The sequence below is a fragment of the Podarcis melisellensis genome (assembly GCF_964234715.1).
Source record: "Podarcis melisellensis genome assembly, chromosome: 6".
Taxonomy (NCBI): Eukaryota; Metazoa; Chordata; class Lepidosauria; order Squamata; family Lacertidae; genus Podarcis; species Podarcis melisellensis.
In genome coordinates, this window is record NC_138538.1 from 64,420,751 (window position 1) to 64,642,364 (window position 221,614).

A 221,614-nucleotide genomic window follows, 5' to 3' on the forward strand; every position below is an offset into this window, starting at 1 on the left:
GCCACGTGACCCGGAAGTGTCTCCGGAAAGCGCTGGCCCCCGGTCTCTTAAGTGAGATGGGCGCACAATCCTAGAGTCAGACACGACTGGCCCGTACGGGCAGGGGTACCTTTACCTTTTAAACATACTGGTATATGTGGCCAGAGAGCTGAAACTTGGGTATGTGTCCCTGTTCAGTATGCAATTGGTGAAAACCTGGGTGTTACTATCTGGAATGGCAGAAAATAGGCATCACTGCCTTTGTGTCTAGACTGGTCCCACCATTACCTCTGCATCAGGCTTTTGGTATTATTTTATAAACGAGAGTGAACGGTGGGACAAAAGGCACCAAGGTGTCCTTAACATGCCACGCCCAACTCTCATCATCTGTTCTACTTAAGATTGTAATTTCATTTCCAGAATGTTATCTCTAAACGGTTGAGACTTCTTAGTCCTTGCCAATATTATAATTATCTTGCCCCCAGCAGGATATTCTCTGGTAAATGGCAAAACACTTCTTTTAGCTCTCAAGAACACAAGGTATAGTAATTAAAGCTTATTATACAGATTGGGTGTGTGTGTGTGTGTGTGTGCGCGCGCGTGCATGTGTAAAAATCTGGGTCAAATTCCAACTGGGCAACATATGATCTTAGCCAGAGGAGGAGTGTAAAAAGTTCCTAGCAATGCAGAGAAGCACTGCAGAATCTAGATCAGAAACATATGTGCTTCGAAAAGATCCCAACAACAGTAGAAAAAAAAACCACTGGATGCACATTACAAATATTCCCACTGCCAAAAGGTGGGGGAGGAAGAACGGAATAAACAGGCAAGGGGATTTTTAAATATACTTTAAAAAAAATATGAGAGAATAAATGTGTTCAATCCTTTTGCATTATATGAAGTGCTGCATCTATTTTCTCACACGTTTCATTGTGGCCTGATCCTATAACTTCTTCCTTGTATATCCCAGTGAGATCCACAGGAGTTATTCCCAAATAACCAGGAACAGGATTGCAGCCATTTAGCATGATCCTAAACATCTTGGTGAATTACTGAAAAATCCATGAGATGTTGGGTGCATGTACACTAACCTGTTTGTCACAATAAAATGCAGCTCTTCTCAATCCGGGATAGTTCATCCTCAGCTTGCTTCTTTGAGTCTAAATTGAAAGTGTTGTTCTTAAAATTATTAGGATCTTGCAAATAGTGATCCTACTGAAATTAGACTCTTTTTCGACCAGTTCAAGCTGCTGGGAAAGAAAGCAGTAACAGCTGGACAGAAATATCAGCTAGAGAGGATGAAAATGGGACTCTTTTATCTAGATGCTTTTATAGTATGCTTTGAAGCACTCTGTAAATAAAACATGATATTTATGCTTTTTTTGTTTTGTGTTTTGTCTGTACTGTTGTAGTACTTGTAACACTGTAGTCATCCCTATAGTAGACTTTTGCTCTTTTTTGTTATTTAATTCATTCATTCATTAACTTTTAGAATGTTTTACTGGGCGAAGTATACTTTTCAGTACAACATATCATGATTTACAATCCATCATAATACTTCAGCTTAATATAGTGGACTTTTAAGGCAGGCCATTCCCATTCCCATAGTACAGGTGTGGGATTAAACATGAATAGTCCACCCAGTGAGACTTAAGTAACATTTGAAGTGGCAACTTCACCACCACCTGGTGGGGTTTTGACTTGCTGTGACTTAGAACCTCTGCAGGGATGGGGAACCAATTAGGATGAACTACCCCAGGAAGTTGATGGATCCAGATGGTTTCCTGGTGCCTCTCGGGGACTTTGCTGTCACCTTGGCAGGTGATTCTGATGAAGCTCTGGTCAATTTCCAGAATGGAGAAATGATTAGGACAGTTCACACAAATCCCAAGCATCCCCTCCCATGGAACAAAGCCAACAGGAGTTCTCTGGTTTTCCAGGGAACTGTGACCAATAAAATGACTGGACTGAAGACTAGAGTGAAGCTGGTGGAAAACTCTGAGCAAACCCAACCACTCATGGGCTAGAGCTCAATTAAAGAATTATTTGGTGGTTTTTTTGTTGCAAACCACCCTGTGATCTTCGAATAAAGGGTGGTATATAAATTTAATTAGATTAATAATAATAATAATAATATCCGCATCTTTGGGGATGGTCAATGGCATACTGTGTTCCACCTCATAAGAAGACAATTTGGACCACTTGATAGCCCTTTGTGAAGAATTTGCACAACTCTTTGCAGACAAAAAAATCACTTGGGTTATTTCTGACTTGGATGCCTTTGTTGATATAGGTCCATTGAATGTAACTTCATTCCCTGCTTGTTGAGTCGCAATGGAAACCTTTCAGCTTGTAGAACCCTAGGATGTAGACAGGATCCTTGGAGAGGTGAGGCCTACATACCATACATGTTCTTCACTATTGTCTGTCCAAACCATTTTTTAGAATTTATTGATTGGTTTAAAAGTTTTCCAAGCTGCGTTTCAACATAGCCCTCCCAAGGAACCTCACAATTTTTAAAAATAAAATCACATAAGATCACCTCCCCCTACCACAATAAAATCCAACAACCCTCTGATTAATGGGCAGCTGCAGATAAAATTCAAATGACAGCACTCCAACCAAATGTGGATTTATTGAATTTGTTATGAAGCCTTGAAGGTTCTTTCTAGAGCCACTCACACATATTTCCCTGGGAAAGGAATTTATCAGGTGTGGGGCCACCACAGATAAGGCTCTGTGTCTGGTACCCACAAAATTAAGAGGCTGTAATAGGCCATGGGACCATTGTGTCCAGTATTCTGAGATTCTAAATAGGAGGTTTATTGACGATGTCGGCACAAGATAATGCAAGATTTGCCACGTTATGATGCAAGCCTATACTAAAAATAATAGTAATTCCCTTTAAACTCAATAGGATTAGGTTCCCAGTTAAGTATGTTTACATTACAGTTTATGGCACAATATCATGTAAATTTACTTAGAAATAAGTCGCATTGTTTTCAGTTGAACTTACACTAGAAAATACACTTAGGCTTGCCAACTTGATCTAGAAACAAATAAGTTTCTGTCTAGTTGAGACTAACACTATCATAATATATATTCCATTTTTATGCACTGCCAGATTAGGATATGTGGATTGTCAGGTTGAGCTATGTGTTAAATTATGCAAGTGATAGTAGTTACTCCATCACACCCTTCAAAGAATCTCATAGAAGCATTACATTTAGTTGATTGTACAAGGCATCATTGTATAACATTCCTGCAGCATATCCATTTATAACTACAACCACGTACAGTAGCTACTTCTTAAGATAATGGAATTACATATAAAAATGTGTGTTAGGATTCTCATGCATAATTGTTTTTTTAAATGCAACATCAACATACATGGTGTTACAGAGTAACATAATCACATCATTTTCCCAAATTCAAATTCTGTCTTCCCTGCTTTGTGGCATCCAGGGTTGTCTTTGTTTGATGTAGTCCCCGAGGAATGTGGATTGGTTCACCTATTTCCCTACTGAACCATATCTTTAACGACATCACAGAACCTCTGACACAAGCTAGTTTGGCAGCTTGTGCCACTCTCTTATGATCAGGGCTGGGGAATCTGTGACCGTCCAGATGTTGTTGGATTCTATCTCCCATTATCTATTGCCATTGGCCATGCTGCCAATGGGAACAATTTCTGTGTGGCCACAGGTTCCCCACTTCTGGTTTATAGAGCTTTAGCTGTTTCATGGCAGGCAGGAAATCCAAAAGGAGCAATGGCTGGTAGTGTTCATAGAGATACGGTAAAGACATGGGGACAGTACAATTCTTCATGCCTTTCTTAAAATTTGGACATAAAGCCAGTTGAAATCAATAGGGCTTGATTCCAAGTCAATAGGTTTAGGATCAAGCCTTAATGTGAAACATGACGTTGTTTCTGTTAATATGTGAGACAGAGCTCAGTCCATAGCAAATCTAATTTGCTTCTTGGTTGCCTTGGTTTTGGAGGTAGGTTGTTGTGCTTTTTTGTTTTGCCCTGGAGTTGCCTCTGTCTCGCAGGGTGGCCAGAAGGAAGTATTTAGTTTTTCTTGTTTATGTCATATAGTGTTGCTGTTTTTTATATATGTATAAAAACCTCCGTTCCATAATTACTTGCTGTGCTGTTGTTCCTTCATGGGTATAATGCAAGTCATGAGACCTGAAATGACTGTATACATACAAAATATGCCCCTTTAGAGAAGCCAAAGAACATAAGAACCATCCCTTCCTTTGGTGGAGTTGTGAATAGGTTTTTCACCTGCTCTCTTAACTCCTCTTCCAGTTATTAAATAACTGGATAGCAGCCACCACATGGATCAGATGGAATTATTATGACTGAAGGCGAAGTGTGTGTGTGTGTGTGTGTGTGTGTGTGTGTGTGTGTAAACCTAGGCCTTGGCTTCTTTGGCAAGGACTTTAACACAAGTATTAGGGATAAACAGCTCACCCATCTTTGATGGTGGTATCAGGGCAACATAAAATCATAATATTACATTCTACACACAACATCTCCAGGGGAAATTGTAGGGTTGATTTAACCACCCAACCACCCAACCAAAAAAGGAAGAATGGAAGAAATGGGGGGGGGGAGAGAAATAACACAGTTCCTTTCAAGACCATGTTCAATAGAAGGTATTTTCTCTTCCACGCAGTCAATAGCGTGGAAACCTGAAATTACAATCACTATTGTTTGTGTTGGGTTAAACTCTGCTGAAATCAAGCTTCATTTATAGAAAGCGAATAAGCAAGCTAAAGTTGCAATTTGCTGAAACTGTGGTGGGAAGAGGGGAGAATTAGATTTCGCAAACTTCACACCAAATGAAGTTGGTTCAATACAAGCTGGAGACCACTGATTTGTCAAGTTCCCCCAGGGCCAACTTCTGGTTTTGCTGTTCTTTGCATGCACAAGCTCCCCACCTCCAATCACTAGCATCTCCAGGTAAAGCTGTCCCTTGCCTAAAATCCTAGACAGCTGCTGCCAGTAGAAAACCCTGAGCTAGACTGAGCAATGGTCTGGCACCTTCCTCTATTCCTAGCCAGTGAATTTTAGAGCAACAGTGGAGGGTGCTGTGGCCATGCAGATGTCTTTGGACTCCAATCTCCATCAGCCCCTGCCAGCCAGGTCAGTGGGCAGGATCCATGGGAGCTCCAGAATTCAACCACATATGGAAGCCCAGTTTGCACAGATCCTAAAAAGTCCATCTTTGGATTCTGCGCAAGGGGAAAAAGAACTTTTTAAAGGAGATCCCAGGGCCTGGCTGCCTTTCTCTTGCCTGCCCCCTATCCAGACGCAGGAAAGCCTCACAGTTCCATCCCCCACCAGGAAGCTGAAGATGAGCAGTTTGGGGAAGCAGCGGCGAGGATTCGAATAGCAGCGCAGCCCAATTCCAAGCGGCTCCGGGAGAGCAGATAAACGAGAGTCCTTCCTCCTCGGCCTCCGTTGCTGGTTTTTTTCTGGCTCCGGCTGCAGCCGGAGGGCGGAGAGGGGGAGAGAGCGCAGGGTGTCCTGCGGGAAGAGCCCCGTTGCCATGGAGGTTTTTGTGGGTGTGAGTGAAAAGATACAGGGTACCTCTCACGGCCTTTATCCGGGAGGAGAGATGGAGGCGTTCCAATCCTTTCTTCCCTGGAGGGCTGCCGGGGAGGCGAAGCAAGGAAGGCGGAAGGAAGGATGGATGGATGGACAGCCGGAACCGCACTCGGAGCCCTCTTGTCCAAGCAGGACGAAGCGAAGCGCGCACCAGACTGTGCAGGAGACCCGGCCAGGGCAAACCCCAAGAGATCGGGGAATCCTGTGAGCAGGAGGGGAAAGAGAGGAGGAGGAGAGCGAGAACTGTTTTTTTTTTTCCAGAGCCCCCAGAGGATTTACTACAACTGACTGGTTCCCCAGCAACACACAGCTCTTTCAAGAAGCTGGTTTTCCGCCGCGTTTCCGCGCGTGCATTATCCTTAAATGTGGAGCTTCGCTTGTAAATCTGTGTGAGTGCGTGATCGTGAGGGAGCAACCTCGGTGGAAACCCAAACCCAAGGTTGCAGCCAACTAAGTGCTGTTCTCAGAGCAGATCCATTTGACATCAGTGGACAGCATCGTGCCCATTGATTTCAGTGTGGAACGCCTGAGTGGGATTGGATTGGGTTCAACTCTCAAGTTGCCATCCTATGCCTCCTTATCTGGGAGCAGGCGCCACTGAACACTGGGCGAACAACCCTTAGAATCGCCACGCTTTGCACAACCAGAGGAAGAGTTCAGTGTAACAAGGGCGCCTTGCCTGTTGCAATTTTAATACTGGCTGCCCTTGGTTAAAGGCATTTCTTCATTTCTAGCCTTGCCTTTTAGGTGTGCTGGACCTTTCATTCTGTAATTGTTTGACTCCCACAGGATCAAGATTTAGGCTAGAATTCAATATACACGCTTACCTGGCAGGAAATGCCACTGAACTCAATAGGATTTAACAGATTGCGCTGTTCCACTGTAAACTCTTCGGGGCAGTGTTCTTTCTATTCAGTAGCTCATTTCACTTTCGAAAGGACCATGCGCACTGCTAATCTCCTTGGGTGAGCGCAGATATAGAACATGGATAGAACAATACTTTCTGACATTTAAATCCTAGTTCTGGAAGGGACCATTTCCCTCTCTGGCTGCTGTATGAGTCTGTCAGGATGCTTTAGGCATGATATAATTTTAAACGGGGAGGGGGCACATTGTCTCCACCTCTGTCTTTCCAACTCGGCATGGTGCGGTGCGCACCTTTGCGCAGGGCTCCATGCGGCAGGATGGCAGAAAGAGCGTCTCCCCATTCCCCTCTGTATAGCCGTCTGCCCATTGTAATAGCAAGAATGGAAGACAAAACAGATACGAATCGTTTCCTTCAGTAGAATTAGCTTTGGAGTAAGCAGACGCAGGATCGCACCGCACCAAGGCCTGACAGGAGGCGCTTTTAACTGGCGTGGAAAGGAAGACATAGGGGAAGGGAGGTCTGGCTGGGTTTCTTTTTAAAAAAAGCATATCCTTCTTTATGCTACTGTTCAAAGTTTATTTTAAGTTGTTGTTGTTTTTAAGGTGCCTGCAACATTGCCAGTAAGAAGCTGCACCAGGGCCCTTGATATTTGGATAATGTTAGTTCTTTCACTGAGCAGGCGTGATGGCAGAATTTAATACACAGAGAAAGGGGGAAGAAAACAGAAAAATGGGGAGAAAAAGAGAGAGGTTAGGTTTTAAGAAAAGGCGCGTGCATTATCCCTCCACCCGGTCCGAAAGACCAATCTTAATACTTTGGAGAATTTTCTTTATGTCTGTCTGTCTTTCTAAACCACCACCACCCCCCATACGCGGTTACTTGCGAATAAGCCCCACTAAACTCCGTGGAGCTTCTATTTCCTCCTAAACGTGGGTCGTTGGAGGGAGCCGAGCGCCCTGCTGGCTCCTTGGGTGGGAGATGATGAAGTAATTGCTTGGATCGCCCGGTGAGCCAGCACAAAAAAAAGGAAAGGAAAGGAAAAAGTGGGAGGGGGGGAAAGGAGCCTACAGAAACACAAACGCTTGTCTAAAGAAAGCGACTTTGCATTTTGAGAAGGTCCCAAAGCGTCATTCACAAGATCCGTGCTCCTTCGCCCCAAGGGGACTGGACCTCCCTCGGTCAGGCCAGCGAAAACCCAAACAAAAACCTGTCCTGTTTATTTATCTGATAAACGGCAGGGAATCGAATTGAAGCCACAGGCAAAATCCGCCTGAGTCCTCTGTTGTGGCCTGGCTAGGGGTCCTGCTTCACGCCCGTTCCAGCCCTCACTTTCTCTCTGGCTACCGTTACTTCACAGCTATATGTTTACCTGGAAATTAAACCGATTACTCTTCTCCATCCCGCTCCCTCTGAATCAAATTTTGACGTGTCTTCTCTTTACCAACTTCTTTTTCCTCCAGTAGAACAAAATTCAGCAAACTAGCATGCGTACTGCATTTCATTATCCAACTTCACTGCAAATAAATACTGGTTACGACACATAGTAACATAAGACAATAATATATTGTTAGTATGTCAAAAGGCACATTATACCGATAGGGTAATAAGGCATGCATGCAACAAATCCTTCCACCTTTCTTCTTTTTAAACTGAAAATTAAATAGGAATTTCCCTGTACACATGTTCCCAAGTAAGACACATCAGTTGTGAAATGTTGTTTTCTGTAGAATGGAACATGAATTTTGCTTTATGCTTAAGGAAATTGGCAGCCATCTTTACTTTGTAAAATGACGCCTCAGGAAGAAGCCTGTCAGATCAGACCAAAGACCCATCTAGTCCAGTGTTCTCCTATCACAGGGGCCAGCCAGATGTCTATGGGACACTCACAAGCAGAGCCTGAGTGCAATAGCCCCCTTCCTTCCTGCTGTTTCCGGCAACCAGAATTCATAAGCATACTGCCTCTAACAATGGAGATAAAACATAGCCATCATAGATAGTATCTGCCAAGAACTATATCCTCTATGAATCTGTCTATAACAGGGTTTCCCAAACTTAGGTCTCCAGCTCTCATCATTCTTGACCACTGGTCCTGATAACTAGGGATGATGGGATTTGTAGTCCAACAGCAGCTGGAGAACCAAGTTTGGGAAACCCTGGTCTAGAAGAACATATGAACAAGGTTGACCCCATGGAGCTGTCATCCATATACCCTATCACACACATAGGAGAGTAGAGAGTGTTCTGATTACAGTGGTACCTCGGGTTACATACACTTCAGGTTACAGACTCTGCTAACCCAGAAATAGTACCTCGGGTTAAGAACTTTGCTTCAGGATGAGAACCGAAATCATGCTTCGGTGGCGTGGCAGCAGCGGGAGACCCCATTAGCTAAAGTGGTGCTTCAGGTTAAGAACAGTTTCAGGTTAAGAACGGACCTCCAGAACGAATTAAGTTCTTAACCCGAGGTACCACTGTACTTGAATATTTTTTGGGAGGAAGGCTCACTCTGCATGCTTAGATGCTTTTTAGTTCTTGCTAAATTTAATATTGAATATCCCTTAATGGGTGTGTTTAGAACTGGAGCCGTAATAGAGCAAGTAGTATTAAAAATGCTGGAAGCAAGCTTAAAAAGAGAAAGTGGAGTGGAGGCCCTAAGATGGTTAGATGGTACCTAGTATGCCTCCAGCTCTGGCATCCAAGCCTGCTTTCCTTTGGACCACATCAGTGAGGCTGAGATGGGGGTCTTGTTGTCTGGGCATCCCAGGGCCTTCATGCTCAATGCCCAGGCTTGTACCTTGGGGAGGTCACTTTGGTGCTGCTAACACAGTGGTTTGACTTCACTCTGCCCCCCCCCCCGAAGCACACTCCATTGTGTCTTGAGACACAGACAAATGCCAACATACAACATACATCTTAACACACTTCCTGATTAGAAAATCCTACTGAAGACAGCAAGGCTTGCTTCTGAGTAATTGTGCCCAGACTTGTGCTGTTAGTCTCTTCATCAGAATCTAGCATAACCAAGGCATGGAACCAATTTAGAAAGCTGTTAACTGTCCAGACTAATGTGAACTTGAGAAAGTGGTACTGACTGTTATTTCAAACAAATAATAATAATAATAATAATAATAATTTATTATTTATACCCCGCCCATCTGGCTGGGCCCCCCCAGCCACTCTGGGCGTCTTCCATAAAAACCAAAAATACAGTAAAATATCACACGTTAAAAACTTCCCTGAACAGGGCTGCCTTGAGATGTCTTCTGAATGTCAGGTAGTTGTTTATCGATGAGCAGGATGTTTTAAAGAGGAACTAACTAGCATTGTTGGAGATAGCAGATCATGCAATTTGATGCAAGCTAATGAACATTTTAACAAGATGGTGGAACAAAGTTCCAAAAGGAAGTAAACAAACAATATCAGTATTATCTAGGCCTGGGTAGGCAAGTTGCAAAATGAAAGAGCCCAAAATGCACACAGATGCACAAAATTTCACAACCTTTGAAATTATTCAGCTTCCCATGTATGGTGAAAAGGGGGGTGTGGAAGTATCCCTGCACAGCTTTGCAGTGCTGGGGGAATCCCGGCTCTCCGTTGCATTTCATACAGTAGAGTATACAGTACTTCCTCTGGGTAAGTCAATATGAATCCTTTCTGTATCAGGTAGCAGCCATTGTCTTCCTTTTAGCTGGGTGGCAAATGAAGGGGGAGGAATGAAATCTCCACTGGGAGATTCCATTTTCCTTTTTTCTTCTTTGAAATGTGGCAGACACTAGAAAGCACACAGAGGGACAACATACTGGCATCCCAACTTGATAAACTTTTCCTGTGTCTCAAATCCTCTTATTCACTTTACCTGATTGTGGCTCAGTTGCTCACACAGCCTGATGTAGGCATGGATAGTGGCTCCCATCAATGAAGTTCAGCATGGATATTTGAAACTTGTCCTCTGAGAATAGTTCCCTCCCCTAGTGAGGACAGAACAACAGCAACATTTTGTATGCTATATTTTGTATGCAACAATTTGTTGCATTTTTGTACTTTTTAGTAGTTAGTACTGATGAATTTATTGTGCATTTTTGTCATATTAGTGCTATTTTAGTTTTGTTGTGTGCTGCTTAGCTATGTTTTTAATATATTAAGGGTATAGAAATTGTCTTAACTAATTAAATAAATGATTTTGTGGCGGGGGAAATCATCACCCAGGCCACATGGAACTCTGTAGCCATACCAGTGATGCCACTGTTATCGGGTTAGGCAACAAATGCTGTTCAAATTTTAAGTACCATTAGTGGAATAACTCCAGTGGTCAAGAAACTCCAAGCTACTCTCTTTCTTTGCTGCTGCTGAGGCTATTGAGTTACCCACTGTCAAGTGCGGCTGGAACTGCTAGCAGCTTCCCTGCATGGTGAATCACTGAGCTGCAGGTGGCAGCTTGTCAGTAACATACATATCTTCAGGACTGAACTGACTCTGTCAACCCATGGGAGAGGAATAATTGGTGCTCTTCTGTGCTGGAATAAAGGGTTCTGTACTTGCATGAAAATGTGGACTACCTGATCTCATGCATGGTCTTTGCTGTATTATTATTTTGTAGAAAGACAGGATAAAAATTATTCACACTGTGGCACAATGTGCAACATCACCTCTCTCATATGCAAGTATCCTTTGACCATGCTGTGTCCCTAGCCTCAATACTCTACACCAGCGCAAGCAAACTTCCAAATTCCCATTCCTGATTATTAGCAGGGCCATCCACATCATTAGGTGGGGTGAGGATACTGGGTGGGGGGGGGACTGCAAACAAAACCTTGGAGGGCATAAGTGCATTGTCAAACATTCTGCCCTACACCCCCTAAGCTTGCCTGCTGCCTCAAATGCAATGGAGGCATTCAGTGCTGAAGTAAGATTCAACTGCCAGTTGCTTCTATGTGTGGAATTTTGGAAAGTGGTGCCACCTTGGTTTTAGGCACCAAAACATATTGGACTGGGCCTGAGTGTCATGCCTCTGTGGCTGAAGCAGCTTCAAGATTTGGTGTAGCTGTAATAGGCCTCGGCCAGTCTGGATTTTACTACATTTTACTACACTGGTTGCTGCAAGACAGAGTGTACATACCAAATTCAGAGGGCATGACAATAGTTAGAATAGGAACACCACCTCTGTGGAGTGTAGGGCAGTCCAAAGTTAACCAACTCACTTCAGTTCCCCATCCACATTAACTATATTGATATCAGCAACAGCAGCAATATTCTCATCCTGCATTTCTTCCAAGGAGCTTAAGGTGGTTACATTGTTCTCCTCTCCTGCATTTTACCCTCACAACAACCCTATGAGGTAAATTAGACTGAGAGACAGTGAGTGGCCCAAGATCACCCAGTCAACTTTATGACTGAGTGGGAATTTGACCCCTAGTCTCCCAGGTCCCAGGCCAGCACTCTAACCCTGGAATAGGCCCTCCAGATGTTTTAGACTACAACTCCCATCAGCACCAGCAAGCACAACCAAACGGTTAGGGCCGATTTCAGTCCCACCACATTTCTTACCTGAGCCAACCACTACATCACAGTGACATTCTAACTACACAATGCTTCAAGCCAATTTGTAATGAATCAAAACAGTCTGAGATTAAGGTTATTAGTGTGGTGGCAGGGAAATAAAACACACCTAGACTACTGCTAGTAAGACTCTGGTTGTGTACCATACATTTAAAGCACATTTAAGTTCCTGGGAACTGTAGTTTACAATTCCCAGCATCCTTAACAAGTGACATCTGCTGCCTCATAGGTAGCCTGTTTTTTTGTCAGTTCTTAATGCCTGTTAATTATTACAACTCTTGCTTCCCAAAACTCATTTTATCCAACTCCAGTAGAGTGGCCACGTTAAAAATAATTTAAATAAAGATGACAGGAATCTTCCGCTTGAATAGCTGTCCAGAAGAGGGAATTCTTTCAAGAGACTCAACTCCCCACTACTAATAAGATGCAAGAGACCTGTTTTCCTTTTCATCTATCCTAAATTTCAGATTCAGGACTGTATCCATCCCTCAATTGGCTAAAGCCCCAGAGGTCTCTTCATTCTCTGGTGTGGTGTTTTTCCACTGCTTGCTTCATTGAATCATTGTAAGCTAATCCCCACCCCACACATAGACATATACCTTTGCCAGGAGAAGTATCATTTGGGCCCATCCATCAAATATGGTTTAGTTCAGACAATGGCTACATTCCTGTCTTTACATATGTTAACTTATTACACAACTTGGTTGGCGGTAGAAATTAATCTGGTATAGGGATGACAAATTTAATCTGCCCTGAAGAACTGGGGGTGAGTTCCTGGCATATTTGGGTTGAAGGAAATGGGAAATCTAGACACCCCATAGTGTGCTCACAAAAGGGAGCCAAACAAGTTGTCATTGCCAGTATGCATATGTATACACACACACACACACACACACACAGCAAACACATCGTCATCACTGACCACCACTGCCCCCCATACCACTGATTAACAAATATTTTTATATAAGCAGTGTGTCTTTCATGTTGTTAACATTTTGCTTTTTATACAATTATTTTTGCTGGTGAAAAATAACTTTAAAACGTCATGACGTACTGTGAAAACTTTGAAAGTCACTCTGCAATTTGGGAAGAATAAATACGGTTGCCCCAGTAAACAATCTAGTGAAAGTTCATCAGCCGCAATTCTATTAACTCAATGGGATATATGATGGAGCCTTATGTACATGTACCTACCAGCTGAAATGAGTAGGACCGATTCTGAGTAAATACACGTAGGGCTGTGATTTAAGCACACTAATTTAATCTGGATTGGGTGCTTTATGCAAATATACTTTTCTCCTTCACCTGTTTACTTTCCATCATTTTTCTTGAGCTTGCAATTACACCAATTAGTACCAATTAGAAGGGTGGCATGACTCTGTAAGGCAGGGAGGCTGTGGTTGCTCAGTGGTAAGTGAAAAGTTGCCTGCGTATCCTTAAAGAATCCATCTTATTATTTTAACTATTACGGGATAGAACCTATGACACTACAGACTGGTTTCAAATCTGAGCACCACCTGCTCCCTCCAGCAAATCTAGACTCAGAGCACTTCCACACAGTAGTTTATTATGGACTCTGTAGTTAAACCACAGAGCCTAGGACTTGCTGATCAGAAGGTTGGCGGTTTGAATCCCCGCAATGGGGTGAGCTCCCATTGCTCGGTCCCTGCTCCTGCCAACCTAGCAGTTCGAAAGCCCATCAAAGTGCAAGTAGATAAATAGGTACAGCTCCGGCAGGAAGGTAAACAGCATTTCTGTGCGCTGCTCTGGTTTGCCAGAAGTGGCTTAGTCATGCTGGCCACATGACCCAGAAGCTGTACTCCGGCTCCCTCAGCCAATAAAGCAAGATGAGCGTCGCAACTAGGGGGGTGGGTAGTTAACCTTATCAGTCCCCCCCCCCAAAGGTAAATCTAGAATAAATGGGGAGGAATATATAAGGTGGTATTTTAATGAGGGCAACATGTGGCTTCTGCACAAAACCTGCATGCATGATATGCCCTGAGTCCACAATAAACTGCCATGTGGAAGCATAATCCTGGTTTGCCACAAGTTCAGCTAAATGGCGATGCATGTTTATACCTTGCTCTAAATCTAGGCCCCAATCCTACCTGTCATTTGCTTTTACGTGACATTTACGACATTACTTTTATAAGACTCTTGTGCACATCTCAGCACCAACACAGCATCATTTGCACACAATTTGTTCTCCTAGCAGAGATTATTATGATGCTCCAGCAAAGAGAAAGTGGTACCAACAGCTAAGATGGGAGAATCCCACATCTTTTGCTTTCATCCTATGGTACAGATTTGAGGACATTCACAGTTGCAATCGTATGTATGTTTACTTAGTCCTAAGCTACAATCATAAACACATTTAATAGGGAGTAAATTCTACTTCAGAATAAATATGCATTGCTTTGCACGGTTACTACTTTTGCAACAGAATTGTGGGTTTCATGTTGGACACAACAGGGAAATACTGCAGTCTAATTACACAGGCAATGGGGTTTAGGGAGTTTATTTCAGAAATCCCTAATTTGTTCAATTAGGCATTTTGAAAGAGACCGTTTTATTTTGTCTTTGTTATCACTTATTTGCATCACAGGCAGCCCAATTGTCGGCACGTAACAGCTAAGCTGCAACCTTATACACAATTACCTGGGAGTAAGTTTCTTCACTGAATTGACTTTTGAGTTGATACATACAGGATTGTGCCATTAGTATGTATAGATTGGAATTCAATGGAAATCCCAGTGATTTCAGTGGAATTCCCTGCTCAATATAATCTTGCAAATGATGGGATTGTATATTTTACATTGGGCTGTAAGACCAAAGTGAATTCCATTGCAATTAACAGAGTGCCAAATAAAGCTTATATTTAGGAAAGGAGTGGTTTTTATTTATCAGTAACGTGGCCATGCTGAGTTAAGCACTATAGTGCTGAGTTAAGCATTATAGTGCAACTGTTGTGAACCAGTCTTCCTAGAAACTAATCTGAACACTGTAAAGGTTAAACAAAAACCTATCCTTTGCTTCAGTCTCTGGAGACTTTCCTTCAGTCTCTAGAGAAGCACAAAGAGAGAGAATGTAAACAAATATTTTAAAACCTCCAGACACTGGATATTGCACGAGGATCCGGTGGAAAGCGAAAGTACTGTTACTTTCTGCCTATCAATATCCAACCCATCATTTGACTATTTAGAATAAAGTCCCCCAATTAAACGGCTCCTGCACACGATTCGAAGGAATACCATTAGCTCCTGCTCATTTTAATGCCAGATTTATCATTTTTTTGGGGAGGGGAACCAATTCCATGGAATTTACTTCTGAAAAGACATGCACTACTACTACAGTCCTATGTAATCCGCCTCGAAAGCACGCCCTGCTGGACTCAGGAGGCCTTTCCTCCCACAACAACAACAAATATCCAACTGCAAGCAAGATTCACTGAGGCACGAAGTTTCACCGACAAAGAGAATTTACGCCTGTAGGTAACGGGGTGCAGAGAACCCAGCCTATGAGCTGGGCTAGGAAACACACAACGAAAAGCCCAACCTGCGTTTACAAGAGCTTCAAAACACGAACATTAGTAGCAGTTGCCGCGCTGTGATTTCAGTGGCACCTCTAACGCTGCTTAGGATCGGGCTGCGCAGGGCAGCTAAAGACTTGGTCTTAGTCCTTAGTTAAACGATGTTAGGGAGTCGTAATGGTTGACAATTTCAGCGGTGTTTGCAACTGACTCGACCGAAGACGTTATACACAAAAAAGGTATACTTTTGGCCTTTATTGTAAAAGGGAGGAAAAAGCTGCAGTCAGACCAAAATATAATGGGGTGGAATATTGCATCCCGCCCCAACACCCGTTCCGATGAGTATTGTCTGCTGCATTTTGGGAGATTTGAGCTAGCCACAAAAAAAAACATGCAAAAACGTTCCACCCAAATTATTCAGTATTCTTTCCTCTTTCTTCAGCATTCAGAATTATTGCTGAAAGCCATTAGAAAGACCCACGTTATATGAAAATGCGCACACAACCCACGCACTTTCGCACTTCCCAACAATAAATTCTCCTCCCCCCCCTTCCTTTATCTTCTTCCCTCCTCTTTTGTTGTTGTTTACACTTGATATAGAATTTCAAAAATGGTGGCGGGAGGTATAAAAAGATGGCATCTTACATTGTCCAATTCAGAATTAGGACAACGGAGATATATTTCAGTCGACTTTTAAAATAAACTGACCCCAACTCAAAAGCACAAACCATAAGAGTCTGCAAGTTCCCTACATAATTTCTTAGGACTATCAACAATGTGTTCGCACGCGCGCACAGCAACAATGTGCAGTTAGCATTCCTCGAGTGAGCAGCGTTTTTCTTGTCAACCAACTGTAACTGATAAGCTTTCATCAGATTTCTCTCTCCCACTCCAGTTTTTACAGCATCTGTGACTGGGGACAGCGGCAAACGCCTGGAATTGAGCTACGGTTTGAAGCTCGCTCGCTCGGGCGTAGAATTGCTCTGAATTATTTTTATTTTCAAGTAAATGTTTACCAGTGGCCATCAGATTCACTATTAGCCACATGATTTCTAGATGCATTGGGTTCTGAATATCGCTTTGGGGAGAAAGTAGAAGATTTCGCTACATTTTGGCATTATTTTCCCTTCCTCGAAATGTATTTAACAAAAGTATGGAATAATTTTGGGCACTAGCCAGTTGTAAGGACCACGCTCCATCTCTCTCCTTTGGACTTGATATACTTTGACCACTGTAATCGGAATCTATTTACGCAAGCTTATTTTTATTTATTATTATTATTTTTTATTAACGAACACTTTCAAGACTTTTTGTGTGTTTGTTTTAATGTTGGTTTTATTTCTGTAGGGAGGCGGGCCCTGGTACGCCATTGCTTTTCCAAATTCTCCCCACGTTGCCGAACGATTTTAGGAGGGCGTTGGAGAATAAGAAATACCCACAAGAATACATCTTGCGCCATGTGAAAAACGAAGCACAGTGAAAAGAAGAAGAAAACAAAACTTTTGTTTGGAAATCTCGGGGCAGGCTTTCCAACGCCGCTTTCCAGATCCCATCGGGTTTTCAACACGTTCGGCAATGTGGTTTTCGACCTTAGAAGGTCGTCCTGTCATCTTCCTGCAGGCTTTCCCTCCGCATTTAGGTAGGAACCAGGATAGAAATGCATTTTAAACCTCTCCATTTTTCTTTCTTTCTTGCCTTGCCACTTCTTTGGGAACAAACTCCACTGCACATAATGAGATCTACATCAGAGTAAACCGGTAAAGGCTGAGAAAAACGCAAAAGCACACAACAGCAGTGCCATCCGGGCATGCTTTAAATGTTCTAGGTTGTTACTTTGAACGCTGATTTCCAAATTCTTGCACAAAATCCACAGCAATCATCCTAATGAATGGGAAGAATTCAGGAAAGGTTTGCCGCAGTCAGAAATGTCTTGCAGATTCCAATATCTTCTCATACTACTTGAATCTTGTCCCTGATTTCCCTAGGACTTAAGGTTGCAACTTTTGGCTGAAAGATCTTCCGCTTACTTTAGATTTTGCAACTTTCCCCACAGTCCTGCTAGGGACCCAACCCCCTACTTGCAACCAGATTTTGTCGTCGTCGTTGTTGTTGTATAAATCGTGGACCGATTGGATGCTAAAAGCAGGTTTCGCAACCTTTTGCAGACGTTCCTTATCATTTGCAGATAAGAAATGGCAATCCGAGGACAGAGAGGAAGAGAAACTCCGAGGAAGAAATGAACCGAGTTGTTTTAATCTCTCTCGGCAGCACCCCTCAAATCTCCTTAAACCTTTACTGCTTGCTAATAGGTCTTCAACGACTCAAGAAATTAAGGCGACCTTGTTGGGAATTGTTGGCCGTCTCTGAAATGATTGAAGCAAGTCTTGGGGAGAGTCAGATAAAGCAGAATTGTTTGCAGTGACGTTCCACGGACGGACTTACGTCCACGTAGGTGTTTTGGGGATCGATGCTTTGCATACATACTTACAAGCAATCACCACAGAATCGGAGTCAGTGGGCAGAGCGGATTGCAGGGTAGTCATAGCAGGTGGCGAGCATAAGGATTGCTACAGATAAAAGACACACATTTCTGTATCTGGTGACAGCACCAAAGCTTTTCCCAACACAAGGAAACCAGACGACAGCGCTAGGCACCTACAGGGTTAACGGTGCCCCCAGAAATGCCCGCGGTGGGTGGGAGGGGAGAGAAAGCAGCCCGAGGCGGAGTCCTAAAATTAAAGCACGATTCTTCTCTAAGCAGCTTAAATGCAGGCTTCCTGGTGTCCAAATTATTTTCCCTTGATTCTATCTCATTTCCGATCTCGCCGTCCCGCACCAGTCATTAGTCCTTTCTCGACAGATTAAAGAAGTCTGAGACCTCCCAGGGAAACGGGGAGGCTCCTGCCCGGGCTGTAATTGCTTGCACCTTTCAGGTGAAGGCCCCAAACACGTGTTTCTACTCTGCTGGGCGATGGGCAAAAGAAGATCCAGGAGATAGAATCGTAGAGTTGGAAGGTAACCCGAGGATCATCTAATCCAACCCCCTGAGTGAGTTAGTTAGAGTGCCTTAACAAACAAACAAACAAACAAACAAATCAATCCCCATTCTTTTGCTGAGTTTCAAGGCCAATGTTTTGGCAATACACTGCGCGTATGGTACACTAGGATGCCAAAGTAACAGGAAGGTTATTGGGTTATTGCAAATCAGCCTCCAAACCAAGTATGGAGTTATCTCAATCCGATCCCAAGACACACTCAAAAAGTTTGTGGCTTACAGTGGAGGAGGGCAACGGCAACATCACCAACATTGCTCAGTTGTGTGTGTGAGGATTTTGCATCCCCTTGTTTAAGGGTAACCGTCTCATATAGACACATTTCTCATTCAGACACAAAGGAGAAGACCTATTAGCCTGCTTTTCGTGGTGTTAAATGCCACCCCCCCTTGGCCCTCCTCCGGAAGTGCCGATACGACTTCCGCGATGGGTGGAGAGGGCTGCATGGCCAATACTGCTGGGCAGGAGCCATGGAGCGGGTGAATCAGAGCTTTGGCGGTCCTCCCATCGCTTCGCGTTCGAGCCGTGGCATGAGGCTAATAATAGCCTCAAAAACAAGAGCAGACCCACAAAGAGGGTGATTTAATGGAAGAAATATGGAAACGATGGAAGATGATGAACCGGCAGCGAGTCTTGGGAGTGAAAAGAGATACAGCAGATAAATAAAAGTCCGACTGAATGCAAACTGCGCATTTTGTAATAAAGAGCAATTTGTCTTCCAGCATATTTTCTTTCATTTTCCTAAATGGAAAGCAAGGACGTCGCATAAAGGATGGTGATGATCCACTGAGACACTGAATCACCTGCAATAACCTCTTGCCTGTCCAGGTTACTGGGGCATTTTTAACTCCCCCACCCTCGTCCTGCAATATGTCGGGAAAGATCGTGGAATCTGGGTTTTTGGGGGCTTGACCAAGCGAGGCTGGCAAATGACAGCCCACATTTGGGGCAGATGTTTTCTATAGGATGCCGAGCTAATTACAACAGCAAGCTGAGCCATTTTTAAATTTTGGATGAAGATTCTGTTTCTCAAACCTGATTGAAGGTGAACGTGGCCGGGTGGGGGCTATATATATATATATGATGGAAAGAAACCCTGGGGAAAGGGAGGTGAGAAGAGCGGGTAGCTAGTTTGGCCGGCAGCCCTGGAAACTTAACTTCGTTCCGGAGCCCACGTCTGCCTCTCTCTTCCCGCAGCAGGCTCAGTCAGTTGCCCCTAGGCCAGCGCGCCGGTTTGCCCCGTCCTGAGATCATCCCTCCAAAAGCGTCTAGGCTACTGCCGCCTGGAATGTTGAGAGCCACGGTTCGCTGCGCTCCGCGGATTTTCCCGCCGGCGCGCGACTTGCTCGGATCAGCCGCTCTAGCGAGCGCCAGGGGCTGTAGCCTCGGGATTCCAGAAAAGCACACTCACCTTCCTAGGGAGACTTGTCTCCAAATTTAACGTCTCATTAACTTCTGAGAGGCATCCAAGCCCGGGGGAAGGGGGGTGGCCCTCGTCCAAAGTTGGGTCTCTCTGCATTTGCTCTCTATTTGGCGGCTATGGGGTTGCGATCCTAGGCACGCTTGCTGTGGAATAAAAGCTCCAATGGACTCCGTGGCAGTTAACTCGCGAGCAGCACTGTCTGCACCTATGCGGCCTTCCCGGGTATCTATTTTATGAGCCCGGTTAGAAGAAAGACACGCGGCACGCGGCAAAAAGAGAAGAAAATAAATCTACAAACAACCACCAGCTCCATCCATGAGGTCATAGCGAGGAGAGATTTTCAGTTGGGGAAAAGGAGGAGAGAGGCGATTTAGGATTGCACAGAATCTGCGGTTGTTTGTGGTCTGGAAAGGAAGGATGCTCTGGCTAAAGTTGCGGCCACGGGAGGGAGGGAGCCCTTCTAGACTTGACTGGTGAACAAACGTGCACAGGATCAAGGTGTAGCTCGCCGATCCTACAAAAGCCTTTGCTTGGGACAAGCAGCCCAACCTGCTGTCAAGTTAAGATGTTCAGGATCTAAACCAGAGGCTGTAACTACAGAATCGGCCCCACTGTATCCGCTGAGACTTACTTTTGAAATAAGGATGAGATGTGATAGAATTCTCTGCACGCGTAACTAGAAGTAAATTTGACTAAAAGTTATAAGGACTTCTCCCTACTCAAGATGAAGCTGGTAAAAGACCTGTCATATTTATTATGCTCTCCAAGCCTTTGTGGACTTAAATCCACTTTATCAGATCATGCATGTTTGGGTGCTCATTTCATTTCCCTCTGACCTCTCGAATAGGAGTGGCTAATCTGAAGTAAAACTTGCTGAAAGAATACCCAGACGTTCAGACACTACGTTGGAAAAATCAGAATCCCGGTCTCCGGAATATAAACGTGGTAACTCACCTCAGCGACGGAGAAATCTGGTTTTAGCTTTCGATCCCCGAATCGCTGGCCGTTCCCCTTGCGGCTAGGGAGAAAAGAGAAGAGAGGTGTTGTTGTTTTTTAAAAAGATGAATGACACATTGGGGGGGGGGGGGACTTGCCTTCGACGCTTTCCGAGAAACAGTCAACGCGAAGCCACCGGATTGTCGCCCCCTGCTTTGACAGAAACGGGCTCGCTTGGCGTAAGGTGCAGCGGTCCTTTGGGACGTCGCGGCCCTTGTTGGGATCTGCTTCGCCCTGTCAAGAAAACGTCGCGCCTCTAGCTAAGAGAGATAAACCGAATTCAGCAAGCAGGGAGTGTCGGGGGCAGTCTCCCACTCCACCCCGCCAGGGCAAGACTTTATAAGTTAGTTAGCTTTCCCCGCGATCTGATTCTTTTCTCTCTTCCCCAATCGGAGTTTGGGGTTCCTCAGATGTTCTCCTGCTTTCCCTTAATGGCAGAGACGGTGCTAAAGAACCGCCTGAGGCCAACGCAGTTCCTCTCTCTCTACTCCAGGTTTATGCAATCTCTGCTGCTGCGATTAAGGATGGTGGAAGCCACGCGATTGCCTGTTGCGCCCTCCACCTTGGCTTGGGTCCCCCGGACATAGAAAGCGCAAGGTTTGGCAAGGAGGAGGGGAGAAAGCGGGGTGGGTAGGTGGGTGGGTGACAGAGAGAGAGAGAGAGGTGAAGTGACTAATCCAAAGTTAGCATACTCCTGTGCTTCTCTCCCCCCCCCCCCCGACACACACACATTTCTCCTTTTATATATATATATTAAAAAACCCGTTCCCTGGAGCGCGCTTGCTTGTAGCGATAAAGATCTGAACATGTACAGAAGGCGGGTTTTACACGAGGAGGTGAGGCTCCAGCAGCCAGCCAAGAGGCTTTTGCGGGAAGAGGTTCCACCCACTTGAAAACAAAACTTTCCCCCCCTCCAGGGTCTGACATCAGTGGAGTCGGGTAGGGAGCTCGGGAAGAGGGAAGCGGAGAAGACGAGGGGGAGCAAGGACTGGAGGCCGACGAGGAGGGCCGGGCGTTGGCTATCTTTTCCTTGATACTTTTCAAAACTCGCCCAAGTCGCTTTTTCCCCCTTTTTCTTTTTCTCCTGCGCGGAAAGGGAGGGAGTGGGGGCTCCGTCCTTTCTGGAGTTGGTATGTGAGGAGCGCTCGCAGCCCAGTGCCATGTATTGGAAGAGCAACCAGATGTTTGTGTGTAAACTGGACGACAAAGACGTGCCTGCGCTTCGCCTCGCGACGGAAAAGGTGAGCCCGCTGCCTCTTCTTCCTCCTGCGAAGACGAGAGACCCTTTTCCTTAAGCCGATTGCCTCCCTCGCAGTCTGTGTAAAAGTGGAGTGGATCCGAATTTGCCCGCAGAGATACCAGCTGCTATGCCCTTTGCTCCGGAGTAGTTTCATTTCATTGCAGCGGGGGGCGAATATTTCGCGTTAAGCGGTTTGCTCATCGCAGCTTAAGACCCGTCCAGGAATTCCGCCCGCCTAAATGTAATTTTAATTACATTTCGTAATTTTATAAAGTATCCCCACCCCCACCCCTCCTCTTCCTTTGAAATGCGCTTTTTCGTGTGGTGGAAGCGATTTCCCCTTCCACTCCTGAAGGCGAATTGGCACGGTTCCACCTAACGTCTGTAAGCGCTTGACACCCTTTACTTGGTGCGTCTGTGTGTGGAAAGCTACGGGGTTTTTTTGTTTTGTTTTTTAACTGTAGATCTAAAATATAAACAAATACCTGAATTTCCAGCTGAAAAGGGGAAAAAAAGAAATAAAGAAAAGCGCGCGCGAGCACACGAAAACAAGTTTAGTAGGAAACGTCCGCAGGGGAAAGAGAGAAATCGAATATTTGGTGCACGGAGGACTGACACCGCTTCCACTTCTTACGAAGGACGCCGCTTCGACTTCATACAACGGAGTAGTCCCTTAAGGCATCGCTGGCTTTTGAGGATTTTTTTTTACCGTGCCCCGATTTCGCTTCGAACTGTCCCTAAAGCAAGCGAGTGACAGACGTCAGGCTTGCATGACCTACTTTTTTCTTTTTCTTTTGGTGCCAAAGCCAAACCGTTTAGAATTAAAGAATCTGCATTGAGTTTATCAGAACTGATGGGAGCTCGCGGCCGGTCCACCCACCAACGCATCCATACATCCCTCCGTGTCGGCAGCATAATTTAGAGGGGGTGGGCAAGTCTTTTCGTTGCTGCTGCTCAGCAGTTGGTAGCCAGGAGTCCTTTGCAAACCAAAAACCTGCCAGCAGACCCGTATCTGCCTCCTGTTCACCCCTCTTTTAAAAGGCAGTTAATTCCAGCGGTTTTGCTCCCCCGTACATCTGTGGCGATCGGCGCGGTCAGAATCCTCCAAACTAGCTCGGCTGCCTTCGATGGGGCTACTCCGGGGTAAGTGATCGCAAGCAGCCTTAAACCAGACTGTGAGCCAAACCCTCAAGGGCCGCCGCATTTCCTAGTCTCTGTTCAAGGAATTCTGAAAATGAATGCAATATACTTATTCACTGGAATCATAAAACCGTAGGGCTGGAAGGGACCCCTGGCCCGGGGGTCATCTAGGCTAACCCCCTCGCAATGCAGGAATCTCAGCTAAAGCACCCATGACAGATGGAAATAGAAGCCTTGCTTGAGCCAAAACGAAAAGACATTTAAACCAGAGCAAATTGTTCACAAGAGCTCGAGTAGAGCCTGTTGGGTTGGGGTTGGCTTTTTAAGGGTTCTGGGGGATAGTGCCCCCCCTTTTTGCTGTAACCTTCCTGCCTCTTTCCATTGTGCTTTATACTGCTTACCTGCGCATGGGAAATGTCAAATGGTGCGCTGCATCTATAGACGCCGGTGGGGAGCAAGTCCCATAGAAACATGCAGGGTTGGCTTCTGTGTAGGCCCGGGACGGTGGGTGGCGCGCGGCCTCTTCCGTCGCAAAGATTTCGGCAAAGCAAGGAGCCGGTGGACTAGCTGCAACTCGGATAAAATTATTACGCGGGGTCAGGAATGTATCCCCGAAACTAGCTCTGCCTCCTTCCACGAGGCTACTCTGGGCAGACCCATTTATACCCCGGATCGGGGCGCTCTAGATCGGGTCGGGCTCCGTTTTGCCCCGGCCCCGGCTATGGCGCCCGATGGTCAGGGATGATGTAGGAGGGCGCAGTGCCCGCTACCTCCGCTCCAGATGATCTCTCTCACATTTCATCTTGGCGATTCAGGTGGATCGGACATGCATCGCCCACATTCACTGACATCTTAACCGCTGGGATTGCGGGGTAATTAATCCGCATCGAGGTGGCATCCCTTGCCAGGATGCAAAGCTCCATTGGAAACAGTAATCGGGTTCAGGATTGCACTGCGACTTTGGATGGAGTCGGCTGCTTAGCTAAAGGGGGCTTTGGGCGCGGGCTTGACGGGCCGAGGGTCGCCCTCCGCCGGCTTTGTTCCGCGCGCCTAATGGAGGCGAGCGCAGCGCCCTGGCGCAGTTGGCGCGAGCGCTTTTGTCCCTGGCCTCGCTCGGCCTCGGCCGCGCCAAACGGCTTCCTCAAGCGCGCGCCCTCCCTCCAAATTGGCCAAGGGGGCCATTGTGTTTAATGACCCCCCGAATTAAATTCAGCTGGCTGGTTTCTATTCTCCTCCTTTCTCTTCTGGTGACGTTCCCTTCTTCCTCTTCCCCCCTTTTTTTGTGCCCTCAGCTTAACGAAATAAATAAATCCTCGAGTCTAAGCAGCAGCCCCTCGGCCTGTTGACTTCGGCTCGAGTGCTTAAGTGGCAATTTACACCTCGGAGGCCCCAAGCTGGAAGTGGCAAGGCGGGCTCTAATTGCGGAGGGTATTTGGAGGCCGCGCAAGCTGAGGCATTTTCATTTAAATCGTGCCCGGCACGAGCGCCGGGCGGGCGAGGTCTTGGGCTGCTGCTGGAGGAGCGGCAATTAGTGCTCAAGGGCCCCATTGAAGCGCTTATGCCTCGGGGCCGACTTCGCCCCCTAATTGCCGCCGTTTAGTTTTGGCTGGAGGGGAGGGAAGGATGGTCGGCAGCCCCTCTTTCCTTCTCCTATGACGAGCCTCAGTTTTCGGCGGCCTTCGGCGAGCTTAGCCGTCTGGTCTTTCTTCGCAGTTCCCGAGGCTCATGGCTGAGGAGTGTGGGCGAGTAGCAGTAGCAGCGGCGGCGGCGACCGCGACTGGGAGAAGACGGAAAAGCGCGGGAGAGACGGGGCTGGTAAGTCAGCGAGACGCGGGTGGGATGGAGCGACGAGAAACGGGCTTTCCTCCGAGTGTGAAGGGAGCTGAAGGAGAGACGGCGTCTCTGAGGCGACAGGGGACTCTTTGTGTGTGGGCAGCGCGAGAAAGGCGGGAACGGGGCATTAGCGGGCGGCCAGGCGGGCGCGTGGCTTCGCAGTCTCTCCCACCTGCCCCGACCCAGTCACTGGGTGGCCTTCAGGTCGGGTTGGCTTCTCTTCTGAGGGAGATTTGTGAGGGGCACAAGCACGAAGAAGGGCGCCAGGGAGAGAATATTCAACCGTAGTAGGAACCGAGGGGGAGCTCCTCTCACTATTATCGGTTATTTTATCAATAGTATTGGCGGGGAACCCCGGCTGAGGCGGCTGGTTTGAGGGAGCGCTCGCCATGGCAGCTGGATCTAATGATTGGGCGGCGGGGAGAGGACGATAGTTAACCTCGGAGAGGCTCCTGAGGGAAGCAGGCCCGTGAGGAGGGGTTGCAGGCCCGTGTGTATTAATCGGCTCGTGTCCGTGTGGCAGGTGAGCCCCGAGGTTGCCGGAGACGAGGATTCGTGCTCGCCGTCCACCCCTCTCTCGCCTTCTTCGTCTTCTCCGCGCTCGCTGAATTCGGGCCCGGGCGGATGCGCGCCCAGCAAGTGCATCTGCAGCAGCTGCGGCCAGGAGATAATCGACAAGTACCTTCTCAAGGTGAGTTGGAGGGCCTTGCAAGCTTGGGCCTTGGAGCGGGAAATGAATGGGCTTGGAGCTCACAGTGGGGCTTCAAGGAAGGCCATCTGTCCGCCAGGATCCCAGCTTTTTGCTCTCCTGAAAGGATCACCTCCTGATAGACACTCTGGACCAGGAGAGATTGTGCTTTCCAGCAGGTGATCAATGAAAAGTTACTTAAAAGGGTCAATAGTACCTTTTGAACGAGTTTGGTTTTTTAAGCTCTTTTGCAGGAAATCACCTCCAAAAAGTACTGCTAGAAAATGCTATGGGCCTTTGTAGAGGTTTCCCACCCTGCTCCTAGAAACAGTAACTTATTTCACTTTACTTGGATATTTGAGAAATCTGAAAGCTAAAATCACTACAGATTTAGGGAGATTTGCTCACTCAATTTGCAACACTATTTCTTTGCAGTCAAAATTGGTTTCCTTGACTACTGGGCTAGTCTTAACCTTTGGTGTTATATTTAGGATCATTTGTTTAGTGCACATATTTGCTACAAAACAGGGCCACTGTTTTGACAAATTCAAACTCAGAATTATGTTGCAGGTTTTAAAAGCTGCCTTACTCAAGTGAAGTTTCCTATTCGGATTATAAATGTCATATGTGCACTAGATCATGGGTTAGTAGGCACTAATCAAAACTGAAGTCTGGTTTTGTTGTAAAAAGCCAGATAATTTGGATTTCACAATCATCAGACTGTCTTGAGTTTGTCAGTAGATTCCTATAAGAGGCTCCAAATCTGGGCCATGCAGAAACTAGGAAACAGCTTAGTTTTTTCCTGCTCACTCCTGAAGTGTCTTAAATACCACTTTACAAACACAAAACAATAAATATCTACCTAGGAGCTTACTTCATTGGCTGCAATAGGACTTACTCTCGGGTTAATGTGTGTAGAATCGCAGCATTCAACAGCATGCATACTTTTAAAATCTGAAGTGGAAAGTTGAATATAAACAAATCTGGAAGCATAATGCAGAGTCACTTGTTGTAGAATGCATATATTTTATTCTGATTGGTTCATGAAATGGTGCCTTAGTAAAAGGTCTTCTCCTGGCTGAATATAAAATTTTAATTATGCATCTGCCCTGGCCAGATAACCTAAGGGGGTTATGTGTTCAAAATAGATTGCACTTGTATTATTAGAAATAAATGTGTTCCAGTGCTTTAAGCTTGCTGGAGACATAAAAGTAAATTACCAGTTTTCAAAATTTGGATGAAGAAACAAAATTTCTGAAATCCCCAGTGATCCTAACCACCAGCTCAGAAAACGAATCTCAATTGGATATGTATTTTCTTGTGGTGCTTTTTTTTTTTTTTTTTTGAGTTGCCAGATATTAAAAGCCAACCTGAAATTACATTTGATATTCTTAATATTTGATTATAATTGGAATATTATATGGAGGTGCAACTGTTGGCTTCTGTATTTGAAAGGGGATTATTCTGCATCTTTTTCTTCCTTCCTTTTTTGTTTGCCAGAAGTTCTGTGATTGCCTGGCAACTAATGTAGGGTGAATTTAGGAAGCAGGCATGAAACAAGATTTTAAAAATAATTTTTGGGTTTATCTTGCCAACATGGTACATTTGGGGAATTATTGTGTGTGAGCATTACAGTATATCTGCACACAGAATATGGGAGTGGATATTTGTCATCTGAAGTTTGGTATAACAAAGGCATAGGCAAACTCTGCCTTCCAGATGTTTTGGGACTACAACTCCCATCATCCCTGACCACTATTCCTGTTAGCTATAATAATAATTTATTTATACCCCACCTATGTGGCTGGGCTTCCCCAGCCACTCTGGGCAGCTTCCAACAAAATATTAAAATACAGTAATGCATCAAACATTAAAAGCTTCCCTAAACAGGGCTGCCTTCAGATGTCTTCTAAAAGTCTGGTAGTTGTTGTTCTCTTTGACATCTGGTGGGAGGGTGTTCCACAGGGCAGGTGCCACTACCAAGAAGGCCCTCTGCCTGGTTCCCTGTAACTTGGCTTCTCGCAGTGAGGGAATCACCAGAAGGCCCTCAGCGCTGGAGCTCAGTGTCCAGGCAGAACGATGGGGGTGGAGACGCTCCTTCAGATATACTGGACGGAAGTGACAATGACTACTGCTACTACTCTACTACTACATTTGGACCCCACCTTTTCTCCAAGGAGCTCAAGCTCATGTATATATTCTCTCCCCCCCCCTTCCTTCTTTCTCTCACGACAATCCTGTGAGGTAGGTTAGGCTGAGAGTTTGTGATTGGCACAGGGCCACCTAGTGAGCTTCATGACCAAGTGGGGATTTAAATCCTAGTCTTCCAGATCCTAGTCAAACACTTGAATGAAGAGTGAACCCTTAGCATAAAACAGCTTGAGGTCCCCAAAAATGTTTCCAACTGCTGATTAAAAAGTAACATGATGCAGACTTCAAGGATAAAGTGGTAATACTACATAGGACTATTAATTGTTTATGCTGCAGATCAAACTTGTGATGATTAGGCTGCATCTGGAGTTCTGTGTCCACATCAAGAGGTCCAAGCTGGAGGGTGCTCGGAGGAGAGCAATCCAGATATCAAAGTGGGTCTAGATACCGAATCCTATGAGGAATGGTTGAAAGAGCTGGTTGTGTTTAGCCGCCCTAGAAGAGAGACTGTTAATGGGAGACGTGAGGCTGTTGTGCAAGACGGAGTGAAATTGCAATTGTTCAGCATTAGAAGAAACCTCTCGAGCTGTTCAGCGCTGTAGCATGGTTCCTTGGGAGCTGATGGACTCTTCTTCATTGGAGGCATTGGGAAGTTGGAGCAGATGATATTGGGGACCCTTGAAGCTCTGTGCTTCTTTGACTTCAGTTGTTATGAACATGTTCCGTAGCCCTGCTGCTCCTAGCACTGGTGGTGAAGTCAGAGAGAGAGAATAATGCTTGTGAATTAGGTAGTTAATCTTTTTCACTGATGTGACTTTGTTTCCAACTCGGGAAAAACAATGTGGCAAATACTCTTTCCCTCTTCCCATTATTGAAGAAACAAACACAGGAGTGTTGCATTGTAGCTTACTGGTAAATTCTTCTAGCGTGGGGAATATGTTTATACAGTTACAGCAAATACCACCGACAATCGGCCATGGTAAACTCTGCAAGCAGGGTTCAATCACAGTTGGTAGGATTGTTTATGCTGTTTCAAGGCTTAGGCAATGTTGTTTATGTATCTTTTGTGTACATCGTGCTCATTTCAGAAGGTCATGGTAAGTCAGTTACGTGACTGTTATGTGATCAAAGGTAGTTCAAAACTGTATTCAAAACTCCAAACTTTCAGTTACAACACTGCACCTTAAACAACAGAGAACTTTAAAAATTCATTTTTTTTAATCAATACAGTGATGAATTACCATCAAGGACTATTAGTTTTCCTTCAGCGTCTGACTTCACTGATTTGATCATCCCTTTAACTTTATCAAACGTTAAATTCTTGTTTCATAGGGTTTCTTTAGTAAGGCTGTTGGCATTTTTGAAATGGCTTAGTGGACAACTAATATATCTATTTAGTGTTCTGTATCTTGGGTTATTACCAAATCGCCAAGTGACAATTGATTGAGCTACAAATTTACTGAAAACTTTATTCTTGCTATTAAAACTTAGTACAGTGGTTCACCAAGTGGATGGTATCTCCCCGGGGAGGATGGGACTAAGCGGCGTGGGGGTAAGGGTGGGTGCTGGCGTTATGCCACTCCAAAGCCTTTGATTGCTTCTTTACAAAGGCCTGGCTAGAGCACTAGAGCAAAAAACACCACCTTGGTATTTCATGTTTTATTGCTCTTATCACTTTCAAAGCCATTTCCTTTGGTCACAATTGTTTTTATTTGCAATTCTGAATTGTTGCAAGGTACCCACCCAATCATTGGTAATAGGTAACTGATTCCCTTACTGTATAGTGAAAGTTTGTGTTTGTTTGGTAAGTAGCTACATATAAATATTTTAGGCTATAGATTTCATTCACCCTTTTGTTTTTATTAATAATGCAATAAAAAAGTTCATGCAATATTGTTTGCTATATATTCTTTAAATTACAAGCTTAGAGTTTATGAATTCATTTTTTATATTTTCAGAATAAATATAAAATTACTACTGTTTTGAGTTTTACTGTGTTATCATCTTTGGTGGGTTGTGCAAACCACTGTTTTGAATAATGCTTTTTATAAGATAGGCTCTAGAGGGCACTGGGGATGAGTTGAAGAAAGCAATGGGGCAAAGTTTGGGAGCCACTGATCTAGCAGAGGATTAAAGCATGTCTGTTCACACAATTCACTCTGATTGTGTCTATTACCTTGTCAGCACAAGTAATAAATGCAGCTAGGATATAGTTTGCTATGTGATAAACTACAACAATTGCACATCGGCTGTTTGGTTTGAGAGCATGGATCATTCATCAACTTCATCATTTAATGTAGCCAAGCAAGCTAACCTCCACTACGGTTGTGAATGATCCATGGTAAGTTTCATAATAAGCAAGCAGCTGAATAAGTGTTTCACTTTCTCATGCTTTAAATGGTAAGCTCTGCAGGGCAACTTCACCCCTTAAGTGCAGTTCAAGGTGATATGGTGTCAGCTAATACTGCCTTTCTGGATTAAACAGCTCCATAGTCATCCGTGCTTTGTTGCCCTCTTCCCATAATGTTCTGTTAAAGCTTACACAAACACTTATTCTAAAGGCTAGAATAACTTGAATAACTTGAATATAAACTTATGTCCAAAGTCTTGACTAGCTTTTGACTTGGGGCATGTTTGTGCTAGCTCATTTTCATGTAATATGTCGTTGAAAATTGTTCAAGTAAAGGCTACACCTTTATATTTTTATTCTGTCACCCTTGTTATAGCCTGACCAGCAGGGGTGGTGTTGGAGGAGGCCTATGGGAGCTTCACCCTCCAGAATACTTGCCCCTTCTCTACCTTTTAGAAGCTTGTTTTATTACTTTGCAGTATATCTGTTTGCTATGTAAGCAAAGGTAAATTACCAGTGAGACTGAAGCCACTTGCAGTCTTAATTCGCCCAGAGGCAAATTAAACCCTGAGAGCAGGAGCTAGTGTTTGTGTGTTTCCTTCTGAAAGCTGCCTTAAAATCACATCTTTACATCTAAATCAGAATTTGTATGTTTGGCCTCTGCCTCAAGTCTTTTATGCCCATGCTGACTTATGAATACTTATTGCTCATTTGCATGAAAATAAATAACCCATTGCTAACTTATTTATTCAGGTGAATTGTGTGAGCAGGACTGGAAAATCAACAGAGCCACCCCCTCAAATAAAATTGGGGAATACCAGGAACAAAACAGTTCTCCCTTAAGATGCTTTTGTGTTGTTCTGTTCAGTCACTGTAGATGCACGGTCCCTCTGGGGAGAGAAGCTGTTTCTGGATTCCCACAAGTGGCTTTTCTTCCTTGCATTAAACAGAGCTCTGGCATGACTCATTTGTGTCAGTAGGGCTTGTAGTGGAGAACTTCTCAATGAATTGTGCCCCTCTTGGGTGTAAAATTATTATTATTATTACTAGTAGTAGTATTATAAATTCCATTTGTGATTGCTTTTTAGATCTGTGGATTCTCACACTTGAGAGTCCTAAGTATTACTGTGAACTTTATTTCTTCAAGCCCTGTTTATATAGTTTGCTTAAATCACTGCTACCAAAGGTAAAATTTCTTTCTCCTTTCATAGGTAAATGACTTGTGCTGGCATGTGCGGTGTCTCTCTTGCAGTGTATGTAGGACTTCTTTGGGAAGACACACCAGCTGCTATATCAAAGACAAAGACGTTTTCTGCAAACTAGACTATTTCAGGTATACTATGCTTTATTTACGTATGTGTTTATTGCATGTATGCATCAACTTTCTGTCAAAGCATTCTAGGTGGTTTATAATATGAAACTATGAAATGTAAAACTGTCCCTATTGGAGGGGGTCAGTCAACTGGAGCAGACTTGATGTTGTTTGCCTCCCTCCATCGCTCTTCTTTCGTCTTATAGGGCAGGTGGTATCTTGTAATTACAAAATACTAAGATTATGACAGTAGACCCATGAATTTTTGTGTTTTATGTGCATGGACACATCCTAGTACAAAGAGGGCTTATTTGCACAGCAGTGCTCATAACTGAAACACACTATTGGCTGAGCTGGCAAGAACTGTTGGAAGTTGAGCCCAACGATACCCAAAAAGGACACATGTTCCCCATCCCTGCTTTAGTGTCATTTGGTAGCCATTATTAGGCTACTTTCTGGGTAGCTGCTCTTGAACCATTCCCTCTCCATCTTGTCGTCCTCTTAATTTTTTTTTATTGAAAAATGTTTATTTTTAGTTATTTAAAAAATCTGAAAAAATATGGCCCTTCACAAAACAAGCAAAACCTGCAGCATTCATGCCAGTAATTGGGAAACCAAATAAATCTTTTTAGGAACAGTTCCCCTTCTTAATTTAAGGATTGCATAACTCAAAGTAGGTATACAACAAGCGGACCACAGGCTGGACCATACTCAAAGCTGAGTATTTTCCAGTCCATCTAACAGCAGACTCTTATGCATATCCTATGTATTTTAAATGGAACTCACTTTTAAATGGAACTCAATTAAAGGATTGTAGCCTATTTCTCCCATTGAGCTAACAAAGTGCTTAATGTCACTTGCATATATCCTGACTGAAAGAATTGCTGCAGAAGATCTGTTAGAGATATATATAGATATATATCTATATATCTATATAGATATATATGCACGCACCAACAAACATTGTCATGGGGTGGTCTGGGATAGAGCATGGCTGGAAGAGTGTAGTTATCTGGAATTACTTGCAATCTGATGAAATCAATCTCAATATTATAACTTCAAAAAATGTTTTCGATTAAGCCCTACTGCCATCTTCCTGTTTCCATCTACTCTCACAAACTGCAATTGTTTCCTCCAGAAGGAAAGTATTTCTGTTGCATGCCAACACTTTGGGGAGTAAACTACTCCCGTTTCTTCTTTGCAGACCAAGATAAAACATGGAAATACTTTGCTGCTAGAGTAAGCTACTGCCATTGAAGGTGTAAGGAGAAACTCACCCTTTGTTATCTAAAGTGCTTGGGGTTTCTGACTGTAATAAAAGTACCTGGCCTTTCATCCTGAATAACACCTAATATGTCTGTTAAAGTTAGGAGAAAGAACTTGGAAACAGTTTTTAAAACTGACTATCAGATCCATGAAGTTTACAGATGTGAAACTGTGAGGTGCTCTTCAGAAATACACCAAGTGCTCACTTGCACTGATTTTTTGACATTGTTTTGTACACTGGTGAGAGTAATAGAATTAATTCTCAACATCTTCCCATTCTCAGCTCATTTGTCCTTCTGTTTCAGTGCCAACGATGGAGGGGAATAGTGTCTAAACAGCAGAAAAATATTGTAGTAAAATGGCTCTAGTCAGACTCTTGCCATTGTTATGCTTTAGTAACAATTCATTTGGATTACTGCAATGCACTCTACTTGGGGATTCATTTGATGCAGAATTCTGCTGTCTGCTTTCACAACATTCGCCTAACTGTTACCGTATTTTTCGCCCTATAGGGCGCACCTAGTTTTTTGTGGGGGGATAAAAAAAATTATTTCCCCCCAGGCTTGGGGCTGGGACGGGGGAAGCCTGAGCTTCCCCCGACCCCAGCCCCCAGAACAGGCTGCTATCCGCAAGCCTAGGGAGCCCAGAGGGAACTCCCACGGGCTCCCAAGGCTTGCAGATAGCTTCCTGAAGCCTGAAGAGCGAGAGGGGTCGGTGCGCACTGACCCCTCTTGCTCTCCTAGGCTTCAGCGAAAGCCTGCATTTGCCCCATAGGATACACACACATTTCCCCTTCATTTTTGGAGGGGAAAAAGTGCGTCCTGTAGGGCGAAAAATACGGTAATTTCCAAATTACATTTGAGGGCCTTCTCAGTGGTGGTGCCCACCCTGTGGAACGCCTTCCCATCAGATGTCAAGGAAATAAACAACTATCTGACTTTTATCTGAAAGCAGCCCTGTTTAGGGAAGCTTTTAATGTTTGATATTTTATTCTGTTTTTAATCTCTTGGGAGCTGCCCAGAGTGGCTGGGGAAACGCAGCAGGATGGGCAGGGTATAAATTATTATTATTATTATTATTATTATTATTATTATTATTATTATTTATTTATTTATTTATTTATTTATTTATTTAGCTTTCACACAACTGGAACTATAGTGGAGTATAGTTTCCTCATTTCCATGGGTTTTTTTATAAACAGATCGTCCCCCTGCCCCCAAAAGCCAATAACGCAGAAATGAGCACAAAGCTTGCACTATTTTCCACCATAGTTCCATAAGTGGCTTATGTGTGAAAATGCACATATAATATGGAACTTAATAGTCATTAAAATGGAATGAACCCCCATGTGTATGCAGCCTGTATTGCAAACGTCCCCCCCCCCCCCGCTTTTTACCTCTTTAATGCCCTAAATGGCCTAGGCCAGAGGTCGGTTTACCTTGCCTGGGCTGGATCAGTCCTGCAGAGAACCCTCCATGGGCTGGGTTCTCGCCTGCGATTTCCGGCATCTGCGTGTGCGCAGACATGATTTCCGGTGCTGCAGAAGTGAGTCCCCACACCGCGCTGCGCTGGTTTAGCGCAGTGCTCCAGGACTCGCCAAGCGGGCAGCTCAGTTCTGGGGTGGCTCATGGGCCAGTTAAACAGCCAGTGTGGGCTGCACATTGCCGACCTCTGGCCTAGGCTCGTTGTACCTGAAAGAGCAGCTGTTCTCTGCATATTTCCCTCCATTGCCTGAGCTAAAGAGGGGAAACACTACTATGGCTTCCCTCTGTTTTTTTCATAGTTGAGTTTGATGGAGCAAAGTAGGTCTTGATGGTTCCACTGACTCTTAGAACTTAGCCCAGAGGTATCTATCCACCTCACAAGAATATCACATTCTTTTGGTTACTCGTCTAAGCCGACTGCTGAAAAAACTTTCCATGGTGTTGACTAGCTATATGGACTGTTCCTGCTGAGTTATGATGCACTTATTTTGTAGTTTCATTGCTGCTTTTGTGCTGGGCTTTTTATTGCACCAAGTTTTGTATATTAAACATTAGTTGCCCTCCTATTTTTCTTAATGGTAATAAATTATCATCTCCTGGAGACAGAGTGGTAATATATGTATGGAGTAAGGAGGAATATCCTATACCTTTTTAAAAGAAAGCTATAGAATAAAAAGGTGTAGGGTACTGCCTGACTCAACACCTTTCTGTCTTGGATAGCAAGTATTAAACACAATTTTTTAAAAAGATACCCCTGCTGCATCAAGATATAATCTTGCGTAACACCATGTGTATGACATAACAGGGCTCCTGGGCTAACTTGCCTCAAAGCGGTATGACTTGTCGTTATGAGATCTCTTATGATTCCCACAAGAATACATAAGGGAACGTCATCTCAAAAGTTCAAACATTAATTGCAAAGTCAGGCAATCCTCCTTTTTTTCTGAAGCAGTTGAGTGGAACTTAAGCAAATCCCAGCTTTCAATGAGACTAGTAGCATTTATGATGAACTTCATAATACCCGCAATGTAGCTTCATAATCTAACTTGAGTGGCAGTTGTATGATGAATGGCTGCTATTTTCTCTTCCCTTCTTTTGTTACAGACGGTATGGAACTCGTTGTTCTCGCTGCGGCAGGCATATCCATTCCACTGACTGGGTCCGAAGAGCTAAGGGAAATGTGTATCACCTGGCATGCTTTGCCTGCTTCTCCTGCAAAAGGCAGCTTTCCACAGGGGAGGAGTTTGCTTTGGTAGAAGAGAAAGTCCTCTGTAGGGTACATTATGACTGCATGTTGGATAATCTGAAACGAGAAGTTGAAAATGGTAACTCTCCTTCTTGATGTTAGGTCCCTAGGCTGTATTCCTTTTTTTGTTTGTTTGTTTGTTTCATGTGGAGGGAAAAACACACACACACACCCCAGTAGGTTCTGGAAACCAGATTAACTTGATCATTTTCTCTGTAACTAATGTATAAATGTAGCATGCATGCAATTGCATGAGGAGTTGGTCACCTGTAGTTTTCACCCTTGTTCTAAGGAGCATTTTACCTCTCCTCTGCTTTCCTCCAGTGTTTTTAATCTGTGGCATTGGCAAAGTAAAATTCTCCATGCCACTCAGGCCACTTCAGATTGCCATAATTGCTTGTAGGTGGATGCTAGTGGTGCTATGTTTGCACTTCATTAAAAAAGGGGGAGCACCACTGTTGCTCCTGAAGTTTGCAGATTTTTCAAAGCATGGTATCCCAAGTCCATTACAGTGGTACCTCGGGTTACATACGCTTCAGGTTAAATATGCTTCAGGTTACAGACTCCACTAACCCAGAAATATTACCTCGGGTTAAGAACTTTGCTTCAGGATGAGAACAGAAATTGTGCAGTGGCAGCGTGGCAGCAGGAGGAGGCCCCATTAGCTAAAGTGGTGATTTAGGTTAAGAACAGTTTCAGGTTAAGAATGGACCTCCGGAACGAATTAAGTACGTAACCAGAGGTACCACTGTACATGTTTGTCCTTCCCAAACAATGTAGTTCCATTTGATCCACAGTTGCGAAGAAGTGGTGTAGTAAACATTTCTTATTGGGCGGATAGAGTTACACTGTAATTCAAAACCACTTTGTAAACGGTTTTGGGGGTGGGAGTTGGATTGTCTATAGTTTTCCCATACTCTCCTCAGAACCATCTCTCCCACTCAATGTGCTAGTTGGAGGAAGGGGCCAGCAGCAAGATCTGTTGGTGGCAGACTGTGGAGAGCTCCATAATGGAGTGTTACTGGGTTGGGGAAGGGCTGGGTTCACCCTGGATCTGCTGGACCCTGAGCCAACTCCACTACCATCACATGATGGCTCAATTGATGCACTAGCTCTGCCATAGCAACTTTCATGCTCCCTCTTCCCATTCCACACCAGCCAGTGTGAATGGCAAGGCTTTGCTGGTGACTCTGCTTCTCCTTTTAAGCTCTACTGCTCCCCACTTGGGATTTGGATTGTAGTTTAAATGATCTGAATTTAGCCCTTGACAAGAACTATAAGGAGCTTGATTTTTTTTTTTTTAATGTCCATATCATTTAGCATTCTTTCTCTCTACTCGATTCAGAATAAAACTGGTTTTTAATCAAGGCCATGTCATATTCCTGTTTGGTGGTTCATGGATTTTCTTCCTACACCTCCCCCCCCCCAAATATAAATGAAGGCCTGCGCTTGCAGCCAGGACCCTGATCTGAAACAAGCTTAAAAAATGGAATACCAAATCTGGTACAAACTCAAGATAATTATGTAGAGTTGCAAAATAATGAAAAATTGATAATTCCATATTCAAGTATATCCTTAATACAAGAAGTCTATTCTAGCGTAATGTCTGTAACTAATGACTGGTGTTGGTACTGTCAAAACTTCAACTTTGTCGTTTTTTAATTTCAGGTAATGGTATCAGTATGGAAGGTGCGTTGCTAACAGAACAAGACATTAATCACCCAAAACCAGCAAAAAGGGCGCGGACCAGTTTCACAGCAGATCAGCTTCAGGTAGAGCCCTGGCATGGTACAATGCCTCTAATGAAAGACAGCTGTGGGTTTTTGGTGTGGGGTGGGAGGGGGGAGGATAATGACTTTATGCTCTGCATCACTTAATAATTATATTAAATATAGCTGGTTATGAAGAAATTCTCTCCACTGCAGATATTTCTCCTGGTGTCAAGGGCACAGCATGTTTCTGGAATATTCTTGCAAGTGTTAGCTGTTGTTCCATGTGAAATAGTTACTCTTCAGCGTTTCTGTTTCCCAGAAGGCAGCTGGTAATTCTGTAAAGTGGAAATGTAAATGCTGATCTGTTTTGACTACTTGATGAAATTCATTAAACCAGACATTTCCATCACTACACATAATTATAATAGGAGACTAAATAGTTTCAGTTCTGTGTAACATGAAGAGAAGTACTAAAAAATGTGCAGAATATAACTTTACAGGAAACAGATATTTTCAGTGTCTTGCATTTCACCATAGCTGCCAAACCCAAGTGGCAATCAAAACCATGGCTCTTCAGCACAGGCATCACTGTCATGTTCAGATAAGCAGAGGCTGAAGCTTAGCAATGGTGGGCTCAGTATGAACTTTGCAAAACTGATGTCTTTGTGCTCGGGGTGGGGGGGGGGGTGGGGATTGCATTGCAACAATGTCAATAGAAAAGGAACCTATCCACATTCTCCTATGCTACCCCTGAGTTCCGTTAACTACTTTTATTCTGTGGTAGATAAACTTGCAGTTCCTTATCACAACCACTCTAGCACCTGCCTATTTCCACTTTCTGCTTTATAATTCATTCTTGTTCAGTAGCTTAGTACCTTTGCTGCCATATAAGCATAAATAAATCCCATGCACATTGAATCTTAAGTTGCCCCTTTTAAGGCAAAATGCCAACTTCCACATTGCTTTACAATCTCTTAAAATTAAAAGCAGTCTAATAAAACAGGATTAGGTACATTTCTATTGATAAAAAACAATTAGAAAGCAAAATTTGAACAGAAAAAGGGGGAAATTAATCTAAAGTTTGCTGACATAAAAGTGTTCAGTTCCTATTCAAAATATTTATTTCTGGTGTACTGGTATTACTTACATATGTGGGAAATAACCTAGTTTTGGATCCTAACATCCACATTATTATGTGTACATAAAAGTGGCTGTTTAAGTTTTTAGGTGAGAAGCAATGGCCTGTCTGTTCAGAATGTTAAAATTGCCTTCCATATAGTCCTAGACATGTCCACTTAGATGTAAGCCCACTGAGTTCTGTGAGGCTTACTGACATGTAAACAGGCATAAGACTGCAGCCTTAATGTTGCAACAGGTAGTGCAATGGATACACAGGAAGCTCCATATGTACAGCAGAGCTTTTAGCCCTCAAAACAGCTTTTCCTCACCTCTACCAGCATCTATTAAATAATACCACAGGAGCTTCAGACGCAGTATTTGAAGTTTTGCTCAGGCGATACGACATAGGTTCGCTTCAGCAGATTCAGGAAAGCACTTGTGTGTGCATAAACAGGTGTTTTGATCTGAGCCATAGGACTAATTATGCACTGAGTCTAGTTCAGGGGTCAGCAAACTTTTTCAGCAGGGGGCCGGTCCACTGTTCCTCAGACCTTGCGGGGGGCTGGACTATATTGGGGGGGGGTAGAATGAATTCCTATGCCCCACAAATAACCCAGAGATGCATTTTAAATAAATGGACACATTCTACTCATGTAAAAACATGCTGATTCCAGGACCGTCCACGGGCCGGATCTGGCCCCCTGGCCTTAGTTTGCCTACCCATGGTTTAGGTCTTCTACTTTTAAAGTTGTAAACAGCACCTCTTTTTTTCCACATCTAAAAATACCAAATAATATTTAGGTAAAGGTAAAGGTAAAGGTACCCCTGCCCGTACGGGCCAGTCTTGACAGACTCTGGGGTTGTGCGCCCATCTCACTTAAGAGGCCAGGGGCCAGCGCTGTCCGGAGACACTTCCGGGTCACATGGCCAGCGTGACATCGCTGCTCTGGTGAGCCAGAGTTGCACACGGAAACGCCGTTTACCTTCCCGCTGGTAAGCGGTCCCTATTTATCTACTTGCACCCGGAGGTGCTTTCGAACTGCTAGGTTGGCAGGCGCTGGGACCGAGCAGCGGGAGCGCACCCCGCCGCAGGGATTCGAACCGCCAACCTTTCGATCAGCAAGTCCTAGGTGCTGAGGCTTTAACCCACAGCGCCACCTGTGTCCCAATTTAGGCAAACATTTAATTGCCTTAAACACATGTAATACTTTTTAATTTGGAGTTATTATTTGACAATTTTCTCAAAGGACTGCAGTGGTTAATGGAATTGACAAGAATCTCATTTCCTTGCCCTTTATAGGAGTAGGAATATTTTATGCATGAAAATTCACTCATGTAGCTCTGGGTTCAGCCCGTTTTGTTGCATCTAGTGATGTTCATCCCACTGTGCAACAGATTTCTGTTCTTATAACAGGCTTCCCTTTTTTCACTCACCCTTTACCTCTCTGCACCACCTCAAATATTTGTAGTGTCCCCCAACTCTCTGGAGCAGATTTTGGGACACAGGGAAGGAAAGGAAGGGGAAGTCCAGTTACAATATTGACCATTTGAGTTTATATAAGTCATAACTTTGGGGTACTGATATCAACAACTGAATATTCAGTTGACTTGTCTACCCAACCATCAGTAACTCCAGTAGTTTACAGCTAGGTGTAGAAGTATCTTGACTCAATTAAACTTCAATCCTTCCACACCAAAATGGCCATGAAGTTTTCATTCAAAAAATGTAAAGTAATGGCCCTTTATCTCTTTTATAATGTTCATCAGAAAAGGCTTATGACATACTATAGTTTGTCTGTGTGTTCCTGAACTATCAGTGTAGAACTAGAGATCAAATTAACAATAATATACACTAATCAAAAATCCACTTTCAACTTGAATAAGCTCCTGAAAGAAGTAGGGAAGAGTAAAAGCTAATTTTCAAAAATCATTTCACAGTAGGATTCACACAGTACACTTTTGGGCATGGTAACTTCACCAGGATGGGACACAGGTGGTGCTGTGGGTTAAAGCCTCAGCGCCTAGGACTTGCTGATCGAAAGGTCGGTGGTTCGAATCCCTGCTGCGGGGTGCGCTCCCGCTGCTCGGTCCCAGCGCCTGCCAACCTAGCAGTTCGAAAGCACCTCCGGGTGCAAGTAGATAAATAGGGACCGCTTACCAGCGGGAAGGTAAACGGCGTTTCCGTGTGCAGCTCTGGCTCGCCAGAGCAGCGATGTCACACTGGCCATGTGACCCGGAAGTGTCTCCGGACAGCGCTGGCCCCTGGCCTCTTAAGTGAGATGGGCGCACAACCCCAGAGTCTGTCAAGACTGGCCCGTACGGGCAGGGGTACCTTTACCTTTACCTTTTAACTTCACCAGGAGGTTAAGTTTAACCATGCCCTGTGGTGTATATGTGCTATGAATGTGCCTTAATGCGCCTTGCCTTTGCAAAAATTAGTATAGCCATTTCTAATTCCTTCCGTGTTCTGTTTCATACTAACATTGTTCATATTTGCAAACATTTTGTAAAGGAGGCCCTGATAGGGCAACAACTAGTTCTTGCCACATGAAGGTGCATTTTTGTAATACAAGTGTCACATAAAATGGATATGATCTGATTGAATAATGATGATGTCGTCACATGAAACCAGCTCTCAGTAACAAATAAGCTGGAATCTTGCTTTGATTTTCTTTCTTTCTTTCTTTCTTTCACGTAATGTTGTATTCTAGTGCTGGAGCTAATCTGGTCATTGGGTTAGCTTAGCCTGCCTTGATGTGGTTTAGAAGTCTTTTATGTGGACAATGCACTCCTCAAAACTGCTGTTGGAGGTTGGAGCTATATGACTGCATCTTGTTACTTATGCAGTCTGGCTAGTACATAAAAAAAAAAATTACAGTTTAAAAATAAAAAAATACTTCTTGCATTTTCCAGGTAATGCAAGCACAGTTTGCTCAGGACAACAATCCAGATGCACAAACACTCCAAAAACTGGCAGAAAGAACAGGCTTGAGCAGGCGTGTGATACAGGTAACTGTACTGCAGTTACTTCACAAGTACTGTGAGCAGAGCTTCTCAGCAGCATAAAGCTCCAAAGAACAGTTTTTCTATTGATCAGTATTCCTTAGCTAGAGTAGACCTTGTGTGATGTCTTTTACAGCAGTCCTGAAACATTGGTTTTGTTTTTTTGTTTTGTTGTTTCTTTAGGAAGAAAATGCACATCTAATGTCTTCCATCACATACTTTCACATTGCTGAAGGAACATAATTTAGGGTTGTCTTGCATGTGCCAGCAGCAATGTGAGTGATTAGTGACCCGTGGTGAACACTGACACCAGGAGCCCATGTTAGAAGCTCCCCCAACTTGTTGGTTGTACTAAAGTTCGATGTATCTTATTTTTAATTTGGGTCTACCTGGCCTCAGTAAAGAGCACACACAGGGAAAAAGTTGCACTGGCATTTATATGGAAGAGGCCCTCAATGGTTTTAAATACTTTGTTTCTTTGTTGTCGTTAAATGCCAGATAACGAATACGATGTGCATCTTTTTGTGTCTTTCCATTTTGTGCCTAGGTGTGGTTTCAAAACTGCAGAGCACGCCACAAGAAACACGTTAGCCCCAATCACTCTTCGTCTACTCCTATTACAACAGTCCAGCCTTCCAGGCTTTCTCCACCAATGTTAGAAGAAATGGGCTACTCGGCCTATGTACCCCAGGATGCGACAATGCTAAATGCTCTGCATAATTTCATGGATGGTAGGTACAGTAGCATGCGATAATTACTTCATAGACTTGAGAGAAGAAAATGTGAAATGCACCCTTTTGCTCAGGGTTGGGCACCATGCAACCCACAGGCAGCCAAAAAAAAAAGACACTCATTCTTGTGTCTGGTATTCTTGGGAAATTCTTGTACTGTTTTTCTGTGTTTGATTGGAATATTTTGTATATTTTATCGTTTATATTGTTTGCCACCTTCTGAGACTTTTTCTGAAAGGCTGGATAGAAATTTGTTAGATGACAAATACATTCTAGCTTTTCAGGTTGTTGTCCCTAGTACTCTGCTGCAGAGAGAGGTTGATAAAAAATATTTTGCTCGGAAAGCAAGCAAAAACTCTCCATATATTCTCTGTGCTCATGATAGCATATAGCCCATAAGTCGGGATGTCAAAGCTGTTGGTTTTGCTTCCGTGTGTGCAGACGTACACCATACCTTTTTTGTTTTGTTTGGCAAGTTCTGGTCCCTAGTTTGGGGAAATAAGTGATAGCCTTGCATAAGCTTAGGCCTTTTGCGTGTTACGGCTTTTTTTTTTTTTTTGACCATGCCTTTGAAACTGACAATATCTCGGGCTCTTTATTGTAGTAGAGGATCTCTGAATAATGACCCACAGATCTTTCCTCCCCAAATCACATTTTCATGCTCACCTTTTTACATTTAAAAATGTTCACAGTTCTTTTTTTAAAAAAAATGCATGTTCTTATGGACTTCTGTACGGGAATGCGGTATTCAAAACTTTATGGGGGGAAAATACTCATTATATAGCACTTAAAAATTCACCACAATTCTGTTATCCTGCATACACAAAAGGTTTATGTCAAGCTAGAAACTTTTCCTTAAATCGAAAGGAAGAAGGCCTAATTAGACAGAGTTTAAATAGCTTTCATCTTTCAAATAAGGCTTTACTGTAAAGGGCTTCATATTATAATAAAGCAAGCCTCATGACATCTTAAATGCTACGAAATCTTTAGTGAGCCATAAGCTTTAGGGAGCTGCAGATGCATCTGAAAAAGTATTGTAGTTCACAATAGCTTGTGCCGTAATGAAATTTGTGGCTCTTTAAGATACCACACAATTTTGTTGTCGTTTTGCTGCAATGGGCCCATTTTATGCATAGTTTTGAACTGTATTCAGTGGGATTAGGCATTTTTGTAATAAGATACCTTCCTCACAAACTGCAAAGCTGTATGTATAAAAGAGTTCATCTGGTAACAGGCACTGCCCAGGGTATAAAGACATGGGGGGCACTGTCATTCTAGAAATGAGCCCTAGTACCAGCTAGTGAAATGGGTGCTACTTGCTGGTATCCCAGCCATATCAGTGCAGTTGGGTTTGTACTCACAAGTAATATTTTTTTATACTTCTAGTTAGGCTGACCAGCAAATCTTTCTATTTTTGTAGCTCATTCACCTTCTGCTCTTGGACTCCAGCCTTTGCTACCCCATTCAATGACACAACTGCCGATAAGTCACAGTTAACTCATTTATTTCAGGGACATGAGACTAAAGAGGTACCCCTGAGATACCCACTGTACTTGTATTCAGTTTAAACTTTAAATGACATCCAAAGCATTTTGAAGACGATTTTGTTGCCCAGGTATGTAAGTATAGTTGGCCTGCAAGACACTTTTATGGCTTTCTCCATAAATATGTTTACAAGACTTATTAAAGAGAAACACCTTTTTTTGTATTGTCTGGAAGTAGTCCATTCTAGCTATGTGTTTGTTTAATTTATTTATCATCAAAAGAGCACTTTGCTAAAAGACAGGACTGACAGTTGTGCAAAATGTTTACAATTCTTTGTGAAATTGTAGTTCATCATTAGTTTGTATCTGTAAGTTATTGCTATTAAAGTATTACTTGTATTTGAGTTACATGCAGCCTATACTTTGAAGATTATGTCCATGAGCTGGCAAAAGTTCAGTTGCCAGAATTCTCTAAATGACCTAAATAAAACCTTCTGTTGTAGCATGACTAGCAAACATATTATTGCGTTAATGGTATAATCTTGAGTATTTTACAATGGACAGCCTGATTCTATTAGTTGAACTTGTAAGGAAAGACACAGTAAGTGCTCTAAGTGCATAAATATTTAATGAATTGGCAGCCTTCTCTGAACTGGTAGATGTGACATCCAACATGAAGTTACTTAACTATAAATGGTATTGAAATGTCAATGATACCCTTTATAACCTAGAGAACAGCTAACTGCGGCTACTTTAATATGTTTTGTTCATTTCACCCTGTTGGTTTGGATTCTTACAAAATATATTTCATGCTACACAATTTCCACAATGTCTTGTGTACTATGTTAAAAAGGCCAGGGCAGTCTTTAAACAGCCCGAGTGCAAAAGCTTGAACTTTGTTACAGTTTCATGCATATAGGTACATGTACGTACATCCATGTCTCTTCTTACTGTGAAAGATTAGAGGCTTACATACATCATATTTAAATACAATCACCCTGATCTAGTCAAGGGGGAGATATATACACTTGTTTATGTGAACAATGTGACTGAAACTAGTAGCCTCCAATCACTCTTGTCTTGGTGCTGTGTATATTTGCTGTGGCAAATTGTACATTTTTGGTTTTCCAAAACCTAAAGATGACAGGTGGAAGTGTCAGTGCCTGTGGTACACTGAGCCATGTTTGCCAATAGACAAGCTAGATACTACCTAGGGCTTCATTCGTTTAGGACCCTTGGCATCACTGAAGAGGAAAAGCCTCTCCTAAGATGTCTCCTCCTAACCATGCATGAACCATCTAAAACCACTTGTGCTTCTTGCTTCACAATTATGAGGATATCAGTACATTGGCAGCTAAGTCTTCCATAAACGAATCATGGAGGAATTCTCCTCTCTCTCCCCCCCCCCCCAGCAATTCCTCCTGCCTAAGCACCATATATCTGCTTCAGAAGGTTGAGAACCCTCCATAGCAGATTTACATTTTCAGTGTAAATTTCTATGCATTGCAGTGTTCTATTACTGAACCGTATTTGGACATGGGTCTTTTCTACCATGATTATGAGCATTTGAAATCTGCAGATTTCAAAGTTTGATTTTTGGAGCACCTTTGAAACGGTTCTTACCTTTGTTTTAGTATGTGAAAGTGGGAGAGCACAGCCATATATGTGCTCGTGTCAGTTCTTCAATGACTAGAAGAAGCTGCTGGAAATTGCAGCAAGCCAGAGTGGCTTGCTCTCTTCCCTGCCTCTTGGTGAGCATTCAGCTTCTTGTGCTGGATCAGTGGTAGTGCTAAGGGAAGAATTGCTTCAGCTTCTACAGCAGGAGCTATACTCCATACTACTACAACCTCCTGGAGCACTTTCCAAGCAACCTTCACTTGTGGTAAGTTCTCATATTTAGGACACTCTTTGTGTGCAAATGTTTCAAAGCAAAGGTAGGTCTTGGTTCGAGCAGCTTGCAACAGCTGAGCAGTTGGAGCCAACTTCAAGTCATGCAGCAGATGCTCCATTCCTCAGATCGTAACTGTATAATGGCACCCTACATAAAACAGCTGTGCTAAAATTACTTCCAAGGAGAGTAAGTTTCAGTATAAATTTTGTAAGTGTTGCAACTGTGAAGCTTGGACACACACTATTTTTGAGACTTCCTTTGTGTGTATTGGTTGTACTTGTTGAATTTTCACAAATGTTGAATGGCATCCAGTGGTTGTCTGAGCCAAGGGCACCTTGGGCAGCCAACCTTCCTCTTTCTGTTCTCTCTCTGAATCTTATGCATCACCAAAAAGCTTATTCAGGATCCTCCCAGCCCTCTGGACAATGTGGGTTGTGTCATACAAGGCTGCAATGGAAGAAGGAAGTCACCTGAAATCTGGCAGAGCAATGGCTTGCCACTTCCCTCTGATGCAACTAGTTGTTGGCCTAAAACCCATCCATGTAAGGTAGCCATCTTGGATTTGACTTCTTCCGGCTTAGTGGTTCTTTAAAAAGAAACAAAACAGGACATCATGGAGATTGTACTTCTAGGTACTTTGATTCTCCCAGTCCTCAAAAACCTATTTTTTAAAATTAAAACATATGCCACAATTTTATAAAACGTCTGTACAATTTTTAAGCAATAAAACATGAAAAAAACTTTAAAAACAGTGCAAAGGGTAAATACTGTGATACCTAAATATCTGCATGTATTCTGAAATATATAAGTTTGCTGTCTTTCAGCATGATTTCTTTTTTAATTTTGAGCCCTGTCTAACTGATACTCACGATCCCATAATTGAGTGGAATAAGCAGCCTTTGCATGTAGTTGTCAGAGTATAATCTGACTTTTGAGAGTACAGCTTCAACAGGGCTCATGTGCTGGAACAAAAATGCTGGAAAATGCCTAAATTTATTCCTTAAAAAAGAGAGGAAATGATTAGTTGTTAGAAACATGCGTAACAGGTGTTTTTCAAACTATGAGATGCTATCACACTGCTTTAGCAAGTTTTGTAAGAAAGTATGTATGTAATGGTACCCAGAAACCACCCATTCCTAGAAAATGATTTGCAGTTTTAGTCCAATAGATCTGGTTCTAATAATTACAGATGCTATAATGGCTTGTAAGTAACATTGCAAGCAAATATTGATTTAGAACCTGGTCTTAAGAGCACATTTCTCTCATTCCATCCCATGTTTTAGAATTGTTCTGTGGTTGCTGCATGCCATTATTTTACCCTGCCTTTCTCTATAGTCGTGCAATGAAGTGTGCATGGGTAACCAACTGAGACTTCAGATTTCACGTAGAGAAGTTAGATTTGGTCTGACTTTCATCATATATTTCCATTCAGAGTTCATTATTCTGGTTCCTGGCCAACCAGCATCAACTAATCCCTCTTGCTGTTACATGTATGTCACACTTGGTCATAATTTAGGCAAACTGAGTAGTCAGGGGAGAAAAAACACAACTTCCCATAGGGTAAATTAGCAATGCTCTCACGCTATGCACCTCCAGATTTGCAAAAGCCGCCAGAATGAAACAATGTGAGCGTGGGAAGTTGGGTTGAGGGAGCTTGTATACACGAACTTCTTGGCAGCTTAAATGACAGGCAGAGCCAAACTCCCTGGTAAAGATGTCTTGGGGGGCTTGAACCAGAGATTAGGAGGAGGGTGGTCCATAGGTTCATGACAACCCTTTTGGTGAAGGCTGACGTAAGGCCCTGAGAGCTGTTGCAGTAGGTTCTTTTACCCACCTCTCTTGCAATCTGCACTACTAATATAAAATTGAACACAGAGTTTGATCTAGCAAAGTTGTCACGTTAGTGCAAGGACTTGTGCCCCACATTCTGTTCTGGGTTCTCCCCTCCCTTACTCTGTAGCAGATCATTAGGGGGATAAACAAGGAAAGGAGTTGGAAGAAATCCTGTTCAGATGGAAGTCCTTGTGCTAATGGGATGTCTTAGCTGGATACAACCATTTATTGGCCTGTAGGCCTAGCCCTTCCCAAATATCCCCTGGCTTGTATTTTTTTAAAAAATAAAATAAAATAATACACCAATAGTCATTCCATGCCTTACCAAAAAGCAAACATTCTTAAAAGTTGCAAAAGTACTTTAGAGCTTGTGAGGAAAGTATAGTTTGGCGCAAACCAAAAAGCATCCTTTTGCAGGCTTGCTTTCCTCCATGTGAAGCAGAGACATGCAAGAATCCTGCAGACCTACTGTTTCCAGCTAGCTTTAGAGCACAAGGTTTACAGAATACGGTAGGTCTCAGTACCATCACACTGCCTTAGTCACTCTTTTGTTCCTGTCTTCACTTTTTGGTCATTTAACTGTATGCAAAGGGAAGGCCAGAGGCATACTTTCAGAAAAAGAGGAAGTGCCAGATCTAGTCTTGCTTTTGAGCAACCTGCCATAGGTGGCAAGATACGAGGGTAGATGAAGGGGAAAGATGGTGTAGCAGAACAGTGGAGTGTTAAGCAGCAAAATGTCTTTGGTGGTAGGAGTGTATAGTCCTAGAAAACTCTTCAGAGACTCATTCTGAGCTAAGTACATACATACTGACTTGAGTGGAACCCTGCTGTGCAAGGGGTGGGGAACACCAGACGTAAGGGCCAAATGCAGAGCTCTGTCTGGCTGTCAGGACTCTCTCCAGCCATAGCTTCTATTAGTTCTGCTTCATATTTCTCTTCAGTGTTTTAACCTGGCTGGAATATGTCCTTGAACTTTGATAATACCTCTTGTTGCCTGGATAGAGGAGCGTGTGGGAGTTTGTGTAGAAACCAGCCTACGTACTGGTAAAATGAATATTCCTTGCTCTGCTCACCTTTGGCACATGGCCCCTGGAAAGTTCCCCAGAAAGGAATGTGGCCCTCAGGAATGCTCAGAAATAAATGAGGCTCCTTTTTGTGGTTCCAGTGACTTAATCCTTGTCTCCATGCACTATAAAATGTTTAAGAATTATGCGAGTTGTTGGAATAAAATAATTGCCATCATGTCCACATGGTGAACAGGAGACCCAATACAATAAGACTAATGCCAAGTTAAAACTACATAAAATCAGAATTAAATAGCCTGTTGGAATAAAGTCTTCAGTAAAAGTCAGGAGTTCAAGACTAAGAGTCTGTCTGACATCAACTGGAAGGGAATTCCACAATATTGGCCAAGAATGCTGAACACAATTCCTAGTGGATCTGAGCCATACAGGACCACCATCGGTGATCCCTTGAAGACTTCAGTGATCAGGTGACCCCTTGAAGTATCCTGGACTCAAGTTGTTAAGGACCTTGTAAATTATATGTTGGTGGAACTGTGGGGAGTTGCTGCTTATAAGTGGTCTGGCCCATAGTTTCAAGTAAACTACTTACAGATTTTAAAATATATTTAAAGCAGTCGATAACTGTATTAAATGAGTGGTTGCCCATGCTGTTGTTTGGATTTTTCCTAAAATCCATGGCCAATGGGTCTATGGCAGCTGCTTATTTCTCCTGTTCAGTAGCTCCCAGCTCAAGTGAAATTATGTGTACTCCCAAGCATTCAGGTGAAAGCATTTTGGGAATTACAATGTTATTTTGCAATGTATGATGGTAATCTACTTTAAAGATTTTGTTTAATAAATAAAAATCTCAGTGAAACAAAAGTAATAATTGCATTGTTTGTTTGCCTTTGTACTAAAGCATGTACTGTATGTTAGCTAGTTGGCATGCTATATTTTGGAGGGCAATTTAGTGCAGAGGAGTGTTACATAACAGTGGCCAAGTGTGTGAATAACTTTTATGCCCCACAATCATAACTAGAAGACGTTTAGCACTCTACATTTGAATATTAACTTGCTTTGTTCTTTAGCCTGCCAAATATCCCACACATGTCATTCATGTTGTTGATAATCATTGCAATAATTGATTGGTAAAGGGCAGGTAAGGAATTCTGCCTTTGAAAGAAGGCTGAAGTCATGGGGTTTTTCGGGTGTGTATGTGCAATAATACTCTTGTTAGAGCTTAGTTTTGTGTTTGGATTCTGACAATCTGCTTTACCACTTGGAAGGGAGACAGGCAGATCTGTACAGCCAATTTGTTTTTCTACAACAAAATGATGCATATTTCCACTTGGTGAAAACTTGGTGGGTCATTCCACAGGCTTGAGGTTTCCCCATTCCTGTGATAGAGGTTCAGCAGCCACCCTGAAAATCATTTTGCAGCAGATGGTTAGATTAGAGACCAAAATCTAGAACCAACTGGCTTTCCTCCTCTCTCCTGCCTGCTTCGCTACCAAACCTCCCACCTAAGCTCATTAAATCCTTTCCCTTTCCAAAACAATACCCCACATAAAAACTGTTCAATCTCAAGGCAATCTGATTCCTCCCCAGCTTCTTTCCCTTGACCCTTCCCCGTGTTTCTCTAGCAGAGTTCCCCTCTGTTTAGTATATACATTACCATATGTCAGCACTAACTATTCTGTACACTGTGGTTTAAACACACACAAAACCACCCCTAAAGTCCTCCCACAGTGTCTCAACAGGAACCGCCACCACAACCCCCACCCTGCCCCATAACAATTCTGTCTTGCAACAGCTGCACTTGCAAACCACACCAACAATATTTCTCCCAATTGTCCCCGTGGGGGAAGAGATCCCTCCTGTTCCAGCCCCTCCTACAGATAAACTCTGTTACCAGATCAACTTTGAGCATGTTGCTTAAGGAGTGCATGTTAGCAAAGTTAAATATATATATTTCTGGTTTAAATTAAAGTGTTGCTCTGAAGGCACGAGCTCTTCTATCAAATCTGCACAGCCAACATTTGGAGCGTTTGTATTCAAGTCAGCAGGTCAGCCAAAAAAACCATTAGCTTACAAAATATCATTGGAAACGTAATTCAAACTGCATGTGATGTACTTTTGCTAAAGGCAAAAGAAACAAGCAACTACACACACACACACACACACACACACACACACACACACACACAAACCATCCCTCCTGTTTTCAGTAGGTTCAAGTGAGAGATGTAGAAATGCAGCATTTACTATGGAAATCTAAACAGTAAATGTACTGTGATCAAAGAACAACTTGTAATATAGGGGAGGGGGAAAGGAAGCTGCCTTAGCCTGAGTCAGACCATAGCTCAGTATTGTCTACACGGACCAGCAGAGGCTTTCAGGCAGGGAATCTTTCCCAGCCATACCTAGAGATACCAGGGATTGAACCTGGGACATGCAAAGCAGATGTTCTACCACTGAGCTATGGCCCTTTCCCAAAGCAACAGCCCTCATTTCACCTAACATATGTGATAAGCTTAAGTATCTAACTTGCTCTAAGAGATTCACCACACACTCTTAAGCAGAGAACGTATGGTGACTCTTGCTGCATAAAATCCAATATTCTGATTGCCACAATGGCCAAACTTGACTGTCTATTAATTTATATAATGCCAAAATGGTTTGTAAATACAGCATGGTCACATCTTGCATGTGGGTTTGAATCCAAGGGTTAAGTGTATATGCAAAAACAGGACAGCCAAGCCCAGAAATCATGGGCTAGGGCGAGTCGTGTGAAGGGCTTGTAGCTCAGCGGCCGAGCATCTGCTTTGCATGCAGAAGGTCCCAGATTCAATGCCCAGGTGGAGGCTGGGAGAGACTCCTGCCTGAAACTCTGGAGAGCTCCTGCCAGTCAGTGGAAACCATACTGAGCTAGATGGACCAATGGCCTGGCTCAGTATAAGGCAGCTTCCCCTCTCTCCTGCCTTGTTTCTTGGAGTGTAAGAATAGACCTGTGAAATCAGATCAAAGGCCCCATCTAGCCCAGAATGCCATAGTCTTTTATAATGTACAGAATCCCCACATTTTCTTTCTGAAATTCTGTTTTCATTCCCCAATCCCCTTTTAGGACTTATGTGAATATTAGAAGCTCAACAAAATATAGCCATGAAAGACCGTGACCTTGTCCATGCACTTCAGACACTGGAAAACTCAGCATATTGCATAATTAAGACACCTGAGAAATAAAACTTTAAGGGCTTAAGAGAGAGTCCTTTTTTATTACGATTATTTATTGGGCTCCAGTGTAGGTTTAAAAAACAAAACAACTAATACTAATAATACTAGTAATATTCAGCTTTATATTTCCAGAAACGTTTGTTATGTCAGTGACCATCCCTGCTGACAATATATTGGACTAGTCCATCTGTTTCTCTTCGTTGTATATTTGTTATTGAAAATGTACATCTATATTAAAAAAAGTTCAAGATTATGACTTCAAGGACATATGAATTCCCTATTCCAATAGTGCATACTGAACTTGTGCATTCTATGTTTGCAATTTTAAATTATGTTCTCCATAGGACTTTTCAATCTCTAAGCAGAGTCAATGTAATTTTATCGCAGCTGAATACAACTTTGTTATTAATATGCTCAGGGGTCTGTCCGTAGACTCCAGTGCTAGCATAAGCCCTGTTCCTTATTGTAAGGTTTGTCGCAATGCTTACAATGTAAGGATTGGGTTACTTATATTATGTATCTTGAGAAAAATTGTGTTTCTGACTTCAGCACATCAAAATATTTTCCGAAATCAAGTTGCCAAGAAGCATTGCACTATTTTTCATCTGTTAAAAAGCTTAGGAGCCTGGCTAAAGAATTCCCGACTGTAAACTTGTCCTTGGTCTAGTGGATATTCCAATTATCATCATATCGTACTGCTGCAGCTAACTTTTCATAGAAGTGATGTATGTATACCTGTCTATCTGGAGCAGGGATGGGGAATCATTTTGCCACAACAGCTAAATCCTTATCAGAATTGACAGGTGGGCAGGGCCTGTACACTTGGAGTATCCCAACTGTCGAGCCTCTAAGCTATCAGTTCAAAAGGCTCCAGTTAAGGATAGCCTACTGGACCCTGAGGGACGCGGGTGGCACTGTGGGTTAAAGCCTCAGCGCCTAGGGCTTGCCGATTGAAAGGTCGGTGGTTCGAATCCCCGCGGCGGGGTGCGCTCCCGCTGCTCGGTCCCAGCGCCTGCCTGCCAACCCAGCAGTTCGAAAGCACCCTCGGGTGCAAGTAGATAAATAGGGACTGCTTTCTAGCGGGAAGGTAAACGGTGTTTCCGTGTGCAGCTCTGGCTCGCCAGAGCAGCGATGTCACACTGGCCACGTGACCCGGAAGTGTCTTCGGACAGCGCTGGCCCCTGGCCTCTTGAGTGAGATGGGCGCACAACCCCAGAGTCTGGCAAGACTGGCCCGTACGGGCAGGGGTACCTTTACCTTTACCTTTTTACTGGACCCTGAATCCTACCAAAATCTGGAGAAATACACGGTCACCTTGAAGGTGGCTGAAGACACAAACAGGCTTTCCTCCAGATGAAGGAAATGCCCACTGCCAATATCGAAAATGCACTCTGGTGAATTTTAGAATCAAAGTAAACGAAATGGTATAGAGGTTAGTTATGTTGTCTTCTCATAACACTGTAGTTGTATAAGATCCCATGTGAAGTCCTTCATTGTTCTTGGAAAAAGCAGCACGGAACCTGAAAAATATTCCACTCTTTTAATGAAAAACCCAGAAATAATACGTTATAGGGTCACTTGGAAACTCTTGAGCTCCGGTTGAAATTAAAACCACTTGTAATGGCTAGGAAAATAGAGATTGCTGTGAATCAACCGCAGATGCAGGTGAGTTGATACATAGGCAATCAGCGTTGGTAGAAAACCCTCTGGGGTGGAAGGGGCTTTTGTTCATGGCAATTGCCCCCCAGAAAGCCGTCTGAATTCTCGGCACAGCTTCTGAAGTTGGGGAAAATTATTAGTATACATGTAAATGAGATCCACAAAAGCTACAGATTTCTCTTGCCAGAAGAGCCTCCACTGTCGTCTTGGTGCTTTCCATGTGTTTGCTTTCAAGAAAACTAAGAAAGTAAAGTGAATGTTCTCTGGGGAGATTCACAACCTAAATCTTCAGTTAAGAGAGATACCTGCTCAGTAGTTTGAGAACCAAGGAAAAACAAGTTTACCAACAAGTGTGGACAATGACTTTCCTGAATGCCTTGAAATCAGCCAGTTATCTGTGGCATAAGCTTCTCTAGTAAGGTAAGAATTTTTCAGACTTCTGTGGATGGGATATTGCCAGCCCCGTAGCACCTGTGCTCCCTTGCGCTCCTTACATTTAAGCTACTTCTTAAAAAGAGGCTATTAGAAGGGTTAGAGGCTTACCCAGATGTTTAGAAAATCTTGAGTTCTAATTTGTTTTAGTAAATTCTATAGTGGTTTTGAATTTTTGTATGCTTTATGGTTGTAATTTTTTAGTGGTAATTTTATTGTTTTAGCTTTTTTTGCAAACTACTTTGAGGTTTTTTTCTACAATCAAGTAGTATATAAATTTTAGGAAATTAAAATTATATTTCTTTTCATTAGATAATAGAAAAAGAAGCATCCTCTTGTCATATATACTACCCCCCCCAACATTTATTTCTTGAATTGCTAAAATAAAGGCAGGGGGGGAGCACAGAATAAGTTTGCATCCATCATCAAGTGCAAGCCTTAGTTAGGTTACATAAACTAAATGGAGAACAAAGCCCTACTGATGTGCGTTTTCTAGGAGTTCCTTAGGTCATGAAGTGAAAACACAGATAAAATGAGGCACAACCAGTTAAGGCTGAAGCTTCATGAGATTTGAGAAGGGATAAACTAATCTTGTATCTACTGTGGTGGCCACAGAGCCATTCTTTAAGGGAACTCCTCAGATTCATGAGGTAATTTTATTTCTTGTAATAATTCTTAAGAACTGTTGATGTTTAGAAGCACTAATTCAGGATCTCTGCTGATGCCTTTGGTAATGCTCCTTTATATAAATATTACAGGCTCAGCCCCTAAGAAAATCCTTTTAAAATCCTCATGAACTCCTGAGGTAACAGCAGCAGCAGCAGCAGCAGCTGTGGTCTCCCCTGGACCTCGTCAGGGCTTTGGGGACAGAAGAAACTCCCTAATGAGGAACATTCTGATCCTGCTATCCTATTGGCTTCAGAAAAAAAAAGAGCGGGAAAATCCCCAGTGACAGAAGGATTCCTATGCCTCTGTCCCAGGCAGCTTACCTGTCTGTCTGATTCTGAAGGGAATATGTCCGAAAGACAGGGAAAGCGGGTGGGGGGTGGGAATGAAAGAAAAATAAAATTGGGAAGCCCAACTTGGTCAAGGTTTAAGAGCATGACCAAGACTCTGCCTATCAGTTCACAGGCCAAGTCTGTCGTGGAGGTTGGTGGGTGATACCTCCTTCATGAGGAAGCAAGTTTCTTTGGTTTCCAGTAAGAGGTGCCATCCCAAAGGTATTCCATGACCTCTGGGAGCCTCTAGTCAGCAAGAGAGCTTTCCTGATGCTGCCTTTCCATTCCAGTGGTCGTTCCCTCCCCCCCTTTCTTTTAATCATAACAATAATCATACAAAGAACAGAAAGAGCTTCACGCAGCAAAATGAAAATAGATCACTCTCCCATCCCAGCCAAACCAACAGAAACGAGACCTTCGGATAAGATGACATGAAAATTGAACTGAGGGAGGAAATTGATTTGGTCAGACGTGTAGCAAATGATGGCAACCAGAAACATTGTGGCCCAGGGAAGAAAACAATCCTTCCCTTTCCTCTCCTTACATCCCCTGAAAGCAACACATCTGTCAGCTCTGGGGGAAACATGCATTTACAGAGCCGTTTTCTACAATAAACCAGCAATGAATGTACAAGTGGCACGTGGTGGAGTTCATGGCAAGGCAAAAAGAGAATGTGTTGCATGTGTCTCTTTTAATAGTGATTTACTAGTGAAAAATTCCCAGGTGTGACAGGCTGCATTTCCTTTTGCCCAGCTATTGAACAAAAGACAAAAGGGTTGCACTCAGGGAAAACAAGCTGAGTTGCAGCCATAAGCAACTTGTACTGCAGGGAGGGGGGAGACTGGTCTTCCAGACACAGTTGCAATTCAGCTACCATCAGCCCCTGCTAGTGTGTCCGGTGCTCAGGGGTTTTGAGAATAGCAAGGCACTCTGCTATTTTTCTTGAAAAAGAGGTGCCGGAACTCACCATGAACACCTCCCTTGTTCTCTTAGAATATGAATTGCCAGACCCAGTTTTGTTTGTGTCAGTGTGCACTGGTCTAATTTATTTCCATTTGATATGATACTACCTAATAGTGAATGAACTGTTTCTGCCTTCTCTGCCACTAACCTATCTCAAGACTGAGCAGACTATATTTCTGCTCCCTTGAACTGGGCATGCTGTTGCCTAGACTTCCCTTTGGTCTTTCTCTTTAGGCATTGTCAATCTTTTTGGATTTATTTTCACACGAGAGAAGCACTTGTGGGCAACACTCCCCCCTCAATCTCTTCTGTTGGCTACTGCAGGGTGCTTCTTTCAAGCCTAATTTCGGTGGAGGGAGGTGCAAGGAAAGAACCCACAATGTATTGACACCCTCTGCTTAGATCTTCCCAGTATTATCAACTCTTCTAACTTGCTAAAAAATTATGACATCCCTCTGCTGTCCCAGACTCATCCCCTTCAAATATGCCCAATGTATTTTTCCTGTGTGCAGAAAAATTGCTACTAGTGCATGCATATCCTCACAGATACTATTCCCATCTTCCTTGCATATCTCAGTTGTTGCCCTTTCCTCAAGGGATACAGACTTCTGCTTGGAGTAATATTCCTCACCCCCACCCCGTGGGGGAGAGCGGATAATTCAGCTTGACCTGTGCTTAAAAACAGGAGAACCAACTGCAGGAGGAACATGACACCAAGTTTAGAGACCATGATATCTATGATGCAGACACAGAATAAGAGAGAGAATGAGCCCTGGTTTTAAAATTCATCTGGAGATGGATTAAGATTTCTGTGGCATCCAGCCAACTGTAGATTTAAATGTAATTTGAAAGTTAAGAAAACTATGAGCTACATAAAACACATCAATCACAGAGTGTCCGTTTATGAGCATGCCTTAAAGAGGAGAAAGAAAGCAGGTTTGCAATAAGTTATGTCTCGCAACTGAGCAGAGACACAATAATCAATAACTGCAGTCCATTCTCAGAGGTAGCATGTGACGCAAGAAAATGCTGGAGTAGTTTAAGAAATCCAGATTTAATTAAAAACAACTCTGTGCATACGGAGTGAACATGAAAGGTCTTGGACTTTCAGCAACCCTTTTACTTTTAGATTACAAATGCATTCTTTGACTTAGTCCGAGATGATGAATTTAGCGGTGATGGATTATATATTGTTGTTCAATTATATGTTAATAATTATTACAGTGTTCTGAAGTTTTCCAGGTGTGTTGCAGGATAAAGAAATGATTTCTCTACTTTCAAAAAAAGTACACCTAGTTAAGAATTTCCAAGCATGTGATATTTCTTTAATACTATTTATTTCATCTGTTTCTGAGTAAAGATCATGGCATATGAAAGAATCTCAGCACCATCTACTTTCTTCCCACTTGAATATGAACAGGTCTTAACAACATCTAAATCTCTATTACAAATTTCAGTTAAATTTTTTTTATTTTAAAAAAAGTTTTCAAAACAGAAATATCCTGCAACTTTCCAGTGAAAACAAGGCCCATTACTTTCCTTAGGATGATCCTTGGATCACTTTCTAGTAATTTCAGTGTCTTTTTTCAAAACTATAATTAACACTGAATTATGCAGTGCTGAGGTCCGATGTTGCAATACAGAATGGGTTTGGGTTAAAGGAAAAGGTGGAAGGGGTTGCTACATTTGAGCAAGCTACTGATTGAAATTTATTTTATTTATTAAATTTGTCAGTTGCTTTATCTTGGCCAGGGTAACCCAAAGCAACTTATAACCAAACAAATAGACATTAGATCCCACTTAGTTGTTTTGAAAGCATCCCACCCACTTCTAAAAAAGGCCAAAGACTTGGTTATACTGCAAAGCTTTTGCCTGGCCCCTAAAGACATATAGATACATCCCAAGAGTCCCCTGAGGCTAGGAGTACATTTTATCAGTTCTAATGGGTTCACTGAGCACTGTAGCCCATGTGTTGGTAACCTCAAGGTACCTCAGTGTGGTCTACGTGAGGCTGCCATTACAGTTAGAAATAATTGTGCAGAAGTATCTAATTACACCTATAATCTCTCTGGCCACAGCCTAATGCAGAGCACATATTATCTAACAGATTGTGTTGCTCAATTGACAGTGAATCCAACACTCCTCAGGTTGTTTGCGTGACTAGAGGAAGATTTGAAGCTCAACTAAGTGTTAAAATAGTTTACAGTAGTTACTGTGTGAAAGTCACTCCTTATGGGCCTCTTTCCTCTATAAAAACAAATTTTGAGGGGAGGGGGGATAGGAAAAATGGCAAGGAGACTTCAAGTTTGTTAACATTGGCATAAGCCTGTTTTACTTTTAAATTATCCACAGCATAAGAAAAACCCTGCCTATCCTACCCTTTTCGTAGCTGCTGCTTACCTGGCTGACACTTTCACTGAGCTATCCACTATCACCGCAAGGTTATTCACTGCTAGTTTGGACCACATTAATGTATATGTGAAATTAGAATGTTTTGCCCTAATACTTGCTTATACTTTTGAGTACATGAATATCAAAAACTATCCTTCTGTACTTCTGTGAAGTGATGAGAATGGGGTTATGCACAACAGTAACACAATGAGAACCCTTTCAAAATTATGGTACATAGAAACAGAGAAAGCTGCCTTATACAGAGTCAGGTCATTGGTCTATGTAGTTCAGGATCGTCTATTCTGACTGGCAGCAGCTTTCTACACTTTTTGAATCAGGGTTCTCTCCCAGGTCTACCTGAAGATGTCAGGGATTGAACCCGGCAATCGACTACTTTTGCCTGCTCTACTACTAAGCTATGACTCTTCGCCACCTAAGAAGGAACAAAAACAGAAAGGTGCTTTTTCTTTATCTAAATCTTTATTAGAACCTCAAGAGCTGTAAAACAATAAGGAACAACAAATTGTGTTAAATATTAAACATTTTAGTTCTGAAAAGATATTTTCAACAATATGTCCCTAATATTTCTGCACAGCAGAAGCAAAAAGATTTTAGAGCTCAGGTGGCCGTGTGCTCATGTTAATTTGGTTCGGGCACAAAAAACAAAAAAGGGGAAAAAACAGATAGTCTCTAAAATCACATTTAAAGTAGAAATGTGATCACAGGGGAAACTGACAACAAGGTCTTTCATTTGCCACCATGCAATTTATGAATACATATTTCTGATGCTGATAGGCCCTTTTTTTTTTTTTACAAACAAACAGACTGCATGAATGATCAATATTAGTACCATTAGCCATACATTTCAAAAACTGAAGAAGCCATTATGTTCTTAAGTTTTTATACTGTGAAGTGCAAATTACCAACATTTTACAAGGGAAGCAATAATTCAGTATCAAAAGTTATAAAATTAAGAGTCGTTTTATAAAATAACATCTTAGCAAGAGTCTAAAAACAAAGCATCCATTTCACACTAGTCAACAAAGCAATAAACACTTTACACAAGTGTAGTATGCATCTTTTCATTCCCATTTCTTCTAATTTAAATAGGGGTGTAGTTCTTTAAAGAATTGACACAGGTGTGTGGTACAGCCCTGACTAGCTAACCACCTTCTATGAAGGTGCGAGTCCCTGTAAGAAAAGCTCTAAAAATTAAACCCTGGTCCCATTTCTTTTACTTTGATAAAGCCAATTTTATATCTGGTCCAGTATTTAAACTCTCCGACTGTAGACACACTTACTTGAAATCAATGGAACTTACAGACAAGCAAATGCATTTAAGACTGGGGTGTTGTGAGGCTGCAGTCCTGAAAGCTTTCTCCCCTCCTTTAGTGTTGAGGGTGTTACGGAAGTGACTAATTTGGACAAAGAATTTCAATATTTACACCCTAAGTTGTCTGCTCTCTCTCCTTGGGCCTAAGATACACAAGCACTTTTTGCACCATAGCTATGGTTGGCATGCCACTGTTATCTCCTGTTAGGAGGGCTTATATGCTACAGTTGTCATTAACTGTAGCTATTATTGTGAGGGGGGGGAGGCATTTCCATGCCCCAAAGGGACATACTACCACATCTGCTTAAGAAGCAGCTCTGTCAGGGCTTACGCCACTGACAGCATAATGTTAATTGTGAAAACTGCAGAGTGGTTATTTCACTACCACTAGAATCAGAAAAGAAATACTCTGCAAACACAAGGCCAGCAAGAAGAAGAAGAAGAAAAATTAATTCCCGATTAACTCCAGGAATAGGTAAACCTACATCAGGTACTTAGGGTTGCTCTGCATCAGAGTTTGGCTGCTTTTCAGGTAATCTCTGGAGTTGTGTTTTTAACAGCAGCTCAATATGCAGGAATTAACAGCTGAAGCATTTAATAGTATGGAGAGAGAGAAATTATCATCTGATCATTCCAACAAGCCACAGCCAGGCCGCTGTTAAAAAGGCACAGGTACAAAGGACAGTTTGCAACCCTATTCTCAAACATCTTTAAACTGGGAGAGTGGGAAGTTCTGGGGGAGGGGGTCCCACATTGTTCAAAATTTTGCATATGTTTCCTACATGGGGACCACATCACCTGTCGAAGCTGAAAGTTAGCACAGGCTGAGTATGAGGAATGGATGCATGGAACCAGTGCACCAGGGTCCCATGCACCAAACATATACATGGATAGTTCCTCTAAAAAGAGAGTTCTGTAAGCTAGGCCTTGCTTAAAGGTTTCTTGCAGCATACATTCGACACAGATAAAGCTAAGCATTGGAAACCCAAATGTCCCTAAGCAATTCTCTAAAAGATACCACTCTCTACTGTGTTTTTTTTTTGAAGATGATAGTAGGAAAATGTAGATACTGCAAATATTTCACACAGGGGCAAAGGAACAGATTTGTATCAATACATTTCAAGTAAGCTGAAAGACAGTTTTGTTTATTTTGTCAAGCAGTTAGTAGCTCTGTGTTTCAAATGGCGCTTGTAAACTTCAAAACATAAGCTAGTTAATATTATTAGCCAGTAAGGCACTTTGTCATAGAGCACACAGCTGTACAGGCTAGGAGACTGGCAAGGCTCTAAATGCAATCAAGAGACATTGACGTATTCCATGACCACCTAAATGGAAAAGGACCTTTTCACTTTTTAAGAAATCTCTTCACTCGCTCAGAGCAAAATCCGCAACAGTAAAACATATTTTCTTTTTAAAAAAACAAAACAGAAAAAGCAGCCAGACATTTTAACAATCTTTCATTTCAAATACCCAAGCCACAAGAATTAAAGGCAAAATGGGGGGGGGGGGGAGAGAATAAAAATAATTTTAAAAATCTCAGTATAAAAAAATGCTCCCATGGTTTTTGTTGTTGGATTTAAAAACAAACCACACACACACACAATGCCGTTACAAACTTTTGATGGCTTCACATCTACAATAGCTTTGGTATAAAACATGCGCAAATGATAGCTGACAATCAATACCGTATCGAAGAAACAATGCATCAAACGAAACATGATTGCGTGGTTTAGGACACTGGGCATTTCCTATTGTCTCTTGGTTTGCATGTTCTGCTTGTTCAGAATCTTCAGCAGAGATTTACTCATGTAATAAGGTCTTTCAGCAGAGCCATCATGACTTTCTAAATCTTCCACTAGGAGGAAGAATGCCAAAGAGCAAAGAATCAAACCAATGTAATACAAAAGCAATCCTGCCACCTGCTGACCTTTTTCGTGCACAACAGCAAAATCCTCAGTGTATTTTCTATACTGGATGGTTTGGCGTTTACTATACTGTAAACGGGTGCAATAACGTAATCAGCCCTTTTTCATTGCGTTGGCCAGATGCTGCACCAGTTCAGTCAATGAGACATTTGCCTTCCTTTGACATGAATGGGTGCAGGATCAAAGCCTTATTTTAAAATTTAATCATCTCACCTCGAAATGATTTGCCCAATACTCAAAAGCGAGGAAGTGCATTTTAATCCAGCTTTAGCTTTTATGTTAAAGCACGTTATGCATAAAACCGACATTATAATAAACAGCAGGATTTGGCCCAAGGATTAAGAAACACATCAATCAAGTTCAAAAGTATTTATCTTTCAAAAAATAAATTATTCCCTAGTTTGCACATTCATTTCCGAGAAAGATATTCAGGAATTTTGTATACCAAGTTTTCTCTTTGCAACAATTTAGCAGATACTTCAGATGAATGCATGAATGCCAAATTTCAGTGCTATTGCTTTGCATTTTCACAGTTTTCTTAGTTGCTTAATTGATAAAATGGCTCTAGGATGTTCCCCTCAAAAATATTTGACACTTTGGACACGTATCATAAACATTTGTGGAGGTGCAGCTTACAAAGCTTCCAGATTAAAGCTGTAACTCAGATTGCATCTTAAGATCTTGGACACAACTTTAGGCATACTGACACTGAAATATATCCTGGTATGTAAAACCTGAAAATCAGGCTAGTGTCTTGCCTAATTGATTGAGATCAATTGGAATTAGTGTATTAATTTCAAAAGCAGTAATAAGTACACTATTGGCCTGATTCAGCACAATAGATTTTTTTTGCATAAGCAGCCTTCTGCCAATGCAGATTCATGCTCATCCCCAATTTGCACAGAGATGCTGATCTCAGGGCTTCCCAAGTGTCTCAATGCAACATCTTTTGATGGCAACACACATTTGCTTCCAGGACCTCCAGTTGCTAACAATAACCAATTGCTTATTAACTTATAGCAGTATTTGGGACATTATATTTTGGTCATCCAGTAATGGATGACATTGATAGTATGCAAATGATCAATAATTCAAGAACATACCTGTTTCCCACTTCCTATTGCATCTGAGACTTAGGAACTACAGTACATATTATTAGTTGGACCAGCTTGCAGAGCGGGGCTGGCAGAAGCTGACATTTCTGTCTCCTCCTCCTCCTCCTCCATCATTCCTAAAGGAAGACCCTGGTGAATGGGGTGGGCTGCAGCATGGATGAGATCTCTGAAAATCAAGTTGAGGCACCTCCCACAGGTGGACGCTTTGCTTGTGAAATGGCTTTCAAGGAGTCCCTGTTTCTCCTTATAGCCCACACCATTCAGCAGGGTCCACTGACTCTCAAGAGACTTTTAGGAGGATGGGTGGAGTTCCTGGGTTGAGGAGTGGGCGGGAAAGCCAGTTTCTACTACCAACACCCTTTATCTGACTTCCCCCTGGATCTAACCCCATGCCTACATTCATCTGGAATGAAAATAGATCGCATGCCTTGGAAAGTGTGCACATAGTTGAGTGAACAGTAAATTACTGAATTTTTTTCTCTATAAGACGCACCAGACCACAAGACACACCTAGTTTTGGAGGAAGAAAACAAGAAAAATAATATTCTGAATCCCAGAAGTCAGAACAGCAAGAGGGATCTCTGCACAGCGAAAGCAGCGATCCCTCTTGCTGTTCTGGCTTCTGGGATAGCTGCACAGCCTGCATTCGCTCCATAAGACACACACACATTTCCCCTTACTTTTTAGGAGGGGAAAAGTGAGTCTTATAGAGCAAAAAATACAGTAATCGAATGTATTTCAGTTGTCTAGTCATCTAGGATTTAAGCATCCTAATCCAAAATATATTCACCTTGAAACAAGTCTTTGCTTGCAGGTAAAATTACAAGGGGGTTAAAGAAAGGTCTTCAGGCCATATTAAACATTGGTGGGTTCCTCTTTCATTAACAAGATTCACTGTAATAGGCCAAGGAGTGGTGGCTGACACCTGTCTGTCACTGAAATGAAATGGCTATGTGGAGTTCAAACTGTTCACCTGAGTGAATTTGGGAAAACTCCAGTTTTAAGATTGTCAGCTCAAGACATGCTCAATTACTTGCAGAAGAAACAGGCCACTGTTCCACAAATAACTAGTCATTGTGTGCATGAATTTTCATTGAATGCTCTCCATAAATATAGCCAGTCATTCCTGCCTTAATGATGGAGGGCTATTATGTTGAAGGGGGTTAGAGAGCACAAAATAATATTGTATTAAAAAAACAACAACAACACAACCTGCTACACTAATTTCAGAAGCCTCTCATGACCCTGGAACAAAACAAGCAGAAAAGCAGAAATTACATTACTGTAATTCAGCCAAATCCTGCAATTATTATATAGTTTAGGGGTGAATAAAGGAAGTTACCTTAAAGTAAGTCCTTAACCGAAGGCTATAAACATGATGAAGCCTCTCAATTTTCTGAGGTTTAGTTTCTTCACTCAGTTTCCACCAATAAGAACATATAACAACACAGATTAGACCTCCAAGAGTTCTGTGTTCCAATATCTGTTTCTCATCTTCGCACAGTTAGTACTTTCCCACTGTGTCTATGGAGCAATATGGTCACTTGCCTTCCATAGTTGATGGGAACTACAATGTTTCTGCACTTTCAATATTATCAAACTGTACTTTATTATGTGGAATACTGAGCTGATGTTCAATCACTGGTGTTTTCTCAAACGACACTCAGATGTAGTTCTTGCTTTAATCAGTGACTGGCCAGGATGCTCATTAGCATGACACATATTTCTTCCCTCATATGAAAAATAATTGGATGTTCATATAAATAGAGGGGCTCAAAGCAACTTAAGCCACACTTATCTCATTCTATTTCTCTGTCCACTTAGCAGCAGTTGAGATGGCTGCAAAGCAAAAAAACCCCCCACAAAACCTTCAATTGGGGCTTTTAGCTAGTCCTGGAGGGCTTTCTCCACAGGGGAAAAACACATTACCAAGTTGGATTTCATTCTCTGATTAAGGTAAGGCTGCAACTTATGCACATTTAACTTGTGTGCATTCAGCTTTACGTGAACAGTAAAAAGAAGTTTTAAAAAAACCTAAAAGGGGAAGAGCAGGTCGAGTTCCATGGCAAAAATACTTTGGCAATCCCACCCATCATTGAACTTAATGGGTTTTGACTATGTATAACACAACCCTCATGTAAGCTGTGGGCCTATTTCCGATAGAGCTAAATCTTTACACAACACAGGACGAAACCATGGCACACTTAAGCAGTGCCACTAATCATTTTTTAAAAAAATTACACCACAGATTTAATATTGCATCAGATGGAAAAGGCTTGGCCTAGATTTTATCCCTAAAATGTTATCTCTGGCACAAGACCCCTTTAAAACAGTTTATCCTTAATAATATGACACTCATTCTAGGCAATTCAAACAATCTTTCATTGCATTCTTGGAGATGACTCAGTATGATACTAATCTATCTCTCTCTCCCCCCTCCTTGCATGTGACATCTGTAGTGGGGGAGACTGACATAGCAATTTGCTCTTCGTCATAGGGAACCATCAATACAATTTAATCACAGTTTAAGTTGCTGCCAACCAGCATGTACAGTAAAAATACAGCCATAGCACCATAATTACAAATTTAGGACCACCTGCTGGTTACTAGTCTTGATCTGTTTATGGCTAATTAGGAATCACTGTAGTGCTTTCAAAAAATGCCTGAATATCCTTTACAAATATACACCTATAAAAAATTTATCAAAATGGCTGTCATTTCAAACAGCAAAATCTTGAGTTAGAAAAGTTATTAAACACTAAGAGCTAAATATTAAAAAAGCTTCACATTTACACTTTTCCATAGGCACTCTATAAAAACTATGATGTGGCCTTGTTTCACAGCTGTTAAATAATGGTTTTAAATGTTGCCCATTTGCTCATTTTTAGATAGTACAAAGCAAACACAAATCATTCATTAACCACAAGCATCATTTATACTTTTAAAAAAAAACCTTTAGCCTAAATAATATGGATCCTGCTTATTTTATCTTAAAACGGACACTGTTGCCATTTTGACATTTTTTTAAAAAAAGCATTATCCCATTAACTTCTTAGGACTCAGTTCCTTCTTCCCCAAAATTCGGTGTAGACTAGCTGACATGTAGTAGGGTTTTGCTGTAGATCCATCATTCCTTTCCAAGTCTTCACCTGAATGTGAAGTGATCAAAAGGAGCCAAAGCAGCAAGCAGCCATGCAGTCAAACACAAATGAAAATGAGAGAGAAAGAGACAGAGATTCAGAGGGAGGAAAAGAAACAACATTAGAAAACTTGTTACAAGAGAACTGAATTTTAGTGTTGCTGGTGCTGTCGCAGGGTGCCACGAAAATGCTAACACCCACCTTTTAATATAAACAGAAGGTAGAGCACAACCAATGTTGAGCAACATTGCGCTTAACACTTCTGCACATGCAGCATATTAAAAGTGATTATTCTGTGTTTGGTAGTAAAGCTGAAGGCCCTGTTTTCTTATGAATCTCATACTTTGGGGACTTGACCACCTTGTAATAACAGTACTTTGTACCTAAGAATATTGCATCCCGTGTGAAAAATCTGTATTATTATTTCTGGCTCTTTCTTATTCTGCTTTTTATTTTTGCCACAAGAGGTCAGACTCTGCTGATATCTTTAGAGAGTTGCTCAGCAAAATAGAGGACACACATATATATTATAAGGGCAGCTTTCGCCAAGCTTGTGCCTGCAGTCTTAGCGGAGGCTGATGGGAGTTGTAGTCCAAAACACCTGAAGAGCGCCAGGTTGGCAAAGGCTGCATTAAAGCCTCTTTCACAGGCCCCGTGGTCATCACTCCATTCCTTTACACATTATGACACCCACATCATTCATTTCGGTAGGGCTTGCACAGAAAAGCTTCCTAGTGGCCTGTTCTCAGAAAGCACATTTGGAAAAGGATTGCACTAATCCAAGGGTCCGAAATTCACTCCACAATTACATTTTTGGTGGGGGGGAGGGCGGGGGGGAGTCCAATAATAAATTGATTTAACTTGGAAGAACACCATTTTGAGTTTAAGAAGTGCAGCTTTCAGATGCATTGCTGTTAAATTGTATTGTAAGAATGTTTATAAACTGCCAAGTCATAAAATAAATATGATAGTGCTATGCAATTATAGAGATTTCACTCAACAACTGGGATGCCTATGCCTGTGATCTTCAAGAAATTTAATTCACCATAAAGTTTCACAAATTCAGCTGACAACTTCAGAATCTGATCCTTTATTTCACTATGTGGGATACATTGGGTGGAGAGTTATCCTCTCCAAGCTCGCTTGTCAAAGCCTTATTTTTAAATTTGAATAATGGCAACAAACTTGTTTTTGAGGATGAACAACATCCCATCCACCCAGCCATTCATAACAAATTAGTTGTTGGAAGTCAACAACTCAAGTTGACTTTTTTCTGTGCATTCCAACATAATAAATAAGTTTTATGAATGCACACCAAGATTGTAGATCACCATCTCCTGCTCCAACCAATTTTTGGAAGCGATTTTCAAGAGACAGCAAATCACAGTTTTAGACAAGTGCTAGAACTTTCTCAAGAATACTCGCACACACTGAAATGGCAGAAAAAGCCAACGTGCATGCAAAATGGCGGTGGCAATCAGCTTCCAGTTATAGATTGCAGCTTCAAGATAGCTCGGTCCTTTGCTCAGAAGGTGGTCAGAAAGCGGAGCAGGGGGGAGATCTCTATATTGGAGATCAATATCACAGAGGAACAGAAAATCAGGAGTGCATAGATAATAAAACGATAGCTGGATAGAAGGCAAGTTTTCGCTTATTCAAATGATATTGTGAATTCTAGGTGTTTATGGGCTGATTATAGTGGTAATGATAAGCACTTTACATGTGTTCCAAGGTACATATCTATCTATCTATCTATCTATCTATCTATCTATCATCTACAGTATCTATCTATCTATCATCTATCTATCATCTATCTATCTATCATAGCATTACAAGAGTCTTGATACTGAAAATATGTTATGTGGCTAATACCTTGCTCCGATTAATGTGTGAATAAGGGCTGATATATGTTTGTCATGTCAATGTATATTAAACCTTCAGCCCCTGTAGGGGGAATACAGTTTTACATTATTTTAAATTAATACAACATTCTTGTGCCTACAAAAATTGCAAGGCTGTTATAAGCGGGGTGGCACAGCATTCATCCAAGTGAAACACACTGGGCATGATGAAACTACAGAGCACCCAGAAGCAACATGTTAGTACTTATTATGAAACAGTCTCTGAAGACTAGCTGGTCTAGTGAATAGTCACATTTTACCGACTGAACTAATGAAGCCACATCTGATATTACTGTAATTCATAATCTCTTGTGTAGTGAAGATTGCAGTGGACCAAACAGCACAATGAGAGAAACAGCAATGGCTTCCTACTACATATTCTTTATCTTAGCATTATCAAAAAGAGGAAAGTAAACAACAAAGAGCCAATTACTTACAAAAGCAGAGGAAAAGTGTGTCAACACACATTGCATAGACACTGAAGAAACCATGTGCAACTAGGTAAGAGCCTATAATGACCGTCTGAAAAAAGGAGGAAGAAACATGTTAATTATACATTATCATATGTGTGACCAGGCAGCGACAGCCCCAGCTCCCAGGGATCATAAGGAAGGAATAAAGACTCTGACAGTGTTATATGGAATTAAAATTAGGCCACAACTTTATTAAACTTCTGAATGTGGGAAGACCTTGGCTTAGACCTTGGGCGTGTATCCCTCCCAGCCCCCCAGCCAGGGGAAACTGGGACTCATCAGGGTAAATGGGATATGGGGGTGCTCTGCAAGACGTAAGTGTAGCAGGCAGCCCAGTTCATATCGCTGCATGCAGAGTAGTTCACTGACAACCTTTCAGTGTATGGCCAGTGACACCCATATATATAACCCCTTTAAGAGGGGGCACGGGAATTGCCACCGCAGGGGGGTGAGTCGCCACTTCACGCCCAAATAGGGAAGAAAAGACTCAAGGATTCCACCCAAGGCCATAACCGCCAAAGTTGTGACGAATTGCTACGAGGAAGACAAAACCTGCCAATGCAGGAAAATTTCTTCCTGGTCCTTCAACAGCAAACAGTCAAAGACCGTAGCAGCGGTCGCTAAACAGGAAGAAAAAGTTAACCTGCAAACAAGAAACATTAAACAACGGGAGGGTGAATCTCCAGAGCTGGCTGCCTGGCTATTCTCGGCTCCAACCCCTATTTATAAATGGGGCTGGCCCCACCTCCCAGCAAGAAACTTGATTCCTGAGGCTGGGTGTGAACCTCCAAAAATGAACACTGAGAGGCAAGTCAGCCCCTGTTTGCCAGTAAGCTCCCTGGGAACTGTAGCACCACGCACAATCCCGCAAAGGGTACCCACAATGTAAAGTGTGAGTGTTCATTATATTAATTTACAGTGGTGCCTCGCAAGACGAAATTAATTCGTTCCGTGAATTTTTTCGTCTAGCGAATTTTTCGTCTTGCGAAGCACGAAATCCCATAGGAATGCATTGAAAATCAATTAATGCGTTCCTATGGTCAAAAAAAGTCCAAACAAAGCCAAATTTGGTACAACAAGAGTTTATTAATTTTTTCGTCTAGCGAATTTTTCGTCTTGCGAAGCACGAAATCCCATAGGAATGCATTGAAAATCAATTAATGCGTTCCTATGGTCAAAAAAAGTCCAAACAAAGCCAAATTTGGTACAACAAGAGTTTATTAAGTGCTCTTTAAAGTCACACATACTGTAAAGAGCATTTCAAAATTCAAACCCAGAATTTTTTTAAAAAAACAGCAGAGTGGCCCAATGGTCACAGAAAATCATAAAAATGCAGGGGGAAAAAACAAGCTTCCAGATTCTTGAAAACCCCTCCCCAACTGTTCCCCCAGCCACCCAGCACACAGAAATTCAAATCCAGAATTTTTTTAAAAAAACAGCAGAGTGGCCCAATGGTCACAGAAAATCATAAAAATGCAGAAATAACCCACAAGCTTCCAGATTCTTGCAAACCCCTCCCCAACTGTTCCCCCAGCCACCCAGCACACAGAAATTCAAATCCAGAATTTTTTTTAAAAAAAACAGCAAAGTGGCCCAATGGTCACAGAAAATAATAAAAATGCAGAAAAAAACACACAAGCTTCCAGATTCTTGCAAACCCCTCCCCAACACCAAGTCCTTGAATTCCAAACACCCCAACCCAAAATCCAACCCCCCCCAAAAAAAGTTTTAAAAGCTTAACTTACCAAATGGCTGCAAAAGAAGTTTTGGAAAAGCTTCAAAAATCACCAAAGTCTTTAAAAACCTCAAAAAAGGCTACTATGTACACTGCGTTCTATGAGTTGCTCCTCAAAGTCAAGTCGCAACTGTATTAATAGTGTTAAGAAAAAGGAAACAAACTTGCAAGACGTTTTCGTCTTGCGAAGCAAGCCCATAGGGAAATTCGTCTTGCGAAGCAGCTCAAAAAACGGAAAACCCTTTCGTCTAGCGAGTTTTCCGTCTTGCGAGGCATTCGTCTTGCGGGGCACCACTGTACATGCCCCTTAAGAAGTTAGGCTGCAGGATATGTCAGGTACCTCCTCATCCTTTAAGTCCTTGCCTTGATCAGTGAGGTCTTTGCACTGCTTGTATTCACAGGAGCCTGAGGGGCCCAATTTTATCGTACTCCCTTCCAGTTTAGGTCAGACATCTACTGAAGACTTAAATAAACGAACAAATAAAACTCCAGCAGGCATTCTGATTTCTGGTTTTATAACTTGGGGATTTTTTTGGAAAAAAACACACCATTGTATTGAGTTTCTGTATATTGCTTAGAGATGATTGCAATTGTCTGAATAAATAGAAAAAACAAGCATTCCTTACTTTAAACCATGAGAAGACAAGAGCTATGTTCAGGCAATTTTCTGAACAGACGAAGGTTTAAACCATGGGTGAAGGCAATGCCTGCAATGTCCATGGCTTGCAAGCTGCTTTTCAGATCTCGCCTGAAGGGAGTTTTAATGTGCTTTTATAAATCTCCCTGCAAGCAGGAACCCAGACTTATGAGGGTTCCCAGTTTGGGGAAGAGTTTCTTCAATTAACATGCATTAAAAAAACCAGCAAGAAATACTAGAACTTACAGGAATACTGAGGCAGGGTTTGCCTCGAGGTCCTACTGCCCTATTCCCACATGTTCAGGAGAATGCCTGACCATGGCTTTAATTGTGGATCTGCAGCGCTCTTGCAAACTCATTGGATTTCAAGCCTTTCCTGCCTAAGTAGACAATTAGATGTGATATAAAATAAACCATCCCAAGCAATGGGACTTTGTATCTCACTAATGCAAGCTCCTTTGCTGCTTGATAACCCGCCCCCATCCCAACCTTGAACCCTCTTGTTCTATGATGTTGATCCATGACCTCTCCTCTTCCCTGCCATATATCTGGTGAGTATGGACTGTGCCACTTATATCCAGAGGAGGGCAACCAAAATGGTCAAAGGCCTGGAAACGATGCCTTATGAGGAACGGCTAAGGGAGCTGGGCATGTTTAGCCTGGAGAAGAGGAGGTTAAGGGGTGATATGATAGCCATGTTCAAGTATATAAAAGGGTGTCACATAGAGGAGGGAGAAAGGTTGTTTTCTGCTGCTCCAGAGAAGCGGACACGGAGCAATGGTTCCAAACTACAAGAAAGAAGATTCCACCTAAACATTAGGAAGAACTTCCTGACAGTAAGAGCTGTTCGACAGTGGAATTTGCTGCCAAGGAGTGTGGTGGAGTCTCCTTCTTTGGAGGTCTTTAAGCCGAGGCTTGACAACCATATGTCAGGAGTGCTCTGATGGTGTTTCCTGCTTGGCAGGGGGTTGGACTCGATGGCCCTTGTGGTCTCTTCCAACTCTATGATTCTATGATTCTATGATCTTCTGGGAATCACTAATACAACTGTGTATTTGTTCTGGACTTACCTATTCTACCCTTTGCTGCTTCTTATCGGTGTGAAGATGAATAGAAAAAGCCCAACAACAGACAAAATGCAAAGGATGTCACTGTTAGAGGAAGGGGGAAGGGGAATGAGGGAGTTCAAGACCCATGGATCCTAACATTTGCCATGCCATGGTGGGTGCTAGGTGCCAGGCCTAGATCACCTGGTTTCTACGAACTTTAGTAATGTTCTTACCAAGAGTGGGACCCAATAGTAATTCAGTGATGGTGCTTCTTGTGTGAATATTGGTATCCTGTGTGTGAAGAAGAAGAAAGCTAGGACACCTATAAGAGGGGGAAAGATAAGATTTTTCAAGCAGCTAATTCTGACTTGAATTATTTCCAGTATTTGTACTGGGACAAAACTGTATTCAGATTAATTATCTGTGATTCACACAACCATAAGATTTTAATCAATAATATCATGTTATGAATCAAACTGGCTTTTATAAGTAAAGAAGAAGACAGTGCAATGAAAAGTACAATTTTAAAAAGAGAGAAAAGAAACACAAATTAGATTTTTTTTAAAAAAATAACTCAACTACTTTTAGTCTTGGAGAACCATTCAACTACGGTGTATTTCCATATATCTGATTCAACATTTTATATGACAAATTGAGATATCAATTCCCAATAACATCTGTGCTAAGTAGGAAGCGAAAGACATGTAAATTAATTAGCCCAAGGGATTTGTCCTTAAGCACAAGGAAAACATTAATCAATTTCACTATTTCATGGTTTGCATTTCCAGACAAATCTCATTTACTTTTACAGCTTTAAAATAATGTGCAATAACAGCAAACAGCACATTATAGATGAAGTTGAGTACCAGCGAATTAAGAGTTCAAAATCAACAAGAAAGTGAAAAATCAAACTTCCCCACAAAGATTTCCCCACAAAGATTTACATGAATGAAGCTCAGGTTTAAAAAAAGGCTACAACATTTGAATTAGTAGTGCCCAAATCAGGGAGGTCTCAGTACTCAGCTACACTGGTAAAGAAAAAGCTATTTATATGTGTTGTATGTGCGATATAACATTGTGCCACCAGATGGCGATGTAGAGCCTCATTTCTCTACCTGTTTTCTCTGTTTAAATTTACAACGCTGTAAACTAAAACACTTCTTTGATATGTCTAGATCCAGCCTCAGTCAACTCCTTATCAACCTATTCCTTTAACTCAACCAAGCTGAAAATATTAAACTGAAAGAGTCTGTTGACTTACCCACACCTCCAGCAACAAGAATTTTTCCCAGGAATAGTAAAAAGTCTGTCACTTTATCCAGCACTGCAACTCTATGCAACAGAGATAATGAACAGGATTGCAAAAGGTTTATCTCCAAAAGTTAAAACAGGGCTACTTTCAGCCAACATTAAAATCGTTGAGAAGCTTTGGTGTGAAAACTAATTTGAAAAGTTTAATTCTAAAGCAACCATGTAATGTAATAGTTCACTGTGCTGAATGAAGAGTCTAGTTTTAAAGATAAGAGTTCAAACATGCTAATTAATCTAAGGGCAGAAAAGATTTATATTCTGAGATACTGGGGAAAAGGTGGATGCTCTTTCGCTTTCTGATTAGCATCTTAAAAGCTGCTGAACTAATTATTTAACTAAGCAACAGAATGAAGTAACAGAATGTACTATACCAGTTCAGAAAGTAAGTGCTGGGGGAGGGGGATGAGATTTTTTAATGCCCCCCCTTATGTAAAAATCCCAACATTATTTTTTTTAAAAAAAACCTCATTGCAACTTGAGATCTAGTACAGAATCATGCAAAACTAAAACCGTTCTTAACGTTAGCTTTTCTTCATTTGTTGTTTTTGTTGTTGTTGTTTTTAATGTAGGGAAGCATTCAAAAGGGTTTATCCTCCCCCCTCCCCTTCTGCAGTGGTTTGGTGCAATACATCAGATCATTCTGTTGCTTCTGCAGCCTAGGCCTTCAACATTGGCAATGGTTTGAATATTTAATAGATTAGTAGAGTATGTTTTTGAAGTGCCATGGAGTGGCAGGTGTCACACAGACTGGATCTACACTGATGTTCTAAACCATTCAAATTAAAACATTCTATAAAGCTTAACAGGAATTTCCCACTGTGGGAGGCTCGCTGCTCTGCAGTACCCTCTGGTGTCCCATTTTAATTGAGTCCACAGGTTATGGAATGCACGGTCCCTTACCTCACCACGTTTCTCATGAGCAGGAAGAAAGCTTCCCTGGCTGATGTGCAGAAGTTTTTACCATATATCGCAATCTGCAAAATATTAACAGCTGTTAACTTATTTGCGGGAAAGCCCCATTATGAAAAGGGTTCACGCTGGGGGCCAGACCTATGAGAACGGCAAGATACAAGGAAAGAAAATGTCCAGCACCATGTTATTTCCTGTCTGTGGACAAAAATATCCACTTGCAGGTCACCCTGCTCTGTTTGCTTTTCAAGTTTTATTTCTACTAGAGCCCCAAAAATCCCCTGCTAAGAAATACTAAAATATTTTCTCTAAAGCTAAGACACAAATGGACAATTTGCATTATTGTAAAGGAGCCAAAAATACAGGGAGATGGTTGGCGGCACAGAATATGACAATGGACCTGGACATATAAGTCTGCTTAAGACAAAAATATTAAAACTGACTTTAAACACAAGTCTAAAAAAAAAAAGTGTCTTCCAATTGTTTGGAAGAAATAAATCACCAATGAAACTTTACAATGTGACCCAAAACAGCTTGGTACCCACACCTGTCATTCAGATCCTTAATCTAAACAAACTATGGCAATGCACTCTACATAGGGCTGAATTGCCTGCCTTAGTTGCACATGCAAATCAGGATTCATTGTTTCCTCCAAAGAGACTATGATTGGTAAGGCAACTACAAACCTTAGCTATAGATCATGGTTTGTTTGGGGTGAAACAAACCATGAGCACTGTTTTAGACATAATGTTAAACCCTTGATTAAAGGAAGAGCTCAGTTTAAGGAGTTGTTATTATGTGCAAACATGACCATTGTTTTCATTATTTCTTTCTACGGTTTTGTTTACTTTGTTTTAAATAAGATGATATTGCTAAATATTATAGTTTAAAATAAGGCTCACCAGGGGGCTATGTTTGCCACACTACTAACTGGTCTTCAGACATGACACAGCAGCATACTGGCAAAGAAGAGAGAGAAAATACATACCATGATGTAGGCATTTCTGTTGATAAATTTGAGGAATTTTTCCAGGCACCAGAAACAGCATTTGAGGCAGCAAAGGAGGAACTTAGCAAAGACATTCTGTGAGCCTGCAGGAGGGGGGAAAGGAAACATTTCTTAAGAAAGAAGAATACCTAAGAAGATGGAAAACATGGCCCATACTTGATTTGACTTGGTTTGCACCAGCACATCTGTGTGGGTTTGCTGGCTGATTGCTTTCTCACTGATTTGCAATAAGTATGTACAGTGTTTTGTGAGGCGTTTTGGTAAAAAAAAAGGGGGGGTGCCAGTACCGGTATCTTGATAAAAGTGTTGTGGGTATCAGCACACAATGACTGTCATGGGCAGCAAAAAGGCCAGAGGATATGGTACTTCTTATTGATGAGTACCATCCCCTAAAAAGCACTATGTGGAATCTACCATGCTGTAGTTTAGCAGGTTATCATCTGCAAGCCAGCACAAAACTGACACTTTGGATTTGCCCCACAGCACATTTAAGCTGTTGTTGACGACATATAGTTCAGAACTGATAATGGTACTAGGGTTTCCCATTCCACACCATCCCTGCTTTTTTGTAAAAGCAAACCGTGGTTTACTGTGAATGCAGTGTGTTGGTGCACACTTCTGAAAAGTTTCTGAATCTGATTCTTTGTCACTTCTCCACCTGTTGCCTTACCAAAGTACAGCTTGTTGTGATGTCCTAACTAGAGTTTGTCATTTGTTTCTGCCCAGTGAGTGGTGACCAAGGTTTGCTCTTGGGCTTACTGATTGGGGGGGGGGGTTTGGGCGGGAGGAGAGAAAAAACCCTGGACCATGATGAGCCAGACTATGGAAGCCTCACACATAGCAGCAGGAGGAGAGCCGAGAACTTTTCAATAATGTGCACAAGCACACTGAAAATTCAGATTAATGTCATATGATAACCAGGCCATTATTTCATTTCTTGCTGTGCCAAAGGAGAAGCAGCATAAACTACAGACACCCTGAACACTCCATGAATGATTATTCTAAAAAAGAAAACCTCATCAGTTACTGCACAGATGCATTCATAATGCATGCACACAGTGTTTCCCATCATTAAAAGAGAAACAGGGGCTTGTGGCCCACATTTCTGAACCATACTAGCCTATGAGCCCGAGAGATGATTACCAGCTTTTCATAGCAAATATATACCATACTCTCAATGGGAATAGAGAATGTGCAATGTCATGAAACTCACCTTTGAGTTTGTGATCCAGGTATTCCAGGATTACTCTAATGAGTTGGACTATTGCAAGAATTAAAGAGCCAAATGCTAGGGAACCAGTGTGATATCTAGTAGGAAAAATATATGGTACGAATCAGGAAGACACAGTGCTGTTATGATAAACAACACAGGTGAGACAGCTGACACAACTTCCCCCCTCTCCAAACTATGAATATATCAATGGATTGCAAAATGCAGCTTCCTATACTGCAATTAAATAATTCTCTTATATTAATAAATCATGTATACACAAAGTATCCCTTTCTTTTGCTTTTGATTTCTACCTTGCTCCTATCTCCAGGGCTAAGGGGAGGGTACATTTCAAAGTTTCTAAATATCTTATGTAAAGCAGCAAATGGGAAAGGCTTAATGACTGAGAAGAGGCTTTATGTGGTAAGCAGGGCTTATGATGGGGCTGAGTGACAGAACTGCCCTTCCTACACTGACGTTGCTGCTGCTTACCTGGATGGAGGTAGGGCATGCCCAGGTGGTTGCACTGTCAGGGGCCCCCCATACCAATCTGGCAATTCTGCTAGTGTAACCGCATGGCTCCAACCTGCCCCACAGCGAAGATGTGATGTTAGGAGGGCAGCTTAGTGGTCTGATTCCACCACATGCACTGCTTCTGATATACCAGCTGGATGTGCAAGTATAGCGGTGTATTAAATTCTGTAATTGTTTTGATTCTAAAAGCCACTTTTCACTGTAAGGTATAGGGCACCTTTCTAAAAGCAGAAACAGATACGAATGTGGACGAGTGATTCTTTAACTTACCGTATTGCTCTTCCAAATGAAGAAAAGAGTGGGCATGCTGGAATATCAGCAGGTTTTCTAAAGGCCCAGTAGTAAGAGGCAAAGGCACCAGCAAGAGTACACTGACCCAATGCAATTGCAAAGTTCACCAGCCAGAGGAACACAAACACGTTGCTGATTTGAAATATTAAGATGTATCTGTGGTACAGGCTTTCTCCACCATAGAAAGCAAAAGTACACTGGGCTCCTGGACACAGCTTGGTTACATTGGTTGTGTTGAATGTCTATGGACAAGGGAAGGGGGGAAAGGTCACAAATAAGGGGATATAAAAATGTTTCAGTACAATTCTAAATCATCAACACATTAATAAATCTGAACCGGTAGTTAGCTCATCTGGCAAATGATTTCATGAGAATAGTCCTAAAGACTGGCAGCAATGGTCCATGTTACCCAGTATCTTGCCCGTGGCAGCAGCTAGACACAGGTAATACAGAAGGTTCCTAATGGAACTAAGGGCTAATAAAGTAACTACATAGGGGCCAACATTTTTGGTCCCATTTGGGATCTTGAGAAAGTGCTGTGGGCGCCAGTCTCAAATGGCTGCCATTGGGGCATGGCATAACACAAAATAGCTGCTGTGGGAGTGGCACAAAACAAAATGGTTGCCTCAAGTAAAGGAGGAGAGAGAGAGAGAGAGAGAGAGAGAGAGAGAGAGAGAGAGAGAGAGAGAGAGAACACCACAAAATATTGTGGATGTACCTTCTCCCCCTCTGACATGAGAAAGGCACCCACACCAGCCGCCGCCACCACACTAACTCACTGAAGGGAAGCTTTTTGCACTACTATTGAGTTCAAATAGGAAAGAGACAGTTGTTGTCCAGTCCTGACAGTCAATGAAATGCGGGCATGTTCTATGGAGAGACCAAGCCCATGCAATCATGAACTGAGCAGGAGGAGCAAACAGTCTTCAATTTATTCTGAGATTGTGAGGGGATATTTAACGAGACCTTCCACAGGCAGTACAGAAGATACTGATGACTCCTGAACTAATAATAAGTGGGACATATAGGTTTCATTTTATTTCATCTCTCTTTTAATTTGTATACCACCTTTCTGTATTATTATACAGCAGTAAAATATACAACAAAGAACACAAAGTTTATAAATAACCTGATCCAATACATAAAGTCATAATAAAACATAGTTTTAAAATGGAATGACTTCCATCAAATAAAGTAATATTCAATAATCTTTTAGAATATAATAGCACACAATAAAATTAACTCTCAAAACCTCAGCAAATAATAATTGAATAGAAATTCACTCTTACCAATTAAAATAAAGAATTACTAATCCATGATCAATAAAAATAACTGCAAGTCGCAATGCAGAAAATACAATACATTCAAAACCATGCAAAAGGATCAAATTGAGAAACAAAGACACACAAGTAATAATGATGGTGGTGATGTTCATGTGTGCAGTTCTATTAGAAAGTATAAGGAGTGGAGAACCTGCATTGTTTTTCAAACTGACTTCATATGTATAGGACATTCAAGAAGAGCTAGAATTCACATAGCTTTTTACAAAAATAAAATAAAATGCTGCTTACCTCTGGGTAGCAGGTCAGATTTGCATACTTGCACAGGCTTTGATTAGCCATGACTTTGTACACAGGTTCTCCGGATGTAGCTAGAAAGCTTGATTTAATTGGGTTAAGTAGGAAACAAAATCACAGACTCTGAACAGAGAAACATAGCACAAGAGATACTTGGCATTCACAGGGAAAGCCCCAGAGAATACATTTAATTTCTGCCTTTCCATGTCTAGCATAAAATATGATACCCACTGTGCGAATGCACTTTCTACAACCCTATTTACTGTGCCTGCAAGCACTTCCAACAGGAGAGTAAAGCAGTTTGCTTAATAACAAGTACAGCAGTGGGGTAACCTTGGGGGTAAGCACAGAAAAGGAAATGGTATGATTTAATGACTTCGTATATGGACACCATAGGGAAAGCTATGGGCAGATACAGAAAAATAAAAAATAAAAATACATCTCCAGGTGATCACTTTGACGAGAGAGAAAAAGCTATAAATATTACTCTTCCGGGATGCTTTTCTCCCAAATGAAAAGTGGTATCGGCAATACAAAACTGAGATTCCATTACCCTATAAGGTTCATCCAGAATGTGGCGCTGAGAAAGTAAGAATCAATCTCGTAAGATGTTCAGGTGTCACTGTTAAAAGAACACTTCAAGAACTTAAGGTGAATGTTGTGGGGATCTCCCAGGATATTCAACCCCCTAAAAGCTTCCACACCAATTTCCTGCCAAGCTTGGACTTGAACAGTGGAACCCTACTCAACTGAGACATAAAACTGACCAAGGACTCTTCCGCCTCCCCACTCACCACCACACACAATGTAGCTTCTTTTAGAAGAGGTGGCACTCTCCTTACTTTCTGTCTTTGTGCTAAAATGCTGAACTAGGAATGCAAGAAGCATCCAGGCACCTTTCTTTCTCAAAGAAGGATACACAGCTGTCACTGCCCAGTAAGAAATGCAGATTGCGATAAGGATGAAGGTGATGATTGGGTAGAATAATGTGGACATGATGTAGCCAATTGCTCTAAAAAGAGAGAGGAAAAATATATTTGTAAGCCATAAATATCAAAGTTTATGTGCCTTTTTAACCTTTGTAATGTTTCCCGCTCTTGTTTGACTGAGTTGATATGTTCCTTAGTAAAATATTATTTATTGTTCTTTCTGGTTTCCTACTTTCTCTTTTTATTATAAAACCTCATATTACTGCCTTCCACCATTTTCTGTTGCATTCTGTTCCCGGTTCTATCTCCTCCTCCATTTTATTCCTCTTTAACACTCTGTCATTGTTTTTCAGATTATCATTTTTATGTATTTTGCACTGAGATGTATTGATTTTCCTGTACGTTGGCTTTTGCTTTCAGGTTTCATAACATTGATTCTTTTCTTCTTAATTCCCCCTGAGCTGTCCAGGCTGTGGTTGCTACTGTGCACCTTGTCCTCTCTGGAAGCCCTGCTCCCAGTGCTTAGCATATTGTTGTTGTTTTTAAGCTGTCACAGCCAACCTGGTTCCCTTTTGCTCCCATACAACGCTGTAGTAAATCCTTCCTTCCTTCCTTCCTTCCTTCCTTCCTTCCTTCCTTCCTTCCTTCCTGGAATGTTTGTAGGGGTGAAACATAGTGGGTAGAATTCAACACTGAACTCTTCTAACTGTTCCATCAGCTTGCCAGACAGAATAATCCCAAATTGAAGGGCCAGTGAGGATGGAGTAAGCTCTGTTTCACAAGTGGACGTGTCTGTGCAGGGCTTTCACTTAACAGGGCTCATTAGGTGCATCCTACCCACTGCATTTTGCTGTTGAAGCATTTTTCTGCAACCTTCACTGATGAGGGAATGGAAAGCTGATAATGCTTTTTCTGTAATACTGCCCCATATAGAACAAGGCTCAAGCACTGCATGATAGTGAAAAAGTGTGCATGGACACGGAAACTCATACCAATAACAAACTTAGTTGGTCTCTAAGGTGCTACTGGAAAGATTTTTTTACATTAAACAGTAGTTCCGCATGGGAAAATCATGACTGGTGCTAGAAACCCCTTGAATAGTTTTGAGTCACTGGAGAAAAGTATCACCTTATGCTACTTAAGGAATAATAACCACAAATCAGTGGTTTTCAGGAATTAACGACATCTCTTGGTTGACAGTGAAGACACAGACCGTTTGTTCTAACAAACTGCTTGTTAACTGTTCTAGCAATAGATTGCAAACGCTTTATTGCTTAATATAAATTGCCTTTTCATTGAAAAAATGTTAAACTGAGCTGGGGGGGAATCATTTAGCTCTCAGTCATTAGCAACGTATTTTTCAAGCCTTGACTATAGGGTACGCTCTGCTGCATTCATAATTATTACATGCAGCATTTCTTTTCATGCATTATGCATAAATATCAGAAAGTATTGCCCTCAAGTGACCTTTGAAGGCAGAGACAAAACTATAAGGCATTATTACCTCCTACCAGGAAGTTTATAAAGTTTCAAGAGTGTTTCTGTTTGACGCTTATTTGAATAAAAGCATCTTATTTTACCAAGTGGCTCTGAATTGTAATGATAAGGATAAAATTATATAGTACAGACTGGTGCTGCAACAAATAACTGCTTAACTCCATGTTTATAGCTTTAATGAAAAGGGACTATTACATATTTAAATCACAGTCTCTTTATTCCACAATTCTACTCTTTATTCCATATTTTGATGCTGCTAGCTTGAGAGAAAATCGGCTCCAAGAAAGGGCACAGGTACATATTCGTGTTCCAGCACTAGTATGATGAAGCCGTTAGCTGTATAAATGCTGTTTATGACAACAGACTCAAGAAATCTATACACTTGGTTACTCAAGCATAGGTTGCCACTGGGACGAAATCTGTTCTCACTTACAGCATCAACATCACGGGAAGAATGTTGACTGTTTGATAAAACGGTCTACCAAATTCACTATAAAAGTGGTGTACTTTTAGATCTAAAGACTTGGTGTGTGAAAAGACCAATAAAGATAACAAATAAATGTTGCCTACATGGAAATAAGTGTTTTATATGCAAGAAAATACAATGCCCATGTTAGCACAGGGATCCTTCAGCAGTTTAGTGGCTACATTCATTCATTCAATTTATATACTGCACTATACCCACAGGTCTCAGGGCGATTTACACCACTTTTAGACTGTGTTACTGAGCAATTTCTGTTCTACACCTTGACAGATGTTCTACATGGACTTCTGGATTATATTCTGCCATCCTCACTGTTGAATATTTATATGTGGGATGAGACTGTTAAATAGCCTGGCATGTGGTGGCATTAATATTCACCCAACTGAATTTTTCACTCTCAGTGCTTCTAAAAGCAACATTCTCAATAATGGGCTGGATGAAGGATATGCACCAGTTGTGGCCCACCTAATCTTACGGGTGTTGTTTGCCAGTTCTTAAATGGGGCCATAGTACTTCTGGCACAGTATATTTACAATCTGGGTGCACTCCATGAGAGAGGTTTGCTCCTGGATGCTAGATATGTCCTGTGCCTTCTGTTAGGAACATCTGAAATGCTGGTTACAAATTTTCATGATTTTTTTTAAAATTATTTTTTGAATTTATGCCTTCCACATGCCTCTAAGTTGATTGACATATAACTAAAAATAGCTTTAAGAACAGCACAAAAAGGATAATTATAAATAGACTAATAAAAAAAGTCAATGCAGTATAAACACCTAAGGTAGAGACAGTTTCATCCAGTAGCAAAAACCTGTTGAAACGAAAATGTCTTGAATTGTTTCTGGAAAGTACAAATAGAGGACATCTGTCATATCTTAAGAGGGATGCTGTTCCATGGAACCTGTCCCTACTACATGTTAGCACTGCAGACTATATGGCTTATACGTGTTGCTGTGCTTGAATTACAGGCAATTCACAATGTGGCTGCTGTTCTTTGGCTAGGGTGCCAGTAGATACAGGGAGAACATCATGCCCATGACCTTGATGTTGCATTGATTTCCAATCACTTTGCAGGCTGCTGCATATTGACCTCTCCATGTGACTACTTGATCTAGTACCAAGTGATACTTTCCCCTATTCTTCGGGAGAGAAATCATATGAACTGAGCAACTGCATGATTAGGCATTCATGAGTCACTCTCAAGAATATCTGCATGGTGAGAGGGAGGGGCTTGTCTCACTCCTTCAAAGTGCTATTTCTGCGCCAAAAAAACAATGCAAATATGAGAGGTCCAAGGATTATGTGTTTCCAGTATACATACCTGCTACCTTCTTTCAAAAGTGCAATGGCGATTCGGATTCGATTTCTCAGAAATATTAACATTAGTATAATGACAACTTCCACTATGCAAAGTAGTATCACTGAAAGCAAGAAAATTAAGTTTATCGACAGATATCAAACCAGGACATCATCGCTTTGAAGTGGCTGGTTTCAGTGCTGCACTTCACAAGTCCCCACATGTCTGAATTTCGCCCGGATTTCTAAAGTGCTTGGAAAGCATAATGCCAGCCAGAATGTGTGCCCCTGTCCTGATTACGTTTGTGTGTTGTGTTTAAGGTTCATACTTGATGAGCATTATAGTATATGAGTGTTTGTGAATGTTTTGTCTTAAAACAAAGCAATAAAATGCTGTGCTTTGCTTGAAATGCTCAGTTCCATTTGAAGAAATACATATTTACGATTAGACAGTCATTATCCAGTGGTTGGCTTTTGCTGCTATTTTAGCATAGTATTTGGGAAAGATGAATGGAACTGATGTTTTAAAAGATGTGTCTGATCGTGACCTCCATTATCCCAGTGTCACTCAAAAATAATTCCAAGATAATCAGGATTGTTATTTGAGCCTAAAAGCAGCCTGAGAACAGTGTGGAAATGGGAGTGGAGCTTGGAGATATGATTACATAACAAATAATTTTGAGGATGTTGTCACATAAAATTGTGTAGTAAATATCTGTTACTTGATGAACATTTTCAGGGACAGCTGCAACAAAACTGTGTGGCAATTGACATTTACTATAATGCAGAATATTCCTTAAACTGTAACCAAGAATTTAAGAACATTTTAAAACACTTTTAACAAATTACTAATGATTGTGTGTAAACTGTCACACAGTTATTGCAGTGACAGTGATGTATTATTTTTTATTACATTCTCCCACTTCTCCCAGCTTTCATACTGTTTTGTGCGTATGTGCCAGTACTCCCAGTAAACTGAATAAACTGTGAGATTATTATACAAATTCCTCTCAGGTTGTTTACATACTCAGGCACGTGTTCACATTAGCTGTCCCCCGCCCCCAATGTTACTCCTTGAAGAACAACCTTCAGTTTACTCGCCTTTTCCAAACCTGACACAGAAAGTATACTGCAATTTGCAATGAACAATTTCACATGGCAATGGATGGATGCGGGGCTGACACACAATGATTTGCATACCCTTCACCTTGGATAATCAAGCACTGAACGGTGCCCAATGCATTTGAGAAACAGATCCACGAGAGCAGAAAGTGCAAAGGCAGAAAATTGCATGGCGGGCCCAATAATCATGTGGAAAATATATTATGCAAATTAGCTCCTCGAGGCAACTTCCTCACTTGTTCCAGAAACAAACGCTCTCCAAGGATGTATGCTCAGGTTTTAATTGAGAGCTGTATGATTTCAGGAGTTTCATGGCTAATGGCATTGTAACATTCTTGATTTTTTATGAAAACAAAAAGCAAGCATCTATGTTTCTGTAACTTTATGGGATACATTAAAGAGAAAAGCATCCCAGGCTATTCCTGAGGACCGCTTTAAATATATATATATAAATATATATATATACACACGCGCACACAGTATATACTATATATACTCTATATATGCTCTCTCTCTCTATGTGTGTGTGTGTGTGTGTGTGTGTATATATATATATGCACACATATATACATATATACACATATATACACTACACACACACACATATATAATTGCTGATGGTTTTGGAGTTAAAACCTTCCACATGGAGGAAGTGCACAACAAAATCTCTCTACACTGGCTAAAAAATGTTCAAAATGTTGCCAGGTTTAAAAGTCAAACATGAAATCTAAATTTAGTTCTGGTTTTAATTTCTAAAAGAGTTGCCAAAGTCAAGCTTGTTCAAAGGCCACTCCCCTTATCTCCCCAATACCAGATTTGTGGAAGCAGATTGTGCCTATTTAGTGGTGAAGAGAATATAATACACACATACCAAAGGGTTAAAATAATAATAATCCTGCAGTGAAGTCTCGGCAGTAGAAACAGATTTCAGTCCCGACTCTAATCTAGTCTGTGTTAATTCTCTTTTACAGATATTTCAAACATTATTACTTCCCTAAACAGGACTTTCTCTATGTTCAGTATATTGTGTGGTGCTGTTGCTTTGGTAAAAAGCTTCATAGATTGCTTTGCTTTGCGTTGCTTTGTTGGTTATACTGCTGAAAATTAATATATTGTAAAAGAGCAACTGGTAAATTATTGGAGAACTGACCAAAAAATAGGTATTATCTTGCTCATCAATAATCTGTATAACATGTTCATCACACCTGACAGTAAATCCTCAGAATATAGATAACTGAAGGCTCTCCCCATCCCTCATTTTCATTATTTTGCTTATTTAGACTAGATTTCTCCAGTTCCCATCAGCTGCAGACAGCATGGCCAATGGTGAGGGATGATGGGCATTGCCCTGTGTTTGCTGTTAATGGGAAGCTATTATTTGCTGCACGTCTCCATGCAAACATGAAATCATCACATCTAACCACTGAATACCTGAATTTTTCTCATGTATATATATGCGCAGAAGTGCTTTCTTTGCAGGAAGCTCTTAACATTTGGCCTCCAGTCAGCAGCTTGAGCACTAGAAAGCATCTTAAGGCAAGAGCTCTATGAAACAATGCTGATGTCATGCGCTTTAGTGCCCATCACAACAACAGCAAAATCCTGTTTAATTAGATGAATGCAAAGTGGGTGTCAAAATACAGACTTCTCTTTAAATCCACTTACTAAATGCTAACCATGTTTGCCTCAGTTGCAGATACACCCTGAAGTCCGTCTGGAATCCAATGTCGTAGATAGTAAGATCAGAACCAGGTATTCCATGAAGGCGATGATATTCCCAGTAGCAATGCCAAATACCTTTTGAAACAAAGAATACGCACTGGAAGAGTGACACAGATCAATTCCCTAATCTCTGCACAAATGGTAGGTCCAACCAAATCCCACCCCCACAATGGAATCCAAACCACAGGCAGAGAACTGCTTATTTCCAGAAAGGTGCTAGAAGTAGCTCAATAATAGGCAGGAACAAGAGCCAAAACATAAATCATAAAGGAAAGCAAAACAAAATAAAACTATATAATATCACTAGCTAATTTCTTCAGGGGGCAATTTGTTTCCCACTCCCAAATATACTGAGCAGCCGGAACAAGAGCACCATCAAAAGTCATTCACTGGAGGCCTCCAGAGGATGTTTTTGGCAGGGTGAGTTTCAAACCATTTCAAACAAATAATTTCCTACACTGTCTGGAAAAAGCATAGAATTAACAAATGGATTTTCATGCGTGATGACTGTGCATTTAACTCTTTCCCTGTTTACACCCAGCCAGGTAACTTGGGGCTCTCCAGATATCATTGGACTACAACTCCCATTATCCCTGAACATTGGCCACACTGGATGGGGTTGATGGGAAATGGAGTCCAGCAACATCTGGAGCCAGCAGCATAGCATAGTTTGCCAGTGCCCTGTGTGGGCAGGTGGGCATGTGCCAAGGGTGAATGAAGCCCGCTGCACCAGCCCAGCACTTGCCACCAATGCTGCCAGAGTGATGCCAGCTCCAAACCACTTGGTGATCCTTGCAAAGCGGCTCAGAGCTGGCAGGACAGCATGAGAAGAACTCGTGGCTGTTGCATCCCTCTCATTCTGCTCTGCCAGACCTAAGCTGCTTTGTGATACTAGGATCATCCCAGCCTCGCAAAGTGGCTCAGGGCTGGCAGGACTGCATAAGCAGCACTCCCCAGAAAAATGTGCCTGGGGCCATTGCCCCAGCAGCTCCCTCCCATACTATGCCCGTCTGGAGCACCATTCCGGCACAAATCAGTAAACCACAGCCAATTGCATCTTCACAACACACATATACGGAGTGAAATAGACAGCTATCCTTATATTAAAAACCCTCATTATGCCTGAAGCGGCCAGAGGTCTCTTTGAAGACCCTGTACCGACAAATAAACCTTGTTTTGTATTTCAGGTTTTAGTAGGACACAGAGTGGAGAAAGGATGATGAACCTTCCAACTTATAAAACCACAGGAAGAAAAGAGAAAATGTTTGTTTACTCCTGCAGCCACTGACAATTCCTAACAAAAGCCAGATGGTGATGTTAGTCTTCTAGACACAGAAAAGAGCCGCAGCTGCACAGTGGGTAGAATATGGCAAGCTTTTGCATGGTTCTTCTTTTTGGCACATTAAACTGCCAGAAAATATACTGCTGTCCTGCTGAGGGAAGAAAAACACAAGCATGCCTCACAAGCAAGCACACACCTCAGCTGAACGAGGTCCAGCCCGCAGTCTGTGGACTTTGAAAAGACTTGTTTGGGCTGCTGGGTGAAGAAGAGGAATGGACTGAGGGAGGGGTTTTTTATAAGTGCAGTGCTCAACTGGGAATTGCTCAGTAGCAAGTAGACTATTGAGGACAGAGGGTGATAAGTACAGTGGTACCTCTAGTTGCAGACTTAATTCATTTCGGAGTGCCGTTCATACCCCAAAAAGCCCACAATTAGAGCGCCTCTTCCGCGCATGTGCACAGCGCAATCAAGTGCTTCTGCGTTCGTAAGCTGAAAGTCTGCAACAAGAGCGGAAAAGCAACTAGAGGTACCACTGTATAGGCAGACGATTCCCAGTTAACAGTTGTTGAATTCATTGGTAGGAGCCACTTTTCCTCTAATCCCAACCTATAAACTTTGGATATGTAGTTCTGTGTCAAAAGCAAATCATTGGCACCTACCATAACCTATAATCCCAATCACACCAAAGATGAAAATCCAGAAGAGAACACCTGCTATGAATCTCAAAAGCACAAGGAAGAGCAAGCTGACAACCATTGCAATGAACAGGCCTCTGGAAAAGAAAGACATAGCAATTTAAATAAATCAGCAGCTAGGTATCTGTCTTCTCTTCAATGCTCCCCCCACTGCATTTACTTTGCAAACAATAACGCTTTCCCTATCCAGGTTTGATGCTCAGTGTTTTAAATACATGAAAGTATAGGCGCCATCTCCCCGGGGGCTCTGGGTGCCCGATCACCCCCCAAAATTTCCATATAGAAGCCGGGCACCCACAAAATGCAGGGACGGGCGTGCAGGCACCACACCCCATGGAAAGAGTGTGGTGTTCAGGCGGGGGGTGATGGTGGAAAAGAGAGCAGAGAGTTGATGGGGAAGAGAGAGCACGGATATCAGGTGGGAGGGGTCCAGTCACTGCCGCATTGCTGCTGCTCATGCCCCACCCCATGGTATGATGCCACAGCATGTGTCATGACGTCATGATGGTAATAATAATAATAATAATAATAATAATAATAATAATAATAATAATAATAATAATAATATTTATACCACGCCCACCTGGGTATAAGTACATTAAAACATCAGACATTAAAAACTTCCCTAAACAGGGCTGCCTTCAGGTGTCTTCTAAACATCAGATAGTTGTTTATCTCCTTGACATCTGATGGGAGGGCGTTCCACAGGGCAGGAGCCACTACCAAGAAGGCCCTCCCTGTAACTTCGCTTCTTGTAGTGTGGGAACTGCCAGAAGGCCCTCAGCGCTGAACCTCAGTGTCCGGGTTGAACAATGGGGGTGGAGACGCTTCAGGTATACTGGGCATAGTGTGGGGGGCATGCTGGGCACCCACAGTGTGGGGCCCAAGTTGATGCCATTATGTGGCAGGATGGCAATAGGACTACGGCTAGAGTTTTCTGATGTGTAGATAGCATTGTCAAACTGTAGGTTAGAACCCAGGTTCTGGGCCACCAGATTTTGACAGAGAAATTGAATTCAGTCCTTTAAAGTGTGGTCAAGGGAAGCCTTGTTTATGAGTGGTATGTATAAAGGTAAAGGTACCCCTGCCCGTACCGGCCAGTCATGCCAGATTCTAGGGTTGTGCGCTCATCTCACTCTATAGGCCGGGAGCCAGCGCTGTCCGCAGACACTTCCAGGTCACGTGGCCAGCGTGACAAGCTGCATCTGGCGAGCCAGCGCAGCACACGGAACGCCATTTACCTTCCCGCTGGTAAGTGGTCCCTATTTATCTACTTGCACCCGGGGGTGCTTTCGAACTGCTAGGTTGGCAGGCGCTGGGACCGAACGACGGGAGTGCACCCCGCCGCCGGGATTCGAACCATGCGATTGGCAAGTCCTAGGTGCTGAGGTTTTACCCACAGTGCCACCCGCGTCCCGATGTGGTATGTATACACCCCTCCCAAATATGATACCATGGGGCTCCACCTGCTTCCTCAAGGACCACAAGGGACTGATATTCCTGTGCAAGTGACAGGAAAGAGCCATAACGAAACCCCAAGATGCACTGATGTGGTAAATGGAAGTGCCAGAGGTGACTCCCCCACCCCCGCTTTTTGTGCGCCTTGCAGCACTCCAATTTCACATGCAAGAAGCAAAGTCTCCTCTGAATAAAAACTTACATTAAAATCCAATACCAAGAACTGGCATAGTCTTCAAAAATTTTCATCCCGACTGATCTTGCATCAAGAACATTATTGATGCCGCTTTAGAAAGAAAGGGGGGAGGGGAACATTTTAGTTTATGTAGCAGATATTCCTTATTTAAACAAAGCAACCCACTGTAACGAGAAAATGCAGGCTGTATCAAAAAACATTTTGTATGCTGGAAAAATGAAACATAAAGTGCCCTAGCCAGCAATATGCCACAGTTATGATGCCACAGTTCTGAGTTTCTGCCCAAAACAAGCATTGGCTACAGGAGCAGTTGAATTCTAAGGACACTTCTGGAACTTAGGCTGTCAATATATATATGCTTAGGCTACAGTCCAAACCCCTGGCCAGCAACAGTAGGCAATTAAGGAGAAGCCTAGCCACTATGCCCTCTCTCACAGCCTCACCACTTGCACTGGCCAGCGTGGGAAATGCCTTGTTGCTGTGCCAGCTCCCATGTTGGTACAGAAAATATGACTGGATTGGGCCCAGACTGGTGCATCTGCCTTCCATCTGGATGGTCACATTGGGGAGCTCCTAGCCACCATGTCTTCCCCTGGTAGAAAAAGTTGGTGGAGCCAGGCCCTCTCCAATATGGCAGATTCAGGACTTCCTCTGCCCTTTATGTCTCACTAAACTCAGCAGAACTTTCTACTGAGTAGCTATGGATGGAACCGTGCTTCTTGATCTCGTCATATGTACAGTCACATTAAATATATGTAGTAACTTTTAATCACCATTATTACTAGTAGTTAAAGTACTTTCACAATACAGTCGTACCTTGGTTGACGAACGCCTTGCGAGTCAAACATTTTGGCTCAGGAACGCAGCAAACCCAGAAGTGAGTGTTCTGGTTTGCAAACGTTCTTTAGAACCCAAACATCTGGCACAGCTTCTGTGACTTCCAATTGGCTGTAGGAGCTTCCTGCAGCCAATCAGAAATCACACCTTGGTTTCCAAATGTTTTGGAAGTCGAACGGACTTCTGGAATGGATTCTGTTCGACTTCCAAGGTACGACGGTAATATCGAATTTAGAATCAAGATGTATACAGAAATTCAACATTTTTTATGTGACTACAAGAAAAAGAAAAGAATACAGCACAATAAAGGAATACATTTTAAAGTTCCGCAATGCTATGAACCTTCTTCCTTAGGGGTTTTTAAACAGAGGGTGGGATGGCCACCTGTCATGGATGCTTTAGCTCAGATTCTTGCATTGCAGGGGGTTCGACTAGTTGACCCTTGGGGTACCTTCAAACGCTACAAGAATTCTATGATTCTGTGAGCCTTTAAAAAAAGCTATGTGAAGGATGGTTCTGCTGTAAATCTAAATGCATAATGCTAAGGCTGCCTTAACCATCTAATATGCACCTGGTGAAATTTATGTCAATTGATCAAAGTTTCAATATCATCTGAGCTAAAAAGCAACATTAGTTGAATCTCTGTAGTGACATAAATTAATTTGGAAGGGTAATATTTTAAAGGCTGGTGTCTATATACAGGAACAAATGGTTTATTTAGTTTGAAGGAATCTGGATAAGGAGTTCATTCTCCACTGCCATGTTGACTGGTGCTGTGTTTCATAATAAACACAGCAAATCTGTTCGTGTGAATGCATGAAGACTTTGCTTTCACTTCCAAGGTTCAAAATTTGGTATATCACAGCTGAAATAACCCAGGGAAGGAGGGGAATGGCTGGAGGAAAGTTTAAGCACCTGATTTCTTCACACTTCTTTGATACTAGTCTCTTTCTAAAGGTGCTTTCTTATATTATAAAAAATGGCCACTGTTGGTATGTCAACAGTGGTGAAACTGGAATGAGGCCCCAGGGCAAAAGTCTAGGGCCCTGCAGCCCAGGAGACACCCAAATGACCACAGAGAGGGTGGAAGATGATAGGAGGCAGCAACAAACAGGCCTGATGTCAGCACTTTGGCCACTCAACTGAAGCTACAGTAGTTGCGTCACCATTCTGTCTTTCTTCTTATTTTTAAGAAAAACAATACTACCCTTTTCTACAACAAAATGGAGCTTATTCCTAAAAGTACATGTGTTTTATTATCATGGCAGCAGCAGAAGAAGAAGCGGGGGGGGACCCCAATTTTATTCCCGCAGTTGCAATGGTTCTATGATCAAAGTGAGTTTTATAGTGCAAAACCGCACATTGTTGGAGTTTTTCCTGTTTTAATTAGGCCTGGCAAACTATTTTGCCTGCTTGCTGCTTTTGCATTTCAGGAATGTAGGGGCAGTTGTAAAGCACAGAATAGAAGTGGGGGGGCAGGGAAGGTGAGAAATGTTAACTGTGTGCTTCGTGAGTGTGATCTGATACAATCCCACCACCACCAGACCAGGGTCTAAAATTTTCAAGCTGCACCAATGTAGGTTGCAGACATTTGTGTATAATCTCCAGTTTGCTCCTAAGATAACTGAAATGAAGAGTATGAAGATTCACTTCCTGTTAAAGCCAGATATGGCCCCATGTAATCAGTGCTCCAAAATAATAAAAAAAAATCATGGTACTGCAGCCAAGCATAGAAATTATCATTTGGCAAACAGGTCAGGCAAAGTTATACAAACACACAGACGGACACACACAATCCATACTTTGCAGCTTCCCTGAGATCGGTGACGTTCCTTGTTTTTCCTCTTCCATCTTTGAAAGTAGTCTGATTAGCCACAGTCAGAACTCCATTTTTAGTGGCAAAATCAGGAAAACATCTCTTAAGAACTGTTAAAACAAAAACAAGAAAAAGGAATATTTATAGTGAGTCCTGCTTTTATTTTTTGGTTTTTTAAAAAAGAAACCTCGCCATTCCTATTTGCCATTCAGTTCCATCCATTTAAATACCCTAAACTGATTTCTGTTTGCACAGCATTCTCTTAGAAATGGAACAAATATCATAGCTGCCATCTCATCCATGTAGTAAGACACCTACAAGAAAAGGCATGTCTGAAGCAGCATGTTCTCTGCTTTGTATGTTACTCTAGGGTGCTATGGGCTGCCACCTGGCACAGGTAAATGCTCTTGTCTTGTTCCAGAGTAGCTGGAGGACAGCACAGTGACATTTAAACTGGAGAAATCATGTGACGGGGGGATGCTGTGCATTAACTGAAGCAAGGGGAGATTCCCAAGTGATCGTGCTTTAAAGGGCACATTGTGATTTTAGCTTAAGCTGGTTATCTCCCTAGTTTTAATTTGTCTTATGCATTGTACTATGACCCTGATCTTATAAAGAAAATGAGCTAAGGGCGCTTCAAAAACCAGTGTAGGCGAATATTGCTAGTACTGGGGCATGCCAAGATCATTGCGTACACTATCAGAGCAGAAAGCCAGGTCTGGGTCATCCATGAGGTGGGCTGACGCAGCTGCCTCAGGTGGCAGAACTCCAAGAGGTGGAGCTCCCTCAGACACCCAGCCAACCTACTATGCTCCATGAGATCTCCAGAGATTTCAACAAAAACTGTCACTGCTTTGCAGGGCCCACTGTGTGCCAAGGTAAAAGAGGCTTTGGCCGGGGGAGTGGGAGGCTCAGGTGGCGAAAGCACACCACAGATATTCAAATACTCACAAGGCCGGCTTGGAATGATCATGGAAGGACAATCTTCATCACGCATAACTTGGGCCACAGACTGGAAACCGAAAGAAAAACCCAAAGTTAGAAATAATTATGTGACAATTGAATCTATAGCATTTCCCTTTTTTCTTTCTTTCTTTTTAATACTCTTTTTAAAACCCTTGCAAATTATTTGATTGAGGCCACAGCAGAGCATCTAAATGAAAAATAGGATGGAGCCGTGACTCTCTGGCATCCTGCTAACAATGAAAACAAAACAGTAGGCATCAGACAAAAACCATTGAGCAGAGAAAGCTTCAAGCAGGTGGCCTTGTGCTCATCGCAGGTAGGAATAAAATTACCTTTTAACACAATTAACATAATTAACTTAAGGCTGCAATCAGGACTCAGCAAGGGTTTTTCAGTATGAGAGGAATATTAAAGTAGGTTTGAATATTTGTTTTTAAAGCTATCAAGTTGTTTCAAACTTATAATGTGATTACAAGGTAAGAATTAATTTCCAAGACTAACACCTATTCCCTTATCCTATAAATGAGTAAACTGGTCACTGTGGAAGAACCAATCCAAGCCTGGTTTAAAGATATACCTTCAATAGTATGGTAAGAAAAAAGACAGCAGACCAAAATGGAACAAGCGTCACCTAGTTGCAGACTTCACATTGTGTGAGAAATTTTGTATATCTATTTAAATTATAGTAATCGGCTAGTGCAATTTCCTCTCCTCCCCTATTGCCCCTCAGAGCCAAGTTCTTTTGGAAGGAGCTGGAGACGAAATCAAAGGACAAGGAAGTTGCGCCATGTACATGGAAGTCCTTTCCGCCATGGAGCTGCAGCATTGGATATGGCCCATTAGTTCTGGATTTTCATATACTGTAGATGTATAATTTAATTTAAGATTTAAACATAGAGCCCTCTTTTGTTTCCTTTCTTTGGTGATGGGCTTCCTCTCTTTTTTTGGTGATGACCAACTTAATTTTTAAATTTTTGGCTACAAGACTAAGGTTAAAGATTTTTTTAAAACTCTCATCAAAATAGCATTTTAATTATAAAATGTATCAATAGAAGGAAACCTCTTGCCCGTTGCTGGTCATACTGGAGTCTTTGGGTATAATCTGCACTAGGAATAACGTAGTTGTAACCAACAATAGAGTTAAAAACAACAAACCCTGTACAGCTATGGAGATAGAAACCTGCTAAGGACTGCACCCACTTTGGACAGATAAAAGGTAATATTCACATCGCAATATCTTATCTATACTCACCTTCCATGGCTTGCTAAAGCCAGGCTTGCAAAACTGTCTGTAGTATTCCCAATAACTTTTGTTATATCTGTAGGAAGATTGCATGTCTATGTAGGTTGCAAACCTGTCTGGGCACTTTGAGACACAAAGCTTTAAGAAAAGAAAAATGCACATTGATCTAAGCAACACAGGAAGATGAGAAAGTTAAATTATCAAAGCAGCTAGACAAAAAAAAAAAAGCCATCTCTGAGAGTAATTCGTTTCATCAGAACGCCTACTTAGCACAGCACTTAGAAACAGACATCACATCTTTTTTTATCCTTGCAGTATCTTGAAGATAAACACTTTTGAAACACAGAGGAGACAGTTTGACATTTTCATCAGCTGCAGCATTTTCCCCAAATCTTCCTGCCTGTTGGAAGTATTTGATTTTAAAATCTGTTTATTAATTCTTTTTCTTTTTAAATGACGTAGATGGAGGAAGGCATTTTCTCAAGGCTTCCAAGTGCCTATAACTACCTTTGAAGGCAATTCAGTAGATGCCCATGTGGTGTAGTTCACACAGTACACAAACATTAATCAATGAAGTGTGCAACTGTTAAAATGGTTTTGCCCTAACAGGGTATTTGCAGAGCCAACCACTTTCACTTTCAATAGCTCAGTCAAAAGCAAATCAAGATTTCATTATTGTACACGGGTTAAGGCTAGCCTGTGCTTTATTCCGGCCATAACTCTTTCTAAAGTCATATAATACATGGCAATCAAGTTCACACAGAGCACTTCAGTTTATTTTCTGATCCCAGTATCTGCTACACCAGCAGATAATTACCTAGGATAGGAGGATACAAAACACAGCTTTTCAATGAAACTTCAGAGATATGCTGCATTTTAATTTTGCACACATGGTCTCCTTTGAACATGGCCTCCTTTGAACAGGCTGAATCCCTTGCAATATAAATCCAAGATATTAGCACATTTAATTTGCATGCTGTAATTACACATGCGCGCGCGCAGACACACACACAGTGGTTCCCAATTACTGCAGACCATGTTTTTCAAAAGCCAAGCCATGGACCCCTTACTTTTGAAAATTTTGATATTTCTATGGTAGTTTTTGTTATGTTAATGGTGCCATGGATTCCCTGGGTGGGTTAGGCAGACCTCCTGGAGTCAGTGGAGAACCAGTTGGGAACCACTGATGTATACTATAAGTAAATGTTTAAATGCTGGCTTTTTCCTATTTCTTTCAAAATAAATCCCATATAAAGCTCATTTGTAAAACCTATAATAGCACAATCCTGTTCATGTTTGTTGAGAAATAAGTCCCATTCAGATCCCAGGTAAGTGGATATACAGTTTCAGGCAATGCCCTGGACTGGAAAAGAAGCTTAGTCTGCGCCTTTTGGCACTGTCAAAGCCTGTTAAGTCACCTTAATTCTCAAAACACTGATTAAACCCCAGCACCCAGGAATCTAGAGTGTGTCAGGACACCCAGAAACCTGGGGAAGTCATGGCAGTACATTTACAGGTGTTCACATACACAATATTTTCAGGATCCGTATTTACCATCCCTCTCCCACCGCCACTGTACAGAAAGCCAACAGTATTTCTAAAAACTTTCACTTTAGAAGTAGTTCTGGTAAGTGACACCCCTTGTGCTCTGAATCAGACTGTCATTTACATACCTGTGTTGTAGGGCACTGTAGGTTTATTAGCACTAGAGGGCTGGCACATTTCAGAATGTTAAAGTAAAACAAAATTGTCTTGTTCCTGCAAATGAATAGGTATGAAATAATAACTCCATGTGTATTTACAGTAATAATTCATAGTATGTATGAATCCGTAATAGAATCACTTAAGAGACCACAGCAAGAATTAAAGAAAACAGAGCAAAAGCATTCTCAAGGGAATTGACAGAAGCACACCTGAACTCTAATTATGGAAAGGACAGTACTTCCCTGTGGAGTAGATCACAATGGCACTTAGTCACATATATTAACCTGATTCTAGATCTCATAGGTTAAGACTTTGTCACCTAGCCATATGGTACTTCTAGTGTATTCTGAATCTGTCTTGTACATATAGTAGGTGTTCAAATACATGCTACACTGCACAAACAAGCTGGTGGTTTTTATGTTAATCACAAGGTGGCACTAAAAAATCAACCAAGAATTTCTTTGCATAAGGGAACCTGTGGATTAGATAAAGTCCCAAGAAACTTCTATCGAAAATTACTAGAATGGACTGTATGTAAGACACACACTAGAGCTGACATATTAGTGGCTCTGAAAGGGAGAAGGGGAGAATTAACTCATTCATTTCTGTCAGTCTTGCCCAGGAATATGCAGAACATAACTGGCTCCCATTAGCTGCAGCACTGTTCTCCTGAAAGGTTGGAGATAATAGGCCTTTTTCACATTCATCCATGCTAACCAGCAAATGTGTGAAGAAGATTGATAGCATGTGAATCTGTGAACACTTTGCTGACTATCTGCTTTTTCCAATCTCTGTCAATAACTCTGAACCAATTCAGCAAGTCAGAAAACACAAAGAGGCCACAGAAGACATATTTGGCGATTAGGTAATAAGGAAGCTTGCATATTCAAAGTTCAGACAATTATTCTACATTACTACAACTTTGGAAACTCACATTCATACAATTAGCTGGTAGATTATTTAGGGGCCGAAACGTTCGCTAGCTGTTGGCAGTAATATAAGGAAAACACAAAATTTCCAGTAAAAAATTCAGCTATGTATGACTGTCTCCATCAAAGGCAAGCTTTATTTCATGCTGGAGCTATAGTCTTCTGAATGCAGAACAAATTTAGGGCTTACGTGGAGATCAGCAAATAGATGGATTAAGGCGCTGATGGGTCTCCAGGAATGGTGTTAGATCAAACAAAATGGAATTAATTCTGCATTGTTGTAATTCAATTCCCCCTACCCCTAGTCTATGAATGCCCAAGTATCAAATCTTCTAAAATATTTGCTTGGTGTAGTATTTGTTTAAAACATTGGAACATTTATTTGCATTTTATTGCTTTGTGCCGGTGCAAAGGGCATTAGCACAAAGATTAGCATCCATCCCCAAATTTAATTTCCCTCAAGATATGAATTAGGGCCAGCCTCTGGATCTTTAATGTATGTCAGCTTTGGGTCAGTTTGTCAGGCTTATCCGAAACTATTAATTTGTTTGTTTGTTTCCCAGCTAGTTGTTCAAAACTGCATGTGGTTTGTTATAACCACTGTTTTAAATGTTGGTTTATTGAAATGAATTAACACATGCAAATTGGCCCCAAACTCATGCTGGTTGTTTTTTTTAAAAGTAATTTGGCTCTATGACACTTAATACATCCATAGAGGAACCGACCCCCTTCACACCAAATGTGGGATATGTGGGTTGACTGGAGGTATCCCTCCACTTAGTTCTGCTCGCTAAGCTGGTCTTCCACCAACATTGCCACAGTGGGGTACAACTGGAAACCCCCATAACAGCATCAGGCTTTATCATCCTGGCTACCCACGATTTCCACTGTGACTGCCTTGGTCAGCCATCCTGAGAATGCAACAATGGCTCCACAGCTCTGCAAAGCCCCCACTGGCAGGGAGTGCTGGTTTGAACTGCACCATCACAGCACAATTCTATACATTCTATACACTCAAACGCCTGAGTAACACTTACCCTGAGCACAGAATTGCAGTGGGAGAATCCATATATTCAAATGCAATTTGTTTACAGTAAAGATATCATAACTCCCGCTCCCTTGCAGGATTCTTCTTACCGCAGTGGATGCAACAGAAGCAAATGCTTTTACTGTTTTGAACATAGTGCATGTAATGCCAATGGAGCAATCAAGCTCTGAACTCGGTCCAAAAGGGAATCATTGCCACTTGATACCACCAGGTTCATCTGCAGTGAATTCATGCTATTTCAACATTAACTGTGAGATTTTAGTCATGTTTTGGTAATGCTATGGGCAATTGTTTCCTTTACAGAATTCTGTAGTGGAAACAAATATTTTCCTATGTGGTAAATTAGGGATGTAAATTGGAATTGTTTTCCGTTCTGCCCTGTATTGGGGGCATGGAGCACTGTTTCCATTCCATTGCAGTTCATCTTCCACCAAAACCTATATTATTATTTTTTGCTGGCCGCTGTGGAGAAACTATGTAACTTCTGTAAATTACGTAATTAATTGCATAAATTATTTGATTTTGTTGTCACTACTTCATCCCAACCCACTGATTTCAGTGCAAAGGAAACACAGTGCAAATGGGGGAAGGGTGTTAAATTGCTGAAGGTCTGAAATACAGTAATGAATATTGATTGTATTTGCTGGATTGATTATTGTTTTGGACATGGGGCAAATAAGCTAAGAGCATTTCACACTAAGCACACTTAGAGCATTTCACACCATAATAATAATAATAATAATAATAATAATAATAGACCAACAACTCCTTCTATGTGTCAGTATGCATCTATGAGGTTATAAGTAGGAACATGCGACTGCAAGGGAAGAAAACTTGGTGCCTTCCAAATGTTGCTGACTATACCTCTCATCAGTTAAAGCCAATGGCCAGGGATTGTGGGAGTTATAGCACTGCAGAATATTGAGGGCATTCTACTGGCTGCCTCTGTGTTACAATAGTAGCCACAGTACTACTCCCGTTAAACAGTAAAATCCTTCTCAATTATATATATCTATATCTATCTATCTATCTATCATCTATCTATCTATCATCTATCTATCATCTATCTATCTATCTATCTATCATCTATCTATCTATCTATCATCTATCTATCTATATGCATATATATATAGAGAGAGAGAGAAGAGAGAGAAAGAAGGATTTTACTGTTTAAAGGCAGTATAACAATATTTTAAATAATTATAATTCACCCCATCTGGGAATTGGAAAGGAAAGGAAAGGAAAAGAATGGCTCAACATGGCAGATCACCTAATCTAAAAGTATCCTATCTATTGTTCAGGAAGGCTTCCTAGGTATTCAAAGACTGTACAGGATGGCTTTGTCTATAAAATATATTATGCTTTACAGCAGATGATTGGATGGATAACCCACCAGATCCAGATTCTATGGAGTTGCTTTTAGATGCTCAAAACACTGTGATAATGTAGGGACATTAAAGTGGATGATCTGCAGGGAGAAGTTGTGAGTGGCTCTTGGCCCAAAGTTCAGACCTGGACTTCTAGGAATTTCCAGTATGAAAATAAAGTGCATTCTTTTAAACTGGTAGCAGCCAGTGGTAGAATTCTCCTTTGCTATTTTTCTGCTGCTGGCATGTTTTACCCACTGAGCAAGGGGTATCTAGTTTATAGAAATGAGATGCAGCCTGTGGTACTTAGGATTTATTTTTCTTCTTGGAATGACAGGAACAATTTCTCAGAGGACATTTCAATTAAATGTTCCAACTTATGCTGGCTAATCAGCTCCAATGCATTTTATAAAGTGTGGCATTCTAATCACTGGGATGCATGACGTAATTGTATTTTACTGAATTATGAACAGCCTTCGGACTGCACATGTACAATGGTTTTGCTTTGATCACTTAGCTTTTTTAATATAAATCTTAATTGGAGTCAACACAGAGAAACCACTGAAGGAAGGCAGGGTCCTCCCTCATCCTTCCATTAAGACTTCCAGGAGACAGAAGTCTAGTGCTCCCTTTCATGCATCACGAAAAGTGAAGGCAAAGGAATATCTTGGTACTTACTCATTAGGCGTGTCCTTTTGACCACAGAACTGCCCATAGCTGTCAGTTGGGTAAGCTACTTTTCTGGGGTCACCGTGTACCCAAGCTGCGAAAAAGAAAGCATCAGTGATATTTTATAGCTCCATTTCCTCCTTGTAGCAGGTCGGCTTGGAATTAAAGTTTGCTGGTCATTAAAATGCACTGCCAGTCATGTACCATTTTAACCTCTCTCAATAGCTACTGAATACTATTGATTTTCCTTAAACAGTAGATTTTTTTTCCCCTTTAATGAAAAAAGTATGGATGAATAGATAGAAAGTAAAACATTTCTCTCTCCCCCTCCCCCTTTCCATCAGGTCATATCTGGCTGGCAGCCAGAAAATGAGGTAATGCACTTAGAAAATAACGGTTATTAAAATGAGGACAGGGAACCATTACAAAGACTTTGTTGGCATAAAGCCATACAATGGCAGCAAACAAAGCTAAAACAAACCTAAGCGTGCCTGCACTCACACATTTTAGATTCTCTCAGTACGCTGAATTGCATGAGCCGCTTACAATGCACTCTCAACCCCGATTTATGCAAATCACTTTGAACTTGCTGTTCTATAATTGCCACATGCCTGCATTCCTCTTTATTTTCTGTAGTTTTAAATTTAGAAACACTCAAAACTAAATCTTCTCCAGCGTCACTGGCATACTCTGGCACTAGAGTGATAGGGCATGACACAACAGAGCCCTGTGTAAAGCTGTCCATGGCAGTCTGTCCATTGGCACCTGTGGTCCAGAGGTGTTTATTATTACTTTTATATCCCACCTTTCCTTCAAGGAGCTCAAGGTGGGGTACAGATTTCTCCTCCTTCCCATTCGATCCTCACAACAACCCTGTGAAGTACATTTGGTTGAGAGGCTGCGACTGGCCCAAGGTCACCCAGTGAGCTTCATGGCTGAATGGGGACTTGAACCCTGGTCTCCCAGGTTCACTCTCACTACGACACCACATCTTAAGCTAATAAACTTTTGATTAATCTTAATAGCCAAAAGCTGCTTTCCACAATGGGATTCATTCATGGCTTCTTTTCCATTTCATTGAACTGCCAGAATTGAAGTCTACTGTATTTCATTAATCTTGCCTCCACCAATCTATGGAAAAAATAAAGCTGCTTATATGCTACCACAATGCATTTGTAGATTTAAAGAGAAGGCAGTGGCTCGACATCTTTCATTAGCAGTGCAATCCTATACATGTTTAATCAGATGTAAGTCCCAGTGAGTCTAATGGGGCTTGATCCCAGCTAAGTGGGTATAGGACTGCAACCTAAATTCATTTAGGCAGTTGGTTCATTTGGAAGCACACCACCACCCCCGGTATATTACAGATCACTGTACTATATTGTGAGAAAACAGTCATGTTTACATGTAATTCTAAACCACAATTCAGTGCTGTGTGCATGAGCCTTGGGATCATACACATGCCGAAGTGTGGCTGGAAGGTGGGATTCACAAGCTTTAAGTTCCCCCTTTAATGAATCCTGGCTTAAAACAAAGACTGTTATGAAGGGGGTGGCGCATCCTGTTTTGCTGCCTGATGAGAAATGAGAAGGTGCCCCCAATGCCTCACCAAAGGCTTACTTACAGGGTTGGCCTGCAAGATCTCATGAGTGCCCCATGAAATGTCACTGGAACTTGGAAACTACCACCAAAGCTTCTTCTTCTTACTTCTCTGGTGGGGCAGAGGGAGCTTGCAGTAGCTCTGGATGAGTGAGGAGAAGCAGAAGGCTTCCAACCAGATCTAGTGAGATCTTACCAGAACCTGCTTCTCCTCACTTCTCCAGAAACAGCAAGGGGTGCAGGTGGGGCACCCATGGTGGCACAGGAGAAGTGAGGAAAAGCAGTGGTGGCTTCTAGTGAGTTCTCATGAGACCCGTACAAGAACATGAGGGTCTCTTGTGAGATCTCACTAGAAGCCACTGCAGCTTCTTTTGCCAGCAGTGGGGAGGGGCATCTGTGGCATGGCCATCCCCTTGGATTCCGTCACCAGAGGCAGCTGCCGCAGTTTGCCTCATGGCTGGCCGTGCTGGCTTAAACCTCAGTCCCTGATTCATATGGAACAAGAAGCAGGAGAGGAAGGGAGTGTGCAAGTCTGATGTTTTGGTCAGGTTCATATCGCTAAACCATGGTGTCTGATGTCCAGCAGAATTATATATTTGAGCTTCTGGAATAGTATCTGTAGGCTTTTGCAAAATTAAGTTTGAGTTCCAAAAGGTCTGATGTGATTGTTTAAAGGCAGGAAATTCCACAGCGGTTAAACTCTATCAAGTAAAGAAGTATATAAAAAGGTAAAGGGACCCCGACCGTTAAGTGCAGTCGTGGACGACTCTGGGGTTGCGGTGCTCATCTCGCTTTACTGGCCGAGGGAGCCTGTGTACAGCTTCTGGGTCATGTGGCCAGCATGACTAAGCTGGTTCTGGCGAACCAGAGCAGCATACAGAAATGCTGTTTACCTTCCCACTGGAGCGGTACCTATTTATCTACTTGCACTTCATGCTTTCAAACTGCTATGTTGGCAGGAGCAGGGACCGAGCAACGGGAACTCACCCCATCCCGGGGATTTGAACCGCCAACCTTCTGATTGGCAAACCCAGGGCTCTGTGGTTTAACTCACAGTGCCACCTGCATCCCTAGAAGTATATAGGAGTGCAGTAATTCTTGGAATTTTGTACATCCAATTGAGATTTCAATTCAGGAATGAGGTCTCCAGGCACAAGAAAAACTTTCAACTGTTGTAAGGTGCATAACAAAATTGCACATGTTAAAACATTGTGTTGTACTGCTTCTAAATTAATAGACTTTTTAGTATAACATTTGGATATTTAGGATACTTCTTTGTATTACTGGCTCCCCCAAAGAGTAGCACAAAGCCACTAGCACATTTGCTTAGCAAGTGTAATACTACACCTCTGAGGTTTAAAATCCTAAGCAATGCAATGTACCTTCAAAAGTACAAAACCAAGTCAAGGTCCATACTAAAAATCATGACCTAAAACATGACCTAAAAATACTATGGGGTGGGGGTTTTTTTTTGGGGGGGGGGGAATGTTTGGTGCCTATCATCTACTATTCCATGGATATATATAAACTGGAGAATAGAAAAGAGCACATTCTTGAAACGGGACATGATGTTTGTTTGTGCACAAAGGAGGTTTTCATTGTCCTTGACTATTTCCCTACATCTATTGCAGAAAAATACCGTGTCCAAGCAGATCAATTTTTGCAGTTGATATGAACTCCTTTAATCTCTTCTTTATACACGCCACAGTGCAGCTTCTGTAGCAACCTTCCCTCTTTTTGAGGTTAGTTTGTTTTCAAGAATGTTGACACTACAGAAGATACCCCCCTCCCTTAGGACCATTATTCTTCCCACCAGTACAGATACCAGCAGGGATAAATCTTGTCATGTGAGATTTAAAGCAGTCCAGCCATGTTGGTTGCAAAACTTAACAGCTGCATTTTTGCAGATAATTTAGAATTAGCCACTGCTGCCAACATTATCCAGGTTTTTTTTTGTGTGGAATTAGTTTTCATATTCCAAGAACTTCAAATAATAGAGAAATAGTACTCTTGACAAATGCTCACATACAACAATGTCCACATACAAACCAGAAGTCTCTCCCATGTAGAACAGGAATATGCCATGTTAAATCTGATGAAGAACAGAGTGGTCAGTGGATAATCAGATTTTGACCTTAAGATCCAAATTCACATCCATGCTCAGCCACCAGATTGCATGCTATTCATAAAAAACATTTTTTCTATGCAAGTGTGTGTCAGACACACACTTAATCTGGACAAACATAGCATAACCTGGGAATTATAGATACAGTCAACAGCAATTCTCATAATAACAGCGGTGTTTTTCCAGTTACTATTGTCATACTTATTGCCAGTTTAACCAGGTTACATTTGCTGATGTGAATACATGTTGTGTGAAATGCCCTTCAGCCTCATTCAGGAACTACTGGGAAGAGTCACTGTGATCACTAAGCCTGTGCTGTTTTGGTTTCTTGAATAAAGAGTTAACTTCACTGACACTAATGTTTTTATTGCTGACCTACTCCAGACCCTGGCTCCTGACACAAGTCTCCCTTGGGGTTGAAGAAGGTACCTAGGTGGGCAAAGGTTAAAAGAGGCTAACTTCACCCTGCTTCGCCATCCAGGTCTTGGTTATACAGTGAGAAACAACAGTGCCCATGAGAAGGTAGTGCCACCTAAACTATAATTTGAACCCCACAAGTCATTTCTGCAAAATGGAAACAATAATGATCTAACTACCCAAACACAGTTTAAAAACTGCGTTGTTTCCACAACACAAGCAGTGCACAGCAAGTGATGTGATTGTTTTATCAGCCCAACAGATGGTAAAAAAGCTAGAAGCAAGTTCTTGAATTACACAGGACTCTTCATTAGGCAAAATAAAACATCACCATTACCCCACATAAATAGTACTCCAGATCACCTAAATTTTGATTAAGTAAATATTGCAGCTGCTTCCGGGACACTCAGATCAATGAAATTTAACTGTGTACTTTTGCAATGAAGTTTGAAAAGAACTCTGGACTTTGAGGCCAGTTCTGCCCCAAATGGCAATTTATATCATCAGTTTCCCTTCACCTTTGAGCAAACATACAAATGGCAGCAAGGAGTGGGGAGTCCCTGCCCCTACCAGCCTGTTCACTCTGAAAGGGGGGGAGCTGCTTCAAGGAGTGCTTTTGCAAAGGGCAAGTCCTTTGCAAAAGCCCTCTTTGAAGCAGCTCCACTTCTCATTTGTGAGTATGCAGGAAGGCAGCAGAGGTCAGGGAGTTTGGACTGGCCACTCATTTAAAAGAGAAGTGCAAAGGGCTTTAATCCTCAGTCACTGGCTGAGCCTTCCTGACAGTCCGCTAAACATTTTCCCCTCAGACAGCCTTGCCCCATCATTACCATCACCACTAAATTGACAATGCTTCTCTCAGCTCACACAGCTGTTTAGTAGGGAGCTTGATTGACATGCGAAGGAAAGGTCTACTGACTCATTCCCACGCACCTTCCTCTCCACTGCAAATGCTAAGGAGCTATTTCCAGTGCCATTCAGGTAGGCAGCAAGGAGAAGGGAGGCATGCAATGACCTCAATAGCATGCCACCATATACCTCCTCTCTGTCTGCATGTGTGAGTGTGTTTTCTCTCTGCGTATTTGTGTTTGGGTAGCTGGGATGTGTATGGCCTACAAACTCACTGCCTACCAGTGAATGCAAGCCAAAAAGGTTTTCTATTTTTGCTATATAGTCGTACCTTGATTCTGGAACACAATGCGTTCCTGGAGTCTGTTTGACTCCCAGAACCGTTCAAAATCCAAGGCACGGCTTCTGATTGGCTGAAGGAGAATCCTGAAGCCACGCCGCACGTTCAGCTTCTGAAAATCATTCGAAAACCAGAACACTCATTTCTGGGTTTCAATCGTTTGGGAGCTGATTTGTTTGGGAGCCAAGGCATTTGCGATTCAAGGTGCGAATGTATAGCCCTCTGATCTGGGCAAAAACTGAAACACCAGCAGTGTTGCAGAGGAATAGGTCCTCAGGTAACACGCTCCCCGACTTTAGCAGAGCAACCCCCAGCCTACCAATCAGGCCACAGAACACCCAGAAGTGTTCATGCTACATTGCAATTTTGTATCTGCTCTATGGATCCAACCATAATGGCAACAAACAAGTGTTGCACTGGACTATTTTAAGGAACATGGTTTTCTTTGCCGAATTCTTTACCTCCTGAATTTACAAGTACACCCCCCTCATTTACACAGCAGCTTTGTTTTGCAAATAGATTCATCTCAGTTTGTTGTGAAATTGGATTCCTTTAAATGGGAATCCTTTCTGCTATGTGGGTACAGAGGGTAGATGGCTTCACATCTCAAATGAACATAAGGAGAAAGCAAAGTGTGGTACTATTTAAGATTTAGCACTTGATAAATATCTCATTCTCTTTCCACTCTAAAAAGAATAGAAACTAACTGAACAACATCCACAGAAAGAAGAAATCAGCCTTAGACAGCTGTGTAGTTTATTTGTTGCAGGTATTTGTTGCGGTGAACTGCTGCTGACCCAATACCAAGTATTAAATGAAATAGAATCCAAGCGTACAGAACTTCAGCACCCATAAAATGTTCTGCATGGCTGAATACCTGATTGTTGGCAATGACCAAGGGCCTGCTTACAGACAGGGGGAGGGAGACAGTCATACGAATCAGCTGAACATTTGTTTTTAAAACCTCTTTTAGTTTTTGCATATAAAGAGATGAACCAATGATATATGAAACTATGTATTTACCAAGACCAGCACTTTTTAGGGGTGAGGGGAATTGAAGACTCTGATGCTCTATAATAGGGAGAAAGCAAGGAACGTAAATCACTTTTTCCTCCTGTGCTTTTTCTGAAGTGGACACCACCACTATGGTGAGATGCCTAAACTGTGCTCACCTTGGAAGCCTGCATATATTTCACCATGAGGAAAAATAAAAGCACCATTTCAGACATTGCAAAATGGCAACAACAATACGACGCGTTGCAGTGGTACCTTCGTTTAAGAACAGCTTAGTTTATGAACAACTTGGATTAAGAACGCTGCAAACCCAGAAGTAGGTGTTTTGGTTTGTGAAATTTGCCTTGGAAGCAGATCATGTTTAGTTTCCTGTTGAGTATTTTGCATTTGTAAATTGAGTCCCCCGCTGCTTTGGGAAAGCACGCCTTGGTTTACGAACACTGTGGTTTAAGAAGGGACTTCAGGAACGGATTAAGTTTGTAAACCAAGGTACCACTGTAATTAGTTGCATCTCCTGTTATCTTTCTACATTATATAATGACTTGCAATGCCAAATAGATATTGTTCTCATATAGCATTAGCTCAGCACAGAAATATGTTAAACAGCAATGTATTTGGGATGTGTGTGTTATGTTTTAAACTTCATTTACAAATTTACAAACTGGTATCATATTTTTTATATCAACATAACTAGCTTTATTGCTGGATTTGATGTATTACCTTTTCCAATGCAAGTAAGTCTGAAATTTTTAATAATAAAACGTATTCCCATTTTTAAGCAGGAATTATTTTTTTGCAGCCATTCATAACATGAACCGCAATTCTTTATGCAACAGGTAATAAAACAATCTAATAATAATGGACTAATAATAATGATGATAATAATAATAATTATTTTGTATTTCTACCCCACCCATCAGGCTGGGTTTCCCCAAACCAATACTGGGTCTATAGAGACCACAATCAGTATACTTTAGGCAACTCTTTCTTATATGGTTTCAACGTTGTTAGTCTAATTGCCTGCCAAAATCTTTGTTCCAAGTCTTCATATCACTTGACAGATCCTTAGTGCAAACTTCCAAGAACCAATCATAAATCTTTGAGAATCTTAATATGTCAGCATTCCATGTAACAATGGTATAGCACAAGAATGACATGTGTGTGTGCAAAAGCCTGTCAGGTCCCCATATTTCAAACCATCAAGTTATGCTGCCATCATTCACTAATGTACTTCAAGCTCACAAATCACAAAGCTAGAAATCACAAACATCTATCATTTTAATGCATTTGTCAAATATCCTCTCATTTTGTATTCCTTTATTGGTCTGGGATTGAGTAAATGGCTGCAAAACACTGAACTGTAAGATTCCCCGTCAAGGACAAAATATGGAGAGTAACTACTTGCTTGGGAAACTTAACATAGGCTGCAAATCAGTTGATGATTAAGAACCAACAGCATTCTTGTGAAGTGTTTCCCTTTAAAAGATAAAACATTTAAAATATTTTAGTATGTGGCAATAAAAACCAGCCAGTTGTGCGTATGGTTTTTAAACACCAGCAATTTACCAATACAGTGAAGCAGATTATAGGACACATGATCCTAAATTTATACATAGGGGTAGGTGCTATAAAAGCAGCCTCTTTTTGAATACAGAAGGTAAATTTGGTTTACTACTTCACAGGTGGCCTCCTGCCCCATTGTTTAATCTCCTGTTGTGTCTTTGAACACAGATTAACACTTACTGCAATAGGAAGATTTCACAAATAGAAATAGAAATATGTAGGAGAGCATCTGACCTACAGATTCATGGACAACAAATTCTCATATAACAATTGAGAGCTGTCTATGCTAATCACTTGCTCACTTGAGCTTCACTTATGCTCTTGGTTTAGCAAAATGCTTAGCATAGTCAATTGTTATATGAGAATTGTCAGGAGCTAAACCATATAATATTTTTCTTTTTTGAATTATACCATTCTTGCAGCCCTTTGAATCTTTTTATAATATTTCATTGGTTTTTGTCTTAAATGTCTTAAATTGTCTATTTTACTATTTTTACATTTTTAAAAAATGTTCTTAATAATCCAGAAAATGCAAATGTAAATATTGTGGACTGAATTCTGCAAAAATTGAAATGTCACTGGATGTCAGCACCATTGGTCCAACGGTAAAGTTGACCCAATGACAGCAATTAATAGCTCCTGTAATAAATATTTATGTGGCTCATAATCATTCAACAGCCAATCATCACTGAAGCAGATCAGAGAAAGACTATTACCATAAATCACTAGCTTTGGTCATGCAAGAAGATTTGATTGTCCTTTTATCACCACATGACAATATAATGTCTTTGGAACTACAGTGAGAGCTAAATCCCTTCCTGATTGTACCATTGCAAATATTACTCAAGCCACACTGATTGCATGTATTACTATAGCTAGAATTTCAGCTCAGCATTTCCCCCCGCCACAATCAATAGCAAACTCCATGCTCTAGAAATGATGGATCTGAACTTTTCTGTTTCTGCACCCATCCAAATAAAATGTGGACTGAAGATCTGCTTCATACATTTATAGACTATAGAAAACCTTCCCCCATTTTTTTTATCTATAAAGAGCCAAAGGACAGAAATATACAGATCTTATTCGGTCACGAGTTGCTTTAGGCACAACTCATGATTGTGAATTGATTTATACTCTATTTTCCCTTTATATGAACTTTATTGACTCTCATGCATTTTGAACAGGACAACTGCCTGGAGTCTATCCAAGGCTGATCTCATCTTTCATTTTTTTTTTAAAAATAGCAAATGAAAAAGTGTAAAACAAGGCTGGTGATGGTGATGATGATGATGATAATTGTATAGCCAGCTTGTGTACAAGTGTGTGTGTAACAATCACCCAGATCCAACTAGCTTCAGAATCTGAATTTGAGATTGAAAAAGTACTCCCATAAGATGAATAGGAAAAAATAGCCACCACCACCCAAAATGAATTTTGATTTCAGGATGGATAGCTTTTATTTTGAGCATTTACAGGTATTCAAAAGTTTAAGTAGAGATTCTCTCTTTACAGTTAGAGTACAGGCAATACAGTGTTATGTATACAGACCATATCATCTTTGACCAATGCCTGTGGGGAAAATAGAACTGGGCAACCAACCATTCAGTCATCTAGATTTTATGCAGTACATGATTCTGTAAAAACCTTATGTCGAAAACTGCTGTGAAATCCTAGCCAGAGGATTATAGGAGATTTGTGCATTGCTGAAACAAAGTACAGTGCAGAAGGAAGGTTTGAGAGTCCAGGGTGGCTGGGCACAAACTAACAACCATCTCCCTAACCTTTTTCCTGGAAGTATTCGGTTCTTCTAATCAATCTATGGTTCAGAATGATGAACCAGAAACAAATGTGATCACACATTTAAAAATTCTGTTTCACAAAGGGATAGCTTGAAGGGAAACACAAACTCGGTAGGGCAGGGTATTAATGGGTACAAAAACCTTTATTATACATGGAATGTACCTGCCTCAGGGATGGAGAGATCCCCTGAAACATAAAGCATGCTATCTGAGAGTCCTGTGCCAAAGGCAGGTAGTGTTTCTTTTAGAGCTGGCTTGGTTACAGCCCAGAGGAAATCTGGAACCTGTCTTTATAAATATTGAACTTGGTTCAGTTTAAAAGATAGCCAACAAAAAAAAGCTATACTTTCATCTTGACTGTATAGTGATTGCTTTTTCTATGGAACTATGATGTGATAGAGAGCTGTACTGTTTGTTCCAGCAGGACAAAGGATGAACATCCTTTCTAATTCTCTTGATTGTACTTCTTCTGTGAGATGCGTGTTCCTTTTTGTAGTCTAATGGCATAATACTATTACTATGTAGCTGTACAGCACAGAAAAAATGTTATGATGTTAATAAAAAGAAATATTTAAAAATTCACTAAGGCTAAGCCAGAACTGAAGTGAACTCTACTGCCAAAGAGCAGCACCACATGTAAATAAACGGCGGACTAAGTCCAGATCTATTAATGTCAATGGGAGTTTGGCCACTGAGTTAAAAAGATGTATCCATGAGTTGAATATTCATGCCAGCTGCTGGGGTTTGTCCTGAGAAATATGGAGCTGCCTTCCCCAACATGTGACCCTCCATGGCCAGCGGTCAAGGATAATGGGAATTGTAGACCGACAATTTCTGAAGGGCACCAGGCTAGAGAAGGCTTGTCTAATAAATACACCAAGTGATGTCAAAGAAACACTGTGTGATAATGTCAGACATGGTTTGCATTGGACATTGGGTTGAGTGGAGATTAAAGAGACATGGAGCAGCGGCAGCTGTGTGCCTTATAAAGCTTCGGCTCTCAGTGAAGTTCTCTCGAACAAAATTGAGATGCACATTAAAGAATCTGCTGTTGATCATTAGCTCTGCATCCCAATTAAAAAAGCAACTGTTCTATTCATTATTTGCATGGATTGTTGCTAACATTATAAAGAATTCATTTTTAAAACTTTTTATTTTCTCCCACTTCTAATTACCAACATTTTCCTGCTATAACTACAGCTTTTTACAGTAATGAAGAACAAAATTATTGAACCATGGCTACTCTACCAGCTTTGTTTCATATTGGATTTTTTTTTGTCAATATACCAATCATTTTTATTTCCCCCCTATAATTACAACAGTCAATGAGAGCAGGTAGTTCATGCTTTGTTTCCAAGAAATGTGTTAAATGAATGTAATTATATTTAATCGGGATGCCCATTTAACTTAAGGCAACAATTGCTTCTCAAGTAAATTAGAAGTTACTTTCCTATGAATAGGATAAGCATCAACTGTACATGTATTTACTTACCCACAATTCCTAAAGCAATGTAACCCAGGATGACCACAACGAAGATGACACAACAGAGAACGTCTGTACAATGCCTAAAGACAGAACATATTGAGTAGTTACACAAGTGTCCCATAATACAACTGTGAACCAAAATAAAATTGAATTCTTGGTACACTGTAGGTGCAAATTGCATCTTTTCAGCATATCTATCCATCCACTGGCAATCGCTTTCAGTGTGCTAATCCTTCTGCAAATCTCATTTTCAAAGCCACAAGTATCTTGAGCCAAAAGTTCCGTGGCAAGAATTAACCGTCCAAAATGCCAGTAAGATATAAGCAAGGCCAAATGTTTATATGCTTGCTCCTAGGAAGGAGTAGCTTACATAAAATGACAACGCACATATCCGTGGACCACTTATGGGTTTAGGCATTACTGCAGTGCAAAGCATGATCATTCTGGTCATAGGAGCAGATTTCCTTCTTAGTCCATGAAAGTGTCCTGTAAATTACAAACAGCATACAAATTTACAACTTCTGCTTGTTTGGGGGAGGGGTGGTGATTGTGTTTATTGGCCATGAGCAGAAAGAAGCTTTTCAACAAGATTTTTAAAAATAGAGATAATATACATTGGTGGCATTAGTTTGGGCAGTTCAGGACCTGACTGCCTTTTTTCAGAGCTGAATACAACTTTAATTCTAGATCATGGATCACCATTTGAAGCAGAGAAAACCTGGTGAACTACTGCAGTTCAGTGTCTTAATATTCAGCAGCTCAGTGATAAGATTACTGTGTGAGTGGATGTATGTGCAAGTCCCATAGTGCTCAGGGAGCATCCCCTCACAGAACAATGCCACCACATGCCTACTCAAGAGTAAGAACAACTTAATTAAATTGCACTTTGTTACAGGTAAGTAGGGTTAGGATTGCAGCCTCTGGGTGTTAGTCCCACCACATTAGACCTATTGAAGTTAAGAAACATTGACTAACTTAGGTTCAATATTTTCAATGGGTCTGATCTGAGTAGGCCTTGGCTGAATATAATCTTCAGTCTGGAAATAAACCCGGTAAATTTAAGATCATAGAACTGTAGAGTTGGAAGATACCCTGAGGGTGATCTAGTCCAACCCCCTGCAATGTAGAAATCTCAACCAAAGCATCCATAGCAGATGGTCATCCAACTTTTATTTAAAAACTTCCAAGGAAGGAGAGTCCACCATCTCTCATGGGAGTTTGTTACACTGCCAAACAGCTCTTACTGTCAGAAAGTTCTTCCTGATGTTTAGTCGTAATCTCCTTTCTTGAAACTTGAATCCATTGGTTTGAGTCCTAGCCTCCAGAGCAGGAGAAAATGAACTTGTTCCAACTTCCATTTGACAGCCCTTTAGATATTTTAAGAAGGCTATCATATCTCCTCTGTCTCTTTACCAGGATAAACATACCCAGTTCCCTCAACCATTCATCATAAGGCTTGGTTTCCAGACCCTTTATCATTGGTTGGCCCTTCCTCTTCACATATTCCCACTTGTCAATTTCCTTCTTAAACTGTGGTGCCCAGAACTGGACACAGTATTCCAGGTGGGGTCTGACTAAAGTGGTGCTGCTATTACTGTTCTTGATAAGGAGGTCTGACTAATAGAGTGGTGCTATTACTGTCCTTGATAAGGAAACTAGATTTCTTTTGATGCAGCCTGGAATAGCATTAGCTTTCTTTGCTTGTGCATCACACTGTTGACTCATGTTAAGCTGATGGTCTACTAAAACCCCTAGATCCTTTTCACATGTACTACTGGCAAGTCAGGTATCCCCCATCTTATATTTGTGCAGCTGGTTCTTCTTACCTAAGTGTAGAACCTTAAGATACTTGTATGCAGTGTCCACAGATGCACGTATAACAACTGCTGTATCAACACAACTTTCATGTTTGAAACAGTCACCAGAATAAATTGCTTTCTAAATTATTTATTTAGACAAAATACTTCTCAATGGAGGTAGTTCTCACATTCAGCTATAAGCCATCAAGGAAGAAGAAATAAAATACTGGGTGAGATAAATGCACGTGGATCAAATCCCTAATAATTTTCACACCTGGGAAAAATATATCTGAAGAATTTGATTGTCCCATAGAGCACTGACAGAAAAACAGCAGGTCACTTAGCTTCACCAGTCAAGCTGAAAACCCCCACAAAAGGTAAATCCACAAGGAGGGGAAAAGAATATAACATTGAAGTCACTGTTAAAATAAATGAGCCAGGAGGAGTGGTGAGAGCACAAACATGTGAACAGAGCACATACTGCAAATGAACACCAGTATTTCTCAGCACTCTAACTTTAAGCTAAGTGGGTCAATCCACTGCACTTCTCTATACCTAGAGAGATATTCATTGTATCCAACTTAAAATATTTTACAGAGCTACAATCTGACCTATTTTTCAGTTTCTGATTTAATATTCCTTCCACTTTGATTTTGTTCTCTGCTTTCAAGAATGCATTTGAGTCAACAAGTGAATCAACCCAACCCTATCTTCATTAAGTAAATAAAATTCAAGGAGTCTTTCACAGAAATGGCAAAGGACCACAAAGACTGCATAGATTCAAGGTGTTCGTTCCAGCCTATTTTTAGAGCAGATATTCAAGGTGGACTGATCTAAAGTATAATTATGTGTGCACTCAAAACCTGCTCTTGACATTCTTAGCTTTGCAATTGAAGGCCATCCTGGAAGTGAAGCTGGCAAAAGCCTTTAACGAACTTGAGACTGGAAGAGGGCACATCTCAAGAAAATTAAGTCATGGGTAATGCAGCTGCTAAGAGTGTGCTCAGCCTCAATCCATAAAAGGGCAGTGAAATCAAGGATCTAGGGGCAAACTTTCTAGACAGGGGAAAAGAGGAAATGAGAACATGACAATAAGGGTGAGGTTAGGGGTTCACCTCACTGACAGCCATCCTGACAGTATATTTTAAAATACAATTTAAAATATTTATAAAGTTCTCATGTTATTAAAAAAAAAATCAGAAAAGATATATTTGCAAAGGCTGCTGTTGCCTTTCAAGGCATTATCTTTGAAAATGCACATTGCTATTTTAATAAACACCTATTGTACATAAATTTGATAGAATACAAATTAGAATGCATAGTGTAACGTAAGTTGGATTCTGGGATTCAATTGGTTAGAGCGTGGTGCTGATAACACCAAGGTTGCAGGTTCAATCTCTGTATGGGACAGCTGCATATTCCTGCATTGCAGGGGGGTTGGGCTAGATCCGTGGTTCCCAATGTGGGGTACAAGCCCCACAGGGGGGGGGGAATTTGATTTGTAAGGGGGAAAATTCGAAAATACGTTATTAACAGTTAATGAGCTTCCAGGCTTCCTCTACGTAAATAGGAGTTCGCTTTTTGAATAATAAGAATTATATGTCATGGGAGGGGGCATCAGGATTTTAGAGATGCTTAGGTGGGGCACTGCCAAAAAAAGGTTGGGAACCACTGGGCTAGATGATCCTCAGGATCCCTTCCAACTCTACAATTCTATGATTCTATTATATTCATTGGGGACCAAATTTAAAATATTTCACAGAGCTAAGTGGGTTCCTGCAGTGCCAGGCACTGGGTACCACAAACACCCAAGGATCAAGGTTTCAAAGGTTCAGGACAGTGTGACAGATAATTCCTCTCTGATGAGGCAGAAGCTAAATGAATCTGAATCTGAATTATTCATTTGGAACTGCAGTTATTTAGGTAAGCGGGTGGCGCTTTGGGTTAAACCACAGAGCCTAGGACTCTGGCGGTTCAAATCCCCACGACAGGGTGAGCTCCCATTGCTCGGTCCCTGCTCCTGCCAACCTAGTAGTTCGAAAGCACATCAAAGTGCAAGTAGATAAATAGGTACCACTCCGGCAGGAAGGTAAACGGCATTTCCGTGTGCTGCTCTGGTTTGCCAGAAGCGGCTTAGTCATGCTGACCACATGACCTGGAAGCTGTATGCCGGCTCCCTTGGCCAATAATGTGAGATGAGCGCCGCAATCCCAGAGTCGGCCATGACTGGACCTGATGGTTAGGGGTCCCTTTACCTTTACCTCTGAAAGTTCTGTTCAGGGGGTTAAGAGTTACTGTCGCAATGCAATGAAAGCTTCAATTTGCCTTGTGAACCTTGTCTATTTGGACTGATAGGGATTTACTCTCAAAAAGAGGAAGTGGGTGACCAGTGCTCTAATTCAGATTTGCCCCAAACATTTAGTTCAGGTGTTACTTTTTTCTGGTTTTTAATCAATGCCATTACAAGCAAAGCAGTATCCTTTCCGTTAAGATGGCCAATAAATGCTATGACCTTTCACTAACACAAGGGTAAATCAACTACTTCAAGACTGAAGCACTATTTCATTTTTCAGTGCATGTTAAAAAGTGCAACATTTAATTATCAAACAAAGAAAACTAGAACACTGCAATTGTTCAGTAACATTTTCCCCCCTCTTTTTAAGCAACATTATAAATTTACATAACTAATAGCATGATAAACAGCAGCCATAATCAAGACATTCTAATCATATCTTCCTTGTAACATTTGTAACATTTGGTGCAGTCATCCTCCGATGAGTACTTACTGTGTGTATCCTAATTTTTGGCCTATATTTTATTTTGAATGTCACACACGTTTTACACTGCTGCACCCAACAGAGGTTTCATCATGATGGAAATATACTACACATTTGTAAATATAAAGCAGGGATATTAGCTGTTTCAGCAAAACACGCACACAACTTGATGAGATTATGACATAATCTCTTTCTCCCTGCAGGATACTAAATGAACCATAGCTCTCTTCATGTGGTGTGTGAGAGGTGGGGAGGAGGTAGCAGGTCCAGCAAGCAGGTAAACAACAAAAACCAGAGGAGGGCTTTGGTTTTATGAGAAAGAAAGAGATTATATATTAATCTCATCAACATGGGGCTGAGCAACAAAGATACAACAGAGATATTTGGTTAAGGAAGTGTCATCCCATTCTGCCCTTTATTGTATAGACTATGAATTCCTGTAGAGGAATTACATGAGACAAAATTATAGAATAGAATTTAGATCGAGACACATCCTGAAAAGCAATGATTTGTTCTAAATATGAATAAGTGGAAATTGCTACTGTGTGGCGTTGCCAAATTTCAAAAAGTGAAAATCCAGATAACAAAAGCTTTAGTTTTAGTTTTTACGAAGCATTCTAATGTTCATTCTTCTATAGTGCTGAAAACCTTGTCCAGCAGTTAAGGCCTTCTTTGTGAAGGTTTATTTGCAAGTTTTTATGTCTCTCTTCTTGTTTTGTTTTCATCTACAGCTTTCCTGTTTTGATTTTAAAACTTTAATTTATGCTTCTCCTGTGACCTGCCTTAAACCACCCCTTATGCAGCTGAGCAGAGTAAAACAGAGGCTCACAACAGGCTTAAGAGTCCAAACTATGCTTGACTTTTTTTAAAAAAAGGGAGGCTTTTGACGTTAAAAAAGGTAAAAAATAAATAAATCTATATACCCTAAATATATACCAGTTGGTGCAGGAACCAACCAGAGGAGTGGTGACCTAATCTTGAGTGGTGCCCAGGACCTGGCACAAGATAGTATCAATTCTTCGGCGATTAGCCTTCTTTATGGTCCAGGTCTCACTTCCATACATCACTACTGAGAAAACCATGGCTTTAACTATACAGACCTTTGTTGGCAAGGTGATGTCTCTGCTTTTTAAGATGCTGTCTAGGTTTGTCATTGCTTTTCTCCCAAGAAGCAGACGTCTTTTAATTTCGTGACTGCTGTCACTATCTGCAGTGATCATGGAGCCCAAGAAAGTAAAATCTCTCACTGCCTCCATTTCTTCCCCTTCTATTTGCCAGGAGGTGATGGGACCAGTTGCCATGATCTTCGTTTTTTTGATGTTGAGCTTCAGACCATATTTTGCGCTCTCCTCTTTCACCCTCATTAAAAGGTTCTTTAATTCCTCCTCACTTTCTGCCATCAAGGTTGTGTCATCTGCATATCTGAGGTTGTTGATATTTCTTCCGGCAATCTTAATTCCGGCTAGGGATTCATCCAGCCCAGCCTTTCACATGATGAATTCTGCATATAAGTTAAATAAGCAGGGGGACAATATACAGCCTTGCCATACTCCTTTCCCAATTTTGAACCAATCAGTCATTCCATATCCAGTTCTAACTGTAGCTTCTTGTCCCACATGGAGATTTCTCAGGAGACAGATGAGGTGATCAGGCACTCCCATTTCTTTAAGAACTTGCCATAGTTTGCTGTGGTCGACACAGTCAAAGGCTTTTACATAGTCAATGAAGGAGAAGGAGATGTCTTTCTGGAACTCTCTAGCTTTCTCCATAATCCAGCGCATGTTTGCAATTTGGTCTCTGGTTCCTCTGCCTCTTCTAAATCCAGCTTGCACTTCTGGGAGTTCTCGGTCCACATACTGCTTGAGCCTTCCTTGTAGAATTTTAAGCATAACCTTGAAATGAGTGCAATTGTGCGGTAGTTGGAGCATTTTTTGGCACTGCCCTTCTTTGGGATTGGGATGTAGACTGATCTTCTCCAATCCTCTGGTCACTGCTGTGTTTTCCAAATTTGCTGGCATATTGAGTGTAGCATATTGAGTGTAACATATTGAGGGCTGCGGAAACGTTAGCATACTCTAAGCAACTTTTGTTGTTGCTATCATTTTCTTTTATATTTCTTGTACAGCTTAAACAAATTGGAAAGCCTTTTTTTTTTTTTACATAGTACAATTACCTAGAATATAATATAAATTTCACACACCCATCCCAGGCTGCCACTGCCAGTATATAAGTTCAGTACCATGACTGAAATAGCTTGTGCCCAGGAATTCAGTTCTCAGCTATGGTAGCATTAAATATTAAACACATGCAGTAAGATTAACATAGGAAGGTTGAATACTGAATAAACTTAGGTGCACCGCACGGAGATTCATTTCCCTACAGTGCCTTGTACTGAGCTACTATAAATTCTAACAAAGTAGCAAGATGTTAGATCATATCGGATTGGTAATTATGTATTTCATATTCTGATGGTTAAATAAGTCTTTGACATTCTAGTTCAGCTGCAAGGTGTCTGTATGTTAAGTTCTACTCTAATAACTATGTTGTTGTTATGGCCGGATAGCATATGTTAAATGCATTTTTCTAGTTTAAGGCAACATTTTTCTGCTTGGGTTTAAAGGGAAAATGTATCAGCAAACTTGTCATGAAACCAAATTACAGTGCAGGTTATGCACACAGCTTATGCTTTTTGTTCCTCCTAAATCATTGCAGAGCAAAAGAAGCGGGCCAATGTACTTTATTGCGGCAGTGAGAAGAGAATAATCTAGGAGGCAGAAGCCTTGGTTTTTATCAGAGCCATATAGAAGCATATTAAACCAGAACACATTTCAGACACAATTACAATTTGTGCATGATTAATAATGCCCATGGCATTTTAATATATTTCCCTCTACTATTTAAAGAAATAAATAAAAAATGATAAAGTATGCAGCTAGCTGAAAAATAGAACATCTAGAACAGGACAAGCCAACTTGGCACACACATGTGCCATTGTGCCCACCAATACCTCCTACAGTGCCCAGCACTCAGGGAACATATCTTCAAAAATCCACAATGCATTAGAGACTGTTTGCTCTTTCTGCTTGGTTGAAAGCTCAGCCACTCCTACATCGAGTCTGCACCCTTTAAAATGTCCGCATTTCATTAGGAGCTAGGATTGGACACCCATACTCCCACCCATTCTGTGGGGGAAAGAGGTGGGAAAAGCTTTTCTCTGCCGCACTCCAAACAATGGTATCATCAGTTAGTGAGCAGTGTTTGTGGGTACTGAAGGAAAGAAGGTTAGGCATTCGGCTTCAAGCTATTTAACCCCTCCCTGCCTCTTGCTGCTTGTCATCCACCCTCCTGCCCTTCATAGGCATCACTGCTCACCATTGTATGCAGTGTGTGTGTGTGTTTTGCCTATTCTGTACTGATTTGGTGGCAGATCTGCTTAATGAGTGTCAGCCATTAAATAGGTCCATTGTGTGGGAGTTATATACTACATTATCAGGTAGTTAAGGGCATTTGTCAAACTTTGGGCACCTTGAAGCATGAAGGGTGTAGTCCCAAGACTTGCCTTCAAGGCTGTGGGACACAGGCAGGCTGAGGAGCATATCTGAGGCCAACATACAACATGTCCCCCGAGTTGTGCAGCCCCAGAAGCAGGTGGAGCAGTAAGGCTAGCAGTGAGGGTTCTGTACTCCCCTGAAAGGATGGGACAAAAAGCTCATGCACTATTTATTATGCGCAGTTAGTATCTGACACTAAAACCAAATCTTTAAATTGCTAGGAGGCGGCTGTTTTTTGCCGCAAAAGACTAAAATGGCTGTTTCTCTGGAAATTGTTACAGAAGTGGATAGAAAATCATAATTGAAGAACTGGTGACCAGGTTAATGGAGCACCCTAGGTATCATGAGGATAACACACTAAAAAGGAATAGTTGCCCAGGGATTACTATAATCATAAACCATATCAGCAGCCCCAGGACAGGGAGGTATAGAGGGGGGGGGGGGACCGGATACTGAAGTGCGGGTTGCGTTTTCCACCTTAATACTGTAAGCTTTCCTTTCTCAAACGTTATTCTTAGTACCTTATTAAAACATCTGAAATTGGTATTTTTTAAAAAAGGTGGCTTATACCTATATAGGCATACCAAGGATTATCTGAACTTCTTAGGAACAGCCAGTTTCATTTGCTTTCCCTGTGCCATCCCTTCCCACTTCTGTTATCTGCTTGGAAACACAAAGACTATTCAATAAAGCTAAGCCTATTTTACAAAGCAGCCCAAAGCTTCAGTTCTAGAGGGGGAGAAAGCTGGCTATCTTTCAACCTGTGAAACTAAGCAAAGTGCTCACCATTGTCCAACACATCCAGAGGTATAATTAAATAGGGCTGAGGCCTTGCAACAACCACAAGCAAAAATCAGCTTTCTGAATTTAAGGATTGTAAACTTGGGGTAGGGAGAGAGAGAGATTGAAGTTACTGAATTATGGAGTCATTTTTGCGTAGCTAATGTAATATCCTGCAATCAATCAGTTGAAAGAGTATATTTTCTTCTATTCCTGTTAATTTCAGGGCCTCTCTTGGCCACCAATTATAGCTGTTTTTGTTCATATACTCTTGGAGGTTTAATTGGGGAATCCCTTCAGGCCTTCACAGAGAGAAAATAAAGGTCATTGGGCATAGCACTAATACGCCTGTGATTTGTGACACTGCCTCTTGAAATCATGGACGTGACCAAATTAAGAAGAAAGATCTAATCTTATTAGTCTCATGCAATGAAATGGTACTGTAGTAATCCAAGGGGGAAATGTATGGAAAAGGTAAGGAGTAAAAACCAGAAGACAAGGTAACCAAACCATGCTCTAATTCTTTCAATGATTTTTGTGTGTATGTTCTAGTTTGGCAAAGTTTGCACTGCTGTTAAGTATTAGCTTTGCCTTTGTGATCATTTATGTTAAAAGAAATTCTCTTCCTCCCAACAGTTCAGTCTCTATTTAGATACTTGAGTGCACTAAATGTGGAGGTGGTAGAAAGGAGCTGGGTTAAGAAGGGGTGTGTTTAGTGTCAGGTGGGATTCAAACATAATTTGCTTTCCCCTCCTACCTGCAGTTCCTAAAGGAGCTGCATTGGTTAAGGAATCTGAGGAGGAGCAGGGTGAGAACAGGTATGTGGTTGGATTGGTTTAATGCACTAAATATACTTGGAATGGGGGTTGTCTCCATTGAATTCATTATGCTTGAAGAATGTTCACACAATGAAACCTCCTCTGCTCCTCCCACCTAAATATGCATAGGAGGACTATTTTGTTGGCACTATTTAAACAGGGGGGATGCATTTAACATAACATGGCTTGCACCACTGAGCTGGTAACCTGTTACTTGATGTACTTCCTTCTCTAGAATACAGCCTTTGCTCATGGAAATTTAGCACTGCATGCTCATTCCAAGTATATTTTCTCCACTAATAGGAAACTTCTGTGAAAAAAATGCTGCCTAAAACATTTGTCGTTTGATAGGTAGGAGGCAGAGGTGGGAACGTGGTGAAAATCTCCATATTATTATTTTGTACTGAGACACTTTTTAAATGTAGGGATTTCTCAGAGGCCCAGATAAATATTTACACTGAAGGGTAACACAGAGATTATGGGAATAAATAATAGGCAGTATACTATTTATATTCTAGTGCAATGTTTGTTTCTATGTGTGCATTTTTACCTTTTGTATGCCATTTCAAGGGTGACAATCAGAAGTGGGATGAAAATTTGGCAGATAAAAATACATGCACACTATTTCAACAGAAGTGTGTTCAAGTGTGCATCACTGCTCTAAATTTTCCATTGTAAATGTATATTGCATGCGTCCAAAGGATTCATGTAGCCAACAGTTAAACAAAATATTAGTAGTTTAATCTCTCTCTCTCTCTCTCTCTCTCTCTCTACATATATAAAGATTGCCAATAGCTTTCTTAGTTATTACTAAGAGCGTACTGATTAAACTTAGCTTCTAATAGGAAATATCTATATTCATAATGTTTGTTGATATTTATAATAGTAATAATAACTATTCCAACTGAAACATTATTGAAGACTGAATTGAATTAAAGTGAGAAGGAATCTAATTTATGTAATCATGATTCATGCTGTTGGTGATTCTGTAAACTATGGTAACAGTACTCTTCAGAGTGTTCAAGTATTCATCTGTACAGAATCTAGATATGTTTGTGTGCACATGCATGTGCTGCTCGCTCTCCCGACTGATCCTCAGTGGAATCAGTATAGGGATAATGAAGCAATGATAATGATAATAGCATCAAATCAGTTATACCGGGACTATAAAGTAGTTACGTTATCTAGCATTTTCTGACAAAATGTAATTATTGTGCTTATTAGATCACAAAGTAACAAATGTTTTAATATTATTTAGATATGCATTAAAGTACGAAGAGGAAAACACAGAGGGTATTAAAGTTAAGCGCAAATAAGTCCCATCTGTTTCAGTGAGAGATAGTTAAAGATGTGCTTAATTCTCCCAATGAAATCAACAGGATTACTTAACTTTGGCCCACACTGTGAAAGTTGAGTTCACTCTTCTAAATGATCCGAGTGCATCAACTCTCAGTCGGGCATAATCACACAGCTGCTTTCTACGCTAGTTATCTAAACAACAGACAATTCCCTATATGCATACATTTAAATAAATTAACATATACAAATGGTAGATAGCTGGGTGTGTATTCCTCTCTGGAGAAGTGACAATCTAAACCTGATCTAACAAATGCATTTAAAATAATCTCCCATATGCTAATTTATTTATCAATTTAATTCAATTCAAGTGGTGTTTTCATGAAATAGCATCACTTGTCTTTAATTTGTCTAATTAATTGATTAAAAGCAAGACAGCTAATCAACTAAAAGCCTTTAATTACTTGACAGCTCTAGTTCTCCAATTCTATGAGAAATATTAGCCTTTGGGAGCAAATACTGCATCACTTGTTATATTACTGGTGCAGTAGTATCCAGAATCTGATGTATAATTCATAAAACAGCAACATCTGCACTGTAGTCTGATGCTAAAATTTAGAAATGGAACAACAGCACCGATGCACAGACAATCCCTTATGTACAATAGTGTAACAGTGTTCTATCATTCAAATACTATACATACAATACACATCTCAATGGAGAACAGCATCACAGCTTTCCTTTTATCTAAGTGTTAATCAAATCAGGCTACAACTGATACATAGAAGTTAACATATATAATCGGAACAGTATGGTCAGATAAGTACAATAGTTCAGTCTTGAAATCCACCCCCTACACACACCACAGACAGACAGACAGACAGACAGACAGACAGACACACACACACACACACACACACACACACGACACACAGGGTGAACCCTACTCTCCCACTGAGTGTGCATTTCAAAGGAAGGTGCAATCAGCTTCGGCTCCCTGAGTAGTGTACATGTATGGCATCTATATTTGCAAACTCAAGTTAGTCAAATTCACATGTTACATGTTTTGTGTCCACTCAAAACATCTGAAAGATAAATTAGAATTGCTTCAAAATGCAATGGTCAGGCTGTTAATGGTGGGTGACTACTGGGATTATGTGATACCACTATTGGAAACAACTGCACACATGTCCAATTTGTTTCTGGGATCAACTCAAAATGTTGGTCCCAATTCTTTACAGTTTGGGTATCTGAAGGACTACTTTTCCCCACACGAATATGCCCATCTATGAAATTTTCAGCATAGTACTCAAGGTCCACAGATACGTATAGGCAGGACCAGGGGAAGGTCTTCTTTAGTACCTGTACCAAGGTACTGGAAGTCACCTCAGAAGAGAGGCCCACTTTGCTCCCTCATGAATAGACTTCCATATGGAAATGTGCTTTAAGCTCTGTTAAATGAATTGTTTTAAGCCTGATGGAGCTGTACTTAGTATTTGTTTTTTAATTACCAGTAAATGTTAGTTTCTCTCTCTTTTGCATTATAATTATTTTAAACTTTATTGCTAGTTGCCAATCAGAGAGAATCAATTAAATCAATTAAGAAATGAGATATATGAGAATTTTAAATATTTTAAATAAATAAATACATAGAACCTATAGAAATGCATCATGTAGAAATTAGTAGAATTTTTGTTAGGAAAATGATTTGAAGGGAAAAAACCAAGCTGAAGCTCATCAGCCCCCCGGAGATCTAAATTCATTTTAAGTAGCTAGGTGTTCCCATATCACCTCTTTTCCTACCTTAGGCTACAGCTCTCTCCATCATTTATTTTGTTATCACCAGGATGGGCACTGCTTTACTTTTTGATGAAGACAGAGGTAAAGTAGGTGCTGAGCAGTTCCGCCTTCTCTCTTTCACCCAATAGCACAAACTACTTGTCATTTTAGTACTGTTTGTCATACTGTGCTGTAACTAAGGTATTCATCAATTTTCAAAAACATTTGTAGCAGTGCAGGAGAAACTCGCCTTTTATAGCTAGAATGTTGACATCATTTATTTAAATTATTTTGTCCTTACTGCCAGTCACCCATACTTACCATAAGTGACATCACCACACAGTCACATTTTACTGTGGTGCCATTCTGCTGACACTGTGCAATTTCTGGTGGAGTAAGATCGCCTACAAGACAAAGGCTAAAATAACAAATGCTTAACAGGAAGCAAGGTCCATTGAATTCAATGGATCGTATGCCTCATAAGATGTTGCTGTAATACAGGAAGGCCCCAAACAGGATTTTTAAAATCCTGACTATTCAGAAAGTCTGTTTTGGAGATGATTAGCTTTCACTTCTCCAGAATCACTTTTTTGAATTAGGAATACTCATCTCAGACATAGCATATGTCCGTGTCAGACTATTCAGATCTCTATTTGCCACATATGCTGAAAAATAACTCAGGCCACATACTAAAGAAATACAAGCTTTAGGATACAAAAGCCTACTGATAAAAAATATTATTTAGCATCTGTCTGTTATTCATTTTATCTATAAATGTTTTTCCTATATAACTAGGGAACTTATCACAGAAATAGCTCCATTAATACAATTTCCCTTATTAATATTAATGCAGCTTCCTCCATCAAGTTCAATAGTTACCTCTCACTAAATGTTCACTCAAGGCTCTTCTATCTATTTTCAAAATATCAACTATAATACTAATAATAACAAAGTACACAGGTGGGTAGCAAAGAACATTAGGTACTTAAAATGTTGCTTTGAACATCACAGTGCCATTGTTATTATCTTTGCCATTTTTTTCCCACAGAGAGAAAACTAAAATTGATAAGTAATTGCTGGTGGTCTCATTTTTCTCTTTTCCAGGAAAACAACAAAAGCACATTTGCAACTTCTCAATAATGTATTTGCATTCAAAACATTTTAGCCATTTCACCTAAGTCTTAATTGCACAGGTTTTGATTTCTTGAAGCCTTCTCTGCATCCCCACTCCTCTGCAGTGAACAGCAGGTGTCTTGACTATTCAATGCATTATGTTATGCCCAGAGTTGCGTGGCAAGGAACCTACTAGACTAGGGTGGTCCAACTTTTTACACCAAGTGGGCTGCAAGAGTACTTTGACACAGAATCTGTGGGCTGCACACTGCCTTTTAACATGGCGGGGGTGGTGAGGAACCAAGGCCAAAGTTTGATGCTCCCCACCGCCAGTCTTCATGCTGCCTTCCCAAAACTAGCTAAGCAAGGCACCAGGCTTTAGGAAGGAGGCTGGAAGACTCTAGGATTTTGTCAGAGTCCTCATGCCTCCTTCCCCAATCCCAGCCCCCTGCTTACCTGGCTTTAGGAAGACAGCACGAGGGCTTCAGGGGTGGGTGGGTGCATGCACACACACACGTGTCAAATGTTCCCCTCGGGCTCCATGTTGGACTGCCCTGTACTAGACCAAACAATCCACTTTTCAATCACAGCTCTCACTTTTCTCTTTGGCCAAAAAGAGTGAGAAGCAGAAGCAGCCAAGTTGGCTCATCACACAGAAATTACTTTAAAAGTTTGCCTGTACATTATGCTTCATAACTTTCCTTCTAATAACATCAGAAACTTGCTTTTAAGAAAAGGAAAGGAAACTCAGTCCCCCTGCAGATATGTGCCCTGTAGCAATTGGTCCTACCACAGGTCCTCATGAAGGTCTGGGTCTCAGCTACTAGTGTGAGCACCTGTAGAAGAGCCCACCAGTAATGTGACAGCTGCCTATGTCAGGATGTCCTCCATTGGGGCTTTTGGGAACAACATGCTTGGCTGCTGTGGGAAATAGGATGCCACAACTAATAGGCTGTTGCTTTTGTATATCAGTCTCCTCTTCTCTGTTTATGAGGTTATATGGTGCAGTCAAGAAGACAACGAAAGAAGCCATGTGTCAGGAAAATAGAGCTCGGTAGTAGAAAACGTAGATCTCCAGGTAGGGGTGAGAGTGAATCCTGACTGAAACTCTGGAGAGCAGCTGCCGGTTGGTGTAGGTAATCCTGAGCTAGATTATCCAATGGGGTGACTTGGCAGCCTCCTATGTTCTTATGTACCAAAATACACATCTACCCTACACACTAATCTTACATGTGCAATCACATGACACAGATCTTCTATGGACTATAAATGGTACCAACAAGCCTTATTGGAAAACTTTTCAGGTGTCTATTTCTGGTAAACTTCTATTGCAAATGGGTTTTAACTTTGCAATTATAGTATACCTGAAAAAATAAAATAAAACGTCATTCTGCTTTAGGTTTGGCCTTTTGGTAGTCTTGATTAAATATTATTACAGATTCTGGAACTGTACTGACATCTCAAAAAGCTTCCTATACTTAAAAGATGATAAGTATCATAGGAAAATAACCTTCTGTCAACGTTAATCAATAGATGACCCTGGGCTGGATCTGACAAACATACTGGATATCCATGGTCAGGCAGCGGAATCGGTCCTGCCTCACCCAAACAAATGACTGCCTCAACTGAAACTGTTCGACAACCATGCAACTGTGTCTTGCTTTACAATGTGTACAGGCAAATAAATTAATCATGCACATTTTTTTCATATTTGTCATAAAATTCAAGCCTACATGTGTTAGATTTCTTACTTGTAGACACTATGCAAAGAAGACTCATGTGTAAGTATCCAGCAGACTTGGAGATGAATCAGGTACTTATGATGGACAGCTGAGATCCCACTTCCCCAACACATGTAGCCAAAAGCTTGTTAGAACTGCCCACCTAAAAATTAAGTATAGATTGATATTTTCCTTTACCCTTGCATATGTTACATTGCTTATTTTAGGAACAGATGTAAATTAGTAGAGTGTACTACACACACACACTTTGAGTTATACACCAAATATAATGTGTGAGCTCTTTAAAGTTAAACTCAAGGCCATAAAAAGGGACAGAAGATCATCACCCTTTCCACCAAAATATCAGCATTCACTGAAGGCAGGGAGGGTGAGATAAGAAACACTAGCAGCAACTAAATATGCCAGTGTTGGCACTAAACACGCCACCTTTCTTGGCAATTAGAGAGCTAAAAATATTGTCCAATGTCTGAAATAATAGTGATGTATTTTTTATCACAGGGCACTGCAGTCACACAGTATAATCAGGTCCAAAAATATTGTATGTACCAAGGACCAATGATCCTTGTTTTTAAAGAAAGACAACAAGACAAAATAAAGCTCGTGATTATGTGTTAACTGTATGTGGGACTGTGTTTGGGTGGGAAATGCAAACTCCCCATATAGCATTTCTACGAGCGTTGTATAAAATACACCACATTTGAATGATAATTGCATAATAGCCATAATATTCTGTGGTCGTGCACATGTAGCACAATACAAATAACTGCAGTATCTGCAGCTATTGTCATGGTAACTATATGTTTGTATTAGGGCATCATGGTATAAAACAGGGGTCTAAAATCAGAAGATAACTGCGAATAAACTGCTATGCAGCATGCAGTTTTTGAAAGATACCAAGCATCCCATTAAGCTTAATAGGAATTCTGCCTCAAGTGAAGACTATAGATCAGGCATAGGCAAACTGGGCCCTCCAGATGTTTTGGAACTACAACTCCCATCATCCCTGACCACTGGTCCTGTTAGCTAGGGATGATGGGAGTTATAGTCCCAAAACATCTGGAGGACCGAGTTTCAGGATGCCCTTTGAATTTTTTTATAATATTTCATTGGTTTTCGTCTTATACGCCTGCTATAAGTTAAAGTACATTGCTTGTAATGCTTCTCTACTGGCTTTCCATCTTCAGTCCTCTTCAGGCACATTATATATCATGATAGTTAAAATCAAGTAAAGTGGGATTGCTTAATCACACCACATTTAAGCACTCCCTAGTAAAGAATGCATTCACAAATGGTTCTAAGAATACCTTATATTTCAAATGTGATTTTATTTTTGATGTGCTAGTGCGATTCATGAGCAATGGCAGCACAAGATGTGGCAATATTTAATTCCTATGCTTGTTTTCTACCCTTTGAACCTAGAATGATCTCATGAACACGCATCTTCATGCTTAAGTTTGTGAATTGACAGTATCTTGAAGATGTGCACTATTAGTCACCCATATCCACTTTTCTTAACATAGGAAAACTTAGCATTTAGGCTGTACTGGGGAAATGGCACCTCCCACATCGGAAAATATTAGCATGCTATTTCTAGAACGGCTTGAAATGTCACTACCGTACTTGTCATTACCGAGAAAGCAACGATGAGCAGTGCAAAATGCCTCAAAATCCTTCTTTCAAAAATGGGACCACATTTTTATTGAGCCATGGCTCAAGATCTATTTCTTGGTCATGAGCCCATGAGCCTGGGTTCAGAGAACATGCTAAGCCAAACCTTAGTGTGGCAGTAAAAGGAAGGGGAAGGAGCAAAGTAGCTGTGAGCTCCTTTCCAGGTGTATGCGAGCTTGCACAGTCCCACCAAGTCATAGTTTGGCTTAGTGTGATTTTCATACCAGTTCAGCTGGTGGACTTCACATAGTAACAGTTCCTAAACATTATAGTTGAAGCAGTGGAGACAACCCCGCAATGGACGTGCCATTTATGAAAGCCCTCATATGGCAAGAGGAACATGCAGACTCTGTGAATCTCTTACATCAGCAGCATCATTATATTGGAAGAAAAAAGTTTCCCCTCACTTCCAAAGTACAGAAAGAGACAACGTCTGGACACAAATAAAAACTGATACGATTTTTTCAGTTAAGTGCATATTTTTCTTCTGTTCACAGAAAAACAATGCAGGAGTTTAATATACTAAATCAGAAGTATTTACCTGTTGTGAATAGGTCCTCTGAACTTTGGGTCAAATTTCCTTGGTTCACCTGCATTTAAAATAAAATATTATAAAGATACAGCATAGTAAACAAAACAGAAAGTCAGGAATAATCTGTTATCAATTTGTTCTACGTTAAACTCTTATGAAAAACCTCACTAATTTATTGCTTAGTTTGATTCACAGGACAGCTTGCATAAGTGGTTCAAGTTTAGTTTAAGGAAGAGAAATCATGTGAAACTGTGGAGTACACACACCATACACGTAAAGTACTCCCCCCCCCAAAGAAAAACAACCTCAAGACTGTCAAGGGTGCTGGGAACCGCAACTCTATGAGAGATAAAAGACAGTTATCTGGATTCTTTGCAGATACATGTGTACTTTACATGTATGTTGTGGACACAGCCTGTATCTGTATCGTTATGAACGGTACAACTGTGTCCACTCCATTAAACCATCATGTTTGTCAAGATTAAGTTGGAGAAAGCAGCCAGAAGTGAACCAGGACCCGAGCAACAAGGTGAGCTGAGGGACTAGGTAAATTTTAGGTTAAGAGTGGACCTCCAGAACGAATTATTTTGTGGACAGGACAACATTCCAGAATTAAAAAATTGGCCAGAACTTTATTGATTCCACATGTAGGTTGTTGGGCTTGGCTTAGGCCTTGGGTGTATATCCTTCCAGCCCCACTGGTGGAGGGCTGCCACATGGCAGGGTCAGACCCAGGATTAATGGGTCCTCTGCAAGATGACCCTCCCAAGCCGATGAAGGTTTTTGGACAGAGACCCTAGGGTTGGGCGCAGCTGGACTTCATGTGCTCCCAACCCCCATCCACTCAGCCTGGCCGGGCCAGCTGGAATTTAAATCAAGCAGCTGGTGGGAAAGCCCACCAATCCACAGCGGCTGGGCTGGGAATCCCCCAGTCTGCCTGTCGTTGTTCCCAGGCATTGCTCCCTGGGAGTAGGAATTTTCTGTGACAGGCCAAAATAGCTGCCTACCGCACAATTGGGTAAGCAGCCATTCTCAGAGTCACCAGTTGTGTGAGCTTCCTCCCACTGTTTCAAAGTACTGTATACAACAAGTCTGCACAACAGGCAAGCGTTTGCAGAACCAAAGAATTAACACGGGTTTGTTAAGTTTTGTCAGCCTACAACTAGGTAAATCAGGAAAGACAGAGCAATTATCTTTTCAAGAAAACATGCAGTATAGTTCTTTCATTTGTCTTAAAATTATCACTCTTTCCCAATGTGTTTCTTCAATGTGGGCTTGTGAGAGAAATAAAAACCCATTAAGCACTGCTGCCTTGAATTTGAAGCTACTTTTCTCTCAAACTACCCATTGAAAGTCTTAATTGCATATGTTAAAATGAAATAAGAAGCTCTATTCACAGCCTTGCCTTCCCATATCCTATAAAAATAATTTTACACCACATAATTTGCAGATTTATCTAGGTTTCAATGAAGATGAAATGCGATTTTGCTGGAGCTGTTATTTTCAGTGTGACTACAACTCAAGGGAGCTATGAAAAACAATAATTATGTGAAAAGTTGGGAACAAATGCCCTTCCTTTTATAACGCACTTAACTTGAGGACAATTCACATAGCCCTCAACATGAATTTAGGATTTTTGTTTATGTCCACATTTTAAAAAAATACCACCCCTGTTTCAACATAAGCTTCTCATTATATCATCCACAACATCCTGGTTCAATACACTTTTTGAAGTCCTCCACCCCCAGAATACAGCTAGCTATAATCTGGAAATGTACCAAACCATCCAAAAGAAGAGTCAACACACTAAGCAGCACTGAAGTACACATTTAGTGCCAACCTCAACATGCACACACAGAAATGAATGAGCCGTCACATCTTGTCAAGAAAGAAACGCATGAAAAAATGAATATGTAACTGTAACAGAAAGTCAGATGCCTTAATTTGGCGTTTTGTTAATTTGAGGGAGACCGTGCTTGTCTGTCTAACAGTTTCACTGTTCAAGTTAGTAGTTGTTGTCATTTTCTTCTTATTATGTAATATTACGTGAAATAACTTTATTGTCCATGGCTGACTTGGTTAAATGTTGGAATGATGCACAGAAAGTGAACCCAAGTTAAAAAGGTAAAGGGACCCCTGACCATTAGGTCCAGTCGTGACCGACTCTAGGGTTGCGGCGCTCATCTCGCTTTACTGGCTGAGGGAGCCGGCGTACAGCTTCCAGGTCATGTGGCCAGCATGACTAAGCCGCTTCTGGCAAACCAGAGCAGCACACGGAAACGCTGTTTACCTTCCCGCCGGAGCAGTACCTATTTATCTACTTGCATTTTGACGTGCTTTCGAACTGCTAGGAGCAGGGACCAAGCAACGGGAGCTCACCCCTTCGTGGGGATTCGAACCACCAACCTTCTGATGGGCAAGTCCTAGGCTCTGTGGTTTAACCCTCAGTGCTACCCGCGTCCCACGAACCAAAGTTATAGAGCGATTAATGAAAAAGGAGCTCACAATATCAGGCTTGCTTTATTTATTTATTTATTTATTTATTTATTTATTTATTAGATTATGTGAAATCTAGCTTTCATGGATGAAGCAGCAAACATTCATATCTCCCAAAAGTATAAAAAAGATGTAGGTGGCCAAGTAATATTGGAGGTGTAAAGACAATAAATTTCTCTTTTTGTAAAATCCATTTATTCAAGGCACTCCTTACTTATGTAGTATTTACGTGACCATTCACATTAAATGATCGCATGATTAACATCTTTCCACAATGTTTATAGTATTAAAAAACTGAACTCAGGTCCTGCTCACAGGCTATTTCCTGTAGGCACTCAACTGACCACTTTGAGAACAGAATGCTGCACTAAATGGGCTACTGGCCTGATTTAGCAGGCCTCTTCTTAGCTCTCTTATTTCTTGATGCCTTAACCATGAACCAGACATTTCTTCCTTTATGCTATTTGCTGCAAACCAAATAGCATCATAAAATGTTCTTCATTGCTATAATATATTTCAAGGTATAAGAAATGGTTCCACATCTAAATTTCTCGTTTTTAAAAATTGCTGTGCACTTTTGCCTATCTATGAAATGTTATACTGCCAAACTAATAATAATAATAATAATAATAATAATAATAATAATAATTGTACCCCACCCATCTGACTGGGTTGTCCCAGCCACTCTGGGCAGCTTCTGACAGATATAAAAACATAATAAAACGTTAAACATTAAAAAGCTTCTCTATACAGGTAAACTGCATAAGGTGTGGTTGTTGTTGTTGTTGTTGTTTCCAAATTCTGTATCCAACTATCCAAGTCACTGTCCTGGCTCCTACTGAATGAAGAACTCAAACTCAGATTACAGTTTCTACCAAAATATTTAATACTCATATCAGTGTGATACATAAGCAGGATAAAGTTGAAAGGCACAGCAGGTACAACGCCTAGTTAGAGAACTGAAGACATTGATCCAACAAGTGACATGCCCCCTGTACTTTTGAGTGGAGGGGGGGGTAATTTAGGGCAACCAACAAGGCTGTTCCCACTCCTCCAGGAAGGCTGGGCCTGACTTGTCTGTTCATGCCTGGCCTGCCTTTTCTGTGACCTAGTAGGTAGTGGAGAAGGTGTGGGAGACTCCTCTAGAGTAAACAGCATGAACAGGGCAGTCACCTGCTCTTAAGAGGCTGAACTGGAGTTGGGCTCCAGTGGTTCCAGAGGCCAGGATGGCCTAACAAGCAAGGTGTCCAAATTTGTGATGAACCCTAGTGACTCAAGAGATGGAGGTATTGCCATGCTGCATGACTGAGCCCATCTGACCCCATTAGAACCTCCCCAGGATTATTACATTAACACAAAGACATATTTTTTTTTTAAAAAAAAGCAACACACCATATAGTGAAAACTGGAAATGAAATAAATTAATTAAATTGGCTTTTGAGGTGTTAATCAACAAGGTCGCATTCGAAATCCTGGGGTGCATTGCCTCTTCCCACTGCCTTTCAAGCCTCTCACCTTTTAATCACATTTTTATTGCAGTACTAACGACGAAGTCTTAAGGAATTCCATAGAGATTAAAGCTCCAGCCCACAACACACTTAAAATGGAGCAATGGTGCTGACTTCAATGCAAACATTTCCATAATAAATGTGCTTTGGGTTTCCCATCCTAATCAACAACGGTCCATAGATAAAAATTGCATCTCTCTTTCTCAAAGTTGTAGGATAGAACTGAAGAAACACAGTTCTTAGAGTTTTACGTAATTATATCAATATTGATAGAAAATCATATTTCAGGCAGTGAATTTGGTGTGTTGGTTTATGCTATCTATGAAAAGAATCCATTCTAATTAAATTGATTCCCTCCCCTTCCCCCAAGCTGCATCTCTTTTGGGAAGTTGTCTCCTCCTAACCTTTGTCGACCACAATCCCTTTTGTATTCTTACCATAGCAGGCTACTCTAAGGAACTGCATGTATTCAGATTCTATTCTGCAAACTCTAATGCATGCAAACAACTTGATATGTGTGAATAGCTGCACTGGGCTCAGTGGGGCCAGCTTACACTCATAAAGCAATAGATATAAAATGTTTGTGAGACAGCATTTGTTTGCATTTCAAGCTACAATTATAGGAAAAGATATGATGAACCAAGCTCATTCCTGGTGGAACTTCCCTCAAAGAGGCTTTAATCATAGGTGAATCCAGTATTCGACATTTTTTCTTTTTCTATGCAATGGAAAATTGAGTTTTTTGTCCTTGTATGGCAAGATTGCTCATTACAGGGATCAACACACCAAAAGATTTCTCACTTGATCCCTGCAAATCAATGTGGAGCATTGCTCTTCCTTATGAAGCTACACATTTTAATTGCACAACTAATAGAATATTTATGCTGAGTGGCCACATGGGTGTCAAACGTTAGACTTGTTTCTCTTATAAAACCAGCTGCTTTTGTACACTACACTATTCTGCTTCCATCAGAGGCAATTAAAGAGAGGTGTGCCGGTTGGGAATAGACACTCTTTAAACAGGACAAGCAGTCAATCCTTCTTTTGGTACATCTCAATTAGATGCACTTCAGCTTTGCATCTTAAACCAAACTCCCATATGTTCCAGAGCAAAGGAGCTGCTGTTATCAGACAGCAAAAGATAATGAGTTGTGGACAGCAGCAAAAGATGGTGGAATATGGGTTGGCGGTGAAAAGTTGAGAGCAAGTGCCAACTATACAAAAAGGCCTGGGAGGATCAGTTAGTACCAGAGTTAAGGCAGCAAGCAAGAAACAGGAGACAAAGGGCAAGAAAGAAAGCCATACTAGTACTGGACATAAAGTTTAAAGGTAAAGGTACCCCTGCCCGTACGGGCCAGTCTTGACAGACTCTAGGGTTGTGCGCTCATCTCACTCTAAAGGCCGGGAGCCAGCGCTGTCCGCAGACACTTCCGGGTCATGTGGCCAGCGTGACAAGCTGCATCTGGCGAGCCAGCGCAGCACACGGAACGCCATTTACCTTCCCGCTGGTAAGCAGTCCGTATTTATCTACTTGCACCCGAGGGTGCTTTCGAACTGCTAGGTTGGCAGGCGATGGGACCGAGCGACGGGAGCGCACCCCACCGCGGGGATTCGAATCGCCAACCTTTCGATCGGCAAGTCCTAGGCGCTGAGGCTTTAACCCACAGCGCCACCTGTGTCCCTGGACATAAAGTTTACCTGGCTGGAAATGAAAAGACAAAATTGTCCCTTGGGCAGGTAGTGCTTTGTTCCTGCAGCCAACTTATCCAGTATAGCACCAGGGGGCAGTCCCTGAGAACTGAACTCTGTATTCTCTTCATTATCTTTGAAATAAAGTGCTTGAGCAGCCACTTGGTCAGGTTTTTCCAACCAGAAAGCGTGAGTGAATCTAGCTAACAGAGACAATAATCAGTGTCAGAAAATGTAGAACAATAAAAATGAGAAAGCAAAAGAGTAAGGGGCTGAAGGAGTAAGAGTTGTGGAATGAGGTTTTGGAGTAGTCTGATTATTCGGCAGATAAATGGACAGAGCGATTTCTCCTGCTCTGTTCTGACAACAAAAGTCTTTGCAATCCCCTTTCAGCTCATCTAGAACTATTTTCTAAGTCCAGAAAGGGCTTTCAATAGATCTTAAAAAGAGAACCAATTAAACAGGTACAAAGCAGCATTTCTAAACACAGACAGTAGTGCAGAACTGCAAAAGACGGTGAAATTTAAAAGTTTTGCTACTTTAAAAGCACAAATATGTCAATTCTACCCCCTCCATATATTTGAGGAATTAACGTCAGAATTTCATTAAAAAGAGGCCCTTTTAATATGTTTTATTTAAAACATAAGCACAATACCCTATGACTGTACAGCAGGCATATAAAGGTCTGAGCCCAAAAGGATAAAGAGATGAGCAAATGAATAAAGAGGTTTCTAATGGAACTCTGTAACATAATATAAATGATAGCATTTGCTATTGCCGAGGCTAATGAATATATATTCGCATGCATAGCACTTTGGTACCCTTCTGGATGAACGATGCCATATAAAAAGCAATATATGGCTCTCAAGGGCTAGTGAACTGTCTTCTTGAACTACTACTGCTCAGCTGTGGCATATGGCCAATAGTGATATTAAACCATTAAGGTTTGCTGTTCCCTTGATATGGTGTGTGAATCACAGTGCAGTGCAATTTCCCACATACAGAAAGATAGGGGGCACACTGATCTTGCAATTCAGCCAGATCCCTAACCCTTGAATCAGAGACCCATGACCTAGAAAATGTAGGAACTACATCACTGATAGCTTAAGCTTTCTGAGATCATATACACTTACACATCACTGGGATATTACTGGATACATCACTGTACCTTAAGCACTGGAGAGCTGGGTTTACTTCTTCTTGCTCAAAGGCTCAGTGTCCCTTATTCCCCCCAACTTGACAGATGGGAGGATGTGGTTGGCTCCTCTCACATTGTGCTAAGCAGGCAACCTTACCACTGGGGAATGGTCCCTATTCCATAAGCACATAAAATTACAAAACTGGGCCATTCCACGGAAGATAAACAATTTCATGGGTCTAAGTGATAAGCCATATTGAAATGTCCTCTAAAGAAGAAGTGAAAGCTACTTGTGGAAATAAATATAGAGAAATCCCAAAATTTCAGCACAATTGTGATTTGTTACTAGGCTGCCCTCTGCAAAACAAATGGCATCAAAGAACAGAGAAGCTCAAGCTTTTTCTAACTCAGGTGTTTTAGTTTTATTTTAGTTTTTCAGCTTTGGCTGGGAGAGTGTGACTTATCACAGCCCAGTTTAGTCCAGGGTTAAAACCACATGTTGAGGGTCAAGTTGCATATTAGACAGTGGTTTACAAAAGCACTACAATATATCTTAGGGCTTGGGATGAGACAGAAGCTTGCTACAACCCTGCTGTGTTGTCTGCAGTTGTTACTCTCACACTGCAAGTTGGGCGTATTGTAAGAGAGATGTGGTGAGGGGTTTGTGGCTATCCTGCTATATACATTGCTGCAAGTATTGCAGTCCATAGGCTGGGATGAGGCTTGTATGTATTGCAAGCCAAGAATCACTCATATAAAACTCAGACTGCAGCAAAGTCAGTCTACTTAAGACCTCTCCCAGGCAAACTCTAATCCTCAATTGTATGCCTCTGCTCTGCTGACTTGCTTTTACAATGCTGGGTTGATCAGCTGACCTGTTGACAGGTATTACTTTTAAATACCAGAGAACTCAAATCACCAAATAGCACATATAAAATAAGAAATGGGTTAGAAAGAACACTAGTTCTTCTCTTTGCAGGCACATTTAATTTGGGTTGTAATGTCTACTGCCCAATCACAGCTACACTAAAATATTAGCTTTTCCAGTAAATTTCTATGGACAGCTAGCACTTCCACCATGTCTTTAAAAGTTCTATTAAAACCAGAAATGAACTAACTGGTTCACAGCACAGTCCAACACAATCCCAAAGAGTTCAATTGCACTTACTCACAAGCAGGGCTTTTGTCAGCTGGAACTCGCCAGAATTCAGTTCCAGCACCTCTCAGGCAGGCACCATTGCCATTATAAGAGAACAAGGGAGGCGTTCATGGTGAGTTTTGGCACCTCTTTTTCTAGTAAAACAGCACTGCTCATAAGCAAGCATATATGATTTCAGCTACAGTCCAGTAAGTAGCAAGCTGATTTGTGAAAACACGACTATTTCCTGCAACAACTTTAAAAAACAGACAAGATCTAGTGTTTAATGTATCTGAGCAATATTTTGCTTTCCACTACGAACATCTGGGCCACTTATTGTATACAGTGGTACCTCGGGTTAAGTACTTAATTCGTTCCGGAGGTCCGTTCTTAACCTGAAACTGTTCTTAACCTGAAGCAGCACTTTAGCTAATGGGGCCTCCTGCCGCCGCCGCACCACTGGAACATGATTTCTGTTCTCATCCTGAAGCAATGTTCTTAACCTGAAGCACTACTTCTGGGTTAGCGGAGTCTGTAACCTGACGTGTATGTAACTTGAAGCGTATGTAACCCGAGGTACTACTGCACAGGGGATCTGAACCTGCTTTCCTGATGACCAGTTAGTTCATATGAAGCTATCAAAGGTAATTTTTATTCTTAAGGTTTGGCTTGTACCACCAACCATGGACAAAGTATAATTCTGAGCCAATTTGTAAAATAACTTTTGAATAATTATGGTTTCAAGTGTTCAACTTTCACAGAGACTATCTCAGTAATCCTTATAGCAACTTTGGAACAACACAATAGTTTACAGTATTATATTCCCATGTTGCAGATGTGAGACTAAGATGGGGAAAATACAGCTTGCCTAAAGCTCCCTTGTGACTTGAAGGAGATATATGAACAGCAGGCTTCCAAAGTAAAAATGTTTATATACACAAACAATCTCGACTTGTCTTTGAACCCATGCCTAAAATCCTTTTTGTGAATAGGCTGGTCTTGGTTATACCTCATAGCAATTTCCACCATCATGGAGAAATTTTCCTAGCTGCCACATTCCCAAGAATTGATGCTGCCCATATACATAATTAGCTGGTTCACATGAGCCATTTTTTCATCTGAGTGTCTACCCAGAGACAGTCAGGAAAATTCACATGTAAAAATAAACTGTTGTATAAACTAGCCTTCTAGAATGGCAGAATGCAACCTTTAAAAAGTTATTTTTATTATTAATAACATATTACTAGCACACAGAGAGAGCACATTTTTTTCTTTTGCAAATGGGCACATAAACAGGCTATTTAAAGCATAGCACACATAGTAAACCAGTGTTACTTCTATGTGGACTGTGTTGGCAGTAACATAGGAAACCTCCAAGGCAAGGGGAGGAAATGTGAAGTGGATTAATAGGTACTTTGTTCAGACTTCTTGTTTACTTCACTGCATTGGGGGCAGCTATGTTAAATAATAGAATTTCTTAACTTCAATCCATGCACCAAAGATTGACAGAGGAAAAATATTTAGGATGAGTCAATTTATCAGGAATTCACTGTGCACTTCTGCAGCTGGTGATAGCATCTTTCCAGCAACTTCTTATCTTCCACAGGTTACTGATGACAGTTAAATTAAAGTAGCTTATCACTTCTGCTTCTCACTATTTTATGGAAAGATGTGAGATAAAAACCCAAGAAAATGTCACAGGTTTTGCTAAAGTAATCTAGGAAAACTAGGTATGGTAGCACATATTTCCTATCTATCAGCTAGGTGTGTTAATGTCTAACATTCTTTACCACATTATCCCTGCATTACCTTCTGGCTTGTGTTAGAAAATACTGACAGCTGACTATGGCCCAGTTCACATGTCGACACACTCATCAAGATATTAAAGCTTGGTGTATATAATATGGCTATGCTACTTGCACCATTAACAGGTTTATGAACCTCATTCTTTCAGCATTTTTTACAACACACCACTGATTCTTTCCTTCAGAGGATACATGGACATTCAGTGAAGCTACTCTTAAATCCCATTTGCTAGGGGGGAGAAAACATGATTTGTGCCCACTGCTGACAGTTTACGTCAAAGGAATTTAGGATGCAACCCTATACACAGTTTCCTAGAGTAAGTTATATTGAACTCAGTGAGGCTTATTCTGAGCACACTTCATAGGACTGTGGTGCCAGAGAACATTTTCTCTCTTTTGGGGGGTGGAGAGGGATGAATTTTACCGATTAAAAAAAGTGAAATTTTGTCCTGCTTCATATCAGAAAACCTTCACAACACACAAGCCCTGCTCTGTAAACTAAGGGAGCTCCCTTGTTTCTGTTTGCATTGTAGCAAATATGTTCTCTTCCATGCCAATAACCAACAAAAACATATTTTTGCCACCCAAGAACCTTGGCAGCTAATAGCTTTGGAGCAGATGTATGTGATAAAAACTGCTGGCTGGTACAGAACACAAATTACCCTGTCACACAGAAATCCTTCAGACCAAAACCAAGCTTATAAGGGAAATATAAAGGTACCCAATGTGCTATGCAGTTGCCTATACTCCATTAAGTTGCAGAACTTCCTTCAGGTACGCTCATTTAGAACTTGAAAGTTACTGTACCTAGAATCATAAAACTAAAGAGCTGGCAAGGACCACAAGGATCATTTAGTGCAACCCCCTGAGAGCATGAGAACAACTTCTTTCCTACACACAATTGGAGGGAAATGGGAAAAGGATCTGCATAGCTATGTGGTGATGTGGCAGAGACCTGTCTTATAATACTCTTCATTAACCCATCAGCATTTATCCAACAGGAGCAAATGTTTATATATTTGCATGGTTACATCCAGGTGTATCCATATATCAAACACAGGTATGAAATATTTATGTAGAACTGGCAAATTTTTGCATTTCAGACATAGTTTCTTGTCTCTTTAGGACCGTAATAAGCCAAGGTTTCAAAAAGACTAGAGAATCCTCATACATATGCTTTTATTTTGCCCTACATTATGCTGCAGCATCATCAACAGCAGCAATTTCCTGAATGCTCAGGATAGCTACATGAAACAGAATGGTTGATAATGTAGCCAGTGGGGCCAAGTGCACACCAGGTTTCTTTTTCCTAGAAGTTATTCTACTTTTTGTAATGACTCCATTCCTCTTAGCAAAACAGAATTCATAATAACTTCCTTCAGCCTTAGTATGCATGACAAACCTCTATTGGTTTCCTATCATATTAAAATGGAAAAACTATGCATTTGGGGATCAGATGTGACCGTTAGAATACCACTCCAGTAAAAACCAATACCTGTTGATTTACTAATGAACAAGGGCATAGTAGATTAAATGCTCCATACTCTGATCTCATAGTAGTAAGGGGTGTGGTTTTTATTACTCACAAAGCAAACAAATTTCACAAGTTGAAAACAACAGTGTTCGCTGAAGAAAGTAAAACACTGAATTATTGCAAACACCTTCAAAAACCCTTCCAGAATACCTGCTCATATTGGGGAGGGATGGGTCTGGTTTAAGATTGCTACCAATGCAAGACAGAACTTGAAAGTTTACTAAAGGAAGGTTAATATACAAAAAGTCAAAAAATAACAATAATTTGTTAAAACTAACAACTGTAAATATCAGTGCTAGCAGAAATTTCCAGAAAGAAATACATTGTAGTATTATAGGAAGGTTTTGCTTGGAGAAAATTTTAATTTTGAAATTTGCTCTAAATCTAAAGATTTGTATAATGTATCTTGCTGATCTGATGCATATATAAAAGGCACAGAATGCAATCCAAACCAAGTCTTTTCATAGAAAGCTATGGAATAAGCTTGCAGTTAAATAATTGTCCCATTTTTCACAACTAACTTTCACAAAATATTAAGGGTTTTTTTTTTAAGTTTAAGAGCAGAACTTGTACAACAGATGTAAACACAGCAGGTTGCTTCGAAAAGGGTTGAACCCATTTTTAACTTGTTTGGAAGTTAAAAGATTGGTTCAAAAACATACATTATGTAAGTAAAACAAAATACCTCTTCAAATTACTGCAACACTGTTTCATCTAGCAATCACTTTTCACATACCCCAAAGACACAGAGATGAAAGAGAACCCTGAATATCAGTCTCTGGTACAAAACATTTTTCACGTTATCCATTTAGAGCAAAGACATGTAAGATTACCATTTTCTCCATAGTAGAATTCTTCCTTTTTAGTCATATTGCTGCTTCCAACTCTAGCAATGTACAACTACAAGGACTTTTCAGGAAGAACAGTTTGTACAGTGAGCTTATGTCCACAAAATACCATGTAACCAGGTTTAAAAATAAAACTAATTGAATGGCACAACCTCATCCAATAAGGATCAGCTCACCATGGGGGTGGGACTTACGACCAAAAGAAAACTGATATCACCCAGTGCCAACATACGGCTGCTGCTATAAATGTCACTCCCATAGAGAACCACCTCTTTTCCAAAGTACACAAATACACACACAGAACCCTATTCAAATCATCGTAGGTTGGGAAGCAACATTGCCTGGTAGAGTTCCGAACTGTTGCAAATCCTTTTGTAACTCACCAACTGTTTTCTTTGTCTTTGCTTTTTGTGTGTGTCTCTCCCCACCCCTTCAAAATTTGTATATTCTTTGCATGTGTAGACAGATTGCATTGCATTCATTGCAGTGGTATAAATATATCCCACACAGTCTGCTTTGTGTATTATTCAATTATTTATTTAAATATGCTAACAGCTGCAATCTCATGTTGCCTTTACGTTAGTTGCTTAGAGGCTTCTAGTTTTCTGTGCAAACTTGAGCATTTTTAGAGTTTCATTAATTTCAGGGAAGTTTTGAAGCAGTTTTATTCACTTAAATACCACTAGTATATCATGTTAAAGTACTGTAGTAACATTGTGCAAACAAAAACAGTGTTGCAAGCAGCATAGCCAGGTTTTGAGGGTACGATAACACCCACATTCAGGATGTAAACTTTAGACAATTGTTTAAAAATATTTCAAATATTTAACTTTCTGTATCATTTTGTCTGTATCATTTCGTGCCCAACATTTCTGGCAAGTGTGTTTATAAATCAAGTTCAGCAATGACACTAAAGTAAGCAATGCAGTCCACAAGGTTGACATCGTGCAAGTTAATTGCATGCAAGATGCAGTTGTATTTTATATCCTTTTTTAACAGTGACTTTTTAAGTATTGTAGCATTGCTATTTTAATGCAGTCTGAAAAGTCACGATTAAATGTTGCAGAAATGTCGAAATGTGAAATGCTCTTGTTCACTGTTCCAGTCAGTGAGCGATGTTCTCCGCCAGGACACTCCATTATATTCTCATCTCACCAAGCTTCCCATTCACCTCCCAAGAGTTAGCTTGTACTGTATTCAGTAGCCGCTGAGAATGCTCAGAAATCATTGTAGTGTTCTTGGGGATTCCCCCTTAGGAATCTTTCTAAAGTTTTTTTTTTGTACTCCTGTAAACTTTGGAGTTCCTGCATGCCTGCTGACAACTCCCTCTTTTGCATTAATATTTCTGTTTGGCTATATGGGCAACAGCACTCACACCTGAGCCTCAGAAGTAAAGGGAATGATGAACTGATTTTACGAAGCAGAATGTAGTTGACTGAATTGTTAAAAATTTTATTTTATCATTCTGTTTTATTGAATAGTTATAATAATACTTTTGGATGTGTTGTTATGGCTAATACAATACATTGGAACCGATGATGAATGAATGGATGTTTAGAAATGGGGTCTGAATGTCTATTTTTATACTACTACTCTGTTTCCTAACTGCATGCTTCAAATGCTTTGGTTCAAAGCTTTTCAATGCTTTGTGGTTTTTTTACTGCAACTCTTGCAGGCCTCTATGCTTAGGAATGTGACCTTTCATTAAGAGATTTAAATACATTTCTGCATATATTCAACCATTCCTTTTCCATTATACTTTTCACCATTGCTTTCAATAATTATTCATGTATACACACGGACACTAAACTGGAACGCCTGAAAGCTAGAAAAATGCCTTTTCTCACAATTTTCTTTGCATAATAGCTTTTGGCTGCACTGACTTTGAACTACCTGTGCCATACACTGAGATGGCTGGTGGCTGTATGCACTGGCTTTTTACATGCTGCTGCGAGAACCTTTTCCAGTGTGCGGTTATCAGTGTAGGGAGTTATCTGCAGCATGTGTGATAATGTCTGCTGCTTGCTTGGCTAGAGAAATATAGGTGGGAGAGGGAGAACAGAAACCTCTGGCTTGTGTTTGGCTGGAATGTAGCCTAATAAGAGTCATATTATTATTGGGGAGCCAGTGTGGTATAGTGGTTAAGAGCAGTGGACTCGTAATCTGGTGAACTGGGTTCCCTTCCCCACTCCTCCACATGCAGCTGCTGGGTGACCTTGGGCCAGTCACACTTCTTTGAAGTCTCTCAGCCTCACTCACCTCACAGAGTGTTTGTTGTGGGGGAGGAAGGGAAAGGAGAATGTTAGCCGCTGTGAGACTCCTTAAGGGGAGAGAAAGGCAGGATATCAATCCAAACTCCTCCTTCTCCTCCTCCTCCTCCTCTTCTTCTTCTACATATCAGCTGCCCTGTCCCACACTGAGATATGGGGTCTTAGGCTGAAAAAAAAGGCTTTCTATCCCTATGATATGGATTTGTGTCAGGGGTACCTAAAGTTGTCAGATTCAATATGGGGCATGTCTTATTAGCTCTGCATTGTCGTCAAAAGAAAATGGTTTAGCTGGAGTAGTTATTTCAACATAGCCATTAACTGTAATAAAACCCTTCCCCATATTAGGTCTGGCAAGGCCTAGGTATGCACTTTATTATTATTATTGTTGTTGTTGTTTTATCATTATTATTATTATTATTATAATAAAAAAGAAATCTGAATTTTTATCCCATTCTTTCCAGCAGGCTCAGAACTAGTTTTCAACAAACAAAGAAACATATGCATAAATTCAAAAGCCAAAAAACTCTCTTTGAAATATGTAGATTAAGACATATAAAACATATACAAGGGAAGCTGAGGCTCATACTCTGTTTTACTCTTGAACTAAAAGCATGTACTGCAAACAAAAGACTGACAAATACTATGACATAATTTAAAATACACTGCAGCTACTTGAAGCTTTTTCAGAATTTCTGACCTTGTCTTTCATATTCATCCTTTGTTATCTTCTTTTAAATATGTACTGCACTTGACTAACATTCTGGCATGCAGCGCCCTGGGAGCTGCATTGTTTTGACATCTGCCAAATACCAGATAACCAGAAGACCACTTAGTGAACTTGGCTGCAACAGACTTGGAATGGTAGACCTGAATAATACTGTAGAATAATATACAACCGAACTAAATGATGCTAACGGGCTAAGACTGACCTGATTGCCTAAGTCTAGGGCAAATAATGATGAAAAATATCTCATACTGTCACTCCCCGGATGATCTGAATTGAACTAGAAGCAGTCTCCTTGTACTATAAAACCCTAACACTGGGGAAGTTGTAAACAATCAGTGTGTTATTGGGACTTTTATTATTGAAATATTGAGCTATGTAACAGATCTTCTCTGCCTACATACCTAATGAATGCTGCCATTTTGCCGTTTTTAAAAGGATAGTATTCTGTTACTGTACCTATTATATCACCACCACCACATTTTACAATGTTAAGCACTGTGTGTGAGACTCCCATTATAAAGGGAAACCTCAGCTTTATACAAACCACAATGTCTTGTTTCTCTGCCACTTTAGTAAGCTTTTAGAGAACAAAGTGAATGAAGCAGGGATGCCAACTCACAGCCGTTCCAATATGCACAAAACTCTAATAGCCTTCCCGTTCTCAAAATCTGCCCTGACAAATCCTGGTTTTCAATGACATGCCACACATAACATTTTGCCTGCTGTCAAATAATAACCAACATTAAAAGGGTGTCATAATAAGATATACATCATGCATTTCAAAGCACAGATTAAGCACTGGCTTGAAATGTTACCAGCTACCTATTAACCAAACAAACCACAATTAATTCTGTTTATTTCCTACAATTTGTCAGATGTGGCTTCTTTCATCAGTTGTCAGTTCAGCAGCGTGGTCTAGCAAAGGTAGGCAATGAGGATTATGGGCAAACACACAATATATATTTTTTATGTAACTTTCACCCATAAGAGGTTTCAAAAGCATGCTCAAATTGATTTCAACTGGTTGTTTTTAGGGATATTTTACCAACCTTGCTTTTACGTTTTTACTTTTTTATTATTGCTGCTTTATTGTTGTACTTTATTATATTTAATTTATATTATTATTGTTAGCTGCCTTAAGCAACTTTTGACGTAAGGGTGAAAATCATCTAATTCCTTGGCTGCAGTTTTTGGATGCTGGCAATCTACTGTGGCATCTAGTGAGAAGGAACATTTTATACCTCTTCAGTTACTAAAGAAGAAAAGGGAAATTTCTGCTTCAGATTTTCAGATTTTGTTGTATAAAACTGAGGTGTACCCAGGGGTTGGCTAGGTTTTTCCCTACCAGGGGTACAGGGCCAGAGAAGTGCCTCTCTACTCTGGCTCAAAGTGGTTAAGAGCCTGTCTGTCCATCCGCATGCTCCCTGGACTACTTTCATATAAGAAAGAAGACATTTCTAATTTTTTATTTTTTTACAATTTAACTAATATTTAAAATGTCCTGTTGCTTAAAATGAACACACATACAGGATATACAGCACAGTATGTGTACAAGCTGAGAAAGCTTTATTATAAGATCTGCCTAAAGACATGGTCCCTATACACAACCTTGGATTCACTGCATAACTCGGTTGGTTTAGAGCACGGTGCTGATAACACCAAGGTTGCAGGTTCGATCCCCATATGGGACAGCTGCAAATTCCTGCAGTGCAGGGGGTTGGACTAGATGACCCTCAGGGTCCTTTCCAACTCTACAATTCTATGATTCTGTATGTTTAAAGAAGTATTTAGTATTTTTTAAAAAATTGGTGCGCTGTTGCGTTTATACTTTTGCTTTCATAAGATCGATTTGAATTCTGTATTTGTAGAATACAACACTATTTAACTACTTCTTTAAAAGTTCATTAAAAAGAGCAGCAAGATTTGTTATAGAAAGAAAAGTGCAGTGCCTAATTAGGCACTTCAGTACTTGCTTTATAATCCCACATGCCCTGCGGTTGCTTTGCATTCTGAATCCTTAAACAGGTCCTTTTAAAACTGTGATCTAATATAAAATAATTAACATCTTTGCTTGTTGGGAGATACATTATTAATGCATATATAACACATATAAGCTGTTACAAACACACACACACACACTGGTGCTATAACTGAAAGATGGCTGGTGAATTTAGCAGGAGAGCAAGAAATAGATGAGCGCTTGAAAACTGGAGGGGGGGATGAACCAAGAAGAAAGTCTGGCTGGAATGAGATGTTTGCGTGGCACTAAAAAGGGAACAGAGAACAGAGGCATTGGTGGAGAAAAAGAAATAGAAGCATACTTGGATCACGGGGCAAGACAACACATTGGCTATATTGGGTCATTAGACCTTTTGACTGGAATGATTCAGAAGTTAATCTGTTTAGCTAATAAAGCTGCAGGTTCCTTTGGACTGAGGCAATGCCATGCTTCCACAAGACTCTACAGCAGGGATTGCCGACCCGGTGTGTGCAGGTGCCCTCAAAGGCCTTCTTTGGTGTACCCCAGATAAATCATAACCCCTAGGTTCCCAGTTTCTAGCATTTTTAGAACCTGAGATATGAGGCCAAACATACAGATACCATTCAATTTTTTGTGCAGAACTAGCCCATACATGGAGATGGAGAGGTGTGTTTGTGGTGTATGTTTGCAAGCAGGGGTTGAAAATGAAATATGTATGTATGAATATGTGGCTTGTGAGAAAGGAAGAGACGTACTTGGGCTGAGCAATATATTTATCTGTGGCCTGTATATGTGAAATGAACGTGTGCATTTGGGCAAGAGAGCAACCAGCAATGACTGTACTTGGCCCCCTCCCATGACAGCCATGTTTTTTATGCCACACCCCCACAGAATAAAATAATAATAATAATAATAATAATAATAATAATAATAATAATAATAATAATAATTTTAAAAAAAACAGAAGTGATGTCACCGGTGCCCACGGCACTTTCTCAAAATTAAATGTGCCTTGCTGGACCAAACGTTTGGCAGCCCTAGCTTTGCTCTACAGAATGTCCAGGATGGGTGAATGGCAGTTCCTGTGAAGAGACAAATGAAAGTGTACATATTCTTGGAATGAGTGCAGACATATTTAAATATTCTCTGACTTAAATTAGATTGACATCAGCTGTTTTGCAAGACAGAATTTTTTGTTATCCATTGTTTGCCTTTGTACAATTACCAGTACAGTGCAAAGAAATGTAAAGATGTTTCAGTGTCAAGCTAATTCCGCCTAACAGTGAAAATAAGCACTTCCTTCCCCATTTTTTCCAGCAGGCAATTTACATAATGCAGTATATTGAGGTTAAGTTTTCACATCAACACCAGCCTGTTTCCAATTCCTGCAATTCAAGGACCGCATGGTGCTGCCCAACACTGCCCCCCCCCGCCAGCACCGAGGCATCATTATAATGGGAACAACCTGCTCCTTCAGTTGCATAATGGCAATCAAGTTTGAATAAATCTCACTTAGCAATTAAAACAATCAGAGAGCAATGCTGTCTCATCTACTCACTTAAAAGGGCGAAAGCAATATTTGACTACAATAGTACGAGCAGAAATATACTGTATATGTCAATAAAATATGCCAATACAGAAATAAATCAGAATTAGTTGTGTTTCCTCTAAGTCTATGCTTCCTTAACCTATCCGTTTCTCAAACAGAAGTCCATTAATCTATTTGGCAAAACACTTCTGAAAATGAGTGATATTTCAAAACCAGTTTATGATATTGCCTTGGGAAAGGGGATAGCTGTTCCAAGTTAGGGTGTTGGGGGAGGGGGCAAAACAGCAAGTAGTTCTATGGATCTTCTGAGTTACATGGCCATTCTCTTTTCTCCCAACGCACATTAAGTGGCTCACAAGCTATTATTCATGTGACAGTGATTGCAATTCACCTATTTGTCTTCTGGGTTTTTAACGCTTGCTAGTTTGAATTGTGATGAGATTTTAATAACTGGAAATCACTTTGGGTTTCTTTTTAAGATTGGAAAGATGATATATTTTATGAATAAATTAAAAATATGGCACAATTATTTGTGTTCATGCTACAGTGTGATTAAAAGGAGAAAGTGCCCCTTTTATTTTACTCTCCATATAGAATATATTTCTATACAGAAGCCTGCTTCTACATACAGATCTTCAGGGTGCTTTTATTGTAGGGGAAAAAAGGTGTCATGAAGTTGTTACAGGAAGTGTTACATTTTTAACCAGTGCTTTTCTTCTACAAAAAAGGTGTCAGTACTGCATACCCTTGAGGTACGTGGGTGGCACTGTGCTCTAAACCACTGAGCCTCTTGGGCTTGCCGATTAGAAGGCCAACAGTTTGAATCAGTGCAAGGGGGTGAGATCCCATTGCTCTGTCCCAGCTCCTGCCAACCTAGCAGTTTGAAAGCATACCAGTGCAAGTAGATAAATAGATACTGCTGCGGTGGGAAGGTAAACGTCATTTCTGTGTGCTCTGGCACTCATCACTGCCCTCCGTGCACCAGAAGTGGTTTAGTCATGCTGGCCACATGACCCGGAAAGCTGTCTGTGGCCAAATGCCAGCTCCCTCAGCCTGAAAAGTGAGATGGGCACTGCACCCCATTGTCACCTTTGACTGGACTTAACTGTCTAGGAGTCCTTTACCTTTTACTTTAGGCTTTCTCGTATTAGGCCTTGGCATCACTACACAGATGGAGCTATCAGAGAAATACTTCAGAGTCCTATAATTTGATCCAGTATTAATATTTTAATATCTTCCTAGTTTATCATGAATATCTTATTTACCTCTGCATATTTTCTTAACCAAGTCTGAAATCCTATACCCTTTTACCTGGGAGGAAGGCCCACAATGGGACTTGAGTAAACACATTCAGGACTGCACAATGTTACACACTAATTTTTTATCAGACCAGTGTAAGTTGAAAAGCACTAGCACTTTTGGGTGAATGTGGATGAACTTCTGAATATGTATGTTTATTTGAGTGAATATATTCTTATCTGAGTAGTCAAACCATATTCACTTTATGCACATTAATTTTAGAAAATACAGATATATGGATATGAAAAACTGGTGTTGAGCTAGCTGGGCACTGTAATTGTTTGACATTTTGATTGCTAGATGTCCTTTCTATATTCTATTAGACTTTTATAATGACTTGGGGTGAAGAAGGAGGTTCTGTCTTTCTACCTTGGTCCTACTTCTTGAGCTATTATGTCACAGATGCTGTGTAAAATTAGCCTTGCGAAATGACAAGACATATAAATGACGTATAAACGTCTGATGTAGAATGATTATAATTATCATTTGTACCTTCATATGCAGTAATGCAAGTCAGTCATGTTTAATTTTCCAGAATAATTACATTTCCACTTCACAAGAGAGGAAGTTAAATGACCTGCATGGTCCTCACATTTTATCCCCTGCACCCAGCCACTATTTGTTATGATTGGTCTCAAGAACGAAAAGAAAAAGCTCCAGAAGTCTATCCTTGTTAGAGTTTGGGAGCAGAAGAAAATTTCAAATATGCAGATAAATTATTCTCTCATGAAATCCAGTCTCTAATGTCAACACTGAATTGTTGGATCTTACACTACCAGTGTCCAACAAGGAATGTACCCACCAGTCCTCTCCACCTCTTCTGCTATTTGTTTACTTTCAGTAGGTCCTCTTCTGTTTTTCCTTGGCTAATAAAGGCAGTGTTTGGATTTTATTCATTCATACAACTTCTACATACTAGCCCACTGTAGCAAGAGGTTGTTCATAATCAATATTAAAAGACACATAATTTCTTTAGGGATAACTGACTAAAACGTTCTTAAAGATTTATTACATGAATTTAGAAAACAAATGCATGAAATGAAGGATCTGGGTGTTCCAGTAATACTAGGATTCTTAACTATGGGCCACTTTTTGGTAACAGTCCTACTGTATGAAGGTCATACACATAGGAAGCTGCCTTATATCAAATCATACCATTGGGCCATCGAGTTCAGTGTTGTTTACATGACAATAACTGTCTGAGGTTTGGGATCAGGAGACTTTCCCAGCCACAGTGGGAGATGCCAAGGATTAAACCTGGGATCTTCTGCATGTTAAACAGATGTTCTGCCACTGAGCTATGGCCCAATGTTTGCCAAACTTGGGTCTTCAGCTGCTTTTGGACTACAGTTCCCATCATCTCTGACCACAGGTCTTGCTAGGTAGGGATAATGGGGGTCATACGCCAAAAACAGCTTGAGGCCCAAGTTTGGGAAACACTGCTATGGCTGTTCCCCACTTGCCATGCATAGTGTGAAGCTGTTCACAGTTTGCTTTTTCCTTACTTACAGCCATGGAAGGAGGGAGAACTGCAACCCACGGGAGAGAGAGGTTTGTCACTATTCCGAAAAGTTAAACAGCTTTGTATAACTAACACAATGAAAGCAATGCATAAGTAACATAATTAAAATATTCATAGTTATATCTTTTTCTTTTCATTTCATTTTTTACTTCCTTGATGAGATAAAATATTTATAGCTGCACTGTGGCTACAGTATTTCCAAACCCTCAGGCTACAAAGGATGTACCAAATGAAACTGCATGGAGCTGCATACATTATATTAAGTTCTTGTCCTAGTTGTAAATATAATATGTTAAATCATTCTCCATTTTTCTGTCCGTTCAATCTCCTTTACAAAAGAAGTGTGTGAGAGTGGGGGGAGAAAGAAACTGAGGAAATATTCTCATTCTCTGCATATGTCTTTTCTTATGGGGGTTAATATAACAAGTATGAAAAGAGTTTCAGTGTGGAGAACAGAATTACCAATGGAGAACAGAATTACCAAAAGGAGTTTCTTCAATCTGTTCCAAGTTTAGATTCAATATTATTCTAACTACATGGTAGTGAAGGGCAGTGGTATTCACTGTGAAATCAATGAATAGAGGAAATGTTTGCAGATCGGCACATAAAATTAAAGATGCTACCAGTATAAAAATTCCTTGTGCTTTAAGTTATAAAAGCCAGATACAAGTTCTTATACACATGCCAGCAAATATTTTCTTCCAGCAGAGACTTTAGTTGTCTCCTTTGTGCCATCCATTCTTCTTCTACGGCCATTACTCTTCCTTCTAGTTAGCTCCCTCAGTTCCTCTTCAGTAACACACCAATGATAATGCTATGGGGGGGGGATAATATAATGTAGGGCAGGTGTGCCAACTTAAATGAAATATTGGCGGGAGGGGGAGGTTAGACCCGCCCCACATAATTGATCACATGATGAGGCACATGAGCACCATTTGTTGTTTTCTTCATTCTCTATTTTAGATTTTATAGGGCATGGGGCTGTCTATTCCTGCCTATGTAACTCTGTAATGAGTCGTGCACACTCATGGTACTCAACAAATATCGAAATACAGCAAGGAAAATGGCAATCCGAAGTTCTTTGTAAAGAAAGAGTGGGAAACCTGTGGAGTACAGTTCCCATCATCCCTGACCACTGGCCGTGCTGTCTGGCGCTGGTGGGAGTTTGAGTTTTAATAGCTCCAAACAATCCCTACCCTTGGGTTGATCAAAATTACCTGGTATCCACTATCTGACAGACACAGCTTTGTGAAGAAAGGATTCAGAATTGAAACCTGCCGATAGGAAATGTGTCTCTCATGATGTCAGGGAATGGAATGAACAGGCAGAGGAATGGTGGAGATTTCTCCCCCACTCCCGCCTTCTCCTGGAGCTGAAGGGAGGAGAGAGACAGTATTGAAGTGCAGCCAAGCTATGTAGCCAAGGTATGCTAAGTTAGGAGAAGTAAGGGAGGGGAGAGAGCAGTCAGCGAACGCTTCAATAGACAGCATAGGGGATCCTACGTCCCCAAGGATGCGACAGTCGTTGAGGGTACAAGAACAACATACGCAGCAATGTTTGTCAATGGGAGGCTACCATAGAGGCGGGTGCTGTTGGGGAAGGGGGAAGGAGGAGAAGGAGCCAGAATAAGCAACTCCATCATGGAGGAAAGACTGGAATTCTTTGTCTGTTACTGCAGTAACTTAATAAATCATAAGTAAAACTTTCTTGTTTCCTCCTGGCTCTTTGAAACCTTTGGGAGGGGAGGGAGAGATTCCTCAGGCCTGACACATGAGACTAAATGTTAAAAAATAGAAAATGTTCATCTAAAAAAAAAATTTCTCTAAATAATATTGAATTTTTTTAAAGTACTATTAACAACAGAACCAGACACAACCAAAAGGGCAAGGCATAGTTCCCCTCAATTACATTCATTTATTGTATTTTTCAATATTGATTTTCACATTTTAACTGCATGCTTCATCATTTTAAAATCCTAATAAAAAAGTCACAGAATGTAAACATTTTATAGCCCATTTTCAGTTTTATGCACTATGCTGCATTCATGCACTTGAAAACAATGATAAGGCAATAAAATGATAGGACATGCATGTGAAAGTCTGCTGCCTGGTACATTTAGCTTCAGTTTGAACAGAAATAGCCTATTTTTTGCATGAAACATCCAAAGTCATTCTACTGCTTTCACCTGTATCCTATAATCAATATTTTAACCTATGCACATAGAACTACAGGTGCATATTTTTTAAATAATATATATATATACCTTTAAAGTCCTAGCAAGCCTGAACGTAACTGACACTTCTTGTCATTTGAACTGGATTTTAACTGAGCACAGAAAATAGGAAACAAAACTTAATTGGCAGAGATCAGTTTTAGAAGGCTTACTATGTTAAAAGTTACAAAATGGTAACTATAGAATCTGCAAAGAACAGCTTCTTTCCTCACATATTCCTCATTCATTAATTTATTTTTTGTTTAGCACAGATCTTTTAAAGAATAACTACACACTGAGGAGCATGTGACATGTGCCTTTAAAAAACTCCACAAAAAAACAGTTCAACTGCCAAGTAACTGAGAGATTTGTGTTACTTTGTTACTCAAGGTCAGGTGTTGTTGTTGGCGTTGTTTAGTCATGTCTGACTCTGTGACCCCATGGACCAGAGCACGCCAGGTACTCCTGTCTTCCACTGTCTCCCGCAGTTTGGTCAAACTCATGTTCGTAGCTTCGAGAACACTGTCCCACCACCTCGTCCTCTGTCGTCCCCTTCTCCTTGTGCCCTCAATCTTTCCCAACTTCAGGGTCTTTTCCAGGGAGTCTTCTCTTCTCATGAGGTGGCCAAAGTATTGGAGCCTAAGCTTCATGATCTGTCCTTCCAGTGAGCACTGAGGGCTGATTTCCTTCAGAATTGATAGGTTTGATCTTCTTGCAGTCCATGGAACTCCTCCAGCACCATAATTCAAAAGCATCAATTCTTCGGCAATCAGCCTTCTTTATGGTCCAGGTACTGAGACATTATTTAGCATGACACCAATACCAGTGTTATCATCCCAGCCAAATGCGCACCTTCCATCCTAAAACTGACCAAGACAAAACTATTCATTCGTTTTTCAAAAGTGTAAACTGCAGACCATGAATTATGCCATATCCACAATAAAGAGCCAACATGTGTCACAGAACTATTTTTTCCCCTTTGGTGTTTTCTTTTCTCTTTTTTTCTCTGATTTTTGTTTTCATTTAGTTTAGTTTCTTTTTTCTTATTGTATTATGACGGGGGGGACTTTAATAAAACCTTATTAAAAGAAGTAAGCCCATTGAGTTCAATGAGGCTTATTACCAGGAAAGTGAGCATTGGATTGCATCTTCAGTCTCCTTTATTGCAGCCCTACTTCACAGCTGTAGCTGTTAATTCAACTTAACATTTAGCTAGCAACTACCACATTCTTACTGCTTTTGTATACAAAATGCAATGGAGAGGTGGTTGGGAGTTCACTGAAGTACAGTAGTATCAATTTACATAAAATGTGGCTGTTGGAGAGTTGGTGCCATTATGGATAACGAGTTTACTTTAGTACTGTGCATTTATACATCGTGCGGGGTTCAATCCAATTCACACAAATCAGCACTCCTTACAATTATTCTGTAAGATAGCCATATGCTATTATCCTCATATGTAGGTGGAACTGTGGCTCTTTGACATCTCCACCCATGGATTGCATGAACCCTACTGTAGACTTATAATAGTAGGATTGTCAGTTTGAAACCCACAGAATACGTGTTTAACCTTTAAAGGCATTAATGGTTGTCAATGCTGCTCCCATCCATTTTTCAGATGATCTTTTAACATTTTGGCCTGAAACAGAGCACAGCTGGTGTCCTGCAGGTGGAGAAGGAGCTCAGAGGGAAGTATCAGGCAAGGAACTGACAAGAGCTGTCTAGACCACCATATATCTCTGTTGATCAGTGAATTTTAAAAGGAAGTACACATTTTCCAGATTGTAATCTGGAAACTCAACTGCCATCTGCTACCATCAGCTTCCTTCCTTTGTAAATTCTCACTAAAATCTGCAACATATTTCTATCCTGTACATTTCTGCAGTGGAATATGTAATATTCACACTGAAGAGAGTTTTACAAATGTGCTATAACAGTTGTAGCATAAACAGGACATATGGTCAATGCAGCATGTTATCTACCCCTTCCTGCTCCACAACAATGTCTTATGCCTTAATAGCAGCAACTGAATGGGTTAGGGCACAATCAGTAGAAATGAGTAAGTTCATTCTAAGCAATACTCCTTGACACCCATACAAACCACCTTCATTCTTAGTACCACAAACTGCCAAGGACCATTACGGCAAGCAAACATCAACCACTCCTAAACCTTCATATTTTGCCCTCCTAACAAGGGTCTGTGGTATTATTTAAGGTGGCGTGTTGGGTGATTTTGTTGCTGTAATTGATACTACTTTTTGTATATTTATTTTTAGATCTTATTGAGATTTTACGTGGAAATTGTTCGATTTTGTTGCGGAGGTTTTTTGGGATGCGTTTTACTTATTGTTTATCACTACTTTTGTTATGTTTGTAATTCCATAAATCTTTTCATGCTCTAAGTCTCCTTGAGCATGGTTTTAATTAGCGAAAGGTGGCCTTCTAATAAAATGATGAAGAAGGATTAAGAAAGCCCACTTGCATCCCAGATGAAAGCTGTTGTTCACATTTCATATATATACATACTGGAGTGCCTGTGGGGTGTGTAACATCCCAGTATCACACAAGGGCCCTACTGGGAATGAAGTGCAAGAAAATCAGCACACACAGCCCTGTCTAAACTACCTCTTCTGGATGAGCATTAAATTAGCCAACATCTCTCAAGAAGTGTAAAAGTCAACAACTAATGTTACCTAAAAGTATGAATGACACTGAAAACTCATTCTGAACAAGCAATAAATATTTCAGAGTGCTCATTTAACTCTGCAAACATTTTTTAAAAATATCACCACTAACCAGCAGTTTTACAGTGATCATGTTTTACTTCAAGTAATTGGTTTCTGCAATACGCTTTATTTTTTAATCCTCCTTTTAACAAGCTGGATTTTCTTACTCACATAAACACCCCAGGGTGTCACATGCCCATGTGCTGAGGCATGATAACAATTACATCACCTACACATTTGCTAGGAAGGAAATGTGCGGAACAACTGTACTGTAAAGATAGCGGTCTCTTGTTGAAACAGATCTCCACTGGGTTTCTCTAACTAACATTATTTTTAAAAAGTGTGAAGGTTTACAAATTTGTATTGCCATAATCGGTGTCTTCCCAACATCACACAAGCTGTAATGCTTTTCCTCCCATATCATGCATTCAGTAATCCTCGTTTTCCTGGGTCACAGGCCCTGAAACCCTCCTTCTCCTTGAATCTCAAATTCTCTCTCTCTCCTTCTTACTGTAATCCCCTTGTGCAAGATGTGCTGCAGGACTGCTCCCGCATGATGGATTTTCATTCTGCTCAACCTTAAAGGTAACTGGCAATAAAAGTGTTTTATGTATCCAGTATTCATCGTCCTCATGTGGTTATACAGGCTGTAATTTAACGTCTCAGTAGTGGAGCTATTCATAAACCATTCAAACTGTATCTTTCAACTTTAGAATGTCATCAGAACTACTTGATTGAATCTTGCCTCCAGTTTGGCACCTCTTTATTCTACATGAAAAGTCAGCCATAAGCATTTTAGCAAATTCAAAATTGCTCAGAGCTCCCAATAGGAATAGTTGTTAATTAGGACCCATAGCAACAGACCCTCTGGTAAAGGAACAGTATTTGGTAGCAAAGCACTCAGAAGATGCCTCTTTAGAGATAGAGAGGAAGTGTCTGTTCTGAAACAGAATACTTTGAATCTAGGACACATGTCTAGCTTGCAAATGCTTAGACGTCATCCAGATCGGATAGGGAAGGTCTTATGTTCCAAGAATACACCTTTGCACAGAGTTTGTAAGCAGAGGCTGAATGTTTATCTCTTAGGGATGCAATAGTTGCAAGATTCCTGCACTTAGCAAGAAGTTGGAACAAATGACCTTCAAGGTACCTTCCAACAGCAAAGTTCAATGACCTCAATGCAAAGATCACACAGACAGAGACTCTACTGATTTTTGTTCTTCCTTCTCAAAAAACAGGCCAGCAAAGGATGATAACGCCACCACTCCACGATCTCTCTAGATTTCCTCAATCAGCTCCTTTGTAGGCTGCACTTACACAAAAGAGGACAGCCGCACAATAATTGAGCACCGCAACTTGCTGGTATCGCACAGCTGTTTTCAGGCTGTTTTACTAATTTTAGAAGCCCAATTATATATGCAGGTACTGAGAGCCCCATGCCACAAAGGAATTTCAAAACTCCTGCAACAATTCTACAGTATCATTCTGATTAGTTTAAACAAAATGTGCCTTTGAAACTTTTTGATACAGTATTACCCATCCTTTCCCTGATGTTTCTTTGTTCTTGTGAGTCTGATTCTGTTGTTAACAATTGTTCTATTGCTTCTGACACAAATTTATTTAATTTGATCATAAAATAACCACTACAGTGAACTGCCTTGTGAACTGAATTTTCTTAAAACCTTATTATTCAAATCATCAGACAATATTCAACAAGCTATTTCTCCTAAATGGATTTATTCATTCGTTATGTACTGAGTTGAATAGGATCCAAAATGCAGCAGTCTTATTGGACCTAGAATAATAGGATTCAGAATGCAGCAGTCTGATTGGTCCACAGGAGCCACCCAGTCCAGTTCCAGGTGGAAGTGAATCCGCAACCTGATTGGCCTACAGGTGAATCCCGGAATTAGCCAATCACGTGGGGTCTATTGTGTAAATGATGTATATAAAGCAGACATTCTGGGGGAACTTCCATTCCTCCTCACCACTATGAGTTGAATAAAAAGCATGAAATCCACTCTTGACTCCAAGTATATTTCATCATTGAAATACACAATAAATACACACAAATTCAAAATGAGAATATCACTACTAAATAGTTGTCAGTGGTTTACTAATTGCTAATCAGTAATTCCAAAGGAGTGCCCTCGAATTGGCTCAGATTTTTAAAATGCCAATACAACCGGAACAATTTGTAACTCCCTCCTCTCCCTACAAAAACAAAACCAATAAACACCTAAATGCAACCCATCACTCCTGGCCATGAGTTCTGGAAGACTTGCTCCCTGGAATACCTCCCTAGTACAACACTGTGACCACTAGGTTCTGTCCCAAGCTCTTTAAATCTGCAAGCGATCTATTTAAATGTTTTAACTGGCACTGTTGTCTTTGTGACGGCTAATAAAAAGTTGTGTCCGAGAGGTTTAAGACTAAAGGACCATGTGTCACTGAGGATTAAATGGCAACCACAATGAAGAGTCAGGATCCAGATACCTGAAGTCTGTTCAAGGGCTTGCATATACCCAGTGGATATTCTGTCCTCCCTTTTTTTTCCTTTTGCATTTTGAAACTCTCCACAGTTTCAAAAGTGATTATCCATGCAGTGCAAACTGAAGGTTCCCTTGGATGCTCAGTACTAGTTATGCAGTTCTTCATTTCCTGTTGAATGTAAATAACAAATATGACTTCACTAGCTTCCTATGGATTTACACTCTTCTGAGAGTTGAATCCAGTTCTAACTTGCTAAATTTTCTCCCTGCAAATCCCTCTGGTTTAATTAGGCTTGTGTAATATCACATACACAGACTGCAAATGGTTATTGCTAAAGAAGTAACAACTGGGGCTTGTTCATTTTTTTTAATGCAGAAAGTTATGAAGAAATACTTAGCTTTATGTCATTTAGACCAAAATTACATATTTGTTTACTGGCTCACTAGAGGGTTCACAGCAAAAATTGCAAATTAACAAACGCACTAAAGCAAAGCACTTAAAAGCATAAATATAACATTTCCCCCCAGAAATTACCATAATCTCTTAGTATAAAATGACTACTTAACAACTTTCACTTCTTACCTTCATTTCATTTCATGGCCATTTAAGATTTGGCACTGGGCCTAGCAAATGGTTTAGAAGTACCTGATCAGACAGTATTGTAAGAACTGAGCAGGTGTGAACCTGCTCAGTTCTTTGGATGACAGACCACTGAGAGCCCCATATAACAGCAGATTATAAAGTAAATAAATGTTTTGGTTTTAAAAAAAAAATATTTTAAAAGATTTGGCATGCATGGCTCTACTTAATAAGGGGGAAGCCAGACATAATTGGAAGAGTGTGAAAACTAAAAGCAGGATCATGAATGAAAAAGCAGAGGACCAAGCAATAAACCAGAAGGATTAACTGATAATAAAATGGGTCAATACCAAGATAAAAGTTAGGAAGCAAGTCAGAAAGTACCTCCAAAGGTCAGGCCATAAATCAGATTCAGAGACAACAAGCTTACAGGATTAATATGGCCTGGACAAAGTGCAAAAAGAGCTCAGCTGAATACTAGAGCTAAAGGTGGACCACAGCAAACATCACTAGAATCACACAGAATCACAGACCAGTTTCCTGTTGGGTCATCTTTCATTCTGGTTGGAAACATGATGCATGTACAGAGAGATTAACCCAGTGTTCTTTGTAGGCTACTAGTAAGACCACTAAGCATACTTGACCAGAACCAAAAGATATCCACTCTCTAAAGACCTTAGTGAAGAACATCTGCAGAAATACTATTAAACTTTACCCTCTTGCCCTTTGAGGTACATGTGAGATGACTGTGTCACAGACATTCATTTTGAGAGATCCCAGCTATCAAAATATGGGAATCACTATATTAAGCTCTAAATATATATAAACGGAGTCCCTGCTTTTGCTCTAAGACACCATCAACCAAGACTCATTCTATTGTGTTGCTTGATTCCGCCATCTTGAGGTGGCCAATAACTTAAAGTTCTCACAATTTCCTATAGGTTTTAGAGGGTGATGGGGAGTTTTTCTGAACACATTTAACCTTTTTTGAAAAATATTTCTTCCGCGTAGAAGTTTTTTTAAAAGCTAGGAGCTAATTTAAGGACAAACATGTCACGATATCTGAGAGGATATCCACAGTGGATGAAATAATTACTGCAGGAAATGGGGAGTTTGAACAATGCATAGGTTCGGTTTTTGCACAGAGATAGCATTGTAGACAAGAGTTTTGGTCCGTCTGCTATCTAGTATCCATCAAAATTCCCTGCCCCCACTATATATTTCTTCCACTTATTTTAGCCATTTTTCTGTGGTATTCATTGTTCTAAAGTTCAAACCAGCATAAAGCAACAATTTAATGTGTGCTGACAAAAAAACAACACCCAGGAAATTCACCTAAAGTCACCGGGCCTATCAACCTCCTAAATCTACTGAGAAAAGGTAGTTCTGAAATGGTGTAAGAAAAATCAATTTCTGAGCACATTTTCCTGTTCACCCAACAGCATTTTAAAGTTGTGTCAAATCACCTGGAAAGGCAGCAAGTCCATTTGTATGCATTTCATAGGTAGCATTTTGAAAGAATATTGGCCATTGTACATTTCTGAAGTTACAGTGTGTGTTGGATGATGTGTATAAGTCCGCAATGATTCTAATAGTACAGGACAATATTTGGGAATATAGGAAACAAAAGAGAACATGTATGGAATGTTAAAGTCTTTAAGGACTGCCTGTTAATCCAACAGCTTCAAAGCTTTCTCCAAGGCTGAGAGGGAGATAAACCAAAGAATAATAATTGATATTATCTAATAATTAAAGAGAAACTGAAACTGCAGCAGAAGCTTCCTCACACAGTTTCATTTTATTTGTTTGTGAAATGTTTAACCTCCTTTGACCTGTTTTCAAGCAGTTTATGACAGAACGCTTTTAATATAACAATTTTAAAATGAATGTAAATGGTGCGAAGCTAGGATAAAACTCAAAACATGTCTCAATTAAAAGAGCAAGAATGTTTCTGTCTGTGTCTGGGGGGGAAATGCTGGGATTAAATGAGCCTTGTGGGAGTTCTACACACTGGAGTAAATATTACTGAAAAAGCCACACACTGGTGGATGCAAACCTTGCAGCTACAAATGAAGAGGAGTTTGTCACAAATCTTAAAGCAGTCTTTGCCAACTTTGTGTCCTCCATACTGGCTGGGGCTGATAGAAGCTGTAGTCCAAAGCACAGGAAAGTTGGCAAAGGCAGTCTTAAAACATGGAGCAGAAGGAAGAAATATTCCACAACATACTTCAGAGCTTTATAGATCCAGCCATCATCTTCAGTTGATCCTAGATGCAATTGCTGAAGAATAAGCATACTGTAGTATTTTCTCACTGGTTAGACCCATCAAAAGCCATGCTTGCAGTCACTAAACTAACTGAAGTTTCTGGTCTGTGTTCAAAGGCAGTCCCACAAAAACAATGCATTACAATAGTCTAAAATTCTCAGTTTAGCAAGGTATGAATGACATTGGCCAGATCTCATAGTCTGAGTTGTGGGCATGAACAAGCTGAAGCTGAAAAAATCACCATGGGTCACAGTCACTACCCATGGTTCCAAAAGCAAAACTGGATACAGGAATACCCCCAAGTTATGGATCTGATGCAGGCATTTCCCAGCCAGCCAGTCTATTGAGTCTCCTGTTACCATAATTTTTATCTTCTTTGTATTGAGTTTCTGTTTATTCGCCCTCACCCAGTCTAGTGAATGATTTCAGGCATTTATTGTGAGAGATCACTGCTGCACCTAGATCTGATGACAAAGAGAAATAGAGGAAGGCATCATCAACATATTGATGATGCCATGCTCTGTTTCCACAGACAAATGCTTCCTGATGCTTCATGCAAATGTTTAAAAGCACAGGATGCAAAACTGACCTTTGACAAACCCTATAAGAGAATTAAAAGAGAGTCAATTTTCAGAACCTGTTTCCCAGTAAGTAACCACTGCAATATGGTACTACCTCTATCTTCAATACAGAGACCATGGTCAATAGAATTGAAAGCAGCTGAGCAGTTTAGAACAAAGAATGGGGTGACACTTCCCATATCTCTTCTGGCATGTCACCAAGCAGGGTTGCCAAAGACATCTCGTACCAAAACCAGAACTAAAATGATACTGGAACAGCTAAAAAAAACCAGTTTCACCCAATTACATGATACAAATAATCAGCTATAGTGTGGCTATAGTGTAGGCTATTTAAATTAGAGCAGCGAGCAAGAATACATATTTGCCAAGCCACAGGAGGAGGGTAAACAAAAGAACAAGGGCAAAACCATTGGAGGAAGCCATGGCTACCTTATCACACACTGTATTAGTAGATATCAAGGTAAATATGCATTTATTTGTTTCAACCAGGCAATCCCATTTCTAAACCACAGCATCAGTTGTCAAATTTGCCAGTCATTCTAATAATCTAATTGAACCAGGGGCTTTCTTTTCTTTTTTTCCATTTCAGATGAATGGTTCCATTTTGGTTACAATTATATTATGCATTATCAATCTATCATGTGGTTTGCAAATGATTAGCCCTAACTAAGTGATCGGGGGCAAACACATTTATGTAGAAGCACTCTTACATGTTGCTCAGACCAGAATGTTTTCCATAAGCACAGTACAAAAGCAAATAGACAAAGTACCTAATGCAACATTTTTCCACATTTACATCATGTTTACATGTGTGGAAGACATCTGCAAGCTGGCTTCTTTAATGCTGCAGCCAAACTGCTATGCCTCAGAACACATTTTATTAGCTTGACCTCATAGTTCATAGAAATTGCTTCCGTTTAAGTGTTCCAAAATTGACAGTATAACACATTTTTCCTATGATGTTCTTATTTCTTTCAGAGGACAAACTACTGTGGCTGCAGCATGCTAATTATAACTGCATTCAAAGAGAGTCTCCATGGAAACAAGAAGTGACAGAACAGTCACTGAGATGTTCTATTTTATATAAGAAATGAGGGGTTAAGAGAGTCAATGAATGTGTGATCAGAAATCCTAGCAAAATAAAGTGTGGGCCCTGAAAGTACTGTAATAAGCAAAAACTCAAAAACAAATGCCTGCAGAGCAATTTTTGCAAACTCTAGCAAAAGCTGGAAGATCAACTTAGTGTTAATATTCCTTACAAAGGTATCACAACAACAAAAAGCTAAATTAATGCACAATGTTTTCTTTTTCAGAGTAGTGCCATGCCATAACTTAATGCAGAGATATCACATATTTCTGGGCTATGGGCATATTTGCAAAATTTGATAATGTGGTGTAAGCAACAGCACAAAACAGCTGCCATCAGTGGGAAAATATGGCCCATCACATAACAAATGTTAGTAAACATGGCCCATCACTGAGTCCAATGATACCTATTCCCGGGAACATGTACTTCAGATTGCAGCCCAAGAAGTTTAAGGAACACATGTAACTGAATTTCCACGTGCTCTTAACACAAATCATAGAGGTTTCTGATAATTTACAACAGTAACAGACACTTTTATATTTCCATCCAAATTGAACACAATGTTGTGATTTTATTGGTGGAAAGAAGTGAGAATAGAAGCAAGCTCCCAGTCCCTGAAGTTTTTGAAGATCAGTCCTATGCATGCAAACTCAGAATTAAATCCACTTGCATTCAAAGGGGCTTACTGCCCAAACTAGAATGAACATTAAATGATATGTTTAATGCAACATACTTCCAACTGCTTTTGTGATGTGGGATGGGTGTACTTAAAGTTGAGTTCTCTTTGCTTTTGTCTCCATCTAACTTACTGACTGTATGGAAACCATCAAAGCATGCAAGATGCATGCACAGCTTTCCAATCAAGAGCCATGGTAAGCCCTTCTTCTGCTTCCTATGTTGTGGTCTCCCACTCTTACTATGAGAAAATAGTTGTTTGAGGAGGAAGAGAGAGGAATGGGAAAGACTCAGAATAAACAAAGCCAAAAAGGGGAGCCCAAATTAACAGCAGGTTGGCATCTCCAACCTTATTTCCTCTCCACGCTGGATCTTCTTTTAAGCCACTTAAAAACATCATATGTAGATTTACATCAGAGCTTCTTCCTTAAAAAATGAAAAATAAAGACACCTCCCAGCAATACATATCACTTTTTCTTTCCGCTTCTAAACAATATTTTTCTCTTCAATCCAATGAGGTCTCTGCATTTCCCCCCTCTTGCAGAAAGTGTCAGAAAAAAGCAATCCTGCCACACTGAAAACTTTCCATAATGTACACAAAGGTGCACACAATGTAAACAAAGGTGCAGTGGATGGATACAACAAAAGGTTTGGGGTTCTTTGCATGCCTGCATGCAAGCAAGGTGCATATTCCTGCATTTCAGGGCTTGGACTAGATCAGGGGTTGTCAACCTGGTCCCCACTGCCCACTAGTGGGCCTTTCAGGATTCTAGGTGGGCGATAGGGGGTTCTATGACACAAGCTGAATCCTCCTTCCATCAAGCACTGGTGGGCGGTAAGGAAATTTTACCATCAAGAAAGATGCATTAGTGGGCGGTAGGCATAAAAAGGTTGACTACCCCTGGACTAGATAATACTCAGTGTCCCTTAAAACTATACAGTTCTATGATCTTTCTATGCATATATAGCCTATATAATGTCCCCCTTAAAACTGCTCTGGTGTTTGATCCCTAAATTATTATTTCTTTAAGTGAGTTTAGACTAACAGTGGTGAACCTTAGGTTGCCTTCCCCAAACCACACCCATGTGCCTCACCCTCAGCTTTGTATGTGAGGTAGGTAAATGTGTTGATACAAAGGGCCAATCAACAGTCTAAAGAGCATTCCTGATTGTTCCTTGCCTTTGCTGCAAATGCCCATCAGAGAACCCCAGAGAAATTGGCTGCACTACAGAGTTCCCCATCAGGAACCGTGCTGTGCAGCCAATTACTGTAAGTGCCAATCAGCTGAACAGCAAGCCCCAAATGGAAATGTTTCTTTTGCCCACATGGTTTGAAATCAAATCATGATAGCAAAAGCGCTGAGGTTCGCAGCCACTGATGATCAGCTGATCAGCAGCTGATGCACACCATGCTTCCTTTGAAATAAAACTATGCCAGCGAAAGAAAATACTTCCACTTGATGTGATGACAGATGTCTGATGTCTGGGTGGCCCCAACCACCTGTCAAAAGTAGCCTACAATGGTTGTAGGAAGGTCTGGATCCAGCCCACCAGCCTGAATTCAGTCCCCCACACCCCTGGTATAGTCAGTCAGTTATGAATTCTCAGTGGGCATTTTCTGCATGGGGAATTCTGTGTGGGAGGGTTGATCAGTTTGTAAGATTCTAGCCATGTTATCAAGAGTCACAATGTCAAAAAGGATGGGTGTAGTTGTTCTGAGAAGACCATATCCTGAGCTTAAAAAGGTAAAGGTACCCCTGCCTGTACGGGCCAGTCTTGACAGACTCTAGGGTTGTGCGCTCATCTCACTCTAGAGGCCAGGAGCCAGCGCTGTCCGCAGACACTTCCGGGTCACGTGGCCAGTGTGACGAAGCTGCTCTGGCGAACCGGCACCAGAGCAGCACACGGAAACACCTTTTACCTTCCCGCTATAAAGCGGTACCTATTTATCTACTTGCACTTAAGAGTGCTTTCAAACTGCTAGGTGGGCAGGAGCTGGGACCGAACGACGGGAGGTCACCCTGCCGCGGGGATTTGAACCGCTGTCCATGCGATCAGCAAGTTCTAGGCGCTGAAGTTTTACCCACAGCGCCACCCACGTCCCTCATCCTGAGCTTACTGCCACTTTAAAAGGATCTCTAGGCATAGTTCTTGAAGGTTCAAGGTTTGCATGTATTGCTCAGTAAGGGTACAGGCTGTCCTAGTTTCCAAAGGAGTCAAGTTGTCCTCAGATTCTCCCAGTTCCATAAGGAAGTGGTAACCCTTTTTCCTGTGACTTGAGTAAAAGAACAACACCAGGGCAGTAGCACACAGGCTAGCGAAAGAACTACAGGTTAGATATGAAGCAAATCCCATTTTGCCTCCTTTTCAACAACTCCTTATGAATAAAGGTAAAGGGACCCCTGACCATTAGGTCCAGTCACGAACGACTCTGGGGTTGTGGTGCTCATCTCGCTTTATTGGCCAAGGGAGCCGGTGTACAGCTTCTGGGTCATGTGGCCAGCATGACTAAGCCGCTTCTGGTGAACCAGAGCAGTGCACAGAAATGCCGATTACCTTCCCACCGGAGAAGTACCTATTTATCTACTTGTGTTTTTGAACTGCTAGGTTGACAGGAGCAGGGACCGAGCAACGGGAGCTCACCCCGTCACGGGGATTCGAACCGTCAACCTTCTGATCGGCAACTCCTAGGCTCTGTGGTTTAACCCACAGTGCCACCCGCAGCCCTTCTCCTTATGAATATGCCAGCATAAATTATACATAAACGACTGAAGAGGAATGACAGTGGTGTTGCCGGCAGGTGTTGCCAGCAGACACCAAGAGGCACAGAGTTAACAGGTCCTTCCCATCCAGAAAAAAATGTATTCCACAAATCTGTAAGAAACTTCAAAGGTTTTCAAGCACTGAAAATCTGAAAACATAATGCAACCCAGCTTCAGCCCACATGTGTAGGATGCCTTCTCTTTGTGCTCATTAACAGTCAATGTCAATGCCTCACTCACTTCCTTAAAATACATTTAAGGAAGTATTCAAGTGTGTACTCATCATCATCAAGCAAGGAGCTAATAGCACTCAGAGCACATTCCTAAAGTTAATCATGTGTTAAACTGCCTTAACAAATTGAAATCTTAATGTGTGACCTGTACATTTTGCTCACCAGGGGCATCTAGTTTTAGATGTGAACTTATTCTTCCCTTCACGGCCCTTTCTTCCCTTTTCTCCCTGATTGCAAGATGACCACAATGAGTCAAGCATGCTTAGGCAGATTGAAATCAATGGGACTGGGAGCTTAACTCTTGAATTGTACTATGGCCTAAATGCCCAGTGGTCACCCAAAGTGTAGACAGTTCAGTATCAGTTCTGGGGTCAATATGCAATACAGTGGTACCTTTGGTTACAAACTTAATTGGTTCCGAAGGTCCGTTTGTAACCAGAAACCGCTCGTAACATGAGGCGCACTTTCGCTAATGGCGCTAATGGCACGACTTCTGTTCGCATCCTGGGGCAAAGTTTGCAACAAGGAGCACCTACTTCCGGGTTAGTGGAGCGCATAACCCGAAGCATTCGCAAGGGGGGCGGTACGTAACACGAGGTACCACTGTATCTGAGAAAGTGGAATTATTTCCCTTTTAAAGCATATCCACAACTATGGAAATGTTATGTGGTGTGTGGCTGCTTGAATGATGTCAGCACCTCCTGGAGACCCTTCTCCATATTTTCTTTTAAAAAGAAGCACAAAGGAGAGGGACTGATCTTTGGAATGCCCTCCTGAGGGAGGTATGCACCAACACTGTATTCTTTTAAGCACCAGGTGTTTTATTTGCTCTAACATTTTAAATTTGTTTTAGCTTTTAGACATTTTTAATGCTGGTCGAAAGGGCTTTGTTGTTCTTACTTTTGTTGTAGTGTAGGGTTTGTTCCACCATGATTTGCAATCTTTAGTTTCTAGCTCATTTGTCACAATTTGACCCATAACCACTTGGACATCTGGGGGACTTACCGTACATTAACCTATTAATATGGATGTACTGATGGTTATTGTATACTTCATATGAACTGTTGTCAGCTTTATTATTATTACCATAGTTAATTATATATTGTTTCTTTTTTCTGTCTTTTAAATAAACTTTTTCTTTACCTTCCTCCCTCAGTTAAATTTGCAAATAACAAACATTGTTTTTATGTTCAATTATTTCTAAAATAAAACTTTTATTATAGCACAATCATCTTTGAATGGGAACATGACACTATTCTTTGGCCACCACTAACGACTGCCTCTGTGCCTCATGAATATGGTCATAGAAGTAAGTTAAAGGGCCTCTCCCGGAAACAGCAGCATCAAAGCATCCCAGCTCCCCAACATCCCAATCCATTGTGTGGGTGAAAAGGAAGAAATAAACTCTCCTCCTCACTCTTATGGCAAATATCTTATGGTTCCCTCATCAGCACCATTATTATTATTATTATTATTACTGTATTATTATTATTATTATTATTACTATTTACCCATGCTTCACCTAAAGAGCTACAGAAATTATTTTTTTTAATTAATTTTTATTAAAGTTTCCACAACATTTTCAACACAAACAAATACAAAACAATTAAACGTAAAACAGATATACTTCTGAATCTTAGTTTCATGTGCCTTACTTTCTCGACTTCCTCATACCTCCCCTTGCTGCATTCTCCTGTCAATAAATTTTAAGCAAATCCCCAGCTTGTTTCAACTTAATCTTAATAACTCTCATTTTCATTCTCTTATCTATTACCGCAGTTAACCCCTATCTTCCCATTCAGCACCAACCTATCTTTCACCAATTTTTGCATATTTCTTTAAATAGTCCTTAAATTTTTCCCAGTCCTCTTCCGCGGTTTCTCTTCCCTGGTCTCGAATTCTACTCGTCATCTCCGCCAGGCTCATATAGTCAATCACCTTCATCTGCCATTCTTCCACGGTGGGTAACTCCTGTGTCTTCCAGTATTTTGCGATGAGTATTCTTGCTGCTGCTGTGGCGTACATAAAAAAAGTTCTATCTTTCTTTAACACCAATTGGCCAACCATGCCCAGGAGAAAGGCCTCTGGTTTTTTAGTAAAGGTGTACTTAAGTACCTTCTTCAGTTCATTATAGATCTTTTCCCAGAAGACCTTAATCCTAGGGCACGTCCACCAAAGGTGGTAAAACGATCCTTCCATTTCCTTACATTTCCAACATTTGTTATCGGGCAAATGGTATATTTTAGCCAGTTTGACTGGGGTCATGTACCACCTATAGATCATTTTCATAATATTTTCTCTCAAGGCATTACATGCCGTGAACTTCATCCCGGTGGTCCATAACTTTTCCCAGTCAGCAAACATAATGTTATGACCAATGTCCTGTGCCCATTTAATCATTGCCGATTTGACCATTTCATCTTGTGTATTCCATTTCAACAGCAGGTTGTACATTCTTGACAAATTCTTAGTACTGGGTTCTAACAGTTCAGTTTCTAATTTTGATTTTTCCACCTGGAAGCCAATTTTCCTGTCCATTTTAAAGACTTCCATTATCTGGTGATAGTGAAGCCAATCTCTTACTTTCCCTTTTAACATCTCAAAGCTTTTCAATTTCAATCTGTCCCCCTCTTGCTCCAACATTTCCCAATATCTCGGCCAATTAGCCTCCATATTAAGTTTTTTAACGGCTTTTGCTTCCATTGGCGACAACCACCTCGGAGTTTTACTTTCCAACAGATCCTTGTATCTAATCCAGACATTATATAATGCTTTCCTGACAATATGATTTTTAAATCCTTTATGAACTTTAACCTTGTCATACCACAAATATGCATGCCACCCAAAGAAATTATTAAAGCCTTCCAAGTCCAATATATCAGTATTCTCAAGGAGTAGCCAATCTTTCAACCAGCAGAAAGCCGCTGATTCATAATACAGTTTAAGGTCTGGCAGGGCAAATCCACCCCTTTCTTTCACATCAGTTAGTATCTTAAATTTTATTCTTGGCTTTTTGCCCTGCCAGACAAATTTGGAAATATCTTTCTGCCACTTCTTGAAACAATCCATTTTGTCCAATATTTGTAATGTTTGGAACAAAAACAACATTCTGGGCAATACATTCATTTTTATAACAGCAATACGACCTAACAAGGAAAGCTTCATATTTGACCAAATTTCTAGATCTTTTTTTACTTCCGTCCAAGTTTTCTCATAATTATCTTTAAATAAGTTCAGATTTTTAGATATCAACCAAGTTCATATTGTCAGTCATTTCAAAAAAGCTTTTTGGGAGTCTTCCATCTTTTGTAACTACCTGTCTTTGAGATTTGTCCATATTGGTTGATACTACTCCATTCATATCTCCCAACAATATTAAGTTTGTATCCATATAGTCCATCAGTGTCTCGTGTAGCTTCTTAAAGAATTCAGCTTTCCCCTCATTTGGTGCGTAAATTCCCACAATCAAAAATTTCTCTCCTTGAAATTGAATTTCGATTGCCAAATATCTTCCTTGTTCATCTTTAAAAATTTGTTTCGGTTGCAATTTTTCCTTCGCATATATCACCACTCCTCTTTTTTTAACTTTGTCCGATGAAATAAATTCTTGTCCCAATCTTTTATTAATAAGTAATTTCCTGTGTATCCTTGTTACGTGGGTCTTTTGTAAACAAATCAAGTCCAATTGTTCTTTTTTTAATATGTAAAACACACTTTTTCTCTTTCAGGGAATATTTAGACCGTTACAATTCCAACTTAGAAGCTGCAGAGCCATGGTCGTTCTATTTATCTTCTCCTCCTACTGCTCCAAGTAGTTCCTCTTCCTCTGAAGGTGGTTTCGGTATATATGGTAACTTGTCTTCGTCCAAAATTCCTCCTCCTGGATGATCTTGTCCTGGTTCCGCCTTCTTGCGGAGTTCCTTTTCGTGTTGGTGCAGAAACTTATCTTTGTCTTCCACCGTTTTTATTCTCCTTTTCTTTCCTTTATATTTGAAGGATAAGCCTTGAGGATATTCCCACCTAAATGGTATGTTATTCCTTTTCAGTAAGACCACCAAAATTTTATACTGATTTCTTGCTTCCAAAATCTGTTTCGGGATATCTTTAAAAATTTCCACGGAGGAATTTTCAATTTGCAAAGTTCTTTGGTAGTGCAAATCCAGAATTTTGTCCCTCTCTTCCTTTGATCTTAACGTTATCAAACAATCTCTTGCTTTGTTCCTTTTTTGTCGTGTACCAAGTCTAAATGCACTTTCTATCTTGAATTCTTTCTCCTCTAAATCTTTTTGCCAAAACTCCGAAATTTTTTTTGTTAAATAGTCCACCAGGTTGTCTCCTTCACTCTCAGGTATAGCCCTAATCCTTAAATTCTTCTCCTTCCTCTGCATCTCAATCATCGAGAGTGTCAGGTCATGGTCCTCCAACTTCTTGAAGACCGGCGGGAACCTTTCATCAGTTGCAGTTGCAATTTCTCTAGCTTCCTCTGCTATCTTACGGATGGTAGACGATTCCTCAAGTAGCTTTCCAATATATTCTGTGTTAGAATTAACTTTGTTTCCAAGTTCAATTATACTTTTGGTGTTTGCATCAATTTTTCCAGAAATCTCTGCTACAGATTTATTTGTTTCAGCAACTTGTTTACTAGTTTCAGCACCTTGCTTTTTTAATTCTGTACCTTGCTTTTTAAGCTGGTCTAAAGATTCATTGATTTTTGCAAGCACTTTCGAGAATGCCTCCTCAGTCATGACTTTTGTCTTTTCTTGAGGGATGGCAGCTGCTCCCGAGGCTCCAGATGTAGAAGCCCTTCTTTTCATAAACAAGTCAATTTTATATTGTTTGCCAGATCTCAAGGTTTTTTCCTGTGGCTCTCCTTTGTCTTGTTCGCTTGCCATCCCGCTATCTCAAAGCCAAGGTCATTCCCATGCTCATATTTCCCTTTTCCCAGCAACTGAATAAGTCCACTTTTATGTTAGAATTAATCCAGTCTCCTCCAGGGGGCGAACTAGTTAGTATTCTCTCCAAAATGGAGAAGTTACTTCAAAACGGAGAAGTTACTTTCACTTTAAAATATTCCCAAAGTCCACATAGTATTCCAAAAGCTCTCAAAGTTTTAATAAGTTCCACAACATCAGTCTCAGACAGATTGCAACAAAGTCTTAAGTCTAGGTATTCTCAGAGAAAGTGTATCTTGCGAAAACAGCAGTTTAAAGTAACTTTGTATCTTTAACTTACTGGCAGCCGGCAGCCGATTTCCCTTCTCCAACCGTCCGTTCCAGGGTCGGGAAACAGCGGTACAACTTAGCGCCTTCTTTCAAGGCAGTCCAATTTCAAGGCAGTCTAATTTAGCCAAATTAAACACAATTTCTTCCCACCACTCCTGCCTGCGGGGGGAAGAGCCCAGTCTTTTTAGCGATGAATTGTTAAGTCAAATAGGAAACTTCAAAGTTAATGCTTGACAGTTCTTTGCTCTAATCTTGCTGCAGCGCGGAAAGGCAGACTTCCTTTTTGGACCTTTCCGTCTCGGTATCCCAATTCTGGGAAATTTAGAGTCCCAATTATTTCTTAGATTTGTATCCTACTCACGGGTAGTAGTTTCCCTTTGTTCCAAATCACAGGAAGAAATTAGCGCTCTCCGTCAATGGCGATGCGGCTTCACTTCGCAGGCTGGGTACAAGCGACTCTCAGCTCCACGCCACGCACCCGCTGCCGTTCCGAGGCCTTTAAAAAGGCTTTTTCGCGGCTTCGGGGGGGGCGCAAAAGGAGCCCACCGAGTCTCCGGCTCACAGGCTTTGTGCCTGTGATTCTTTAGGGTCCCCGCTTCGCCGTAGCTGCGGGACCCGAACCCGCGAAGCAGATCCCCCTCAGGAGCTCCTGGGGAAATCCACCATTAGACGATGGCGCTAACCGGAAGTCCAAAGAGCTACAGAAATTAAAATAAAATGTTAAAAACATTTTCACATAACTTAGCAGTACTGAGCTTTTCAGTGTACCTCCTCAAGGTAAAGAGAACAAGAATTTCATTACCACCACAGATGTAAAATGCTACAAAATTATTCCAGTTGAGAAAGGATCATGCAGTCCCCTAATCTGCATGTTGTGAGCCACTACTGAGCTCTTGAGCGTACCTATAAACTGACACATCCTCCCCAGATTCAGAAAATCACAAAGAGCTTAACTGAAGTCATTTTAGCACTTTCTTTTGAGCAGCATTTAATGGCCCAGCTCTACAGCTGCAGCCAAAAAATTAACTTTACAAATGATGAGATCACTCAAAGTAGCACCATAGCTGAAAGATTTCCTATAGCAAAGAAGAAAGCTGCCATTTGATACAAACAATTAAGAGTCAAAATTCTATTTTATTACCTGATAATAAAAACTTATGAAGCCATGAACATAAGGACTAGCAGAATAGTGTCTTGCTCTTCCTTGAAAATAAGCTGTGCGGAAGGGGAATTAATTGAAACTATAGAGCTTTCTCCCTCCAGCTTGCACATGCCCTGGCCATAGCAATCTCAGTACAAACAATTGACTCATCATGACTCTGTGCAATTTGGATAGAAGCATTAGCACAGGAATAACTGGAGGCTGAAGAGTATACTGTTGGTAGGAAAACCTAAACAACAGAAAGGGAAGACCATATTTCAGCACATTTACAGGACCTGAGAGTTTTTGAATAAACTCAAATTATCCAAAATCTGAATAACTACAGAAGTTGGTCATCAGTTAGGAAAGATGCAAAATCAGATACATGTTTTGGATCCTTATAGCTCATATATCTTTTTTTTCTTTTTTTTTGCCAGAAAATTCTGACTTTCTACAAAGTTTCTATGAATAAGAAGTTTTCTTTGCATCATTTAGATGTGCAATACGTTTTGTTTGTTACAAGCTTTTTGCATTTTCGGTGTGCACCAAATATTGTGGTCACTGTTTGCTATTATAAGTTGTATTCAATATTTCCCTTTAACAGAAATTGTATTCCATATTATTCGTGCATTACACCACCATTTTTTGGTATCTAGGTCTTTGCTAGTGTCTGATATAAGTCAAAACCACTGCTTCTCAGGTAGGAGTGCACTGCATTTCACCCACAATAATTAGGAGGGAAAACAGAAGGCTTCAAATGTGGAAAGTTCACAAAATTACCCAGCAAACATTTCCTCTGCTGCACACTGTTCAAATGCTTCTCATTTCCCTGATTTTCAGACAGATAGAAATATGCACACACACTTACAGACTTCTTCCTGACAGAATAAGAGCCAATTAGGAATCACATAGACAACATGGCATCATGTCACTATGCAGTCAAGTCTGGATATGTTAGATGACACAAATCTAAATCAAAACTGCCTTCATTTTGAATAGGCTCCGTGATAATGATATCAAGAAGCTATATCAGACTGAAGGCAATGCTGTTCTTGCTCTATATGGGACAACATTTTCACATAATTTTGCAACCCTCCCCGCAAATAACTTCAGGGCTGCAGTTTATGGCGGGAATGTGAAGTTTTTCATGAAATGCATAAGATCTCCATTTAAGGTTATCCAGGTTTCCTACACTGTTCTTCACTTAGGTAATCATGTTAATCTACCTTCCTTTCCTCTGCCAACTTAAATGTGATTTGAAGCTAGATTTTTTATGGCACCTTAATTAAGTTATTCATATTTGCAAATGCTTACATATTGGAGCAAAAACATACTGATTGTAATAACTAAGTATCTCATTTCAGAAGGGGTGTGATGCAAACAGCAGATTTTTCAGTTAACCGTCGGATTAGAAATATAGACTGTTTGGCCCTAATAGAATTGCACTGAATTAAACAAATGATAACAAAGAACCTGAATTTTGTTTTATTCAGTGCAATTCTATTAGGGCCAAACAGTCTATATTTCCAGTCTAGTCCAGTAAATTATTTCAAAAAATTCCATCAGATCTTAGTATTAAAGTCCTTCTTTCTATGCTTTTTCAAATTCTTCCTCACACCAGACATCAATGGCCTAGAAGCTTCTTGCAGCCATCACTTTTCTTTTGAGTTGACCACTTTAGAATACCTTATGGTCAATGTTCCTGCTATATCAAAGTATCAACTATATACAAAATGTTAATTGAGGTAGTATTTGGCCATCTTATGGTCACAAAAATTCCTCAAGAAATGGAACTTCAAATAATAACCTGTAATAATGAAAAACAGACCAGGCTTTTGCTTTGGGGGGGGGACTTTTAAAGCAGTTTTGGTCCAATTAAGGAATCTTCTTCGAAACTCTTACAGAGGTGTTATCCTTCCCCTTTGCAAATATTCGACATCATACCAGGGACAACATCAACCTGTCAGAGAAGATGTGGGGAGACTGCATGTTACATACATAGCAGACTACATGAAATAATCTAATAAAATAGAATGTGAGAAATAGGGAGAGGAAATAAATGAAAACGAAACACATTAAGCAATACAGCAATTGACAATATCTGGGTATGTGAATATAATGTAAGATTACCAGATTTTTTTTCAATGAATCCGGGGACACTTTAAATAAATAAATAAATAAATAAATAAATAAAGTGTGTGTATAAAAAGTTATTTTAAAAAATTAAGAAGAAATATCTTCTCTTCTGTGGTCTCCTCTGTTGTGAGGCTTTCCTCTGAGTCCCGGCCTGTTTTCTTGGAGCACTAGCCGTGCTTCCACTCCCTTCCTCTCACTCCTTGCACTGCGATCCCCTACAGGCTTACTCTGGAGTAAATGTTAGCAGAAACCCCTTCCTCCTGCTGCTGCCCTGCTCGCCTGTGGGTGTCTCCTGCAGAGGCATCAGCGGAGTTTGAAAATATGACTGTGGGATGATCACAGAATCACAGATTTGGAAAGGACCTTTGAGGGGCATCTAGGCCAACCCCCTACAATGGAGGTACCTCAACAAGAGCAGCCACAACTTAAAAAAACATAAGGCTTCCCTGCTCCATTTACACCTATTATGACACAGAAGGTACCCCCCCCCAAGCCCCATCCCACCAATCTCTCCCTTTTTATCAAAGGGAAGGGGAGGGAGGCAAGCAAGCAGAGGTAACCTCCTTTAATTTTTTAAAACATTCATTTTAATTTTTTTAAGGTTCATTTTTTAATAAGAAGGGAACAGGAAAGCTGTTTACGGGGAAGCAACATAAACACCCCCAAAATAAACTTAAAACATTCCTCCCCTTTTATTTTTTGCTAGTGAGGGTGGGAACAAAAAATGAAGCAGCAGCACATAGGGATGAGGAACCAAATGTGTGAAAAGACAAAGGGAGAATTGGGAAGAGTTTATGGGTAAGGAGGAAAAAATGGGGAGACAGGCAATAACACAGAGAGGAGGGAGGGAGGGAAGGCAGTCCCATATAGCTCACAAACAAACATGCAGAATGGAGCAAAAGAGGCAAGACAATTCCCCACCACCACCCTTAACTTTAAAGCAACAGCCTCTGTCTGGGAGAGCGAAGGGAAGGCTCAAGGCAGCATCCTGCTTTCTGCCAGCTTGGTAGCTCAGCTCACAAGCAGGCAGAATGCAGCAAAGGGGCTTTAAAGGCATGAAAAAATGCTCCTTCCTCCTCATGAGCAAGCAGGAGAGACAGGGTAGCTTGCAGAGATGTCATGCAGGGAGTCTTCTTTCCTGTACCTCAGCTCTGCCGGTCCAAAGAGTAGCCTTGCCTCTCTGGCTCAAGCAAGCAAGGAGGAGGAGCAGGGCTGTTTGCAGAGGATAGGGACATTTCTTTTCTAACGTCGGCTGATAGGTGGGAGAGTTGCAGCAAAGCCCAGCTGCACCTCTGGCTCCTGAGGCGACCCTCTTTGGAGCTATGGCAGATGATTGCTTCGGGCTCTGGGGAGGGTCTGGAAGTCCCAAGGCATATGATTAATTGGTAAATCCAGGGACTGTCCCGGGAACCAGGGACATCTGGTAACCATAATATAATGTAGATTTATAATATGTGTCTGCAAAAAAAACACCACTTCAGTCCTTAGGTGGCACTTCTGTGTGGGAAGCCATGAAATAATACTACGTTCATCCAGGCTTTGTTGAACTGCCATCAGGTACATCACAACCAGTGAGACAATCACTACATGATTATTTTTCTTGAATTATAATTACATTCTTGCTAAAACCATGCACCAACCATAACTATCACTGAATATGATAGCAATTAATCCAATCTAGCCAATTTACTTCAGTGGTACTTACATAGATCCTTTATTTCAACCTGCAAATCCGCAAAAATATTTTAGATACTACTGCATGGCAAGGAAAGTAGAAAAAAGTGTTGAAATGGCTGTATCAATTTGCTTGATAATTAATATCATTTTCAATGTTTAATTAACTGTGGGAATTATCAGAGGACATATGATGATTATAACACTAATTCAAACAGAAGTTGCAGAATTTAACCCTGTTATACAGCATGTGCAGTAAAATATACTGTAGGGAGACTCTCATGTGGTTATGTCAGAAAGTTCCATGATTTTACATTTCAATTTCCTTTTTCCCAATCCCTCATTTTTTTGAAACTTTCTGTTTTGAAGTGAAATGTGACTGCACTGTGGGTTTTTGGTAGTTGTCTATTTACATATTTATCAAATTTGATAGCACTGTGGTTACTGTTCACAATCAGTTCAACAAGACGTACATCTCACCCCAGGTCATGGGCACTACTTAAGATTAAGTCCAGAATTGCCACCTCTTTGGTTGACTCCAGGACCAACTTTTCTAGGGCACAGATGTTTAGGATGTCTAGAAATTTCACACAACAAGCAAAATCCATACGCAACAACTTATGAGAATCTCCACGGAGTTACTTATGGCATATAGACAACCAGATCTAAGCTCAGAGAGATAAGCAGGCTACATTCAGAAATGGGCACTGTTATTGCCAAAGTCTCAGAAACAGCTTACATTGAACAACTCACTGCAGCCTCTAGAATTACACACCTATTTCTACTGCAAATATCCAATGCAACATCTGCAACTCGTTCAGACACCTTTAAAGAGAAACAAGGCATAAAGTGCTAACATCCTGTGCATTAAAAGCCTGCTGAGCATCCATGTTTGTATATATGTGTAAAATGTGTACTTCATAACCCTGCACTTTGAAGACTGTTCTGGAGCACTTCCCCTTGCAAGGGAGGGGGCAGGCAGTTAGTTCTATAAAGTATGACTCAGCAATTCAAGCAGAGTTTTAGTAGAGAACAGCAGAAGTTTCAGTACTGACGATATAACTTTAGGTGAAGCCATAAACATGAAGAGAGACTCATTTGACTGCTCGGAGTCTAAGTGTTGGTATTATTTGAGTACTTAAAAGAAAAAGAAGGACATGAAATTCAAAAATAATATACTAGCTCTTGGTGACTTCAAATGCAGGTGTCAGCACTCAGAGAATATGAATGAAAACTTAAAATTAGTTCACTGTGTTTTTTTAAAAAGCTGTTCCTCACTAGCATGTGCTTTTTGCACTCAGGTGATGGTAAAACAATTGGGCAGTCTTGTGAATAAATCTAATGCACAAATCAGGTTTCGTTGCTACTTTCCCAGCAAGTGTAAATTTATTTATTTTTTCCCAACAAGACTCCCCTGCACTTAAAAGCAGTGACTCGAAACTTACAGACATTGTCATGGGACAATTTTTTTTAAAAAAAAAATCAATTATTAATGATCAGAAAACTTGTTTATTCAATTCCACATGACATTTTCTGACAATATATGTTACATCCTTCTTAGTCCACTATGGACTTCATGAAGCCAAAGATACCCCCAACAGGGCCAATTACTACAGTCCACAAATGCATTTCAAATAAAAATGTCTTGACTGGTAAATTAATATCCTACTCATTTTGAACCATTTGCTTTCCAGAAAGGATAGCATACTGCAATATCACTTTACAGAATCATTACTGTTACCTATTTTTAAGGTTTTGTACCAAAATCAATAAAATATACTTTTTTAAAGAATGGTTTAACATTTTATCTGCCCCAAAGACTGCTTGGAAAGCATCTGGTATTTGTTTTCAGACAATTCATTCTTCACGGTGCCTACAACTTATTGATTCAGAATGGTTGAAAAAACAACAAGAGAATTTTTTTTTGGCAAACGACTATTTTTAAACGTCTAAAACAACAATTTACTATTGCAGATGGCACAGGAATGGTGTCACATGATCTGACCACCTGTCAGTTCTTAATCTGACCAGAGGGCACAGTTCTGGCACTATCTTCTATCCCTAGAGGAGAAGTCCCTTGCAGTACCTTTGTTTCCCCTGAGTCACAGAAGTAAAAGACTGCAAAATAAGGAGAAGGACCATTAACCTCCCAGCCTGGTCCTCCAGGGAAGCACTCCAACTCTTGTCAGCCTATATAACGCTTCAGTTCTCTCCAATTTCCAGCTGAGACAACATCTTCTTAGAAGGAGAGCACTTCAACCTGCAGAGCTGTCCAAGGTCCTGATCATGTCTGTTCTATACTTTGACCTGCCTTTGACTTGCCTTTCCTAGACACTACCCACTTCCTTCATGAGCCTCAAGTGCCTACGGAACTGGAAGGTACTTCACTGACATTTAGGAGAATGTGTGATCAAGTTCAAATTGCACATAAGGGCCATTTTAGATGACATTTACAGTCCATTACAGACTGACCAAAAACCAACACAAAAGGCTGTGTGAAAACCAAGATTGCCATTAAAAATATCTGGAGGTACTAAACATTCTCTCCTAGTCTCTGTTACTGTTCCAAAACCTCTCAAAGAGCTGTGAAATACATATTTTTCATTTTAAAAATTATTCAGACCCCCCACACAAATTCTATGTATCTTAAAACATGCCCATTTCAGAATTATTTATTTAGTTGGAAGCTTGCTTGCTTCAGGCACTTTTCTTTGTTTCTTGGGAAGCTTTTTTTATTTAAAAAATAATAATAATTCCATGCCTATTGTTTTGAAAACTGTTAGAACCAAAGGGCTCATTTAATTCCCCACATCCCAAATCAATGTCTATAGTAGCTCTTCTGTCAATAAATTACTATTGTCAGCCACTAAGGGCCTCTTCTCCATTCCCTGACCTTTCATGGCTCATGTACTTGTAACATTAAGGCATTTTTCTTAATCTTAGCTGCGTTTTCCCCATCACGTTTCACTTCAGCTTTGCTTGATATTTTTCCATTTTTCTATTTAACATTTTTGTATTTAAGGAAGTTTATCACCTTTGATCTGTGCTGACTTATTAGAATCCATGTTTGCTGGTCCTTGATAGCAACTTGAAATAAAACCTAAAAGGAGCAATTAAGAACTAAACAGGCATAAATTACAAAACAGGCAAATGACAGCTACATAATGATGGACAAAGAAGACATATATGAAGATTAATGCTATTCATACATTATACAATGAACAATATTGGGACTAATTTTCTATTGTATTAAGTATGGATAAAATACTACCATTCTAATCTATGTCACAGGTGTCTGATATGGTTTCAGATGCAAGAGACTGAGGAAGAAATTTCAAGAAGGAGGAAAGGTCATATGGTATCCATTTTAAATTGCATTTCTGTCTGGGGAATGTGACAAGTTTCTCTGAGTTCTTTTTTTCTAACCTCTTCTCTTCCTTTTTTAACTAACACTCAACATTCCACACATCCTGGAAATTCACATGCCCTTGCAGGACATTTTGCTTCTGTCTGTTTATTAAACAACAACAATATTCAATATTCTGTTGTTTTATAAACTTGCATGGTTCTGTGCACCTAAGTGAGTCCCCCAAGTATCAAGAAGCCACTACTTTTATTTCTCTTTCTAGTACTAAGAACTCAACTATCTGAATTCACTATTAGAAAGACCAAGCGGGGCATGCAAGAAAAATGTATTATGTCCCTCTTAGCAAGAGTTCTCCTGTCGAGAATAAGCAACATTCCCTTCTCCAGGAAACTGCTATTTTTAAGGCCAGTCAACCTCCCTCTTTCCAGGTTTTCTTTTCCAACTAACATTCAACATTTGAAGCTCAAGTGCCTATACAACTGATTTGGGGGCACTTTACTTTTTATTTGCAAGCTTTTCTGCTTCTGCATACCTGGGGAGCCCCCTGAGTATACAGAAATCACTACAGGGCCTCATTCTTGCATCCAAGCTGGGATGGGTACTTGACCACCTGAGTCCACTATTAATAAATAAAAGTGAGACCTGCAATGAAATGCTGCAATCTATCTTCATCAACTAACACAAGGGCAGTGCTAGCCATGCCCTTCTTCAGAATATTCATTCCAGTCCCCATCCCACCCGTATCCACTTCTCTTTTCTGGCACTTAACATTCTGTGGCTATGGAGCATGCCCAGATCTCATTGGACTGTTTGAGGTTTCTACATATTAGAGTGTTCTTAAAAAAAAAAAAGAGTTGTACTTTGGGATTGATAATGAAGCATGCTGCTATCTCCCTCTTGTTCCAGTCCTGTCAGCACTTGCCACGCATATTCACTATTAGAAGTAAATACGTTATTCAAGTCCATTTCAAAGGTCTGGCTTCTTACGGACATAATCTGTAATGGTTTCTTACAGACTTTAGATCTCCTCTGTTATTTCACACTCCTTCACTAAAACCATATTGGCAATTGACCATTCTCAAAACACCTGTTAAAATAACCTGTAGAATGATGAAAAATATGAATCTGAAGGATAGGCCATTAACAGGCAGGCAACATAAATACTCCTTGGAGTGAATGTCTTGTGGTTCTTGGGATATGGAGTCCATTAACAGTCTCTCACTGAACCAAAACCAATCGTGCAGAAATGAGAAGGGGCAAACTTTCAGCATCCCAACTGGTTGGCATTTCTTGCTTTCTTTTTGATGGATAGGCCCATAAAGTCTTATAAAATAATGATCTGAGAAATAAAAGAGCCAGCAGCCATATATGGTCAAGTCCCTCTGTAAGCGAACTTGCTTTCAGAGTAGCTTCTCTTTTCTTTTTTATTCTGGCCTACAGGTAACTGCTTTGATCCTAGTTGTGAACAGGATCTAGTCCTGCTCCTCCTCAATTCCTGCTCTCCTACACTATACCAATTACTTCTTTTGACTCTGATCGTCCAGCATTAGATTGCGTATGATTCCCGACTGCAGATTTGACTCATCTCCATGAAACCGGCTTTGAACACTCACAATTCTTCTACACTACAGTCTGATGCTATTTCTGCAAGCTCTAATCTGAACTGTCAAAACTTGACTAAAATGAACTTCCACAGCACATAAGACAATTACAATGAAAGCGGTGTCTGTGCGCCAGATTAGCATGTAGCAATCTCATTATCCTGATCCCACCCATCAACCACAGAACCAAAATGTCTTTGTCTTTTTCATAAAGAATCCCATCACTGTTGTGAACCAAAGGACTACTGGATGTTTTGTGGGGGTTTTTAGCAGAAAGCTTTATTTATGCTTTCTGCTCTCCCCTTTAAAAAAATGTAGAATAGGAAATATTTTATTTTAGTAAATTTCTTCATGAATTAAAAACAGACACAAAATAAATCCTAAACAATAATATTCCCTCCCAACACACACACACCAAAAGAATGTACCCTTCATGCCTGATTCAGGAGATGAAAAGTGTAAGGCAAAAAAACCCGAGCCTCTTTCTTCATCTCCTTCCAACAATAAGAATAAAAAGTATGTAAATGGCAGCAGCGGTCTGAACCCATTTATTAGTCCACATCGCCTTCATTAAGTGTGCATGGCTGTGAAGCTACTGAATCAGGATTAGAGCTGGTACCATCACAGCAATAGGGGGAACTGTTCCTGTTGCTCCACAGAAATAATAACCTGTGCCCAGTCTATATATTTGCCACCTTACAGACTCAGAATAGATCCAAACTTTCAGCAGTGGCATGTGATACGGTGCATGCAATCTCTATGGGAAGTTATTATAAAGTGCTCTGCTGGAATATCTGGATGGAATCTGCTATCAGAGTTTACCAAGAAAAGAAACAACAACAACAACAACAATAATAATTCCTCAATAGGTTGCTTACCAACAATAAAATGGGGTTACCAAAATTTGGTAGCAAATACTACACACATCCACAAAATGTTTTTTGGGGGAAATATCCCATATGGCTGCACTGGTACCCTTTTTTATAACTGATTCCATGAAGAAAATAGAGGTATTATTGCAATTCATATGCAAAACAGACATTAAAACCACAATCAGATGTCTTAAAAATATGAAAAAAAGAGAAATGGATCAATGTCAGAGCAAATGATTTTGAACATGACAGGTCATCACAAGTGTGGTTATCAGTTAAGAAGCTCATCAACCTTCCAATGTTACAGAGATAAGAAATTTCATTTAACAAGAGATTACTGATGAGCATGTTAAATTGCAGGGTTGAGGAGAGTTCTTATAAAGTCATTATGATGTATAAAAATAACAAAGAAAGCAAGATGAAGGTGTAGGTCTGCAGGACTTACTCATTATATTTCCTGACTCTTCACAACCCTAATTTACATTTAATTAATGGAAGAATGGTTCATTATTTAAATAAAAGAGGCCCAATTAAATACACCACGCTGCTGCCCATTAGGAGAATATTCATAATGAATAAATAAACCAAAGAAGAAAGCAGAATAATCTGGAATCATCTATTGCTTCAATACAATGATTGCATATATGAAATCCATAAACCTTCAGCCGCTTCCTCCACATAGCCTTAAGAGCACCATCATTTCTACCCAGTTGAGAACAAAACTATTCCTCTATGACTGTTAAGACTTTTAGTAAGATTTCCTTTTCTCCCCTATGCACCCTGGTATAAGCTGCTGAAATAAAACTTCCAATGCCACGTGGGTCATATTATACAGCTCAGAATTGAATTTGGTGAGGTTTTCAGGCACTTTTTATCAGATCACCTCCCTTACTTCTATTTACTTCCCTCCATAAAGACACGAAACTGCATTTGTAATATAGGTTATACTGTACTTGTTTTTTAAAGGGGGGAAGGAGTAAGTAGATTGACCTTTTGATATGCTTATGTTCCTTAACTTCAGAGTGGAGGTAAGATTTCACAGAGTTGTGTTCTTCACAAAAACAAATGATTAGAATGAATTCAAAATGAGTACGAGAGAGAATCACTTACTCTGCCCTAAAATAAGTATAGAATTGCAGCTTTAAAAAAAACCTAAAAACCTAAAATTAGAATTGAAGAAATTTTGGTTAGTTAATAACAAAGGTTTTTGTTTTTTATTCTATTAAGTTTGCATATGGGTGAATGTAGAAGGACATCTTTGTTATGTTCTACATTGTATGATAGCAGGCTAATTTTGAATATAAGTAAAAACAACATTTTTGATTGAAAAGGACATATTCTTTCTTAGGCTATATAATGCCAGTTCTGAGATCTTTTGATAAAGGGTGGTATATAAATTATATAAATCATCATCATCATCATCTTGGATTGGGATGGGGAACCAGTGACCATCCAGGTGTTATTGGACTCCAGCTACCATCAGACCATTGGCCTTGCTTACTATGGCTGAGTTCAACAACATCTACAAGACCACAGGTTGCCCATACCGATCTTGCCCATCCTTTATTGGAGAAATGGGAGATTGAATATTTTACAATGTCGCTTTCCCCTCTTTGTAAGAATTTGTACCACAAATGGATTCAAACTCTACTGGGCCATTAACCAAGAGAACCTTTATAGTTGATTACATGCTTTAATCAATTAATCTAGCCAATTAATCAGTTAAACATTGCCGCCTAATTACTGTTCACTTTTGGTCAAGTGTAAACACACTTAGGATGAAAGAAACAGTAAAAGCAATTTATAAGATAACTCAATTAACAGGCAGTTATGGGCTACACTGAAGGTATATCTATCTGATTTCATCCATGATTAGATGGAAAGAACCTTTCTTCAACATTGGCTTTTAATTAAACATTTAACGATTTCAAATCTTTAATTAAAACATGAGTCTATTATCCATTAAATCTTCACAGTCTATGTCTTATCACACTGGAGATGTATTTCAATACATTGTCCCTGTCTAATTCTCTGCTATTGCAGAAAAAGCAGTATATTTACCCTCTGGCTGGAAAGATATACCACTTGGCTTCCTTGTTTTATTGTCATTAATGTAGAATGATTAACAGGAATAGAGGCAGTTTGCAGAAAACATTGGACACACAAGCATAGAACTCAGAGATCAAGACATCTTGAAGAAAGCCAATCTTGAAGGAGTGGCAAAGTAATCAGTTTATTATACAGTTGAAAATTTCTGTGTACTGTGTACACCATGTTTCAAAGGAGCAGCATGGGGAAGTTGGCAAGAGTAAGCATGCGACTAACAACAAATGTAGTGGCTGGTATTAGCACACATACAGGAAAAGCATGATTTAAGCAAAAGCAACATGCCTAGATTCCCTTTCCCATCTTCTCAGTATATCTGTCTCTAGGTGCAATGGCCTCCAGAAACAAATCGATTGCTTCAGCTATAGTTTGCCAATTCAGACATATCCTGCAAATGTACTTCAAAGCATGTTTTTTAACCTACTTTCCCAGCCCATTTCAAAACTTTGTGAATAATGGTGTTTGGAGATAAATGCTAATAAAGTATTTCCTTAGTAGTTGCAAAGAACCAAATTCTCTGGGCAATTATCTAATAGTATTCCAATAGATATGGGAGCACACACATTGGCAGCAAGAATTGCTAGTGCCAAATATATGGAACCTTAAGAAATATTTCAAAATGTGCTTCAACTGCAGATGTAAGTGAATTAAGGAACAGCCATGTTATAACTATATATTATTTCCCAATCTGTCATGAAGTGAGTCAGCTCCAATAAAATCAATGGGAATCTTGCCACTTGATGTCAAATGACTCGAGCTCCTAAGATGGCCATCAATACATCTAGCTCATTCATAGCATTCTTAATTCAATGAACTTATCCTGGATTTACTGCTAATACAGCTCACTCTTTCATAGCATCTTTAATCAAATAAGCTTGGCTGCCACAACATCTCTGTTACACTTCTAAACAACTGTTTGCTTGATCACCTGTAGTTAGTGAGGATGATTTCCAGAAGATGAGCAGGCAAAACTTGATAGAAATAACAGAATTTGTTATTTTTCTTTCAGACTTGTGACATGGTACAATGACTAATATTGATATGTACAATACTTAGATATGGGTTTCAAGAGCTAGCAAGATTAATAAAGTGAAACTTTAAAGGGAATCCCAGCTGGAGGAGAATAGCCTATAGCTATAGCCATATGTGTAAAAGCTATCTGAAGCTAGACCAGGAAATCTGTACTTCAGTAGAATAGCATATACAGGGTGATTCATAATGAAGTATACAGTTATACTTCATTATGAATCACCCTGTACTTTGCATACATTAGATCCCAGGTTAAATTCTCAAATTAAAAGAATGCATGGTTTGGATGTAGAACCACATTGGATGTGGAAATGTAGGCAGAACAGGCCTATATGAGCCAATTGTATGACTCAGAATTGCATGCCTGTAATAGACAGAGAGTGTTTGTTCTCAGTCACTGAAGCAGTTCCAACTTATGCTTGAAGGACAGATTTGGCTGAAGAAGGAGCCCAATGATGCTTACAGGAGCATCAGGGCAAACTAACTGGGATGTTAAGTTTACCTGTTGAGAATTGTACTTGTGGCATTAGTTCTGAGAAGCTCCTGCTTAATTGTTTTTATTTGAGGGAAAGGATAATTAGCAAGCCCTCCACAGTGTTGGGGCTTCATTGACACATTGCTGGAAAATAGTTACTAGGAGAAGGAAAAAACATCCTTTTCACAACCCATGGCAGAAATTTTCAATCCCACTCTTACTGTCACCCAGAAACTCATTAGCATTATCATGTGCTGCAGTCTCAGAAACTGAACTACCCAAGCTGAGCTGAGGGGGCCTTTTCCTCGAAAAAACTACATCCCCTCATTTGCCTTGTCAACATATATCATGCAGAATCAATCAGCAGCACTTCAAGGTTAATAGATGATCTGTCTCATAAAACAGTTATAATACTTAGCACCTCTACTGTGTATTTGATACAAGCCCTTTACAAGCACTCCTCAATGCACCTCTGTTAGAAAAGGAAGCCTTATTTGCCTCATCTTTTTTGCCTCATCTATTTTTGGTTTTTATGGAAGCCGCCCAGAGTGGCTGGGGAGGCCCAGCCAGATGGGCGGGGTATAAATAAATTATTATTATTATTATTATTATTATTATTATTATTATTATTATTATTATTATCATCATCATCATCATCATCATCTCTCAAGAACTTTAAAATAAAGCACAACAATATGAACACCAAAATTCTTATCAGCAAATCTAGGCCTCAGAAGGTCATAGTTCTAAGGCAGGGGTGGAGAATATTTTTGACTACACAGGCCAGAGCCCTCCATAAGCCAACTGTGACAGGCAAATGGGACAATCCAACTGTCAGCAATATGATGTCATTATGTCACATGATTGCCAGGTGTGTTGTCCTGCCTGTCTGTCAAAATCTCTTGGGTAGATTTCCCATGTGCCCAAAAGCCAAGCTGGCTGTCAAACACTTGGAAACCATAGTAAAGGATTGGAAAAATAAAAAGGTCTCTTCCCTTACCCTGAAAAGCCATCAAAGTAGGTGCTGACAAGACTCCTGGCAGTGGGGGTGGGGTGGGCCCTGAAAGGATGAAGCACTGCCACTGAAAAGGCCCTCTCTCTGACACACACATTATGTCAAATGGCAGAGGAATCCAAAGAAGGAGTTCTGATGGTAAGCTCCATGCATTAGATGATTGGTATTTACACCTACACTGGCATGTTCCATCAGATGTATGGGTCCCAAAACATATAGAACTTTACAGATAAGTACCAGCATTTTCTTTCAACTCTTAGTGCCACCCATCTATCACACTAATATTTATGCCTCTTCTGTGGAATATGTGCCACAGAATATTGTATTTCCCTCTTCTTTTTTTGTGACTCCTAAATACTAGTTGAAAATATGCACTTCTAAATGGTTGATGATGGAACTATTTCATTTCAAAGAATTGCATTATTATCCATACTCCTATGCTGGAGTTCCACAGTACCTAAATGTGTGATCTTAGCTCTTCTGAATCGTTGCTGAGTATTGTATGTTATTCATAGTGTTCTCCATTCAAGTGAACATGAAAGCTCTCGCAAAAAGACAGTCTCTAAACCTACAAAAATCTCCTGGATCAAAATGGCAGAGTGATAGAAAAAAGACACGCGAAAAATAAATATGGCAACTAATGAACTGTTGTTTTGAAGAGTGAATGCACTTTTTCTAAACAGGAAAAAGCCAGTGTCACATTTGCTGCTGTGTTATTAGTTCTCATCCTTTATTTCTTTTAATATTTAGGCCAGAAGCGGTAACAATTCACTCTAATATGCCTTGTATGGTTGCCAGAAGACCTCAAACATGTATGCATATTGCTAAAAGCATTAAGACACATATTATTTATTTATTATATTTATATCCTGTCCTTCCTCTTAAAGGTGCCCAAAGGATGAACAAATATTTGATCTGTCAGAAGCAGGGAAACAGCCAGTTCAGCAGTCTTACAATTAGACAGCAAAGGAGTGAAAGGAGAAGGAGGAGATCACAGAGGAGCTGTTGAACAAACACTTTAAACTGTGGTTTAAGATCTTGCCTTGCCCCACACTGGGTAACCATGGTTTCTGGAGTTGGATACAACAGGAAACCATGGTTAACTGGTGATCTCTGTGTTTAATTGTAGCCTGCTGAGGAGGGAGGAGGAATGAGGCTTTGTTCACAAGCGCAAGGCTCATTCACATCTCATCTTAACAAAACTGAGGATATGATTAGGGATTGAAAAACCAGTATATGATTAGGGATTGAAAATGAAATCACTAGTTTCATAATGCCCTTATATTCAGCACTGTAAATACTATGTATAATTATGCTTTTCCTATCCTTGATTGAAGGGTTAGAGCACCTTTCCTACAATGTAAGACTTAAAGCATTTCCGTATTTTAAATTTAGACTAAAGGCAACTTCAGGCAACTGGAGGTGGGGCAACACAAGAATACGCATATTGTGGAGGAAGTGAATAAATACAGTTTCATCACCCAATAAAACTGGTGGAAGCAGATTCAAGTCGAGGAAATGGAAGAACTTTTTAATGTAACATATAATTAACTTATGGAATTCAAAGCCAAAAGGCATAATTCTAACTACAGTGGTGCCTCGGGTTAAGTACTTAATTCATTCCGGAGGTCCGTACTTAACCTGAAACTGTTCTTAACCTGAAGCACCACTTTAGCTAATGGGGCCTCCTGCTGCTGCTGCACCGCCGGAGCACGATTTCTGTTCTCATCCTGAAGCAAAGTTCTTAACCTGAAGCACTATTTCTGGGTTAGCGGAGTCTGTAACCTGAAGCGTATGAAACCTGAAGCATATGTAACCCGGGGTACCACTGTATCTCTAGCATAGATGGGTTTAAAAAATAATCACACAAATTAATGGAACATAGATCAATAGGTAGCTACTGGACATGATAGCTAAGTGGATATTCTGTATTTAAAAGTTGCATACCTCTGAATGCCAGGTTGGGGGAGACAGACAGATGGATCTAGCTGGCCACTATAGGAAATGCTATGCTGCAAGTGACGGACCCTTTTTTGTTCCAAAACAACTCTTTATTTTTCTTATTTAAGGAATTCAACTTTTGAGAAAGTCCTTTCAAAATAGCGATTTATGGGTGTTTCTAAAGATTTTCCATCTGTTTAAAGGCACGCTATATGTTTTCAGAAATAATATACACCAGATACCACTTCTGTATTGAAGTCACAAATTACAAACCATAGGAGGCTGGCAACACACTGAGAACACAATATGTTCTAATGTTTCCCCCCACCTAGATCCCATGTAGTTATCCATATATTTTCACAGGCAAGCTGTTATGCAGAAATACAGATGCTGCATCTCCAAGTTATGTAGGGGAAATACCCGCTAGCATTCCTGCTGCCCATACAAGCATTTTTCACTGCAACGTAAAAAGGCAGCATTTCTTCAAAACAAATGCCTCAATATTTGGACAGTAGACATATTGTTCCGCAACCTTTTGATATACTGAGGAAATCTACTCTGCTGCCTTCTATGCATGGATAACAGCACAAAGGTCCACTGCATGTTGGTCACAAATAATAATGAATAGCCTTAAGTTACTTTAGAGACTAACACATTTATTGTATAATAGCATATATGTCCTTGCAGCAAGCCCACTTTGTCAGATGCAGAGCAATGAACCCTCTTCACACAGCATCTCTTTGGTGATGCAGTGTGGACAGCCAAGTTTGTCCTTTCAGATTAGATATCCACATCATAAGGCAGAAAATCACTGCATGCTGTACTGTGAGGAAAATGCAAATTCTTATTCCTATAAAAAGAAATAAAACTAAAAATGGGGGGGGCAATACCTCATACAGTGGTACCTCGAGTTAAGAACTTAATTCGTTCTGGAGGTCCATTCTTAACCTGAAACTATTCTTAACCTGAGATACCATTAGCCTCCCGCTGCCGCCGCGGCCGCGCAATTTCTGTTCTCATCCTGGGGCAAAGTTCTTAACCCGAGGTACTACTTCCAGGTTAGCGGAGTCTGTAACCTGAAGTGTCTGTAACCTGGAGCGTCAGTAACCCGAGGTACCACTGTATATTTACAGGTATTTCTTGAAAGAGCCCATATATGATTCTGTAGGAATACAAATATTTGAATTATAATTCTGATACCAAATGACTTGATCCTATGCACTTCAGAAAACAAAGACAACAAGGCACCCTCTATGCCAGCCACTCCTGGGCTTTAGTACAGTAGGATTAAGGATGCTACTATTTGACACTAAGCCTGCTTGATCAACTGGATAACTCAGTTTGTTAGAACATGCTCTGATAACACCAAGGTTGCAGATTTGATCCCCATATGGTGATGGACTAGGTCCTTAGGGTCACTTCCAACTCTACAATTCTATGATTCCATGGATGTATTAAATTTCCCGTATATTCCTTAATCCACCTCTGTACTTGATGACTAAATAAGTGGCTAAAACAGGTGAATTTAGGTATTAGTAGGCTCCCTAACTTAATGGAGGGGGTGGAGTCTAATTTCTCTGTGCTGATGGCTTTGGTCAGAATTAGTATATTGAGGACTTGAGGGTGAATCCCATGGTAGATCCAGATGATCAGGTACCACAGGTATCCATTTAAGCTTTACTGCACAGAATCAGTGTTGTATGTGGTGTTTAAGCCCACTGAAACACAGCTGTTAGAACACTAGGTTTTAACTGCATACAGTACCTACAATTATAGGCAGGTACCTCCTTCAATGTTACAAGGAAATCTTGCAATCAGCTGGAAGTGATCTGGGGTTACAAGGGTAATTGGTGGTACAGCAGTCTACAATTTGATAGCGAAAGGTTACTTATGTAAGATATAAAAGGACAATTTGGCTGGGTTTAGGAGTTGACAGAACAACAAGTCAAGTTGAGGTCAGACCAAGAGGAAGCAGCTACAGGCTAGACTAAACTGTGGTTTCATTTACAGAAAGAAGTTTTCTTTAACTTCCCATCTGCCTGTAAATACTCTACCTCATGACCTAGAAAAGCAATTTTCCTGACTCCCAGAATGGGCGTTATTCATTGATTACTATTACGTATTATGAACATACGTATGTTTACATAATGTAGTAACAGACATTGTCAGCAGTAACATATCATGGGCTATGTTTCATATATGCAAAGTCATTTACACATTTCCATTGATTACTTATAACCTCCAAGAATCTACAGGAATAATGACGAGCAAATTTATTGACTGATGTGACTGGACACAAAATAAAATGCATTTATCCCACAGTTTATTGCCACTCTAAAGCAGAACTCAATAAGAAGACATGTACAAGTTGCAACAGCAACATGTTACAATGATCTGTGCAAAAAGTGAGTGGGGCCATATTCTCTCTTTTTACCAAGGAGGACTTGAACTCCTCCTTCCTAACTCCATACATTATATGCAGTGAACTACTGCTGCTGTCACTGTGCTTCTATTGCTTCTTCTGTCCCATCTTCATGGCTGCTTGGCAAGAGGGTATGTTCCTCTCTTGATGGGTTTTGACCCTTGTCACAGGAGAGCTAAGTGGGTGGTACGTTGTGTGAGGAATCCTTTTCCCCTGGTCTGTGTGCTGTGCTCATAAAACAGTGATGTTATGGAGCAAGAGGGGACACAAACCCCTGCCTAGAGAGATGCCTAGGAATTGCTACGGCCATTGCTGCCTGTGCCACTGGGACTCATGGAATCAGGGTGAGGAGACGCTTTGAGAGTTGTGCAGTTGTGCAGAACTCAACCTAAGTTAATGAGCTCCTTCTGTAAGCAGGCAGCATGTAGATGTCACCAGATTTGTGATTTTTTTTTTAGTGGTGCTGCTGGATCAATGTCTGCCATTTCCCCAATATTTTGGAATTTCCTGATTGTGCATTTTGCACCCCACCCTGGGCTGAACATGTATTAGCTATTTCTCCAGCATACTCATGGTGTATCTTCCTCCCACCCCTCTACCCAGTGAAATTGGAGTGTGCAACTGCTCAGCATACTGCAGTTTTTAAAAGATTTATAACACTTTTCTTCACATTGAAGCTGCGAAGTAATTAATGGGAACTAGGGAGAATACCATCATCTATATAAAAATGGATGAGCATTTCACAAACCTCATCTCATACTTTCAAATTACTTATTGGGATAAACATTACAAGAATTCAAGTATGCTGGCCTGAGAGACATAACAGTTATTATCGTCTTGCTTGTTCTAGCTACTGTCTAGATGCTAGCACAGATATCACATTGTATTGAAAGCAACAGAAGGGGGCATTCAGAGATATAGTTCATTGCCCTTTGTCAGCTACCAGCAAAGCCGCAGTACAGAGGCTATTTATCATTCTTTTGGAAAGGCCCAAAATAAATACAGTATTATTGCAACATTATTTGTTAGTCAGCTGCTTTTTTAACATACCAAACACGTCCAAGAAATCCTGTCAGGGAGAATTGTAAGTGGTGAAAAACCAATTAGTTTTACTGTACCACTCAGTACAAATAATACCACACAGTAATACCCAGAACTGCACTATTCAAGGTATTCAATTATCACCAAATACACTTATTGTGGAAGGAGGACTTTAAATATTTTTTTTTTAATTGTAAAGCATGCACCAAGACTTCAGTCATTTGGCTGCTTCATGTGACCCCGGACCATAACACAGGGGCGAAGTATGACCATACCTAGGAATCACCAGTGCATTTCACTGGCTAGGTATATATTATCTTTCTGTGGACTTCGGTAGGGCATGAAATTAGAACTGAGAAACCAGCTATAACAGCACAGAACATACTTCTATAACCAATAATGTGATGCCAATAACATCACAGAAAAACTAATCACTCTGTTTAAGTACTTAAGTGTTTTAATAGTTCAAAGTCAATGCAATTTATTTTATCACATTCAGTATGTCTACATTTATTTTACTGGGCAAATAACTTTCAACAATCCAAATCACACACATATAGACACACCATTCTTGGCATAGTGAGTAGGCAAAAGCAGCAGAGTGGATCTCCAAATACCATTACCTATGTAACTGCTATTTTTAATACTTATTACCTTTGGAATGGACCGCAGAGCAACAAGAAGGAGCAGGAGAAGGGCTTCATGTTAACAGATGTGGGTGGTTATGCTGTGGCTTTGCACTTCAGGTGTGAGTGCACAGCAAACTGAGTACATCCGTATGTATGTGAAGATTGATGACCAAGCAAGGAGTGATTACAAGCGCAAGAGGCATAATGAATCCATATTCAGCTACAAGTGTCCTGCTCTTGACAGAACCCATGCATTTTGTTGAAGCAAAGAGATGCATAATATGCTTATATGTTTAATAATATGAGAAAAAGTAGAGTTGCCAAGAAGAAAAATAAAAAAGCTTAGACAGCACTAGAAAAACAAATTAGACAAATTGAACTCTTATCGACTATTTGGGTAAGCCAATTCTAGTACATGAGACCCACTTTACACACTGGTATTAGCATAACAGCACCCAAAGGGCTTAATGACCTGACCTTTTCTTATACAAACACAACAGAAAGTCAAATAAAAATATAGAATCAAAATGTTTTATTTAAAAAGCTCAGTTTGGTTTGTAGACATAGTATGATGGTTTGCACTATCATGAATAAAGTAATCAGTCCCTATTTACAAATAGGTCCAGATAGATTCTGGACCTGATGTGAGTACGTTTCACAAGGGATGTGATTGCTTAGTTTCATTCACACAATTTCCTGTGAAATTACTTCATTACTGAAGGCCAACCAAGGATTTTGCTTTTTGTCTCCCCAATCCTAGATAATGTTTCTAGATACACCACATTTTAACACATTGTTAAATAATAGTTTTGGTCTACCACAAATCATAACTAAAAAGTTGACAGTAATATCAGTATCACAGCAGTGCAGTACTGGAATGTACAATACAATAGATGTGGCTGAATGTGTTTCAGTTTAATCTTGACTATCATTAAATTGACTGAAAAAGTTCTGCCCAAACTAAATGCCATGGCTACTGGTGGGAACCAGTTCTGATTGTTTGTGCAAAGCAAATGCCCATGAAACAGGTGATAAAAATCCACAGAGATATAGGCAACTAAGAAATACTCATGGCAAGCCCAATGACATCAACAGACTTGACAGTATGTTACAACAACAGCTGCTCACAACAATGGGCTTCAATGGTTCTGATTTAGTTGGTTACCTTCCATAATGATACAGGCTTAAGATAATTAATTTCTTAAAAGTCCAGCTCATGCCTTAAAAAATATTACTAGAAATTTGGGTGGGCTCAGGATTGGGCAGACATCATATACATAAGATTAATCACAAGCAAATTCCATCACAAAACAAAAAAGTAACACAAAGATTATTAGAGTAATAAAATCATCTAACAAATTAATTTCAGCATCACACAAAACACTGAAACTAAATGGGTTGGGGTATCAGTTAGTTGCTTCCAAAATATCACTAGAGAGAGAGTCAGATGGATGTGTAAAGGGTAACATCCTTGTAGCTGGCATTAATTAATCCAAAATAAGATCCTGTTTCATAGTCACTAAGGACAATTAAAATCCCCTCTTGACCCATAAATGTGTAGTTAAGACTCCTTGGGAAAGGGGAAGAATCTATCCTTTAACCGTCTTGTTCCGACTACAGCTGGGAAGAGCGGGAAATTTTCTCTTAAATAATAAAAGATGGAAATGAAGCCAGAACAAGAAATAGAATATACTACCTTCAATAGTACTCTAAAGTACCTACACCTATCCAAGATTAGCAAGGGAATGTCCCTCACAGCTCCCACAGTTTTTAGGAAAACTCTTTTTTAAATAGAAATCCCTCTGTGAGACAAAGAAAGATGTAAGATCCTGAATGAGATGGAAGATGAATGTGTCTCTGTGTGTGTGTGTGTATGTATATGTATATAACGGCGTTTCCGTGCACTGCTCTGGTTTGCCAGAAACGGTTTAGTCATGCTGGCCACATGTGTGTATATATATATATATATATATATATATATATATATATATATATGCAGGTTTTGGTGTCCTCGGGTGTCTTCCCGTGTAAAAGTTGGGGTGTCTAGGCGACGTTTCGACGAGGTCTCACTCGTCATCTTCAGGCTGGTGAAGATGACGAGTGAGACCTCGTCGAAACGTCGCCTAGACACCCCAACTTTTACACGGGAAGACACCCGAGGACACCAAAACCTGCATTCCTGTACCCGTGAAAATCTACGAAAGCATATATATATATATATATATATATATATATATATATATATATATATATATATATATATATATATGAGAATATATAGCTGTTTTCAAATGATCAACTCCTGCCTTAGAAAGTCAGGAAGCAGATATGCTTTTACTGTATTCTGTATACACATACTGCATATGTGTATTCTGTGCACATATATGAAGTCCCTTACCATTTGCTTCCTATGTGTGTCCCCACCCCGGCATTCCCACCTCCCAGACTTGTATGAAGGTGCTGTGTTCAGATATATGAAGGCCACACACATCTTGGCTTAGATACTGTGCTGGAAAGTAATGATCCAAAAACAGAACATAGACTAGAGGTCAGCAAGATAATAAGAACCTGTCCCCACCCCCCAGGAGGTACTTGAACTACCATATCCCTGGCCATTGACCATGGTGGCTGGGGATGATAAAATTTGGAAGGACACAGATTTTCCATCCCTGATGAATCACATATGATGGCCTGTGTGCTTGATAATCACACTGCTTTTTTCTTAGGAACCAACAAGAACAGGAAGCTTATTGATGGACCACAATGCCTGCCTGGAAAGGTGCATATTGAGTCATAAATTGTGATAACCTACATAAGCATAAAGCTAGTTGGACTCACACTTATGAAAATAAACTATGAACAGAAGTAAAGTGCTGTAAATATTCAGTCCACAAATCATAATATATCCAACTTCCTTAGAAAGAATATAAGATTCAATTTCTTAAACATATTTATGATGCACTGCTATGAAAAGTGAGGCACAGCTCTGAAACAATAATACATACCTCCCCACCAGCTTGACATTGTTAAACTACAGTGATCAATAGGCATGAAATACTTTATCCAGTTGTTGTTGTTTTTTAAAAAAGAAAACATGGCAAGTATTTCAGAGGGGGGAAAGTCTGAATACTTATGAAACAGCCTCACTGATAAAAAACATCTAATGCTGCAGTGACACAATTAGCAAGCAGAACATAGCTACTACTGTATTCCAAAGCTAATGTTGGTTACTATGCAGCTGTTGTATTAATGATTATGCAAGTTAGTTCATTTGTTGCTAATCAATGGTCTCCTGAATTTAGTGAAATACTAAATATTTCAGTGTGCACAAGTTAGAATTCACACAGAGAGAGGGAGAGGGAGAGAGAGCGAGAGAGAATGCGAAAACATCTATTTTCTTCAAACTTCTGGGTGTGTATTTATTTGCTTATTTTACAGAATTTGTTTGTGGTTCGAGGACCCGATCCCCGCAAAGTGGAATGAATACACAAGGACACGTGACATAAGGTTAATGGGCAAGAAAAGGCCACAACTTTATTGATTACAGCAAGTGAAAAGGTATTGGCTTAGGCATTGGATTACGTCAGCTGACTCCACCCCCTCAGAGAGGGGTGAGTCTAAAACAAGGGGGTTGATTCACCAGTAGGTGGAGCCTGTTGATGCTAATCCAACTATAAGCTCTCCCCTGATGTCACCGCGGGTCGTGCCATGGCCTCCTGCCACGCAGGCATCGGACAGAATACATGACCGCTGGATTCCTTTAACGGAATACCCAAAAATTGAAGGTGTAGGCGATGGCCACACCTAGCCCTTTGACACACCACAACACATTATTCCAGTGCCTAACCTACCCACCAATACCACGAACGTTGTGACGATTGCTATGAGGTAGGCTAAAAAACCCAAAAGCCTAATGCCAAATGGAAAAATTCCTACCAGGCCTCCCGGACAACCAGGGCGACCAACCTAAGGTCCATAGCAAGGCCAAAGAAAACCCGAGACCCTGAGCTCAAGGGAGTGGAGGGTGGGTGATTCGCGACGGGACGACGAAGAGTGAGGCCGGGGGGGCTGGCGCCACAGCAATTTAGGCTGCTCTACACGCCCCCTCGGAGGCACCTGGTTGGGTGCCTGCTGGTGGGCGTGGGCGCCAGCCAGGTGAGTGGGAGGCAGGGGGCTAATGCCCCCTGCTAGAGGCGGAGCTTGGGCTCTCGCCCACAACCACTCCCCTCTCTTCCAGGAGGAGAGTCTTTAGAAGTGCTGAATTCATGCTTATGTCTGCTCACATTCCTTGTGGCAGAGGACTTCCAAGCTGAGTTCACATTACATGCATGTGCTGTCTTCTAAAATACACACTCATTTAATAAATAAGGAGTTGAAAATGTTTCCATAATGGCCATGCTCTCATGAATTAACAATTGGACCCATTGCAACTGACTGCTGCTTGAAAAAGAAATGTCATTGTCAAATGTTTTTTGTTTTTGTTTTTAAATTGCCAGCATTTTTACTCGTCCAGGTTTGATTCCCATGCCATTGTGAAATGACCAAGTAAAATTTGTCCTGGCATATATGTAAACTAGTGGGACAAAGCTTAATTTATTTGGCAAAATTTGTATACCCCTTGATTGTAAACACAACCTCAAAACATCCTCTAAACAGTTTCATCTAAATTTCTACCTGAAAAGAGATGATGTTTTGTTCTTTCATGAGACAGGAACAGCATGGAAGAAACAGAGTCTAGATTCTAGAATATATTACATATGCTATATATCTTGAAATGGGTTCATCTGAATTTTGTTGCTGTTTATAGGGAAGACTGCCTTAGAGGCGAGGTGCACTACTATTGCCACACCTGTGTCTTTTCAAAGAATGGTGCCTTTATAATGAGTGCATGTGGGAATACCCTGTTCTCTTCACATGGCTATCACTATAATCAGCACCTTGTTGAACTTTCTGGGTAATGGAAAGTCTAATGCAAAATTCACATGATGGATAATGTCACCTGTTGAAGCCATAACAGAGACATTTCCTGTGAACAAGCTTCACTTAAGTGCATCTGTGTGTCCTAGAAACCTACAGAAACCATGAAGTCACCTGTCATGTGTGATCTAGTTGAGATTCCCACATTGCAGGGGGTTGGTCTTCAGTTCTGTGATTATATGATTCCTGGCTGAATGTTTATTTTTATTTTTTATTAAATTTGTTAGCCACTTTATCTTGCCCATGGCAGCCCAAAGCAACATGCAGCCAAACAGACAGACCCCCACCAAGCAGCAGAGATACATTAAAACCAAGAGAAAAAAGAAATGCAATAATAAAACATCCCACCCACTTCTACAAGGTGTCCATGCCCATGGCTACATAGGAGAAGATTTCTACATGTTCAAATATATGTCTGATGTATATGTTCAGCCATTTGAAATCATGAAATAGGCTTGTCCCCCTGCCCTTCTTTTTAAAGTGGAAAATTACAGACTACACGCCATTGCTATTTTCAGTATCTGGAACCTGTTCTATACCATGCAACTGTTACAGCTGCTGATTGGCCCCTTCTATCAGCAATTTTGTTGTTGCTGCCAAATCCCCTGGCAAGGAAGAAATCAAAAAGCACTCCTTGAGTGCCACTTTGAACTCAATGAGGTACCCCTGTGATATGATGTCTTAACACCCAACTGTTTCTGAAGATATTCTTCCACTCTGAAGAGAAACTGGCTAGCCTCCCTCCCACTATGATCTGTGGGAAGGGGCAGGCATGAATCAGTCACTCTTTCTGTTCCAGGGCTGGCGGCTAGAGCAGCTGCGAAACAAAGCGAGCTTTGTTCTTGCTTTCTGATTTTTAGCCGACTTTGACTGAAACTTGGGCAGACTACGCTCCTGATAGCAAAATCTCTGCTGCCCTGGACATTTCCTTGTAAACAAAAGGAAAACTTTGGGGATCGCTTTTTATTTCCCACTAATTTAATGTTGCATCGTGCTACCCCAAATCTCTGAGTGGTGCAAGATACCAAGGGGTTCCAGACGTTTACCCAACGTTTGTGTCTTCTTTTGGAACGAGGCACTGTGTATACTGTGGTGCCCTTATGATATATGGTTTATTTCCACATATATATTGTTTCTCCCATACCTACAGTCTTTGATTCAACGAGAAGTCGAATATTGGTCTGACTCTCTCTCTAGCTTGCTGCTTTGCCTTTAGCTCCCATCACTGCAAACTCTATGCCCTAAACTCTGGCTTTCTTCTTCGAACTAACCACAAGTCTGGGGAGGGGGCCCCACCTGCTTTCTGTCTTCTTTGTTTCCCTTAATGGCCCATCACCCAGATGATCACCTAATCAGAAAGCTAGCCTGGTTTATATTTTCATACTTGCTGGATCCAGGGGTTAGAAGGGTCTTAAAATACAGCCCACCCCCCTTGCCCCAACTCATGACATCAGTAAGAAGCTTATCAGTGATTGTCCAAATAGCCTTTTGCTAGAAAAAAAAATGGGAAACTATCAGGCAAGTCCTAGGTCAAATCATGTCCAAGCCAGAGAGTCTTCAGACCATCACTCCTAATGCCATGACACAAATTTTCAGTCAGTCCTAATTTATGCTGGCATTAGCCTTACAAGCAACCACTCCTGAAAGCTTGTTAAATACAAGCTTGATCCTTTCATCTTCCTGAACCTGAGCTCTGAGATAATCTAATTAAAAGAAAGGTGCTCTGGAAAAACAGGAACATGGGCATGGGACTTTGAGAGCTGTAGCTGAGGTTTCAAAACGTATATTCACATCACTGTCTAACTTGCAATCTATAAGATTCTTAGACTGAATATGGATACCACTTGGAGAACAGAATTCTTTAACAACGTGGCAAATTCAGCATCCATTTTTAGAGCTCAAAAATGTGCTGGCCTGTCCCTAGAAAAAACTGCAGGAACAGTTCAGATGCCATGGCAAAAGTTGTAGAAATCGCTTCCAAAGAAAGTGCCTTCACAGAGGAATATTTTATATATATACACAAGTCTGCAAAAATGTCTGTGGAAAAATGTGTTGCACTGCAGCAATGGTGATAAGAAGTAAACATGTCCTGGGCTGACAATGACAAAATTGTGTTGTTCTTGTTTCATCTCAGAGAATAATGAACTTTCATGTTCCAAAACTAATAGGTAATTTTGCTGCTGAGAGGGAAAGGCTGCAGCTGTGGTACATCACTTGTACTATACACAAATCCTTGATAAGCTTCTTGTCTCTTAGCTGCATATGAGATTGTGACTGATGACTACAGAAATACAAGCTCAAGACTGATGGCATTAAAGTGTATGAAGCACATTTAGCATTGTTACTGATGATGCACTTGATGATGCAATCATTTTTGTATGCCTCCTGCATTAAGATTTATTACCCATTTTTCACCTACGCTTTTCATTTCCCTCCCTCCCCCAACCAAAAATAATGCTGTGCTGTCAAAAGTAACAAAATTACCTTATTTCAAGGTCTATTGATAGTGTATTTTTCTGGTTTGGCCTACGATCCTATACCTACTTACCTGAGAGTAAGTCCAACTGAACTCAATAGGAGATGTGTATGGGATTGGACTGCACAATGTATAAACCCTTCCATCCCTGTAATAGCACAGGGTGCAACAACAACAACAACAATAATAATTTATTATTTATACCCCATAATCCATAGTGTGGGCAGCTCCAGCCAAGGTTAAAAAGAGAAAAGTTATGAATATGTCTGAATGCAACCTGCTTTGCTCTGTTTTCAGACAACGCTCTGGTGATCTTGTAGTGAAAGCAGGTTTCAGAGCCCAAAACAGTCCTCCTCGCCTGCTCTTTGCAGCTTGGTGCTGTGTAAAGGACCAATGGAAATCTGTGAGCTAAGGCATGTTTAACTCTGCACAAGAGCATGCTAACACCAGATGCACTGAAAACAGAATGTCACTCTGCTTTATTTCTAAAAGTGCATATACTCAGAACAACATAAATGTTTACTTCATATATACCAAACCTTAACCTTGCCATTCTTAAGCTATCATATGTGGGAAGTTGTGCTTCTTTAGTAAGATATTCAGGTTCCCCACAGTTACTACAATGGAACATGAGGTAAGGGAGGGGGGTGTCCCCAATGTGTGCAGGTCACAAGCTAAACATTATTTAGAAATGTATAGCTGTGTGTGATTCAGCAGGCCCTGTCCACCACACATTTTTCACAGAGACGGATACCCAACAATGCAGGTAGGACACTGTAGGTAGAAACTGGTAATCAGATGTTTTTGGCCTCTGAACATGAAACAAATTCATTTACTGCTGTTATGGTGCTTAATATTCATACATCTATCCTTGACAAAATTATCTAATCCTTTTTAAAAAAAAAAATCTCTGCTAGTGCCCATCACATCTGTCATAATGATAATCATGCTATAATATTTACGTGTTAATTATGCACTGCAACCTTCCAATTTATCTGTCACTATCATTGAGTGGCAAAGTGGTTTTCTGGGGGTTGCATACAGAGATCTTACTCGTGTAAGCTTCTTAAGTCTGATGACCACCTGTTTCTTGTATAAGTTGCATGTCAGTTAGAACTTATAAGACCAAGAAGTATGAAAAAACAAATGCTATTGCCTTGCAAAGAGGCCCATTGTTAAGTCAGGCTATTGTATTTAGAATGTGCTTCTATAGTAAAAGTCCTATAGAATTTACTTCACACACTGGGTGGGTTTGCATGTTGTGGTAAACTGGCTAGTGGTAAACCATGGCTACCAACCTTGTTCCTTTACATTGGAGATCAGGGGCAAAAAACCACAATACTTGACTTAGCCTCATGTCCAAACCAGGAGTCATGGTTTGTTTAGCTCCAAACAAACCATGAGCTAGCTTAACTGGTAAGCTAATAATATCTTTAGCTCATGGTTTGTTTAGCTCCAAACAAACCATGAGCTAAAGATATTATTAGCTTACCAGTTACAGATAGGTAGCCGTGTTGGTCTGCCATAGTCAAAACAAAAAAAATTCCTTCCAGTAGCACCTTAAAGTAGCACCTTAAAGACCAACTAAGTTAGTTCTTGGTATGAGCTTTCGTGTGCATGCACACGAAAGCTCATACCAAGAACTAACTTAGTTGGTCTTTAAGGTGCTACTGGAAGGAATTTTTTTGTATTAGCTTACCAGTTAACCATGGCTCGCTGCAATGTTCAAACACAGCTTTAATAGGAATTAACTTGCCTAAAACAAAATAATTTCACAAACAAGTGTAATATATGTATGTACATTACAAAGTCTGGATTAAGCCTGTTATATTTATTGGGATTTGTAAAACCACAAAATTTAGATATAGAGATGTGCATTAATAGATAGCGCACATTGGCAATATGTGGGTCATCTACTGAATGCTATTATAACATCCAGGGGTGCCAACTTGAATAAAATATGGGGGGCAGGTAGGCCCTCCCCTGCATTATCAATCACATGATGTGGCACACACACACCGTTTGAATAGCCATGTCCATCAACTTTGGAAGGGACCAGCCCCCTCAAATACTTGGGGGGGGGGGCAAATGAACATCAGCCCTTAGCAGTGGCTCCCATGTTAGCACCTAATTTGTAGATTAGTCTTCTGTCACATATTAGCACTTTTGGGGAATAAAAAAGCAGAGGAGCTCAAAACTATTCTCTTTTCATAGGCACCTAAGCAGAGTAGTGTATGTACATGGGGAATATTTCCATACTGGTACAAAACAAACTGTGAGAGGACCTGAGGTCCCATTACAGTGAATTAGTTACACACCACAAGTCCAATTATAATAAGCTCACAATGACTGTCCAATGGCAGGCTCACATGATCTCTTCTTTTGGTTTGGGGAACAGAGAACAAAGCCCTAAGTATATATAAGTATTAATTAGTCTTATATTAATAAATCAATTGATTAATGGTGGCTCTGTTATATTTACTGAATTGTTGCATTTCATATAGGGTTTGGTTGTTTTTGTTACACTGTTGTTGTTGTTTTATGGCTCCATACATGACTGTTAAAACATTTAGAAAAGTCTACTCTCAATGAACTAATCAGCATTTCATAGAAATGCAACAATGATTGCTTTTGCTATTCAAATCAGTACAAGGAAACATTCAAATAGGCAGATAAAGTGACTGCCTAGCTGATGGTGAATAAACAATGCAGGACTGAATGGCGTATAGCTAACATGGGTTGACACCTGCAGCTGTATTCCATTTCTCTTTATTCCACCAGCATCTCACCTCTCTACAAGGATTGCCTCCTGTTCAGAAACTGGCTACGAAATCATTCAGCAGCTGTGTACAGCTTAGCACAGCTACTCTTCAGATAGGTTGTGAGCTTCCATTTGTCATCATCAGCTAACCTGTATGCTCTCAAAGTACAGTATACAATTACAACAAATCAAAACAACTGACCATAGTTAAAAGCAGCAGAAAAACAAATATGTTTGGGGCTAGGAAAAATAAAAACACTGTAGAAGGGTTACAGCACACTTCTACAACTTGGTGCCCTCCAGATATTTTGGACATGCTGGCTAATGGCAAATGCAGTTCAAAATGTTAAGTTGAAGAAGGCTGCTCTAGACGAGAGAATAAAAAGATTTTCACCGGATGTCTAAAAGACAAAAAATCTGGGGATGCAGCCTGTTGAAACTGTATTGCCTAACATAAATAAGGGGCTGGGGAAAAAAAAGAATGTCTCTTTCCATTTGCAGAAAAGACCAATATCCAGGAAGGATAACACTAGGCAAAGGGGGGGGAGCAATTTTCACTAATTTCCGCTTCTGTCTGCATCCCCTAACCCTAACCCTAACCCTAGCACCATTCCCCATGCTGTTCCAAATGGGGGGGGGCAGTAAAGGCAGAAGGGGCAACTGGCAAAAATCTGCCCATAGGTTGTCTGGATCCATAGGTTAGGTAATCTGGATTTATCACGTCTGATTCAATATATTTTGACAACACTGCCAGTGGTGGTGTAATGGTTAGCTTGTCAAACTAGGACTGGATGACCTGAAGGCAGTCGCTCAGCCTAACCTATCTCACAGAGTTATTGTGGGGATTAAATGAGGAGGGGACAGATCCACCTTGAGCTCCTTGGAGGAAAGGTTGTATATAAATGCAACAAGAAATAATTAAATGCATCCCAATCCTTTCCTTATGCTCACTAAGGAGTAGAGCCCACTAAGTTTAATGGGCTTTATTCCTAGATAACTCTGCATATGACTGCAGCCTGTGGTGCAGGTACCTGGAAGCTGATGTGAATTTTAATTTGTTTTAAGATTTAAAGTTCTTGTTTGTGTTAATGTATCATTTTTTTTCTTATTTTATGGTTTTATCTTTTTGTAAAGTGCTTTGAGGGTTGTTGTTTTTTATAAACAAGCAATGTATAAATTTTATGAAATTGATAAAATAAATAAAAGTAAAATGCAATTATTTAGAAGCTAGTGTCGTATGTTTCATCAGCATTTGTCTTATATACCCTCCCCTGACAAGGTGCATACCCACAACCTGAGACTTCTCCTGCCCAGAAATTGTTCTCTTTCCTGCTTCAAGTCCCTCTTAGAGCTAGGAGACAGCAGGGTGGGGGAAGGTGAGGAATCTACTAACCCATGTGTTGCCAGAACAGCCTCTTCTTCTTCTGCCACATCCTATGTGCCTTTCTCTGCGTCAGACTGCCCTAACACTTCTTCCTCACCTTACCTTGGCTCCTGCCTTGTGGGTGATGACAAACCCCATAAATTGTTGGCCCCCTCTCCTGGGTCATCCCCCTGACCCCCTGCCTCTGCCACACATTCTTCAGAGCGCTGCCAGCCCCTCATACTATCATATTTTTAAGGATATATTTGTTCCAGTAAGCTTTTTAAGCTGTGTGAAAATGTATCTGTCTTAGGTGTCAATTCTGTATTGTTTTAAAATCTCTCTTTAGCTGTTGTTTTTTGTATTGTTTTAAAAACTATTCTTAGCTGTGGGCATTTTTAGTTCTATTTCTACTGTATGTTTGTAAATCACCCTGATGCACATGTAAAAAAAATAATACATAAATTAATGAATAGTAACTTAGTTATTTGTCCTGCATTTAAGTTCTGCCATTTCAGCCACATTCTGCTCAGCAAATTCACACAGGGCCAAACGTATGCATTTTGTATCTTTTTGCTGTTTCTTGCATTTAATGATTTTTCAAATGGAACAAAAACTTTATTAGTCGCCGTGGCCTTTTGTGCACAGAGAAATAAGAAAAACCTTCCTAAACATTGATTATTTCTATGTCAATAATTCTTTTGAACTTTCAGCCTTAAAACAATGTAGCTTTGCTGAGAATAATCCCACTTGGTGTGACTGCTCATGATTACAAATGTTGCCTGTGTCCTTAAGTATTTGCACAATTAAAATCATAACAAGCATCCTAAAGCACAAACAAGATAATAATGTTAGCAAAACTGTACATAACCTGTCATTGTACCAAAGGCTCAAGTTTATATATAAAACTTTAAATATAACAGTATTTCCTATTTTATATGCATCAATATAAAAGGTAAAGGTAAAGGTACCCCTGCCCGTACGGGCCAGTCTTGACAGACTCTAGGGTTGTGCGCTCATCTCACTCTATAGGCCGGGAGCCAGCGCTCTCCGCAGACACTTCCGGGTCACATGGCCAGCGTGACAAGCTGCATCTGGCAAGCCAGCGCAGCACACGGAATGCTGTTTACCTTCCCGCTAGTAAGCGGTCCCTATTTATCTACTTGCACCCGGGGGTGCTTTCGAACTGCTAGGTTGGCAGGCGCTGGGACCGAACGACGGGAGCGCACCCCGCCGCGGGGATTTGAACCGCCGACCAAGCGATCGGCAAGTCCTAGGCACTGAGGTTTTACCCACAGCGCCACCCGCGTCCCTATGCATCAATATATATACAGTTTATGGTATGCAAATATTCTATATATGTTAAGATTATTAAACATGCAATACAAAAATGATACATGCCTTAAAACTCCCTACATACATATTTATAGAATATCTTAAGATAGTTTCTATCTGCATAATGCTTTGTTGAAGTCCTTACTATTTAGGTTAAACAACTCTAAAATACATATTTACAATATGACTATAATATATCCAGAATGTCATTGCATCTTGTTGTATCTCATTTTGCACACTTATAGGAGGGATTTCTGTATCTGGTCCTTTCAATATAGCCTTTCAGTTTAACAATGAGAAAAAGAATAATCCAGCAGCCAAATCCTGCTTGGCATAATTCCCAGCTGACATGAATAGGATGCAAAACCTTAACAAATTGAAAAGTAAGCCAAGAGAAGCTGTGAATATACGCATATTTCATGATGAACATGTTTATTTGTCTACGTAATATATAAAATTGTTCAACAAGTTTTAAAAGTGGTTACGCTTTGAGCTATACAAAGTACATCAGATACGTACAAAAAGTAAACACACAATGTTAGCCACAATTAGGATTTTTCAAATGTGAAAGTATTTTATTGAAGCTCAACATGAGAAACACATAGAACTATGTGGCAAAGAAGTAAATACTGTGAAGGTGTCCCCATTACAAGTGAGGTCCCAATGACTTCTCACATACCAGTTGGTAATAAACAAATTGTGATCAGTGGGCAACCAAGGCTACAGATCCTCACATTCCTGCCTATAATTTCCAAAGTAATAAAATTACAGACTAATGGTCATAAACTATTGATGAGGAGGGAAATAAGCAAAATGAATAGTTTACATACATGTAAACTAAAAGCAACCATTTTGCAGTGGAACCACTCTGTGGTGGTTTCAGTTTTGCTTGGATAACACCTGGGGAGTGCTCTTCAGCCCTTTGGAGCCTTCAGTGTGGGTTTAATTTAAATGCTGTTTAACATCTACATGATGGTCATCTGGAGTTTTGGAATACATTGTCAGCAACACGCTGGTGACAAGCAGCTCTATTTGTCTATCTTTCCTTTACATCTGCAGGTGAGGCAGTGGAAGTGCTGGACCAGTGTCTTGCCTCGGTAATGGACTGGATGAGAGCCAACAAACTGAAACTCAATCCAGATAAGACCAAGTCACTGTTACTGGTTCCCTAGACTGGATGGATGGATGGGAGGGTTGCTTGCTCTTGATGGGGTTACACTTCCTCTGAAGGAGAGGGTTACACAGCTTGCAGGTATTTCTGGATCCTTCGCTGTTGTTTGAGATTTAGGTAGCCTTGGTGGCGCAGGGACAGGGATAGCCAAACTTATACTTACTATGCTCGTCTAGTAAACTCTAGGATAGATTATTGCAACATGTTATTATGTAGGGCTGCCTCTGAAGACAGTTCAGAAACTTCAGCTGGTGCAGAATTTGGAGGCCAGGTTCAGACCCTCCAAGTGTCCCTATTTGCCAGGGACATCCATGATTTAGGAAAGCCTTCCCAGTTCTGATTTGATCCCGGAATGTCCAACTTTTCCTTAGGATGTCCCTATTTTCATTAGAGAAATGTTGGAGGGTATGGAGGTTGCTCACTAGTGCAAGATGAATTAAGCATATAATGCCAATCCTGACATGACTGCATTAAGTGCCAGTTATTATTGACCTGTAAAGCCTTAAACCACTCAGGACCACAATTCAGGACCACATATATAAACTATGTGCAAGGTGGTTATTGTTTTTATGGTATGTATTTTTGTGCTTTTATATTGTAATCCTCTGTGTGATCTTCGGATGAAGGACAGTATAGAAATTTAATTTAATAATAAGAAGAATATCATTAGAATTTTGCAAGCTTCAATGAAATAACCCATTTTCTTTCCCATTTTATAATTCAGGACTGGAGCTGAGAGGCTAAGTTGCTTACAGTAATTCTCAGCTGGGTTTTGCACCAATACATCCATTTCTATTTCCAACAGTTCACCTATTGATTTACAAATTACTCACATGCCATTTTTATTTCAGAAAAGAGATCTTAACAAAAAGTGTATTTCTATATTTCATGGATCTTCTTCCCTTTCAAATGTATTCTGCTGTGAAAGAGGCTTATAAAGAGTTTTAGGTCATGTTTAAATGCATTGTACCAAACAACTGTGGCACCAACTGTACCACCAGTTAAACGTACCACGCATCTATGGTACAATTGCTTGATGATAAGAGAGAATAGAAGATAGAACTAAAGGGAATCAGTCTGATGTTATGGTACCAATTATTGACCAGCTATAAATAAGCACAAATATTCTCTAGATTTTCTTGGCTCATGAAATTAGGGTGGCCTAAATTTGTATAAATGATCAACAGTCAGTTCTGTATTTGCAACTAGAAACTGATCAGAAGTCAACATGGCATACATGTAAGATTAAGAAGTAGTATTACTGTCATCATCAACAACAATGTGATTCATATGCTTAGCAAATGGCAAGATCATTTTGCTGATGTAATTCCAATCATGGCCAGCCAGGGCCAGAGCAAGTGTGTGTCAGCTTAAATCAGTTTAGTCCCAATACATTGATTAGAATAATTCATTTTGAATAGCTTGTAGATTGAGGTCTGCTTTTATTCTTTTACTTCTCACAAATCTTTCCTTTGAAAGTATCATTAAATATTTATTTTTTGTACCTTCTGAAAAGACGTGTCAGCTATTCAGATTATTTAAGTCCTGGGAACTATTTCCAAAATTTTATGTACACACTAATAGCATGTGTAAGAAAAAAAGCAATGTAAGAAATTGCCCTGCATGGTCCTAAGTAACTGCATTTTATAATATACAAAAAGCAGCCTGTAATTACACGGATAGATTTCTCCCTACAGTGCCAGCTGTATAAACTTTGCTTTGACAGAGGCATATTTCTTTTTCATTGAGTTAGTACAACAGTTTACATCTAAGGGACATTAAAAAGTTGCAAGGTATGAAACATGGGAAACTAGTTATGTTCTATTGATTAAAGAATGTAGGGAAGGAGGGCATTTATTATAGACATTTATTAGGGGAAAGTAACTGGTAAAGGGATATAACTTAGATAAGAGAGTTCAAACAGCTTTACCTCATCTATTTCATTTTAATCCCACAGTTTTGAAGAAGTGGGGCAGCAAAAGCAAATCCAGCAAAGTCAGAGCAAACATGACTTTTAAATGTGCTGAATGTGGATATCCCTTGCAATGAAAAGGATCCGTGGAAGGGTTTTCTACTGATGAATGAACACTAATTTGTGAATTAGGAAGCTGTGGGGAGGGGGTGACACTTCCATTGAACAGTAGGAATCTGTACTTCCCTATGTACTCCATCCACACAACCAGGAAACAATATCTGAAATAAGATATATAGTGTTATGAGTTTGGGCAGTGAGAGTAGGCTGTGCGCAGAGACCCTTCTAACCCCTGGATCCAGAAAGCGCGAAAATATAAACCAGGCTGGTTTCTGGATTAGATGATTGCCTGGGTGATGGAGCATTAAGGGAAATAAAGTGAAAGGGGCTCTGTGCAAGACAGCAAATGGGTGTGCCCCCCTCTTTCAGTTAGTTAGAAGGACAAAGCCAGAGTTGAGGTCTAGAAGCAAAGCAGCAAGCTGGGAATAGCCTTCAATCCAAGGTTACAACTACTGGAGAAACAAGACCCTTTTGGGGTGTTAATGCTGTGAACCCCTCCACCATAGGCTCAAATCGTATATTTGTGTAAATAAACCATATATCATAAAGACACCACAGACTCTGCTGTGCCTTGTTCTGAAGGAAACACAAACTGTGTGTAAGCACCTGGAACCCCTGTAATCTCGCACCACTTTGGAGACTGGGGTGGTGAGCGACACAGGTGTTAGAAGTTTTAACACTTGCTGGATCAGGGTTAGAAGGTCTTTTAATATGGCCTACTCACACACACCCAAACTCACAACAATATCATAGTGTAAACAACATGCTTCCACGTTTACCAATGTCTTCTTCTGTGCAGCTTTAATAGCCATTAGTGCAAAGGGTCTGGGACAAAAGAACCTAAGAAAAACCCTGCTTGATTAGGTCAAATGCTCATCTAGCCCAGGATCCTATTCTCACAGTGGCCAACCAGATTCCTTTGGGAAGTCAGCAAGCAGGACCTGTGCACAGAAGCACTCTTCCCACTTCTGATTCTCAGCTATCTAAAGGGGCTTCAATCAAATTATAGTGATGAGATTCATTAGTTATTGTAACAAATATAAAAAGCATGTTTTTAATGCCAGAACTTTTTAGCTGGTAAAAACAACAAATGGTTTCAAATGGCTTGACTCTTAAATTCTGTTGAACAGCCAACCATTAACATGGTTTGCTTTTCCTTTGCAATAATCCAGAACTTTGCATGCTATAGCAATAATATGGGAAGCTACTTGAAATATTTCAAATTAAAAAAACCACCAAAACCATTCCCTTCTGAACTCCATTGCAGCTGAACTGAAAGTAAGAGAAAGGGTTAAAATTGCTAGATAGCTGGTATAATCTAATTGGGATTCCAATGCTCTCAGATGTTTGTCAGGACATTACTACTACCCAGTTCCAAGCCACATTTTAATTCAGCATTCATCAGTTTCCTCTGGAAAAGGCCTTCAGCTTTTCCTCTATCATTTTCTTTGTAGCCTTGGAAACCACCTGAAAACACACTGTGGAGCAAAATTTCAAATTGCTGCTGTGGAATTTGAGAGAAATTGGATGTGATTTATTTTTCAGAAGATGAGGCTGAGGAAAAGCACTATTGGTCTCATCTGCTCAATCCCCTGGAGACCGTCTTTGCATGAAGGGAAAGTCCCTAATTTGCTGAGGATCTGAAACCCATCCGCTACCCTCACTGGTTTAGCCAGCCAGTTAAAGCTGTTCCCATGGTGTGGCTGCTGTTGGGTTCTGACAGCTTCCAGGAGCCACAGGTGACAGCTGAGTGCAGGGTGGGGGACCAAAGGTGGACAAACTACCCCAGAAGAGGTACTGCCTTTCCCCCAACACCCCATACATCCCAGTAGTTTTGTAAGTTTGCATAATTCATCAGATCTCATGGCTTCTCCTACACAAAAGGAGGCAATAAGATTTGAATGAACATTGTTTATTATGTGTTGTATGGTACGCCATCAGATAGTCACACTGACACAACACTTTTTAGCTGTCACATAGAAGATGTAAAGTAACAACCACCACATTCTTGTGACTCAGTTCTCACTTCTGGTACGTCTATAGCTGTGTGATCACACCACATTTTAAAGTCTGTTTCTCAGTTCAGATATCTGCTATTCCTTAGCATATTTTAACAGCTTCATATAAAACATGGACATATCGGTTTCCCCCACTGCAGTAAACCAAAATGTACTGTCCCTGTGTTAAATTAAATGTGCTAAGCCCAAGGGTAAACATATTTCAGAAGATACTTTTTGGGAGGGAACTGAGTTTGGTTGGTTGGTTGGTTGGTTGGTGTTGAGCTGGAAAAGGGATGTGCAAGGAAGAAAACGGTTTCAGTAGCTTTCATATGTTTTAAATTGGAATTTTATTAGATTTTGAAAGTACTAGTCTGTTACTGTAGACACAAATGGCTTAGCTGCTCTGCAAAACATCAAAGCCTCCAAATGGCATGGGATGCATAGAAAAATGCTCCAACTCTACATTCTCTAACTCCAGCTCCTTATAGGTTTACTTATTCCCTCTTATGCACCACAACACACATCATATTAACAGCACCCACCTATATCCATTTTTTTTAATTTGGACACAGAAACAGCAGTCACAAATGGGGTTATTTGTTTATCACTACACCACAACAGCCTACAGTCTCTAGTTCTACATCTCCATTACAGGCATTCCAAGTCCTTAAAACACAGACCAAATTGTGCATCCTTGATTCATTGGGTCCCCTCGAAAATAATCACCAGTGCACGCCATATATTTATATTTATGCACAATTAAAGCTCATTATTTCCCTCAAATAATCCTGGGAACTGTAGTTTACCCCTCAGGGATCTATGGTTCCTAGCACCCTTAACAAACTACAGTCCCCAGCATTCTTTGTGCTTTAAATGTACACAGTTCAGACATGGCATCCCTCCCCGACCCCACTGCAACTCTTGACTCTAGTCTTTCCGGCTCCACACTAAGCCCTTACAGCTCAGCCTCAGCACCACATTTCTCAGCCTAACCTTTTATTCAAATCCCTCCTGCTCCTGCTGATACATCCGCCCCACAAATCCAACACCCCAGATTCCCAAGTCGGAAGCATCCCTCCAAATAGTCCCATTCTCCTAAACCCAACCCTGACACCGTATTCTCACCATATCTGCCTCCAAATCTCTCGTCCTTAACTCCTGGCGCAACAGGAGAAACCACTTCCCGCCTCCCTCCCCAAACCGAGGAAGCAGAGTTGTATGTCCAGCATCACCACCATCATTTCCTCCTCTTCCTCTTCTGGCTGCACACAAATATAAATAAATAAATGTTGCCACGGTGCTAATTTAAACCCCCTTTTCATCGGGTGGTGTGGGGGGGGGGGAAGAGAGGTGACTGACAAGCCCCAGCTGCCCCCACCAAATCTCCTCAGCCTCGGCCGAAGCTCCCCAGCGCCTCGCACCCCATTTCCTGCCCCATCCCTCCCCCACCCCCGTTTCACCCCTCCCCAAATGTCTCCCTTGGCACCTCGTGGCCACAAGGAGCAGTGCTCGGTCCTCCCCCGGGAGGGAAGACAAAGCGGCGGCGGCGGCGGCGGTGCACCTGCCGGCTGCCCCCCCCCCCGCGCTCCTCTCTTCCCGGTTACACGACCGTGAGGGAAGCGGCAGAGCAGCGCCTTTTGCCCCGGACTTGCCGCCTTTCGCCGTCGCTCCGCCAGCCTCAGTCAGCCCCAACTTTCCGACCTCCTCAAGGGCGCAGCAACAAGCCGCGCTCGCCTGAGTGAGGAAGGGAGAGAGAGAGAGAGAGGACGGGAGTGTAGCGGGGAAAGGAAGGCGCTCAGAAACGCGGAGGCGACCGAGGGACCTGCCCGGCTCCCTCCGCTCGCCAAAGGCAAACAAACTCCGGCGGCAGCGGGGCTGCGCGCGCCAAAACAGGCCGGAATGAAACCCCGGAGGAGCCGGCCCGGACTGGGCTGCGTCGCGGCGCCCGCCCCTCACTCTGCCCTCGCTGCGTTGCCGCCGCCGCCCGAGCACCCCTCGCCTCACTCACCGTAAGGAGAGGCAGCGGCGTCCCCCTTCCTAGCCATGGTCGCCCGCCGGCTTTCGGCTTCGTGGAGCCTGGAGCCCGGGCGCCTCTCTCCGCGCGCTGCTCAGCGTGTTCTTTGTTGCTGTGATGGCATGAGAGCAGGCAGGCAGGCAGCCGCAGGCGGGCTCTGAAGAAGCAGCAGCAGCGGCGGGAGCTACCGAGCGCTGGGTCGGTTGTTGTTTTTCCCCCTCCTCGCCGAGCTTCTCGCGCCCCGAGAGCGACACCCCCCCCCCTCTCGTCGCTCCTGCGCTGGTTAAGGCAGAGGGGCTGCAGCAGGTAAACACTGAGGCGAGCTGTGAGGCGGCGGCGGCGGCGGTAGCAGCAGCACAGCTGCAGTTGCTGAATGCCTTCCCGGCCTTCCCATGCACGCGGGGAGGGAGGGGGCACGTGGGACTGCCCCCCGCGCCTCAGCCCGCCCCGCCATCCATATGCAGCGAGCCAGAGCCCCCCGAGGGCGCCAATGAGCCCGCCCACCGGCCAGAGAGGCTCGCCAACTTCAGGCCCGAGGGGCTTCTTCTGGGAAGCCTAACTTTGGCCACGCAGGGGCGTCTGTGCTTAAGGCCGGTGGGGGACAGTCAAAGGCGCGTTTACGCCTCTCTCCTCTCCCTCCCCGCCCCCCACTTGTTGGAGAGAGGCGTTGTGGAGTTTCGACTTTCCCCTACCGTCTATTATTATTATTTTTAGATAGTAGAAAATCTCTTCAGGCACGCGAAAGGCAGCAGCCCGGGAATGGGGGAAATCCTCAATGACTAGGGCGTGCTGTCTACATTTTAGGGCAATATTTGCCTCTGCGGGGTGGTCCTTTCCCCACAGGCAAAGTTGCCCTTGGAAAGTTTGCTCTCGGTTTTCTAGGCTCCCGTGGAGCTGTCCTTTCCTCCCGTGCTGATGGAGGAGTTTCGCTGCACGACAGGGATGGATAGCTTAGGCCTCGTGCTCGCAGCCTTGGAGAATCCTCCTTCAAAGCTTGTCGATGCAGTCGATCTGAAGGCTTCATTGCTTTAAAAAGATCTTTTATTTTAAGACTGTGATAAGGAATAGAGAGGGGTGGCAGAGTGCATAAACCCATTAGTCCTACTCAGAGGAGACCCACTAAAATCTATGGGCAAATTACTTAACTCCATTGATTTTAATGGGTCTGCTCTGACTAAAGTTGGGTGTCGCCCTGTAGGTACATTTATAAGGTGCAGGAATTTCATCTCCGCTGCTGGACGTAAGTCTCAGGACCACTTATGAAGAACAGAGAAGACTCAAATCAAGGTGCTGGTTACTTGCATTACTTGTAATCTTTCTGGGTATGCATGTAAAATAATCTATAATACGGTAAATGGTTTCAGTGACCCCGCACTATGCAACAAGTAAAATGAAAGTTTTCATTAATATTAACCTATAAATATTTTATTTGAGCAAACTTTCATTCCAAAGGTCTTTTTGAGCCACGCCAAGCTATATGTTCAAAGTAAAAGTAAAAATAATAATAATAAATGCCTCCCTTGCATCTGTTGAGCCAGATTTTGATTATCTGCCATTTTGTCAGGATTATTTGACAATGTGGGCAATGGTTGAGCTGTCAGTAGACCATTCAGCATGGTTTAAGGCAGGGGTAGGCAACCTAAGGCCCAGGGGCCAGATGTGGCCCAATCGCCTTCTCAGTCCAACCCATGGACGGTCTGGGAATCAGCGTGTTTTTACATGAGTAGAATTTGTCCTTTTATTGAAAATGCATCTCTGGGTTATTTGTGGGGCCTGTCTGGTGTTTTTACATGAGTAGAATGTGTGCTTTTACAGTGGTACCTCGGGTTAAGTACTTAATTCGTTCCAGAGGTCCGTACTTAACCTGAAACTGTTATTAGCCTGAAGCACCACTTTAGCTAATGGGGCCTCCTGCTGCTGCCGCACCGCCGGAGCACGATTTCTGTTCTCATCCTGAAGCAAAATTCTTAACCTGAAGCACTATTTCTGGGTTAGCAGAGTCTGTAACCTGAAGCGTATGTAACCCGAGATACCACTGTATTTAAAACGCATCTCTGGGTTATTTGTGGGACATAGGAATTCGTTCATATTTTTTTTCCAAAATATAGTCCGGCCCACCACATAGTCTGAGGGGCGGTGGACCGGCCCAGAACTGGAAAAGGTTGCTGACCCCTGGTTTAAGGTGATGATACAACAGCCCTGGTTCTGGTTTATGTCTGGATGGAAGGCTGCCTGGGAACTGTATCCATGTTACCTTAAGGGGGAAAGGAAGGGGAAATGGGATTTCAGCAAATATATTCTAATGGTATTGAGTCTTTTACTTTTCACAAGTTGCTCTTCTTAATCAAAATACCAATATATTTTATGGGAAAGAACTCTCACTAGAATAATGTGTTTTATTTATTGCAATTTATATTACAACTTAATCAGAACTGGTTTGAGTGTGATGAATCTGGCTTCCAAGGTCTCCCCAGATCTATGCTCTTGGCAAATGATTAAGGTCACATTTAATATATGCTGATCTCCCAGAAGCATTGGCTAGTCTTCACCTCTATAGAATTCCAGGGGGAAAAGCAGAATCGGTAAAGCTCTTTTTAACATAGATGTGTGATATATATATAGAGAGAAGAAACCTATTGTATGTGGAATTATGAAAGGTGAGCTAAGAAAAAGGTGAATGTTTACCTTGGTTGTTTACCCCAAATAAAAGCAGTTCAGCCAGAAACTGCCTGTCTCAGAGCTGATTCATACAAGTGTGATAATGGGGGCTACTACCCAATTAAAAATGTTTAGTTGATCATTAGCTCTATAACTTAAGTAATCAATTACATTTAAATACAGTATGTTTACATATTACAAAAATGGTGCCTTTTGGAGGTATGATCATTTACAATTTAATAAACCGTTACCTAAACAGAGGTAACATTCACTCCCTAATTTACAGAGATAAGCAAGGACCAATGTAAACAAGTAAAGTGATTCCTTAACTTTCAGCGCTACTTATTAAAATTGCCCTTTACAAATGAAAGGTTGGGCTGATTAGCAATTAAGCAAATTACAAGTTGTACCCCAACTAATAGTTGATTGCTCATTGCTTAGATTAGATGTATTGTGTTGGAGAGTATGATATTTTTACAATTGCATAACAAATGATAAAAGCAAATGGGACCTATAACAACATGTTGCAGTAGAGTGTTCCTCAACAGTATTTCAGCCAATCAGCTAGCCAGGTCTTCCTTCAGACTCCTCCTTTCCATTCCTCCCCCTCCCCCCTGGAGTTTTTGTGCCATTTCAACAAGTGCATTCTGTGTCCACTGAAAATACTCATTTTTCATTAGGCTGTGCTGTTTTGCAGATTTTTCGTTTGTTTGTTTCCTACTTAGGTTTCCCCACCTTAAGGTTTCCTAAGTATGCTGATACCTCATTTTCAGTAACTCTGTTTTGACTGTATAGGTGTAGCATGGTTAGACTAGGACCTGGGAGACCAGATTTCAAATCTCCACTAAGTTCACTGGGTGACTTGGGGAGCCAGTCAAGTGTCTCAGCCAGCCCTACAGTCACAGGGTTGTTGAGAATAAAATGGGGAGGGGGAGGAGAACCATGTGTGCCACCTTGCAATCTTTGGAGGAAAGGTGAGATATAAATGTAATTTTAAATATAATTCAGTCCTGAGCTCTCTGTTAGTACACATGATGATATTATGTCTATGTGGTGATATATGTGCAATTTGTGAGACTTGAAAATGGACAGAAATTGAAAGGCATGGAGTAGCAGCAGATACTTTTTCCACGTTCATCACTAGGGGAAGGTTCAGAGAGTTTCAGAGAACGATGTTTCCGACAGGTAATCCCCACTTGAAGCTGCACTCACCACATTAAGCATGTGTGAATTTACCCCAAAGTGAGTTGGAAGGTAGAATATTGCCACCGTTGATCTAATCATCTTGAACATGAATCTCTTCATATGTTTGTAGGTGTAAAGGATTATTGGTTTAGGAAAATACAAATTTCCCTTATTTGGAGTAAGGCTATTGCTCCATCCAACTGGATTTCCTCCAACATGAATAAAAGGCAGCCTCTGTTGTACAAAGCATAGAATTAACCTGGAAATAACTTAGAATAATAGGACTGTAGAAGGGACCACAAGGCTCATCTAGTCCAACTCCCTGCAATGCAGGAATCTGTTTGCTCAGTGTAGGGCTCAAACCTACAGCCCTGAAATTAAGACCTTGCTGTACTGTACATATGAATCTAAGACTCTGCATGTCTCAAGTAAGAAAATGTGTTGTGATATGCATTTTTAAATGTCTAAGTATTCGTGTGGATGCTTGTTAGAAATCTGTGCCATCTCCTGCCACAGTGCCCTCTACTGTTGCTTCACAATTTGGCAACTACGTACGAAAAAAAGGAGCAACAACAGACAAGTTAAACAAAATGTTACAAAATGTTACAAAAATATACAGTTAAATATAAAATAGAGTTTTATATTAACAGTTACCTTAATGCAAAGTTTTATATATATACAAAAACACTTCATTTTCCTTCTGACATACCCTCCCTCCCAGCCTTCGGATTCACACAAACTCTCAGCTTACCCACAAAAGTATCTCGACAATAAGAGTTCCTGGAAACAATGGATTTAAGAAACACTGTCTGGAACTCTGTGCACATGGGCCAGACAAACTGCATTGTGATAACCATGTACAAACACAGGAAGTTGCCTTATACTGAGCCAGATCATTAATCCATCTAGAGCAGCATTGTTAACCCTAACTGGCAATGACCTTCTGGGGTTTCAGGCAGGAGTCCTTCCCAGTCCTACCTGGAGGTGTCAGAGATTGAACCTGGCTCCTTCCCAACTTATGAAGAAAAAAATAGTTTACAAAATAACAGGTATAACTTACAAAAACACATTAAACAGGCAGTGCAAATAAACCACACGGACAGAGCACCTTTTAGTGCAGAATGCCACCTCTTGTGAATGTGGCTAACATACAGTATGAAAGCAGAATTACATTCAACTGAATGTTCAAAGTTGTGACTAGCCAGGTTCACACACAGTGCCAAATCAGTCTAGTATAAATGTACATGAACTAACTGCAGTATCTTGTTATTTCGGAATCTGTGGTTAGTGTTACATTTGGTTTGTTGAAGCAAAAGCTTCCAGTGTCCTTATGGCAGTACCGGCGGGTGTGCAGCACATAAACCCAAGGCACATAGCACCAAACTGTGGCTTAGAGTTGCATGTCAATGCAGCTATTATTGGTTTGCCATTTATTTACCAACATCAATTTGTTCAACATCAATTTGAATCTGTATATTTTTCAAATTCCAAAATAAAAACCAACAAAAATGGAATGTTCCATATGTTAAAAACATAGAATGAAACTCAACATTCCTATACAGTACTACTAGAGTTATGTGTAGCAGGTCTGAAAATATCAAGTGTTTTTTAATTGAAATAATAGTTCTGTTTCTTCCCTTTCATCCCTTTCTTCAAAGTATATGCTACAAAGTCTCACCTTCAAATATATATTGGTCCTTTCTGAAGATAAGGAAATCAACATGCTCTGCACTCCAATGTTGTTTATTTTTCATTGCCAGCAAATTTGAACAAATGTTGTTTTATAATAACAAGCAAGATACAAACACCGTTCATTCCTGGAGTGCAAACACAAAGCAATGTTTGAATCATCTAAGGACAAAAATAAAAGGAAACTTGAAAATGATTTTAAGCCATGCAGTGAATTACTTTCAAATTCCAATCAAAGACAAACACGCGAGTTGTATATAAGATCTTTCCAGTTAATTAAAACTAGTTTGGAACTGTAATCAAGACGGGTGGGGGAGAAGTCTTAATTTTTCTTAGATAAAAGAAAGGGGGGGAGGGAGAATGTAGGTACCAGCCCACCCAAAACCTGAAATCGTGGGACATGGTTTGTGAATACAAAACAGCACTACAAAACAGAACTGTGTTGAATTTAATACCTGAACTTGTCAATGTATGTTTTCCGTTCACTGATCCTCCCAAAGAGTTGCAAAACCTTTTGTGTCACATATTCCTATACACTGTATGCTTAAAAAAGCCCACTTTGCTTCCTTTATGTGCATCTCTTCAGTTCAGCATTCTCCTTTTCCAGTGATTCCCAAACTCCCCCTGCCCATGGACCTCTTGAAATTGCTATGGTTCTTGGTGGATCACATAATGATTTTGCTGCCTGTTGCAGCAATCACAATGTACTATTCTAGATGCTGTATGGTTTTTAAATTTGTTGTATGTCTTCTTTTATTTCTTATAATGAATTCTATTGTATTGTAGTTTGAATTCCATAAAATTCAGGTTGTAAGTGTTCTTCGCAGACATGTGGAGAAGCTGGTAAAATGTGGACTGGACAAGGCAACTGTTAGGTGGATTTGTCGCTGGTTGACTGACTCAACCCAAAGAGTGCCAACTACTGGTTCCTCATTATCCTGGAAAAAAGCGACAAAGTGGGGTGCCACAGGATTCTGTCCTGGGCCCGTTGTTGTCCAACATCTTTACAAATGACTTTTAAGAGGGAATTGAGGGGATGCTCATTACATTTGCATATGACACCAAACTAGCAGGCCTAGTTATAATGTTGCAGAAGACAGAACCGGGATTCAAAATGACATTCTCAGATGGGGCCAGTTCTGGGCACCACAACTGAAGAAGGATACTGACAAGCTGGAACATGTGCAGAGGAGAGAAACCAAGATGATTAAGGAAACCAAGGCTTAGGAGGAACAGTTGAGGGAGTTGGGTATGTTCGGCCTGGATATGAGGAGACTGAGAGGAGATATGATATCTAAAGGTGGCGCAGGCTTGTTTTCTCCTGCTCCTGAAGGTAGGACCCGAACCAATGGCTTCAATTTATGAGAAAGGAGATTCCAACCAAACATCAGGAATAACTTTCTGAAAGTAAAAGCTGTCAGGGGAACAGAATCCCTTGGAAGGTGGTGGACTCTTCTTCATTGGTTTTTATGCAGAAGTTGGCTAGCTGCCTGTCATGGATGAGATTCCTACATTGCAGGGGATTCAACTAGATGACCCCCAGGTCCCTTCCAACTCTACAATTCTGTGATTCTATGAATGAAAAAGTTGGACGCTGACTGCTCAGGGGTCCCATAACTAGTTAGCATGTCAGAGTCTCATTCATTATCAGAATTAACCAGACAAATTGCTCCACCAACTAAGAATGGCCATGTACCACTACCCACAGAACTGAGAAACAGTTTTCCATCTGTCAATCCTTTCCAGGTACAGGCCATGTGAGTTTTCCCGTGCTGAATCAAATTAAGCCACAGGCCCTTCCTGTTTTGCAACCGTACACTCCTCAGAACCCAAAGACTTTGATTTCCCAGAAGCTTAGGGTAGACCCCTTGAAATTTATTTATATGGGTGGGCCTACTATGAATATGACTTGAGCTGCAGTCCTAACTCCATTTACTTGGGAGAAAGCCCCAGTGAATTCAATAGGCCTTACTTCTGAAGAGATGTGGTTAGTCAGAGATTGTGAAGAACCATGTGATGGCGTGATATAAATAATTACCTGGTTAATTACAATCCTATTAGTTTTTTAAACAATTTTATTACAATTATATGTTGATAAAGTGTCTTATTAGAAAGTTGCCCATATCTTAACTTTAGAAATCTTTTTGTTCAATTTTTAAACTAACAGATTTCTAGTGATTAACAATAATTTAGTGGCATACAGTTTAGTAATGTTTCATAATATCAACACTTAATTAATAAAAAATATTATACAAACTTAATAGTAATAACTGCAATAAACATTTAGCAAAAAATAACTCATTAAATATTAAGAGAAATAATGAATCTGTAATGCAAGTGTCTAAATAAATGAAAAACTGCTCTTTTTGTAATATATTATCCTTATTTTACAATGTTTACTTGCTAATTTATACAACCTGGCAACAACCAACAAGCCTCTACCATTCATTAGAGTAATAAAGGGGATTTCTTCTGTATTAATGAAACTGTGAAAGTAATATATATTCCAAACTGCAGGGAGAAAATGTCTCATAAGACAAATTATAAAACAAAGGTACAGCAGGATTGCTAGTAAATGTAGCCAGTGCTCAATCAGAAAAACTACTATGGATCCATTGTATGGATTCCAGAAAGATTTGAGATTAGGAATGCCTTTGTGCCATTTTATTTTTAAATTATAACAATATTATACTAAATTTACAGAACAATTCTACATTTACATTTCTGTGATTGTAGGCAGTAGATCCATCATAGTTACATTCACATAACATCTCCTGCATCCAATCCGTCCCCAGTTCAGGACAGGAGGGGAAAACCACATGAAACTCAGGGTGGGAGATGAAGAAAGTGATTTTCATTTGATCTCTTCCCCCTGCATTGGAGTCAATGGAATTTCTTACACGAGGTCCTGTCGTAGTGTAGATTTCCACTGTGTGGGCATGTTTGTGAAATGAGAAGGGCTAGGAGCAGATCTGTATTTCTAGTGTTATCATCAGTCTGCCGCTACATCCTAATGCTACTCAAATGATGAGCCAGTGAGTTTGTTTCATAAGTAAATATGTTCCTCAATACCAGTCTACTGCATTATTCAGCATACGTCTGCACTCCCTAAGCTTCTAATCCAAAGCAAAGTCTGGAAATTTTATTTGTATTCCCTGCTCCGTGATATTAAATTACTGATCCTAGTTATACAGCTTTGTTAAAATGTCCAAGTTGTATGAATGAAATCAGTTGTTTCTCTTGGAAGAATGGAAGTTTACTTGTGTTCCCTGGCATTGCCTCAGAGTTTCTGGCTTATTGTATTAAATCTCTTCTCCATGTCCAACCTGGATCTTTTGTCCAGTCATTACTTGGCCTGATTACTGTGCCCCCTTATACATGTTCTCCATAGTTTCCTATCTTTTTTCCCATTTGACTATCCTTCACCTCACTATTGCATCACATTCCTTCTTCACTTTTCCTCCATTGACACCCTTCCTGTCTTTTTGCCTCCAGCACATATGACTCAATTGAGATTCACTCC

General features: G+C 40.7%; 2 protein-coding genes across 6 annotated transcripts; one reads left to right on the forward strand and one right to left on the reverse strand.

Moving 5' to 3' along the window:
* The first annotated feature begins 21,770 nt into the window (after window positions 1–21,770).
* Window positions 21,771–44,603, forward strand: LHX8 (LIM homeobox 8). 3 transcript variants are annotated; one of them, XM_081914670.1, is made up of 9 exons: window positions 21,807–22,265; window positions 25,118–25,219; window positions 25,761–25,928; window positions 31,638–31,759; window positions 35,593–35,813; window positions 37,403–37,506; window positions 41,479–41,574; window positions 42,116–42,299; window positions 43,720–44,603. In XM_081914670.1, the coding sequence occupies exons 1-9, from the start codon at window positions 22,185–22,187 to the stop codon at window positions 43,794–43,796; spliced, it is 1,155 nt and encodes a 384-aa protein (XP_081770796.1). In that variant the 5' UTR covers window positions 21,807–22,184; the 3' UTR covers window positions 43,797–44,603. The 3 variants fall into 3 exon arrangements, with proteins under 3 accessions (XP_081770798.1, XP_081770796.1, XP_081770797.1); XM_081914671.1 differs by lacking the exon at window positions 21,807–22,265 and adding an exon at window positions 22,648–23,407; XM_081914672.1 differs by lacking the exon at window positions 41,479–41,574 and having other exon boundaries at window positions 21,771–22,265.
* A 14,046-nt stretch (window positions 44,604–58,649) lies between these two features.
* SLC44A5 (solute carrier family 44 member 5) lies at window positions 58,650–212,738 on the reverse strand. 3 transcript variants are annotated; one of them, XM_081914643.1, is made up of 22 exons: window positions 212,554–212,738; window positions 128,651–128,699; window positions 110,793–110,866; window positions 99,607–99,691; window positions 95,554–95,638; window positions 93,890–94,018; window positions 92,623–92,683; window positions 91,658–91,781; window positions 89,025–89,108; window positions 87,329–87,441; window positions 85,331–85,462; window positions 82,569–82,668; window positions 79,257–79,349; window positions 78,332–78,419; window positions 76,740–77,002; window positions 75,939–76,033; window positions 74,705–74,808; window positions 73,708–73,781; window positions 72,758–72,828; window positions 71,730–71,818; window positions 68,040–68,124; window positions 58,650–61,376 (listed from the first exon to the last, which is right to left on the reverse strand). In XM_081914643.1, the coding sequence occupies exons 1-22, from the start codon at window positions 212,588–212,590 to the stop codon at window positions 61,270–61,272; spliced, it is 2,142 nt and encodes a 713-aa protein (XP_081770769.1). In that variant the 5' UTR covers window positions 212,591–212,738; the 3' UTR covers window positions 58,650–61,269. The 3 variants fall into 3 exon arrangements, with proteins under 3 accessions (XP_081770769.1, XP_081770767.1, XP_081770768.1); XM_081914641.1 differs by lacking the exon at window positions 58,650–61,376 and adding an exon at window positions 65,053–65,710; XM_081914642.1 differs by lacking the exons at window positions 58,650–61,376; window positions 212,554–212,738 and adding exons at window positions 65,053–65,710; window positions 140,783–140,876.
* Between the last annotated feature and the right edge of the window lie 8,876 nt (window positions 212,739–221,614).

What these genes read in the sequence shown, in the direction of transcription:
- LHX8 (XM_081914670.1), top strand. Translation starts at nt 22,185, where the DNA reads ATGTATTGGAAGAGCAACCAGATGTTTGTGTGTAAACTGGACGACAAA. An exon ending in TGAGCAGGCGTGTGATACAG is followed by an intron (nt 41,575 to 42,115) that starts GTAACTGTACTG and finishes TTTTGTGCCTAG; the next exon opens with GTGTGGTTTCAAAACTGCAG. An exon ending in TCTGCATAATTTCATGGATG is followed by an intron (nt 42,300 to 43,719) that starts GTAGGTACAGTA and finishes CTATTTTTGTAG; the next exon opens with CTCATTCACCTTCTGCTCTT.
- SLC44A5 (XM_081914641.1), bottom strand. Translation starts at nt 212,590, where the DNA reads ATGGCTAGGAAGGGGGACGCCGCTGCCTCTCCTTACG. An exon ending in CGCCGCTGCCTCTCCTTACG is followed by an intron (nt 128,700 to 212,553) that starts GTGAGTGAGGCG and finishes TTTTAAATGCAG; the next exon opens with GTGAACCAAGGAAATTTGAC. An exon ending in GCAAACATGGTTAGCATTTA is followed by an intron (nt 82,669 to 85,330) that starts GTAAGTGGATTT and finishes TCTTGCTTTCAG; the next exon opens with TGATACTACTTTGCATAGTG.